Source organism: Sus scrofa, chromosome 7, assembly GCF_000003025.6.
Source record: "Sus scrofa isolate TJ Tabasco breed Duroc chromosome 7, Sscrofa11.1, whole genome shotgun sequence".
NCBI classification, from domain to species: domain Eukaryota; kingdom Metazoa; phylum Chordata; class Mammalia; order Artiodactyla; family Suidae; genus Sus; species Sus scrofa.
In genome coordinates this window covers 22159651-22379582 of record NC_010449.5, presented here as the reverse complement: position 1 = coordinate 22379582, position 219932 = coordinate 22159651, and the positions used below count along the sequence as shown (strand labels likewise).

Here is a 219932-nt window from a genome sequence, read left to right as displayed (position 1 = left end):
ACTATATTTCATAAAACACATTTTAAAAAATTAACTGATTCTACAACCACAAAACTAAGAATCTGTTCTTAAACTTTTAATGATTGCATCCTATTTTTCTGCCTTTAATTAGAATAAGGCTGGCGCTGAAAGGGAGGGGAGTGAGTTCTTCAGATTATCAGATGCTGCTGCACATCTACCCAGGTTCAGCTGCTCCTGATTAAAATAAAAAATTCTTTATTTAACCAAATAAAAGTTGAAGGGAGCTCTGGGCCTGGTAAGGCTATCGAATCCCAAAGTCATTTTTAATTCCTTTCCTGAGTCAAATGTTCTGTCACTGCCATTTCCTATGCCACTCAGAATGTTTTTATAGTGAATATAAACTTATTTTCTTGCTAACTTGGATAGCCCCTTTTAAATTTAATCTATACTAACAAACTTACATGATTAGGTCTCGACTACTACTCCATTTCTGGGTACTGTATATTTACTGAGTTTAGAAAACAACACCCTCAAAACCATAATGCATCAGGAATCATGGTGTTTCTGAATTCTAATCAGCTGAACTGTTTATGATCAAGACTGTATAAATTTCTGTCACAAAAGTACAACTGGGATGACAGCATTTACAGGGGAAGTATTGTTCAGGTACTGTCCAACAAGCATGATACTACTGAGAGCCTAGGATGTGCCAGGTGCTGAAATGAGTTCTATACATAGCACTAGGCATAGGATAACCACCAATAATAGAAAATAAAACAATACATTTTAATGAAAATTTTAATATTATAGTAAAAGAAGTACAAGATGATAGATGAGCACCCAACAAAGGCTGGCAATAATACTCTCTACTATAAATACTGCTGAATTAAATACATTTTTTTTGGTGATTTCTCTTTAATGTATTTGCTTTTTTAAAGAAAAAATAAATATGTGGGTATATATAAACTTGGACAGTTATAGTTATATGTAACTATAACTATAGCTATATATATATATATACACATACATATATTTATATCAACAAGAAGTACTTGGAAACATCTTTAAAACTTTAAAGTTAATCCCAGATATTAAGCTCTGCCAAGGTGGAATGAAATAAATCTGACCAAAACCCAGCAGTAGGAAGGTATACAAGGTACTTGAAATAACATTATCAAGAGAGTAGAAGAGGCAGAAATAGTGGAATTTATTCATGAGGTCTCCCAGAAATAGACTTGCATTCAAGCAAGAAATGTGTGAGTGAATTGAAAGAGCAAAATATACAGAGACCCCAGAGCAATCTAATGCAAAAGTGCTTGATTAATATTAGACCCAAAATAACTAATGGACAAAAATGAATATGGACACTGGAACATGGGGATTTTTCCTAATTGCAACGATTTCTATTACCCTCAATGAATGTGTCTTCTGTTGAGAACAGGGCGACTTGACATAATACCAGCTAGTAGGTGTTATCAGTTGAATTTTGTTCCCCTAAAAATCCATACGTTGAAGTCCTAACCCCCAATACTTCAGAATGTGACCTTATTAAGAAAAAGGGCCATTACTAATGTAATTGGTTAAGATGAAGTCATCCTGAAGTAGGGCAGGCCTCTCTGTTACAATAAGACTGGCATCCTTGTAGAAGGGTAAAACTTGGAGACAGACATGCACACATGTGAACATGCAAGCAGAGCCCCCGAGGGATGCATCTACAAACCAAGGGATACCAGCAAACTGTCAGAAACTAGGGAGGGGCATAGAACATTCTCCCTCAAAACTCTCAGAAGGAACAACCCTGCCAACATCTTGATTTTGGATTTCTAGCCTCCAGAATCATGAGCTGATAAACGTCTATGGTTTAAACCAGGTAGTTTGTGTTATTTTGTTAGAGCAGCCCTAGGCATCCTCCGATCCTTTTTTAAATGCTGATATCCTTTCCACACTCCAGAAATATTAAAATAGAATCTCTCAGAGTGGAATCCAAGCATCATAAAATTTCAGAGATCTCCAGGTGATTCCTGTGTCCAGCCAAATTGGATAACCACTGCTTTAACTTTAAAGAAATTTGGGGGTTTCAGGGAACTATATTGATTTCTATCTTTCCTCATCCTTCCACCACCCAGTGTACACTTTACCTATCAGATGAAATAGTTTAGTTGGGACACTGTTCTCAAACAGCAGCTAAATCTTGTTGTTGGTTAAATTAAGGAAAGTCTCTTCATGTGGTTTGGAATAGAGGAATCTTAAAAGCAATCTTTGACCAAGTTGATCATAGTCTGGTGAATTGAAGTAACAACAAAAGCAGTTGGTAAGTAATAATTACAACTCAAAACTGTTCCTAGGAAGAACTCTTGGTATTTCACAACTACTAATCTTGACGGTGGGTAATATGGCACGTTGGAAATGAGGGGAACAAAAAAGGATAAAGTTTTCTTACTAACTGCTCAGTTGGTAGATGCTATGGCTACTACTTTAAGTTGTTCAAAGTGTTCTAATATCTTTAAGGCTACGTGAAAGTTACACATTGCAGGCCTGTAATAATAACTGACAAGAGCAATGGTTCAATAAATGACAGCACAGAGATGATTTAGCTTGAAGCTAATAGCAGCTAACAGAATGTAAGTTTCGGGGTACCAACTTTCAATGGCCGGTTCCAAGACCCATGCCTTAATTTCTTATATTTTTTTGTAGTATATTGTTTAAGTAGGTGGCACAACCTAGATCTCTCCATGACCGACAGAACAGATGATTAAAGAGTCTTATTAAAGGATGGTAGCCATTATTATTTTTTAAACTCTGGGCTCTTTCCTGTAAGAATTTTACACATTCCATCCCCTCATGTCTGTAAGCCCTTGGCAACAGCCAAGCAGGAGCCGCCTGGAGCTGATGGAGGCTTCGCTGAGAAATAAACAAAACTACAGAAAACTGTTTTCTAAATTTCCTTACTTGTGAATGTGATAAGGTGTCACATATTCAAAGCTGAAACAAAAGCTCCAAGATACAAGAGATGCTGCTTTCCAAAGGGGAACACATCTTTAACAAAGCACACAAAGGAGCTAGCCAGAGAAAGTCCTTAGCCACGTAAATGGTATAAAAGGGCTAGATTTAGAAAGAGAAGTGGATTTTTTGAGAGAATCGATGTGATGAGCTTTAGAATCAGTGGGGGCAAATTTAAAGATGTATAGAAGGAAATCAAATCCACAGCGATGTGAACACTGTGAGCTCACTGGCAAGATGCGCAGGGAGAAAACACGACTGCGTCAAAATGCTTCGACTTCACTCTTTTGCGTTCGATTTCTGGGAGAACTGCCACGTTTTGAGAGGCGAAATTTAACCAATGCTTTCATAGCCTCCGGCTTAGAAAGAGTGTATTTTCTTTCTAGAAACTTCCGGTGAATTAATCTTTCTTATTGAGCTTCAAAATGTGAAACCTGAGACAAAAGCTCGGCCTACCGTCCCAGCCCCCAGCCCACGCCTCGGCACCAAACTAAGTGAAACTGCTAAACCATTCGCAAATCGTATAATTTAGAGTTTACGGGATAAGTGTTATTTTTTTTTTCGTGGAACAGGGTCCGAAGTCACACTTGATTTCACCTTGTGGAAGACCGTATGCAAACCCTGCTGAGGATGTAAAGGAATAAAAATTTCAAAAGGAGGGTTTACTAGCATAACCAGGGCAAATTTTAAGTGCCTGGAGGCAAGATGATTAATCTTCAGATTCTAGAGGAACGTGACAGGACCTTAACGCACATATTCCAAAACGGGGAGACAAAAGGATGGAGATGCTGGGGATCGAACCCGGGACCTCATGCATGCTAAGCATGCGCTCTACCACTGAGCTACATCCCCCCACGTGAAACTTCTCTTTCTAAGCCATTTTCATGAAATAAAACAAATTTATCCTTGTATTTTTAAGGTAAAATTATTATGTTCCTTTCTAAGGGATTTTGTTTTCATCTTCTATTTATAGCATCCATTACCAAGGAATCCGGCATTTGAAGGCACTCAGTAGCGCATAAAAATACACTGAGCTCGGAAATCTGAGTAGGGAGCAATCTCCCAGACCCACCTTTTCTGAGTGCTTTTCTTTTTTTTCAGAAGGTAATATGGGATAAAGAAAAATTCCTTAACGCAAAGATTAAAAAAATACTTTGCCAATGACTGCCTTTAATTATCAAATCTAACAAACTATGCCCAATTCCCATCCTCAATTCTGAACCCTGTTTTTCCCAGACTCCAGAAACCGCTATGCACCTATTTCTTTCTTTCTTTCTCTTTCTTTTTTTTTTTAAATGCACCTATTTCTAGAAAGCAAGGAGCCAATGGAGGGATTTCTGTTAGAAAAATAATTCCTTCCATCCTTAGCAACTGGAAGGGCTAAAATGTAAAGATGTTAGATTGCTTCCTACAGCCTTCCCATCCTTATTTTATCCAACGAACACAAATAAAATCCAGGGAATATGAATCCTCAGATCTTGCTCTGATTCTTTGGAAAGAAAGCCAGGAAGTAAGAAATATGTTACTTTTAAGATTGAGGCAAAACTCTGCTTCCATGCTGGTTTATTTACAGCAGAAGAAGTGGTTCTTTAGAATTCACACTACTTTCTCAACAAGAGATGCACACCAAGGGGGTTTTATTCCTGACTATTCGAGGAAAGTCCCCGATACAGTAACCTGTGAGAAATCTAGAAGAATGAATAAGAATGTCAAGGAGAAATGATAAGAAAGCTGAGATACAGCAGGTGTAAAGGCTTGGAAATGTATGTAGTTTTAGAATGATTGGAGTTGGGAAGAGCAAGGTGTAGATGAAGCCAGAAAAATCAGCTTGACAAGATAACACCAGTATTTCTCATCCTTTCACCATGCTGAGAATCTAAATTTTATTCATGTAGTAGAGATGATGGCCCAGACAATTTGCATAAATCATGAGTCATCTAAAATAATTACATTTTTTTCAATTTCCTTTTGCCAAGGATTGCTTTAAGGGTAGGTCCATGACCCTCCGGTGGATAAGATACACTAGGTAGTCAGCTTAAAATCTTCAGATTTTTCAGGATCAAAAGAGAAACTTGAGAGGAGAGTCACGTCTTAGTTTGGCATTGCTATTTGATTTTCAAGGGATATGGTTTCTGATAACAGTCTGGAATCCTGAGAGAAACAGATATAATTTTTTTTCTTTTCCTTTCTTTTTTTTTTTTTTTTTTTTTTTTTTTTTTGTCTTTTTGCTTTTTCTAGGGCTGCTCCTGCGGCATATGGAGGTTCCCAGGCTAGAGATCGAATTGGAGCTGTAGCCGCCGGCCTAGGCCAGAGCCACAGCAACGCGGGACCCGAGCTGCGTCTGCAACCCGAACTGCAGCTCACAGCAGTGCGGAATCCTTAACCCACTGAGCAAGGCCAGGGATCAAACCTTCAACCTCATGGCTCCTAGTTGGATTCGTTAACCACTGCACCACAATGGGAATTCCAAACAGATATAATTTTTATTTTTTGTAAATGATTATTATTTTCCTAAGGGAAATGTTAAAAAAAAAAGTCTTGCTATGAATATTAGTTATCTATTGCTGAATAATACTCCAAAATTTACAGGGCTAAAAAACTTAATGTTTATTATCTCACAGATTCTGTGGGTCAGGAACTCCATGGTGCCTTGGCCGGGTATTTCTGGCCCCAGGTGCCTTTGAAGTTGACCTCAGTGTATCTACAGATCATGCAGTTCTCTGATGGTTTAACTGTGTCTGGAGGATCTGCTTGCACAATGGTTCACTCAAGTTTCCCCCTCACATATGCCTAGGTGACTGACTCAAGTGTGAGAAGTCTGCACAAGGGTGAGATTACCAGGAGGTAAGGTCTTCTTGAAGGTTAGCTAAGACACTGTGTTATACTTAACTGTATATCACTATTTACTACAATACTTGGTGTAAGTAAATATTCGAAATCATTTCTTAAAAAGTAAATGAGTAGGAGTTTCTGCTGTGGTTCAGTGGCTAACGAATCCAACCAGGAACCATGAGGTTGAGGGTTCGATCCTGGCCTTGCTCAGTGGGTTAAGGATCCAGCATTGCCATGAACTGTGGTGTAGGTTGCAGAGCGGCTCGGATCCTGCGCTGCTGTGGCCCTGGCATAGGCCGGTGGCTATGGCTGCGATTCGACTTCTAGCCTGGGAACCTCCATATGCCACAGAACAGCCCAAGAAATGGCAAAAAAGACAAAAAAAAAAAAAAAAAAAAAAGGAAATGAGTAGATGGATAGAGATGCCTACATAGAGGAATAAATAGGAGAATATTTTGTGGCTTCTTTGGAGATTTTAAAGTTAAGAAATATGACATTTGCCTTCAATTCTTTTAATTCCGTTAGAAGAAATGGAAAATGTATAAATTATCAAAACTAACATAAGAAGTTATAGAAAAAGCTGATTCATTATATAGACATTTAAAAAAATCAGGAATTTAAATAAAATTTCTGAGGCAAATTTACTGGTATGTTTTACGAAATCTTAAAGGAAATGATACCCTCTGTGTTGTACAAAATATTCCAGCAAACAGAAATGCTCTCTCAGTTATTTTAGGAGATGAGTATAATACTGATACCAAAACCAGTGGAGAAAATACAAGAAGGAAAACCTATAGGGCCGATTCTCTAATAAGCACAGAGGGAAAATCATGTGTTAACAACTAGCATACAGACTTCCAGTTTCTGGTTCCATATATAAGTTGCTTGGAAGTCACCATTCCATCTCAACAAGAAGGAAAAAGCTGAACGGACTAAGAAATCAACACTTCTTGAATCTATGAGAGGTGAGGACCCAGGGTGGATGGCTGCCCCAAGATTGGAGAGTTAGACAGCTGAATAAAGGACGTCCTGACTTTCCTGAGCAGTGGCTCACAAGCAAAAACTATGGGAAGAATCACTGCCAGGTAGAAAAACCTGAACTGTAATTGTGTATCAAGTATCCATGTAGGCAAGTCTGATAGTTAAAGATTCCAGGAACACTGAGTCATGGGTCCGGGGTGAGGGCCCCCACACTTTTGTGGTTTTGCCCCTAGGAGTTTGACCAGATTCTCACTTAAATATCTAAATATTGGAGGGAAATTCCCTCATGCTTCCAGCAGAGAGGAGAAAAGTGGAACCATTTTGAAATATGCCAGAGCACAAGGCTTGCCTTCTAAAGAATCTATTTAACCAGACCCTAAGCTGCTGGTATTTTGTCAGAGCCTAATGACCTGGAAGAAGGGAAATACTCAATTCCAGCTGGCTCTAGACTTTCACATGAGAAGAGGGAAAACCCCAACTCCAGCATACTCTAGCTGTCTTGTCCCACCTAAGTCTGGGAGGAAAAAAGAAAACTGAGAAACAGCAGTGAAATTCACAACCCAGAGCATAAAGTCATTAAAAGACTGAGACCTAATCATAGCCTATAGAAAGTTCCCTTCCCCCTGCACCTCACCATCACAGTACTAAAGTCTTGTTTATCCTTTTATCAAGTATACTATGTCAGGCTATCAAGAAGAAATTACAAAGCATATCAAAAGGCAAAAAATAATTTGAAGAGACAGAGCAAGAACAGAACCACTCATGGCAAGGATGTTGGAATTATCAGACCAGGAATTTAAAACAATTATGTTTAGTAAGCTAAGGGGTCTAATGAATAAAGCAGAGAGCAGGTATGAACAGAACAGACTGGCAATATATGCAGAAAAATGAAAATCCTAAAAAAATGCTCAAGATTAAAATTATAGTAACAGAAAGGAAGAATGTCTTTGATGGTTTATTAGTAGGGTGGACACAGCTAAGGAAAGACTCTGAACTTAAGGATATGGCAATAGAAACCTCCAAAAGTGAAACAGAACAAAGACTGGGAAAAAACACATACCCAAGGATTCTAAGACAAGTACCAAAAACATATGTGTAATGGGAATACCAGAAGGAAAAGAGACAAAGGAACAGAATATTTGAAATAATAATGACTGAGAATTTTCCCAAATTAATATCAGATAGCAAACCACAGATTGAGGAAGTTCAGAGAGCACCAAGCAGGACATATGAAAAAAGAAACAAACAAAAAACTGCATATGACCATATCATTTTCAAACTACAGAAGATCAAATATGAAGAAAATAATCCTGAAAGAAGTCAGAGGGGTAGAAAAAAACCACCTAGCTAATAGAGGAACAAAGGTAAAGATTACATTTGACTTCTATTAGGAAACCATCCAAACAAGAAGAGATTAAAATATTTAAAGTGTGTTGAAGAGAAAAAGCCACAACCTAGAATTCTGTACCCTACAAATTTCATAGTGAAGGAGAAATAAAAATGTTCTCAAAAGAATTTGGAGGAATTTGTTCCTATAGACAATTTCCAAAGAAATGTTAAAGGAAGCTCTTTGGTGATGAGGAAAATATAGATCAGAAATCAAATCTTCATAAGGAAAAGGAAGAATATCAAAGAAAGAATAAGGGAAGGTAAGTAAAATTTTAGTTTTCTAGTTTAATTGATCTCATAGATACCAGTTTGTTCAAAATATAATAGTAGCAATCTATTTGATTATGTGCTTATGTACATGTTGTATGTAGGCTTATGTATGTTTATATATAATTTAAATGATGATAGCAAGATACAAAGATACAATGACTAGGAGGGAGGAAAATAGCTGGGATTTTTAAAAATTACAAGGTATTTACATTACCTATGAAGAAGCACAAATTTACTGGAAAGTGAACTTGGATTAGTTGTAAAGGAGAGGCAGAATATTAACTCTGGTGGTCAGTGTAGGAGCACGGGCTTTGATGCATTCTTTGATATGGCCCTTGATAACATTTGTGGTTTAAGGGCTCCAGGGTGTAACATCCCCAAGGCCTTGTTTACTATAGGGAGTGGACCTACGCCCAGTTGGACATTAATCCCTAATCCCCTGTGACTCAGTTTTCGGGAGGAAAAGGACAAAGAAACTATGGATTTATAGGACATTTCCACCCCTAGGCCCTGTTGGACAAGGACTGATATGGGTAACTGAGTAAGGCCAATGGGAGAAGACCACATCTTCTGGACCTCACTTGGTACCCCCCCAACTTTAAGGAATAAAAACCCCTATAGGACAATAGAGAAAGGGGGGCTCTTCTCCCCCCTCCCAGTAACCCTGGGAGCCATCTGCTTTCCTTTAATAAAAGCTTTGCTCGCTTGCTGCCTGTGTGTTCGTGGAGTTCATTCTTCAACCGCAGTGAACAAGAACCATCAAAGGTATACACGATGGCATCAAAGGTATACAACAAACATTTCGTGTTTTTTAGGTAACTATTAAAAAGTTAAAGAGAGGGGCCACACAACAACCTCATAAATTGCGTTTCCTGACATCTCCATTCTTGTCCCCTCCTATCTTGTTCTTTCATTCTGTAGCCAGAAATTCTTTCTAAAAGGCACACTTGGACACCACTTCTCTGCTGAAACCTTTAAGTGGAGTTCCTCCCGCTATTTCCAATTTCTTAAAAAGGTAGACCAAGCTTCTGAATTGACCTAGTCACACTCGCCGGCCCAGCAACTGTCATGTATGCCCTAAATCTATGTGCACCTTTTAGTAAAAGCAAAACTTGTCTCTGCTGCTCCCCAAGGGTCAGTTTCTCTCACCTGAGCTTTTCTCTTGCCTACTACTTCCTTCCTCCCTTTCATAGGCTCACTCCTAAAGCAGCCTTCAGGTTTCAATTTCTAAGTCTCTCTAGAAGCTCTCCCTGCACTCTCTGACGGTGTAAGGGGCCCCAGCTCCATGGTCCAGAGCGTTGTGCCCTGTGCTTCCCTGGAAATGAATTCATCACCTGTGTATCTGCCTGCCTTTGTCTTACTGGACAATCACTAGGTGGGAAGTTGTTGTGGGAAGTTGGGACCTTGTAGGCTTTAGTTTGCTCTTTGTATTCTCAGCACTTCAGCGTTGGTGCCTGGATTAGAATGGGGGGACCCAACACCTGTTAAATGAGGTTATGAAGAAATGAAAGGGACAGTGGGGATTGACACTCCCAGCTTGAGTAGATTTAGTTACAACCAACGCCAAAAATATTCCCTGAACGCTTGTGGCAGAAGAGAGCAACTGCCTTTGGAGATGGTTTTCCCAAAAGGCTCCCTAAATACCACGAAGAGAGTCTATCAATGCTCTTAGAAGTGAGACTATGAGTTGTCCTAAAGGAACAGGAATTACCCTCTAAAAGTCAGGTCTTAAATAAAATGAATGTGTCCACCCCATCCCTGACGGTGCCCACCACCCCTTATCATTGCCTCCCTGCCCCGAGAGGCGGCCAACTTCCCCCTACAGTCTTCCTGCCTTATGGGAAATTACCAGAATTCCCTCCCTATTGCCTGTCAGCGACATTTTTCTTTTCTTTTCTTCTTTTTTTAGGGACATATCCCTGGGCTAGGGTCAAATCAGAGCTGCATTGCCCTATGCCACAGCCACAGCAACTATCCAAGCGGCATCTTTGACTTACACTGCAGATTGTAGCAACACCCAGATCTTTAACCCCCTGACGAGCCATGGGAATTGAACCTGCATGTCTTCACGGACACCTATGTTGGGTTCTTAACAGGAATTCCTGTCAGGACGTTTTATTTATTATTAATTTTTTTCTTTTCCATGGGATCACACCTCGACATATGATGGAGGTACCCAGGACTAGGGTCTAATTGGATCTGTCAGCATCCAGCGCTACCCACGAGCCACAGCAACGCAGGATTCCGAGTGGCATCTTCTTTTCTCTCTTCACTGAAATCTTAAAAACTCCAGCTTTAGCTTTTCTGCTGTCTCATAGGCAGAGGAGTTGAGCACAGTGAGCCTGTCTTTTGATCAAAGTCAGCTTGCTTAAACAACGTATGAAGTTGTGGCTCTTCTACCTTGCCAGATCTGTATCTTCATCACCTGTGGGCTCAGCCAGGGCGTTTCTCTTCCCCAGGGACCGTTCAAGCTCTTCCAAACTCTGATTCACACTTGGCCAACATCCCCCCCTTTAGCCGTAATGCCAGAAGTAGGGACTGAGCCTTGGCGAAGTGCTTCTCTGCCCAGCTCAAAGAGGGTGCAAACAGGAAGCAGATGAGGCACAGCAGAGACACCTAGCAAAGGCCGGGCTCTCAGTCAGTGCGCTCTTGCTCGAGGGACACTGACCCTTGCCGACTGGCAGATGCAGGAAGTCTCACCACAGCAGTGAGAGCTGGAATGAGTGAATCAACTCTCTGCCCTTCAAAACAAAGGAGCAGGCAGAAGTATAAGGAGGATGGCACAGTCTCCGAGACCATATGAATCCTGCTAGGCAGCCTAGGAGACCTTAATCAAAGCACCTACAGCGTCTTGACTTGACTGCCTTTTCCAGATCTTCACCCTTGGCTGGATACTTGAAAAAGGCTGGCAGGCTAGATGGTTTAAAAGTTATGAATGGAAAATTTCTAGGCCTTCTCTTTCCCTATCACCCCCATGCATTGTCTAACCAGCCCAGCCTGAACACCACGAGTATTTAAATAATTTCTACTTTATGAATTGCTGGAGTCCACAATTGCTCATAATCAAAGGGTGAGAAAAATGACAAATGAGATCCGGCCAGAGAACTATCACCACAAACGTTTATTTCACTCACAGTGCCAAAAAAATTTAAAACAACATTAAACTCACAGCAATCATGTTTTAAGCCCTCTTTCCAAGTGCCAAATTGCCACCACCTCTGGATCATACAGATGTTCGTTATTTTATGCTAATTTTTATTTAAACTATTAAAATGAAGAGAGACTGGCTCAGCAGGCAGACCCCAGCTCTGAATGAACTCTGCTCTTGTCTAGAGGTTGGCTAATTTACGCATTTTTATTAAGTTGCTGATTCTTGGAATTTTTAGATTTGGTGATGGCCAGAGAGAACTGAATTCCTGGGATCAACTTTTCATAAAGTTTGACTTCTTTCTGCCCAGATGTTGGAAGGACCAACTGGAGATAAAAAAATGCCCTGAGATGGTCCCAGAGGCTGAAATCCCAAGCGAGGAACATTTCTACCTTCAAGATGAAATTCACACACCTACAAGTGGACAATGCTTAGGATCAGAATTATACAGGCTCCACACTCTGTAACTCCTATTACGCCTGGTGTGTGGTAGAGCTAGATGTTAATTATACAAAATTGTTAATGAAGATGCTTTAGATAAGAATTAAAAAGCGATTTAGAAACGCACCGACCCTTTACATCGTTTGCTTGCTTCTTGCCACAAAGTCTTTTTAAGAATCTGCTCACTCAAAAAATAGTACAATGTCAGGCAGTTCCGTCGTGGCTCAGTGTTAACAATCTGACTAGACCATGAGTTGCAGGTTCATCCTGCTTGCTCAGTGGGTTAAGGATCGCGTTGCCGTGAGCTGTGGTGTAGGTTGCAACGTGGCTGGATCCCGAGTTGCTTGGCTGTGGCGTGGCTGCCGGCTAAGCTCATCGATTAACCCTAGCCTGGGAACCTCCATTGCCTGCGGGGCGGCCAAAAAAGACAAAAAAAAAAAAAAAAAAAAAGAATTTAAAAAGAAAAAATAGTACAAATGCAATGGTTGGTTCTCATCAGACCTTTTTTTAGGGTTTGATTATTAAACGTCTCTCTCCTCAGCATCCACCCTGCCCACCTCCCTGAACCTCTCAAATGAAGAAGTCTTTTAAAATGAAGGGCGGGCTACTTGGACTCTGTTATCTGGTGTGGAGGAAGCTTGGCCTGCTGGGCAGAGTATTGAGAGAACCTGAAATAGACACAGCGCTGGCCATCATCAACAAGTTCGAAAGTGTTTTATGGGGGACCCACATGCCATAAAAGGATTTATGCTGCTAATCTCCATCAACAAAGGAAAAAAAAAAAAAAACAAACCCACCAAAACCTGCCATTAAAAAGAAGAGGCAAATTCTATAAACAAAAAAGCAGTATGGCCACCAACCACGGACACGTTCGCACAGCTTGGACTCTGCCCTCCAGTGGTTCCTGTGCTGTTTATGGTTTCAAGACTATTCAGGGACCCCTCAGTGCTCCTCTGTCACAGGGCCTAGGTACCCTGTGTGGTGCTGAAAATACCCTGTCAGTAGTGTCAGGATATTGGGGGGGAAAAAACCAGCAGGCGCCTATCATAAGCCTTAAAAGAGATTAAATTACCCTACGCCATGATGCCTACATTTTTAATTCTTCTCCTCCCTGCTGTTTTCCTATTGTATCACGCTCTTCATGTCTTCCCCTGTATAGAGCACAGACATGACCTGGAATGACCATCCTGTCTAGGATGAGAATTCAATTTCTAGGCTCAGTGAATTCTAGGCTGTTCCAACAAAAAGATGTCACCATCCTCATAGGGCACAGATCCAAACTGGAGTCTGTTTGAACCCCTGCGCCCATCTGCGGAATGGACGCAAAGGGATCATTTGAAAACTCCTTGAAACGGGTCTAAAATTCTGTGTACATGTGTTCACGTGTCTTGTGCCTGGGGTGACGCCCAACCTTACATTCAGATTCTCAAAGGGTTTATAATGTTTCCCAACCAGCCACTTTAGGGGGAAAATACAAGGAACTTTGTGCACTTGGGCCCAGTGTGCATCTCCCCACTACCTCCGCTTTTAAAATACAGTTGAAGGAAACAAGAATCCTGCCATGTTGGGTTTCCTAGGGCTCAGCCCTCATATGCCAAGTCTGTTCACTTCGTCCAAGGCTGACCAAGGCCTGCTTATCCCTTTTTCATGCTCCCCTCCCCCGCCCCCATCTCTTTAACTGTGACTCTGAAGTTGTGTTGGATTCTCATAACTTTCCATTTCAAATCCCCACGTATGTTTTTGGAGCAAAGTTACTTGACACTGTCAGGTTCCCGTGAGAAACGTTCCTAATGGAAAACATCCTCTTTTCACATTGAACGCGGTTCAATAAGCCTCCGCGGAAGAGAAGATCCCAGAAATGGCTCATACTTTTTGGTTCATTTAACCATAAAAGGTTCACCATATCAGTGGCTTTGGTGGTAGCGGGTAGGGGTTGGGTTGGGGGGAGGGGAGGGGGTAGGGGGCGGTAAACAAAAGAATTTCCCTCTTCAAGAGAGCAAATCAATCAGCCCCTAACATGAAAAGTTATCAATAAATGCTTGATAAAAATGTATGGGAAAGGCCAAATCAATCACAGAATTATTGGTTTATGATTGCTTATTTCTCTTATTAGTGCTTTTGGCATCATTATATTATCATTAGTAAAGATGGGGAAATTTTGAATTCCTAAGCAGGTAGATTATAATTTCCAAGGTCCGTCAAAAAACATTATAGTTTTGCCCTGGATTGGCCTTGAATTTCTTACTAAAATCCCAGCATTGGGAAGTTAACCGCTTTGTGACGCTATTGAAAAATTATGAAATAAAATTGAGGCACTCTAACTCAGCACCCTCAGCTGCTGAGAAAAACGGTCTGGGAACAGGAATTGCGCTTCAACCACAGGCAACAGGCTGCCCGTTATTTCAGGGCAAATGGTTTTATGAAGAGATTTTTTGCACCGAAGGAGAAAGGGAAGTGGTCAGTTGGGTGGACAAGGATTAGTCTGTTGGAATAAATGAAAGGATCAGAGCCAACACCTGGCTGAAAACCTTGAGTAAGCCTGGCTGGCCTCTTCAAGTTTATTGGAGTTTTAAGTTCTTGCAATCGTTTTCTCTTTTCCATTATTCGGAGTTTTGGTTCTATAAGTCACGATAAAAATGAATCATTAAATTTGACTCAATTGAACCATGTCTTAATTATTAGAATTTCAGGACTTGCTAACTGGAGGCTGTGAGCCTGGGATCTGAGGGTTGCAGTGGAGAACTTGTAATCTAGAAAAGCAACGTCGAAAGGTCAGTGACAAGCAGTTGGGAGGGCAATTCGTTAACGACTCTCCGAAGCTCCCTGTTCACTAAGATCTGAGTGTTGTGAGGAAAGAGGAGTGTGCCAGCTAGATGGAGGGGCTGAGAGTCCTAAGTGCAAGGGACTATGCAGCCTCCAAGTCTGAATGGATGCCCGAACTGTGTCGTGAGTGGGTAATGACCAAGCAAGGCCATGAAGGGGTGCCAGGACCTGGCACAGACTGGCCATTGTTTGGTGAGGACGTGTGTGCAAAACACAGAGTGTGGCGACAATCTGCTGACAGAAAAAAAACCATAAACTGGGAAGGCCAAGAGGGAAGGTGGAGTGTCGCTGTAGGGACAAGAGAAAGGAGAAAGAAACATACAACTTGAACTTTTGCCTAAGAAGAGAAGGATAAAGGAAGGTAAACACTTTGCCAGATACAAAAAAGCAAGGTGCCAATTGCAGAATTCACGGAAACAATAGAGACACAGCACCATTTCGAAGTTGAAGTAGAATTGTAAGATACCATGCTGAGACGACGTATTAAGTATGTATTCCATAAACTGTGCAGCTCGCAGCTCTGCCACCGCTCTGTTTTGCTCTGACCGCAAGTACCAGCCTCAGGCACCACAACACAATTTGGAAAACAATGTGACGGAAATGTTTAATCTGCTCGGCCCATCTGTGGCTGCGCTATTTCTCCAGATCTCCCTGAGAGAGGCGCCTTGAATCTTCCAACATTGCCTTTAAATATTCTCCTAAAATCACCTCCGAAACTGCACTTCAAGGCCATTGCGTACAATATCACAGGTTCATCTAAAGTGCAATTGGGGGTGGGGGTTGGGGAGGCGCAGGCCAGGATATTTTTTATTTTAAAATAAATTTCAGAGATTCATCTTTTTTGCTTCCTTTAAAAAAAAGAAGAAAAAGTTATTCTACTAGTTGCCGTAAGGTTATTTGAGTTGTTGGTGCAAAACAGGGAAGGATAGGGTGGAATCCCTCTCTAGAAGAATTATTTATTAATCTTGATTCCACTCAGTTGGACATTGGGAGCGAGGCGAGCAGAGCTCTTCAGTTTCCTCTCTTACGTTCTTCTCTTAACCCTTGCACCTTGCCTAGGTTGATTTTGTTCACTGGGGGCTGGTGCATCTCGCTTTACCCTCTCAGCGCCAGGTATCAGTTGACCCTGCCTCTTGCTCCAAACAAAAGCCATCTCGCTCAGCTAGGTACCACTTAGCCTTGGTCACCACACCCTCACCAGGAAGGGGACACCGATCTATGTCTATAAATTTTAGCTTAAAAATCTTAGATTTTCTCTCTGGAGGCACAGATGTCGAGCATCAGATTTCCACAGCCTTTTCCTTCCAGCTTGAATTTTGTCAGATCAGTGTTCTGGGCGAGGAACGTAGGAAGTGGGCTGTGGGTTTTGGAGAAAGAGGGGATGACAAGTCACCGTGTTCCAGACGGTTAGACAAATGGAAAAGCGTTGCTATCACCAAGGAAAAATTAGGATTCCTTTTGCTATGTGAAATTAAAGAAATGAATATTTAATCCGCAAGATTGTTTCCGGCGAGGAAAGGCAACGTCCCAGTTGTGGAGCCTACAGCCTGTCGGTGTTTACATTTCATCTGCACACATAGGTTTCCATGACAACTGCTTATAGCTTCATTTCCTGGATCCCTTAGGGGCTGTCACAGCCAGATCCACCTGCTTTTATCACCCTACCCTCGGTGGGGGTCATTGCGTAAGTCGCCAGAATAAATGAACGCGGGTACTAATGATCTGTTTTTAACTGCTGTTTATGCTCTGTGTGTGTCAGGGGCACGCACATTTAGAGAATCTCATTATGGTTGCAATTGGAATGCCACCATCGCTAGATATTTAACTCCTTTTTCTTTTAAATTGGCATTTTTTAATAACATTCTTTGAGCAGAGAAACAAAATGACCATTTTCACGGACAAAACTTTCTAGCTGTAGGTGCAACTTTAATGGCAAGTTGTTTTGAAGGGAAAGAAGGGAGAAAAAAAAAAAAGGCCATTTTTACTTACTTTCACCCTCCTCCTTACCAAAAGGATATTTTTATTTGCTTTCTAACACACTCAATTTCCTAAATTTGTTTTGAATCCAATTATTTTGGGGTGGTTTAAAGTACCGCACTACTTTGTTGGACGAAATTAGCATGCTATCTGAAATTAACTTTCTATGTGGACCTTGAAAGGGGCTTAAAATAATTACAAGTGTGTGATAAGAAACCTTTCTCCAAAAGACCCTAGCTATAGGATCAGGCTGTGATCTGATGCTCACATTATTAATATCTTTATTACGGGTAATTGGGCAAGGCTATTTTCTTAAAAAGGTGATTGCAATCATTGTTTTTGCTTTTATAATTCTTAGGATTATCTTATAGCAGAATGACAAAAAACTTTGCCCAAATTTTCGTCATTTACAAACAGGATAAATAAAGAAGCAGAAGAATGAAAATAATAATCACGTATCATTTGCCATTTAAAAAAGGTTGAGATCTTGGAGCTTTGAAAGCAAGACAGAAACAAGGGAATGATACAGCATTAGAGACCCACTGGCGTCAGAATGTTCCAACAGGCACTGCTTCTTTAGGAAATCAGCGAACACCTTTGTAGGGTTTATAGATGCCTCTGTTTGTGGAAAAGTACAGTGGAAAAAATAACAATTGAATGTTTCGATTATCTTTCCAGTCTGTTCCATTTTCATTTATTTATTTCCTTAAATCGGGACCTTTGCTGAAACATAATTCTACAGAAAGATGATGGGATGGTATTAGGACAGCCAATTGGAACGGGGAGATAGATGGTGGGTGCGTGTAAGATAATGCTATGCGTTTATGAAAAGGAGCAGTTTGCCTGCATAGTGAACATCCACAAAGTAGAGCAAGCAAGCGTGTAAACTTATAACGGGTATTTAATAGGTGGAGAAAAAGGTGCAAGAAGATTGTATGGGCAATAAGCAGACTGAGCCTGGAAAAGCTTTTGCTTTTTCCTTACCCTCTGGAACCACGTCCAAGTTCCCCTAAAATGTTCCCATGCTTGCTGTGGCTCCTTGTGAAACCTACACAAGCCTTTTCATGACAACAGATGGGGCCGGATTTCCACAGCCAGAAAGACGGCAGGAGGTCAACAGTTGAAAAAGCACGAGTTAGAAAAGAGAGATCTTTATCGCCATCAAAAACAATCCCACTAAAAAACCTTCGAAATGATAGGAGGAAAAAAATTAAAACATAAGCAAAAGAAAGAGAAAAGAGTTACAAAAATGCCAGCGTTTAAAATGTTTATGCTTGTTGTATCAAGCCTTAGTTTGCACCTTAGACTCTGCTGTTTCATAAATAAAATACGGGATACATCGACTATATTTGTGATAAGCTTACCCAGGCACATATCTAGATCACTTCTGTTATTTTAATTAAATACTTGCATTATGGTTTGCTGACAACTAACATAGCTACAGCTGTAAATGAATCGGAATTAAAGTGTTACTAGGGGCATCAGTAATTTTTTGTTTCATTCCCTCAGTTTTACAAAGCAAAAATAGCTATAAAATCAAAGAATGTTTGTTCATTTACAGATGGAGCAGGATTTTGTTTGTCGCTGTTTTTTTCCCCTAATCCTTCATGCACAAAAAGAAGATGAGAGCTCCAGAGTCTGGCTCCCGACACTCTTTACTTATGAGCCACGATTCACGAAAAAAACACATCCTCTTGACTATTAATGCTGAAATGCTGAATATTAATTGCTGGTATTAAGCTTATCTTTCTAGCCGGGTCCTGTCTTTGTAACAATTACTCTGATGGCGCTCAGTCTGTGCACTGCCAGGAGATTTTTCTGCTTTGTTTAACATTAGAAATGCATTTTATTTTGTAACAAAAAAAAAAAAAAAAAAAAAAAAGCAAAGAAAGAAAAAAAAAACCCCTTTAAGTTCATAATCCTCCTTGGAAGTTTTTAGTATCTGCAACTCTTGCCAAACATAGATTTGTGGGACAGAAAGAGAACCGCCGAACGCTCTTTGCTGAAAAGGCTGATGCCACGTTTATGTATCTAAAATGAAAAAATATTTTTCATTCTAGCCAATATTTAATGTTTCCTTAACAAAACTGGAGAGGGCATTTACAATGTGATGTAATCGGATTGGTCAGTTTAAATGTTCATGTCACTAGCAAATTCAACAAGAAAGGTTCAGAATATTCTCATCTAACAGCATGCGATTTTCCCCTCCACATTTAATATGGTTAGTAGTAAAAGGTATTTTGTTTCAAATCTGAGGATTTAATTGTATCTTGAACGTGTCATATGCAAGATGAAAGTTTTTAATATAGCAAGTTTTCTGAAACCATTGGTCTATCATTTCTAGTTTTGAGAGTCAATATAATCTTTTTATTAGCCTTAAAATACCACCCGCGGGCGCAACATCTGCTAATTCCAGCTTTTTTTCGTGTTCTAACCAATTTACCCCAAGCCCCTCCATAACTAATCTATAAACTGCATAGAATTTATGCCCTGCATTCTGCAATGAGGTTATAATTTGCTTCAATATTTGCTAGTTTCGTTGCAGAGCTGGAGCCACACACTACCAGAAACGCTGGAGACAGGAGCTTTGGGGGAGGCCTGAGTTGTTTTTGAGAAAATAATTTACACAGAAACAAAAGCTTTTGTGACTCCTTTTAAATTGAGCACTCTCACCTAAATGTCATCCAGCCTCTTTGGCAGATTTAGTGAGGAGATATTACTAAATCTCTGTCTAATAAACGTGCAGTTCACTCTGGAGGAGCTCGCTTGTTTATAATACTGGCAGTGGGAAATGGAAGGAATGTTCACGTTAAAGACACAAATTTTTTCCCCATAATATCATTCGAAATGTGGAAACCTTGAATCCAATACTACATGGGCATATCTAAATAAATTCACAATATTTCAGTCGTCAGCAGGCCATTCACGCCGGTTAGTTTAAAGATTTTATGGTGGCTAAAAAAGTACATCAGTGCATGAATATGTTATTCTGTTGGCAGTATTGGGTATAAGCGAATTAAACTACCGTCTTATAACAGTGAATTTATTATTACTTCATGTCAAAAGACGATAGCTTTAACAGCATTTGTTATAAATTCACTGCAAAATAACATGGCTGGAATTTTTTACACTGGAGTTTGTAAAGCATCAGGCGTTTCTGAGCATTAACCAACCCTGCCATGGCTTTATATGGTTCTAGCGTAAACATTTCTGTCTGGGTCTCAGTTAATTTATCTGATCTGGACTTTCCACCTGACTGAAGGTGTGTGATGTGTGTGTGTGTGTGTGTGTGTGTGTGTGTGTGTGTGTGAGCAAGTAAGGGTCTTGTCTTGGCGATCAACAGTTTCAGGCAAGTAAGGAGATAAAAGGGAAAAGGCCAATTTTATTTCTTTTTTAAAAAGATAGGTTTTATAATAAATGGCCGGGTTTAGAGGACAGGGTTGCTATGCAGTCCAGGGCCTTCTTGTTGTGCAGGTTTATATGCACACATATGCGCGCGCGTGCGTGCGCGCCACACAACACATGCACGCACCAAACACCCTCTCCTTTTGTCCCTCTCTTAGAATGGGTGTCCTCTCATTTATAAAAATTACCTGGAAGGAATGAGGCTGCCAGGGGTTTGCTTCTAGACGATTTGGTTCCTGTCTGGGGGAAAGGAATTGCCTCCACTGAATTTGACCGGTGTTCATGACCGTTGCCTTCCAGCTGACCCAAATCCATTCCCATCCTCCTAACTCTGTGGCCTCCCCATAGGGGTTATTAATGAGACAAAACACCACCATCATCATCGTCTTCTCATCCACAGCCAGTGTTGACCTGCTTGTTAACATGATAAATGGGTGTAGGGACGCTTCTGCTTTCTCTTTTGTATCATCATAAATGAGAAAAGATATTTTTCTGATGGTACCCCCCCTTACTGCCCCCCCCCCCGTTTAGGTCAGCAGTTGAATGAAGCTCTTTGGCAGGCATTGATCAGTTTTCATCACCATGTTTGGCGCAGCCTGGGCCCCCAGGCCTGCCATTCCCCCCTACTTTCCCTACCCCTGAATTACCTCCCCAGTTACCGTGCCCATCCCCCCCACTCAGTCAAGCAGAGGGTAATGGGTGCCTGAGGAAGTCCTAAATGGACACTAGATGTCACCAAAACACCTCCTTTCCTCAGAGCCCTGAAATTAAAGCAAAAAAAAAAAGTTCCTTCATTTAAAGCAAATTTGAAAGAATTATCTGTTTTTATGAAGGGCTGTTGTCACATTCAACTAAGCACACTTAAAAAAGGGAAGTACGGGCCCTGCATTCAGATAATTTTTACAACATACAAATCTCTTTTTGAAGCGGGATTGGGGGGTCAAGGGAGGGAAGGGTCCACAATTTTTCCGTGTCCTGTGAAGGACTAGGTGGCGAACACTTGCCTTAAAAGATCCCATTACAGAAACACCGGTGTTCTGTTAACCACTGTCCAGGCTGCTGGGCACAGGTCCTGTATTGCATTCAGAGAGCTAGCACTGGGTTTGAGCAGACTCTAGCTGGAATTTAAGTAGCTCCAACCCGGTGCTGGAAAGCTAAATGTCACCCAGGATGATGAAATCAAGGTCCGATCCCATCCACAGGAGGCCATCTGACAGCAATTCATTGCCGTTCAGTGTGTGACTTGACCTTGCCTGCAAGGCTCCCTGTTTTTCTATCAATTGCACCATCAGAAAGACAACCGAAGTTATGGTGTGTTTGGGCCAGTGAGACCATCTCCCTAACCTGCTGAAAGCCACCATGTAAGTAGAAACTTTATGGGTGCCCCGGCTGGGTTGCGCCCAAGGCTTGATTTCCATGCAATAATAAGTAGCTGGACCAACCGAGCTGAATTGACCCAGGCCAACTCATGAAGGTGCAACAATGTAAGTCCAGAGATGTCACCTTTCGACTCTGTTGACCTCAGTGCCAAAGACCTCCATTTTTTTTTTTTCAAAGGGGGGGGGACCCTCTCTTCTTTCGAGTCAATTGAGAAAGAGTTCCTCTTCCTCCCTCTCTTTAATTTGCCCTTATTGCTGGAAGCTCATGTTGCCACTATCAATTACTTCTGGAACAGGAGGCTTAATTTTTAAATGGGCAATTTATTTAAGTTATCTCAAATAGTTAGACAAAACACCTTTATTTCATTTAGAAAAAAGGTTCCCCAAAGTGAAAGACCTTAAGACCAGGGAGATAGAGTCATTTTCTTGAAAGCTGGAAACCTGGCTGTCTTATCAAATAGAGACTTTTTTGAAACCTCCCTTTCTCCCACTTTAAAATCAATGCCCACGGCAGTGGCGGAGTCCACAGAAGGCTTATGATCCTCAGGTAAAAGGAACTAAGCCGGGGATTGCAATGTTCCTGGCACGGGAGGTGATTCAGGCACCTGCCTGTTCATGCCTGGTGCCCAGCTGAATGGATTTTTTGGAGTACAACCTGTTGTGACCCCTGCCAAGTACGATGGCCACTAACCCCCAAATCACTTTCCCCGCTGTTGAATGTTTGGAATGTCAGACAGGATCTGAGCAGCAGCCGGCGTGTATTTCAAACATAGCAGATGGATTTTTATATTAGCCTCCTATTTCATTGTTCAGGGCAGATGCGGACCGCCACACTTAAAAACCGCAGCCTCAGTGCTGCGAGTTTGCTTCTGTGAGATTAATTCTGTGAAATTAAATTGGGACAAGATTTGAAAAGGAAATTAAAATGCAGCTGCAGTGAACAGGCCTTTTCAAACACCTTTTTCCTGCCTCTATTCAGACTTGAATTCTGCGGTGGTCGCAGGCAGCGTGGGGAAGTAATTTACTGGAGCCAGGCTCTCAGGAGCCATCGGTTACGTATGAGGGGACCTGCGCTAGCGCCACAATCTGGAAGCCACTTGTAAGAGCGTTTAAACACCCCGCTGTTGCCTGAGCTTGCGCCCCTGCACCAGGCGGAAGTTGGAGCTCAGTCTGCATCAGAAAAGCCTGTTCCGAAATATCTGGCGGCCAAAGGAACGTGGGAAAATTCCCTGGCATGCACAGATCGGCCTGCTTTATTTAAAATCTCCCTTTAAATATTTGAACCCAAAACTTAGCGCTGAAAAGGCGTGGGGTGGATGAATGGTTTAGGGGATGTGGGTGGGGTCCTGCTGACTGTGCATTGGATACTGTTTCAGAGCTGGGATACACAGCCCTGGCCTCTCCTTCAAAGAAGTTTGAGTAGACTTGATCAATTGTCAGTGAGAACGGCTCACACCAGGACACCACAGTGCACTTCCATGTAAGGCGTCTTCACTAGATGGCCTATTCAAAGGTGAGGACTTTCTGTCCTCTTGAACATCTCTTGTGAAAAAGTTCTTGCAGGAACAGGCTACATTACTTCTCTTTCAATTCACTAATAATTTGAATTCCTAGTATGTACCCCACATATTGACTCCCCCCAGATTTACTTTATTGTTAGTGGAAAAGAGGGAATATAAATAACTGGTATTATTCATTTCCAGATGCCAGGCCTTTTTTTTTTTTAGCACAATTTTCTGATGGAGCTATAATACCCCCCTATAAATAGAAATTACCCCAATTTTTACAGAATGAGGAAACTGAAGGATTAGCAGGATTAAGTGACTTTGTTCAGGGTTACGTAATAACCGCCTGTTGACAACTTGCCGTCCGTAAGAATAGGAAGGTGACAGGCATTTGGTTAATCTTTTTTTTTTTTTTCCTTCTTAGTTTTAGGCTGCCCATGGCATATGGAGTCTCCTAGGCTAGGGTCTAAATGGAGCTGTAGCTGTGCCTGCCACAGCCACAGCAACACAGGATCCGAGCCAAGTCTGTGAACCTACACCAGCTCACGGCAACGATCTTAACCCACTGAGGCAAGGCCAGGGATCGAACCTGCACCTCATGGTTACCTAGTCGGATTTTAACGCTGAGCCTCAATCTGAGGGAACTCCAGCAAATTTGTTAATCTATCGGGTGTAGCTTCTCTTACCGTAGCCAATCATACATCTCTGGAATAAAACCTTTTTTTTTAAAAAAAAAGGGTTAAATAGCCTTTTCTTTCTTGGGGTCATTCCTAGACCCTAAACAGTTCTCTTTGCCCTAGGATTTAGGATCAGGTGTTGGGTTCATAATTGGGCAACTATTAAGGAAACAGCAGGTTTGGTGTGTGCATGCGTATACGTACACACACACACACACAAAATGGAATATTACGTTCAGCCATAAAAATAATGAAATAATTGCCATCTGCAGCAACATGGATGCGACCTAGAGGTTATCATACTAAATGAAGGATGCAGAGAAAGGAACAAATGTTATATGATATCACTTAGTATTGTAGAATCTAAAAAAAATGATACAAAGAAACTTATTTACAAACAGAAACAGATCTTAACAGGCATAGAAAACAAACTTAAGGTTGCCAAACAGAACGGGGCGGGGGGGGGGGGGGGAAGGGACAAGAGTTTGCATAGCAGAATTACATTGAGCTATATATAAAATAACAGAATCATTCTGCAGTACACCAGAAACTAAACATTGTAAAATCAACTTTAACCTCAATTAAAAAACAAATCAATGCAAGTAAATTGCCAAAAGAGAGAGAGAGAGAGAGAGAAAGAAAGAAGTGGTGGCAGGAGCAACAGGGAGACTAAGAATAAAGCTATTAGTCCCCCATCTCCCCATCCAGGGGCCAACTTCCTGTCCTCCATTTGCCACCACAAACCCCATCCCCTGTTGTCCAGAATATTTCTCTTATCATTCAAAGAGGGGTAAGCCAGACACATTTTATGAGGGCCCCAAACAAAAGAAGTTTAGAAATCATTTTGTTTTGTTTATGTGATATAAATAGGTTGAAAAGCTAAGACACTTTTTTTGGGCGGAATTTCTTCAGCAGTTTTCAGTTGTCGGGCCTCACCATGCTTTTTTAGGAGTTGAAAAAACAAGGAACGTCTGAGGTGGAAGGAACCTCAGAGGGCTTAACACAAACTCCCTCATTTTATGCGGTAAGGAAGCTGCGTCCAGGTTAAGCTGAGCTGCCACCCAGTTGCATCTTGTCTTGGTTTCTCAGGGAAAATAAGACTTAGCGTTCTAAGCAGCGGGCCTTGCTTGCCCAACTAAGGTTCTATTGGGACTGCCTGGAGAGACAACAGTAAGCACGGCGATTTCTAGATACTATTTTTCTGGACTAACTCAACTTGGGTCAGTACTTTCTGTCCCTGCAGGTGTGAGAGGGCAGGCTGCAAAGTTGTAAACTGACGCCCAATAAAGTAATCTAGCTGGGGCTTAAATGGAATCGATTTAGGATTCATATGAGAGAAAAAATCCTGACCATTAATGAGAGAAGCATATACAACATCCTAAGATCCTCAGAGATCAAGACAAAACTGCTATTATGACGGATACCTTGCGACATTCCTTCCCAATTCGTTATTTCTCTCGAGTTCTGCCGTATAAGAGCTCTGGTGCTCTCATGTTGGTTGCCTTCGATTTGAAGACTATGACAACTATTGCCTGCAGAGTGAGTAAATCCAGCGATTTGAAGGATTGAGAGAGGCGTGGGCGTGACACCCTGTTGTTATAAGAGGGCATGTCCGCTATCACTAGACTTGGGCTATGTATAGAGAGTTGAGGGATGTGGATCAAACGAATGAAATAAAGGGGTGACAACATATCCTCGATAATCCTGAAAATCCGTTCCCACTATGAGCGCGAGAACGATATGATGCTGCGAAATGTAGAAAGCTTTGTGGGACACGTGGAACATAGTCTCAGTGAAGCTTGTAGCTCTCATGTGTCGTGTCATCCGCATGCGTACGAGTGAGCAGAAGAGATCGCATTGCACGCCGAGACCGTTCATAGGCGAGGCAGCCCACTGGAGTGCACTTGTGGTACGACGTGCTCAGGCGGCGTAAGAACGTGCTCACCGCAATGCTACTGAGCGCCAATAAATATGTCAGGAGTCAAGAGTCCAGATATGGAACATTGGAGGGGGCAGCGCTACTCACAGAAGTATAGCGAGAGAGAAGATGAAATGTTGTCATACGGGCTATGCTCCCGCGGATCGAAAACCGAGAGCCAGCTCATGCAAAGCACATGCCCGCTCATGCAGTTTAAAACTCATATGTGGGTTCCTCTCACCTTGATTGATGATTAGCAGGAAGGGGTTAAAAACAAGCCAACAAAACACCATAACCAGCCATGAACAGGGGGTCCATCAGGGCCACAACCAATTTTTCCCATTTTCTACCATGAAGCCAGTGGAGAGCGCGAGACGCTGCTCATCCAGCTCAGATCTCTAAATCCTCCCAGGGCTATCTCTTCAAAATACAAGGGCACCCCACATCGGTGCGCGCATACTGAGCGAGAGCAGAGTAGCGGTGACTGGTGCGTGTAAGCGAGCAAGTCACTGCAACTAGGCGCCCATATACTAAATGGGAGGAAGAGGGTAGGCATCCCCTATGACTCCTAGAGTAGAGAGCCAGCACTATGCAACATTAAGACGTGCTAGAGACATAGAGAAATAGAGCAAAACACTCTCAACAAAATGACTCGAGTCAAGCAAGCAGCCACAAGACGATGGCGGCCATCCTCTGAGCCACGAAGGACCCTCCAGCAGTATGTATGCACCACTTGGACTCGTATAGAGAGCGATCATGCGTAAGGCATGATAAGGACTTCGAGACATTAGTCGAGGAAGTATACTACATGCGCGGCGCTCTTGCAGCCTTCCTGTAGACTGGACACATAGAGCCAACTCCATCCAATAGTAATAGAACAGTTAAATTTAGTTAGTGTTCCCTCTACATCGTGTGGAAGTGGTTAGCTACCAAGGAGGTGAAGCCACAAACAGAGGCCTGCACACGATGTGGATAACTCGAATTACCCCTTAATGCCAGCAGTTAAAAGAGAGAGTGTAAGTCGGCTATGTCAGGTAATAAATGCTACACAAATCCTATTACACGGCAAAACCTTGCTTAGAACCAAGAAGTCGTGGAGCGAGAGCATTTTCTCCCAGTAAATTAGATATCCGCTTACTGCGTGTACTGAGAGCTAACAGCTTCCTCCTTTCTTTCTTTCGCCATCAAGCTCTACGTTTTTGTTCGGTATAGTGATTGTGAATGAGTGGAGCGTGACGACACATTTCTCGATGCATGTATCTCTGTTGGTATTTTCACCAAGCCTGAGAATAAGTAGAGCTAAAATGGTAAGAGGTGATGAAAATGAGTCTCTCAAAACAAAGGATATCGTTTCAACTAGCGAAAGTCCCGTGATACTGTCTCTATTTTAGTGAAAGCGCGTGTGGATCTCACTTACTCGCTCCTTCTGTTACAAGTCCTATCAATTGCAACTGTCCCCTATCCTTCCGTCTCCACTTGTCGTTAGTATAAAAATTCTTCAAGACTTCTAGAGAGGTATTGTTAGTACAATATATATCTGTTTACTAATGTTTCCAAGGCGGAACTCGTTGAGTCTTCAGAGACCTAAGCCCAATTCAGTCTAATATTATTATTGTTACATAAACTCACCTTTCCAATTTGGTAAATCATCGCGAGCCATATATAAGAGTCGGTTAGTGTACCTATAATGTCATAGTGGTGCGCATCATCAAGCTCTCCATTGAGACATGTCATGCGATCGTAGCGGATCAACACGATTACAGATTCCTCCAAACTCAGTTACCTTCCTCTGACTACCAATAAGCCAGATCACTCGATGGATGTGTAATTGGTGGTCGCGTTTCGGACATAATATATTCCTGCGTGGATACTCATAGCTTGAGCAGTGTAATCTCTAAGTACGCCTCCTTATATGTCCCACTCGAATGTACGTCCTCATCCTACATACTCCCTACAATTCAGGATGTAGGACATCTTGAGATAAAACTTGTGCTTGCTTGATTCAACTTAGCTTGTTGAAGGGCGTGGGTGCCTGCTGGCTGAGTTGATGTCACGACTAGTGTGATGCCTGCATCTCTCTGATCGACGCGCAATCCTCACCTGTTAAGTCAAACACCACTTTGGATCTGCAAAAATCCAAACACATCCAATTATGGCCATTAGGGTCAATGTCTAGCGCAACCCTAGACAAAAAGACTTAGATATGAGAAGACATATAAGAAGAGAAAAGAGATATCCTTTATATGGTCTCTCTACAGTTCACTCTGTGCGCTCTAGTTTCATCTCTAACAGAAGCCTACGTTTTTATGGATATGTAGTCTTACTAGTTTCAAAACAACCTGACCGTATCAAGAGCGTTAGCACTAACTTTCGCGCGTCTCTCGACCGCCCTGTCTCCACGTGTGCATTCCAACAAAGCGATCTTCATATACAACAGAGTGACCAAATGAATGTTGTCCAGTCTTAAGTACAATTCCAACCACAAAATGTGGGTTTATTAGTACAAATGTGTACTATTATGTATAGATAGTAGTCTTATATGACGTGATGAGCGATTAATCGTATTGATGTAAGCATGCATGAGTGTGGTGCACACATGATCTCTCAAAAACCCATAGATGGTAGGGTTGTTGGAGGAAAGGGAGGTTCCGGTGTGCCGTAGAATAATCCTCCAGAGCAGGAACAGGCGTCAGTGGTGGATTAGAATAAGTATGTATGCCCATGTGTGCGATGACTCAACAGGTGATCCGAGTCACACGTAGTGGTGTGACCTGGACCCTGCGGGAGATGTCCCTGGTTTGTGGTCGCCCAATGTCAGCGAAGCAGAATCCAACTAGGATCACCAAGTATATGCCAGCGTTGTCATGTATGCTGAGTGCCCTTGGCCTTGCTCAGGTGTGGTAGGCTTTGCAAGCAGCTTCGCTAGGCCTCCGAATTTCGCCAGTAGCGCTCCTCGGCGTGCTGAGTGATCACCTACGACCAGGGCATCTATGCTTCCGCGCGACGGCAGCCCTTGAATAATAGAATGTAAGCTGATGAAGATATAGGAGAATCTCTCTGTTAGTGTCACTAAGCACATAGCTAACCATTCAACCCATCTAAAGCTGGTACTTATACACTTACACCAAATATTTCTCGTACAGAAAAGCAACACTAGTAAAAAAAAAGGACAAATGACAGGAGCGAGTTAATAGTACTTTAAAAAAGAAGTATATATGAGATAAATACAATACAAAAATGAAGATCTGACTAGGGACAGGTATTAAAAAGTTTTATGTTGCAGGAGGTACAATAGCCAATTCTAACTTCCCGTGAGAACACAACTATGTAAGTAAAGATGTGTACTGCACACCTATACCAGGTTGATCTGGTAAAGCTGTTAAACTATATACTGGTATTCTGCTTTCTCTCAGTACTCTGTTTCTCTAATTGTTCGTCTTCTATATTATGCTTATAACAGAGCGACATGGTGCGTCTGTTGTGTTATATAAAAAGCTCAATTGCGATTAAGATAAGTGGTGCTTTCTGCGATGAACCTACTCTCAAGAGGATGCATTTGAATTCTCGTCACCTCTGTTACTCAATGACACAATCGGTGGCTTCCAGGATGTCTGGCGAAGTCGTTTACCACATAGTTCACTCGCGGGGTCCCATCGCAACTTGGCTGGTCTGTCACTTCTCACATGAAGAGCAATTGCTCCTCCCTCAATCTCTCAACATATAGCCCAAGTAAGAGAGATATACAAGAAATAACTATCATTCACTAAATTGGATGAACTCGAAAGAGCGAAAGCTCACAAATGAATACCTACAATACATATTTTATGATTGTTCCGGATTATCAAGAGAGATGAAATAGTTCAGAACAAAATATAAATGGGTCAGTTGTTGGTTTAGGTGATGCTTTTTGCTGTGTGCTCTCGTGTGTGTGTGCTCGTGTGGTATCACCAGAATGGCGTGCTACGCGTACGAACTTTTGTAGAAGATGAGTGAGAATCGGAATAATCAAGTTGTTGACGCGCTAGTCCCTTTCGCTGGAGCGTATAAGGACCTGTGTTTGTCTGCGAGTACCTATTTGGTCAAAAGTCTTCATGCTACTAAGCTCGATAATAAGTCTTCGTCAAAGTACCATAAACAATTGCATTCTGTCGCTTTCCACACCAAGCACATCTGCGACTCCCTCCTCTCCTCTCTCTCTTATTTTATTACTTTTTAGGCATGTTTGAGTATCTACTCGACGCACTTGTGTTGTGAGTCATATATAGAATGTCACACATAAGACAAGGGAGACTTATGCCTAGCCTACATGTACATACTACTCTTCAGCAAAAGTGAAGCCCTAATCACATAGCTCAATGGTGAACTAAAATTGCTCAAGATGCCTCTTGTCGCTGGTCGATGTGCGCACCAGACGCTTATATACATGCACCCAATACAGATTTTTTTCCTCGAGGAAAGAATAATATGCAAGTAGGTGAGTGTAGAAGTTAGGGAGAAATGGAGGTATATTAAAGAATATTACATCGGCATAGCGTGTGGTAATGTGAGTATGAATTATTGTCTCAATATGGAAGATATAAGGATGTGACCCGATATGATATGGCAAACAGCCACGATCAGGGGTTAAGTGGCCATCACTCCCTTACAAAGGACAATCATGAAGAAGGAAGACTCCAAGGAACGCAGGATGAGTCTGAAATCAAAATGAAAATCACTGTACTGACTGTACGGACTGGTAGGGAAATGAAAATAGTGCAAAATATCTATTTTCTGAAAAGCAACCAATTACAGGCTCAACTTTACAAAAGGTAAAAGTCATAGTGTGAGCCCTCAATGTTATCACCATTTCTGCAAAAGAATTCCAAGAAAAAATATTTGAAGAAGTATATACCAAATTATCCACTTTTATTTACCTTTGAAAAACGAGAGAAAAATTACTCTCATATACTTTGCAGTGTCTGCTAAACAGGTTCTTTTTACAAACAGAAACAGTAAATAAACTGTAATTTAGTTTGACATTTTAATCACCTCTCTTCAATGCTCTTGGGCATTTACTCTTATATAAAGCAGAAAGATACACTAATGAAATTTTTAAAGAGAACAGCATGAGTTTAAGTGTATCCACAAGTTTTGTTATCCTGCAACGAAGTAAGAAGATAAATTCCCACCATGTAAAAAACAAAAACGAAAACAATGGTTATGAGGGTGTCCTACTCCATAACATACTCCAACTAAAACTATTCTCATGAATATCTACTGTTCATCTCCAGGAGAGAGGAAAGAAATGAAATAAGCTGGGATGCAGCAAGAAGGATTCAAAATCCACTTCTTAAAGGCTCAATGGAAGATGTTACAACACTAGGATTCCAGAGAAAGACTATGAGATTTTTTTTTTGTCCTTTTTTAAGTGAGATTTCTTTGAATTCCTTCGAAAAAAGAGCATTTTTTACTGTCTGGGCTAGATGAAATGTAGTTAAACTGATGAGAGGAGGAAACGCCCTAAAGACCAATTCTTTAGCTTTTTTAATAAGATCTGTGAACTAAGCTGTGAACAATTATACAAAAATAGGAAACTCACCTGAAATAGCACTTCTAAAGAGAAAAAAAAACTGTGAAGAGCAGGCTATGTACTAAGATTTGCTGAAGACGTCAGAATATTGAAGTTTCCCACCTTCAACTCCCCCATCCTTGACTCATCGTGGGATAATGTATGACATTGAATAGAAATGTCACATTTGTTCCCTCATCTCCCCAGTCTCTATCTCCTTTTCTAGCTCCTAGATTCTTCTGGCTTCTCACTGTAGGTCCTTCCCTTTCACAAAGAAGGGATGACAATTGCCAAGAAGGGAGAGGCCCCTGAGTACCAATTACAGATTGACTGGAGAGCAGCCTTAAATGAAAAAGCAATATCAGCCCCCTGAGATACTTGTCTTTTTCCAGAGGAGCTTCCTCAATTATTGGCTTGACCAAAAGTGGAGCAGAAACCAAGAGTCATATGGGAACTCACCCTTCCATCCCCACGGGGGCTAATGCTCTCCACCAAGCATCCCATCCCCAATTCCCAGTCTCTTCCCCGGAACTCATCACAAAATTCTCCTAAGTTCTCAGCAGCAACCCTAAACCATTACCCCCATAGTGAACCTCCCAGAAGACTACTCTCAGCCCTCTCTCCCACCCTCCAGCTTTCAGACCCTCTCACCATCCCAGAAAACTATTTCAATTGAGGCAGCCCTTACTACCAGGGTTTTATATGGATTTTCAAAGCCCTGCCAATAGTAGGTCTGCTTTAAGGAGAAGGAAGCTGGCATGTTATTACAAAGTAACATCCAAATGGTTAAGGACATTTCAATATCCTACATGTTCAAATGCCTGCCTGACAGCTTGTCTCCCACTGTTCCCTTCTGAGAATTCTCCACGGAAATCAGGCTGATCTATTGACTTCTCATCCTCAGCAATGTGTTCAGTCGTGCCATTGTCTTTCTGAGTCAGACCCTTACTTCAGACCCACTTTCTTTCTAACAGACCAATTCCATTTGGAAAAGAAAGCACACGTTCTCATGGATCCCCCCATGCCACCAGTCTATTTCACAAACCAAAGCCCAGGAAGTGTATTTGGTTATTAATTCCCTGGTTCCCTTCCTTGCATCTTGGGAAACTTGCATCCAAGGAGAAGTCTTTAACAATAGCATTTCATGAACCTAACTTGAAATACTATTCTAAGCCCTACTTCCCAAAGCTTCTTGAAGATTAGCAATTTATTTTTCACAAAGGAGATAGTATTCTATCCAGCAAGATTCTACTAAGACAGATCATGGTCTTTCATGGTTTCTATCAAAGATTCCTGCATTTAGCTTTCTTCTTTACTAGACTACAAGCTACAAATAAGTAATATCCAGGGCAAGTAGTATATCCTATTCATCTTTGTTGCCCAAGTACACTGTAATTGTTTCATAAATGGTTAGTGAAAGAATGAGAAAAAATGCATGAATGGATGAACAAATGGGAAAAAAAGAGCATTTGATTCGTAATTTCTGATTTCTGAAAATGCATTAAACAATGTCAACTGGCAAGAAAACACCGAAGATCACAACAGCAGAGAAGATTATAATAGAGTCGATCCTCATTATTTGTGGATTTAATATTTGTGATGTCATCTCTTTGTAACCCCCAAATCAATTCTTGCAGCACTTCCCCAGTATGTGTGGGACATTAATGTGAGCAGATGGTAAAAAAAAAAAAAAAAAAAGTCATGTGATGGATGTGTTCCCCGCTGAGGTTGAACAAAATGAAACTCTGCCCTCTTGTTTCAGCTCTCATACTGTAAACAACTGTCCTTTTCATGGCATACTTAGTGTCACGTATCTCATATTTTGAGTTGGGTGGGAGCTTTTGGTGATTTCTCTGTTTAAAATGGTCCCCAAGTGCAATGCTCAAGTGCTAATTTCCTTGGTGCAAAAATATGATGTGTGTTTCAGAGAAAATACATGAGTTAAATAGGATTTTTCAGTCATGAGTTATAGTACTATTGGCCGTGAATTCACATTAATGAATGAACAAAATATATACTTTTTAAAAAGTGTCTTTAAGCAGAAACACACTTAAAACCAGGTTATATGTTGATCGGCTGACAAAAATGTGACCAGAAGCTTACACATATAACTCTGAATTAGGTGCCGGGGATTGAACCCGGGACCTCGTACATTGCTAAGCACGCGCTCTACCACTGAGCTACACCCCAACTGGGGCCGTCTTCCTTGCATTCCTTTCGTGATTTATAACCATTATTTCTTTGATTCTCAAAGATTTGGCAAATTGCAGAGGAAACATGAATGTAAAACCCCCCCATTTGCGAAACAGACTGCACAGCGGCCTCAAAAGAAAGAAACAGAATGAGATTCCGAAGGAAGGAGGATGAAAAGAGACAATCTGTTTTTCGTCCTCTCCAGCCTCCATTCCTGCTCTTCCCACGTGGACGGCTTCAGGTAGGGCACCCTCTGAGAAGGGCAGAGTGGAGTCAAGGGGCTCTTGCCTGTGGCGCTCCAGTTCCCCATCCAGCACCACCTCCCTTGGAACAAAGACCTCAAATAATCTCCATTTCCAGAAGCCAAACACATCTACTGAATGTTTCGCGGTGATGGCAGAGAAAGTCCCTGCGAGCTCATGATGTCCTTCATGGATCACACGACAAATTGGAAACATGAGCATGGGAGACAGACATCACGTAGGCGCCCCAAATAGTCCAATAAAATGAGCAACTAAACCTCCTGAAAAAATCTGGCGGTCCGCTGCTTTGCAGGGCTGGTCGAGGATGGAAGGGATGGAATTGGGGGTGTTGCTTAGATGAAAGATGAGAGCAGGCAAGGCAGGACTGGCTTCTGTTTCTTCGCGAACAAACCCTTGTGAACCCGGAGCTGTGAAGAATATTAGTATCGCTTACGGTTTGGAGAAGGAGGGAGGGGAAGTTTCCTCTATTTTGAAGACCCGGGCCCTGACCCAATTCACAGCCAATTGATTTCTCGGGCATATGCAGTGTAGTCTCTCTTTCTCTCCATCCGAAACAATTTAACTTCTTAAAAATTTGAAAAAATTAAACAGTACCCAAAATAAGCATATACCTTTTACCCAGACTTAGCTATCATTAATAATTTTTTCCCATTTGCTTTATCATTTGCTTCCTCTCTCCCATTTGAGGATAAGCTGCAATACATCATGTTCATTTACTCTTAAATAGCTGTATTTAACCTGCAGTCTGCATTCCAATTTGAGCAACTGTCCTAGAATGACAGGCTCTAGTCTAGTGTCAGTATTGCATTTAGATATGTGTCTTTTCTCTTTAATCTGAATCCTTAGCTTTTTCTTTTGTGACGTGACATGCCATAATATAATATGTCTCTCCTCTTCTTTAAAAATAGAATATCTTTTTCTTTGTTTTTGACGATGTTTTTCTTGTTGATCAGTTATGATTCCCAGTGAAACTACAGATAATATGTGCTCTAATTGTCAACTGAGAATAAGACTACCTTTATCATGGTGGTCATTTGATACCGTTTGTAGAACAGTGATTTGATGCAGAATCTGTACTCTCAATCCCCCAAGATTTAACATCCACTGTCTGAACAAATCTTTATCATGACAGTTGCAAAATAATGATTTCCTAACTGCAGCCCCTCCTGCCACATTTACAGTCAGTGCTTGGCATGCTAATAAACAGAATTACTGCTTTATCCAGATTATTTTCTTCATTTATCAATGTACCATTTGTGTGGACTTCTATTTTTCTATGACTTGTAATCTATTAAGTACATATGATTTTGCCCAGATTTGGCCAATGGGAGTCCCTTCAAACTGGCTTCTTATGTCTGCTTGCATGTCTCATCATTTATTGAGTAGTTTTTACTTTCTCACCACCCTTTTATCCCCATTATCCTAGATTGAGTCTGTCCACATGTCCAGTAAATAAACATCCAACACTGGTTTCTGCCCAATGGAGGTGGATGAGGGAGCCGATGATCAGGATGAGAGTTTGGGTTGGAGAGTTGTTATGTTTTGTTTTGTTTTTTAAACTGATTTCCACCTCCTCTGATATATCCCTAGCAAAACAAATATGGGTAGAAAAACAATCACAAACATAGACAAGTTGAGTGAAAGAAACCAGCAGAATGTATGATTCTATTCTATGAAATTTTAAAACTGCCAAACTAATGTGTGGTATAAAAAGTCAAATTAGTTCCCTCTTGTGGGTGGTGGTTAGAAGAGGACAGGGGAGAAGCTTTTGGGTGCTGGGAATGACCTGTTTCTTCACTTTGATGTTGCTACAAGTTCACTTTAAGAAAAATCACCAAGCTTGATGTGTGCAATTTTTCTGTATGTTTGTTATCTTCACTATGGAAGTTTCCAAACAGGAGAACAGTAGGTAGAGAGATAGGTTATTTCCATCACTGGGAGGTTCCTCTTTCCATTTCTGTTTGGGATTCATCTCCAGAAGAGATTTCCCTTCAAGGTACAGTGTTTACCAAGGATATCATGACTTACCTTGAAATAACAGATAAATTCATTATTGTTTCCTGCACTAAGATACACTGTATAGTGGCTAATACAGAACAGCAAGAGGCGCTATCAAAAATCAACAAAATCTTTTTATGTGGGACAATGAAACGAACTATTTTCTGTAAGCTTTATTTTCAGAGCTCCAGAAAATTGTAAGTGACCTGAACCCCTAAATAGTGTTTCCACACTTAGTTGAGCGCTCTCTTTTTTTTTCTCTTTCTTTTTTTTTTTTTTCCCAGTGATATCTGGGTCATTTTCCTAGAATTTCCCCTCCTAAAATACTCTCAAATGCAATGGTGGACATTTGCCTCTGTCCCTCCAACTTGCAGCTCTCTATGGAGATGCCCACACATCATCAAGACCTATTGACAGGATCTGATTTAAGCTCCATACTCTGTGCAGAGTAGTGTTCTATAGCACATATTTCTTCCTCTTCAGTTTAAACTCATTTAAAATTCTGTGTTCTGTTAGCTTTTAAAAGGTTTTAAGAACACAGAAGAATCCTAAAGAGCAGATTAGAGAGATCTCTTTATCCTCCTCAAGGGTCTTGCTGGTCAATTCTGCTTTCTGGGTGGGAAAGTCCATTGAAACCTAATGTTAGATAGACATTTTTTTCAGGAACAAACACCGTTTGGGTTTTACAATAGAGAACACTGGCCTGGGGGGAAAAGGGAAACAGCAGTTCTTGCTTTTTATGGAGACTTGCAATCTGCCAGATTTGGGCTTGAAATAGCCTTCTCAGCTGTCTGGGTCAGATACGTTATTTAATCTCTCTAATCTCGGTTTCTTCACATATATACTGAAAATGATAATACCTATATCTCACAATTCTTGTGAAGTTTAAAGAAGAAAGGTTCACTGCTGGGAGCCATTCATGAAGGTCTGCCTTCTGACATGGTCAAGGAGGCTGATGACCCCAGACTGCATGGCAAGTCTGGGAAAGTGACGGTCCTGCTTCTTCTTCTCTGTTAGTCATACTGCCAATGGAAACTTTGGGAGCTGGGGAATTAACAGCTTAATAAAAGATCCCAAAAAAAGGCCCAGGAGAGGATAAACATCGGGGATTAGTGCTTTCTCATAAGCTGCAACAAATCCCTAAAGTCCCTACAATTCCCCCTTTCTCCATCCCCTTTTCCACTTTGGGGACTGCCCCTCTCTAAGAAAGTCCCCAATAGAATGCTTTCTGATTACCACTGCTACTTTGAGAACAATATGTTTAGGTTTGACAATAGTCCAAGACATGGGCCATTTAACCCCTATGTGTGAAGTTGTTTTCCCTAACAGGGAATGGTTGATAAATACAATAGGCACTGGGCATTGACACGGGGAAAGCTGGTACAGTTTATACCTAGCACCTAGAAACAAGTTAGGGAAATATGGGCAGAAGGTCAACCAGTTGTGAACTGATATGTCAGGTCTATTAGCCCTACCCCAAAGAGTATAGATATCACGACCTCTGTTTCTACTGTGATCTGTCCTTTTGATCTGACCACAAAGACTAAAAAGATCATCTGGAGTTCCTGTCATGGCTCAGTGGTTAACAAATCTGACTAGGAACCATGAGGTTGCAGGTTCAATCCCTAGCCTTGCTCAGTGGGTTAAGGATCCGGTGTTGCCGTGAGCTGTGGTGTAGGTTGCAGACGTGGCTGGATCCCGCATTGCTATGGCTCTGGCGTAGGCCGGCAGCTACAGCTCCGATTGGACCCCTAGCCTGGGAACCTCCATATGCCGTAGGAGCGGCCCAAGAAAATGGCAAAAAGACAAAAATAAATAAATAAATAAAATTTTAAAAAAGATCTTCTTTAGAAACCTTTGATAATGTAATTCAACTTTACTAATGAAAAATAGAGCTAAACAAAGAGATTTCTGTAGTTAACAAGCTTGCTCTTTTCTGTTCCATAAGAATTAGGTCATAGTTATAAGTACATTAAATACTGAGAAGTCAAGTGGAAAGTACAAGAAAAAAGACCATTGTGAATGTTCCCATGATTCACAAAATCATGAGGACATAGTTGATGGACTGGAAAGTTAAAAAATATCAAAGGATGTATGACACATAATAGCAGGAAATAAAAAAATGTACATAAGCTAAGCCTGTGAAATCAATAAACAAGCAGTCCCACATAAACGCTGGGTCTGTGTCTATTCTTTCGCCCACGCCGCCCATCCTTGGGGAAACCCTGGACCTGCTGGAGCTGGACTCCAGCAGTTCACAACCTGTATTCACTGGGGCCTGGAGCAGAGAGTGCTTTTACTATTTGGTGGCTATTTCTGTTGTTGGGTGTGGTATTATTAAATTGAGATTTCTCGACCTGGAGGTATCTACTTCTATCCCTTTGATAAGCACCAGCTTCCTCAGTTTAGGAATTCCCCTGGTGTTTGGGACTGCATATGATTCATTGGTCATAAGCATCTCTGAAAGTATAAGGGGAACCACAGGGAAAGAAATGACCCCTCTGTGAAATCAGCCATATCACAAAAATGTTCTTTAAAGATTTTTTTCTTGAAAAACATGGTCTAGATAATAGGCTCACTGCTCTTAGAGAAAATCAGGATCCAGGAATTTTTTGTGATGAAAGAACAAAAGGTTTTTTGTTACTTATGAAAGTAGAAATTACCAAAACCTCCTTTAGGTAAAATTGTTCTTTATGGATTTGGGGGTGGAAGAAAGTAAGGAGGAAGATGCTATGAGAATGGAAAATAGTGTTCAGGAAGGATTGAAAATCAGAACTAGTGATCGCATCAAGCCCAGATATTCTGGTTTGCAGTGGGAGAACTCACATTAATAATATTTAGAATGACTAGATTGAAGACTTAAAATTAGATGTCCCTGGTTCCAGAACTTCCATATGCTGTGGGTGCAGCCATTTAAAAGTAAATAAATAAAAGTAAATAAATAAATGTTATGCCTGTTTACAGTAAGCATCATTGTAAAGTCTTCCTTAAATATCTGAGGGAGAATTTCTCTGGGCGATATGCCCAGGAGTTATATCACTGGGTTCAAAAATATACATAATATGTAAACCAAATTACAGCCCTCAAAGATATATAGGTCCTAAATCCTAAAATCTGTGAATGTTACCTTATTTGGCAAAATAGAGTGAAGATATGATTAAATCATAGGTCTTAATATGGGAAAATTATCCTGGATTATCTGGATGGGCCCTAAATGTGATCATGCCTGTATTTATAAGAGGGAAGCAAAAATGAAGAAGACAATGTGTGGACTTAAGCTAGATGCTACACTGGAGACTTTGAAGATGGAGGAGGCAGTCACAAGTCAGGAATGCAAAGAATGAAGATCTAAAACCTGGAAAACTAAAGGGGAAAGATTCCCCCTTAACAGCCTCTGGAGAGAGTACAGTCCTGCCAACACACTGATTTCTGACCTCTAAAGCTAAGAGAATTAGTGTGTATTGTTTTAAACTACCAAGTCTCCAGTAATTTGTTATATCAGCTATATAAAACTAATATATAATCCATATATTTAATTGTACTAAGTATTACAAAATTGCATTCCAGGATAGCTGCAATAATCTCTCTTTTGCCAGCAGTACAGATAAGTTTCTATATTCCAACATCTTTAATGATACTGGTGTTATATACATTTATAATTTTATCATTCTATGGGTATAAAAATCACTTCTCTGATTTCTAGTGAGGGTCAACATCTCTTAATACTATAAGCCATTTAGGTATCACTTCTCTGAATAACTTATTTTCTTGGCCCTTTTTTCTTTTGTGTTTCCTCTTTTTCTGGTAGTGTTTATTATTTTTGTTTTTCAATTGCTCTTTTGAAAGGGATGTTTTATAGAGTATACATCAATCTCCTGTCAGTTTCAGTTAGTGCAAATATATCTTTCTGATCTATTATCTGTCCATGAAATTTATCTTTGTTGTTTTTTATTAAATGAAAGCCATCACTTTTCATGATAGGATTATCAGTTTTCAGTGATTTGTTTCTGCCTTTTTGTTCTCATTTTTAACATCCTTTTAAGTAATGGGAATGTAAAGTGGATCAGTTCCCATGGAAAAGAGTTTGTTGGTTCCTCAAAGAGCTAAGCAATTATGAGCCAGCAATTTTACTCCAAAAAAGAATTGAAAACAAGGACTCAAACAGATGTTTGTATTCCAATATTCAATGCAACATTGTTTATAATAGGCAAAAAGTAGAAACAACCCGTGTCCAGCAACAGTTGAATAGATTTAAAAAATGTAGTATATACATACAATGGACTACTCTTCAGTCATAAAAAGGAATGAAATTCTGACGCATGCTACATGATGAACCTTGAAAATATTAAGTGAAATAACCTAGACAGTAGAACAAATATTGTATTCCACTTATATGAAATATTTAGAATAAAAAATTCATAGAGTTAGAAAATAGATTAGAGGTTACCAGGGACTGAGGGGATGTGGCACTAAGGAGTTATTGCTCTAATGGTATAAAGTGTCTGTTTGGGGTGAGAAAACATTTATAGAAAAAGATAGTAGTTGCATAATGTTGTGAATGTTTTTACATTAATGCTACTGAATTATACACCTAAAATGGTTAAATTATAAATTCTGTCATATATATTTTACTACGATTTAAAAGTCTATTTAAAAAATGGAACTGTTGCGAATGTGCAAAGACAGAGATTATAGTAGTGACAAGAAAGAGGTGCCACAGAAACATAACCACAATCTTCTCCTATGAGAATAGTTTTCATATATCCTTCTTCCCACTGAAGGAAACCATTTATTAATCATCGACTCCAGCCTAGGAACCATCACTAATACGTAGGTTCCCTACTAACAACAGGAAAAAAATTCAAATTCTTTGAACAGGCATTAAAGTTCTAGCTTTCCAGAATCATCTTTGGTCATTTCCTATATTATACTCACCCTAAATGATGCACCAGACCCATTCACATACACCTTCTCTCTTCTAAAATGCTCTGCTCTCCCTGTCAACCTAGTAAAACTCTACTTATCCTGTAAGAAGATAACATCAATGATCAACTCCTCTCTGAAAACTTCTTTCAAAAGGTTGAGCACATGAATAAAGAAAAAGTCAATAAATAATGTCAATGTGAAAAGTTGCTTTTCAGAACAAAATTAAAAATATTTGAATTAAAAAAAAAAACCTTTACCAGTTATGACTGACTAGAAGCTCTGATGGACTCCCACTTTCCAACAAGTAATGCTAGATAGTGTATTCTTTGTGACATATGTAGTCTCTCAAAGAATTGGAGGATTCCCTACAGGGGTCACTCAAAACAAATAAAAAAATATGATATGGAACCTAAAGTGATTCAGGAGCATGTGGAGCCCAGGTCAGGGTGATCAGTGATAAAGCTCTAGATCTGGAAGCCCTGCTTAGTGGGCTGGCCCTTGAGAGCAAGAACTACAGCTCATGGACCTGGATCAACAGAGTACTGGTTATCCTGAAGCCAGGCAGCAATAGAAATACAACTGTGAGGATGAATATTTAATATCAGAAGAGCAGAGAAGTGGAGGAACTGAGTCTGACCTTCTCTTTATAAGCCAAAACCTATAGCAGGACTGAGGTAGTTCAGGGTATGTTGTGTGCTGAAGAAGAGTTTATGAAATTCAGTAAAGGAACATGAGAGGATCAGTCTTGCCAAAGTTAAGAACTAAAGTATAAACTTCACAGAAAGGAAAGGGCTACAGCATTTTGGCCTGTGAGAATCTTTTCAAATTTCTCTCCAAAATTCTGCACAAAATATAGAAAAAGCAGTTGAACCCTAGCGAGTGAGAGGGGTTTCTCGATGCTGGATTTATTGAAGTGGTCAAGTTCAGCTTCCTCCAGGGGGTCGGGGCGAGGCACTGGAGCTGTGGAGGTGGGAGGGAGGGAGTGGCTAAGGAACTGGGGCAAGTGGTCTGCCCAAGGTCACACGGTGAGCGGAACAGAACCACAACCAGGACCCAGGCATCCTGGCTCCTGCACCCACCCGGCCTTTCTTGGTGTTCGTGGTAGCCACCGTAAATCAATGGTACACTCCAGGATACTCTAGGACCAAAACGGCCAGGTCAGGATGTGTGCGGTTTTTCTGCCTTTTTTCCAAGCACGTTTTCACCCGTTGCTGTATGTCGCAGACTGATGAATGCCAAGCCTCGGAGAAAGCAACAAGAAGTGTAGGCGTCTCCTAGGACTCTGGCATATTTCAGAAGCAAAAGCAAGAATCACGGAGCTTCTTTGTTGTTTCCTGGTCCCTCCCAGAGAACAGGAATCCCGGGAGGTGTTCTAATCAGGACATAGGGAATTCGGCCCTGGAATGTAGACTGCAGCGGCAGAGGGCCCCTAGTCTTTTGGAGAACACAGGGCACTGGACTGGAACGGAATCAGCAAATCAGCGTTGAAATCCTGGCTATGTTCATTCATTCATTTGTTCTGCAAGGATCTGGGTATTTAAACAGGGAAGCATACTGGTTTTATCTGTTCATTGTAAATGTGCCAGGTAACCGAAGCACTCTAAGCATCATTTATCAGTTTTACAGTTGCCGTGAAATGTATCTAAAAAGATCTGATTGTGAAAATTGGGTATGAATTAAACCAGGAAAAAAAGCAATTAGAGTACTACCCAACGGAAGTTCAGGGATAAAGGGCATGATTTTTTCTTGCGCTTGGCACCAGACGAGGTGGCCGAGTGGTTAAGGCGATGGACTGCTAATCCATTGTGCTCTGCACGCGTGGGTTCGAATCCCACCCTCGTCGTAATCCTCACTGAGTGTGGGTTCTTTCCTCGTTTCCGTTGTGAAGCCTGTCATCACGTGGCAATGTGAGTCACCCCCTAGAGCAGGATACTTGCACCCTGTTTTTAACCGAAATTTTCACCACTTACTGACTTAAAAGTGTTTCATCCTACCCAATCATGTTATTACTAAGGATATTTGGCTTTGAGGAAGAGGCTGTGTCTCTGCTTAGAGACAAAACTGAAAATACATTCCACACAATATTTTGTTAGATACAAAGATTCCTTCTTTAGCAAAACAGAAGAATGTCAATATTGTGTGGTTTCTGCCGAAATCTCCATCTTGTTGGAATTTGTGGGGGAATATTTTTATATGTATATACAATATTATATTATAAGATTTATTAAAATATTTCAATAAATAAAATATAGTTTAATTTAAAGTTATTATTTATAAAATACTGTATATAGCTGTACCTTGCCCTTTTTCCCTAGTCAATATTATCTTGGAGAACTTTTCATATCATCGCAAAAATAACAATTCATTCTTTTCCAAGGATGCATGGTATTCCAACTTATGGTTTACTGTATATTATTTAACCAGTCCTCTATTGGACATTTAGGAGCTTTCCCTCATCTTTTGCTTTTACAGACAATGCTGCAATGAATAACTTTATACATTTATATAAAACATTACTTAGAGACATTTATGTACAAATGTATTCATATGTATATAATTTTGAATGTGTGCATCTGTAATATTGCAACACAAATTTTTAAAAAGGAGTTCAGTGTGTCCTAAGATATATGCATTTGAAGTATATACATACACTGCCAAGTTGGTCTCCAAAGGAAATTTATTCATCTATACTCCCAGCCAGTAATGACTGAGGTTTTTCCTTCCTCACCTTGTCCAATGAGCTATGCTGTCAACTTTGGCTTATCTGTTATTTTAGTAGATGAAAGTCATATTGCAGTGCAATTTAATTTTCATTTTTCTTGTTGTCATAAAATATTTGTTGCATTTATAAAAACATAACAATTTCTGTTTAATCCATTTTAATTTTAATTTTTAAATTTTTTTTTAAAGCTGAGAGCAACATTTGAAGTATGATCTCTGGGCTGCTTCAAGTGCTTGTTGTGAATGAGGAATTCTGGGCCTCACTCTTGATCTATTAAATTACTATCTCAGGGGAGTTCTCTTGTGGTACTCAGTTGAGGGTCGGTGTTGTCACTGTAGCAGGAAGACTCTAAGACTATTGCAACAGGGAAGATTGAACTCAATTCAGAATAGAACAGAGGCAGCTGGGGATTTATATAGCCAAATGGAAAATTATTAAGTATCAAGAGTGAAGGAAGAGGAACTTGATTAACTCTCAGGGGTGTGTGTGTGGTGGGGGGTGGATTCTAGATAAACTGGCTGAACAGAATTCTTGCCCAAACTGTAACCAACAGGATACTTTCCTAAAACTGAGCTAGGCAAGCCAAGGATGGTGCCCAATTTATGAGGGCTCAGAGGAGCCAGACACAAGTTTGGTCAAGGAGAGAGTCCTTGTTAACATCCACAGTAATTCCCTCAGCTTCCTAAAGGAATGGGAGATCCACGAAACAGGTAAGATACCCACAGAAGTGTCCGCATACTCTCCCAGCCTCTTTCGTGTCATGTCTGTGCCTGGTTCCTCCTCCGCGGAGGAGCTGTTTGTTCCCTGGCCTTCTCTCCAGAGCTGGGTCACTTGAGTGAAGGTGCCTCTTCTACCCAGGATTTTTCATTATCGTAATTTAGAGGCTTGGAATAAATTTGAGTTACTGGACTTGAGCCAGCACAAGTGGGTCCTTGATCTTAGATATGATGATAATGATTACATCATTAAATTCTCTTTCAAAGTTTGAGAGGAAGTGGGCCGGTGGAGAGACGAGACGCCTGGAGAACCGTGAAGGTAGAGAGCTTCCCACCCAGCGCCCGCCTCTCCCACCTGCATTTAGGCTCCTCTCTGGGCCCTTCCACCGCGTGCAACCCTCACTGTGCACTCTACTCTCAGCAAGTGCGGACGTTCTGTGATGAACGAGGGCCCGCCACTCGTCGGTAGACGAGTTTTTCCTCTTGGACCGCAGGCACCGCGCGCTTCGCAGCTGCTGGCTTTCTTTCCAAGGCGGCTTGGTAGGTGGGGTCGGTAGTGAGGACGGGAAGGAAAGGAGAGAGAACTGTCTCAGTGAATGGGAATGGGAAGAAAAGCGACCCCGGAGGGGTTCACCATCAAGAAATCGCGCTCCTGAGACTCTGGTTTTAGGCTTTAGAAACGGGCGAGGCGGCGAGGAGGCCTTGGCACGGAGATTTAGAGGCGCCGTCTCCACCAAGGAACTGAACGCTGCTGAACTGTTGCGCCTGGCCTCTGACTTCCTGAGGTTGCTTGCAAGAGGCCACCATTTCCAGGCTCCTTACTGTGGAACTTTGTGCGCTTGGAAAGCTGTTACTTCCCAGGCGAATTATTCGATTCTTTTGTTTAAAGAGTAGGAGAATCAAATACTTGCTGCATATGCTTTCTTTCCTGAATGCGATCCCAAGAACTATAAAAGGGTCCTCTGAGAGGTCCCACCGAGATTCGAACTCGGATTGCTGGATTCAAAGTCCAGAGTGCTAACCATTACACCATGGGACCAATCGAGAAACTAACCAACCACCCGTAATTGTGGTTAAATATTTCCTCCACGAGTTTTCAGTAGCTCCAACAGAGAAGTTAGGTCAGGCTTCAGGGAGAGCACGCTGATAACGAAATCTGATGCTTTCTTTTGCTGGGGGAAAAGGCAATGGGCAAAATACAATTTAGGGCCATATCAGCACTCTGTCTTCCGCTTCTGCTGGGAATATAAATTAACTTTCGGAAGACTGGCGAGGTGGATCCAAATTTTGTAGTCTGAAGCTTATATGATTTAGGGGCTCCTTTTTAAGAAATATAATAGACCAATGTCAACACAAAATTAGATACAGCTTCTCCAAGGCATACACGATGTATCTGTGGAAATTCGAAGAAAAAAGAGGCTTCAGTCATAACTAATTTCCTTTATTATATACTTTTGAAAGTTTTGCTAAAATTTGTGTTCATACCGGACGACCCCTTCCAGGGCCATGGAAAGGGCTCATGCAAGTGAGGGGACTTGAGCAGTTTGGCAATACCCATCAAAATAATATCTACTCAGCATTTTTTCTTAAAAGAAAAAAGTCACTTGAATCGGAAATGCCAAAATGTGAGTAATCACAATAGGAACCAATATAAAAATTAAGCAAATATTCCTCGGGCATCTATTATTTGTTGAGAGCTCTTTACAAGGCCGTGGGGACAGACTGGGTGGGGAGGAGGAAGACTGGCATCTGCGATGATTCTCGTGCTTCTAGACCTCCAGCAGAATCTGGTGCCTCAGCCTCTTTCCTCTCGAAGCAGCTGTTTCTTCAGGCTAAACTGCGTCCACTCCAGCACTGCCTGCTCGGTGCATCTGCAAGTGCCTTGCCTGGCACAGCACACTCACTGCCTGAAGGAGCTTGAGCCAGGTGCGAATTTTCTGGTTGCCCCACTCGAGACTCGTTAGACTCTGAAAACACGTCCACATAGGTTTTGCTTGTTTCCGGGGCCAGTTTCCTAGAAGTGTTTACAGCTCACAGAGCCAGAAATTGAAATAGCCACTACTGTCGTTAACGGGGAATCTCACCATATGGGTCCTGATTTTTCCCATCTATAAAACGGCAAGAAGTGACTAGATCTTCTGTTCTTTTTCGAGTTTGATTTTTGGTGCCTGGAAAGGAGCCGGTGGCCCAAATCGAATGAGTAAAGGCCAGGGGGAGCCTACAAATTCGCTAACTTGGCATTCGCCCCGCAGGGATGCTCTTTGTTTTACGACTTGGCGGTGAGTACCGCAGGTCTGAGTGCAGCGACCGCTTATCACCTTGTGAAGAGAACTCAGAGCAGCCCCTACACTGTCGCTACTCACACTGTGAAACTCTTTTCACCGGAGGACAAGTAATCGGAGAACTCGGGAGTTGTTTCCGGACGGTTTACAAAGCACTTGCCTCGCAATGTTCACCGGTCCGCGTTTCCACGACCACCGAGATGGTTGCACCACCCGGAATCCTAGAGCGGACCGGAAATGAGCGCAGCTCCCCGGGCCTGGCGGGAAAGTGCTGGGGCCCGAGGCGGGTGTGTCAGGGCAGCTGCAGCCTCTGCCAAGTGTCGCCCACGGCCCGTGTCTCTGGCTTGGCGCGCGAGGGTTCGAACTCCTCAGAGGTGGAAGCTGCGGCGGAGGGAAGGGGCAACTGCGCGGTGTCAGTCGGGCCTCCGCAGGTTGCTCGAGGTGTGGCAGGAGACCCTCGCCCTCTCCGCCCGGGCCTGGGACACAGGACGCGCTGACTTCTGAGAGACCCCTCTGGTTTCCTTGCCCAGCCTCATATATACTCAGGCTTTACTTAGGGCCAACGTCTCTTTCAGTTTTCTGTCTCGCAAGTAACCTGCTGCTCAATTTGTGACCCTAGAGCTTTTCATCAGTAGTTCAGAGCTCACTATTTCCAGTCTTGTCCACAGAGAACGGCTTCACTTTCAATGGAATTGCTTGAGTAACTGCTCTGTTATCACCTAAACAAAAAAAAAATTTTTTTTAGCCGTGTCTGAGATTTTTCTCTGTGAATAGGGTTTTCTTATATCGAAAACTTTCCTGTCCAGGGATTGGTTGGGGACCTCAAGTTAAATCACCCGTCCACCTAGACCCTAGTTGGAGCGAACCTCCCTCTTGAGCTAAGGATGGCGGCAGCCCCCAGGGCCCTCTCAGCCTTGGCTGGCCAGGCTTCAGAGGAACAAGGGGAGATTATTAAAGTGAAGGTGAAAGAAGAAGACCATATTTGGGATCAGGAATCCTGCATCCAGAAGAATTTGTCTCACACCAGGGAACTCTCTCGGCAGCGCTTCCGGCAGCTCTGCTATCAGGAGACTCCCGGGCCCAGGGAGGCTCTGAGCCAACTTCGGGAACTTTGCCGGCAGTGGTTGAGTCCAGAGATACACACCAAGGAGCAGATCCTGGAATTGTTGGTGCTGGAGCAGCTCCTGACTATCCTGCCCGAGGAACTCCAGGCTTGGGTGCGGGAGCATCATCCTGAAAGTGGAGAGGAGGTGGTAACTGTGCTGGAAGATTTGGAGAGGGAGCTTGATGAACCAAGACAGCAGGTGAGAAATTCGAAGCGCCATCTTCTGTGGAGAATTTGAGTGCATGGGTCCAAGGTGGAGTAAGCAGGGTTAACTTCACACTGGTGGCTGCAAATTCTGGCTCTGGCCATTATTATATCATCACTGGTGTAGATGAATAGATTCATGCTTCTGGGACAGCAGTTTTCATGCTCATCCTAGTAAGATGGTGATTTAACCAAATGGGAAACCTTAATCTATTACTTGCCAATAGAAAATATATTTTATTTAGTGACTGTGAGATTAAAGTAGCTATCTCTCAGGATACCTACTACTTTTTACCATATATGAAAGCAAAAGGAATATGAGGATGGAGTTCCCTGGTGGCTCAGTGGGTTAAGGATCGTTGTTGCCACTGCTGTGGCTGCAGGTTCCATTCTTGGCCTGGGAACTTCCACAAGCCTCGGTCGCCACTCCAGGGGGTGGGGGAGTATGTAAGGAGAACCTTCTAGGAGAAACAAGTAGAGAAGTAGCCCAATGTTAATGGAAATGTCAGGAAACTGTGAATCGTTAAGATCTGTGTTCTATGATAAGCTCTGTTAGTAATTAGCTGTGTAACCTTGGGCATATCACACCTCCTGTGTGCTTTCTCTGTACAGTGGAGATTAATTGATCATTTTTTGGCCACTTTTCAGTACTTGCAGTTGTTGGTATGTGAGACGTATTGAGCCTAGTATTGTCTTTTACCTGTATGCTAGAAGTTATTTTTAAGAGAGTATACTTGGTTTTTATGACAGTAATTTTAGAACATTATGGGTATTGCCAAACTCTTGCATTTCTGATACTATCCATACATTTATCTGACCTCTTGGAATATGAACATTTTATGAACACAGTCTGATCTGTTAAAATACATCTCTCTGGAATGCAGTATCTTTCATATGAGATTGGTAAATAGGGAAATGAGTCAGTATAATGCTGAGATTGTGCCGGCTCATACTTAAGTTTTCCCAGAAAGTTGATGTTTTAGGCCACCAAGTAAGAGTGGCAAGTTGAAGCAGCAAGCTGTGAAGACATACAGCACTGCACATAATGCCCATTCACCTCCATATCCTTCCTTTTGGCTCTTTTGGCCCCAGTCTCTGTTTTGAAAGTGCTTATTTGTATAGTTCCCTCACATTTTAGTGCATTTTTTGCTAAACTTTTTTGTATTCCAGAAAATGAGCAAGCACAGGGATTTGCAAGTGCCACAGAAGCATGCTAGTGATAAAATTTCTGCTGGTGAGCATAAAAGAAAAGATTTAGCAATTGAAGAAAAGCTTGAAATTATGTCTTGAAAGAAAAGAACACTTGATGTTGGTTGTGCAACTGGCATAAAAGAGTCAACTTTACAAACAATTACAGACAATGCTGAGAAAATAAAAGAAAGTTATCTAGATGGCATAACTGCCAGTGCTACAAAATCTGTTAGAACAAGATATAAGTAAATGGAAGAAATGGTACATTAAGTGTGTGGATTGAATATCAAACAAAGAAGCAACCAGGGTCAACTTTTCTCAAAATTAAAGGGAATACATTAGCAATATGTGAGGACCTTAAGGAAATATGGAAAATCCTGCAGAAGTGCCTTCATTTAGTGCAAGTAGTGACTGATTTAGCGGCTTCAAAAACTGCTATGATTTCCACAATGCTAAACTCTCTGGTGAAGCTGAGAGTGCAGAAGTTGCAAAAACATTTTCCATAGTGTTAAGAAATTTGATTGATGAAGAAGGCTATACCCTGGATCAGATTTTTAATTTTGATGAAACCAGTATTTGTTGGAAGCAAATACTCTATGTCCAGAACGAGGAAACATAGGCTCCAATGTTTAAGGCTACAACAGATCAACTGACTATGATGCTAGGTGCAAATGTCAGTGGGGATTTAAAGCTAAAGCCTGTGTGGTTTATCACTCTGCCAACCCACAAGCTTTGAAAGGAATTGTAAAGATTAGCCTGGGTGTCTACTGTAAGTCAACAAGAGAGGCTAGATGACAGGGCAGATATTTATTTATCTTCTAGGTGATGTTTTTGTAGATGATTTTCAAAAATATTGCAAGATGAACAGTTTGTCTTCAAAATTGTGATTCTCAGTAATACACCAAGCCATCCTCCTGAGCTGAACTTTCTTCAACTATTAAAGTTCTTTTCACCTTCTAATACAGCTGCTTTACTCTAGCCCCTTGATCAGGGTATGATCACAGCCTTTAAAGCTTGTTATTTAAGATAGCATTCAAGATGTTTATTGCATCTCTAGTGGATGACAATGTATACACAGTTTTTGAATTCTGGAATCAATTCAACATTAAAGTTGCAATTGATATTATTGTAGAGGCCTGGAATGATATCACAAAAATCTGCTTGAATGGGGTATGGGCAAAATTCTCCCTGATTTAATTTATGATTCTAAAGGCTTTGAACATTCAGAAGAGCCCCCCCGAAATCAAAGCCAGCTGTATTGTTCTTGCAGAGGAGGTTGGATTTGAAGAAGTTGAGAGTGCAGCTATTGAGGAGTTGCTGCCTCATGCAGAGGCTCTCTCTACACAAGACCTGCAACTGTTAGTTGCTGAGGCTCAAATGGAAGATGTGTAAGAAGAAGATGATGCGGTTCAACAAGCTGACCCACAAGAGCTTTTCACTTCTCAATTATCTTCTGCTTTAAGTATGACAGAGAAGCAGTTGCAGTGGGTAGAAGGTAATGACTGCAATGTAGAATGCAGCAGGATTTTATTTCATGGCATAAGGTCCTAGTTGGGGCCATGTATAAGCAGCTTCTTAATGAAAAAAGGAAAATGTTTAAGCAGCAAAAACTGGATATCTTTTTATAATCCAATATCAAAGAAATGAAAGCAAGATGAGGAGCTAAAACCATCATATTTCTTGTAATATCACTACATTTCTTGGAAAGTGTGTAAATGCTTGTCCACCTGAACTTCTAATGATATCCCTCTACCCTTGCCTCACCCTTTCCTTGCATCTCTTTCTTTTTTTTTTTAATTACTCAATGAATTTATTACATTTGTGGTTGTACAATGAACACTTCTTTCTAACAAGACATCATCACCTTTCTAAGGTAAAATCCTATGCTTAATGTAATATTTCCTTATCTAATATGTCATTTTGACTATACTTGTATTTTTACTAGAATTAAACCTTGTTATTTTTTTGTGCAGGTCTGCAGAAAACATGTTTTTTCATGAGTTATTACATAGATACCTGTACAGGTAGTCCCTTACCTCTGGCCAGCAGAACTTTTCTTTTTATTTCAAATAATTTTTTCCCCTTACGATGTGCCTATTACTTAAATTTTTCCTTGTCCAGCTTTGTTGAAAAATGCATCCATTGATAGGACTTGGTGTTTGGTCAGTCCTGGATAATGTTCAGGGTTACACCCTGGTTATATCTGATAGTTTTTCATGTAACTCAGGGTTATAGGAATCTCCAAGTCTTTGTAAATATCAAGTTTGCATTAATGTTTCTCATTTTTCTTGTTTCTGTGTGATCTCTGAAGGAAGGGGGAAGTGTTGCAAACATGTTTAGCTGCCAACCAAATATCTATTATATACCCCTTCTTTCTGCCTTAAAAAATGTTGATTTTGTTCATGTTGGCCATGTACCTAACTAAATACTTTCATCTTTCCTTGTACTAGAGTTGCCCATACAACATAGTATTGGCCAGAAAGAAATAAGCATATTTTTCTGGGAGTTTTTGGGGAAGCTTTTATTTTCCTTATAAAGTGGCTCAGATGTGTTTACTTCTGCCTTTTCCCACTTCCTATAAGGTGAATGTGATGTCTAGAGTTGTGGTAGCCATTTTGTGACTATGCGGTGATAATAAGCCCGAGGACAAACACCAATATGTTATAAATGGCAGAGCAGAAATATAAAGACAACTAGGGTCCCTAACAAAACTGTTAGGTTTGTGAGTCAATGCCAGCAACTGCCTTCCTCTGAATTTCTTATCATATGACAAAAATAAACCCCTATGTGTTTAAGCCACAGTAAGTTAGAAGTTCGAATTAATTGGAAAATATATTCATTTTAATGAATATAACCATATTTACTTCACTATTTTATGACCAAAATTTCTTACTAGGACTTTTAAAATATCAAATCTAGGAGTCCGTCATGGCGCAGTGGTTAACAAATCCGACTAGGAACCATGGGGTTGCGGGTTTGGTCCCTGCCCTTGCTCAGTGGGTTAACAATCCAGCGTTGCCGTGAGCTGTGGTGTAGGTCGCAGACGCAGCTTGGATCCTGCGTTGCTGTGGCTCTGGCGTAGGCTGGCAGCTACAGTTCCAATTAGACCCCTAGCCTGGGAACCTCCATATGCCGAGGGAGCGGCCCAAGAAATGGCAAAAAGATAAAAAATTAAATAAATAAATAAATAAATAAATAAATAAAATATCAAATCTAGGAATCATATAGTGAAAGACAAGTAACTATCATAACTTGATAACCAGCTAGAAGTAACTTCAGCTTTGTAATTTGTTTTCACCACCCAGAGGCACCCTTTACACTTCTGTGGTAAAGGCAGATTGGAATTCCTCTTGCAAGACCAGGCCCACCTACCTTGGACTAGCCCCTCTGATGAAAATGTAGAGAAATCAATAGGCTAGGGAGTATGTGTGTGTGTGTGTGTGCGCGCGCGCGTACACGCAAGCATACTCACACTTGTGCTGTGGGGGAGGAGTCAGTGCAAAATGTATCACAATGAGCCATATCTATATTTTGTTTCATATCGTAGGTTCTCTGGTTGTGCTTATACTAACTTTATAGAATTGATATGATTGTTTAGTTATAAATAGGTTACTCTGTCTCCCAGATAACTTACATCTTTAACTCCAGGAGCTTGTATCCCCCAGTTATGGAAAGATTTGGGCAAACTGAAACACATACTATTATATTATACAAAGCAATCTACATAAGATGTCTTATTCTTAAGATCAGAAAAAGGAAAAACTTACCAAAGGAAACTGGCTCAACTATTTCATGAATTTTGTTTTAAAAGAAAATGGGTTTCAGAGTTCCCTGGTAGCACAGAGGGTTAAGGACCTGGCATTGTCACCACTGTGGCTTGGGTTGCTGCTTTGGTATGGATTTTTGATCCCTGGCTGGGGAACTTCTGTGTGCTGCAAGCTGGCTAAAAAAGAAAAAGAGGAGTTCCTGTCGTGGCACAGTGGTGAACGAATCCGACTAGGAACCATGAGGTTGCGGGTTCGGTCCCTGCCTTTGCTCAGTGGGTTAACGATCTGGTGTTGCCGTGAGCTGTGGTGTAGGTTGCAGATGTGGCTCGGATCCTGCTTTGCTGTGGCCAGGCTGGTGGCTGCAGCTCCGATTGGACCCCTGGCCTGGGAACCTCCATATGCCACGGGAGCGGCCCAAGAAATAGCAAAAAGACAATAAATAAATAAATAAATAAAAATAAAAATATTTTAAAAAAAAAGAAAAAGAAAGAAAATTGAGTTCTTATATACTTTGTGCAGTCTAAGAAGAGGGAGTATATGTATTTATAACATGGTGTCTAGCTTAGGGGAAGGGAGCTTGGCACATAAATCCCACTGTGGTGTTATAATTAATCTTGGCTTTTATTTCCTCATGTGTCAGAATATTCCTTTTGGAATATTCTGGCTTATGTCCAATTTGTGTTCAATAGCCGTGGGCATTTTCTAGCCATCCAACAGAATATTGATATCCACTGACACCTTCTACTGTTAATTTTATTTGAGGATCTTGTTCTGCTTGGTGAACAAGAGTTCATAGTTCTGACAGTATTTTTTCTCCACTAATCCATTGGTCTGTAGAACTGGGGGAAAAAAAGATCAACGTTGTTGTCGTACAATCTAGACTAGTCACCGTTTAATGTTGGATGTTTAATGCTAGATGGATCAGGAAAGTTTTCTCCACAATGTCTTATGTTTTTAGTCCTAATTGTTATGCACACCAAAATTGTTTCAGAAACTTAATTATTCAGTTGAGAATAATTTTGAGAGACTGGGATGACAATACTAGAAACAAGATAATTTCCATGGATATTGCTGGTGAATATATAATTATCTAAAATCTCCTATACATATTAAAGGATAACATTTTTACTAGCAGACACCTGAAAGCTGGCATGGCCTCTTTTTTTTTCTTTGTGAGGAGAAAAAAAATCATAACAGAATTTAGCATGGGGAATAATGGGATGTCACTGATACACTGGTTAATACCTATGTTAACTTTCCTAATCCAGCAAAAATTGGAAAATTGTATGTTTTATTGTCAATTATAGGTTAACCCTTGATTATTTAACCTAGCATTTCTTTTCAATATACGCAGATGGGGAATTAGCCAATCAGCTTAAATATATAAATCAGGACATGAAGATCAACAGTATTTCACTGTAATTTGGGGTGTGTCACAACTTCATTCAGGACTTGTGTAATTTAGATTGATCAATGAATAACAGTATTAAGAATTTGTATGTACATTATAATTGACTTTTGTACTCATTTCATGGCAACTTCTTTTTTAACAGTATAATTTTGGGTAAAAAAGCTTTTTTAAAAAAATGCTTTGCTTGGAGTTCCCGTCATGGCTCAGTGGTTAACGAATCTGACTAGGAACCATGAGGTTGTGGGTTCGATCCCTGGCCTTGCTCACTGGGTTAAGGATCGGGCATTGCCGTGAGCTGTGCTGTGGGTGCTGTGGGTCGCAGATGCAGCTCAGCTCCTGCGTTGCTATGGCGTTGCTATGGCTCCGACTAGACCCCCCCAGCCTGGGAACCTCCATATTCCGCTGGTGTGACCCTAGAAAAGGCAAAAAGACAACAACAACAACAACAACAAATGCTTGGCTTGTTTTAATTTTCCATAATAATTGATTTCCATTGTTTAACTTCTTGCTGCTTGGCATTGAAAATAATACAGGCTCAGACATCAGAGGAAGCATCACTTCCCTAAAATCTTTTAAACTTATTTTTTCCCCATGCTTCCCCCTATTTGTAACCAGGCAAACTACATACAAAAAGCTGAATGTATAAAGTACTACCAATCAATAAGGAAAAAGACAGATACCCCAATAGAAAAATTAAGAAAAGACTTGGACAAACACTTTTAAAAAAAAGTTAACCACTTAGCTAATAAAATCAAAACAGTTCCTCAATCTTAGTGATCAGAAAGATGCAAATTAAGACAACACGTGGTAGCCACTTTATTCCAGCCAGAGTGGATTAAAAGTGCTGACATGACCAGATTTGGGTAAGGATGTTGAGCTACTAATATGCTTATGTACTACTGGTAGGAGTAAGTTGTTATGACCACTTTGGAAATATCTACCGTGTATAACCATAGTCTATGATCCAGCAAACCAACTACAAGGTGTATATCTAATAGAAACACATCCGGAGACATATAATATTCATAGCAGCATTATTATAATTGCCAAGAACTCTAAACAATGAAAATGCCCATTAACAGCGAAATGGATGAATATATGATGGTCTGTTTTTACAACTGAAAAACAGCAAAAATGAATGAACAACTGCTATATTCAACAATGTGGAGGAATTTCACAAACATAATGTTGAGCAAAAGAAGCCAGACAAAAATAAATATATGATTCTGTTTACATAAAGTTCAAAAGCAAAATGAATCTCTAGTGATAGATGTTAGAGTAGTAGTTACTTTGGGGAAAGAGAGTAGGGCACAAGTAGCTTTCTGGGATGCTAATAATGTTCTAGTTTTTTGACATGAGTAGGTCACTTTGTGCTGTCACCAAACTCTACATTCTGTACTTTTTTCTAGGTTTATACTATTTCGGTAACGGAGTTCCCATTGTGGCTCAGCGGTAATGAACCTGACTAATATCCATGAGGACACAGGTCCTGATCCCTGGCCTCGCTCAGTGGGTTAGGGATCTGGCATTGCCCTGAGCTCTGGTGTAGGTCGCATGTGCAGCGTGGATCTGGCATTGCTGGGGCTGTGGCTGGGGCGTAGGTTGACAGCTGCAGCTCCAATTGGACGCCTAGCCCAGGAACTTCCATATGCTGCCCTCAAAAGACAAAATAAATAAATAAATAAGATTAAAAAAATACTTCAGTAAAAATTGTATTAAGAAGAAGATTTATATCTCATCGTGGGGCCTCCTGCATAATAAGTTAGGGTGCTTCATTTTTTGCACATTTTTACATTTCTATATCATGTGAATGAGAAATTATTTTTGTAAAGTCAAAGCCCAGTGAGGAAATTTTCAGAAATAACTAAATTCATAAGTGCCTACCAGAGGATAAACTAAGCTTTTGCTTGAATTTTTCATGAAGAGCATGCGTAATTAATGCTAAGTATATGGCGGAGCATGGATTGGTTAGGTTTCCATGCTAGGGTTTTATATATTGATAGACCAAATTCTTTTTTTTTTTTTTTTGGTCTTTTTTAGGGCCGCTCCAGCGGCATATGGAGGTTCCCAAGCTAGGGGCCAAATCGGAGCTGTAGCTGCCAGCCTACGCCAGAGCCACAGCATCGCGGGATCCGAGCTGCGTCTGCAACCTACACCGCAGCTCATGGCAATGCCGGATCCTTAACCCACTGAGCAAGGGCAGGGACCAAACCCGCAACCTCATGGTTCCCAGTCAGATTCGTTAACCACTGCGCCACGATAGGAACTCCTTTTTTTTTTAACCAAATTCTTTTCTTTGTCCTCAAGAATATTTGGCAAAGCAAACTATTGGAATGTTCTATTTAAGTGTAATATGGCTTCTTTCTACCAGGCTATTTGCAAGAGAGCAGTCTTAGAAGGAATGTGAAGTGGCCAGGCTCCTTCCACTGTAAGTGGTACACTTAAAGAATTAGAATCAGTTGTCATACCCAAAGTCTCCAGTTGGAAAGTTATTTGTGTTCTATTCACTTTAAGGTATACTAAATAAATATAATTTAGAATTCTGGTTCTCAGGAAGTAACAACTTTGAATGTGTGTAACTTTCATTCTTGCTCCATTTTAGAATTGACCATGGAGATGTGGTTAATCCCAGAGGCTGCTTTTCTCTTAAAACAGCCACGGAAGGTTGTTCGCTGTTGAATACTTATTTTCATTAATGAATCTATTTTCATAGATTTCTCGATGATAGAGATTCAGAATAGAATACCTAACATACATCTCACTCCCAGTTTACCTGTTGCTTAAATGACTAACAGAGATCCAAGTGTAGGAGTGAATAGAAAGTCTACAAGCCAGTTAAAGCTCTCCTAAACTAGGATAGGATAACACACTGGAACACAACTTTTTTTTGGGGGGGAGGTCTTTTTAGGGCCACACCCATGGCATATGGAAATTCCCAGGCTAGGGGTTGAATTGGAACTGCAGCTGCCGGCCTATGTCACAGCTGAAGCCACACCAGATCCAAGCCATGTCTGCGATATACATCACAGCTCATGGCAACAATGGATCCTTAACCCACTGAGCAAGGCCAGGGATCAAACCCGAGACCTCACGGATTCTAGTAGGGTTCGTTATCACCAAGCCATAATGGGAACTCAAGTTGTATTACTTTTTTTTCCTTTGGTAAATGGCACTGGTGCTTTAGACTTCATCTGGAAAGTTATAGCTAGGGAAACTGTTTCAGTGGGAAAATCGATAGTAAATTGATAACACAAATACAGTGTTATAATTGAAAATGCTAGACTGGAACAGTCTAGATTAGTCTAGATTACTGCTAACAAACTGTGCCAAACAGTGAGCCAGCTTCCTGAATTATTACGAGATTTCTCTACTGTACGCTATCATTTCTAGCCTTAGCACAATCAGATATTAGACCGTAACATAGTCCAGAAAAACATGCCTATTGGATGTTGTGACAACCAGATTTACAGGGTCATATTTTACAAAGATTTAGTAAATTAACTTACACAAAGGCTGAAAGAAAGATTACATTTTTTTTCCTTTTCTTGGCAGCACCCCGCAGCACATGGAAGTTCCCAGGCCAGGGATCAAACCCATGCCACAGCAGTGACCCCAGCTGCTACAGTGACAACATCAGGTCCTTTACCTCCTGTGCCACAAGAAAACTCCTAGGATTACATTTTTAAATAGGTCCTTACTTAATTCTGGTTTCCCAAGAAAGTGAATCCTAATCAAATACCAGTGTAACAAATAGTACCATAACAGGTAATTTGGAGGTAAACATGCTTTTATAATAAAGGCAGTGTTTATTCAAAGTCAGTGGCAGTAACTTGTCTTTTGAATATTCCTGCCCAATAAAGCCTATTCGTGATCCTTAATGTCCTCTCCTATTCAGCCTCTTCCTTATTTGACCATACCAGTAGTAAAATATGATTCTTAGTCTTAACAGAAATGCAATAAAAATGATCAAGAGACATGAGTCTTAGCAAAGAGGTAAAATAACCAGAAACAATGTATAAATATCGAATGGATCATGGGCTTTAAAAACAAACGAGCATAAAATACAGGTCACCCTTGAACAACTCAACCTTCTGCAGTTGGAGATAGCCCTCCCTGTACATGAATCCACCTTAGTAGATCCACAAGTTTCAAACCAATATTGTTCAAGGGTTAACTGTATATTTGGGGGACAATTGGGTAAATTTAATTATAAACCATATAGTGTAAGAAGAAGAGAATGTTTTCTTTTCACCCAACATAGTGATCCACTTTCAGGGGCTTCCCCCTCTTCCCCCACCATAACACATTTAGTCTAAAATGACTGTCAGATTTTTTCCTGGGTTAAACAGCTCATTAGTCCCTATTAGCTAATTTACTTACCCTCCACCCCAAATATTTACTTTTAATTGATCACACTGAAACCCAATTATAATTTTCTTACAGTTATCACAGTTGAGGAAAGATTCGTTTAATGTACTTCCATTGTTGTTCCCCAAGACAGAAACCACAGGCATACAATACTTATCAATCCCTGTCCAACTGAGTTCAGTGGAGACAGGCTCTTGCTTTATTCATCCCAGCATTTTTTATTTCTTTTCTTACTCTATCTTGCAGTCCGCTTAAGAGTTTAATGAAGGAGCTCCCTTCGTGGCTCAGTGATAACGAATCTGACTAGGATCCATGAGGATGCGGGTTGAATTCCTGGCCTCGCTCAGTAGGTTAAGGATTGGGAGTGGGTATGAGCTGTGGGGTAGGTCACAGTAGCGGCTTGGTTCTGGCATTGGTATGGCTGTGGCGTAGGCCAGTAACTACATCTCTTATTGGACTGGTAGCCCAGGAACTTCCATGTGCCCAGGTGCGGACCTAAGAAAACAAACAAACAAACAAAAGAATGTAATGAAGACTTTTTTTTCTTCTTATATTCATTCTATTTCAGTAGAAGAATGTTTTGAGGTTTAGCTATGGTTTATGCAGTGAGCCTTATATTAATTTCCAAATGTTCCTATTTATTCTCAGGTCCCACAGGCCACATATGGGCAGGAAGTTCCTGTAGAAGAAATGACTCCTGCAAAAGAGTCCTTAGGTATCCATCTCCAGTCTATAGAAGACAGAATGGAATGTGAATCTCCAGAGCCACACCCACTACAAGACAATGGTGAGGATAATTTCGTCTCCAGAAAGAGGATGAGATTTGGGAGAGGGAAGGGTCCAGTCATTGAGAGGTTATCAAAGTAATTCCACTGCAGTTTCTATTGAATATAGCTGAAAGGTCAACAGGTGTGTTGCAGTGTTATTAAAGGAGTTTAATTAAGCAGTCAGATAATAATGTAAAAAATAGTTGGGCATTCCTGCTGCGACGCAAAGGGATCGATGGCACCTTTGCAGCACCAGGAAGCAGGTTCAGTCCCCAGCCTGGCACAGTGGGTTAAGGGATCAGGTGTTGCCACAGCTGCGGTATAGTTTGCAGCCATGGCTCAGATCTGATCCTGGGCTGGGAACTCCATACACTGAAGGGCGGCCAAAATTTTCCGTGGATATTTTGCAATGGAATTAAGTACTTGTGGATAAATCCAAGATGCCTCTGTATATAAATGTTAATCACTTGTCAGTGTAGCCACAGGTTCCATTTCTATAGCCTCAGCCCCCAATTCTTATCACATATAATTTTTTAAAACCTGGAAATACTACTTAGAAATTCTAATGAAGAAAATGGAATTTATGAAGTCTATGTCCATTAGAAATCTAAGGACTGACTATTAGCAATATAATGTGTGGTGGAGGTGGGAGCACAGGCTGGCCTGGTTATGAATCAGCTATCTTTTCTAAAGTATAATCTTTAGAAAAACTTTTCTTAAGTATAATCAATACAATTTTTTTCTTTCCTGATAGCCCCGGCAACTCCCTATCCTCTGCGTATCCTAACTTCTGGAACTCATATCCTCCTAGTTCTCATTTACATTGCCCTAATTCTTTCTTTCCCCAGTTTATCTTTATTTACCTTCCTGTGTGTTCACGGCTCCATAGCAGGATGCAAAATGTATTGTTGTGGAAAGAAATATTATCTGTATAATGGTCTTTTCAGTCACATTTTGAAATAACATTTAGCATGAATGTTGTCATCTTTATTATAAAGTTAATTAAATCTTTATCCAGTACTTTTTTTATGTAGTAATGTGTTAGATAATGGAAAAGATACTAGAGGAAAAAGCGATCCCTGCTTCTTTAGGAACCTACAATCTTCTCAGTTCTCAGTTCTACATATGAAACAGTTAAAGAAAATGTTACTATAGTGCTAGTTTGTGTTATGAATAAATTATGTTCTTAAGAAAAAGAACTCTGGAATTCCCCTTGTGGCTCAGCAGGTTAAGAACCTGACTATATCTATGAGGATGCAGGTTCAGTCCCTGGCCTTACTCAGTGGGTTAAAGGATTTGGTATTGCTGCAAGCTGTGGCATATGTCGTAGTCACAGATGCAGCTTGGATATGGGTGTTGCTGTGGCTCTGGCTGTGCTGGCTCTATGCCCGCAGCTGCAGCTCTAATTAGACCCCTGGCCTGGGAACGTCCAAATGCCGTGGGTGCAGCAGCTCTAAAAATAAAAATTTTTAAATTTAAAAAAAAAAAAAAAAAAAGAGAGTGAGGAGAAGAAAAGAGAACTCACCATAAGTTTAAATGATCAAGGAGGTCTTGTTGAAACAATTGAGAGTTAACAAGAGGTCAGAACACTCAGCAACATATCTTTAATTTGAACCTAATTTCCGAAATTCTGAATATTTGAGAATGATTTAAATTTACTAGTTCAATATTTGGCATGCAAATTGGTGGCATAAACAACATTGATTTGAGAGAAAGTATTTTTTCCAAGCAGCCATAAGACTTCTAGAGGTGACATGCCAATTCTAAATTATTATTTTTTCAAAGCAGTTTCCTTATGAATAGCCAAGTTTGAATTATCCTAATTCATTATTATGAAGAGTCTAAATATTTATTTTAATGTACTATATTAAGTCAGAGTTTTTCACTACTTCAGGTTCATCTGCTACTCTTTATTAATATCAGTAATAAGGATATTTGTATTGGGTTTATAGTTTCATAAGCACTGAAAGGAAGCTGATGTAAATACATGATGTTGAAACGTAAGCCCCAAATGTTGCTGTAATGGCTAACCTGACTGAATAAAACAAAATGTGGTATGGCCTGGGGCTATTAAAAAATCTGCAACTATATTACTTAGGCTTCTCTAGCCAAAAAAAAAAAAAAAAGTTCTTTATAGTTATTAAATGAAAAAATAATAATATCAATTTACTTCCCATTTTACATAAAACATTGCTTTACTTTAAGGCTGACCCTGGATACTGTTCTGGAAAGTCACATCCTGGCTTTCTACTCCTTGCTGTATCAGAACTCTCTGCTCCTGGCTAGAGTTCTTTGTTTACCCTCTCTTTATTCCTCCAAGGGTAGATTACCTAACCCAAATTGTATTTCCTCCCTTGTGAGTCCATAGCATCTACTTCTACTCTGGCTCTATTACAGTATATATGTATTTTATATTATATTCCCAAATATTCTCATTGATTTTTTTCTTTTTATATTTTAGGATCATTTTTATGGCTTTCCATGATGTCTCAAAGCATGGGTGATGATAACTTCAGTAGCTTAGATACTAATGAAGCAGAAATTGAACCAGAAAACATGAGAGAAAAGTTCTTCAGAAGCTTATCAGTATTACTGGAAAATAAAAGTAATAATACCAAGATATTTTCTAAAGCAAAATACTGTCAATTAATAAGGGAAGTGAAAGAAGCTAAAGCTAAGGCAAAAAAAGAATCAGTTGACTACCGTCGCTTGGCGAGATTTGATGTGATCCTTGTACAAGGACATGAGAAGTTGATTGAGGCTATAAATGGGGAAACTAACAAAATACGGTATTATTTACACAGTGAGGATTTATTTGACATACTGCATGATACACATCTCAGCATTGGACATGGTGGACGGACCCGCATGGAAAAAGAGTTACAAGCAAAATACAAGAACATCACAAAAGAAGTTATAATGCTCTACTTGACACTCTGCAAACCATGCCAACAGAAAAATTCAAAACTGAGGAAAGTTCTAACATCGAAGCCAATTAAGGAAGTTAACTCAAGATGCCAAGTGGATTTTATCGACATGCAGTTGAACCCTGATGGAGAGTATAAATTTATTATGCATTATCGAGACCTTGGTACAAAGTTGAGCTTTTTGCGGTCATTAAAATCTAAAAGGCCTAAGGAGGTTGCACATGCTCTTTTAGATATTTTTACAATTATTGGAGCACCCAGTGTCCTACAGTCTGACAGTGGGAGGGAGTTTTCAAGCCAGATAGTCAGTGAACTCAGTAGTATTTGGCCAGAACTGAAAATTGTCCATGGGAAACCTCAGCCCTGCCAAATCCAGAGTTCTATAAATCAAACTAATCAGGATATCCAAAATAGGATAATCTCCTGGATGCAAACTAACAATTCATCACACTGGGCTGAATATTTGTGGTTTATTCAGATGATCCAAAATCAGCCCTATCATAGAAGCATGCAACAGATTCCATGTGAAGGTACATTTAGCTCTGAAGCTAAACTGCGCCTGTCTCATTCTCAGCTAACTGAAGAACTTGTTGCCAGCCTGAATACGGAAAATGAATTGGAACAGGCCGACAAAGAATTAGAAAATACTCTAGGAACCCAGTACGAAGAAAACATTGAGACTGGAACAGATAGTAGTGATATTGAAGAGAATCTTTGTGTTATTCCTAAGGTAACCCAAAAAACTCCTCCTGAAAGCAGGCTGAATTTTTTATCATGTGTAGTTTGTGAAAAAGAATGCACAGGTACTAGTAGTTGTGTATCATGTGATAGAAACATCCATGCAATCTGTGGAGTGCCCTCTCAACATGAGACTGAAGGTTATCATCACAGAATAACCTGTAGTCTTTGCTGTGAGACCACTACAATGAAAAGGAAACATGATGAGATTCCAAGAAGTTTGACTGTTCAACCTTCCAAAATGTTAAAGCCATCAGAAACACCATTTTCACCAGACAAAGTAGGAGATTGGGTAAGAGTATGAGTGTCTGCTGTAGATCAAAGCAGAGGAAGAGCTTTGATCATGATGAGTGAGATTTTTTTTTTTGCGCCACACCTGAAGCATGTGGAAGTTCCTAGGCTAGGATAGGGATTGAACCCAAGCCACTGCAGTGACAATGCCAGATATTTAACCTGCTGAGCTACACAGGAACTCCAAGTAAGAATTTTTTGATGTGGTGTTCTAAAGCATAACTATGGCCATCTTGGATATATTTTCTCCAAAGAAAATCCAATTACTTTTAATGTCCTCCCTCCACTCATTTTCTCAAGTTGAAAATTATAACATTGGATGCTACTTTATTATTCTGGGGTGAGGAATAGTAGTACCTCTTTTATTTTTTTCTGATGTCAGGCATTTCTTGAGGGAATCCAAGGGATAAATAGCATGCATGATGATGTGTTTCTATAGAAGGATAAATCTGGGAACAGATGAAGTTAATGTTACTTTTTAAAATTGTTTATGAGTTTGTGAGGGGAGGTAAACTAAGAAAGGGTATCTCAGGTCAAGTGAAATATTTAGGAAGGGTAGGGGATGATAAAGTTGATTGAGAGATATTAGTTTGTGCTGGGAAAGAGTTTAGTTTTCTGATTTAAATGGAAAGTGTGAAATAAGGCCAAAGAGATTTTGAAGCAGTAGGTTTTAATGTGTATTCAGGTTAGTGTTTTGAAATATGGAGTTACACATGATTTGGGCCAGTGGCACTCAGTTTGTTCTTCAGACCAGTGCTGGTCTACAAACTATACTAGCCCACAAAGGGGTAAGGATACAAATTGAGAGTAATTGGAAATGTACAGCAATTTGAGATTGCTGCAACACCCAAGCACATGACTAATGAACTCATCTTTTCAAATAGAATGTTCGATTTGGGTGTTAAAATCTCAAGGTGAGTCACATGTTGTAGGAGTTTACATTAATCAAGCACAATAGGTTCACATTACAATGTGTGATATACTATGGGTAGCTTGTCAGCTATAGCCCCAAAGTATGTAAAACTCTGAGAAAATGTAAGCATGTATTTATAACTTAATTTATAACTCTATAACTTAATTTTAAAATCATTTTATATCTTTAATAAAGCCTAGATTTTTAAAAATTTTATTGAAATACAGTTGATTTACAATGTTGTATTGATTTCTACTGTATAGCAAAGTGATTCAGTTATACATATATATTCTCTTTTATATTCTTTTCCATTGTGGTTTATCATAGGATATTGAATATAGTTCCCTGTTCTATACAGTAGGACCTTGTTGTTAATCCATTCTATATATAATACTTTGCATCTGCTACTCCCAACTCCCAATCCATCCCTCCCCACCCTCTCCCTTGCAACCACAAGTCTTCCTGATGTCTGTGAGTCTGTTTCTGTTTTGTAGATAAGTTCATTTGCGTCACATTTTAGATTGTACATATAAGTGATATCATATGGGATTTGTCTCTCTGACTTACTTCGCTTAGTATGACAATCTTTGGGTCCAACCATGTTATGCAAATGGCATTACTTCATACTTTTTTATGGCTGAGTAATAGTCCATTGTATATAGTGTAACACATCTTCTTTATCCATTCATCTGTCAATGGACATTTAGGTTGTTTCCATGTCTCGGCTATTGTAAACAGTGCTGCTGTGAACATGAGGGTGCATGTGTCTTTTTGGATTATAGTTTTATTTGGATATATGTCCAGGAATGGGTTTGCTGAATCATATACAACTCTATTTTTAGTTTTTTTGCAGAATTTCCATACTGGTTTCCTTAGTGGCTGCACCAATTTACATTCTCACCAATAATGTATGAGGGTTCCCTTTTCTTTACACTCTCTCCAGCCATTTAATCAAGCCTAGTTTTTTATTTTAAGTTTAACAGCATTAGATAAAGGACAAAAGTAAAATCTGTATTACTTATTTTTGATTCTAATTTGCAGATGGCAAAACAAGCTTCACTGGACTTTTTTGTGAAGAAAAGACACACTTTTTCTGAATACAGCAGTAGTAGTAAAAGAAATGGTAATGATGGAAGTCATCCTGAAGAAGTGAAAACCAAAAGAGTTCATACTAGTTTTACTCGGAAGTATGATCCCTCATATATTGAGTTTGGTTTTGTAGCTGTAATTGATGGTGAAGTGCTGAAACCACAGTGTATTATTTGTGGAGATATATTGGCTAATGAAGCAATGAAACCATCCAAACTTAAGCGGCATCTATATTCAAAACATAAAGAAATAAGTTCACAACCAAAAGAATTCTTTGAAAAAAAGAGCAGTGAATTGAAAAGCCAACCAAAGCAGGTGTTCAATGTTTCTCACATAAACATTAGTGCCCTGCGGGCTTCTTATAAAGTAGCTCTTCCGTCGCTAAGTCTAAAACACCATACACAATTGCCGAGACTCTGGTGAAGGACTGCATCAAAGAAGTTTGCTTGGAAATGTTGGGTGAATCTGCAGCCAAGAAGGTAGCTCAAGTACCACTTTCCAATGACACCATAGCTCGACGTATTCAGGAACTGGCTAGTGATATGGAAGACCAACTCATAGAACAAATAAAACTAGCCAAGTATTTTTCATTGCAACTTGATGAATGCAGAGATATTGCTAACATGATAATTCTTTTAGTATATGTGAGGTTTGAACATGATGATGATATAAAGGAAGAATTCTTTTTTTCAGCCTCTTTACCAGCAAACACAACTAGCTCAGAACTATATGAAGCTGTGAAGAGTTACGTTGTCAACAAATGTGGTTTGGAGTTTAAGTTTTGTGTGGGAGTGTGTTCTGATGGTGCAGCTTCAATGACAGGAAAACATTCTGAAGTGGTTACCCAGATTAAAGAACTTGTGCCAGAATGTAAAATAACGCATTGCTTCATTCATCGAGAAAGTCTTGTGATGAAGAAAATATCAGTTGAACTAAATAGTGTGCTTACTGACATAGTAAAAATTGTGAATTATGTAAAATCTAATGCATTAAATTCAAGATTATTCTCTTTATTATGTGATAATATGGAAACTGATCATAAGCAACTGTTATTACATGCCGAGATACGGTGGTTATCACGGGGAAAAGTTTTATCAAGAATGTTCGAATTACGAAATGAACTCTTAGTATTTCTGCAAAGCAAGAAACCATTTTGGTCCCAGCTTTTCAAAGATGTGAACTGGACAGCCAGACTTGCTTATTTATCTGATATCTTCAGTATTTTTAATGATCTTAATGTTTGCATGCAGGGAAAGAATGCAACATGTTTTTCAATGGCAGATAAGATTGAAGGACAAAAACAAAAGTTAGGAGCTTGGAAAAAAAGAGTTTCTACAGATTGTTTTGACATGTTTCATAACTTAACAACAATTATCAGTGAAGTAGGTAATGATCTTGATATCGCACATCTGCGAAAAGTTATCAATGAACATCTTACAAATTTGTTAGATTGTTTTGAATTGTATTTTCCATCAAAAGAAGATCCACGCATAGGAAATTCATGGATACAAAATCCATTTCTTTCATCAAAAGATAATTTAAATTTAACTATAACCCTGCAGGATAAGTTGTTGAAGCTGGCTACTGATGAAGGCTTGAAAATGAATTTTGAAAATACAGCATCACTTGCTTCATTTTGGATAAAAGTTAAAAATGAATATCCTGAGCTTGCTGAAATTGCTTTAAAATCTCTTCTTCTGTTCCCCTCAACATATCTCTGTGAGACTGGGTTCTCTACATTAAGTGTTATTAAGACAAAACATAGAAACAGTTTAAATATACATTATCCCTTGAGAGTAGCGCTGTCATCAATCCAACCCAGATTAGACAAATTAACAAGCAAGAAGCAAGCTCACTTATCACATTAAATTTTTTAAATACTGATTTAAAAGGTGTTAATTCAAGAATGCATAGGCATTATGGAAGTATGAAATGTTATGACTAAATTAGCAGTTCTCTATAAACAGAATAATCTTTTATTTTTCATTTTACCCTGTTTATTTGTTATATTTATTAAGATGTAATTTTAAATCTGTTGATTCTAATATTAAAAATTTTGTATTTTGTATGTCTTTTTATTACTGTATTTTATTAGGATGTTTAGATTGTAAGATGACCTCAGTATGGGGAATACTTTCTTTGAAATGGCAGACTTGATCAGTGAAAGTAAGTGAATTTGAGGGGTGGAGTTAGTATTTGAAGGCAAGGGAAGGGATCCGTAAGATGTTTGTTAAACTGATCTTGGGTGGTTTGGTTGAGAATGATAAGTTTTTTTTTTTTTTTTTTTTTGTCTTTTTGTCTTTTTTGTTGTTGTTGCTATGTCTTGGGCCGCTCCCGTGGCATATGGAGGTTCCCAGGCTAGGGGTTGAATCGGAGCTGTAGCCACCGGCCCACGCCAGAGCCACAGCAACGCGGGATCCGAGCCGCTCTCTACACCGCAGTTCACAGCAACGCCGGACTCTAACCCACTGAGCAAGGGCAGGGACCGAACCCGCAACCTCATGGTTCCTAGTTCCTAGTCGGATTCGTTAACCACTGCGCCACGACGGGAACTCTGATAAGTTTGTTTTGTAGGTATATGTTTAGACATAGTGTTTAAGCGGGTAAGGTGGGGGGAAATCATCAATGGTTATAAAGGCCCAAGTGGGAAGCAACCCAGATGTCCATTCACAGAATAAAATTTACTATGTTGATTCAACAACTAGAATACAGTAGTAAAATGTTATTTTGGAGGGAATTCTATTACTATTAGTCATATGCAAAGGTGTCAATCAAGATCTCAGATAAGAGTGTGTCTGGGTGTAGAGGGGACTTCTGTCAAGAACTACCTTGTTCTTACTCCTCTTAATTAACTGCAATGTCATCTTTCCCCAATACATAGCAATGACAGATTACATTGACTGAATTTCCGCAGTGCCCACACTGGCCCAGTTTATCCAAACGAAATTGATACTCACGTTTCCCAAACTACAAGCTTAAAAGCCACAAAATTGAACTTTTTAAACACAGGCAAGAAGATGAACAAGTAAAGAAATATTTAAAAAGAAAAATCCTGAGTTTCACAAATGAGAGAACACTGGATGGTAGTCATGATAAAATGTTATTATTCAGAAGTATTTACTGCCTCTTTCTGGGGCAGATTTTAGTGCCTTGCTCTGCAGACATCATATCTGACTGAGTTACTTCACTCTGGGTAATGAAATGTGAGCGAATTGTTTGTTCCTTTTGGGCGCAAACCAAGAAACATTCCTTGATTTACCATATCTTTTTTCTTTCCCTGTCAAGAGACCATCAGTGTTTCAGGTAGAGGTGGCTCCATCATCCTCTGTGCAGTCGTGATGGACAGATAGCATGAGTAAGAGTGTATCTTTGTTAGAGGATTCTTTCTTAAGATTCTTGAGATTGTTTCTGTAGAACTGGAAAAATGCTCTCCTGACAATGAGATTGAATTAGCATCAGAAAGTAAGCTCACTATCTGAGCAAATCTGAACAGGTCCTTCAATTTGGGGGGCGGGGGGTTGAAAATAAAATAGGGATGATAATAATACGCTCAGCTTTGGGGTTGTCATTGATGTTCAAAGAGGAAGTAAATTTAGAAGCTTTTGGCAAATTCTAAAGGCTATAGAAATGTAAGGTACTATAATATTTTCACTCAGAAGTCTGCCCTTGGGGTGTATGGTCTCATTTTAGCTTCTGTGTTCCTGTGAGGCATAGTAATCATTGCATTATCAAACTCTGTTTAGAAGTTACTGATAAGCACACAAATTACTTGTATATGAATGAAGTAGGAAAAACAGATCTGGATGTTTCTCAAAAAGAAAAAATGATGAATTAAATAAAAGTTACTTTGAAAAGACAGCATTTGTGTGGCTCCATGGCTTAGTTGGTTAAAGCACCTGTCTTGTAAACAGGAGATCCTGGGTTCAAGTCCCAGTGGGGCCTCTTTGTGTGCTCTCTTTTTGGTGCACATCTCTTTAGCCCAGAGGAGAGGATGAAGAAATTGTCCTGATTTACAACTGCGCTAACGCCCACTCCAACCCCCCAAAAGGCAGAACTCTAGGAAATAAGCTTCAACCTTCAGGATTCTCTTCTTCCCATCACAAAAAGGCAAGTGAAACTACAAGGGTCCTTTTCTGGGGAAATAAACCTCCTCACCTCCATGAGGGCATGGTTGTCTCAGCAGGGCTGAGAGAGGTGCTGGATATGCATATTCTTGCCATTTGCAACAGCATGGAAGGATCTGGAGGCTATTATGCTAAGTGAAATAAGTCAAAGACAAATACCATATAATTTCCACTTATATGTGAAATCTAAAAAAAAAAGAAATGATCAAACATAACAAAATGGAAACAGACTTATAGACACGGTGAATAAACAAATGGTTGCCAAGGGAGGAGAGTGGAGAGATGAGTGAAATAGTTACAAAATAAATGAATCATGGAGGTGAAGTGTACAGCATGGAGAATACATTCAATAATATTATAATATCTGTATGGTGACAGATGGCAACTAGAGTTATGGTAATCATTTTGTAATAGAAATATCAAATCACTGTATAGTGTAACTGGAACTAATTGTCGTAGATCAATTATACTTCAATTTAAAAAAACCTTTCTGTACATAAAAGAAGACCTGAATCAACATTTTAAAAAACTCCATTAGCCCAAGTGGCACTAGCATTTTTACAGTGTTGAAATAGAGACGTGTTCAGCAACTGAGTTTGTTAGGGTATGCATAATTACCTTTCGTCTATCTTTTTATCTGGTTTGTCATATTTTTCCCCCATTTTCAGTTTGTTCATTTCTTTTATATCTAATTACAGATATATGGAAATCACATATGCTGCTTTCAAAAGTGTTTGTAGTAAAGTTAAACATTCTTGCTGTGACTCGGTAAGTCTTCTCCTTAGTACACATCTGTCATGCAATCACTCAGCTGAAGTGAAATGGTCACCACATCCAAATGATAGAGCTGGAAAGACTGATAATGCTACACATTCACCGGGAGGATATGAAAATATTACTCACATAATGAAGCTTTCTGGGGATAGCAGGAGAAGTTCTCAGGTAAGTCCAAAAATGACTTGAAAGAGCAAGGAAGAACAATAAAATCTTTGGCTTTTATTAGATTAGAGTGTAGGCCAGGAGTGAAGATTCCTGAGTAAGAACCAGGACCAGAGTGCTTTGATCTTCCCTCCCATGCCAAGAGAGGGAGCATAAGCACTTTTTCATAGTCTGGCTTAGATGTGAGTGAGAGTGCTGAGTGTGAAAGCTGTCGGTAAATATCGAAAATGGAGTTAACCTCTTAATTATAATACTCAATACAAATTTGTGCACAAGTCCACAAAAAAGCCTTAACAAAAGTGTTCCTAATAGCCTTGTTCATGATATCCCCAAACTGGAAACAACCCGTACATCTACCACTAGAATGGATAAATTTTGACATATTCATGCAATAGAACTATATATATACATATAACAAAAATAACATTATTAAATGCAACAACATAGATGAATCTCACAGCTCTGCACAAACGTAGCCAGGCTTATAAAAGAGTACATGTTGTATAATTCTATTTATATGTTACTAAAATATGCAAAACTAATAGATGATATCAGAAATCAAAAGAGTGGTGACCCTTATGAAGAATGTGAAGAGGAAGCACGTGAGAGGAGCTTCTGGTGTGCTGGTAATGTTCAATTTCTTGACAAAACAATTCTGGATCCCATTGGATGGAAATAGTGGCAATAAATTGTAACAAAAGATCTGAATGAGGGTTCATGCATATGTCCTCTTTGTAAATATTCAGTGATATATGCATTTATATGTACATATATATATTCAGACATACGTCTACATTAATATAAGTATTCTATATATTCTTGTGTTTGAGCACTTTCCTGCATGTTTGTTACACTTCAATTTTTTTAAAAAAATGTTTACTTTAAAAAGAAAAACAAAGCCACAAATTAGGAACGAGAACATTGCCATTATTTTAGAAGTTCCACTTGCCCCATTCCACTTTACATCCCTCTCACCTGAAATAACCACTGCAATAACGCTTGTGATCATCATTCCCTTGCTTTTGCTTATTAGCTTTACTACTTATATATGTATCCATTTAAAAAAAAAAAAAGATTATTTTAGTATGCTTAGTTTGTAGTTTCTATAGATATATCCATGTTGTATTTGTTTTGGAATGTTTTCTTATTATTGAAATAGTACCATGTTAATAAGTCATTTGGGGTGATTTCTAGATTTTTCTTTATTGCATATAATTGTTTTTAAAAATTTTTATACCTGTCATGAAAATGTGTTAAATTTCTGACCCTAATTATAATAATTTATTTTTGTTCAGTTGATCTTTGTACACATATAATCTGTTTTTAAAAACAATTATGTTTCTTCCTTTCTAGGCATTACATCATTTTTACTTTCCTTTTGTCTGGTAGGGAATAGAAGTGGAAACTCCATCTGTTCCCAATCTCAAATAGAATGTTTTGAATTGTTTGTATTTAAGTATTATGCTTTCTGAAGATTATTTTTGTTTTAAAATCAGGTTAAAGAATTTCCTACTATTTTCAGATTGTTGTGTCATTAGTGGACACTGAAATTTATTAAATGCTTTTTCTGCCTATACTGAGGTGAACATAAATTTTTCCTTTAATTTCTTGACATTCTGGTTTTGATATTAAGATGAAAGCAGACTTATAAAATGAGATATTTGTTACTATATTTTAAGTGTTTGTGTCCAGTTGAAATTATTTTCCCTGGACTGTCATAGAATTTCAGATTAAAATATCTGGATTTGGAGTTTTCTCTGTGGGAAAAAGTTGACCATTTATTCAATACCTTTAATGGTTTAGGACTATTATTCGTATTTGCTATTTCTTTATCAATCACATTTAACAATTGATTTTTTTGCAGAATTTAAGATTTCAAATTTATTGGGCAAAATTTTTACATGGTTGCACATTCTTTTCCACCTTCTGGATATCATCTTCTTATGAGAGGCATCACAAGGGAAGTATAAAATTTGGCTCCGAAAGGAAATTTGGTATGAAGCTTAGAGCAGGAGTTTGGAGAAAATAGGAATTTCTATTTTGCCTTAGTCTCTTACCATAATTTCTTGGCTTTTGTATCAATGTCACCAACTTTAAAATAAGATTATTGGGGATGTCTTTTTATAGACTGTATTGTATTGTAGAAATAACCCAGATTCTAAACACTTGTAACATTTTTCAGAGTTGGAAGTCCAGAGGACCACGTGGCCTAATGGATAAGGCGTCTGACTTCGGATCAGAAGATTGAGGGTTCGAATCCCTTCGTGGTTGCAACTTCGTTTTTAAACACTCGGATTTGCCTTTCCCTGGCATCAGGGTCCCAGCACTCCGATTCCCACATCGAAGGGAATCGTAGCCTCTGCCTTTCCGTGGCATCAGGGTCCCAGCACTCCGATTCCCACATCGTAGGGAATCGTAGCCTCCGAGCATCCCGGAGATCTCCCTTCTCGTGCGTTTGAGTCAATAAAGGGTGTTGGCGCCAACTCCCTTCGTCAAGCCGCTCTTACTAGGTCCGGCAGACACAGCACCACCCGTAGTCTTTTGGACCCTCTTCTAGTGGGTTGGGCGGGCCCAGTGAGTGAGATGGGTACTACATGGCACAAATGGAAGGAATTTTGCTCATCTGGTCAGGGAGTGCCGGGACGTCTCGGTTATTTTAGCTTACGATGACTCTCAGTCTTCTACTGGTCTTCGGTTGGAGCTCAGTAATTTGACAGTGAAAAAGCGTCTGTTTGTTGAGAGATTTTTCTTTTTGAAGTCAGTTTAAATGTCGCCCCCTTTCGAAAGTAAAGCTTGCCACATTTTAGAGGAGCTAGAGAAACAACGTCATGAAACCTGCTCCTAATTCCTCGCACGAGACGCGGGGACTTTCTCCTACCTCTGCAAAGACCAGCCGCGGGGTCCCCGCATATCGCACGATGAATTAGACTTTCAGCAATAGCTAAGGAACCAGAGTTAAAACAGAGAACTGAAACAATGAGAAGAGATAAGCCAGGCAAATTAGGACAAGGAGGGAGACGCTTCTGCAGAAGTCGAAAGAATCTGGCCAAATACATTTGAATATTTCGATGAAATGGACAAATTAATAGAAAAATATGACGTATCAAATTAGATTCAAGAAGGAATAGCAATTTTGAATGGTCTTAAACTATGGCATATTTTGAATTAGTTGTCAAATCTTCCGACAGAGAAAATTCCCTGTCCTTTGGTTTACCAGGGACTTCTTCAAAACGTTCAAAGAAATAAATCTAATCAGACAAAACTCTTTGACAGTAGAGGGAAAAAAGAAAAAAGGGTAAAGAAAAAAATCCACAACTACTCTTGCAGAATGCCATAATGAGTTTTTTCCCAATGAATGTACCTCTTAAATAGCTTCATTGAGGCATAATTTTCTTAGAATACATTGCATATATTTAAACATGTGTATAAATTTGACATATGTATAATTCATGAAACCGTCACTGCAATAAAGATCATAAACAGAGACATTACCCCCAAATGTTTCTTCATGCCTTTTGTAATCCCTGTTCATATGTTGCTGGATTTTGTTAGTATTTTGTTGAGTATTTTTCTGTCCAAGTTTATAAGAGATATTGGGCTACGGTTTTCTTATTTCATGATGTCTGTCTGGTTTTACCATTAGGGTAATAATGGCCTTCTTTTCCAATTTTAAAAAGTGTCTGTGAAGAATTAATATCAATTTTTTAAAAAATGTTTGGTAGAATTTAGCAGTGACAATGTCTGGGCTTGGACTTTCTTTGTAATTTTTACTTACTAAATCAATCTGTTTGCTTGTTATAGATTCTAATTATGCACTAAATGCTTTACTCGGTCATCTACATCTTTGTAACAAACTTAACCCAAATTTAATGGCTTAAAACAATGATTATTTATTTTGCTTGCAATTCTGCAGTTCAACAACTTTGGCTGTGCTCAACCAGGCAGTTCTTTTGCTGGTTTTGCTTGTGATCACTCATTGATTGCAGTTACCTGGCAGCTTGACTGCAACTAGATGGTCCAAAATATTCCCACTCACAGTCTGGGGTGTCAACTGGAAAGGCTAAGATGACAGGGACTCTCTCTCCACATGATCCTCCATCCTCTAGGACGGGTTAGATATGATTTCTTCACATGGTGTCTCAAGGTCCCCAGAGGGCAAGAGGAGAAGTTGTAAGGCTCTTAAGACTCATCTTGGAGCTCCCACAACATCACTTCCACAATAGCATTACCACAGCATCCTACAGGTCAGATCACAGGGTCAGCATACAAGGGGGAGGGAAATAGACTCCATCTTTTGCTAGTAGCTGCTACACAATCACACTGAAGAAGGTCATGCATAAAGGGAAGAATTTGTGGCCATCCATCAATCAATGATTTATTATCTCATTTAACACTAAAAACAACACTGTGAATAGCCTCTATTGATATGTCCATTATATATCTTGGTAAGTAAATTAACCATTATCACTTCGTTACCAAAGATAATCTAAATTTATCTGTGAGCCTTGTTTTGAACTCCCATTTCTGTGGTGGGCATCACAGGGTGGGGCCAGGAAGAAAGTAGGTGCTCCAAGTAGAGCTCTATGTCTATGTCTCGGGTGACTGATAATGTTTAAGATCCAAGGGGTGAGATAAAGTGGCCTACCCATAGGCTCCCGGCTCAACTCTGAGACTATTCTGAGACTAAACAACTGTCTCTCATATATCTACAGACAGCGTGGACTTAGAGTAATAAGCATCCTAGAGGAAGCCCGGAGGAGTGAAGAAACTGAGGAAAGCAGGTTGAAGGACAGGAAATTTTCCACTGAAATACTTACAATAAACCAAGATCGTCCACATTTCACATCATTGACAAACCAGACGTAGTTGAATTGGATACTGTCGTCTCGTCAACTGTCAAACGCTGAATTGCCAGTGTTGGCAGAAGGTAGGCACCAAAACCCACAGGATGGTATTTGTGGGGTTTTTTTCTTTTGCAGGATGGTATTTGTTATGCACGACCGTAAGCAGAGAATTTTAAGATAAACCACAGCTGAGCTCTATGATGTAAATCACAACAGTTGGTCTCTTTGGGAGAATGTCAAATTGAACCTGTCTCATTGTACAGGTTAGAAAGGAGTAAAAACCTGCTCCAGGTGAGGCTCGAACTCACAACCTCGGCATCGCTCACAAGCGTACTGTCTTATAAGTACCGCGCGCTAACCGATTGCGCCACTGGAGCTACAAATGCGAGGCGTTTAGGAAGGTATAAGTGCATATACTTTCACAGATAAAGATCATATTTTTGTTAAAAGTAGTAAATGTTATGAATAAAATGACACTTTCCAATATGGGGCTCCCAAAAATGAGCAATCAAGCCATCCCTGGTATTAGCCAATCTGCAGCCCTTTCCTCCACAACACAGAGATGCTGCCCGGGGTGAAAGTCGCAGTTCTATCCTGATTTCCGCTCAGATTCTCAAGGCTTTTCTAAATTCAGACTGTTTTTTGAATGGAGTATTTGAATGAAAATGAAAGCATTTGAATGAAAAAAAAAATTAAGTCGGTTCCACAAAGGCGGGAAGCAATCCACTTAGGAGTGTGTACTCCGTAAGAAACTAGTGCCTTTCCTTGCTTCCGGATTCCCGCGGACTTCCCTTCTCAGTGATTCTGCTTTCTTGCATCCCCATTCTCTCCACTTGGCGCTCGCTCTGCTGACCTTTCTTATGCTTCGCAAGCCACCTAACCCACCCCCACCCAAGTCACACGCTGTTTTTGTTTGTTTGTTTGTTTTTAACCTAAGAATGTTATAATATTTTGTTCCCTGAAACATTCAGAATACAAATATTTCCTTTAGAAAAACCACTGTTTCAAATGTATAGATGCAACACGAGCTCAAGGAAAGGCAGAAAAACCAAAAGATAATAACTTGGAAATTTTCTAAAGTCTCACGCTCAGAGAAATCTATTGTTTACATATGTTGTAGTTCATTTCAAGCTTTTTTTAAATTCTAATTATACGTTTTGGAACAAAAGAAACTTCCACCAGATGGATTCATGGTCTTCGTGGACGCACTGTGAACCAGACCTGAGCCACAATTCTTTATGTTACCTGGCCCCCCTTACGTCCGTTTTAACAGGGGGGCCATAAGATCACTTTGGGTCTTTCTGTATCAATATCAACTTGCACTTTGTTTCCAACAGTCCCTGAAATATGAGGGTATTTCTCTTTCTCCAGTTTATATTTATTGAGTAAATGGTCATAAATCCCTTTAGGAAAGAAATGGGGGGATTATATTCTTTGTATTTTCAGTGGAGCGGCAGGGTCCTACTTTCTCAGGACTTGGCTTCTCCTTTAAAATCATTCTAGGTCTGAAAACTGGTTCAGGATCAGAAATTGAGCAAGGTACTGAGATTTTATTTTTAATTGAGGCTGCCCTCTTTCTCCTGATTATCTTTCCTTGATTTCTTCTTATTGTGTAGACAGTGATATATGCTTGTTGGCTGCCCATCTGTCTTGTTTCTAGGGATGCTGTACTCTGTTAATCATCTCAGACACCGGACAGGGTCGGCTACCACTCTAAAATTGCCTCTCATTACAGCAAATGTGCCCACGCAGCCCTGGCACATGCACATGTGCCTCTGTGCACAGGCAGGCACACTCGTGGATTACGATGGTTGAGTGCTGCCATCTCTGGCCTGATTTATTTCAGGATCCTATAATTCCCATTGCTATCAGTGAGGCCACTTTTGTAGCAGAATCTCTTATCATCAGCCCAGGGCCAATAGAGCACACTTACCAAAGAAATTTTCAGTGATGCTGGTGGCCCTCTACGCAGTACAGTCCTTTTTTTCTTTTTTTTCTTTTCCCCCCAAACAGAATGTCCTTTGGCGCTCCTATTCACCCTATCTATTCATCTAGTGGGTTTTCCAGCATACATGGTAAATCTACTCTGGCTTGCCCATTTTTCTGAGCTTTTGATCCCTCCTTTCTGCCATCAGTCACAACAATCCTGGCATTCTTATTACATTTGATGAGAGCCATTCCTTTTTCAAGCAGAAAAATCATAATAGAATGTTGAGTTTGTGCCAGTGTGTAAAAATTCTATGCTTGAGAGAATGTTCTTGTATCAGTGAACTCTACTTCAGTTAAATTTGAGTTCCACTCTCCTTGATCCAGCACCTTTAAAATTTAGTCCTATATGGGAAAGATGCTGAGCAGGTGGCAGAAGCACATGTTTGGCAGAGGAGAGGTCTCTGCATTGTCTTTAAGCAAGAAGGACTAGCTAACTCTTAATAAGGAAAACTGGGCTCCTTCTAAAAGGCTCAAGGTGTCTCTGGAAATCTGGTGATTTAGGTGTTCTAATGCATCCCAGCAGAAGTCTCCATTCAGTGTTTCAAGGTTCTGTTCTTTTCCAGTCAAGGCCATGACCTAGGCATAGATGATAATCTAGTTTGAGAATTTAACCTACCTTGGAGTTCTACTATTTTATGATTAAATCTTCAGTCTGAACCTTAGCTTTTTGTACCTTTGAGTTGCAGGATATGAGACGCTCTTTATTTCCTCCTATGGAGAGCCTAGCTTTCACAGTTAGCCTTTATTTGATGAAGCATCATCCTTAGCCTTTAACCATCTCTCTCCAAAATGTCTATTTCTTCTAGTAACAACCATACAATTCTATTATATTGTAATTACCATCTCTTCCATATTTCTCAAGCACTTGATACATCACATCCGCTTTTGCATATTCACCCGTATAGCATCTTAGTTCCGGTTTGGTGAAATTTTTAAAAATTGCTACTTTGGGAGTTCCCCTTGTAGCGCAGCAGAAACTAATCTGAATAGTAGCCATGAAGATTTGGGTTTGATCCCTGGCCTTGCTCAGTGGGTCGGGGATCTGGTTGCCTGTGAGCTATGGTGTAGGTTGCAGATGAAGCTCAGATCACCCATTGCTATGGCTGTGGCATAGGCCAGCAGCTGTAGCTCCAATTCAACCCCCTAGCCTGAGAACTTCCATATGGTGCGGTAGGGCCCTAAAAAGAAAGAAAAAAAAAATTGCTACTTTGCATCAGTGGCTTTTTGTGCTCTACCAGTCCCCTCGCTGCCAACCAGATAGTGGGTAATTCAGTTTCAAAAATCTCATCTTAGCATCTTCTTTCTCAGACCACTTTTGCTACCAACTATTGCAGATTGGGTTCCCTGGAAAAGCTCCAATGTGAGGATTTGCATTCAGAAAGTTTACGGGGCACTATCTCAGGGTCAATACCTGAGAAGCGATGAAAAGAATAAGAATTTGTTAAAGGGGAAAATAGGGCTGCAGTGCAAGTGCAAAGATATCTGCCTATCTCTTGGGGAACCCCACTGCTGGGCTGGGCCCTTCACAGTTGTCTAATCTGAGAAGTCAGATCTTGGCTGTTATACCTCTCATTGATCAATAATTGGATACAGGCTGTCTCTGGAAATGAAACATGATCTTGACCTGAGACAATTCCTAAAGAAGGATGAGAGCCATTGGGTAACAACCTTCCAAGTATCTGGGAGGGTAAATCCGTCTGTCCAAGGGGTTCATGTAATTTGGTCAATACCCCGTTGGTAGCAGTCACAGTGAGAAGATAAGGCAAGATAAGAGAGAGAGAAGATGATTTTGAGCACAGAACAGGATTTAAAAACCAGTACTGTCATCCCAGATGCTGCAGAAAACATTTTATTGGAGATAGTGACATTTTATTGGAGATAGTTCTGAAGCTGAGAAATATAGGGTTGAGAGGGGAAAGCCTATTCTTCAAAGGTGTTCTGCCCAAGTGTCATAACCTGAATGCACTGAAGATCAGACATAGGACAGTTTTTGTAGGGTCCACATTAGACAGAGACTCTGGGCCCACTCTCAGTATGATGCTCTTCCCTTCAAGTGACACAATTTCCTGCTCCCAGTCTACCTAGGGCTCCTACAGGAGAATAACAGATCAGAAGGGGCAGGTGTGGGTGGGGTGTCACAGATAAAGACTGATCCAAAAAGATTTGGAAATTGACATTACATGTTTGTCCTAGGGGAGGACAGATGTTATGAAGGAAAATCTATGTTGAATGGCTATTTCTACACCTTTAGGATAGAAAGAGAAGGAGGAGTCATAATGTCCAGGAATGTTCTTTTTTAGGAGATTGTGGAAAATTGAACCATTATTATGGGAAGGTGATTTTCCTTTGATAGATATATATTATTAAATTTGTAATAGAGGGCTGAGGGTTTAGGGATTCCATTTTTTTTCTTCACCCACATATTCTTGCAAGGGGAAAGAGCAATAGGCTTCTGAATATTTTTGGCACCATGGAGGTGATTAGTCAAGTGGAGGCCATTTAAGAAGAGAGTATAGTGAAAAGTGGATTTCTTTTTTAGCAGGTCTTCAGGAAAGAAGCAGGATGGCTTCTGTCCCCTACCCAGTCTTCTCATTCAGTTTTGAACTGTTTCAGGTATGCCAGAATATCGGACTTGACTGTACTGATGGGAGTCTCATGGACCCAGCGCATGACAGGGACTCCATCAGGCCCTACCAGGAACTTTTCAAAATTCCAGCGGATGTCGTGGACCCTGATGGGTTCCCAAGATATATATCCGATTGAGCCAATAAGCTCAGAAGGGTGAGGACAGGAATGCTGTAGCAGAGAGATGGAAAAGAGAAAATGACAAGGTAACTTCTGCTCTTGAATGATCCAGGCTATTTTCAATCACAGGTAATCCACTCCCTCTTATATTTAGATATTTTCATTTTCTGTGATTCTTAATAAAATATCTGAATCACAACCATGCCAACTACCAAGAATGTAGATATTACAGGAGTTCCCTCTGTGGTGGCTGAGAACTTCCATGTGCCACAGGTGCAGCAAAAAAAAAACAAAAAACAAACAAACAAAAAATTTCTATATACTACAGCAAAAGTCTATTCCCTCTTTCTGTTTCTCCCTGTGACCCCGCCAATGCAAAATCCCGCTGCTATTAATAAGGCATGGCATCTCACTAGCTTTCAGTTTCCTTTTCTGCAAAGTGAATGACTTAGAGTAGAATGTGGTTTCTCAGGTATTGGTGCTCCATGGGACAGTAACATTTCAAAAATAGCTCTTGATACCAATATGGAGTTACAACATTTTGTTTTGTCAAATAAGAGAAAAATTTAAAAACACAATTACTTCGGAGTTCCCGTTATGGCTCAGCGTTAACGAACCCGACTAGGATCTATGAGGATGAGGGTTCAATCCCCGGCCTCGCTCAGTGGTCAAGGATCCGGCGTTACCATGAGCCGTGGTGTAGGTCGCAGACCTGGCTCTGATCCTGTGTTCCTGTAGCTGTGGTGTAGGCCGGCAGCAGTACCTCTGATTCGGCCCCTAGCTTGAGAACTTCCCTATGCCTAGGGTGCATCCCTAAAAACCAAGCATATAAACAAAACCCCGCAAATACTTCATCATTAATTTTAAAAAGACAATTATAAGAATAAATTACATATAGGTCCTGAAACTAGAATACAGGGCAATCCTATAAATCAGTCGAGTTTTTGGAATCCTCCTTACGTTGCCCTTTTTAAAAAATATACTGAGAATATATAAAAAATCTCAACATGGGCCAGCCTTGACTGACACTCCAACATTTAGGAACAATGAATTCTGATCATCTTCAGGGATCATTTCTGCTCTCACATTCTCTATATCTAAGAGTCAGTGTTTCATAAAGGCACTTACTACATTGTTCTGTACCTGTTGATTTCTATGCCTTCCTCTCCAATATGAACTCATCAAGGAATGAGGACTGTGCCTTCTCATCTTTATATTCTTATTATTTAGCAAACTGCCTTAGAGATAGCAGGCACACAACAAAGGTACCTCGAATGCATGAACATCAATGAGCAAAAGAGGGTGATCCCAGCAAAGGCTGCCCTTGTACACATGCTCCACCACACAAAGCCACAGCCTCATAGATACTAACAAATTAAATTCCAGTCCCTCTGCTAATCTAGGATCTCCTCCAAAGAGTCCAGTTCTACCTCCAGGCGGAAGCCCTTGGGTCCATTTCTACCACACCAGCTCTATGCTAGGAATATCAAGGAAGAAGAGGCTTAGGTCAGTAATTGACTCACCTTCAAGAAGGTGAAGACTTTCTGTTCTTTTTCACCATTCACGTCCCCTTTCTCAAAAAGCTGGAAATTAGGTACATATCCTCCCCCTGGACGGACATACCTGCAATGAACCATAATGTTCCCAGGAAGCTCCAAAATATAAAAGAGAATGTTATGATGGAATACCAGAATTTGAGGTCTTGGGAAAGGGGAGAAAGACATGGAGATATAGAAAACACGGTTGGAAAGGGAAAATATGGCCCTTTTTAAACTTTGGGCTTCCTGATTCACTTTATTTTTCTTTGTGCCACATCTTGCCACTGCCCCTCCTCTCTCCTCACCCCACGCCCACTGTTTCTGTACCAGAAATACCAGGAGCTATTTCTGCGCTCCTGCTCCTTCATGTCCATCCAGGCCTCACTACCCAGGGAAGAGGAGAGTCTGTGGACACTGCCAAATTCACATCAGCAGAAGCCAAAGTGAAAATCAGTTTGTTCCTATAGTGGCTCAGTGGGTTAAGGATTGGCTTTGCAGCACATTTGGATCTGGTGTTGCTGTAGCCGTTGGGTAGGTCTCAGCTGCAGCTCCAATTCAACCCTACCCCAGAAACTTCCATACGCCACAGCTGCGACAGATACCCCTAAACCTATTAATCCCCTAGCCATCCTGGAAGCCCTCGACATGGAAGTGCTTCTGCAAACTGAGGAAAAGGTAGACAAAACCCCTATAGGGTTTCAGGTAGGCACTTACTTCAATCCCAGAAGGATCTCTGAGTTTTCTCCTGGTTCTTGCTTCCCAAATTGGTTGCAGGGAAAGCCCAACACAACTAGGCCAAAAGGCTTCAGCTCCTCCTGAAGTGTATTCAGTTCTGTGGGTAGAGAAGGGACAGTATAGTGGCCTGACTAGGGATCCTGCCTTGTGTAGAGAAAGATCCTTGGAGTTACTCATTTTACTGAGGAAAAAACATAGGCCTAGAGAAGAAAACAATTATCTAGGCCACAAAGACTGTTAGTGGCAGAGCTGAAGTGAGATACTGGTTCTCCAGATATGTTTTCAAAAGCTCTTTGTTATAGTAAAGTATTTCTCAAATCTGCAGCATATCAGAATCAACTGGAAGTCTTTCCTTAAAAATAGGGTTGGCTATGTCCCATTCCAGAGAATTCTCTGATCCCATTCTCCTGAGATGGCCCCCAAGTCATCTTTATTCTTGTGAAGCTCAGCAGATCACTGCTAGTGGGACTGTAAAATGTGCAACTGCTATGGAAAATAGTGTGCAGATTTCTTAAAAAATTAAAAATAGAACTACCGCAGCTCCAACAGTCTCACTTCTGGGTATATACACAAAAGAATTGAAAGCAGGGTCTCAAAGAGATATTTGCCTACCTATGTTCTTAGCAGCACTATTCATAATAATCAAGAAGTGGAAGCAATCCAAATGTCCATTGATGGACAAATGAAAAAACAAAATATGGTATATACATACAATAAATATTATTCAGCCTTAAAATGGGAGGAAATTCTGTTACATGCTACAACATAGATGAACCCAAAGACATTTTGGCTAAGTGAAGTAAATTAGTCATATGAAGACAAATATTGCAGGTAAGACAAACACATGTGGTATCTAAAGTAGTCAAACTTGGAGTTCCCATCGTGGTGCAGTGATTAACGAATCTAACTAGGAATCATGAAGTTGTGGGTTCGATCCCTGGCCTTGCTCAGTGGGTTAAGGATTTGGTGTTGCCTTGAGCTGTGGTGTAGGGCTGTGGTGTAGGTCGCAGACACAGCTCAGATCCCACATTGCTGTGGCTCTGGCTTAGGTCGGCAGTCTGATTAGACTCCTAGCCTGGGAATCTCCATATGCCACGGGAAGTGGCCCTAGAAAAGGCAAAAAGACAAAAATAAATAAAGTAGTCAAACATAGAAACAGAAAGCAGAATGGTGGTTACCAGGTGCTGCGGGGGAAGAGAAAAGGGGATGTTGCTGTTGAATGGATACAGAGTTTCGGTTTTGCAAGGTAGAAAAATTCTGGAGAGTTGTTTCAAAACAATGTGAATATTTTTAACACTAGTGAATAGTACTCTTAAAAATGGTTAAGATGGGGAGTTCTCTTGTGATGTAGCAGGTTAAAGATGCAGCGTTGTCACTGCTGTGGCTCAGGTTCAATCCCTGGCCCAGGTACTTCCGCATGCTGTGGATGTGGCCCCCCCAAAAAAAAAGAAAGAAAGAAAAGAAAAAAAGGTTAAGATGGCAAATTTTATGTTATGTCTTTTTTTTAAACCACAAGTAAAAAATAAAAAGCTTACCAGGTGATTTTATTTTTTTTTCTTTTTAGAAGAGGTTCTTCTTAATTTTTTTAAATTATCATTGATTTACAATGTTCTGTCAATTTTTGCTGTACAGCAAAGTGACCCAGTCATATATATATAATATATGTATATACATTCTTTTTCTCACATTATCCTCCATCAAGTCCCATCGCAAGTGATTAGATATATAGTTCCCTGTGCTATACAGTAGGATCCCATTGTCCATCTACGCCAAATGCAACAGTTTTCATCTACTAACCCCAGACTTCCAATCTATCCCACTCCCTTCCCCTCCCCCAGCAAACACAAGTCTGTCCTCCATGTCCATGATCTTTTCTATTTTGTAGGTAGATCATTTGTGCCATATTTTATTTTTTTTATTTTATTTTTTATTTTTATTTTTTTAAATAATTTTTTTATTTTCCCACTGTACAGCAAGGGGGTCAGGTTATCCTTATATGTATACATTACAATTACATTTTTCCCCCACTGTGCCATATTTTAGACTCCACATGTAAGTGATATCATATGGTGTCTACCGTTCACTTTCTGACTTACTTCACTCAGTATGAGAGCCTCTAGTTCCATCCATGTTGCTGCAAATGGCATTATTTTGTCCTTTTTTATGGCTGAGTAGTATCCCATTGTTTGTATGTATGTACCACATCTTCCCAATCCATTCATCTATTGATGGGCATTTAGGTTGTTTCCATGCCTTGGCTATTTCACAGGTGATTTTAAAACAAAACTTTATGGAGTTCCCGTCATGGCGCAGTGGTTGACGAATCCGACAAGGAACCATGAGGTTGCGGGTTCGATCCCTGCCCTTGTTCAGTGGGTTAACGATCCGTCATTGCCGTGAGCTGTGGTGTAGGTCTCAGACGCGACTTGGATCCTGCGTTGCTGTGGCTCTGGTTAGGCTGGCAGCTACAGCTCTGATTAGACCCCTAGCCTGGGAACCTCCATATGCCATGGGAGCGGCCCAAAGAAATAGCAAAAAGACAAAAAAAAAAAAAAAAAAAAAAGAAAGAAAGAAAACCATAAAACAAAACTTTGTTTGAATATCACTGCTCATCAGTTTGTCTTCATGGTTGGTTAATTCATAGATTGAATCTTTCTTTTTTAAAGCATAAGACATGCACAATGAGAATGTGCTTTCTCCTCTGTATAGGCTGGTTCACTCTGGGTGGAGTGAGAATAAATCTGATTAGGCCATGAGAACCAGAGAAATTCCAAGTGGAGCTTCCTAGTGTTCTTCAAGAGTTTTCAGGATGTTAGGGAGTTCCCGCTGTGGCTCAGTGGTAACAAATCTGACTAGTATCCATGAAGATTCAGGTTCAATACCTAGTCTCGCTCAGTGGGTTAATGGCATTGGCGTGAGCTGTGGTGTAGGTTGAAGACACGGCTTGGTTCCCCAGTTGCTGTGGTTGTGGCATAGGCCAGCAGCTAGAGCTCCAATTTTACCCCTAGCCTGGGAACCTCCATATGCCCTAGGTACGGACCTAAAAAGCAAAAAGAAAAAAAAATTTGCCTTCAGGATGTTAAAGCTGTAGTCTATCTAAAAATCCTCACTAATATGCCCCAATACAAGCTTCCAACTGCCTTCTTCCCCAAGTTTTCCCCACGTTTTCTAACTTGTCTTTTCAGACTTTTATTTTCTTTGTTAACTCTTACTGAGCTTGATACCTTCAGTCCCCTGACAAACAGTAACTAGTCCCACTCAAATTCTGCTCAGCCAACAGGTCAACTGATGTTTCCTCTCAGTCCTTTTGTTTAGTTTTGCAATATAGAGATTGCTTTCCTGTTTCCACATGGTTCCTCAGTACCTTTCCCTGCAATTCTCCCCTCTTGTCTTTAGTAATTGTAGATAATCACTTCCTCAAGGAAAGAGACAATAAATTAGGAAACCTGCCTTCTGGTTCTTGAGAAACCATTCCTCAGTATCCTCACCTGTTATATACAGAGCAGGAACTAATAAGTTGATTTTTAAAGTCCTTATAAACTGGTAAAATGAAGTATGGTCCAATAGAATATCATCCAGTCTTTAAACAAGGAAGGAAATTGCCTGAACCCCAAGGTACCTTATGAATTAAAAAAAGCGAAGTGGGAGTTCCCGTTGTGGCGCAGTGGTTAACGAATCCGACTAGGAACCATGAGGTTGCGGGTTTGATCCCTGCCCTCGCTCAGTGGGTTAAGGATCCGGCATTGCTGTGAGCTGTGGTGTAGGTTGCAGAGGTGGCTGGGATCCCAGTGTATGCTGCGGGAGCGGCCCAAGAAATGGCAAAAAGACAAAAAAAAAAAAAAGCGAAGTGGCAAAGAGTATTTATAATATGTTATCAACCAGGGAAAAAGTTAAAAAAAAAAAGAATCTATATATTTTATAAATATGATAATACTGTACGGAGGTAAAGAAGTAAAAAGACTTTTCACTCTAAACTTTTTTATTCCTTTAATTTTAAACTTATGAATATATTACCTTTTAAAAGCATAACAATCAAAAATTGCAAACGAAGTTCTTATTAGTTCAAATATAAGAAGTAGATTTTTTTCTTTCTTTTCTTTCTTTTGTTTTGTTTTGTTTTGTTTTATAGCTGCACCTGAAGCATATAAAAGTTCCCAGGCCTGGGATTGAATCCTTTTTAACCCACTGCACTGGAGTCAGGGAGCAAACCCAAGCCTCACAGCCACCTGAGCTGCTGCAGTTAGATTCTTAACCCACTGCAACACAATGGGAACTCCAAGAAGTTCATTTTTTTTTCTGATAAAATTAATCCTGTTCATTATTTATTGGCTTTCAATCAACATGACCTGATGTGTGCGGAAGATAGAATTTTGCCCTGAATAACGTACAGAGAGGGGGAAAAAACTACACTTAAAGGAGGCAAGAGGAGGTTGGAGAGGGAGTATTTTCCTCTGTTATGGTCTCATCTACCAGGCCTCTCTCCAGTCAAATGCAGCTCCAGATATAAAACCTCTTTCCCCTTTTCCCTGTCTTTGTAAGATATTTGTAAAACCCTGGAAAAGTCTCAAAAACATTGATCCTACCTCCTGATTTACCAAAGAGGCTTGAATCTTCAGAGAGTCTCCTAGCTCTCAAAAACATATTGATTCTCCTGGAAATGTCAGGAGCAAAGCAGAGGCAGGACATAGGGAAGGGGTCAGCAAACATTTTCTGTGAAGGGCCAAACGGTAATTTCAGATTTTACAAGCCAGATGGTCTCTGGCATCATTACCCATACAACTACTCAACTCTGCCTTGGAGCATAATATCAACCACAGACATCTGTAAATGAATGGGCATGGCTGTGTTCAATAAAACTTTGTTCATAAAAGCAGGCTGGCCAGATTTACCCTGTGGACCATAGTTTGCTGACGACTCCTAACACCAAGGAATAAAGTCACTTGATCAAGAGTATTTATTTTGACACATATAGTTAGAAATTAGAAGATAATTCCAGTATTATTTAGAATATAATGAGCTGGAAAACTTAGTCTCAGGGAGATTTGGCTCTGAACTCTTACCAGGATACTGGGCTGTCAGACCACAATAGGTAGCCACATTGACAAAAAGGACATGCTTGCCCGCGTACTGCTTGAACTGAATGTGTTCGTTTCCATTAAGAGTGAAAGCGTCATAGTCATAGATGGTGCCTGTCACGTCTTTGTAGCAATCCATCTGGAAGATTTTTTAAAAATCATAATATTAGTAACAATAATTCCTGATACTAGTGTAATCTTTCAAAGCACTCAAAGAATAATCCATATATTAACAGACCCCACAAACAAATAAGAGTTGTCTACGGTGTCAATGACGAGACTGAAACTTAGATCTTGTGACTTGAAAAGCAAATTTTTTTGGGGAACAAGTAGTCAAGTCTCTCTATTATCCTGAAAGGGGTAAGATACCAGGGACTGCTTGGATGAATAGAAAGGTGCAGAGGTTCATGAGCAGGAATGGGATGACCTGGAAGTTAGTGGGCCAAACAGAAAAGCACACTGCCTTTCATGCTTTTGTGAAAACGAAGCTACTCCTTACCTCTGGATTGAAGGCATCCTGCCTGGACCCCCTCAGTGAAGGGAAGGTTTAAAATTGCCTAAGTATTTCAGGACGGCCCTGTTACTTCTTTAACTTTCCCTAGGTCTTCTGACTTACCCATTCTTCAGCATGGTGGAGTAGAAAGAGCTCTATCTGGGAGTCAGAAGCCAGTTCTCTTGTTGGATTTTCTTGTGAACCAGTCTCATCCTTGGTTCCTGGTTTCCTCATTGTAAAATGAAGGTATTCATCTAGAATCCTATTAGATCCTCAGGTTTAATATTCTAGAATCTAGTATTACACCCACCTTGAGTCATTTTCTCTTTCATGGCACTCTCTTACTCATATGATGGTCTTGAAAGCCAATATTGTCAAATTCTAACTTTCTGTTGCTCCCAGGAAAGGAAGTGGCGAGCTCAAAACCCCATCTGTGAGCAGGTCACTAAGATCTGTCTGGCAGTATCCAACTTACCACATACCCAGCTCTTCACCCACTATGCTCTTGGCATTTAATACCTGCCTTTATCTTCAGCTCCATCTATCCGATTCCTCATCAGTCTCCTAAACATATTTGAGCAGAGTTCTGCATAACAGAAATAAGTTCTACATGAAATTCTCTTTGCCTGTTCTTAGGTTAAATTCCTCTATGGGCAACTCTCATCTTATTCCTCCTCAGTCTCTATCCATGCAGGGTCCATGCAGGGTCCATGCAGGACCCAAAATGTGCTGACTCCACAGTGCTCACCAGCCCTTCTTGATCCCTTCCTCTATATTAAGAAAACTGCTACAAATTGCTGCTGGAATGTAGGGCATATAAAATACTGGTACTTGAAAAGAAAGCTAATGTCCAAACCACCCAGTGGGAAAAAAATAAAGCAGAGAGGTACTGACCAGAGAAAGGATGGAAGGACATTATCTGATAAGAGAGGTCCAGACTTAAGCTGTAATTAAACTAGACTCCCTGGAAATGCAAAGGACTATAAAATATTTTAGTCAAACACCGTCTGCCCCCACGTAAAGAAGGAGTGATCCAGCACAAAACCAAATCAAACTTTTCCACTGATTGTATCACTAGCACACCAGGTTTAGCTACTTAGTCCCCGCTCCTGGGGAGTAAGCATTTTCTCTGTGCAGGCTTTTGCACCTTTCCCTAAATGCGTTTACACACACCATCAAAACTGAGACATGTATAAAGAGAACATTATAACAAGGCATCCATTCCTATCCCCATGATGCCTGGTTCCAAGCTAAACATTTTTAAGAATTTGCCTTTTTTTTCCTCCTTTGGTACTGCAATGAAAATTATTGAAAATCATGTTGGATAGCAGACTGTGGGGACTTTAGACTCTGAACTTGAAGACTCCTTATAGTTCAGTCCAGCTTACTCCTGATATTCATTGCTCTCTGTTCCACATTTATTTAAATCTGTGTGATATGTCTCAAATGCCTCCAGACTCAGCTTTTTTATAAAGCAACTTCTACAGCCCAGGTTCTTCACACTCAAGTGGCAGCACTGAATAATGTAAAAGCCCTATCAACTCTCAAAAATAGGGAAATCACTCAGGAGGTTATTCAGTTAAGAAGGAGGAAGATCTCACTAGAACTGCCTTTTATGGAGTACATTATATGTATAATAGTTATTGCTCACCCACTCAGTAATTGGGTAAGCACATAGGTAGATACTGTTGCACACATATTTATGAGAAAGCAGAGACCAACGGAGGTGAAGTGACGTGTCTAAGGCCAAAATTGGTAACCTACTTTGTAAATGAGAGTCACTTGCCCCGAACTTCATGATTCCTTTTTGTTTCTGAGTCATCTAGTTTGCTGCTATTCTTCCTTGAACTGCCCCTGCCACTGCCATACACACATTTTTATCAATAAAGCAATAGATTCATGAATTGGAAATAGATTCCTCATTTCAGTTCCTGTTGTTTTAGGCCCCCAATTAATTTTTTTCCATGTGCTTTATGTTTCTCTGATAATGCTTTGATTTTATCCATCCCTATAACTTGCGCATTAGTTCTTCCACTTCTTCATGGGCTTCCTTCTGGGCTGCATCTGAGATGACTCAGCTGAGCCTCTCTTCAAACCCTGGTCCCCACCCATTCTGATGCCCACCATGTCCCATGCCTCAAACCCAGCTCTGATCCACATACTGATGTGGCTAGAGAGGTATTTGGGTGACCTCTACCTGGAGAAGAAGGGGAGAAAGGATCGTAGTAAAAAAATATTTCCATCCCTACACATATTCAACTCAAGGAATACCCATTATAGGAGTAAAGAAAATTCAAGGAGAAGAGAAAAAAGGTTCAGGGGAACCCATAAAGAGGGCGAAAGCAAAGATCAGAGTCTTACAAGAAGGACCAATGGTGGGATCTTGGAGCAGGACAGAAGACTCTACCTTTGAGCCCTGACCCACTCCCTCTGGAGGTCACTCACCTTCTCCAGATTGGAATTTGTCTGCACGAAGCCAGCCATGAAAAGAGGGAAAAGATAGAAGGCCCCTAACTGTACAGTCATGACTAATATCTATAGATCACTAGCCTCAGAGTCTGAGTTCATCAGGCACCCAGCAGACTTTTGATATTCTGACAGGGACTAGTCCAAGCCTATGCAGACCAATCACAGGGCAGCAATTTCTCGGATGTGAGTGGGGCAAGAAGAGTAGAATTCAAACCACATCCTCGCCTACATGCACCCCCATGAGCATTCAGCGCTCACTAGTGCGGTAAAGACCTAGGACTCATACAAATTCTTGCAGAAGTAAGAAAAGACAAGGCTAAGCCCTCCACTGTTCTTGAAGACCATTGCCTATTTTTTTCTGAGTGGGTAGCTATCTCTAGGTACAGACACAACCCCCGCCCCCCAGACATTGCAGTAAAGTTACTGCAAAAATTACATAGACATTCCATTCCTAATATTATTATTTGAGCTTTAAAAAAAAAAATCAATGAATGGACCATATATGATCTCTCTAAGAGAGTTACAAGGAAACTAGCCCTGAGGAAGGGAAAACTATTTGCATGTTAATATGTTTACTACAAATGCTTTCAGGTGCCTATACATCAGTAAGAAAAACAAAGCAGTGCTAGAGAAACATGGGCACCAGACAATAAACCAAATGGCATCTGTGTCAGGATACAATGTTCTCCCTTACCAATAATCAAAGAGATGTGAACAAGAAAAGCTGCATTCTGCATTTATCAGATTGGCCAAAGTTCAAAGGAATGGAGGTACCCAGTCTGGCTCTCACACACTAGGTGGGGACAGGGAAGACTACTAACTGTGGCTGACTTGCTGGAGGATAATCTGCCATTCTGAATGCAATGCTTTTTATTTTAAAATGTATTTTATTTTATCTTATTTTTTGTTTTTAGGGCTGCACCCTCAGTGTATGGAGAACCCGAGGCCAGGGGTCAAATCAGAGCTACAACTGCCAGCTACAGCCACAGCCACAGCCACAGCCACTCAGGATCCAAGCTAAATCTACGACCTACACCACAGCTCGGATCCTTAACCCACTGAATGAGGCCAGGGATTGAACCCGCAACTTCGTGGTTCCTAGTCAGATTCATTTCTGCTGCACGACACTTTTTTAAAAAGTGAATAACTTTACAATTTTTTCTTAAATTTTGAAATAATTATAAATGTACAGAAAGTTGCAAACACTCTTCTTAATCTCCTGGAAGCCCCAGGGCCCAAGAAGGATAATGGAAATGAGACTCATTTTCCTCTAAGGACAAAAATGTTTCACTCCTCAACCAGCAAAAAAAACCCTCCATCTATGCAGCAATAGTTTCCAGCCACTGTTCAATAGTCTCAGCTAAAATTTTTGAGTAGATGAGCTGATAATGCAGACTGGAGCCCTAGAAATTGCTGAGTTTTTCACATAAATAACGCATTTAATAACATTTAATCAGCTTCTTGGGAGGCTCTTAAAAAACCTTTCCCCTCTTCTGCACAGTATAGTCTTACTTTTTGGACCTCAGTTGCTAAAGCTTGAGTTAATCATACCTCTAAATTTATGACTATTTGTCCTTGCAAGGTACCTCTCTTGTTTTATTTATTATCCATACCCAAATTCCATTGATTTTTGATTCCCAAACTCCATTTTTCTTCCCCTCTTCCTATAGGTAAAATATGTTTAATATGCATATTGCTCTTATTCTTGAAAAATTTGTGTATTCCCCATCAGATTACTAGTTCTTTGAAGTTTAAAAAATTATTTTTTTTCCCCATTTGGATCTCAGATTTAAAGGGTTTAATTAATCAAACTTTTAAATTTATGGTCCTTGGACTTCCTGTAGTTGCTTAGTGGTTAATGAACCCAACTAGGAACCATGAGGTTTCAGTGGCCTCGATCACTGGTTAAGGATCCGGCGTTGCTGTGCACTGTGGTGTTGCCGTGCTCTGTGGTGTAGGTCACAGATGTGGCTGGGATCTGGCGTCTGTGGCTGTGGTGTAGCCTGGCAGCTGTAGCTCCAATTGGACCCCTAGCCTGGGAACCTCCATATACCACAGGTGCGGCCCTAAAAAGACTAAATAAATAAATAAATTTATGGTCCTTTATCATCATTAAGCTGTGCAATGATTCTCTTCTTATGTTAATTAAAAATTTTCTTTTCGTTCCCAATCCCATTTTTCTCTCAGAGAAGAGTGGCAAGGAAATTATTATTACAGAGTAGGAAGTTGACAACTTTTGTTATGTCGCAAAAAACATTTGGTAAAATGGTTGCCTAATGACTTAGAAGGCAAAATGACTAAAATAAGGGTGAATGTTAGTGTAGGTTGGCAGTTCCTGATGCTTTGGAATTACAAGGGATGCATTCAGCAACTAAATTATCTAATGAGATAACTAACAAAGAAATGTTGAAAAATATTTGGATTAGTTGGAGAGGATCGGGGTTTGTTTCCCTTTACCACTCCTTCCCACATTCTTCCTCCTCCCATAGAATTCGCTTAGACAGCTCAGCTTTACTAACTCCCACAATCATTGAAATGATAAATTCTTCCTCTCTAGTTGTAAGTTCCTTTCCTATCAGCTCCCTCCACCAGCCCTCCTTCTCCCTTTTTCACATAAAAACCTGCCTCCACCTCCTTCAAATTGAAATCTGAGTAGGGTTTAATTCTTGCTGCTGGTGGAGTCTGGGCATTCATGAACTATCTTGGAAAACAAAAGTTTTTTGTTGTCCTAGATTTCTGATCTCTTCTCAGGGGCCTCTAATCTAGAGGGAGGAGCCCAAAACAATGACTAAGGGATCCAGCACAAAGCTCTCAAAACCCTTTAGGGCAGCTATACAGGTTTCCTGCCTTGTGGCACCTTCCCACCTACAGATACTAACTCTCCTGCCATTGTCTAGTCAAGGTTCAAGAATTATGGAGATTGAAATATCAAGCCTCAAAAAGAATGTATTTCAATTCCTTCATCCTTCCCAACCTGTGTGACTTTGGACAAGTTACCTTCTATGCCTCTGGTCCCCATTTGTGAAATTTGGAGAATAATAATGAACTTCATGAGGCTAATTTTAAAAATCAAGGAGATAATTCATTTAAACACAAGCACTTGACTTGGCCCAAAGTAAAGACCTATTGTTAATTTTAGGATGAAGAAAGTAATGCTCAAATAGAAAAACTGACTTATCCAAAGTCAAGCGGAATTACGCACTGCTTCTCTCTTGCTGTTCTAAATACCTTTCTTTTTTGCTACTTTATCTTTACTCATCTCACAACTAACTCCTAGAGCAGAAGAGAAACTTTCATTATAAACTCTACTCAATGGTTAGATCAAATGGCCTAAAATCTGTCTTCCCCAGCCTCTGTGTTCTATTCTTTTAGTTTCCCTGGAAATAAGAATTCTGACCAAATTAAGAGAAGATTTAGGTGCTCAGGCTTAGCAAGGGACTACATGGGGCCACCTTTTATCATGGTCTATCTGACTGTATCAATAATAGTTTTTTTTTAATCTCAAATCCACCTGTCAAATCCACTTCAGGGTCAATTCCCCATATAATGTGTGTCTGGAAATGAAGGGAAGTTCTAAAGAGATCTCTCTCCTTTGCATTTAATTTTCATCATCATGTATTCTTAAACTTCTGACTTCCTCTTCCCCCGACATGAAGCTCACCTCTGGTCCAGAATGATTAGAGCTCTCTGAGCCTTCACTGAGACAGCTGGCTCTGACACACAGGCTTTCTGAAGGGTCTCTCACTCATGCCGAGCTTTCCTCCCCTAACCTGCTCCAGAAGAACTCTGCTTCTTGGAGGTTGGGGTTGGGAAGCAGTGAGAGGAAGGATGTGTACTCCCTATTCCTATTTTAATGGGCCAGGTGGAGGGGGGCTTGGTTCAGAGAAGGTGTAGGAGAGAGAGCACTGTGTCCAGCACAACCACAGGAATTTAAGTAACCCACCATTCAAAACCAGATCCCCCCCACCTGGAAATTCTCCAGTCTATGTCTCAAGCTGCTCCTAGATGAAGAATATATATGCCCATATCACCAACACATGCTGCAGGCCATCACCAACAATTTTATTGAACTATGGGACATCGAGAAAATACTAAACTCACGGAAGTCTCTTCTAAGGCTATCATTCTTAGTTTATTTTCTCAGCTTTTGAGAGATTCAGTAACTGAGCAGGGCTCTGTGAGGCTCCAGGGCACACAAGCCGTTCTGTGGCTTCCGTTTCTTGTTTTTAGGGAATAAGCTTCAGCCTCCAATACCTTCTGTGAGTTCCAAAGGGCACTTGCTAATCAGGGAGGGGAGGGGATGCAAAGACCGGGGAGGAACAGTCATGAGATGGGCACAGTCTTTAAGGAGGACAGAGGCCGAGTTTCAGCAACAATTCTGATCATCTTTAAAACGGATTTGGTCAATTATGACCCCTCGATGAAAGGGAACAAGAGTAAGCCAGAAATTTTACACCGAGGATTCATTGTATTTAAATAATGCTATGTGCTGGTATTGTTGACAAAATTCAGCCTCAATCTACTGGTGCCTAACTGACATGCAGATACAGTTTTGGGTAAAGTATAAAAGGATAGCTTTATTGCTTTGCCAGGCAAAGGGGGCCACAGCAGGCTAATGCTTTAAAGACTGTGCTCCTCCCCATTGGAAAGAATTGCAAGGAGTTTTATAGTAAAAAAGAGAAAAACAGGTTTTCAGATAGGAATCAGGATTGGAACAAACATGCATTCTTCTTTCTTTGGGGGAATCTTAGTCATCAAAGCTGGAGTCAGGAGATCCAGGTACGATCATGATGGTGGTCTTCTGGGTTATTGCCTAGTACTTGTGAAAAGGTCATATTAATCAGAGATTAGAAAAGACTAGGGAAGTTCCTGAAAAATTAAACTTGGATAATTCAACCCACAGGCAATTATGCTCAGGGTGCCTAATCTTTAGCTTACAGGTGATTGTGTTTAGGGTGCAATTAAGTCAGGAAGAAGGACAAGGAAGCACCCTGTTCTAATGTATTCATCTCTAAAAGAAGCACAAGGAAGATAACTTTTCTTTTAGGTGTACAATATGCCTATATTATTATGTATCCCTTGAGAAGGAACCAGGATCCTGCCCCGAGACTATACTGTTGTTCCTCTCTTGTCTTTGCATCCCCTTCCTTCCCTGATCAGCAACTTAACAGGGAAGGAAGTTTTCAGGGAAGGAAGTTTTCCTGAGTTTGAAACTCAGGAAAGGTCATAGAGGCGGAATGAGGCCCATTTTTTAAGAACAAGTAAAGGGGGACACAGGCTTTTGTGTCCAGGAGCCCCACAGGACCCTTCTCGGTTTCATTCCACACTTTTCTTTGATACTCCTCAATCTTGAGGAGAGCAGGTGTTGGGCAAGAAAGGAAATAATCTTTAATAATCTTTTCAGATAGAGTTGTTAATCATAAACTCGGCAAAGGAACTTGGTTTTAGGGGAACTTAGTTTTAAATCTCCACTTCTGCTTTATCTTTCCTCAAGTCTTTCAGGGAACAGGGCAATGACTGCTTTGGCTACTTCCTGCTGAAATGGGGCATAGTCCTGACTCAGTTTGGGGAATGGACACCAAATTAGAAATATTCCTGAGTGCCAAGTCCTGGATCTGAGTTTCATATGATTATGATCTCAATCCCTTGATCATTCTGGTGCAACAGGCCCAGTTAGAAGTAGGAGTGACACCTGGAACTTTAATAGACAAAATGAATCTCATTGCCTGAGAATTCAGGAGAATTAGCCCCAAACCCAGACTGGAGCTGTCACTTTGTTGGGTACCAGCAGGGTAATGCCTTAAAGACTGTGGCCCCCTTTGCCTGGCAAAGCAATACAGCTATCTTTTTTTTCTCCTTTACCCAAAACTCTGTCTCTGTGTTTCAATTCGGCACTGGCAGACAGAGGCTGAATTTCAGCAACAGAATATGCACTCGTGACACTGAAGTATGATGAACAAAACAGTTCAGGAATTGGTGACCTTGTACAAGCAAAGCTTTTATAAAGCTTCTATACACTCACCTATGCATATGATGGGCTTCCTTGTGACCTAGGCTAATCAGGGCTGGACGTGCTGTAAACTAGGAGACCAAAATTCCTAAAATACTGCAACATTTCTTTGCTGGAAATTCAAGAAGTGAAATCATGTTTACAGAAAACTCATGGAAATATACTGTAGGTCAGCATGAAAGCACAAGTAGGATTTTCCTGGTTTATCATGTTACTCTGCTCTGTAATTTCAATAAGCTGATAAGGCTCATAATTCTCAGTACAACAGTTCAAAGACTTCAAGGCCATGGCTTTAGCCATAAGCCCAGACAAAATCCTTTTTCTTTTCTAAACTGTGCTCCAACTAAATAATGTTTGTTCTTCACTGAAGGAAAAGAAAAGAACAAAAAAGTCTCTTTTTCCTCCCACTGAATTTACAGTATACAAAGATTTTAAATGTGAGTCTTATCTCCATCTTTGACACATCTATGTCAAAGATTGTTTTTTGATCCTTAAAAAAAGCTCTTCAAGGAGTTCCAGTCATGGCTCAGCGCTACACCAACCTGACTGTCATCCATGAGGATGCGGGTTCGATCCCTGGCCTTTCTCAGTGGGTTAAGCATCCGTCGTTGCCATGAGCTGTGGTGTAAGGCTTGGATCCCAAGGCGCTGTGGCCCTGGCATAGGCTGGCACCTATAGCTTGTATTAGACCCCTAACCTGGGAACCTCCACATGCCACGGGTTCAGCCGTAAAAAAAAGACATAAAAAACCCTCTGCAAAATAGCTAGATATGATGAATAAAATACTATAAAACAATTATTGAAAGCACATGCCCTATGATGTATTCGATGAGCAGTATTTCATAATCTCATTTAGTCATTTTTATAATTTTCCCTGTAAAATTGTTTTTTGTGTCTTATCTAAGAAATTTTTCTCAGCCTCCAGTTCACAAAATATTATCTTCCAGAAGCTCACTGTTCTGACTTTTACATTTATGTCTAAATATGCTTAGATTTGGTTTATCAACAAGCTTTTATTATTAAAATTTTAAAACATAAAATTTTGTTGATAGAATAGAAAAATGGTCACTGGATTATCTGTCACCTATTTTCAACAATATTAATGTTGTTGCCTTGTGTGTTTTGTCTGTGCACTTATGTGTTTGCTTATTTGTTTTTTTTTTTGAATCCGTTGAAAGCATATTGTAGACATCTGGATATATTACCTCTATATATATCAGCAATGTATATCTTAAAAATAGTATATTCTTCTACTTAGTATGATTCTCCTAAAATATCAATTTAAAAAATCCCTCAGTTAACGATCCGGCGTTGCCGTGAGCTGTGGTGTAGGTTGCAGTACGCGGCTCGAATCCCGCGTTGCTGTGCCTCTGGCGTAGGCTGGTGGCTACAGCTCCGATTCAACCCCTAGCCTGGGAACCTCCATATGCCGCGGAAGCGGCCCAAGAGATAGCAACAACAACAACAGCAACAACAACAACAAAAAGACAAAAAGACAAAAAAAAAAAAAATCCCTCAAATTTTCTAATATTCATTCCATATCCAAATTTATCCCATAGTTCCTAAACTGATTTTATAGCTTTTCTTTTAAAACCTAGATTCATTCAAGGTTCATGTTTTGATATTGATTATATCCTTTTCATGTCTTTTATTTTGAATCTAGAACAATCCTACTAAGTTTCTCTTTTATGGCATTTTTGAAGATACAAGTCAGGGTGTCCTGATGAATATCCCACATTTTATTGGTCTTACTCTTTTACTCATGGTATCATTCTTCCCCTACATAGGCAGACCTTGTTTTATTGCACTTCACTTTATTACATTTCACAGATATGCTATTTTTTATAAATTGAAGTTTTTTGACAACCCTGAGTCAAGTAAGTCTATTGGTGACATTTTTCCAACAGCATTGTTTTTTTAAGTAAGGCATGTAGATTGTTTTTTTAGACATAATGCTACTGAAACTTAATAGACTACAGTGTAGTAAAAATATAACTTTTGTACCCAATGGGAAATCAAAAAATTTGTGTGACTCGCTTTATTGTGGTGGTCTGGAAGGAACCAAACTCAAAATATTGCCATGGTGTGCCTATATTTTTTGTTTTGGAAGTGAGGTCAAAGACTTGGATGGACTGGAATTTTGTGAATGGTTTAATTGTCCCTCAGTATCTGCCAGGGATTGGTTCCAGAAGGCAATCTGCAGATGCTCAAATCCCTTATATAAAAATAGCATAATACAATGAACACAGTCAGCTCTTTGTATCCATGTGTTTGGCAGCCATGGATTTAACCAGTTGCAGATGGCTGACTATTTAAGGTAGGAGTAAGGTTTTAATTATTTGAATGAGGCCCATTTTTTAAAAACAAGTAAAGGGGGACACAGGCTATTGTGTCCATGAGCCCCACAGGACCCTTCTCGGTTTCATTCCACACTTTTCTTTGATACTCCTCATGAACATTCAATTGAATCATCACTATTTAAAAGACCATCCTTCATTTTTCTATTACTTTGTAGTGTACTTTGCAGTGTGCTTGGTCATAAATCAATAGTCTATTCTGATTTATTTTGTTTATTCTTAAAACAAAACAATGTTTAATGTAGCTTTTAATATATAGTTTTTAAAGTGAATTTTGATATTTCATAAAGCAAGTTCCCCCACCCTCTTCAAAAGCACCTTTACTATTCTTGACCAGTTGCACTTACACTTAAGTTTCTTAAGCATCTTTTTCAAATTCCTCAGAAAGGTCTTTTAGGATTTCAGTTGAGATTGTATTGAATCTAGAAAATAGTTTGGGTAGAAATGACATTTTTACATTACTTATTCTTCTAATCCATTAATATGATATACCTCAAAATTAATTTAGAACTCTTCAAAATGGTACTATTAAGCCATATTTCCCATCATAAAGATCTAGTACAGCTTTTGCTTCATTTACTGCTAAGTATTTGATCATTTTACATTATTTATTTTTTTTTTTGGCCATCACCACTGCAAGTGGAGGTTCCCTTCCAGGGATCAAATCTGCACCATGGCAGTTACCCAAGCCACTACAGTGATGATTCTAAAACCCTCTAAGCCACAAGAGAACCCCTATTTTATGTTATTTATTTATTTATATATACATTTTTTGTCTTTTTGCCTTTCCTAGGGCCGCTCCCGCGGCATATGGAGGTTTCCAGGTTTTATGTTATTTTAAAATTGAGTTTTTGAGTTCCTGTCCTGGCTCAGTGGTAACGAACCCAACAGTGTCCATGAGGATGCAGGTTTCATTCCTGGCCTCAATCAGTGGGTTGAGGATTCGGTGTTGCTGTGAGCAGTTTCTTCTTAAACTATTTGTTCACAGATATGCTGATAGTTTCATTTGTTTCTAATCTTTGTATATTTAATTTCCTTTTTTTTTTTTTCCTTTGGCCTTAAATGCACTGGTCAGGTTTGCCAATATGATACTGAATTGAAGTAGTAATAGAGACATTCTTTCCTGGAATGTTATTTCAAGGGGTAAAGACTAAATATTTCACCACTAAATATGATATTTACTGTAGACATGTTAGATACTCTCTTATCAGGTTGAAAAGGTCTCTTCTATTCTTAGTTTACTGTGGGTCTGAAATATGAATTGTTGATCTGAGACAAATAAGCTGCCAGATATTTTCTCCAGCAAAGACGGGTTTATTTGGGAAGAGGAGAGAATTGCAGTTCCGGGTCTGCAACCAAGGCAACCCACCCACGTGCAAGTCCCTGTAGGCAAGGAAAAGAACACTTTTATGGAGAGGAAAAGGAAACTGGGGAGGGCAATAGTAAACAAAGAGTCCTTAACTTTTCACTGGCCAAGTTCTTTCTGGAAAAGTTTTCCTTTTTCTTGTTGGGCTGTGCTATCATCATGGAGTATGAGAGCCCCCTCTTCTGGTCTTCCAACTCTGTTTTACTGAAGTTTCTGTTATTAATTTTTTACAAATTGTTAGGTTGTATCTATAATCTGGAGGGAGAATACCAAATGGAGGATGTAACACAACCATATCATCAAGATTCCACCAGGGCTCCAGATACCAAATGAATAAGAAAACAGACTCTGGCTCTTTAGCAAAAAATATGGTAATCCACACATATACTGACTCTAAATATGCATACCACATTCTGCACTCTCATGCTGCAGTCTGGCAAAAGAGAGGATTCATGACAACCCAGGGAACACCTGTAGTAAATGGATTTTTAATCCTCCAATTATTAAAGGCTGTCCAACTTCTTCAACAAGTGGCAGTCATCCACACTGGGGAACATCAACACCCCCCTTTCCAAATCTCAGAGGGAAACATCAAAGCAGATCAGGAGGCAAAACATGCTAGTCTCTCACATAAAAACCCAAATGGGTTCTTTCCTTTCAATTACATTCCCTGCCAACCCCTACTTATGAAAAGGAAGAAGAAATGGACTATCTGAAATTGAGGGCTAGTTACTTTGATGGCTGGCTAATCTCAGACAATAAGCCCATCATGCCTTCTAATCAATCCAAAGAAATTCTTACACAATTTCACAACCAGTTCCTTGTAGGAACCTGTCCTTTGTTAAAACTCCTCTGGACTCAGATCATCTGTCCTACATTATCTTCCACGCTTGAACAAATTACAAAATCCTGTAAAACATGCTGTCAGATTTCTCCTCAAAGCCAAATCAGGCCACCTCCCTTTCCAATACATCAGACTAGAGGACATCTTCCAAGCCAAGACTGGCTAATTGATTTTGCCCAGAGTAAAATGCTCCAGGTACTTAATAACCTGAGTAGATAGCTTCACAGATGGGATAGAGGTTTCCCAACAAAGATGAAAAGGCTTCAGAAGTAACTAAGATTCTGCTAAAGGAAATTATCCTACTATTTGGTCACCCCAGTTCTCTCCAATCAGATAATGGCCCAGCCTTTATTTCAAAATTTCACAGGAGGTCTCCAGTGCCCTACAAATTCACTGGCACTACCACATTCCTTATCGCCCCCAGTCATTAGGTAAGGAAGAAAGAGCAAATGCTTCACTAAAACAACAATTAACAAAACTAGTTATACAAACCAACAAGAGTGAATAACCCACCTTCCTATGGCCCTTATTCATCTATGTGCCCTGCCCTGAAAACCATTAGACATTCAGCCCTTTTGAATTAATGTATGGATGCCCCTTTGTTCTCCATTCTTTCTCCCCAGTTCCTGGTACAAAGCTCCTTAAAACCCTTGGAAACTCCGTGAGTGAGATGTAAGTCTTTTGCATGCTAATGAGAAGATTGGTGGCTGGGGGTTCCTACAAAACTTCAGGATAAATTTCGCAGTCAAAAAGAGCAAGCCAGGAGTTCCCTGGTGGCTCAGCAGGTTGAGGATCTGGTGTCACTGCTGCTGTAGCATGGATTCGATCCCTGGCCCAGGAACTTATGCATGCTACAGGTATGGAAAGAAAGAATGAAAGAAAGAAAGTATAGTGACTCCCCAAATTCTATGAGTCATTCTAGCAAATTACCAAAAGTACAGAGGGAGTCATGGGAAACCCCAATTTATAATTGGTCAATTAGAATTATAGGTGTTCCCATGCTGAGATTTACAACTTACCCTCGAGGAGGAAGCAGTCTATGGAACTGAGCCCTTGAACTGTGAGAGTTGGGAGCTGGTGTCAGAACTGAATTGGTATCTGGAGAATCACAGATCCCCTAGACACAGGAGGCCTTCAAATCAGAAATTCATCTCTACCTGAAGAGATACGGTCCTTCCTGAGAAAAAAAGGTTATTAGCGTTAACTTTCTTTTTCTGCATATTGGCTTAGTAAATCCATCATCATCTTGTCAGTTCTAAAATGCTTTGTGAGAGAGATTAGGTTACAGGCAGAAAAAGAGAAGGCAATGTGATCAGAAGTTAAAGATTCGGGTGATGCAGTCACAAACCAAGGAAAGCAGGAAGGACCAGAAACTGGATAAGGTAAGAAACATTCTTCCTTAGGGCCCCCACTTGATTTGGTCCAGTGAAATTGTTCTTGGACTTTTGGTCTCCATAACTCTTTGTTCTTTTAAGTCACAAGGTTTGTGATAACTTGTTAGAGCACCCAAAGGAAACTAAGAGATTTTGGTATCTAGAAAGTGCGGTGCTGCTGTAACAAATACCTAAAAATGTTGATGTGTCTTTGGAATTGGATAACGGGTAGTGGCTGTTATAATCTTGATGTACATGGTAGGAAAAGCCGGACTGTCTTGAACTAACTACTGGTAGAAATGTGGTGGTAAAGGATGCTGCTGGTAGGGATTCAGAAGGAAATAAGGAATGTTAAGGAGCATGTTATAGAAAACAGAAAAAGAGGCTTGTGACCTCTGATAGGTTCCCAGGAGGATGGAGACAGACCCCCACATGTAGCTGTTCACTTAGAGACCTGCTGGGGACACCCTCTCCCGGAATGTGGATGCTCAAATTGGGCAGCAAGAAACAATGACCTGAATAAAACAACTGCCTGCATAGATTAACCGCCTACAAGGATTAACTGCCCTCTGTCTCCGGACTCCACCCCCATCCTCCCTTTCCCCTCCTCCTTCTTCTTGTTCCTGCCACAAGTTCCCGCCACAAACTCCAGCCACAGAGTCCCGCCACAGATCCCTTATAAGCCTAGCACCTCCTCACAGTCAGGGCTGGCGCCATCTTTAGTTTAGCCCATACCCCTCTGATACCTTAATAAATCTCTCTTGCTTTACCACCTTGTGTGGTCGTTCCTCCCTCAGCAAACCTAACAACCCCCTTCCTGGCATCACTCCAACTTCTAGCTTCCATTTTCTTGTCTTCCCTGTCTTCTATAATAAAATCTCAATCTATTTTCCTCTTGTAAGAATACACATCATTGGGAGTGGATAAATTAGGAATTTAGGGTTAAAATATACACAGCACTACATATAAAGTAGACAAAAAGACCTACTGTATAAGCACAGGGACCTACACTCAATTTCTTGTAGTTATCTATAATGGGAAAGAATCTTAAAAAGATATGTGTGGGTATGTGTGTGTGTATATATATATATATATAAACCAAATCACATTGGTGTATATCTGAAACTAACACAACACTGTAAATCAACTATATTTTACTAACATTTTTTTTTAAATACACATGATTGTATTTAGGGCCCACCCAGATAATCCAGGATAATCCCTTCATCTCAAAATTCTTAATCGCATCTGGCAAAATCTTTGTCATATAAAATAACATTTTCAGGTTCTCAGGGATTAAAACCTGATATCTTTGGCAGCTATTACTTAGGTTACTACAGCGTTTGGATTTTGGATCAGAACAGCTTGAATGTGAGCCTCAGTTTGATGTAGATCTGTAACTCTGGGAAATAAACTATTTTTACTCTATAATCATATCCTTATTTATAAAATGGGAAAGTGTTAATATTATGGTTATTTTGGTGATGATTAAATAAGAAAATCTAAGAGTTCTCTTGTGGCACAGTGGGTTAAGGAGCTGCAGTGGGTTAAGGATCTGGCATTGTCACTGTAGTGTCTTGAGTCATTGCTGTGGTATGGATTTGATCCCTGGTGGGGAATTTCTGCAAGCTGTGGGCACAGCTGAAAAAAAAAAAAAAAGAAAATTTATCTAAATATGTCTGACATATAGTAAGAAGAAAGTCAGTGCATGTTAGTTTTCCTCCCTTTCTGGTCCTTCACACTTGCTCTTTCCTTCTTTTTTTCCCCTTATTTGTCTCCCCTTTATCACACCCCTATTTCTTTTCTATCTCCTCCCATTCTGTTTCTTGGACCAAATTCCTTCTACCATCATTCATTCCTCCTGACATTTCCTCCTACAGGTCATTGTCCAGGGAGCGGACAGAGTTGGCCCTGAGATAGGTTGAGAACTGCAGAAACATACCAGCAGGTGTTGAAGACCGACAGTAAGAGAATCAAATAGAAGTCAAGCTCGGCCAGCTTCAGTCCACCCTGCCCCTAAGTTGTTCACCACTGTGACAGAGCTCAATGCTTGTTTTTCAGGTGAGTCTATCCAAGGTCAGAAGTGTCAGTCACTACACTTTCTGGGCCTCCACCTTTCCATACATGAATTAAAGAAGCTGAAATACTTGAGCAGTAAAATTTCAGAATTTTCCAAGTCATTATTCTCACTTTTCAGTCTTCTCAAGGTGAAAATTGGTCAAATTAGATGACCAAGACTTCTTAAAAGATGAGGAAATGTTATGAAAAGACATAAAGGCAGCCATCTTTTAGCTGAAGCCCCTCCCCCCAGGTTAATTGTTGGGTTTTGGTTTTCAGCGTTGATGAGATGGACATATACTTTCCTTCTGAGGGAAGACAAGGCCAGAGTCACCGAAGCTTTGGGATTAGGCCTTGTTGGGAGCTGTCTGGTTCTGTGGCCAAAGAAATTGCTTAGCTCTTATGGACACTGTGGATGCCTCAGATGCCTATAGTCGTGTCATGTCTATTAAGGCGGAAATAATGGACATGGGACCTACCTGGGAAAGTACACATTCTTCTTTACCATTATCCCTTTTGTCTCACCGAACCCTAGAATTATTTCTTGGAGCAGATGAAGGTAGAAATTTTGGCAATAATGGCAGATCTACTGGAATACCTTGCTTCAGGGCCAGCTGCCTTAATGAAGGCTGGGGAGTAGGGCCACAGCCAGCCTGGATCTGAGTTGTCCTCAAGGCAACAGTAGATACAAATATGGACAAAAATGTAACAAAAAGGAAATGATAGCTCACCATCACTCATCCAAGTCCAAGTTGTACACACAACAGACGAGTAAGTCAAGAGACAAGATATTGGGGCAAGAAATAGAGACTTTATTTGGAAAGCTTGCAGACCAAAAAGATGGCAGACTAATATCCTAGAGAATTATCTTGTTTGGATTTGAATACAAGCTTCTTTTATGCTACAAAGAGGGGGAAATGGGAGAAAGTGAGGTCAAGAAGTGAAGAGTTGTTGCAGACCTTGAAGGGGACGTGGTAATCCTTTGTTCTTGAGTTGTTCAACATAGGGTGGGTCATTATGCTTCTGTTAATCCTGAACAAGATGGATGTTATTCCCTGCTCTGCAACCCCTTATCTCTATGTGGATGAGTGGATACTAAGCAAAGGAAGATTTCCTTTTTAATGATTAGCATATCTGAGCTAAGCAAAAGCATTTTAACTTTAAAGGTTAAGCCTGGGAGGCAGAGTTTCTGTGAGGGAACTATTTCATGTACTTCAGGTTTATAGGCCACATTCCTTTTATGATTCACTTTGCCAATATGCAGTTAGCAAGGCTAGGCAGGAGGCAACTAGCTACAGAACACAAAAACTGGAATTTAAAGAAAAAGAATTAAATATGGAGTCAGATTAGTTCTTCCCTGTTACAGATTCAAATTCCCAACATGTTTATTTAATGGATTTAAAGAAGCCAAAGAAGGAGTTCCCAACACAACACACACATGACACAGCGGAAACGAATTTGACTAGGAACCATGAGGTTGCAGGTTTGATCCCTGGCCTTGCTCAGTGGATTAAGGATCTCATGTTGCTGTGAGCTGTGGTGTAGGTCACAGAGGCAGCTTGGATCTGATGTTGCTGTGGCTGTGGCGTAGGCCAGCAGCTATAGCTCTGATTCAACCTCCATCCTGGGAACCTCCATATGCTGCAGGTATGGCCCTAAAAACCAAAAAAAAAAAAAAAAAAAGGAAATTAAAGGAGATTTTAAAACAAACAACAAACAAAACAGATTTGAAGTCAAATGACTTTTTTTAAACCTTACTCTCACATTTTGTAAATTGAGGAAAATGTGCTTCTCCTGCATCATTTCTACTCTGTAGTAAGGGCAAAATGAGGTGGTAAATGTAAAAATGCAATTTACAATGTGAATGGAATGACTATACAAAATTATGGTGAATATGAATTGGAGTCTATGTCTTTCTTTTGCAATGCAGGGAAGAAATCCCTAGAGTCCTGGGAAGAGTGCCCCGTGTATCTAGGAAGATAGATTAAATTAGAAAATATTTCTGGGGGAGTTCCCGTCATGGCGCAGTGGAAACAAACCTGACTAGTATCCGTGAGGATGCGGTTTCAATCCCTGGTCTCGCTCAGCAGGTTAAGCTGCTCAGATCTGGCATTGCTGTGCCTGTGGCATAGGCTGGAAGCTGCAGCTCCAGTTTGACCCCTATCCTGGGAACTTCCATATGCTGCACCTGTGGCCCTAGAAAGAAAGAAAGGAAATATTTCTGGTAGAATCAAGCAGAAGATTGAACCTCTAAGTTGAGTTTCAAGTAAATAAAGAAGTAGTTTCAGGAGTTCCGGTTGTGGCTCAGTGGTTAACGAATCCGACTAGGAACCGTGAGGTTTCCGGTTTGATCCCTGACCTTGCTCAGTGGGTTAAGGATCCGGCATTGCCATGACCTGTGGTGTAGGTTGAAGACGTGGCTTGGATCCCGTGACCTGTGGTGTAGGTCGCAGACGTGGCTTGGATCCTGTGTTTCTGTGGCGACTACAGCTCCAATTAGACCCCTAGCCTGGGAACCTCCATATGCCGTGGGAGCAGCCCCAGAAAAGGCAAAAAGACAGAAAAAGAAGTAGTTTCATTCTGGAACTAGGATGAAGGCCCATATAAAAGCAATAAAGAATGTTGTTTCCAAAAGAAAAATAAAAAAAGGAGTTCCCGTCGTGGCGCAGTGGTTAACGAATCCGACTAGGAACCATGAGGTTGCGGGTTTGATCCCTGCCCTTGCTCAGTGGGTTAAGGATCCGGCGTTGCCGTGAGCTGTGGTGTAAGTTACAGATGCGGCTCGGATCCCGCGTTGCTGTGGCTCTGGCGTAGGCCTGTGGCTACAGCTCCGATTAGACCCCTAGCCTGGGAGCCTCCATATGCCGCGGAAGTGGCCCAAAGAAATAGCAAAAAAAAAAAAAAAGACAAAAAAAAAAAGAATGTTGTTTCCTTTTTGATCAAAGAAACTGAGAGTGAAAGAACTCTATGGTGAATGTGGGGTAGCCATAAGGCAATTGAAGTAACATGACGGCAATCAGAGAGAACTCAAACTTACTTGATGGAATTAGTATTAGTTTCCTAGGGCTGCCATAACTAAGTGGCTTAGACCAATAGAAAGGTATTTTTTCACTGTTTTAGAGGCTAGAAGTCTGAACTTATAGAGCCACCATGGCCCATGCTCCCTTTGAAACCTGTAGGGACAGACCCTTCCTTGCCTCTTCCAGCTTCTGGTAAGCCCAAACATCCCCTAGCTTGTGGCAGCACAGCTCCAATCTTTGTCTCCATCTTTATCAAATGTCCTTTACGAAGCCATCTTTTAATGAGGACATCAGTCATATTGCATTAGGTGGTCAGTCCTACTCCAGTTATCACCTCATCTTAACCAGTTACATTGGCAAAGACCCTACTTCTCAAATAAGGTCACATTCTGAGGTATTGCAGGTTAGGACTTCAATATATCTTTTGGGGGGAATATAATTCAGCCCATAAAATCGTAAATTTTCATGAATCGTTTTCTTCTCAGGAACCCTGTCTATGTTATCTAAACTGTTTCACAATGATTGGATCAAAGAAATAGAGATGGAGGAGTTCCCGTAGTGGCACAGTGGTTAACGAATCCTACTAGGAACCCTGAGGTTGCGGGTTCGGTCTCTGCCATTGCTCAGTGGGTTAACGATCCGGCGTTGCCGTGAGCTGTGGTGTAGGTTGCAGATGCGGCTCGGAACCCGCGTTGCTGTGGCTCTGGCGTAGGCCAGTGGCTACAGCTCTGATTAGACCCCTAGCCTGGGAACCTCCATATGCCGAGGGAGCAGCCCAAGAAATAGCAAAAAAAGACAAAAAAAAAAAAAAAGAAAGAAAAAGAAAAAAACAGTGATGGAGACAAATTGATCTGAGTCTCCCATCCTTTTCTACCCTAGCCCTAGGCTATTTGAGAAAGGCAGCAAGAATGACCTTGAGTCCAATTCAAGGCCTGGTTGAACTCACTAGAACCGTGATTTATGATTTAGGTCTCAGAGAATTACCTCTGAGGTCTTTTTTGGTAATTATATTTCATCATTTTGAATAAAAACATGTAATTCATATATCAAAAAATCTTTCAGAAGTGATCCCAAAGTACTGGCCCAGATTTTACCTAAAATGTCAAGAATCAATACCTAGATAGATAGATTTTGGGTGATGAAAACAATTCAATCTTCCAGAAAAATAACATTTATAGAGGGAAGGGTATGTCTGAAAATTTGACTAATGTCAAATCAGGAAAGATGGAAGAATTTCAAATGAAGATGTAGAAATTAAGGAGGAACCAAAGTTTTTTTTAATTAAAAATTTTTCTTTGTTTTTTAAATTTTTTTTATTTTTCTTGAACCAAAGTTTTTTGTTTTGTTTTTGTCTGTTTTGTCTTTTGGGGGCCGCACCTGCAGCACATGGAGGTTCCCAGGCTAGGGGTCTAATCAGAGTGTAGCCACTGGCCTACACCATAGCAACAGCAACGCCACATCTGAGCCACGTCTGTGATCTACACCACAGCTCACAGCAACACTGGATCTTAACCCAGTGATCGAGGCCAGGGATTGAACCCGCTACTTCATGGTTCCTAGTTGGATTTGTTTCCGCTGCACCGTGACAGGAACTCCAAACCAGAGTATTTTTAACAAGAGTGAGGTCAACAAAAACTGACTTTTAGAAAAGTAATAGAATAGAAGCAGAGTGTGGAGGAAGAGACTGGAGAAGATCTCGGGGGTGTGAAGAAGAGGAAATTTCCCCTTCTATCCTTCTTTGAGTTATCATGGCTGGACTAATAATGCAATGAACACAAAACAGATTATTAAGAGAAAAAGAAACAAATTTTAATTTGTGTACTAGGAACAATGAGGTTGTGGGTTTCAGTCCCTGGCCTTGCTCAGTGGGTTAAGTAAGGATCCAGCGTTGCCATGAGCTGTGCTGTAGGTCCCAGAGGCGGCTGGGATCTGGTGTTGCTGTGGCTCTGGGGTAGACTGGCAGTAGGCCAGCTGCTGTAGCTCAGATTAGACCCCTAGCTTGGGAATCTCCATATGCTGCTGAGGGTGCAGCCCTAAAAAGAACTGGGTCCTCGGGAGTTTCCAATCAGGTATCTTTTATACTTTTTAGGCAAAGACACAATAGATTTGAGAAGAATTGACAGGACAAAGAAACTTAAGCTTTGGGTGCTTGATTAGTGAAAAACCTAAACAGAGTTTGGGCCTGGGGTGGTAAATTAAAGAAGTGACAAGTTTGTTTATACAAGCTTATCTGCCCAAATTCCCGATCTGATAGGGTGATAAGGGTGTTCTGATGCCTCTAGATTTAGAGTATACCTTTCACATGGGAGATTAATTTCCTGATTTCAGGGAAACAGGAGGATCTAAGTGTCTCTCGTGCATGATCATGTCTTAAGTAACTTTGATTCAAAATAATCAACATGCCATTAAGGCACATTTTGAGGTGGCCTGCCCGAGCCCCAAGTAAGGAAGGAGACAAGCTAAAGGATGAAAGCAAACCCTGGAAAGAGCTAATGGGGATGTGAACTGTGGCTCCAGAAGAGAAGCAAAGGGAACTGCAGCCCTAAGATTCCTTCAGGTGAATCAGAAATGTGAGATGTCTGCCTCCTTTTCTTCTGCTCAGTGTGTGCTCTGCACCTCACTTCTCATTGCTGGAGGCCAGGACCCAAGGTGCTCAAAAGCTCATAGGAATATTGAATTGGGAACCTGGAAGTTGGGATTTTAGACCATTTGACCTGCTGATGAGATCTATTCTGCAGTGTCTCCTCACTACTCAAAGGCTAGTTATTGCAAGACGAGCACGTGTAAATCACTTCGGACGATGAAGATTTATTTAGTCACAACAATTGATGATCCATGTGGAACCAGAGCAAGGGCTCTTCAGTGAGAATTAGGAGTTTGCTTTCATTTCATCATTACCAACCTGTGACCTTTGATATATCACTTCTCTATGGGCTTCTGCTTTCTCATGCATAAAGATGAACATAGGGATGATCAATAGACTTCTAATTGCTTAACTGTTTCAGGCCTTGGGCAGAGTTCTTTGTAGGAAGTATCCCATTCCATCCTCAAACAGTCTTGGGAAGTAGACACTATTATTATGCTGATTCTAAAGATGAGAAAACTAAGGTTCAGCAACATTAACATTTTCTGAGACAAGGAGTTAGTCAGTGGCACACATGGGTATTGAATTCAATGGTCTCTATTGCTTCACAGACTAAAATTCAGCCATTATTTGAACTGTGAATGGATGCCAAGAGGCCAAGGAACTTGTGATTATGGGAAGGTCTGCGCCAAAAGAGAGAAGCCTTCAGCCTTCTGCATGGCTGCTCTAAATGTCTTGAGGACCTCCTTGGCTGGCTATCAGTGATTAGGCCATAGATTATAGGCCTTTGAGAAGAAATCTGAGATAACTGAAAGCTTATTTTCCAACAGAGTTCACAAGAATTCAACCCCATCCAGACTTCAGTTTCAGGAGCAGAGAAAGCCTTTTGTGTGAACCTGGAAGAGGCAGGGCGGGTGGAGGGGACTGGATGGATAGGGGCTTACAACTGAGGAGGAAGAAGTTATCACTTCGATAATCAAGAGAGTTTAGTCAAGCTAAGCTGGCAGTGAAAAACCACATGGGAGCAGAGGAGGGACAGGAGAAAACACGGTGACTCTTCACTAAATCAAATACTTTCCAACAACTTTCTGATGGTTAACCTTATTAGAACCTCATAATAAATAGCTTTATGGAGTAAATAAGGGCAGAGATGATTACAATAATTTACAGAGAATGAAACTCCATCAAGCCCAAGGCTCTTCCCTAACTCACAGTTTAGAGCTTTCTCCTAGACAACTTCCATCTGTGAATGTGTATCCCTCATTTGTGTTACTCCGCATTAACAAGCCCTTCTCCAGCGAACCCATTACTCAGCGGGCTCGCCCCGCCACCCCCGGTCTGGACTTCAAAATTAGGAAATACAGTGTGCTGTTGATTAAGTGATGAAAGTTTGAGGGGATGGGACAAAGGATAATAGTCATCTGGGACAATGCTGCTCAAACTTTAGTTGCATGTGCATTACAGGAAGATCTTGATTTCAAAGGGTAGATTCTGATCCAATGATGGTAGCTTTATTTCTCGGATGCAGAGCCAGCACCTAGGAACCGCCAGTCACTTGGAGAAGTCGAGAGAGTACCTCAAGTTCCAAAGAGGGACTCCTCCCCCTTCACCTGCCAAAACGAGGTGCGGAAACATTCGCGGGTGGTCCAATCTCGGATGCGCCGGGTGTGCGGAGCCTTCGGGGCTTGCGGGCGGGGCCGAGGAAGCGGGGAGGAAGGTGGAGGCTGGGGAGAGCGAAGAAGAGGAACGCAGAGGGAGCGCGGGGTGGGCGGGGGTGGAGTGGGGTGGAAGTTTGCTTGTGTGAATGCTGCTCTGTGATTGGAGGGCACATCTTCAAACTGGCCCTTGCCTGGGCCACAAAAGGAGCACAGGTGCCCGGGGACCTGAGACTCGCCTGGAGTGCAGAGTTGGAGCCATGACCCCGCAGTTCTGGGCCTCCTGTCTTTTCTCACTGTGCCTGGTTGGCTTCGCTCAGCTGATCCCAAAGGAGCAAAAGATGAAGGTGAGTGCCCCGCAGGGAAACCAGCACGTTTTAACTAAATTGGTCTCCAAGGATGCAAGGGGTTCTTTCTCCTCTTCAAGTCCATCTCCCCAGCGCTTCTTAACTGACATCTGCCACTGCTGTCCTCCGAGGCAGAGACTCCCATAAACCGCCGTTCTTACGCGCGGGTGGTCCCTCCTAAGCCTAGTGATTCACTGGCCGAAAGTGAGCTAAGGACGCAGGATGCTCTCACTGCATTCATCTTTGCCCCCCACCCCACCCCACCCCCGCCGCCCCAGTCTGCCAATTGATAGCCCAGAGCCTGTCACACCCTCCATTCTGGTCTGGAACCTTGAGCCTGTCCCCTCCATTCTGGTCTGAATCCTTGCGGCCTGGGAAATGCACGTGAAGTAGCAAAGGGATTAACAGGAAGGCTGACCCATTTGCTCTTGGAGAGCCTGAAACCCTGGGGCAGGTGGAAAATAAGCTGGTGCTGGAATGTGCTCTGAGTTTCAGGATAGATGAAGAAGGGCCCTTTTTTTTTTTTTCAGGGCATAATAAAACATAAAAGGCCAGGAGGGTTGTTGGCCAGTTTTAGTTTTAGGGGAGGTGGTGTGGCCAGGCAGGAGTAAAGCTCAGATCAGAGAATTTGTGCTCCAAATCAGCTGATGCCCTCCAGGAAAAGGGCCCACACTGGGTGTTGGCAACCACCCTGGAAAAGTTGTGTGTATATGTCTCAGGATGCAGGGTGGGAACTGGAGTAAATGACTTGAAGCACCAACCATTATTAACTTCAAAATTAGGCAAATTCACTCAAAAACTCAACCTCTCTGTGACATTAAGCCTGTTAAATATCTTTTATTGGCTCCTTTTTCTCCTCTCTGAAAGCTAGAGAAAACCCATCGTGTAGTGCAGTGATTTCCAGATTTCAACTCACATAAGAATCACCAGGGGGGCTTGTTAAAGCACAGATTACTGGATTGTACCCCCAGTTTCTGATTCAGTAAGTCTTAGGGGAGCTCACAATTTTATATATATGTATATATGTGTGTATATATATATAGTTTTTTGTTTGTTTTTTTTTAGGGCCACATCTGCAGCATATGGAAGTTCCCAGGCTAGGGGTTGAATCAATACAGCTGCTGGCCTATACCACAGCCACAGCAACTCAGGATCCTAGCAGAAAATTGCAACCTACACCACAGCTCATAGCAACGCCATCCTTAACCCACTGAGCGAGGCCGATGATCGAACTGGCATCCTCATGGATACTGTTCAGGCTTGTTACAACTGAGCCATGATGGGAACTCCTCAGAATTGTATTTTTTAATATGTTCCCAGATGATATTTATGCAGATCCTCAAGCAACACTTGAGTGCTTTGTTATTGGGCTCATGTGAAGTGTAAGATTATGCATATAATAAAAAGATTTTATAAATATAATATAAAGATGTATGGAGTTTCCGTCGTGGTGCAGTGGTCAACGAATCCAACTAGGAACCATGAGGTTGTGGATTCGATCCCTGGCCTTGCTCAGTGGGTTAAGGATCCGGTGTTGCCGTGAGCTGTGGTGTAGGTTGCAGACATGGCTCAGATCCCGTGTTGCCGTGGCTGTGGTATAGGCCGGGAGCTACAGCTCCAATTAGACCCCTAGCCTGGGAATCTCCATGTGCCACAGGAGCAGCCCTAGATAAGGCAGAAAGACAAGAAATAAAAAATAAAAATAAATAAAAGATGTAGCTTTACTTATATTATAGCTGTAGTAAGGTCATTTCCCATCTCTAAAATTAAAAAAAAAAAAAAAAAAGTCAACCAGGTCTGTGTCAGCAGCTGCTACCTGGTAAAGTGTGGAATTTCTGTTGTAGAAAATCATCTTGTGAATAAAAAGCTATGTTTTAGGGTGTTCAAATAGACCTAAGCAAACTGGAGCAGAGCTGAAAGCAGGGAAGATCAAGCTCTTCAAGTCTGCAGTATCCTTGGTATTCTACATCCCAGTTCACAGGGTTGTATCTATGTGTGAGGCAGACAACTAGAAGCTGTTGAGACCCAAGCTGAGGTAGGATGAAGACAAGGAAAATGGAGGCTCATAAATGACAGCTCACAGGATGATTTCCAGGTCATGTGTATGTATATATATGTGTGTGTATGTGTGTGTGTGTATGTATATGTGTATGTATATGTATGTACATGTATATATATATAAGTATATGTATATATGTATGTATATATAGAGAGAGTCTTTTTAGGGCCATACCATATGGAGGCTAGCATATGGAGGTTCCCAGGCTAGAGGTCCAGTCAGAGCTGTAGCTGCCTGCCTACACCACAGCCACAGCAATGGGAAATCCAAGCTTTGTCTGTGACCTGCACCACAGCTCATGGCAATGCCGGATCCTTAACCCACTGAGCGAGGGTGGGGATTGAACCCACGTCCTCATGGACATTAGTTGGGTTCATTAACCGCTGAGCCATATGGGAACTCCATTATATACATATTTTTAAATTGCAGTGGCAACAAAGACATGCTAGAAACTATTTAGCATGGAGGCAGCATGAATGCAAAAAAGAATGCAGGCACACAGGTGACAACAATTTCATAGTGGCTAATGCCACCAGATATGTGGATTGATGTGTGTACACGGATGTGCGTGGATGTATGGACACATAGGGAAGGTGCCTGCCCTAGGGTCAGCCTCCTTTTCTCCAAGGATAGTGAAGGGGAAGCTATTGTCTGCTGTCCTGGTAGAAGAACTTACAGAAGTAGAAAATGATAAAAGAGTTTTTTGCCTCACTGTCCCCACAGGAACTCACCTACAAGCATTTCCTTCACTGCACAGGGCAGATGTTATGGACTAAGGTTCCTTGGAAGCTCACTTAAATTGTTCTAAAATTCTGAAAGTTTTCTCCACTTCCCAGGAACCCATCTCCTCAAATAACGTTACCCTTTTGCTCCAGGTCCTGTCTCCCTTTTTCCCTTGGTATGTTTGTAGAGAGGAAGTCTCTTCTCTTTGCTTCCAATTTTATATAAAGATAAGAAGAAACAGATATCGAGGATGAATTTTTAGATACTGGTGAGCTCCCACTGGCAAATCTCTGGAAAACCTTCAATGGAATCCAGAGGAGCAAGCTATTGGCCCAGTTGTAAGGGGAGGAAATTACAGTCAGAATACACAGATGAGAAATTGATGTAAAACTTATTTCTGTTATCAGAAACTGCCAAAGCCTGTTAAGAATATTTGAGAAGGGGGTGGGATGCCTGGATCAGGGGTGTTAGGGTGTAGAAGAGAGTGCAATGTTGAAGAATGGGGAAAATTATATTCATATTCCAGGAATGGGGAAGGCATTATAAAGTGCTTGTCCCATTTTAAAAAATAGATTTTCAATTTGAAGATATAAATTCTAGTTGTGGCATCAGCCATAACTAAAAACATTACTCAGAAATTTCAGTTCTTAGAGTTTCAAAACTTTCACAGATGTTGGGGATTGTTGTGTATCTGATCATTGCCTCATTATGGTTATTTTGTTACATTCTAGATGGATTGCTACAAGGGGGTGACAGGCACCATCTATGAGTATGGAGCCCTCACCCTCAATGGCGAGGAGTACATCCCGTTCAAGCAGTACGCAGGCAAACACGTCCTCTTTGTCAACGTGGCCACCTATTGAGGCTTGACAGCTCAGTATCCTGGTAAGAACTATGTTTCAACTCTGTGGGAACTGGCTTTGTCAGATGGCCAAATTCTAAATCCAGAAGGTTTTGCTAATTTGTTATTAGGAGGAAGCAGGGGGATGAGAGGATAGGTGATCATGTGATTCTGTTCCCCTAAATCCTCCCACTTCTCTGCGCCTTACAATGCCAGGAGAATTATCTCCAGGTTTGAGAACTAAGATTCTCTCAAAGATTTAGATGGGGATCACCAGGAGCACATCTGTAGTCGAGTTTATTCCTCAGCGCCCTAAGGGAGAACAAACACTATAGGGAGCCAGGGGGCTTCTCAGCAAGAAGGAATTAGAAATGACTTATTTGAGGATTGGGTTTGTGTTAGGTGATTGGGGAAGGGTTCAAGGAATTGAAGTTTTGCTCTGGATTGGATGCTGTCAGGAAATGAGGAAATGGGCATAGTTCAGTGATTGGGTATCTTAATAAGTCACATCTATGCATTAGGAGGAATAAAGCAAGGCCAAAACTATAGCTGGTAAAGAAGCAGCAGTCGTTATATATTGATAAGAATAGGATGGTACTAGTTCGTTTGTTTGTTTGTGTCTTTTAGGGCCGAAACTGCGGCATATGGAGGTTCCCAGGCTAGGGGTCAAATCGGAACTGTAGCCGCCAGCCACAGCAACACCAGATCCTAGCCGTGTCTGCAACCTACACCACAGCTCACGGCAATGCCGGATCCTTAACCCACTGAGCAAGGCCAGGGATCGAACCCCCTGTGGATACTAGTCAGACTTGTTAACCGCTGAGCCATAAGAGGAACTCCTGAGGTCATTTTTATGATTTGGACTATGTTCATGTTTTGACTGATTATTATGGAGTGGTCCTTGTTTTTGTCTTGATTCGTCATGGCCACTTACTGTGTGCAATTGATCTTCTGTGAAACTGTGTTCAACAGGAGAACATCAAATCCTAGCTGTGATTCCCAGGCCAGAACCTAGGTTTCAGGGGCTGACTCACTGGTGACTTCCAGTAACAAAAGGAGAGAGGTTGATCTTTGATCTTTTGGGAAATGCCCTTGAGTTCCACAGGCATCTCCAAAAGGCAGCAAAGAGGATGGGCGTTCCTGCTGTGGCTCCGTGGGTTATGAACCCAACTAGTATCTGTGAGGATGTGGGTTCCATCCCTGGCCTCGCTCAGTGGGTTAAGGATCTGGCATTGCTGTGAGCTGTGGTGTAGGTTGCAGATGGGCTTGGATCTCATGTTGCTGTTGCCATGGCATGGGCCAGGAGCTGCAGCCCTACACTGGGAGTTCCTACCCTAAAAGAGAAAAAAAAAACAAAAACCAGGAAAGGTTATTTAAAGTTTTAGATGGATTATACTACAGATTGATATAGTTTTCAACATGCCAGGAACTTTATTTTCTGCTTTTTAAAAAAAGTTCAAAATAAATTCAAAAGGTCAATTGTATCCAATGCCACAAAAAAAAAAAATCAATCAAAATAATACATGGACAAGTTTTAAGAAAAATTTTCCACTTATTGACATTAGTATCTATTCAACTGATCAGAAATATAAAGTCCTATCAATGTCTTTTTTTTTTTTTTTTTTTTCTGCACTGGGAGCATGTGGAAGTTCTCAGGCCAGGGGTCGAACCTGCGCCACAGCAGTGACAACGCCAGATTAAGGCTCTGAGCCCCATTGAGTCACCAGGGAACTCTCTATCAATTTGTCTTCATGGAGTTTCAATAATAAGAAATCCAAGAATTTTCTCCTTTTTAAACACCACTTAAGTGTAGGCATATTGCAATCTCACTTCTAAGATATGTGGCGCACCAGTTTTTGATATTTGAAAATTAAGAAACAGCAAGTGCTCTGATTTGAATATTTGTGTCCCCTCACCCCTCAGATTCATATGTTGAACTCCTAATGTGGTCATAATAGGTAGGGTGCTTAGAGAGTAAAGCCCTTGTGAATGCGATTAATGCTCTTATAAAAGAAACTCCAGAGGGCTCCCTAGTCCCTTCTACCTTGTGAGGACACAGCAAGAAGTTGGCGGTCTGCAATATGGAGTAGGGTCTTTGCCAGAACATTCCATACTGACACCATGATCTTGGACTTCCAGGTTCCAGAAATATGAGAAATAAATTTCTTATTTATTATTTATTTATAAGCCATCCAGTCTGGTATTTTGTTACAGCAGTCTGAATGGACTAAAGCAGAGGGGACTGCTTGACGTAAGCAAAAATTATATTAAAATACTTCCTCGTCCAAAGAACAACAAAAACCAAATGGTTCACATTCACCAAGAGACGTTAAAAACCTTTTCAATTTAATGGTGAAATTGTACATAAAAAGATACTCTCTATTTAGAATGGATACACAACAAGGTCCTACTGTATTGCACAGGGGAATATATCCAATCACCAGGCATAGACCATGATGGAAAAGAATATAAAAAGTAATATATATGTGTAACTGAGTCACTTTGCTGTACAGTGGAAATTGGCATAACAATGTAAGTCAATGATACTTCAAATTTTTTTTTCTTTTTTGTCTTTTGTCTGTTTAGGGCCACACCCATGGCATGTGGAGGTTCCCAGGCTAGGGGTCTAATCCAAGCTGTAGCTGCCAGCCTATGCCAGAGCCACAGCAACGCCAGATCCAAGCCGCATCTGCGACCTACACCACAGATCACTGCAACGCTGGATCCTTAACCCATTGAGCAAGGCCGGCGATGGAACCCTCAACCTTATGGTTCCTAGTCAGATTCACTTCCGGTGTGCCACGATGGGAACTCCAATGATACTTTAATTTTAAAAATGTTTAAAAAGATACTCTCAATAGTACAGATATTGGAAAGACCTAGACATTTAAAATAATTTGGGAGTCATTTTGTATTTATTATTTTTATATACAATTAACTCTAGGGAAAATTTGAGAAGCTACAGACTAAATTTTTTAATATTTTATAAAAATCTCAGAATTTAATTATAAGAGCCTAAACAAAAGTTTAGCAACATTTTAGTGAGTGGAGATTTTCCTCCCTTGAAAAAGTTAAACTTGAAAAATACAGTAAGCTTAAAAAGTCGAGGTGTGTAAACAGCAGTACCATGGAATGTGAATTTGCTTTTAAATCTGCTTTAATGAAATTCAGTTTTACCTTAAACTTATTGACTAGATGGTACATTCACAATATTCAAAATTTTAAAAATACAAAAGGGTTTTACAACGAAATCATCCACATTTCCTTCCTTTTGGGCAACCAGTGTCATCAGTTTATAGTGTACCTTTCCATAAATGTTTAACGCAGGTGCAAGCAAGTCAGCCTCTCTCTCTCCCTCCCATCTCACACACACACACACACACACACACACCAATATCCACATGCACAAATGGTTCTGCACCTTGCTTTTTCACATAATAAACTATCTTCGACTTCATTCTGTATCACTGCATGAGGAGTTTCCTTATTCAAGATATATTGCTGTGCTGTAATTTAAAATAGTTCATGGGAATCGTGAAGAGCATCTCACTCAAATGAGATTTGAATTTACTCTAGATGATCACATTGAGAGAATTAAAGGAACTTGTCAAAGGACTAGAACCAAGGTCCGCTAGGTGTTTCAGCAATAGGAAGGAAATATTCCTTCCCCCCGTTTTTTTTTTTTTTTTTTTTTTTTTTTTTTTTTTTTTTTTTTTTTTTTTTTTTTTTAATGGCCACAGCACCCACTGCATATGAAAATTCCTGGGCCAGAGATTGAATCCAAACCCCAGCTGGGACATAGGCAACTCCAGATCCTTTAACCCCCTGCTTGGGGCCAGGGATCAAACTCATGTCTCCATAGCGACCCAAACCGATGAGGTCAGATTCTTAACCCACTGTGCCACTCTAGGAAACAAATATTCTTTTTTTAAAAAAATGTTTAATTAGGAGTTCCCGTCGTGGCGCAGTGGTTAACGAATCCGACTAGGAACCATGAGGTCTCGGGTTCGGTCCCTGCCTTGCTCAGTGGGTTAACGATCCGGCGTTGCCAGTGAGCTGTGGTGTAGGTTGCAGACGCGGCTCGGATCCCGCGTTGCTGTGGCTCTGGCGTAGGCCGGTGGCTACAGCTCCGATTTGACCCCTAGCCTGGGAACCTCCATATGCCGCGGGAGCGGCCCAAGAAATAGCAACAACAGCAACAACAACATCAACAACAGACAAAAAAAAAAAAAAAGTTTAATTATAGTTGATTTACAATGTTCCGCCAATTTTTGCTGTAAACGAAGTGACCCAGTTATACATTAATATACATTCTTTTTTCATATTATCCTCTATCATGTCCCATCACAAGTGATTGGATATAGTTCCCTGTGCTCTACAGCAGGATCTCCTTGCTTATTCACTCCAAATGCAATAGTTTGCAATTACTAACCCCAGACTCCCAGTTCCTCCCACTCCCTCCCCCTCTATCTTGGCAACCACAAGTCTGTTCTCCATGTCCGTGAGTTTGTTTCTTTTCTGTAGATAGGTTCATTTGCCATATATTAGATTCCAGATATAAGTGATATCATATGGTATTTGTCTTCCTCTTTCTGACTTCTTTCACTTAGTATGAGAGTCTCTAGTTCCATCCTAGTTGCTGCAAATGGCTGAGTAAGGGAAAGAAATATTCATCAAGGCTAACAATAAGAGGGATAATAATTGAACAAATATCTAACAATAGGAAGTATTTTCTTGTAAGAAGAGGTCCTTAGGGAGATGCCAAGAGATAGAGCTGAGTCTGAATGAGACTGACTGGTGCTAGTCATGGGGCAGTAAATCTGACCTGCAATGAAGACAGAAATAATGGTACAAGTCCAGACAGAGAGTTGGAAGGCTTCCTGCCAATGGTAAAGAACACTTTGGAGTTTGTAGCCTAGAATCTCAGTTAGTGTTCTAGGGAAATGGCATCAGTTATGTCACTGGAACTGACAAGAAAGTAAAGAATGCCCAGGAGCTAGGCTTAGCATTTCTCCGATTCCCTCTACAACTCCCAAAGAGCACCCCTGGGAAGGTGACTGGAGTGTCTTCATGAGACACGGGTGGGGGGGAGTATGCGTATTTTGTTCGCCTTTCCTTAAATATTTTTTGATCTATCAACCAGTCCTCCAGATAAGGAAGGCAATGGCATTTAAATCTGACTTATCTTCAGAATCAAACAGGGATATCCTCTCCCCCTGCCCCCCTCACAACACACACACACACACACACACACTCACACACACACCCAGAATAATAAATACTCTGTGCCTGTTAAGAAGGGCTCCTATTGGGTGATGAAGTGAAGCCACTTATGGGAACTATTGCACAAAAGAAATGGCAGCTATTTTGAAGTGTTTATGGTAACCTATGTTCTAGGTTTTTGCTCTGCTTCCTCAGTTTCTGTAATCTTGAACCCTTCCCTTCATAGTCATTAGCTTATTCATGTGATAAAGGGATAAATCAGTGGTCTTTTATCTTCAAAGTAGGGCTACTGACTAGACTACCCTTGCTGTTCCTTCTCTACCAACAGAACTGAATGCACTACAAGAGGAGCTGAAGCCTTTTGGTGTAGTTGTGTTGGGCTTTCCCTGCAACCAATTTGGAAAACAAGAACCAGCAAAGAACTCAGAGATTCTTTTGGGGCTCAAGTAAGTGCCTCGTGAGACCCCAAAGAGACCCTGTCAAGATTTTCCTTCTACATTATCTAGAGGCTACTTATTCCAGAAACTTCTGGGGGTGGTTGATAGATTAATGGGTTCAAGAGCATCATGGTGATGCTTTGAATTCAGTCTTGCCCTGCTAGCAGTGCTCATTAATTCTCTCTACTTCTGAATTATTTAATGAGAAAATTAGGGGACACCTAATGGAAAAGAAGCACAGGAAAAAAGGAGAGAATATAGGAAATAGAAATCAATCAAGAATCCTAACCCTTAGGAGTTCCCGTCATGGCTCAAGAGATTAATGAACCTGACTAGCATCCATGAGAATGCTGGTTTGATCCCTGGCCTTGCTCAGTGGGTTAAGGATCTGGTGTTGCCGTGAGCTGTGGTGTAGGTCACAGACGAGGCTCGGATCCAGAGTTGCTGTGGCTGGGGTATGGGCCAGCGGCTACAGCTCCAATAGGACCCCTATCCTGGGAACTTCTATATGCCATGGGTGCGGCCTTAAAAAGACAAGGAAAAAAAAAAAAAGAATCCTAACCTTTAAATATTGCTTTCCAATTTTCTTGAAATCATTTATTGGCTCCATAAAGCCTATGCATGAAGTCCTGGTTCCCAGAGATTTCTTTTTTCTCACTTTCCCTGTCCACAACCTCTCTTGCTTCATCTCTAATTTCCTTTTGTGGTGAAGTTTTGGAAGCTGTTACTATCCATCCTTGTCTTAACTTGGATCCTCTTAGAAACCCTCTGGTTCTTTGCAGATATGTGCGTCCAGGTGGTGGCTTTGTTCCCAATTTTCAGCTCTTTGAGAAAGGGGATGTAAATGGAGAAAAAGAACAGAAGGTCTTTACCTTCCTGAAGGTAAGTGAACAAATACTGGCACGGATTGGTGAGAAAGATAGAGATGCCCCGAAAGCGTGGAGGTCAAGTCTAGGATTGAGTTTGGACTCCTTGGAAAGAAATGCTCAGATAAGTTCAAGGACCAAGGCAATATCTGTTGTGAGCCTTTAGCTTTAAGTAGAGGAAATATATAACATATGGGAGCTCAGACATAGACTACTTTTCCATACTGAATGGTAATAATTCTTTCATTCAACAACCATTTATCAAATTCCTAGTTATATGCAAGAACTAGGCTATCCAATGAGTTAACAAATATTAATAGGGCATAGCCTCTTCCCTGAAAGAATTCATATCTAATCAGGGAGACAGATATAGAAAAATATAATGCAAGTGTCATGTGATAATTAAATTTAAAGTCACAGAGGTTTAGAACCACAGAAACCCAGGTAGAAGGACACTTTTTTTTTTCAGCTAAAGAAACCGAAGCTATAAAAATGCTATGACTTACTATAGAAAAGAGAAGTTAGTCTTTCATTGAAGCATCATGGAAGTGAAGGAGAGACAAGGAAAGAAAGATATTTTTTCTATTTTCTATCATACTAACACTTGGTCATTTGGTTGGGAATAGTTGTAATGGTAATGACGTATTGAAAAGTCTGTGCTTCATTAAGGAGCATATCAAGTAGTTAATATATGACTTTCTAGGGGTGGGGTAAGACTGGACCACACAGAAGCAGAAAAAAAAAAAAAAAACCCTATCTTTTTATTTCCATATCTCTGCTCCAGAACTCCTGCCCTCCAACCTCTGATCTTTTGGGCTCATCAAACCAACTCTTCTGGGAGCCCATGAAGGTCCATGACATTCGCTGGAACTTTGAGAAGTTCCTGGTGGGGCCTGATGGAGTCCCTGTTATGCGCTGGTACCACCGGGCTTCAGTCAGCACAGTCAAGTCAGATATCATGGAGTACCTGAAGCAGTTCAAAAGCGAATAGGAAAGGCCAGAGACCATCAGGAAGTTGCCTCCCACCTGAAGAACACATTTAAGGATCCATATTTGTTCCAGATGCCTACTCAGCCTCCACATGATCAAGCCATCTTGTACTGCCCAAATACCTATGTGTGTGTGCATATGTGTGTGTGTGTGTGTGTGTGTGAGTGAGAGAGAGAGACAGAGGATTAAAGGAAAGAAAACCTATCTCCCAACCCTCTGATCCCAAAGCATCTAGTTTTCCCCACTCTATTCCCAAGGATAATTATAGGTGTACGGTTCAGACTACCCATGTCCCTAAAAGGGGAGTCCCAGAAGTCCTCTCATTTCCCCATCCTGAAGGTTTAAAGAAAGCAGAAACTGGCAGCAAGACTCTCAAGAGCTCCTTAATAGCCTCTTCTCTCCTCCAAGATAGGCAGGCATTTTTGTTAAACTCTTTCTTTCTCCAATTAGTTTTCCTTTAGTCCCCTGACACCCTGTAGTCTTCTTATAGGATCTCTGAAGGCAGAGTGAAAGCAGAAACCTCACTTCACCTGAAAGGAGGGGCATCTCTATGATGGTGGATCTCAAAGCCCCTGTGGGTCAGACCCTACCAGAGCCTTCCTTGGTGCCTGTCCCTTAGTGCATTCAGGTCATGGCACCAAGGCGGGGATGTTCCTTCATTCTGAACGATGGGTTTCTCATCACCTTGAAACTCATTCTAATCACTGCCTCAAATTAAAAAACAAAAACAAAAATTCTGCAGCAGCTAGCTTCCTGTGGTGTTTTCCCAATCCCTTATGTTTGGAGTCATACCACTTCTTCCTTTCTCACTCTGTTTTTGCTTCCTTGGCTACCTACCTCACCCAGCTCTTCAGTATTTTGTTTTCCTCAAAAGCGCTCTAGACCTTTCATTGGCCCATCCAAAAACACTGGTTGGGACTGGCTGCTCATAGAGTTGCTGTGACATGAACACAGATGGCTTAGGGTCAGCATCCTCTGTACCCTCCCATTCTGGTCTCCTGGAGAACCCCTGAAGGGGAGGACTCCTTGCTTCTTCAGGTATCTCCTCTCTTTCTCTCTCAAAACATATATAAACATTTCTGTTTATAAAATTAATTTCTGCTCACTGTTAAAAAATCTAAAACCAGGTAAAAATAGAAGAAATCATAACAAAACCCTCTCCTAATCAGAGGAGTAAAGAACATGCTGGAAGCTCTATCTAGCCCATGCTCTTTTAGAATTTAAGTTCAGTCTTTTATATTAAGATGAATTTCAGAATATCAAAAACAGGAAAGAGAAGATTGTATGAGGAACAAAATAGGTGTTTTTCTTTCCCTTTTCACAAGTTACTATGAACATAGGTACAGGCACTTTAAAATATTTTTTTTGCACTTAAAAATAACATGAAATTTAAACATCAGTGAGTAATGTCAAACATTATAACCCTGTTGTGTACCTAAATAGAAATGTGATCCCTGACTTAATCTTTATACAGCAACAGTGATTCTTAAGACTCTTAACAATTCATAGGTAATAGACATACATGAAAAATGGAAAATAGTTTCAAAATATTTGGATGTTTTGCCTTCTTGAACTCAAACCTAGTAAGAAAAAAATTGATTAAAAAAAAAAAAAACAAAACAAAACCTGGCCATTCTTGGCCATAACCCACAGGATTTGAGACTTTATAAGTCTCTTACTAAGCACTAGGGCAGTTAGGACAGTGAGGGGATTACAGAGCCAGCTCTGGTAGCTGAGAAAGGTGTGTTTCATTTTTTAGTTTCTTTGAAATCTCTGCACTTCTTGAGAACCTCTAGGGAACTCAACACTCCTCAGACGGCTTCCAAATCTGCTTCTGTTTTCAGATCAGAATATTCCAGGTGCAGGAAGTTGGTGAGGAGGATGGGGTGAAACAATGTATAAAATTCTCTCAAGACACTGGTTCAGGCCAAATCAGGAAAGGGTGCTGTATCAAAGTGAACCCTCCAGGGGAGCAACATTGCTGCTCCACAGTAAAGACCTAAAGTGAGGAAGGTGGAGGACTGCAGCTTCAACATGAGTGCATTATGCCTGAGTGTCTAGGAGAGGTCTCAATCCTGCCACCGGCTGCTCGGGAAAATCCAGGTGTCATACTCCTGATGCCCTCCAGTGGCTGGCTCTGAAGAGAAAAAGACAGGATGTTCTGGGGAAAACCAAGACCAGAATAATGAAAAACTAATTTCCTTAACTTCCCTGGGAGATGAGTATAGGTGAGGGGCAGGTGTGGAAGCAGCCATCCTGATCACAACATTGCAGATGCTGCTGCTGCTGATAGTCTTTATAAAGAAAAGATCAAGAGATACAGCTTTCCCCTTCTCCCTTTCCCACCAATCCACGTGACAGATCTTAGTCCCCAAGGAAAGCCACAGGCAGAACCTTCTGGGAGGGGCAGACTGCCCAAGAGGATCTCAGAAACTCCAGGCTGTTATAGCACTGAAAACTTGACTAGGACTATCGTGGTGATCACCATCATCACTGGCTCTACTAATGCTGCAAATTTTTTCTTTGAACCTGACATTCCCACGATCTCCCATGTAAATTAGATAGTTGTGAGCTAATTGATTCCAAGACCAGTGTTGTCATATAAATCTACTACCCCTACAAACCACCTGGCAGGCATCTAAAATCACTAAGGCTCCACTAATGATAAAACCTTTGAGGAGAGTCCCTGAGCAGGAGGATGTTCTGAAGTTGCAGAGAACCAGGACTCAACCCCTTTCGAATCATTCTATTCCCCGTTTGTCAAGCAGCCCACCCCTGCAATTAAGACCCCAATGCAGTCTCCTCCATGACAGTTACTGCATAGATGTAGTATCTTCCCTGTGGACAGTGTGGACACTGGTGGTTCTTGGACTTTGAGAGTGCCCGTGTTAGTTCCCCAAATCTGATAAAGAGTAGCTGAAGTCCCTCCCAAAACACATCAAATCTTGCTCTGTGGTCTCATGAACACTCCTCGATGTGGCTTCGGGTCCCAGTAAACAAAAGCTGAGACTAGGATTCAGGTATGCAGAATTTACTGGCGGGTGGCCTCAGAAGAGGGAATCACTGAAGCAAAATAGGGCAGAGAAAACAGAGTTGTAAGAATGCAATGTCTATGGAGTTTAATTTTGGATAAATTACACTATAATTCTTTCCATCTTGAAGGAAGAGGAATGACCTTTTATAACTTAGGTCTGTCAGTTGTTTGCTATGGGCTCACCCTTGGGCCCCAAGGGCATAGCCAATGTGAGCCAGATCCCTTTGGCTAAGGGTTCTCTGAAGAAGGCAGCTGAAGGTAATATTCTGAAAAGGGGGCAGCTATAGGCCATTAGAGGACAGCACTCAGAGCAGGTGAGAATGGATGGACCTACTGTTAAATCACATCTGAATAAGGCTATGGAGACCATTTGCTACCCTCCAGGAACAACTCATTATTTAGAGGAATTCCCCAACATAGGCCTTCACTCAGGCGTCATTTTCTCTGGCTTGCCTTCCATCTCTAGGGAATTGATTCTCAGAGTGTGGTCCCTTGACCCACAGTCAACAGCATCACTTGAGAACTTGTTAGAAAAGCAGTTTTTGGATCCCTTTCAGACTTACCGAATCAGAAATGGGCAGGAACAGCAACCTGTTTTCAAAAGCCTTCCAGGTGGTCCTAGTACAGGCTAAAGTTTGAAGGTCACTGCTCTAGGGAATGGAGAATCTACAGAAGATACTGAAAGTTTGACATAGGATGAATGAGGAAAATATAAGTACTCCACATAGCTACCAGCTCCTCTGCCACACTGCCCCTTCCTCCCAGCCATTAGATGTTCCTAGGGTCCAGGGCTGACGCGGACAATTCAGCTCCTTGGTTTTCTGTTTCCTCAGTCTCTGACCCTTGTGGTTTCCATCTGGGTCCAGATTCAAGGTGTATTATCTGGCAGACTTCCTTTTTGACCAAATTTTAGTCAGGCCCTACTAGGCCTCTACCTTGGCCTGTCTTTAGCGAAAATCCTGCTCTTTATATTTTTCTACAGGAATCACTCCAGGATATTTGAAGTGATTAAGGTGCACAAGAGTTTGCTGGATATACTATCTTTGAGTAAAAAGTGAGTTAATGATACATGGATACATTTGTTCTTGGAAGGAAGTACAAAAATGGATGTTTGCCTGTAAGTCTGAATCTGGGAGGCAAATAAGTGGGAGAGGGGTGGGGGAGGGATGCTGGTTAAGGGAGGGGAAGGGTCTGCTTTGACACTGTTTCAGGTTGGGGCTTGTGAAAATGTTACATATACAACATATAATCCTTTTACAAAAAGAAAATGCTATCCTTTTGGACTACAAATCTTGACCAAAGTTCTGAAAAAAAAATGAGGGGAAATATGGGGAAAATTTGTTTAAAAAAAACCAAACTGAACCATAATTACCCTTTATATATTATGATAAAGACAAAGTTCTTCCCTGAACTAAGTTCTTTTCTCTGCCAAACTGTCAACTCCCAAAAGCGCCTGGAAGGGCTCTCTCCCTTTCACTGAAGAGCCTGTACAAAAATGATTGGCAGGACTGCGATTTGAATCTCTGTTCACCCAAGAAACTAGAGCCCTCCTCCAACGCTTTGGATCACTTACCCACGTTACATCTATTAAAGTAAAATAAAATAAAAAAATAAATTCTTTTAGAGCTCTTTCTAATGCTCAAAAGACACAAGGAAAGCAAATTCAGTATGAACTTTGTGTATATTATCTTCTCTACTCCCTTTCAACACATACTCTTGGGGAACTTCACGTCCTTCAATCGGACAGAATTAGAGTTAAAACTGTGCGCTCAGACCATTCGCTGATTCCCATGTACCAACTATCAGGTGCTCCATCCTCCCTGATTCTCTGCGCTGTAATGAGTCTTCACAGGTACAGATAACAGCCAGAATTCGGTTTCTGGTGGATGCCCCTCTGTCCAAACCAACCCAGACCTAGGAGCCCTGAGTGTCTCCTCTGGCTCTGTCTCTTATGATACCTGGGTGCAAAGAAGGAGGTAGTCAGAGAATAAATCCATTAGGTTTTAGAAAAATCATTGAGGAAACGCTTGAAAATCAGACCGTGGCTGATCTAGCTTTGGAACTGTGACGACGCTGAGATGAGTCTCAGGTTTGCCGGCTGAGTTTAAGGGTCGGTGAAGGGAAGTTATAAGTCTGGTCCGCACCCGGAAAACAGAAGGGCTCCCCTCCCACTCCCAGCTTCCGCATCCTTAACCCCCTGGAATTCGAGACTCGACCTTTTCATAAAGACACTGTTGTAAAAAACATGGAAAGTAACATCTGTGCGACGGACCTACTTTTTGCTGAATATGTTCAAGGCTTTCATTCCCACAGTTTAGGGCTGGGATCCATGATGGGCATCTTCGAACCCACCCAGGTCCCAGCAGTCTGACCTTACGAACGCGGTCTGGACTGGTCCTTGGAACTCCCCTCCCCGGTCCCAGCCTCCCTGCCCCCCATCCCCTCAGTCTTATCAGTTCCCACCTGTCCTGAGGGCCCCCAGACTCACCCTGAACTCCCACCGCGCTTCTCCTACCCACGCGGGGAAATTCCGGAGGTCGACCGCCCTCCAGCCCCGCCCTCTCCCTGTCCTAGGAGGATGCGACTGGTGGGCGGAGGGAAGAGGGTCACTGCGGGGTGCAGGGACCGGATTCGAGAGAAGGCGTTACCCCCTCACGAGCTGGGTTTCAGAACTACCTGAGTAGAAAAACCTAATCCGAGAGGAACAGAGGAGCACAAAAAGGGGGGGGGGGGTAACTGAAGTCCACAGTCTGTTTCCTGTTGGAGTTTTTTCAAAAGCTCACCAAATTTCTTGAGGCGGAAGCTGCAGGGGTTCCTGCCTCCCTGCCCCCACTCCCTCCTCCGCCCCCTCCCCAGCGCTTCCAGATGGAAGGTTCTTAGGACGGATCTTTACTGTGCTCTCGAGAATGGCAAGGTGGGATTTGGGGAGCAACTAACCGGGCTGACACCTGTAGCTGAAGGAAGATTGGCTTAACGCCCAGTCTCTCGGCTCCACTCGAGAGATGCGTCAATCTGGCACCTGCAGGTACCGCAAATGAGTTTTCTTTGTCACATATGGCCAGTTATTCCATGCAAATCCTTTAAAGTTTTTTTTTAATTTCCTTGAAATCGTCTTTACTGCTTATTTCCCAGCCTCGACTTTCTGTAACACTTTTCCTTGAGATAATAGAAAAATCCTTTGTCCAATGCTTCAACTGCATATTTTTCTTTTGTATTTTTCTGTCTCCAGCGCGTTCTGAGGAAGTGAAAGACCCTCCCTGGAATTGGCATATTTTCTGAAGGCACTAAATCATGTAAACTAATTTTTTTCCACCCAACCAAAGTAAAATGAGGTAGATTCGACCCCGCGTGGGGCTTCCAGATGGCTCTATGGCTTAGCTGGTTAAAGCGCCTGTCTCGTAAACAGGAGATCCTGGGTTCGACTCCCAGTAGGGCCTTGGTTTTTCTCAGAAAGCTGAAAAGCTTCGTTTTATGTTAACTATGTCTTCCTACTGACCCCCACAAGTTCTCACCGAATTTACTGCGTTAGAACTTAGTCGGATACAAATTCTAGGATTGCACTTTGCTCAGATTCCCTACTTTTAAAAAGAAATAGGTTCTTATGTAGGTGCCAATCCAAATGCAAACCACCTCCAAAGAACACTGACTGCCTGTGATTTTACCTCAGTCACTTTTCATATGTTTTGCCTTAAACTGGTACAATGTTCTTGAGCACCTACAATGTATTACAGTTTAAAGCGCCCAGATGGGAAGATATGTATAATTTCTCCAGATTCTAACACTCTCCAGCTCTTTAATTGATTTCATTAAATACAATAAATGAATCCACTATTAGTTACACAGGAAAATTAGGATGTTTGCAGGGGCATGCTTGCTATTTTGAAGGGAATATGAGGAGAAAATTATGTTCCTGTGTTATTTCTCTTAAAGAAAACACTAGAAAACTTCAGGAATAATGACCAACTGGAAGGAAAAATGTCCTAGATACAAATACCCCAGAGCTAGGACAAAGTTGCTGTGAGAAAAGAGCTAGTTGTACAATTTTGCCAGATATCTAAAGCAATTTAGTTTTGGTCCCAAAGATTTATGGAACTTCTGTGTCTTTTTGTCTCCCATTCATTCACCCATTAATGCAACAACATAAACTACTGGTCTTTTATGTACCAAACATATTTCTCTCTTTCTTCCTTCTTCTCTTTCTTTCTTTCTTGGAACTTCTAAACAACTTTTATGGAAACTCTTAGCAGCTGTAAATATACGTTCAGTACTGTTAGCTATAGTCACCAAGCTGTGCATTACATCTCCACGACTTATTAGTTTAAGTTTGTACCTTTTGGTCACCCCTCTCCCTCCTATGCCAGCCTCTGGTAACCACCCCAGGCATATTCCTAAGAGCATGAAATACAGCAGCGAACAAAGGTAACAAAAAGCAGTGCTCTCATGTCTTACATTCTGGTGGGGATGACACAAAAAATAAAGAAAGGAGTGAATTAAATAAGCATATGAGATAATGATGAAGTCTGTGGAGAGAAATAAAGCAATGAAAGAGTATGGGGAGAGTATAGGGTGGGGGCAGAGTAACCAGGGTGTTATCCTGTTCTTTGGGCAAAATCACTGGCAAATGCTAATTTTTAAAAAACTTTTTAATGAGAAATAGTTACACTAAGAACGATGAGTAAGTAGTAAGCTTAAATAAGCGGGAGTTCCCTGGTGACCTCGCTGTTAAGGATTTGGCAGTTGTTACTGCTGTGGCTCAAGTTCGATCCCTGGCCTGGGAAATTCCACATGCTGGGGGCGGGGTCAAAAAATATATTAGTCAGAAAGCTGACCCCCAACAATTGCTGGGTCTCATCTCTGTTCGTTTTGATTAGGGCTTTATTGAACTAGTTCACACTGCTTCTTGCATTCAAACTTTAGGGACTCCACTTAGTAGTGAAGGGACATTTGGTAAATTGCTTTACCTCACTTTCCTCACATGTGAAATGGCAGTAGTAATAGGCTTACCTAATAGAAGTAATGGGAGGACTTGATGAAAATATAAAATATTTTAAAAGGATATCTAGCACATAAGTATTCAATCAATAAAGTAAAACTTGTGCCCAGGATTGATTATACACAGAGCCTCACTCACTCCAAATTTGGGTGATTTAAGTGATGATATTTGCAATTTTTGAATTGATGAGATTTAGATGTGTTGATGCTAAAATGAGTTAAGATTTGGGGGGAGATTGAAATGGGGTGAATTTTTTTTCATGTGGGACAGGTGTGAATTTGGGGGGACCAGGGGGTAGACTAAGGTAGGTGTAATTATGTCTTCCACTCTCCCTCCCTGAGATACCATTTCCCAATCTTTAAAACTGGTCAATATGTTCTCTTGCATAATAAAAGGATGTTATTAAGAATCTTGACATGGGAAGATTATCCTGAATATCAGGATGGGCTGGCTGTAATCATAAGGTCCTTATAAGAGGGTGGTAGGAGGGTCAGAGAAGGAGATGTGATAACAGAAACAGAGGTCAGAGTGATGTGAACATGAGCCAAGGAAGGGGAGCATCCTCTAGAAGCTGGAAAAAGCAAGGAATGACTTCTCCCCAGGACCTCCAGAAAGAAGGCAGCTCTGCCACACCTTGATTTTAGCCCCGTAGGATACATTTCAGACTTCTGATCTCCAGAAGTGGAAATAATAAATTTATGTTGTTTTAAGGTAATTTTCTAGGGCGGCAAATGGACAGTTGATGCAGATTTATGGTATGTCTTGCTATCAAAGCAAGTTGGTACCAAAAGTACCTGCTAATCTTGAAGAACAGACAGAGCCCCCATTTATAAGCACAGCAGGTCTACTGGGAGTTAGTGGTGATCAGCGAGGTCTTTCATCTACTACCCTGCTTCCTCCTACTGGTGAAAGACAAAATACTTGTGCCTTCTCTGAGGTTCGAACTCAGGACCTTCAGATTATGAGACTGACGCGCTGCCTACTGCGCTAAGAAGGCACTGATAACTGTGCTTTTCCCTATAACTCTAGATTCTCTTTGAGGTTTACATGGACTTTCTAAGTCAGATTTTTATAATAGAGTTCAAAGTAAGCTAGGTCTTGTGTTTACTGTGTATACCGAGTATGTCACGGTGATTGATCAAAATTATTTCTGGATTTTATCCTTGATTAAATATGCATCATGGTGGCCTTTTTTCCCATTGTCTTAAACACCATTTACTGCTGGGAGACATTAGACTTCATAAGATTTCACAGTGTCCCTACTTAACGACATGCATAGATGATGATATACATATGATATGATGATATATGAGATGATACATATGATGATATATGATGATATGATGGTATATGAGGGACCTGAGCTGGGCCCACGGGCATGAAGATTTCCAAACTGCAACCATGAGGGGCACAGAAAAATGCTTACCTCTGATGACAGGAAGCCGCAGTCTCCTTATCTAGCTCTGAAGCATCCTTACCTGTCAGTATTCCCATTACAATCAAGGCCTTTGACCATGGCCATGACCTGAAGGCCCTTCTATTATGGCTAGAAGTCCAGAGTAATATAAAAAGAGGTGAGATAAGGGGGAGGAGATGAGGTGAGATGATTGACAATGGTAGAAAGGATATCCTGGCTTTCAATCTAGCAAAGTGGAAAATGTCCCGAAATTGAAATTGTAGGACTGAAGTGTAAATCTTCTATGTGCTGTCTATTAATTTAGGGGGGAAAAAATCACCTGGTTTTCTTGCAAATATAAGTCAATTTTAAAAGCTTCATCATCTGTAAAATGGGATGATATTTTATAGTATTATTTAAAAGACAACGCTTGACACAAAAAGTTGTTCAATGAATGTTAATAGTGATACAAATACTGATAGCAAATTTTATTCAGTGCTTACTATGGGTGAGGTACACTTTCAAGCAATTTATATGTATCTTACATATATTGGCTACTATCTATCTATCTATCTATCTATCTATCGCTTTAGACAAGTTTTGCTACTGTCTCCAGTTTATATATAAGGAATGTAAGACCCAATAAGCTTAAGTGACTTGCCAATAAACCTGAGGCTACTCAGTAGATGTGAAAACAGTATGACTAGGGCTCACTTAAAGGTGCAGCATCTGGCGCATCAGGTCCGATCAGTGGGAGCATGAGCCTCCTAGAGGCAGAGACCTAGAGAAAAAAGGCCGGGGACCTGGCGAGTTCGCGTTGGTTTGGAGCGAGTGGAACGCGTGCTCTCTGGGCCTGGAGAGCACCAAACGCAAACTGATCCCCTCCCTGAACTTCGTAAATTCAGACCGTGATCACATTCTGCAATAAGGAGGTCTGCACAGCGGCACAGTTGTTTCCTTCAGTAAGAAATCACACACAGACATACAAACAACGGGTCAGGTTCCGGGTGAGTGGGGAGGAGAGCTTCTGTGTTTTCTAGGCGAGGACATTAAAAATAACTTCCCGCTGCAGACCCCCAAACACAGTTGACAAATTGGAGACTTTTGATATTTGCGTCCTATTCCGGCGCTGCGTCAGAGGTGGTGATTACAAATCATTTTCTTGACGGATCCTCTTCTAGTTTGATGGATATTAGGCATTGGGTGCTTCTCCCTTTACTCTCGAGTATCAGAAACATAGCACAGGAGGCAAAAGTGGGTATCTCCAGGTAGGAACCTATTTGCTGATTCTATTGGTGGCAGGGAAGGGAGGAGGAAGCTCTAGAAGAAAAGCATCACGAACATGTTGTGTTTTTTAAACAGTTAAGGAGAGTTTAAGAAGGGGTGTTTGCGTGGTAGCGTGGCCGAGCGGTCTAAGGCGCTGGATTAAGGCTCCAGTCTCTTCGGGGGCGTGGGTTCGAATCCCACCGCTGCCAGCTGTTCTTTATTGTTTTGCTACACTCGTTCTCTTGTAACAGTTACCTGAGACTGGGAACATGCGTTTATTCCCATCGCGGGAGTAATTAAGAGGGGAAAATGTCTGATTGTCCATTGTTTATATCTAGGAACAGGATTTCTGAAATAAATTTTTTAAAATGTTTTTAAAATGGTCGTATAGTCATAAGTAAAACTTCCACATGGTTCAAAATTACTAAAATGTGAGCAATGTACAGTGAAAGTCTGTCCACCTTCACCTCACCTTGTTCCACTCCAGCATCGGATTCTATTTCTCAAGCAAACATATCAGAGCCTGGGGTTACCTTCAAGGTATATTGTTGGCATGCAAGACAAGAGAAGCCTATTATTTTCCTGACATTTTGTACTTCCAAACCTATTCCACTGCATCTTGCCTTTATTATTATGTTGCAGTAGTTTCTGTATCAACATAGAAAGAGCTTTTTCTTTTGTCTCAATAGTATTCCATTTTACAGACATATCCTTATTTAACCAGCAACATTTAACAATATTAACAATGTGGCAGTAAATAATACCCGCATTATGTAAGTGTGTGGTAGTAGAGAACTTTCTAAAAGTGCAGTTGCTAAATCAGATCATCTCTGTCATGGTAATTCCAGTGGTTCTTAATCTTCCCGGAATGTTACTAATATATCCTCCTATAGAGCTAAAGAAGGACCTGTTTCCTTGGCACCCTGACCAGCACAGAACGTTGCCATGACAATGACAATTAACAACCATTTACCTCTTTCTAAGCCCCACATATTGTCATTGTTCTTTACATTGTCATAATATTCTCAATAATATATGACATTTCATATTATTTCCCATTTTACACGGAAGGAAACTGAAATTATAACCAGTTAATCTCTCGCCTGTAGATGGAAGAATCAGAATATTATTACACCAGGGTAGACTGGAAAGTGGCCCTCAAAAAGATATCTTCATTCTAATGCCTAGAACCTGTAAATATTACTTTGGCAAAAGAAATGGGGGTAATCTTTGCAGGAGAGATTAAGTTAAAATCTCGAGACGGAGAATTTATCCTGGATTATCCAAATGGAGTGTAAATGCCATCTCGAATGTCCTTGCAAGAGAGAAAGACAAGGAGATTACTCAGAGACAGAAGAGAAGACAGTGTGAATACAGAGGCAGAAATAGGAATAATATCTACAAAGCAAGGAAGGCTGGCATCTACCAGAAACTGGAGGAGGCAAGGACAGATTCTCCCCTTACCTCAGGAAGAGGTAATGTCTGTGACAACACCTTGATTTCAGCCCAGTGATACTAATTTTGGGCTTCTGGCCTCCAGAACTGTCAGAAAACAAATTTCTGTTGTTTTAAGCCATTGAGCTGTGGTGATTGTTACAGAAACCACAGGAAACTAATACAATGTCAAGTGCTGGTAGGCAAGGCTACCACAAACAAGTGTTTCTGTTTGTTTCCCAATCAGATAGGTAGAAAACATTATTTCACTGTAGCTCTGTAGAGTGGATGTCTCTGGAAAACTCCAGGAACTAGAACAGGGGAAAAGACTGGATTAAGAGTTTCTCACATCTTTAACTACTGGCCTTCTGTGAAATAACTCATCTCAGTTAAGCTGATTCCTCGAAGTGGAAGTTTTCTGTTAGCTTTTAAGAGCCTTTTTCTTGGCGTTTTGTCTGCCAACCTGAAGGGGATGGTGTGTGGTGGTGGGACCTGAACCCACGTTTCTAAAAACATCAACAGTTATATACCCTAGAAGGCTCCCATGCTACCTCCAAAAGGGCTTTTAATTAAACGTCTTTCTCATTCCTCCCCGCCCCGCAAAAAAAAAAAAAAAAAAAAAAAAAAAAAAAATTAAGACAGTATGTTCAAATACACCACTTTTCTGCTTTTCTTTGTACAAAATAGGAGCTTCGAGTCCCACCCCCGGGAATATCAGATGCCTACCTGCAAGCTTCACCCGCTTTATCCCACCACCATCCCATCGGTCAGTTCCCGCGTGATGCCTTTCGGGGGGGCCAGCAGTGGGGTCGGGTGGACCTCCCTCGGACCTCTGGCCCAACTCTCGGCTTGTCGCGGTGGGGAATGCGACGTGAGGGGAAAGGAGGGGCCTTCGCGGGGTGCTGGGACCGAGTGAGAGGGGAGAAGGCGTTGCCGTCTTTGCGGGTTGATGACCTAGTGCACTCGAAATCAGGCCCGCATGGGCAAGGAGTGGGCAATGCGTGGCTCTCTGGAATCTCAAGGATCCTCACCTTAGGAGGCCTGTACCTGAATTCAGAAATACCTTGTGGCCAACCGGGGACCGTTCCACCTCTCCCCGCCCCCCCATCCCAAGGGGCTCCACATCTGTGGTTGTCTGACAATGACAAGGTACTTGACATCGGCGGTTTAGGATTTTAGGAGAGCGATGTGGCTGCCTGTGTGTAGCTAAATTCTATACTCCCAGCCCCCTCTTCTCTGTTCCCCATTCTTCCCCGCTAAGTCACTGCTTAAGTGCAAGTGATGAGTAGGGACACGAGGTGCCCTAACCCGGCGGTCAAAGATACTTTCAGTAGTTCCATTTTTAGAGTTCCTTACTTAGCACATCCGAATGAAGAGTTTAAGTTACAAAAGACCAGGTGCACTAACAGCAAATTTTGCGCTTAGAGGACTATCTCATTTGGGAAAAGTGAGTAGCCTGGACTTTTAACTGATAGTTATACTTGCGTTAATCGAAATGTTATTGGTTCCAACATCCAAGCTCCCTGAAAATTTTCCCACTTGTACTATCTCTGCAGCGCAGCTAGGTAACAAAACATCTTTTTGGAGTTTAGAAACTGCACTGGATCGCAAAAATTATGTCGAGTGTTTAATTTTACGGTAAGAATAGACCTAGTATTAAAAGCCTTTCAGGTGTGGGCTCCATGGCTTAGTTGGTTAAAGCGCCTGTCTTGTAAACAGGAGATCCTGGGTTCGAATCCCAGTGGGGCCTTAACTCTTTTCGTCTTTCTTATTAACAGCAACTCTAAAACCCCGCAATTCCTAATCCTCCACCCTACTTGGCATTACCGTAAATTCTGATACTCCTAAGAGGTTGTGACTGAAAAAATTCTCACTCCCATGGAGATCTTGGGTCTTTTTAAAGTGGTAACTATAAGAGAGAAAACTGAGAAAGAAAATGGACTCGTAATGGCCCGGACATTCTAGGAAACTCAGAAATTGATTTTTCATCTTTGCTTCTTCCTTGTCCTCTTATTAAATTGGGGGGGGTGTTAGGGGGGTAACAACAAAAAAAGTTCCTGACTCTTAAAGCTTTTTTCTAAACTATCATATAATTTTATTAGTGATTCTAGGGAACTCAGCATTGTTATCTTTTTTATATATGATTTTCCAAATATTATTAAATTATAATAGTAATTTATATTTGCTTACATGCCCTCAGTCTTCAAGGGAGGGCTTAGTCCCAAAGGAAATACACAGATTGGTCCCACTGGAAACTAAACTTTAGTTCTACAATTTAGAAATCCAGAATAAGTGATTCCCAAGCTTAGTATACATTTAAATCACCTAGGGAACTAGTTAAAATACAACTTCTTGGGACTCAGCCCCAGAGGTTTTAATTCTGTTTTGGTGAAAGGTGCAGAAATGTGTGTTTTTAACAAGCACTCCAAGAGATTTTGAAGCAAATGATTCACATTTACAAAAATCTGGTTTAGAATCGTTCACAGAGAGCAGAAGTGAAAGTGAGGCCCACCTATGCTATTAGCACTTTTGTACTGATTCATGAACACCTACTTACCCTCTAATCATCAAGTTAGCAATACTGGAAGTCTGCCATATACCAGATGTTCCCAGATATGCCATCATTGAATCAGCCCAACAATCCTGTCAAATATGTGTTATAATCAGCTCTTCGAAGATGAGGAAACAGATTCAATGATATTCACAGTAATATAATAAGTGACAAATTTCAATTTCAAACTCAGGTCTCTGATTCTGGAACCCATGCTTTTCTAATGATATCTGTTTTTCTATTTGATTAGAGTCAAGAATGAAGTTTTTGGCCACAGAGCTAAATACAATTAAGCAACTTAGACTGATCTCAAACCTTAGTCATATCATATAAATTAGGGATCCTGATCTAACTTTCTGTTTTCTGCTGGAAGATTATCAGCCCAGTGAACAGTTGTTTAACTTTTTTAATTTATGGAGGAGGAAAATACAAAGTGAAACCTCAAGAATCTATGGAGGAGGTTCTCCATGAAAAAATGAGCAGACTGTATAAATAAACTGAACTAATCTTCTCTATCTCCTAGGCTCTGTTTCCTTTTTTTTTTTTTTTTTTTTTTTTTGCCTTGGGCATGCTGTCTTTGCACCCTGATTCTTTTGTGTGTGTGTGTGTGTGTGTGTGTGTGTGTTTGCCATTTCTTGGGCTGCTCCTGTGGCATATGGAGGTTCCCAGGCTAGAGGTTGAATCAGAGCTGTGGCCACTGGCCTACGCCAGAGCCACAGCAACATGGGATCTGAGCTGCATCTGCGACCTACACCACAGCTCATGGCAATGCCAGATCCTCAACCCACTGAGCAAGGCCAGGGATCGAACCTGCAACCTCATGGTTCCTAGTTGGATCATTAACCACTGTGCCATAACGGGAACTCCTGCACCCTGATTCTTTAAAGGTAGTGTATTGGTCGGTTAGGACTGCCATAAAATAGCACAGACTAGGCAGCTGAAATGACAGAATTTTATTTTCTTTTAGTTCTGGAAACTAGAAGTCTAAGATCAAGGTGCCATCAGAATTGGTTTCCGGTGAGACTTCTCTTCATGCTTTGTATGAGGCCACCTTCTGACTGTGTTTTCACATGGCTTTCTTCTGTACATGGAAGGGGAGGGACAGAAAGACAGTAAGAGCAAGGAGCTAGCCCTGGTGTCTCTTCCTCATCTTGTAAGGACACCAATTTTATTGGATTAGGGCCCCACCCTTATGAACTCATTTAAGTAACTACCTCCTTAAAGGCCCTATCCTAAAATGTAGTCACATTGGGGGTTAGGACTTCCACATATGAGTTTTAGGAGGACACAGTCCAGTACGTAACAAGTAGGAAGAGTGAGGACTGTATGGTTATCTCTGAGTAGAACCTAGTTATGACAGCATCTAATAACTTTCAAGTGAAGCCTGAAAAGGCAGATTTGATGTAAAAAATGTGTTGAGACAAATGTATCAGATAGTTAGGCAACAGTTTGGTCTTTCAAGTACTTTTCAAATTGCTTCTTTAGTTCTACCTTGTTCTGAGGAGTGACCTGCTTTGAGATAGTCTTCATGGGATAGAGATGGCTGGAAGTTGTACCTGCATTTGTAAGAAATAAAAGGAGGATCTTAATCAGTGCTGTGCTTAAACCAGTTGAAAAAGAGGACATAAACCTTGTCCCCAAGGAAATTTCGTTATGGTTGACAAGACCAAATAACAAGTATACCAAACACTAAGGATATTTTAAAAATCAATTTTTCAGAGTTCCTGCTGTGGTCCAATGGGTTAAAGATCCAAGTTGTCTCTGCAGCATCCAGGGTTCGATCCCCAGTGGGTCCTTAACCCACTGTGGCTCAGATTCTATCCCTGGTCCCAGACTTCCAAATGCTACCAGTGGTCCTTGGCTGGGGACTTTCACATGCCATGGTTGCCCAGGAAGAGGCAGGGGAATGTTTACTCATGACATTTGCAAAACAGTCACTTGATGGGAGAGCCTTATGAACCTTGAACAAATTCTTTACTGTTTTAAAGCTTTAAACTTCTTAACTGCAAAATGAAGACAATAACAGTACCTACCTCAAAAAGTTATTAGGAACATTACATGAAACAATTGAGGTAAATTGCTTAGGATGTGTTAAGCCATTATCATCATCATTATTGTTATTAGCACAGTATTTATAATCTTTCTGAAAATTGTTGGGGTAAGTTCTGCTCTCCCTTGATATTAAGATGAGGTTAATGAGTAGAATAACTGATGCTAACTATAATCACAACCAAACCTGTAAATAAAAGGGAGATACTGTCTCCAGGGAGATTAATTCACCAATGACAGCCCCTGTGGGATCACCAGCACACTGGGTGAGAACTGGTTTTATCTGCCTTTGAATCAGACTTGGAACAAGGAAAAATTATCTGATTCCTCCAGAATCACTTTCACCATACCTGCCACTTTAAGACCTTTGGTTGCTCTTACTGATGTCCTGGCCTGATCGCACCTGCTTCCTGCTCTCAAGATTGTTGGAATCCAATCCTTTTGCAACCTTTCTCCTGACTAAGTTTCTATAGCTAAAGACACTTGCTTAATACAAATTCAAATGAGAAAAGGTATGTTCTGGTGATGTGTCTTTCTATCCATACCAGCCTAGATGGTGTTGAGTTTTATTCAGTTTTGTTTTGTTTTGAGATAGAAAATGAAGGTTTTTCAGGTGTTCTGGACACTCAAAGGAAATAAAACCAGACCCTGTCGGGGGTGGGATGGGAAATGAAGGTTCTGAGTTTTGGACAAGATCAAGCTGCGTAAGATGTTTCCATGGGTTAAATGAGTTCTCATTATGCCAGACCAATGGTTCCTTTGTTCTCAATCCCAGAATTTTGTCCAAAAATCCAGTTATCTAGGAGACAGGGAGGAATGAGCAAACAGGTCAAGTTGCTAAAAATCAGTTCTCTAGGAGTTCCTGTCATGGCTCAGTGGTAACACTCCCAACTAGTATCCATGAGGATGTGGGTTCTACCCCTGGCCTCACTTGGTGGGTTAAAGATCAGTATTGCCATGGCCTGTGTTGTAGGTTATAGTGGCTTTGGCTGTGATGTAGGCTGGCAGCTGCAGCTCCGATTAGACCCCTATCCTGTGAACTTCCAAATGCTGTGGTTGCGGCCCTAAAAAGACCAAAAAAAAAAAAAAACCTCTAAAAGCCAATACTCTGTTAATTTTTTCACACTCCTATGTGAAGATCAACAAGAATTTCTCAGTAAAATTTTTATCTTTTTTGGGGAGGAGTTAAAATTAATTAATAATTAGGAGTCCCCACTGTGGCTCAGCATGTTAAGAACCCAACATAGTATCCGTGAAAATGCAGGTTTGATCCTTGGCCTCCTTCAGTGGGCTAGGAATCTGGCATTGTGGAAAGCTGCAACATAAGTTCCAGATGCAGCTCAGATCTGGGGATGCTGTGGCTGTGTTGTAGCCCTGCAGCTGCAGATTCAATTTGACCCCTAGCTTGGCAACTTCCATATGCCACAGGTTCGGACCTAAAAAGGAAAAGGAAAAAAAGAGGGGAAATTAATAATTAAAGGCCAATACTCTGAAGATAAATTTAAGGATCAGACAATATAAACAATAACCAATGACAAAATAGTGCGGATTTGACAGCGGAGGGAGACCACAGGATCTTGTTTTACTCTTTCTTCTGCCATTTCATATGCAAATATATGAATTTTCTGGAAAATGTCATAGTCTGTTATCTTTTCCGTTTTTGGAGACGTATTCCCTTGTTTCTTCCTCTGCTCCTATTCTGTCCGGGGCTCTGTGTAGTTAAACAGCTGCAACAAACCATCCTGGCCAAGAATTCAAGTAGTTGTATGGTATTTGGTAAATTGGCTAGATTGACCTAGAGGTGTCTGGGAGAAGCAGGAATCCCACCTTTGGTGAATGGACCCTCAGGCCAATTGTTACAGGCCAAGCTTTAAATTTACCTTTTTTAGGAGGTCTTTTTGGGGTTACATTATGTATTCTTACCCATCCTTACATACAGGCGTCTTTCTGTTCATTGAATTTCCATTGTCTCAGCACCTCAGATGAAAACGTCAAACATTCTTTGAGCCCTTTCCTCTATCCCAGCCCCACACCTTGCTTTTGGTTCCCACGGCCACTGTCCTTTCCTGTAGACTCTTGCAGTAGCCTCCCAGCTGACCTCCCAACTTCCATCCAGTCTCTTCTTTAATCCCTCATTATTCAGCCATGCTAAATGTTTTAAGTGCTGTTCCAATCATTTCACACTTCTGAAAGAAAAAAAAATCTTCATTTGATCAGACTCCTTAGTGGTCCAGGTTTTCCATATCCTGGACCCAAGTTATTTTTACAACCTGGTTTTCCACTACACCAGGTATGCAGCCTATGCTGCCATAATTCATAATATGTGCTTTCCACACTTTCAAACAAGTATCAGCCTCAAATGCCTTCACCATCATAGGTAGATATTAAAATCCCTTTCATTGCTTCTTATTTAATTTTCATTTATATTGAGGACATGTATGTTCTAAGTTTTTAAAAAATAAAATAATACTATGGGCTTACATTGAAAAAGAGCAGTTCCTTTCTCATCATCCCTCACTCTCAATTCCTGTTCTCCTGAGGTAACAAAGTTTTAATAATTTCAGTGTTTTCTTCTATTTATCTCTATTTCTTAATAACAAGCTTTCATTGTATTTGGATTCTTTTTAGTTTTAAAAAGTATTTTTTTCTATATAAAATGAGAACTTTTAACCCTTATGTAACAAAGAGAAGGTGAGAGTGAAGATGAGAGATTGAGAGAGACAGAGAGAGAACTGTGCCTCTCTCTCCAGATACTCTTATATCATACTTTTTGGTTAGATCAGCATGGAGAGTTTACACTTTCATGATTATATAAACACTAGTCACAGTGGAATCATGTAATGAACTATAATTACCTTAAAAAAGTCTCCTCTCAGTTAGTTCTCACAGGTGATCAGATAGTACAATTCTTGTTGTTTTTGTTTGCTTGTTTGTTTTTAGAGACAAGACAAGGGATCTTCTCATCATCAGTCTGTACTCATCAACTGAGTTAACACAAATGTAACATAACTTTAAAACATCTTCAGGGGCCTTCTGCTGCATGCTAAGGGAATTTTGACAAATCAGCATCATTTAGGTGGGTCACTTTAAACTTAAGTTTTAGTGTTGACTAAAACAACAACAACAAACAAAACCATACCAGCAGTTTTAATTAATTAATAAGTCTCTCTGCTAAAGGTAATAATTATGACAAATTCATATCTAATTTCTTTGGTCCAACACTCTCAGAATTCATTTCCATGTACGGTCTCCAAATTTCTGCCCCAAATTAGCAAGGACCTGTAGCGTTCCTTGCCCTGTTTGAGCCTGCAGCAACCTAACCCTGTTTACCCAATGGGTATGGAGAGGGCCATGAGGAGACTGTTCCTTTGACTCTGCATCCTACTCAGTAAGAAAGCATCACAATTAAAAAAGATTTTATTTTTAAAACAGTTTCACATCTACAGCAAAACTGAGCACAGCAATTTTCCAAATGCTCCCTGCCCCTACGTGCACAACCACGCCCTTTATCAATATCCCTCACCAGGGTGGTACAAACATTACAACGGATGAATCTCCCCAGACACATCTTCATCACTCAAAGTCCATAGGAACATTATGGTTCACTCTTGGTACTGGATTTGGAAAAAATGTATAATGACCTGTATATGCCATTATAACATCATGTAGAGTAGTTTCACTGCTTCAAAATCCTTTGTCCTCTACCTAGTCATCCCTCCCTCCCCGCAAACCCTGCCAACCTGATCTTTTTCTGTCTTCACAGTTTTGCATTTTCTGAAAAGAATGTCATGTAGTTGGAATCATACAATATGTTGCCTTTCAGATTGGCTTCTTTCAGTTAGTAACAAGCATTTAAGCTTCTCCCATGTATTTTCATGGCTTGAGAGCTTGTTTTCTTTTTCAGCACTGAATAGTACTCCTTTGTCTGGATGTACTACAGTCTATTCATTCACCCCCTGAAGGACATCTTGATTGCTTCCAAATTTTGGCAATTATGAATAAAGATGTTAAACATCTGTGTTTAGACTTTTGTGTGGATTTAGGTTTTCAGCTCATTTGGGTCCATACCAAGAAGTGTGATTGCTGGATCATACGATATGTTTAGTTTTGTAAGAAACTGCCAGACTTCTTTCCAAAGTGGTTGTACTATTTTGTACTTCTACCAGCAATAAATGAGATTGCTTATTGTGCCATATCCTCACCAGCATTTGGTGTCATTGTTCTGGATTTTGACCAATTTAATAGGTGTGTAGTGGCATCTCATGGTTGTTCTAATTTGCATTTCCCAGATAACATGTGTCTTAGTCCATGTGGGCTATTCTAACAAAATGCCAGAGACCAGATGACCTATTAAAACATTTATCTTACGGTTCTGGAGGCTGGGAAATCCAAGATCATGGCATTGACAGTTTCTGTGTCTGGTAAGAGGCCACTTTAGAGAGTGCCTTCTAGCCGTAACCTCACCTGGTGGAAAGGACGGGAATTCCTGTGGGTTCTCTTTTATAAAAGCACTAAGCCCATACATAAAGATCCACCTTCATGACCTAAGCACTTACCCAAGCCTCCACTTCTTACATTACCTACGCCCTTAAGGTCAAGGTAGCTGGGAAAAATCACCTCCCAGTGGCTTCTTTAGTGATTCAGAAGAACCTTAGCATGTCCACTGACTTACCACACAGGGCTTTGAGTTAGGGAGAAAAAAAATGAAACCACTAAAAGATTTTTTAAATGTGACTTTGTAATAATAATTATAATTATTATATTCATTAATGTTGTTATGATTTCTATTGAGGGTGTACTTCATTCCTCCTTCATAAAAAATATTTTTTCCCGGTATCATCAAAACTTCTGCCAACCCAGGTTTTTTTTTAAGTCACCCTTATCTTCCTTGATTTTAGCAGGTGTCCCCATCAAAAGTCAATGAAGCACATGAATGAAAGTTTTCCAAAGGATTTCATTCTGATGGGCTTCACGAAGTATCCATGGCTGGATCTTCCTCTCTTCTTCGCCCTCTTAATCTCCTACATGTTCACGCTGTTGGGAAACATTGCTATTATTCTGGTCTCTCAACTAGATTTCCAACTCCAAAGTCCTATGTATTTCTTCCTCATGAGCCTCTCCTTTTTGGACCTCTGTTTCACCACCACAACTGTACCCCAAATGCTGGTCAACTTAGGAGGGCCCAACAAGAATATCACTTACATAGGCTGTATGATCCAGGCCTATGTGTTTCACTGGCTAGGCTGTACTGAATGTGTCCTGCTTGGCATCATGGCCTTAGACCGCTATGTGGCTGTGTGTAAGCCTCTGAGATACTCTGTAATCATGAACCGCAAGCTCTGCCGGCAGCTCTCCAGCACTGCTTGGTTCATTGGTCTGGCCAATTCTCTACTGCAGTCCACACTCACAATCCAGCTGCCCCTGTGTGGGAACCAGGAACTGGACCACTTCTTTTGTGAGCTGCCCGGTCTAATTAAGATGGCTTGTGTGGATACCACAGTCAATGAGCTTACTTTATCCGTGGTGGCCACCTTCCTGATAATGGGTCCCCTCTCCATGATTCTTACCTCTTACAGTTATATTGCCCAAGCTGTATTTCGAATCCCTTCTGCTGATGGGAGACATAAGGCCTTCAATACTTGTTCATCGCACTTACTAGTAGTGTCTTTATTTTATGGCCCTGGCATCTACATCTATATGCAGCCCTCAGGGGACAGCCCTCAGGACCTTATCAAAGTTCTGACATTGTTTTACTGTGTTATTACTCCTATGGCCAACCCATTCATCTACACCTTGAGGAACAAGGACGTTAAAGGAGCTTTGAGGAGACTTCTAAGGAGGGTCTTTTTCTTCAAGAGAATATGAGAAAACAATGCTTTATTCTGAATGGGAAAGACCAACAACAACCTGAAGTATATCCTCCATTAAATAGATGTTCCATCAAAATCATGGAATCACAGAAGATAATACTCAATAGAATCTGCAGAGGAGGAATATTTTTCTGCATTCTGGAGACCTTCAAGAAATGCAAGGACAGGTTTGGAAGGGCATCTAGGAAACACAGAGGAAGGAAAAAAACACAGATGTGATCACTGTGGGAAAAGCTTCATGCACATCATGAATCCTATTGGATATCAGAGAATCTATACAGGGGAAAATCCCTATCAGTGTTGAGTGTGGAAGAAACTTCAGTCAAAATCCAACCCTTTTGGGGGTTCTCATTATGGCATAGTGGAAACGAATCCAACTAGAATCCATGAGGATTCGGTTCAAACTTTACTAAACCTCAGCGAATTCATACCGGAGAAAAAAACCTATGACTCTGATGAATGAAAACCTGCAGTGGAAGTTCTGATCTTACAAGATATTATAGAATTCACACTGGGGAGGAACCCTGTGAATGTGACGAGTGTGGGAAGGCCTTCCATCTAAGCTCACATCTCACTGAACACTAGAGAATCCACACCAGAGAAAAACCCTGTATGTGCAATAAGTGTGGAAGAGCCTTCAAACAGAGGTCATATCTCTTTCAACGCAAAAAAAAGCACAAGTGATCAAAATCATGTTGTCTTAGTTACTGTAGTAAGACTGTTAAGCAGCATTTGTTCCTTGTAGAATTCAGAGAAGCCACTGGAACACTCTCCATATCTGTCTGAATTTCTCTGACATCAAAGTATCCACAGACTAGATTCTCTCTCAGAGTGAGCTAAGACAGATTTTCTATTTCTAGACATCAAGGCTGGCTAATTTAAAATATAAAGCTTCAGAATGGCCACTTTCATCCTAAACATAATTAAATCCAATTTACAGAAAAATGCACACCCATAACCCAGAATTGAAAGTACCATAACATTTTTCAAGTGAGTAGTTAAAGGTTTAAACATAGCTTTTTTTTTTTTTTTTTTTTTTTGTCTTTTCTAGGGCCGCACTTGCGGCATATGGAGGTTCCCAGGCTAGGGATCTAATCGGAGCTGTAGCCGCCAGCCTACACCATAGCCACAGCAACACCAGATCCAAGCCGCATCTATCTACAACCTACACCACAGCTCACTAGGCATTGTGAGCTAGGAACTCCCTAAGCATTGCTTTTCTTCCTCACTTTTTCTTCCTTTGTTTTATGAATCTGTGGCAATCAGTACCTTGGTAACTTGTTAGATGTTGCTTTAAAAGGGAGTTAACATGGGTGAAGAAAGATACTAGGTTCTAGTATCCACTATGCCACTGTGTGACCTTAGACAAGTCACCTACACATCTAGACCTTAGATTCCTCATCTGTGAATTATGAGATTAGAATATATAATCTCTCAAAGATCCCTTGACTCTCTGCAATTGATTTTTGTGAATGTCATCAAGCCTCTGTATCTAATTCCTCAGACTGACATTCAAGAGCCCCCTTCACAAATTTGTCCCAGTGAAGAAATATTTTCAAAAGAAAGAAAGAATGAAAGAAAATTTTCTTTACTAACCCACCAGAGTTTTCTGCTCCTATTCTATTGGCCTCACTTTCCCCAGCACCCCTCACACAAGTACACTCGAGCTTTCATGCCTTTGTCTTCCATTCTTTCCCCTTCAGGCCCTGAATGCCATCTTTATCTTTGTTTCCCCAACTAAATTTGACGTATATCTTACTGTAACTCCACTTAGAATAAACAAGCTTTCTGGGTGCTGAACCTCCCAGAGACTGTATGCAGTATTCCTAACATGTCACTTAAAAGTGGGCTTGGGTTAAATATTGACCCTCTTTGGAATCTCTTGTCCTTTTTTTTCTTTTTCCCCAGTCACTTTACCATAGGCATCACTTCTTTCTAATTCTCTGTCTTCCCTCCAAACTTGTATTTTCCTAAATATCAGTACCTGGGAGAGGCAGCAGAGACAGTGGGCTCAATCAGATTCAAGAAAAAAAAATGGAAAAGAAAATCCCAGACAGGGAGTCAAGGTACAGACACCCTACATCAGAAATTAGGACAGCTGCTAGTAAAAGATCTTAAAAATAAACAAAGTGTACCCCTCTTGTGTAAAAGAAGTCCAAGGGTAAATGGTTAAGGGTTGTTGCTTTTATTCCATGGAATCATCAGGGATCCAGGTCCTTTCCACCTTTTGCTATCCTCTGCATGCACCTTTTCTTCTATAGCACCAGCCATCAACTCTACATTCCAGTCAGCAAGAAGGGCACAAAAGGGACTCTGAGGAGTTCCTGCTGTGGTGCAGCTGGTAAATGATCTGGTGTGGTGGCATGGGTTTGATCCCCAGCCAGGGCAGTGAGTTAAGGATCTGGCATTGCCACAGTGGTGGTGTAGGTCACAGCTGTGGCACAGATTCAGTCCCCGGGTTGGGAACATCCATATGCCATGGGTGTAGCCAAAAAAGAAATAGACCATTACCGGTTCCCCAGAAGACCCCAGTTGTGCTCCCTCCCAAACTATTCTTTTACTACTCCCCATTGTGACTGCTAACACGGATGTTAGTTTTCCCTGTTTTGGACTTTATATAAATTAAATCATGAAGAATGTATCTTTTGGTGTGTGGCTTCTTTTGACTTGCTATGTTTGGGAAATTTATCTCTGTGGCTTTAGCTGTTGTTCATTCGTTTTCATTGTTGTATAGTATTCCACTGCAGAAATTATTTTTTAATCCATCCTACTGTTAATGGACTTTTGGTTTTTTTCCAATTGAAAGTTATAAAAAATACTGCTAAAGTGTGTCTTAGTTGTAAACATATATGCAGTTCTGGTGGCAATATAAGTAGAAGTGAAAATCCTGGGTCATAGAATATGTGTATGTTCAACTTCAGCAGACATAGCAAGAGTTTCCCCAAGATGGTATTGCCAATTTATATGCTGATTAACACTGTATGAAAATTTCAATTGTTCCATAATACATGCCAATGTTTGGTAATGAATCCTTTCTTTTTTTTTTTGTCTTTTTGCCATTTATTGGGCCGCTCCCACGGCATATGGAGATTCCCAGGCTAGGGGTCGAATTGGAGCTGTAGCCATCCGCCTACGCCAGAGCCACAGCAACGCAGGATCCGAGCCGCGTCTGCAACCTACACCACAGCTCACGGCAACGCCAGATCGTTAACCCACTGAGCAAGGCCAGGGATCGAACCCGCAATTGCACGGTTCCTAGTCGGATTCGTTAACCACTGCGCCACGATGGGAACTCCTAAATCCATTTTTAACAGAAATTTCATAGTTCAGTTTGTGGTTCCTTAAGAAATACCAAATGACCTATCATATTGGCAAAATTCAAAAACCTGAAAGCACACAGCTGGGCAGACTGTGTGAAAACAGGCATTATTGCGCATTGCTGTTGAAAGCACAAAATGATACAACCCTTTTAGAAGACACTTTTCTTTCTCCTCTCTTCTTTGTTCATTGAAGCATTTTTTTGTTAAAGAAAAATATTAGAAATAATCCAAATACCCCTCCCTAAGAGACCACTTGAAAAGAATTATGGTACAGTCACACAATGGAGGACTATGCAACTGTGAAATGAAAAAAGTGACGATTTCTATAAAAAGATTTAGAATATTTTCCAGGCTATTCTATTAAGTGATAAAGCAAGTTGCAAAAGAGTATATTTATGAAGGTAAAGGGGGTAAATGCTTATTTTTGCAAAAGAAAAGAAGAGATAAGAGAAGGCATTAGGAAGGAAAGGATAAATTAAAAACTAATGAAAATGAGGCATGAGAGTATAGGAGATAAAAGAGTTAGTGATGAAAGCAAAATTCTGACTATAATATATAATTTTGGTTTTGTACTAAGTTTTGCATGTTCAGAAAGAAAATGAAAAGGATGAAAGGAAAGCAAATCCTGAAAATGAATATATCAGAAACAAATGACAAACAGTATATCAAGTTTATAACATAACACCATAGAGAAAGAATTCAAATAAGGTATGCATATGTACTCTGATTATACTCCCCCAATGGGATATACTTCAAGAACAAATAAAGCAAGCAAAGAAATTTTGAACTGTACATAGTAGTGATGTTGATATTTTAATTTTGAAATTAAAAAATATATATTGTAAGGGAAAATTGAGGGAATATATCTATGTGTTGGGAACCTGGGTTTTCACTGTGGGAGAAAGGAAATCAAACGTGGAATGGTGAAAATGAAAAAAATCCGTGGAGTTGTATATGCATTGGAAATATAAAATCCCTATCATATTATTAAATATATGATATATTCAATTATATATTATGTCATATATAATTATATATTACATACAATGGATTTTTATATGTATATAAAACATATATAATGGATTATACTATGTTCTGGTTCTAAGGTCCGCTGAAAGGCCTAGTAGCAATGAGCTTATCTATTACTCAAAAGCTAGATCTTGGCTTCTATATATTATTCTCCATTATGAGGAACCGTAGCTTCATGGAGTCACAGTGGACTCCAAGTCTAAGGCCAAGAAAGTATAAAATGAGCCTGGAATATCTTGTGCGAGAGGTAAAGTGCACAAAAACTGTTTCTTTGCAAAGAATGTCAACTAATAACCTTAGAGGGAAGGTGCCCTAGGTTCCTAATCTGCTCAATTACATCTAATTCACAGGGTTGTTACGCAGAGTGAATTAGTGTCTGTAAATGAGTTAATACGCATAAAACACGATTAGGTGTTATTATAACCCCCCCTTTGTAAGAAAATATGCCACCTAGCGCCCATCTACGCCTAGACCGGGGGATTGAGCGCCGCGACCACAGAGGTGCGAAAACCTCCGGGCTTACTAGACTGAACGCGGCCAGAACCGTTGTTCCCGCGGAGAGCGGCCGCCGTGACGCACTTCCGGCCTTTGTAGAGTGTCCCGGCTGCGGTTGTCAAGGATTCAGAGGTGGTGCCTCGGATGCCGGGTGAGCTTTAGAATCGGGCTACGGCAGGTCCGGGCTGTGCGCCACGACCCCGGACTGGGTGTGGGAAGGAGGCAGCGGGTTTGACCATAGCTCAGCTGGGACCGGTGAGCGGCAGAGGAGGCTGCCTGGAACCTGGAAGGGCCTTGTTAACCAAAAGCCAGGGTCCTTGCCCCCGCCCCAGCCCCCTTGGTCTCTTCCAAAGCCTTCCAATTACTCTGTCCTCCCACCGGTGCCTTTTTGAACGCTCGTTCCCCGCATCTTAGGATAAAGGTAGATTCGGACATCTAGGGTCGTTTCTATTTTCCCCACGTCTACCAGTCTCTACCGGGGACTTATTTTAAACAACAAGCAAAGGTAGTTTTATGACATGCCACAGTCTCTCTTGGTCTGATTCATTCAGGAGTGTACAGGCTCGTACTGCGCCCCACACGCGCCCGCTGTGCCCAGTCCTCCCCCTCCCCACATCTGTTGGCTTTTTTTTTTTTTTTTTTAATGAATATTTTACATAGCACTTAATGTGTCAGCCAGCACTGTTCAAAGCACTTTCCAAATGTTGCCTTGTGTACTTCTCATAACTATGAGGTAGGCACTGGTAAATACCCTATCCTTAGTTTTTAAACTTTTGCTTGCCAATACCTAAGAATAGTGTTGGGTTATTTTTACAGTGAATTACAATGATTTTACTTAAAAAACATTTAAAAACTAAAGGTCATGAAATCTATGGGTGAGCTATGACCAGGGTTGGTCGTGAAATCTATGTGGTGAGCTATGACCAGGGTTTTTTGGGTTTTTTTATTTTATAAAATGGGATTTAAAAAATGAGTATCTATCACATAAGAATATAAGTGTTTTGTAAAAAAAATACTTCATTTATTTCTATATGTGTATTTCACACATGCAAAGACACATTCATATACACATATATGTTTGTGTTCTGGGTCACAATATCAAATGTTTCTTACTGAGAATCCTGGTTAAAAAAGTTTGAAAACCTCAGCCCAAAAAATGGTGCTTGGAAATCACTAGGTCAAAAAATTGTTTCAGAAAATTGCCGTCATTAATTACTATCCTGGTTAAGATTGTTTGTAAGCTTTAAGTGGTCATCAATATTTGTCTCTTTGTTAGAACAGTTGCCCACTCTCCATCCTCAAGGAGCTTCAGAAGAAACAATTTCCAAGAAGTTAAAGGGCAAGAAAGCTACAGTTCTGTTTTAAAAATATTAAGACTGGAGTTCCCTCGTGGTTCAGTGGGTGAAGCATCCAGCCTTATTACAGCTGTGGCGTGGGTTGCATCCCTGGCCTGGGAACTTTCACATGCCATGAGCGTGGCCAAAAATATATTAGAACTAATATTTTCTTCATTTTAATATCTACGAGCCAAAACCACTTCGGTTGACTGCTTTCTGATTCTTTTGCCTTAGTGTTTAGGTCCCTAGGATACTTAAATCTTTCAATTAAGTTTGTAAGAAAAATAACTATAGTGGTGATTGAGAATACTTTAAAGTTTTACCAAACTGCCAGCTTCTTTGTGCCCTTTATCTGTGATCTTGTTTTATCTCTTTATCAACCTAGAAAGAGAGCAAGGTTGGCTTTAGGATTCCTGTTTTACGGATCAAGTAGACTAAGGCTCAAAATGCGAGGCCGAAGACTGGGGGGGAGGTACCTGGAGGATGGATCTCAGTCCCACATCTTCCGCACTCCGACCTCCCCTGATTGGAGGGACTCTGACTCTCTCCCCCAAGCGCGTTCTTTTACTCTTCATTCTGTCTTTTTATTGTCTTTACTTTCCCTCCCTCCTCCATTTTCGTTCCCTTTCCTCCTTGATTTTTAGTGTCATGTGTGACCACTTGGGCTCAGAATGTTTGTTTACCTCCACTCAACTCCACACTTACTACAAGTCTAGTGTCTTACCATTCCAATGGAAACCCAGTATATTCAAGTTGATTTATTTAGGCTGATTCATTCAGGATGATCGAAATGTTCCCTTTCTTCAATAAAACTGAGTCGGGGGGGGGCATGTTTTTGTTTTCCTTCCTATATTACCGTCATCAGTATATGCATAGTCCTTATCATTGATCATACATTCATGTTCACTAGACACATTTACTAGTTTTGGTATAAATATTCCCAGTGTCAGCAGAAAAGATTTTCTACATTTTAATATTTTTTCTCTGCAAATTATTTTTTAGATTTTGGGATTTCCAGAAGAAAAAATCAAATTATCAAGAATAGGTTCTTTTTCTAACCTATACTTTCTTTCTAAATAGTTAAGCATTAAATGGCCACAGCCTTGGCCCTTCAGACTCCAGAGATGCAGGGAGGACTTATAGCAGTGAAAGTCAAAGAGGAAGAGGACCATGCCTGTGGGCAAGAATCTGGCCAGTCAAGAGATAACCCGCACACCAGAGAGATCTTTCGTAGACGCTTCAGGCAGTTCTGCTACCAGGAGACCCCTGGGCCCCGAGAGGCTCTTCGAAGACTCCAGGAGCTCTGCCATCAGTGGCTGAGACCAGAGATGCACAGCAAGGAGCAGATCCTGGAGCTGCTGGTGCTGGAGCAGTTCCTGACCATCCTGCCCGAGGAGCTCCAGGCCTGGGTGAGAGAGCACCGTCCAGGGAGTGGAGAGGAGGCAGTAACTGTGCTGGAGGATTTGGAGAGAGAGCTGGATGAACCAGGAGAGCAGGTGGGAAGAGGGGAGCACAGAGATTTGTCCTTGTGTGCTTAAGTGTGGCATTTCAGTGCAACAAGATGAGGAAGAGGAAAAGCTGGGTATCTTTATGTCTGACTGGATCTGTAATAGGCTCTTTTTTTTTTTTTTTTTTTTGTCTTTTTGCCATTTATTGGGCCGCTCCCTCGGCATATGGAGGTTCCCAGGCTAGGGGTCGAATCGGAGCTGTAGCCACCGGCCTACGCCAGAGCCACAGCAACGCAAGATCCGAGCCGCATCTGCAACCTACACCACAGCTCACAGCAACGCCAGATCGTTAACCCACTGAGCAAGGGCAAGGACCGAACCCGCAACCTCATGGTTCCTAGTCGGATTCATTAACCACTGCGCCACGGCGGGAACTCCTGTAATAGGCTCTTAATCTTGCTGCCATTTTTTCTCTTTGCCAATTGCTGCTGCTTCTTGGGGTTTTTTTTTTTGTTTGTTTTGTTTTTTGTTTTTTGTTTTTAAACTTACTTTTGTTTTTGTCTTTGCCAGCTTCTTAACCCTTCTTTTCCTATCCAGTGGACCTGAGAAGGACCTGTAACATCTTCTCTCATGTTTGGTTCCCAACTGTCTTTAATTTTTACCAGGTCCCAACCCGTGATCATGTACAGGAAGAGCCTGTGAAGGGGAAAACAATTCTAGGAGCAGCCCAGGAGTCGTCAAGTGGCCAGCATCAAACTCTGGAAGAGCAGTCTCAGTGCAACTTGGAAGAGTTGTGCCCAGCTCAGGAGACTGGTGAGGATTAGAATTTCCTCAGGAAGCCTAACTCATTCCCTGAATGTTCATCAATCTGGCATGTTTACATAGTGTCTGCTATGGGCCAGGCACTGTGCTAGGTAATGGGATACAGTGATGAGCAGAGTAGACGTGGTTCCTGCCCTCAGGAAGTTTACAGTCTGGTGCCAGAGGCAGACAACAAACAAGCAGTTATGATACAGAGCATTTCTCCCTGAATTCCAGGTGTAATTTTTTAGAGTGGGAAAGTAAACAGAAAATGTGGTTGCTTGTCCCCTTCTGCCCACTCTCCTAAGTAGTTTTTTTCTTTGGAAATAAGACAGTCATGCAGTCCATTTATTATTTCAGATGATAAGGCTGGGACTTGGAATGCGGAGTTAGCCCCAAAGAGAGAGCTGTCTAAAGAAATGAAACCTCTGGTAGAAGTAACTGAAAAACTGAATGGTGATATTATTCGGATGCCTGAATGTGGAGAGACCTGTGAGCACGAAGGCAGACTGGAAAGGCAAAGGGTAAGCTCTTCAGTGGAGAGACCCTATATCTGTGGTGAATGTGGGAAAAGCTTTACCCAGAATTCCATCCTCATCGAGCACCAGAGAACACACACGGGCGAGAGGCCCTATGAGTGTGATGAGTGTGGGCGGGCCTTCAGCCAGCGGTCAGGACTGTTCCAGCACCAGAGACTCCACACTGGGGAGAAGCGCTACCAGTGCAGTGTTTGTGGCAAGGCCTTTAGCCAGAATGCTGGGCTTTTCCATCACCTCAGGATCCACACAGGGGAGAAACCTTACCAGTGCAATCAGTGCAGTAAGAGCTTTAGTCGACGTTCTGTCCTCATTAAGCACCAGAGAATTCACACTGGAGAAAGACCTTATGAATGTGAAGACTGTGGCAAGAACTTCATTTACCACTGCAACCTCATCCAGCATCGGAAAGTCCACCCTGTGGCTGAATCCAGCTAGCTCCTTGGAACAGGTAGGGCAAAATTTCCTGACGTCACATCACTAGGCAGGGCAGCAAGGGTCCTGGTTCTGCTTGGTCCCTGAGAGAACAGTAATAGTTTAATCCTCTCCTATGGGAAGCTCCAAGGAAAGCTAGTGAAAATGTCCTTATGTTTATGCTGAGCGAAGCATAATATCTTAAGTATATCTTTCAAAATCTCTTTGGTCAGTTGATAGCCATAACTGTGCAATACTGAATATTGTGTTGACTTCATCAGCATAGTCTCAAACACATTTGTCCAAAAAGTTTTCTAGGTGTGCCTCAAGAAAACCCCTTTGGGAGTTCCCATCCTGGTGCAGTGGAAATTAACCTAAGAATCATGAGGTTGCAGGTTCGATCCCTGGCCTCGCTCAGTGGGTTAAGGATCCAGCATTGCCATGAGCTGCGGTGTAGGTCACAGATGCAGCTGGGATCTGGTGTTGCTGTGGCTGTGGCTGTGGCCGGCAGGTTTAGCTCCTATTCGACCCTAGCCTGGGAACCCTCCATATGCCGTGGGTGTGGCCCTAAAAAAACCAAAAAAACAAAAAAACCCTCTTTCATCTCAGTTTTTAAAAACTTTTTTTTAAGTCAAAGGTAGTTCACTGAGTAATTTAAAAATAATTATAGGACTTCCTGTCATGGCTCAGCAATTAGTGAACCCGACTAGTATCCATGAGGACATGGATTCGATCTCTGGCCTTGCTCTGTGGGTAAAGGATCTGGTATTGCTGTGAGCTATGGTGTAGGTGGATCCAGCATTGCTGTGTGTGGTGTAGGCCAGCAGCTACAGCTCCAATTCAACCCCTAGTCCTGGGAACCTCCCTATGCTGTGGGTGCAGCCCTAAAAAAAAGACAAAAAAGAATTACAGTAGGAGTTCTCTTATGGCTTGAGGACCCAGCATTGTCATTCCTGTGGTGTGGGTTCAATCCTTGGCCCAGGAACTTCTGCATGCCAGGGGAGGGGGCAAAAAAAACTGCAGTAAAGTCCGTAATTTAAACTATTAGATTAGTTTCCATTCTTATTAAGATGTGATAATTTGCTTTTTATACTAAAGGTGTCAAATGAATCCTCCCATAAATATACAACAGGTTTCTCCTTATAGTGTTTTAGTAATTCAGACTTCAGTTAAGAACCAAGGGATTAAAGCAAGCCTACGTTATAAGTACATCAGTGGCTGGTCATAAATATTGCTCATTATTTTAAGTTTGTACAAAGGCCAAGAAACTTAGCTAAAAATCTGATATCTCACTTCAGATCTTTGTTATAAAAACATAAGCCTCTTTGCATTTTTCCTGTGACTTAGCATTTTGGGGTTTTGCTTTTTTTCTTTATTTAACCTTTCTTTTTTTTTGTCCTTTTGCCTTTCTAGGGCCACTCCTGCAGCATATGGAGGTTCCCAAGCTAGGGGTCTAATCTGAGCTGTAGCCACTGGCCTATGCCAGAACCACAGCAACGCGAGAGCAGAGCTGCATCTGCAACCTACACCACAGCTCAGGCGACGCTGGATCCTTAATCCGCTGAGCAAGGCCAGGGATCGAACCTGTAACCTCATCGTTCCTAGTCGGATTTGTTAACCACTGAGCCATGACGGGAACTCCCTATTTAACCTTTCTTATAGAAAAATTTCAAACATATACAAAAGTAGAGAGAAAAGTATGATCATTCTTGCCTGTTGATTGCTTTTTATAACCTCCATGCTTCTCAGCACTACCTATTGATTATCACCAATGTCATGCATTTTAAAAAAAATTCTTTCCCTTAACGCTGATTGTTACCAAGTTTTATACTAAGGCTAGGAGTCAAAAAAATGGAAAAATCTATGTGATAATAATCTAGATTGGAAAACCAAATACACAACAGGTAACTTAACAATAATAGAAACACTGTAAGTGACCTTAGAGATCACTTCTGCATGCCCTTCTTTGACAGATACAGAAAGAGAAGCTCTGGGAAGTGGCTGTAAGATCATACAGCCAATTAATGGAGCTGGAACTAGAACCTATCTCCTAATGCCTTGTGCAATGCTCTTCCCACTAAGCTGCTGGAAGCATTCTATCGCCATAGAGAAGTTAGAGCGCTTATAAGGCATTGAGGATTTGCTTTTAGTGCAACAAACATCTGTAAACATCTGTTTCAATAAATGCACAGCCTTTCTATTTAATTTACAGTAGAGTTCCAGGAAATATTCCTCCCACTTATCTCTCATTTGAGGTATTTTGTATGTTTTTGTACTGAGTATTTTTCACTTTAAATTTTAATTTAGTTAGAGGGACTTTTTATTTTTTTTATTACTCAGTGAATTTTATTACATTTATAGTTGTATAACAATCATCACAACTAACTTTTTATAGCATTAGAAGAACTTTTTAAAAAAGATAATTCTTGGAGTTCCTGTCGTGGCTCAGTGGTTAACAAATCTGACTAGGAACCATGAGGTTGCAGGTTCGATCCCTGGCCTTGCTCAGTGTGTTAAGGATCCGGTGTTGCCATGAGCTGTGGTGTAGGTTGCAGACTCGGCTCGGATCCCCCATTGCTGTGGCTCTGGCATAGGCTGGTGGCTACAGCTCTTTTTTTTTTTTTTTTTTGTCTTTTTGTTGTTGTTGTTGTTGCTATTTCTTGGGCCGCTCCCGCGGCATATGGAGGTTCCCAGGCTAGGGGTTGAATCGGAGCTGTAGCCACCAGCCTATGCCAGAGCCACAGTAACGTGGGATCCGAGCCGCGTCTGCAACCTACACCACAGCTCACGGCAATGCCGGATCATTAACCCACTGAGCAAGGGCAGGGACCGAACCCACAACGTCATGGTTCCTAGTCGGATTCGTTAACCACTGCGCCACGATGGGAACTCCCTACAGCTCTGATTTGACCCCTAGCCTGTGAACCTCCATATGCCATGGGAGCAGCCCAAGAAACTGCAAAAAGACAAAACAAAAAACAACAAAACAAAGCAAAAAAGATAATTCTTTCTTCACCTGGTTCTAGCATCAAAACAATATTTTAAAAAGTCCCTGTCTTTCTTTCCCATTATAGGTAGTCATTTACTAGTTTGTGTGTATTTCAGTGTTTCTTTACATAAGTACAAGAAAATATGAATATATCATCTTATTACCCTGATTACACAGAATGATGGCATACTATTTACACTCTTCTACACCTTGCCATGTTCATGAAACAATATAATCTTTAGAGATTTCTACATTATAACAGAGAGCTTCCTCATTCTATTTACAAGAGGGTAAGATCGCATTTGTTGGTGCTCCATCATTTAACATACTCCTACAGATGAAAAACCATGCCTTTAAAAAGTTACGTATTGTTTCATTCTTCTCCTCAGTTCAGTCCAAATCACACCTTTTCTATTTAAAAGTGAACAACTTCCACATACGCTAGGAAGCAGGGTTTGGGTGACTGTAATTGCACATAATTCCTCACTGGAGAAGTGATGGTTAGTGGTTTTCAGTTTCGTGTAGTTTGCTCTGTTATGTATTCTTATGCCTAACATTTCACACTACCTGTGTCACTACTTGTGACTAATTGTAGGTATTGTCAACAATCTTAGATAAAAAAAGAAAATCTTAAATTTCCCCAAGAATGTATTTTATTGTGTCTTTTTTTTAGGGCTGCACCTGCAGCATATAGAAGTTCCCAGGCTAGGGGTCGAATCTGAGCTACAGCTGCCAGCCTATGCCACAGCCCCAGCAACACCAAATCAAAGCTGCGTCTGTGACCTATACTGCAGCTCATGGCAACGCCGGATCCTTTAACTCACTGATCGAGGCCAGGGATAGAACCCATATCCTCATGGATCCTAGTTGGGTTCATTACCGCTGAGCCACAGTGGGAACTCCCAGATCAAGCTTTTAAAGGATGTATGTTTAATAGACTGAGTTTTTATACCTGCAGTTGAAGTTTGGATGTTTGGTTTGTTCTGTGCCTGATTTTTGTTTTATTTTTAACAGCTTTTCAAAAATTCTTAATTTTCCCAACAACTGGTCAAACACTAAGAAACAAAATATGTTATATATGCTTTGGAGAGAGATGTACTGCTTAGACTGCAATGATGAGTAACATGATTAAAATGACTGATAGTTCACCAAACTAACTTTCCTTGTTTTCTGATATTAATTGTGCTAATTCTCTTGTGCTAATTCTTTTTTCTAGGATGCACATTCCTCATGTGAGGAAATATCTGACTTAACCTATAGACAGTGGCATGTAGACCTTGACTTCTGTGATTATTCTGTCTTCCTGGCCAGTTCTTAGTTATCTCCCTCTTATATTTCTAAATTTCCCTCACTGCTCTCCTTTCTTTTTCCACCCTGGCTCCTTTTATTCAACCTCTGAAGTCTCTAGTATTGATCTCCTTTCAGGTGTTCCGTGGCCCAGTATCCATCCTTCCTTATCTAATCTGAAAGAGCAGAGTAGTCAGTTTCATGGTTGAGCAAAGTGTAAAAAATATTGATTCGAATTCAACTATATACCTTATTGGTCCTTGAAGAACAGTCCAGCATCCCTTTGAGTACTGTTAGGACCGTGGACACGAACTACATCAAGAAATGGCTAAACATCAGCGTTCCCATCATGGGAACTAGGAACCATCATCTAACTAGGAACCATGAGGTTGCTGGTTTGATCCCTGGCCTCACTCAGTGGGTTAAGGATCTGGTGTTCCCGTGAGCTGTGGCGTAGGTCGTAGACGCATTTTGGATCCTGCGCTGCCGTGCCTGTGGCTGTGGCTGGCAGCTGTAGCTCTGATTAGTTCCCTAGCCCTACAAAGACAAAAAGAAAAAAAAAAAAAGAAGTGGTTAAATATCTTGCAATGAAAACCTGCCTAGAAATGTAGATAGAGCCCTGAGGATTTACTTTCATTATAATTTTTTAAAGTAACATTTCTTTCTTTCTTTTCTTCCTTCCCTTCCTTCCTTTCTTTCTCTCTCTCTCTCTCTCTCTCTTTTTTTTTTTTTTTTTTTTTTTTTGCTTTTTAGGGCCACATTGGCAGCAGTTGGAAGTTTCCAGGCTAGCAGTTTATTCAAAGTTACAGCTGCCAGCCTTCACCACAGTCACAGCGGCTTGGGATCTGAGACACATCTGTAGCCTACAACGTCAGATCCTTAACTTGCTGAGCAAGGCCACGGATGGAACCCGCATCCTCATGGATACTAGTCAAGTTCTTAACCCATTAAATCACAACAGGAACTCCAGTAACATTTATTTCTTAAAGTTAGCATGTGCATAATAGCCAAAAAACTAGCAAATAGGAAGCAAAAAACACAGTTATCCATTATCACAAGCAGTTTACAGTTTGATGGGTCCTCCTAGGTCTTGTTTGTGTATCTGCACAATGAAACATCCATTTTTATGTAATTAAGATCATAGTTATGTATTCATGCTTTTTCACACATCATGAATATTTACCATTTCAAAGTCCCAAAGCTATATGCATATTTTATGTTGATAACTAAGAATATACTACACCAACTCAATCTGGGAGGAAAAAAAATGTAATCTTGCCTTTCTTGGTGACAAAGATTTCATAAAAGACAAAAATGGCAATAGGCCTGTAGATAAAGATATTGGTAAAGTTATAAAAATACTACATTCCCTTAATGTTCAATTAAAAATGACATATGGAGTTCCCTTGTGGCCTAGTGGTTAAGGATTTAGCATTGCACTGCTGTGGCTTGGAATTGATCCCTGGCCCAGGAATTTCCACATGCTATGGGTGTGGCCCCCCAAAAAGACACATAATGCAAACTTTCACTGTAATTTTGATTTGTTTTTTCTTTTTTTTTTTTTTTTTTTTTGCTATTTCTTTTGGGCCGCTCCCGCGGCATATGGAGGTTCCCAGGCTAGGGGTCTATTGGAGCTGTAGCCCGGGGCCTATGCCAGAGCCACAGCAACGCGGGATCCGAGCCGCATCTGCAACCTACACCACAGCTCACAGCAACGCCGGATCGTTAACCCACTGAGCAAGGGCAGGGACCGAACTCGCAACCTCATGGTTCCTAGTCGGATTCGTTAACCACTGCACCACGACGGGAACTCCTTCACTGTAATTTTGAATTGAAGGTCAGGACTCCAGGAGAATCACATCTCTGTCCATATTTTGTATTTAGAAATGACTATTTTCTATATCTGATAAAACTTTTCCTTTAAAAAACATAGTTTATAGGGGAAATCACTTTATATTTTTCCAGTAAGACAAAAATTATCTCTGAGGGGATTTTAAAATAAAAGTAGGAGTTCCCATCATGGCTCAGTGGGAGGATTTTCACTGTGAGGATGCAGGTTGGATCCCTGGCCTCCCTCAGTGGGTTAAGGATCTGGCATTACCATGGCAGTGGTGTAAGCCTCAGCTGCAGTTCTGGTTCAGCCCATTGCTTGGAACTTGCATATGGCACAGATGTGACCATAAAACAAAGTCTATTTAAAATCAAAATTATAAAATATGAAGTATTTTCTGTGGAAGAATTTTGAAATATAAAATATATACCAATATACATGTGTTGTTAGTTAAATGCTGAGTTAATAACTGAGTAAGAAGTAGGTTCTCTGCAGAGGAAGATGGAGGATAGAGAAAAGTGTTTTTGGCAAAGGAAAGGTGAAGCAAGACTCCCATTTAAGGCAGGCCAAGAGTTCCCTTCATGGCTCAGTGGTTAATGAACCTGACTAGGAACCATGAGGATGCAAGTTCTATCCCTGGCCTTGCTCAGTGGATTCAGGATCTGGTGTTGCTGTGAGCTGTGTAGATCAAAGATTTGGCTTGGATCCCATGTTGCTGTGGCTGTGGTGTAAGCCGGCAGCTGTAGCTGTGATTCAACCCCTAGCCTGGGAACTTCCACATGCCGCAAGTACGGCCCTAAGAAAAAAAAAAGGCCAAAAGTCAGGAGTTTTCCAGTTTGGCTGGGTCATGGAGTTCCTGCAGAATGCAGGAGTGGAGAGTGTAATAAGGGCCAGACTGAGAGGGCCTTGAACACTTTGCTAATGAGTTGAGTCTTTGATAACAGTGTAGAATCCTCGGAAGTATTTTGTGTGTGTGCAATAGGAGCTTTTTACTATAGAATCAGAGAATACTGAGCTTTAAAAAGAGATTTGGGGAGTTCCATTGTGGCACAGTGGGTTAAGAATCTGACTGCAACAGCTTGGGTTGCTGCAGAGGCATGGGTTTGATCTCTGGCCCAGCACAGTGGGTTAAAGGATCAGGCATTGCTACAGCTGCAGCTTAGGTCACAGCTTCAGCTCAGATTCAGCCTCTGGCCGCAGAATTTCCTTATGCCATGGGTGTGGCTATTAAAAAAAAAAAAAGATTTTGGAGTTTAGCCATTTCATACCTACGTGAAGTAAGTGAAACCCAAGTGGTTAAATACTTAAATTGATCTTCCTAGTTTTTAATCACATTATAACTTTTTAAAACAAAACTATGAACAAAGATCATTGTGAATTTTATGTAGTTTCATGGACACTTAGACTTGGAGCCCTGAGACACATTTTAGAAATCAGCAAAAACCAAGTGAGATGGAAAAAGAAAAAGGTGAACAAAATATGAGAACATAAAAAGGAATCAGAAGGCAAAATTAGACGCTAAAACTCTGGCCAACAATGGTGACCAAAGAGAAGGAAAAATAAAGAGATGCAGAGACAGCTTTACCAAGAAACGTGCTTCATCTTCGTAATACTTATTAGAAATCTCTCCATCTCAGTTTTTTCAAGTGTCTTGGGTAGGAGAGTCTTAAGCGTGAAAATAGTCACTGCCTTCACTCATTTTAGTACTTCCATAAAAAGGAGAACAGCACAGTCTATAAATTGCTGTGGTGTTTTTAGGTCTCTTTGGACCAACATCCAGACTTCCGTGCCAGCCACCTTAGCCTTTGAGGAAGCCTCTGTTTCTTGGTGCATGCTTGTATTGCAGTCACCTGGGCTGTTGGAGGTGCAGTTGCTTATGCCCCCATGCCTTATTGACTAAATCACTGGTTGGGTTACTTAGAGCGACCTGATGATTCAAAGATTTAAAACAGTGTAGAACAAGCCGACTTCTGCCCCTGTTGTTGCCATTTCCCTTAGGTGGATGTTGATTACTGCTTCTGACCCTGGGAACAGAGTGGAGGTAGCTGACAGTTGGAATCTCAGGAGACTGCTGAAGAGGGACCCTGAAGGCTGAGAAGACTGGGTCCTAACGGAATCTAGGGTTGCGCAGCATCGGGTGAGAGTGGCCAGGTGTCCTCAATGGAGGAGAAATATATGAGCCCAGACTCTGTGGCTATTGGACACCACAGGTTATGAGCCCTCGTGGATATGCCTGCCTGATCCGATAAGAGGAAGCCTCTGAGCACGCGGACGCGGGGCCGGGTGCCAGACCAACTGCTGAGATGACGGGTGCTCCTGATTTTCCAGAGAGGCGGCCGGGGAGCCGGCCGGCACGCGTCCCAGCATTGTGACGTATTTCCGGTTCCTCGTGCGCGCTGTGCCCGAAAGAGCGTTTTTCAGTTGTTGCTTCCAGAGCCTCAGCAGGTGCTGGTGGGAGCTTGGCTCCTTCTCCCCGCGCAGGGTACTTTATACCTCTGCAGAGATCTTGGGACTGGAGGCGGGGATGTGGACCCCTTTTTCTCAGGCCTCGCTTGGGTTCCTCTCTCTTGCCTTTACATAGACCCCTCAGGATTCGACTCCGTGTCGGCGCTTCCGGGCGTTTCGGAGATACAGAGAAGTAGAGGTGGGTCTCTACGGATTACCTGTTTCTCAGGTGAAGACAGATTTACCAGTGAGGAGCCCCTCTCCAGGGTCCGTTGGCTGACGGATCCTTAAGGCTAAAATACGGTTTATTATACCTTTTCTGAATTAGCATGAGTAGTTTTTTAGCTTTAATTAAAATCCCTTATATAATAATGGTCATATTTGTATCATAGAGGCTCAGCTCTTTAAAAACATACTATAACGTGATCCTCACAGTTCTGCAAAACAAAGGGAAGTACTCTGTGAATTTCTGTGGCTAAGGAAACAGATGCAGAAGCGCGGCAGAGGAAGTAGGGGAGGGTGGCCTCTCATTACTGACAGGTAAAAGTAGAAGCCCAGGTTCCACCTTTGATTTCCATTGAACTCCTCACCGTCGGGTAGGGGTGGGAGTTCTGGCTTCCAGAAGATCACCATAGACACTGTGTGAGTGCTGACTTCTTACTGCTGAATGATGGTAAAAGTCCTGACTCCCCAACTGGCCCTTTTCTGACATTGCCTCATGGTCACCCTCCCCTACTTCCCCTGCCACAATAATTTAGAGGAAACCAGTTAAAACCTAAGGTTTAACTCCAGAGTCTCATAATACAGAATATCCTCATTTCAATTTAAAGAAATAATCAGAATACCAAGAACCAGGAAGATCTTAAACTGAATGAAGAAAATTAAAAGATGCCAACACCAAGCTAACAGAGATGTTAGAAGTAGTCTGACGAAGATTTAAAGCAACAATGATTTAAAAAAAATGCTTCAATGAGAAATTGTGAACACATATAAAAGAAATGAAAATATAGAAAGTCTCAGCAGGGAACTAGAAAGTCCTAGCCCCCCCCAAAAAAAGATATAAAAGAGAACAAAAAATATTGTAAAATTAAAGCCTATGGGTGATCTCAACAACAGAATGGAGGAGTTAGAGGAAAAGAATTTGTGAACTAGAAGATAAAACAGAAATGACCCAATCCAAATAGAGAGAAAACAGACTTGGGGGAGGGGGGCGGTGAGGGAGCAAAGGGTAATAGGTTGGGAAAAAAAGTTCCTTAAAATTATGTTCACTTCCTAGTCACCAGAACCTATAAATATTACCTTATGTGGTAAAACTGAATATTATTTTATATAGAAAAATAAGGATCTTGAGAAAGATTACCCTGGATTATCCAGGTGGGTCATATAAGAAAGAGGCAGAGGGAAATTAGATACATGAGAGAAGATGGTAATGTGAAAGTGGAGACAGAGATTGGAGTGATGTGGCCTCAAGCCCAAGGAACACCAAGCCATGACCAGCAGCTCTAGAAGCTGGAAGAGAAAAACAGGGTCTACCCCAGAGTGTCTGCAAGGAGCACAGCCCTGACCACACCTTGATTTCAGACTTCTAGAACTGCGGAGAGAATAAATTTCTGTTTTAAGCCACAAATTTGTGGTAATTTGCTCTAGCAGCTAAAGGAAACAATGCTAAGAACCTCTGGACATGTGCAACTATAGAAAAGATGTAATGTTTATGTTTTGAAGTCCCAAAGAGGATGGGGCTGAAAAAGTACTGGAAGAAATAGTGGCTGGAAACTTTCACAAGTTGGCAGTAGACACATACCTACAGATTCAAGAAGCTGAGCAAGTGAGAACAGGAAAAACCCAGAGAAATCGATTCAAAACCACATCACAGACTTCCTAAACCCAAAGACAAAAAATTTTGAAAGCAGTCAGAGAAAAATGACATCTATAGGAGAAAATTCAAATGACAGTGGATTTCTTATGAGTAATAATGGAGGCCAGAAGCATTGACATGGTTATTGTTATAGATCTGAAAGAAAGGAACTGTCAAGCCAGAATCCTCTAATTGGTGAAAATAGCTTTCAAGAGTGAAGGGGAGAAGTTCCTGCTGTGGTGCCTCGGGGTTGCAGCAGAGATGTGGGTTCATTCCCTTGCGGTGGCAATGGTTAAAGGATCTGGTGTTGCTGCAGCTGCAGCACAAGTTGCAGCTGTGGCTTGGATTCAGTTCCTGCCCCAAGAACTTCCATATGCCATGGATACAGCCATTAAAAAAAAAAAAAAGTGAAGGGAAAAATTAGGGTATCAGATGAGTTAGACAGAATTGTCACCTGGAAACCTACCTTTAAAAATACCAAGGAGTTCACTCTTGTTTGTTGCAGGTTGAGGATCTGGCATTGTCACTGCTGTGGCTTGGGTTGCCGCTGTGGCTCAGGTTTGATCCCTGGCCCAGGAACTTCCACATGGGGGGTGGGGGTGGGATGGCCAAAAATAAGTAAATCAATAAAAGTAAAACATGGCAAAAGGAAGTTCTCTAAATAAAGGAGAACTGAGAAAGAAGAAAGAATATGGATAAATGTAATAAGCTTTCCTTCTCTTGATTGTTCTAAATTATGTTAAACTGTTGAAGCAAAAATTATAATACGGTCTGATGTGCTAAATATATTTAGAGGAAATATCTAAATTCACTTATAAATGGGAAGGATAAAGGATGTAAAGGGAAGTAAGGTTTCTATACTTAAACTGGTGAAATGATGACACCAATAGAATGTGATAGGTTGTTTATAATGTGACATTGACATCTAGAGCAACTACTAGAAAAGCTATACAAAAAGATATACTAAAAATATTATAGATAAATCAGAATGCAGTTAAAACATCCAGCTTACAAGAAGGCAAGGAAAAGGAAAATGAGAAAACAAATATGAAATGGCAAAATTAGAGGAGTAGAGAACAGAGTCCTGGTTGCCGTTAATGTGAAGTTGGGAGTGAGAGGGAGTTGGGTTTGTTCACCAAAGGGATTTTTTTGTACTGATGGAAATGTTCCGTATCCTGACTGTAACAATGTAAATACTCTTGTGACATTGTACTATAGTTCTGCAGAATACTACTATTTGTGGAAATTTGGTAAAGTAAAAGATCTCTGCATTGTTTCTTGCAATGTCTATGAATCTATATTACAATAAAATTTAATTTAAAAAACAAAAGAAGCATAGTGTTTTGTGATATGAGAAAGTTATATTGAATTCAAATTTCAGTGTTTAGAAACCAAGTTTTATTGGAACAAAAAAAGTTGGTCTTTAAGAAAACCAGTTGATTAGTGTTAAATTATTATTTATTTATTTTGTCTTTTCTTGGGCCGCACCCAGGCTAGGGGTCTAATCGGAGCTGTAGCCACTGGTCTATGCCAGAGCCACAGCAACGAGGGATCCTAGCCGCGTCTGCAACCTACATCACAGCTCACGGCAATGTCAGATCCTTAACCCACTGAGCTAGGCCAGGGATCAAACCCACAGCCTCATGGTTCCTAGTCAGATTCGTTAACCACTGAGCCATGATGAGAACTCCCTAGCGCTAGATTAATTCTGTCTGCAACCTGACTTCCCCCTTACCATGCAACATAATAAATTCACAGGTTCTGGAGATGAGGGGAAGAGTAGACTCTTGGGGCTGGGTCGGGGGGTGGATTTGTCATTACTCTGCTTAACACAGGTAGTATGCTGTCAAGACCTGTCAGTCACTCTGTAGCAGTACATCAAAATATTTTCCTTTTTTTATAGCTGCTTAGTATTCTACTAAGTAGTTATGCCACAGTTTATTTAATCAGTTACCTATTGATGGACATTAGGTTGGTTTCTGGTCTTTCAGCTTGAATACGAATGAGTAACCTTGTGTGTATGTCTTTTCATATATCTTTGAAATCAAGATATATGTCATGTCAACATATCTTTGGGATGGATTTTCATAAGGGGTCTTTAGGGAGAAAGGGGTAAACATATGTTTTGCTACATTTTATTATTTTTCCAAATAGGGGCCTACTGAATAAATAGTCAAACTTCTGGATTTTTGCCAATCTAATGGCAGTTCACTGTAGTTTTTAGTTTGTTTATATTTTGATTAAAGTTAAGCATCTTTATAGATATTTGAGAGCTGTTACAATTGCTTTTTCTTTCTTCTTTTTCAGCTGCACCTGAAGCATATGGAAGTTCCCCGGCCAGGAAGTGAATCCAGGCTGCAGCTGGGACTTATGCCACAGCTATGGCAATGCCAGATCCTTAACCCACTATGCCATAGTGGGAACTCCGTACAATTTCTTTTTTTTTTTTTTTTTTTTTTTTTTTTTGTCTTTTTGCCATTTCTTGGGCCGCTCTCGCGGCATATGGAGGTTCCCAGGCTAGGGGTCTAATCGGAGCTGTAGCCACCGGCCTACGCCAGAGCCACAGCAATGCCAGATCCAAGCCTTCTCTGCAACCTACACCACAGCTCATGGCAATGCCGGATCGTTAACCCACTAAGCAAGGGCAGGGATCGAACCCGCAACTTCATGGTTCCTAGTCGGATTCGTTAACCACTACGCCACGACGGGAGCTCCCATACAGTTTTTTATTCTGTCAACTGTTCATTTAATTTGCCCATTTTCTCCATTGGGTTATTGGTTATTTTCTTTTTAGAAAATATTTTAAGAGCTCTTTATATGTTAGGGATATTAGCCCTTCGTTGTAATATGTTGCAAATGTTTTTCCAGTGTGTTGTTTTCTGACTTTTCTTTATGGTGTTTTTTGATTAGCAGTTCATTTTAATTTTTAGCCAGATGTATCAATATTTTTTATTGCTTTTGGATATTGTGGCACAGTTAGGCAAGGTTTCCTTGTTCTCAGATGTTTAGAATTATTACTCGTTTCTTCTAAAACATGTATAGGTGCCTTTTTTTTTTTTTTTTTGGCTGCACCCACAGCCTGCAGAAGTTCCAGGGGAATCCAACCCTCACCACATCAGTGACACTGCCAGATCTTTAACCACTAGGCCACCAGGGAACTCCGTATAAGTACATTTTTTTAATATTTGGTTTTTGGATCCACTTGGAATTTATCCTGATTGTGATGTGTGATGAGAGGTATTAATTCAGTCTTATTTTTGACCAAATGGCTATCACTTGTCCCAGTAGAATTTATAAGTCTGTCATTTCCCCCATTGATTGAAGCTGCCACTGTCAGTCACTAAATAACCTGTGTACCTAGGTCTGCTTCTGCCTGTTCTTACACAGTATCACACTCTTAATTGTAGATGCTTTATAGTATGTTCTAATATCTGATTAGGCTGTCCTTCACCGTTTTTCTTTTTCAAAGGGTTTCATGGCTATTCTTCCATATGAACTTTATAGTCAAACTGTCTAATTCTAGGCAGTCTGTGTTGATACTTTTATTATATAGAAAATTGACTTCTTCACTGTGTCTTTTGAGCCAAGGCTCTTGGTTTTTCTATTTGTCTCAGTATAAATTTGGCCTTTCAGGAGATTTTCCCCATACAGGTTTTGCATATTTCTTCCTAAACTAACTCCCAAATATTCTTTCTTTGTTGTTACTATTGTAAATTTGATACTCTCTTCCATTATATCTTGTAACTTTGCGTACATGAAGGCTGTTGATTTTAATGTGTTAATTTTATATCTTGCTACTTTACTAAATGACCTTTTTAGTTTTCCCACTGAACTGTGTGGGTTTTCAGAAGTATAATCACCATAATTAGTGCATAAAAGAGAACTGCGGGAGGTGAAAAAGCAGCCAGAAACCACCAGGTTGACCCTTGAGAATGTGTGTAGAAGAGGTCCCTTCTTGAGTTGGGAACGACTTCGGGAGAACATCAAAGGTGTAGAAACCCAAATAAAAGTGAAAGTGAATAAACACGGGATTTCCCTGCCTCGGATCGCTCGGCAAGCCTCGACCTCTCAGCACTTCGGGGCAAGTGGGGATTCTGGCCAGCAGAAGAGGTGGAGGAGGAGAAAACAATTCAGTGAAACCACGAGCCTGAGAATCCTCAGCGATCCCCTTGCGTGGGCACGCGTGGGCACGCGTGGGCACGCGGGAGAACTGGCGTTGCGAAGCCCCCGCCCCTTCCTGCAGCCGCGGCGGAAGTACGCCTCGCGCGCCCCGGTGAGTCGGCCCTTCGCACTCCGCGGCCGCTTCCGGTCTTTGTGGGTCGCTCTAGGTGGGTTCCGGTTCCGAAGCCGTTCAAGGCCTCATCCCCTTCACCCTGGGAGAGAAACCTCTGCTGGCTTCCTGGGGCTGCGGGTGAGCGAACTTGTGCTCTGGACCCGGTGGGCAGGGTGCTAGGACGTCCTCGGGGGCTGGGCCCCTCGAACCCGGCCCAGGCTGGAGCCGGGCGGCCTCTGGGCCTGCCTTGCCCAGGTGAGTCCGCGAGAAGCTCCCTGACTCAGAAGCTATTGCCCACCGCTCGGAGAGTGGGTTGGAGGCCGGGAGAGGGGGAGACTCGGCTGTGCGCTTCATACCTCCTGGGCTTGCCTCGCGACGTGTACCGGCCTTGGGTTCTGCGCCTTCTGACATTTCTGAACGCTCCTGGGACACACAACGCTGACCGTCGTCCTAGGGCCTCTTTCCTGGGCCGGCCTGCCCTTAGAGTAACAACGCTAGCTGTAAAAGAGGGCCTTAAAGACCCATGTCTCCACGCCTTTCGCTTGATAAATGAAGAATGAATAAGTAGCAAGGTTAAGTCCTCGAGGAATGAATTTATGTGACTTTGCTGATTTTCTGATTTCATTATTTCCATTAGACATCTGGGCATTAAAAAATTAAAAAATTTTAAAGCGCGACCAATCAAGGATGTCGCAACTTAGAGTTCCCTGCTGTGGCATAGTAAGTTAATGAGCCGGCCTGTCTCTGGAGGTGCAGGTTGGATCCCCGGCCTGGCACAGGGGTTAAGGATACACCGTTCCTGCAGCTGTGATTTAGGTCCCAGCTGTGGCTCGGATTCAGAGCCCTGACCCGGGGATTTAAACATGCTGCAGGTGCGCTGAAAAAGAAAATTTAAAAAAAGAATGTCTCAATTTTTATGTTTGCTCTAAATGTTGGTTTATTCCGTTTAATTGTCCTTTATTCTAAGTGGAAATATTTCCTACCAAGTCTTACTCCTTTTTTTCTTAAAGAACTGAAACAAATCAGCACCTTTTACTTAATCTTTCTCTTTAAATTAATCTATTCTTGGAGTTCCCGGTAAGCCTGGTGGTTAAGGATCTGTGGTTCAGGTCACTGCCGTGGTGCAGGTTTGATCCCTGGTCCAGGAACTTTGGCATACCGTGGGCACAGCCAAAAAAAGAAAAAATTTGGGCATTCTTAGGTCTTTTTTTTTTTTTTAATCAGAGTATTCCACAAGTGTAGTAAACTAACCTGGAGGTGGCTTTCAAAGTACGTACTTAAATTCTTAGAATTTGCAGTTTCTCTTTATAGTGTTTGTGTAAATGACTATGGCTTCTTCTCAGGTCCACCCAGGAAGAAGCTGCACAGGAGATCTTGCTTGAAGCATTGATAAGCTTTCCCACAGCTATGATGGCATCTATTTGGGCTATCCAGGCCCACAAAGACCAGGACGAACTATTGGAAGTAAAGGTTGAGGAGGAGGAGGATGTGAAGGAGGAGCACAAATATACCACCAGACAGGATCAGAACCTGCAAAAGAACAACACCCATAGCAGGGAGGTCTTCCGACAGCACTTCAGGCATTTCTGCTACCAGGAAACGTCTGGACCCCGTGAGGCTTTGAGCCGACTCCGGGAACTTTGTCATCAGTGGCTGAGGCCAGAGACCCATACCAAGGAACAAATTCTAGAGCTGTTGGTGCTGGAGCAATTCCTGACCATCCTGCCTGAGGAGCTCCAAGCCTGGGTCCAAGAACAGCATCCAGAGAGTGGGGAAGAGGTGGTGACTGTGCTGGAGGCTTTAGAGAGAGAGTTGGATGAGCCAGGATATCAGGTGAGAACAAAGATGTGGTTTCTCTTTGAGAAAAGATAAGTTATAGATTCCTAGGCCAGAACAAAGTCCAACATTATTTTACACAATGTATTTTGACACCTTGGTGCATTAGAAAGGGACCTGAGTGTCACAGAAAACTGGCTAACATAATCATAACGTGGAACTTTCTCTGGAAGGATCCTGTATTTTTGTATTAAGCTACAAAATCTGTTTGATGAGATGCTGCCCAGCAACATTAGGAACAGAAGACTTCTAGGACAGAGAGACAATGTTAGATGATAGTAACAGAGTAGGGCAGCAGCCTCTTGAAAGGGGTATCACTTCTGTTGCACAATACAAATAATCAAGAAATAAAATTTTGGAGTTCCCCTTGTGGCTCAGTGGGTGAGGAACCCAACATGGTTGTGAAGATGTGGGTTCGATCCCTGGGTGCACTCAGGTGGGTTAAGGATCCAGCATTGTCACAAACTGCTGTGTAGGTCTCAGATGCAGCTCGGATCAGCTGTTGCTGTGGCTGTGGTGTAGGCCAGCAGGTGCAGCTCCGATTTGAGCCCTAGCCTGAGAACTTCCATATGCTGCAGGTGCGGCCCTAAAAAGAAAAAAAGTTTTGCAGATACATTCACTGCTTTGTCTCTATTAAAGGACTGAAAGATGGAGAACTCAAAAATCACTGTCTCAGAGGAATGAGACATAGGAGCAGAGTGGAAAGTTAGCAGGGAGGGCCAGGGCAGGGGACCCACATTTATTTGAGTAGTTGAAAGCCTAGTTAAAGTGGAAAGGTGAATTGTGAGTAGAAGAGTTGGGAACAGAGTCTAGGACCTTGAATATCAACCTCTGGAGTTTAGGTTTTATTGTGTTCTGAAGCTTTTAACCTCTTCTGAGTCTAAATGAATTTTACTAACTCCAAGATACAAAAGAGAACCAAATTATGTAGGACCATTTATTTTGTTTTGACATGGATAATAAACAGTGGTTCTCAACCAGTGACAGCTTTGTGCCCTAGAGGGCATCTCCCAAAGACATGGGACATTTCGGGTTGTTTTAACAGAAGGAGGTACTGCTGACATCTAGTGGCTAAAGAGCAGGGATGCTGCTAGGTTATCTTAAAAGTTATCTGACCCAGCATGTCATTACAGCCAAGACTAGGAAAGCTCGGTATAAAGAGTATAAACCAGTGAAATAACAAAACAGGAAGTGTAATCTAGCATTGGGGTACAAAGACTGAAGAGGGAAGCAGCATGTGGCCCCAAGATCTAAGTTTGGAATAGGGCCATGAAAGTGTGACAGTGATGAATGAGTCATGTCTTAGGTAGGAATTAATTGGAAATGATGACAGAGGAGAGGTATAAAAAGGAAGAAAGGGAGTTCCTGCTGTGGGGCAGCTAGTTAAAGATCCCGAAGTGCTGCAGCTATTGGCATAGGTCACAGTTGTGGCTTGGATCCAACCCCTGGCCCAGGAACTTCCAAAAAGAAAGAAAAAAGAATGGAAGACTCTTTGCTGAGCAGTCTATTCTAAGCTAAACATTAGGGATTTTAAGCTTAAGCATGTAGGTACTCCTAACAGTTCAAGATCGTAGGGGATTGGGAATCAGCAGATGTTTATTGACTGTTGTTTACTAGGCACTGGGAACGCAGTAGTGAACAAAGCATAGAAGGTTGCTGCTCTTATGTTGGTAGATTCTAGTCTACTGAGAGGAGACAGTAAACAACAAATCAGGCGGTGGTAATTCTGTATTTAAAAAAAACAACAATAGGGAGTTCCTGTAGTGGTTGAGCGGGTTAAGAACCCAACTAGTGTCTGTGAGGATGCCGGTTCAATCCCTGTCCTTGCTCAGTGGGTTAAGGATTAGGTGTTGCCGCAAACTGTGGTGTGGGTCACAGACAAGGCTCGGATCCCATGTTGCTGTGGGTATGGTGCAAGCTGGCAGCTGCAGCTCTATTCAACCCCTAGCCTGGGAACTTTCTTGTGCTGCAGGTGTGGCTCTAAAAAAAAAAAAAAAGAAAAAACGAACCCAGAAAAAAAAAACCAATAAAACAGAGAAAAAGAATAGTGAATGAAATTAGGATTGTGCTATTTGCAATTGACTAATCAGGGAAGGCTTTTCAGATAGGGTGACATTTAGAACGGAGATCTGAATTAAAAGAGCAAGCCACGCAGCCATAGGATAAGAGTGTTCAGACAGAGGAAATTGTTAATGGATAGGTCTTTAAGATTCAAATGCGCTTTTCATGATAGAGATGCATTTATCAAGTAAAGGATAAAATCAAATAGTTATATGGAGCTCAAACCAACAACGGACTTGTAGGCCATTGTGAGGAATTTGGATTTTGTTCTGAGATGGAAAGTCACTGGAGAGATGAGGGGAAGAGAGATTTAATCTGACTTAAATTTTAACATCACTCTAGCTACTTATTGTGTTGGGAACATTCTACACTGGTGCTGGTGGTGGTGGGGATGGGGGGGTTGGGGGAGTGGAGTAGAGTAGGGGAGACATAGGGGTCAAAAGCAGAAGCAGGGAGACCAGAAGGCTATGGCTATAAGCGCATCCTGGCTTGGACTAGCATAGTAGCAGTAGCAGTGGAAGTGGTGAGATGTGATTGGATTTTGTATATATTTTGAAGGTAGAGCTTCAGAGGAATTTTTTTTTTTTATAGGTTGTGGGATATAAGAGAAAGTGAATTAAAGATTATGCCAAGGTTTTTGGTCTGAACATCTGGTGGAATGGGTTTGTCATTCACTGAGATGGTGAAAATTGGGAGAGAAATAGGTTTGGAGGAGAGAGACAAGAATCCAGAATTAAGCCTTGGATGAGTTAATTTTGAGATTCTCATTAGAATCCAAGTGGAAAATGTGAGCAAGCAACTGGCTATAACAAGTTGGGATGCAATGGGAGGAATCTGTGCTCGAAATATAAAATTGGGGGAGTTCCTGTTGTGGCTCAGCGGGTTAAGAACCTGACTAGTATCCATGAGGTTGCAGGTTCAATCCCTGACCTCGCTCAGTTGGTTAAGGATCTGGCATTGCTGCAAGCTGCAGATGCAGCTCGAATCTGGCACTGCTGTAGTTGTGGTTTTAGGTCAGCAGCTGCACCTCCTATTTAGCCCCTAACCTGGGAATTTCCATATGCTGGAGGTATGCTCCCCCCCCCCAAAAAAAAGAAAGAAAAAAAATAGAAAATTAGAAAAGATATGGATGATATTTAAACCATGAGACAATAGGGGATCATCAAGGGATTAATCAGCAGTGGAAGCTGAGGAGTAGCCAGGGAGATCGGAAGAGAAACGAAAGAATGGGATTCTCAGGAGTTCCCTGGTGGCCCAGCGTTTGGGGGATCAGGTGCTGTCACTCCTGTGGTACGAGTCTAATCCCTGGCCCAGGAGAAAAAACAACGGGGTTCTCAGAGGCAAAAGCATTTGGTTTTGACATGTTGAGTATGTTTGGTTTTAGACCTGTTGAGTGTTGCCAAGCACTCCTTTCCCATGAGGCTTGCTGGGGGCACTAATGGAGCTTACTGCTTGACCTATGCAGCCTAGCTAGGGATCCAGAGATAGAAGACAGTTCACTGGACTGCCTGTTTTTCGTGCCTCCCTAACCCAAATTTGAAGTATCAAAACATCTTTTTCTGTACATTTGAGGATAGTATTCTGCTGCCTTTCGCCTCGTATTTTGAGAGATCACAAAATGAAACTGTCAGGGAAATAGAGCCAGTATGTGGTGATTTCTGAGTTATAAAATTTAGCCATTGAAGGGGATGAGGGAAGTAATTTAAGGGCCTGTCATATGCAAGGCCCTATGGAAAGTGCTTTACATATATGATGTATAATCTCAGAGCAAGTAACTCACCCAAGGTCACCGAGCTACTAAACCAAGAAACAGAGAAAGGAATTAGAGTGATTCCAGAGCCCTGCTTTTTATGACAACTGTGCTGGGGAAACCTACTATTTTTAAAGCCAAGCGAGAATGGGCCCGTGGAAGAATGGAAGCTACAGAATGGCTGAAATTGCTGATTGAAGTAGCAAGGGTCAGAGGGAAGCAGAAAGGGATAGGATTTAAGGCAAAAGTAGAGATGTGAACCTCGAAAAAGAAAACACATCTTTCTCTGAGTTAAAAGGGAGGAAGAGTATGAGAGTGGAGATAAAGTGAATAGGAGATGATTTTTGAGGTGATCATGATTTTGGATAAATAAAAAATAAGATCACCTTCCCAGAAAGGAGTGGAGACCTTAGGAACAGCTTCTGGAGAGAATATGGAAGAGATTTCTCTCCTTTTCCTTTCCTCTTTCTTCTTGCTTCTTCTTCTCTGTTTCCTTCCTCTTTCTCCTTTGTTCCCTTCTGCCTTTCTTCACAGTTTCTCTCCAGTATTTCACTTTTCTTATCCCTTTTCCTTATTTCTCACTTGTTTTATTTCCCACTTTTTCCCCCTCCTGTCTCTTTTTACCTTTTTTCTTTCTCTTCTTTCCTTCTCCAATTCTTTGAGCATAGACAAAGAAATGAAGGTGGCACAGCCGACATATTTTACCTATTTAGAGGAGGAGGGAGCTCCTGATGTGGCTCAGTGGTAATGAACTTGACGAGTATCCATGAGGACACGGGTTCCACTCCTGGCCTTGCTCAGTAGGTTAAGAATCTGGTGGTGCTGTGAGCTGTGGTGTAGGTTGCAGGCGAGGCTCAGATCCTGAGTTGCTGTGGTGTAGGCCTGTGCCCACAGCTCTGATTCTACCCCTGGCCTGGGAATTTCCATATACCACACTGGCCCTTTAAAAAAGAAAAAAAAGAATAGTGGGGAGTTGGTCATTCCTCCACCAGGTGGCACAATGACTTAAGAATCTGACTGCATGCAGAGGTTCTGCTCAGTAAGGCCCAGGTTCCATCCCTAGAACTGGAGCAGTGGGTTAAAGGTTCTGGTGTTGCCACAGCTATGGCTCAGATTCAATACCCTGGCCCGGGAACTTCCATGTGCCCAGGTGTGGCCATAAGCTTTTTTAAAAAAGGACTAGGGGGGAGTTCCCGTCGTAGCGCAGTGGTTAACGAATCCGACTAGGAACCATGAGGTTGTGTGTTTGATCCCTGGCCTTGCTCAGTGGGTTAAGGATCTGGCGTTGCAGTGAGCTGTGGTATAGGTTGCAGAGGTGGCTGGGATCCCAGTGTATGCTGCAGGAGTGGCCCAAGAAATGGCAAAAAGACAAAAAAAAAAAAAAAAAAAAAAGGAGTGGGGGGAATTCCAGCTGGGGAAGGGAAGTTAGCCCAGAGGAGGTGATACTTACATTGGCTGACTGATGTCTGCAAAGAAGTTAATTTCAAGTTTCAGTGAGCTGGGTACTGCTGCCATGAATAGCATACTCTTTCGTTTAATGTTATCAGAGTGAGTCTCTCAGCTGTATCTCATTTACCTCAGGTCTCAGTTCACACTGAGGAACAGGAAATGTTCTTGCAGGAGGTGGCACCTCTAGGATCAGAACAAGAACCCGGTATGTCTCTCCCATCCGTGAAAGTCCAGCTAAAGTGTGAATCTCCGGACCTTGAAGCCCAGCAGGAGCAAGGTAAAGAGGAAAGACCCATCTTGGGAGGAAGGGAAGATGCAGCTAACACAGGACACTGGGGCTTTTTTGTACTTCATGCTGTTTCTGATTATCAAAGTCAAGACAGTCTCCAGGAATCTGACAGCTCATGCGTAGACCTCAGGCAGCCTAGGTTGTCATTCTCCAACTCTGTTTTTCTCTTTATATTAATATTTTCCTAATTTCTGGCTGTAATTTTGAGATCACTTAATTTAGTCCTTCTGATATTTTCCTCTGTACTGAGCTTCCTGCTATTTTTAGCCTTTATCCTACCAGATAATACCTCTGTCTTCCAATATTACTGTTTCCTGCCTCCTTCAGTAAATGATAACCTTTGCCCCATAATATCTGTAGTTAATGAATGCTCAGATGGTCTAGGGGAAAAGATATATGTGTGTGTGTATTCTTATGCAGAGAAGGAGTAAAAAAGCAAATGTGATAGAATGTTAAAAGCTGGTGAAGGGATGAAAGACTACATCTTCCTTTGTTCTACTTGCTCTTTTTTTTTTATTTAATTTTTTTAAGTGAATGAAAATTCACATGGTTCAAAACCAAGTTATCCAGTGAAAAGTTTTCTTTCATTCCATTCAATTTCCCTAGCCATTTGATCTCCTATTCCTATTCTGAAATAAGTTGTCACCATTATTAGTTTCTTGTATGTCCTAGAGGTTTCTTTATGCATATGTGTACATTTTTCATATTCAGCTTTATTTTCCTATCACAAAAATTGTAGAATTTTGCCTTTTTTGCTTTATAGCTGCTTAATATTAGAATGTGTGGCTGTACCACACAAAATAACTTAATTCATTCCCCTGCTGATGACATTTAAGGTGGCCCTAGTCTTTTATTATAACAGTGCTCTGTTGAATAGCCATATATGTGAGTATATCTGTAACATAAATTCCTATATGTGGAATTACTAGGTCAAAGTTATATGCATTTGTAATTTGATAGATATTGTCGAAGTGCCCACTATAAAGTTTGGAACAATTTATACTCCCACTGGCAATGTGTGATAATCCATTTCATGAAGACAGCGTTAACATCAAGCTGATGGTAGGAGTTCCTGTTGTGGTACAGCAGAAAGGAATCAGATTAGGGACCATGAGGTTGCGGGTTCGATCCCTGGCCTTGCTCAGTGGGTTAAGGATCTGGCGTTGCTGTGAGCTGTGGTGTAGGTTGCAGACTCGGCTCGGATCCTGGGTTGCTGGGCGTAGGCCAGCAGCTGTAGCTCTGATTCAACCCCTAGCCTGGGAACCTCCATATGCCGTGGGTGCGGCCCTAAAGAGCAAAAAAGTTGATGGCAGGTCTCATGGGTGAAAATTATACTCAATATTTTTTTAATAACATCAATCACAACTATTTTTATTTATTTTTTTCTTTTTTCAGCTGCCCCCCCAGCTTGTGGAAGTTCCCAGGCCAGGGATCAAACCCGCATCCTCATGGATACTAGTCAGGTGCGTTTCCACTGAGCCACAACAGGAACTCGCAATATTGTTTTTAAATTTTCTTTTCACTTGCTGTGAGGTAGAGCATCTTTTCTTGTGTTTAAGAGCTCTTGTATATCCTTTCCCAGAAACCATCAATTTTTTCTTTGTCCAGTTTTCTATTGGATTATTGGTCTTTTCCTTAATAGTTTTTGGAGTGCTTTTCATTAGTCTGTCCTGTATTCTAATGCCATTTTTTTTTTTTTTTTTCCTTTTTGGCTACATCCAAGGCATGTGGAAGTTCCCTGGCCGGGGATTGAACCTGTGCCACAGCAGTGACTCAAGCCATTTCAGTGACGGTCCTGGATCCTTAACCCACTGTGCCACAGTAGAACTCCAGGAACTCTAGGTTCTTAGGCAGTTTTCTTTCTTTCTTTCCTTTTTTGCCTTTTAGGACCACACCTGTGGCATATGGGAGTTCCCAGGCTTGGGGTCATCCCATTGGAGCTGTAGCTGCCGGCCTACACCACAGGCACAGCATCGTGGGATCCAAGCTGTGTCTGTGACCTACACCACAGCTCATAGCAATGCTGGATCCTTAACCCACTGAGCAAGGCCAGGGATCGATCGAGCCCACATCCTCATGGGTATTAGCTGGCTCAACCACCTGAGCCACAATGGGAACTCCTAGGTTCTTAGGTAATTTTTGTTTGAGTAATTTTATGTTACCTGTTGAAGTTGCTGTTTGCTATCATAAAAAACTGGCTAACATTTATGATCCATTTTTAGTTTCAGATGTTGATACTGGAAATGAGTACAGGAATTTAACTCCAAAGCAAGAAGTTTCTGAAGAAATGAAATCATATGGGAATATATCTAGCAAATTTGAAAATGAAATAGCTCAATCTACTGGGTATGAGAAAACTTGTGAACCTCAAGAAAAAACAGAAGAGCCTTCCGGATACTCCAGGGAAGATACATGTCATGAAAATGGAGTAAGTTTGACTGAGAACTCTGACCGTCCTGAACAGCAGAGAGTCTGTCCAGGAGAAAAACTTTATGAGTGTGATGACTGTGGAAAAGCTTTTAGTCAGCACTCACGCCTTCTAGAACATCAGAGGATCCATACTGGAGACAGGCCCTACAAATGCGAAGAATGTGGAAAAACTTTCCGTGGGCGAACTGTGCTTATTCGACACAAGGTAATACACACTGGAGAGAAGCCATACAAATGTAATGAGTGTGGCAAAGCCTTTGGCCGGTGGTCAGCTCTTAATCAGCATCAGAGACTTCATACAGGAGAGAAGCACTACCATTGTAATGAATGTGGCAAAGCCTTTAGTCAGAAAGCAGGCCTTTTTCACCATCTAAAGATCCACACAAGAGACAAACCTTACCATTGCACTCAGTGTAATAAAAGTTTTAGTCGACGTTCAATTCTTACCCAGCATCAAGGAGTTCATACTGGGGCAAAGCCCTATGAGTGCAATGAATGTGGAAAAGCCTTTGTTTATAACTCCTCCCTCGTCTCCCATCAGGAGATCCACCACAAAGAAAAATGCTATCAGTGTAAGGAATGTGGGAAATCCTTCAGTCAGAGTGGCCTTATACAGCATCAGAGAATCCATACTGGGGAGAAACCCTACAAATGTGATGTTTGTGGAAAAGCCTTTATTCAGAGGACAAGTCTTATAGAACATCAGCGAATTCATACTGGAGAGAGACCCTATAAATGTGACACATGTGGAAAGGCTTTCACTCAAAGATCAGTCCTCACAGAACATCAGAGAATCCACACTGGAGAGAGACCCTATAAGTGTGATGAGTGTGGGAATGCCTTCCGAGGAATCACCAGTCTGATCCAACATCAGAGAATCCACACTGGGGAGAAACCCTACCAATGTGATGAATGTGGCAAAGCCTTCAGACAGAGGTCAGATCTTGGTAAACACCAGAGAATCTGTAATAGAGGTGGTCCCTATAAATGGGAAGAGTGTGGGGAGTCGTTCAGGCAGAACTCAGCTCTTACTCAACATCAGACCACTCACAAATGAGAAGAATCTGGTTCTGTGTGATGACTGCAGGCAAGCTAACTCATAGAGTGCAGGCTGGAGAGAGACTAGCTTTGAAATGATTTAGGACAAAACGTTAGTCACTAATTCCATAAGGAAACCTCAGCTACTTTATAAAAAATCCACTATGTGCTTCCCATTTTATTAGTTGCTCTGGAGGTGGAGAACAAGGAGCATAATGCCAGATTCCTTTTCTTAAAGAGTTTACAGTCTAGTTTAAAGATGTATAAGGTCCACCTATTTAGTTAAATGAGACGTAGGACTGAAGAATTGATGTTTGAAGTAGGATAGAATTAAAGTGGCATTTGGCAAACAGTAAGTACTATAAATTCTGAGGGACAGATCACTGTTGCCTGAAACAGTCAGGAAAGATTTTATCGAAAGAGTTCCTGTTGTGGCTCAGCAGGGTTAAGAATCCGACTTTATCCACGAGGATACAGGTCCTGTCCCTGGCCTCTCTCAGTGGGTTAAAGAGCTGGTGTTGCTGCAAGCTGCGGCATAGGTCGCAGATACAGCTCGGATCTGGTTTTGCTGTGGCTGTGGTGTAGACCAGCAGCTGCAGCTCCAATTTGACACCTAGCCTGGGAACTTCCATATGGCGCAGGAGCAATCCTAAAAAGAAAAAGATTTTATTGAAGATAAGAGTTGGATGGGGATATTTGGGAGGCAAAAGGCAGAAAACATTTAGGGCAGAATAAATGTAAACAAAGTGCATGTGGTTTGTAAGCATCCATGACAAGACTAGCCAACCTAAAGTAGAGAGTTCTTTCATTTGGGAAGTTGATGGTGTAAAAGTGTTGTGTGGGAACTCTGGGAGAGTTAGATACCAGTAATTTCACCTAATATTTTGAGACTTAAAGAGCACTTTTTTAATTCCTAAAAATGTTTCTATAAATTATTCTCTGTTTTTAAAAATGAGGGTACCCTCACTAGAAACTCTAAGGAGGAGCCAAGAAAAATTTAAAAATTCATTTGCCGAGGAGTTCCCGTCGTGGCGCAGTGGTTAACGAATCCGACTAAGAACCATGAGGTTGCGGGTTCGATCCCTGCCCTTGCTCAGTGGGTTAAGGATCCGGCGTTGCCATGAGCTGTGGTGTAGGTTGCAGACGCGGCTCGGATCCCCGTTGCTGTGGCTCTGGCGTAGGCTGGCAGCTACAGCTCCGATTGGACCCCTAGCCTGGGAACCTCCATATGCCGCGGGAGCGGCCCAAGAAATAGCAAAAAAAAAAAAGACAAAAAAAAAAAAAAAATTCATTTGCCGAGATGAAAGCTGGGCTAAAGGCATTGAACAGCAGAATGAATAACGCAGAGGAAAAATGAGGATACTCTGCTATGGAGATGGTAACATAGCTACAATATCACACAAAGGAAAAGACCATCAGCTCTTCAGTGCAGGTTTCTGATTTCAAGTTCTGTTCATTACATAGTGATTCCTCAACATCAGTGAACAAAGTCAAAATCACCTGTGGAGCTTGTTTAAAATACCGGAGTCCTACTCACAGATATTATGTGTCATTAGGTCTGGGATGGAGATTAAGAATCTTCATTCGTATGGCTCCATAGTCACCTGATGTACTCTAAAATTTGAGAAGCATCTTTTTAAGTCACTGCTGCCTGTGTGGTTGCCAGTGAAATAAGGAAGCATGAACACAGACCACCACAAATTTTTAGCGTAAGGAAAGCCTTTCAGGGGCCATGTCCACCAGCTCTTTAGAGTGAACAGGGAATTAGCCATCATACTTAAAGACTAGGGCTTTAAGATGGCCTTTCTGTCCCTTCAAATTTAAATGTTTCAAAAAGAGAGACTGACCTACATTCCAAGGCTCCTAAGGGTCTTGTGAGTGCAAGGCCTGTGTGTGCGTGTGTCTGTGTGTGTCTCTCTAGTTAGGGCAGAAGTGCTGGTACTCCCCCCCCACCTCTTTAGTTATCATCGTGTTTTGAATTCCCTAATTATTTCTCTTGAGAAGTGGTTTACAATTTTTTGTTTTGTATACCTTCTTGAACCCATAAAAGAGCCAAAGATTAGTGAGTCTTTCCCTTGGTGCTTCAGGGGAAAAAAAAAAAAACTGGTTGACATTATGTCTGTGTTACTGTGTAAACAGTTCTTTTTTGATGAGAACATGTGATGATTACTGTAGTGGATAATAGGCAAGCCACAAAGAAGTACACATAGCTCCTGGTCTATTTATCTTTTTATTTACAGAAATCCTATTTGATCTCTGCTGAGATAACCTTTTATTTCTTTGCCTTTCTTCCTTGCCACAGCCAACTCCTCAATTTCTAGGACTACGTTCCCACCCTGTCTCACACAACTTCAGTCCCCTTATCACCCCTCACCTTTAGCTGGTCAGTGGGTTCGAAGTGCTGAGACGTGACAGAAGAGGAAGGGGAGAAAAATGAAGGATATCACTATTCTTTTTTTTTTTTTTTTTTGTCTTTTTGCTATTTCTTGGGCCGCTCCCGCGGCATATGGAGGTTCCCAGGCTAGGGGTCCAATCGGAGCTGTAGCCACCGGCCTACGCCAGAGCCACAGCAACACGGGATCCGAGCCACGTCTGCAACCTACACCACAGCTCACGGCAATGCCGGATCGTTAACCCACTGAGCAAGGGCAGGGATCGAACCCGCAACTTCATGGTTCCTAGTCGGATTCGTTAACCACTGCGCCACAATGGGAACTCCGGATATCACTATTCTTTACTCTTAACTACCTTTCTGCCTAGGCCTGTCTATCCCATCTCCCCATCTCTCTAGTACCCCTGTCAGTAACCCCTCTGTCCATAGTCCTTATAAAGGACATAAAAATATCAGCACTGGCTTGGAACCAGAAGAGTCCTTAGTCTTGTAGAAATACATATTTTCCTAGCTTTCTAAGTTATAATTGTGAATACATTTTCCTATAAAAATGATAATGGTATTAGTACTATCATTGAGGCATATTATGTGTTAAATTGGCTTTGGGGATTAGAATGTACATTGACTGTGGGAAAACATTCTGAGTTCACAACATAGGAAAGCAAATGAACATTTGAAAAACAAGTCACAAGTTGAGGACTGTTAATTTAGGCTTTTTCATAAGACCAACATTGGATTGCATGCACAGAGCAATGAGGCAGCTGATTTTTTATATCCGGGAAGGATCCCAAAACTGAGCCTGAGAGCTCTGTAGCCTATGTATATGAGGTCTATTTCCTACCTAAGGTTACCCTGTCTTGAATTTTCCTCTCTCATGTAAATTCTTCTCTTAGGAGGGAACTGGTCTAAATGACAAGACTTTATAAGAACACCTCTTTACCAAACTGATGCTGTCCATACTTGTCATCTAATCTGATTTCACAAATGTGTTTTCCAAACTGCAGTTACTCTACATAGTAACGCCAGAGCCTCTCTTTTTAATCTGACTGCTCAGTGGAATGCAATCCTTATTTTAAACTTGCTGTCTGCTCTCAGTGCTGTTACCCACAGTCTCTCCAGTTCATCTTCTGCCTAACATGTTCCCTCAATGCACATGTGTTCCTCTATTTGCCTCTCTCTTAAGTAATATTATAAAGGAACCATAAACAAAGACCCAGAACAATGGTATGTGCCTATTATATAGAAGAATACAGTTCATAACTTATTTAAAAATAAATGTGGGGGGTTCTAGTTGTTTCCTGGGCTTAAATACAGTTGTAGTAACCGCCCCCCCCCAAAAGAAAGTGGAGTGGCATGGTATTTCCAAGTAGGCATCAAAGGGGATCAAACTAGTTGTCCAAGATAAGGAGAAAATATAAGGCTACTAGCTGGAACTAAATTGGCAACACAGAAGTCAGAGACCTCAAAGAGCAAGTGGAGGACATGACATGAAATTGGGGAGTAGAGTGAACAGACAATGCCTTGTGATGAAGTCAATAGTACACCTATATATATAAAAGAAGTGGTGTGACAGTGACAGAATATAGGAAATCAGGGTCCTTTGAAGCAGCTCATCTTTGTGGCTTTTGAAATCATCAGCAACAGGAGGCAGGATGGAAAGAAAGAAGAAAGTGAAACAAGTCCACGATAGAAGTAATGGCAGTCAGTAATAGTAACAACAGTCAGATGGAGCAACTGGTTTAAAACTCAAGTGAATCATGAACCAGCAGCTTAGAAGTAACATTAAGGATTAGAATAAGATTGACTAGCCTCTCTTTTCTAATTGATTCAAAGTAAACAAGATATTGAGTGTTTAAGGCAAAAAGCATCTGGAGAAGTTGGAGAAGAATCAAATTTCTAAAGCAATGAAAAGTAAAGTGAGCTAAAACATGGGCTTTGGATGAAAGAGAAACCTGATAATCACAGAAGGGTTCCAGAGAGTGTAATAGAAAGGGATTGTGGAGAGAAGAAAGATGGACCCCCTCCTAAAGAACAAAACAAAACAACAGTTGTATGAAGAGCTGGCTGGGATTTGAGGTATGAGGAGAGAGAAGGGGGTTGAGCAGGGCTCTGGGATTGAGAAATCTCATCTGCATGGTGAGAATGGAGATCGTTCAGCTACAAGCACTTAGGAATGCTCTGCACTCCTGTTCTCAGAACAGAAGTAGCCTCTTTCGTTAATATCCAGTGGTTATTGATTATAGAGTTGTAGCAGTCAAAGTCATTATTATTGGCAATCTTTAGGAATAGAGAAGAGAATTTACAAACAGTAGTAAATAACATTTATTAATTGCTTACTGAGGGCCAGACATTACTAAATGCTTTACTCACATTATTTTGTTTCTAGCTGGGGAAACTGAAATCGATAAATTAAAACTGGTCACAAAGTTAGTATATGGTGGGGCCAACCTATGAACTCAGCAGTCCAAGAGCCCAGTCTTCCTCTGTTTATTTCAGGTGAGCAAACTGCATGTTGCAGTGGTATTCAGTGCTTTGAGTAATTATCTGTAAAAGTTTTTCTACTTCTATCACTATTCTGGAAAATACCTAAGAAACCCCAGAGTTCGGGACCAAACAGCAAAGGTAATAATATCCCCATCCCCTTACATACTAAATCTTGGATGAAGTTTGGCCAGGGTAAATAGCCCTAATTCTTGTTACCTGCACAGTGGGGGTGTCTACAGAAGACATTTCACTTTAAAAATGAGCTCTTTATACAAAGGGATCACAGTCCTAGTTGGTGGTGGTGGTGGTGTTTTGTGGTTTGTTTGTTTTTTTTTGGTCTTTTTGTCTTTTGTAGAGATTCCTAGGCTAGGGTCCAGTCGGAGCTGTAGCCACTGGCCTATGCCAGAGCCACAGCAGTGCCAAATCCGAGTCATATCTGCGACCTACACCACACAATTCATGGCAACGCCAGATCCTTAACCCACTGAGCAAGGCCAGGGATTGAACCCACAACCTCATGGTTCCTGGTCAGATTCATTAACCACTGAGCCACAATGGGAACTCCAATGAAGGTTTTTAAAAGTGGTTTTATATTTGTGGCAAATACCACTTCTTAGATTAAAAAGTCAGTTAAGTATAAATTGTATAAAATAGTCCTTTCATATGCCACTCCTGACTCCATAAGCCCAGAATTTATTTGAGTAACAGGTGCTTGTTTAATATAGGGATAATCATTTTGATAGGCTTTAATTGAATTTTCTCAACTTTCTAACTTTCATGCTGAACATTTTACATTTCAAAACCCCTCCAGCAGTTCATCATTTTTTAGAATTTCTTTGGATCCCCTCTCCTTCCAAATGTCTGGGTATAACTCCAAGGAGATCTTATATATTATCTCTCATACACAGTATTTTAATCTCATTTATATATAAAAAGTATGAATATATTTTATGTAAAATATGTTATTTTTATTTTGTATATAATTTGATTTTGACAAAACCAACCATAGTAAGTATTTTAAACTTCTCAGTTGCTTAGTTCCTTAGCTCACATTGTGAGATCATTATTGAGAGCTAACTATTATCCCTTGATTTCTTAGAAACAGTTGATTCTCTTCACATACTTATGAAAGACCTTTTCCAGTTCTGAAAGCTCATCAGTCAAGGCTCCCAGAGCTTTCACCCCTCACAGTTCAAGGTGATCTTTGGGAGCTATATGTTGGCTCTACCAATCATCCTAAGCCCAAATGACTTGGTTCTGGGTGTCCCAAGGAGTCCTAAGAGGAGGCCATGTGTTAACGTCTAATTTATGCAGATCTTCATTAGTCTTATCTAAGCTTGACATGCTTATCTTTTTGAACTAATGCCTCGGCCTGCTTTAGTGAAATATTTAAGAGTAAGTATCCCAACATTTCATCCCTGATAAAAGAAGGAGGCAATTTAGGAATTCTATGGCTTGCTGTGACTTTGGCTAGAAAAGTGACTTTGGGCAAGTGATTTAATCTTGTGCCTCAGTTTCCCCATAATGTGGAATATGGATCATAGTTCCTATCACATTAGGCAGTTATGTGGATGAATGGGTTTTATATATATGTATAAAGTGCTTAGACCAGGGCTTAGCACCTAAGTGCTTTATAACCATTTACTATTGTTTTATTGCTGGGATCTGAAATGCGTTGCCTTTAGATGCTCCAACCCCAGGCCAGAAATTAGCTGTGACCATGCTGTGCCTCAGTTTCCCGGGACTGCTGCATTGTTGCAGGTGGGATTAAAGCTCCCACTCAGGTCTACTTTTACTTTCTTTTCTTTTTTTTTTTTTTTTTTCTCTTTTGCTATTTCTTGGGCCGCTCCCGCGGCATATGGAAGTTCCCAGGCTAGGGGTTGAATCGGAGCTGTAGCCACCGGCCTACGCCAGAGCCACAGCAACTCGGGATCCGAGCCGCGTCTGCAACCTACACCACAGCTCACGGCAACGCCAGATCGTTAACCCACTGAGCAAGCGCAGGGACCAAACCCGCAACCTCACGGTTCCTAGTCGGATTCATTAACCACTGCGCCACGACGGGAACTCCCCTACTTTTACTTTCTTACCTTGGGACCTGATGGACAGTGGCTGGCAGGGGACAAACATCACCTAAACTGGCAAGGAAAGAGTTTTCTATCTTTTGTCCCCTCCTTGGTTATCCCAGGGGGTTCAAAGCCTTTTTGTCTTTGGAGTGAGCTCTTCAGAAGTTCTGTGGCAGGAAGGCGGAACCTGGGTGGAGCCTGTGGAACCCCAGCCTCGGAGTGTAGGCCAGTGAATTACCTGACCCTGCTGTCAGAGTCTGCGGCTGCAGAGCCAGGTGGGGATGCTGTCAGGCAACCACAGAGAGGAGAAAACCTCCAGATTCCTAAAGAAGACTGAAGGCTGAGGCCCCTGGTGACAGCCGCGGGCCTGGAACTGTGAGCTCTTTGGGCCTTTGTGTCGTAGACAGTAGTCAGTAGTCATTGCAGGTTTGTGGACTCTGGCTTCAATTCAACGTCTGATGTGGCTCTGTAGGGACTCTGGTGAAGATAATTGAGTTGCAGGGGAAGGTTAAAGATGGCTTACAAATCTTCAATTGTAATAGGATACTGGGGCTATGAGAAAGGGAAGTCTGGAATCCTCATTTGATAAAAGGAAAGTTAGTTTCGATTAAGGAGATGATGTCACTCATGACTCTCCCTAGAATAAATAGGTTGACGCCTGAACACAAGGAAAGACATAGAATCCTCTTACTGGTTGTGTAGGTTTTCTCTGTGCTTAGGTATCATTCATCTGTCAGTGGAATTATAAAATTTACTTAGATGAGTAAATTCACAGTCACTTTTCAATAAAAGCTGTTATTTTTCTGATCGCCGATGTTCTTTTGTCTGCTGTTTGGGATTCTGAGAAGGGGAAAACCAAAGGGAAGTGGGTCATGGTCTTTCCTCAAACTTTATTAACTTAAACATTTAAGAAGTAAGAGATTCTAGCAGACAGTGAGTGCTAGCTAATAATTTGCAGTCACTCCCACTCTGTCTTCTAATTTTTTTAGCTTTCTGACAGTTCATTTTTTTCTTTCAGGGCATTGCCAGGTAAGTGAGTTCTTGGTTAAGAGCTAAATAAAATTTAGAGTTTCTGTTAATAGTGCTGTTTTATCTCTCAGGAAGAAGACTAGCTACAAGGAAATACTTCTGAAAAATCGATGTGAACCCCAAGCTGGAGTGAATCTTCTCCTGAGCTCACTTATTCCAGAATGGCAGTCCTCTTGCAGGAAAGATCTGTAATAGTGACTGATGGTAGAAGAAGAGGGCTGTGCCTGGGGCCAAGAATCAGGCTGGCAAAAAAAAAATCTTTCTTCAAGCTTTTAAGTTGTTACTATCAGGAGGTAGATACTTGAACCTCATAGGGCTGTCAGAAGACTCCAGAAGCTCTGCCCACAGATGCTGAGATCAGACATACAGACCAAGGAACAGGTACTGAAGCAGGTTCTGACCTCTGCCTGAGGAACTGAAGACCTTGGGAGAATAATGTCATCCAGAATGGAGAAGAGGCATCAATTATGCTGGAGAAGGTGAAGATACAGCTTGGAAGGACAAGCCATCAGGTGGGAAGGGTTGGGAGGATCATTTATGGCTTGACTAGTGAAAGCTTCAAGAATAGCACAGGAAGCAGCAAAACTGAACTTAGCATCCACCAGATGTCTCTGGAGCCATAACCCAGTGTCTCCCTCATGTGCTTTAATTCCCCCTGCTATTCAGGTGTACCTCTGGAATCTTCTCTGTCTATAGTTTGGGGGTTTTTTTGTTGTTGTTGTTTGGGTACTTTCACTGAGGGACTAGCTTCAAATTCAGTTTTCCAGGACCGTCTTCATTCTATTTCTTTTAGGGCCCAGGCTAGAGGATAGAACAAAATATGCTTACTTGACAAGATAGTACCCTGGAATCAAAGGCGTCAGGTCCACCCTGTTAAGACTCAGTCTTATTTTAACTCTCAACATTATTGCCTTATGAATGGAAAGCAAGATGAGAAAAGATGTCTGCAGGGAATGAAGATACCTTGAAAGGAAGCTTTATAGAACTCTTGTTAATAGTATCCTTTTCCTCGAAACCTTGTCCCTACCCATCTCCTCATTGTCTGCCAAATTCTTTAGGTAGAAACTTTCAGCTGTATTTGTGGAGATGTTTATGTTTTGTTTTGCTGTTTTGTTTGACTTCAATTCCCGTAGCTTCAAGATGTTTTTCTTCTTTTAATCCTGACTATTTCCTGGAGAAGTTATTTTCCCCACTATAATTTTTTTCAGTTTACTTTTTCCCCAAATCAAAATAGTATGCATTTTGAAGCTGATCTAGCTATTGTTTCAAATTAACTTTCATCACATGCCAGTGTTTGTTATATCCACTTAGCAAACATTTATGGAGCATTTTGTTCGTCTATACAAGTGGTCTAGGTACATTTCAGTTGGTGTAAGTGGTGTAAACTACCTTTTAGCAAATTAAAAATTTCTTTTGGTTTCATGATATTCCCTGTTTATCATCTCTGGACTCAAACTGATCTCCTCTTAACTTTCTTTATTATACTTTTCCTGATTTCTTTGTCACATTTGCCCTTCCAGTGTCTTTCTGTCCAGCTGTCTCTTCTCACTCAAACTGGAACCTCACATGCCTTCTTGGGTACTTTTCAAAATTGAGATGGCAATTTAGGGACACTGAAAAGGCACATACTTCAGCTAAAACTGGGTTTTATTATCATCATAAGTCTCATTATCTCAGCAGAAGAGACAACTGACATTTGAATTGTCTGCATTTTTTTTTAGATGGTGTTACTGAGAATGAAAATAACGACTTGTCTCCAACACAAAAAAATTTCTGAAGATGCTAAATCATGTGGGGGGAATCTGTAGAATTGCAACATCAACGCAGTAAATTTTTAGTAAAAGCTTTAGTTACTGGTGAGTCATTGCTCAGCATTAGGGAGTACATGCCAAAGAGAATGTCTTTGAGAGCAACAAGTCACAAGGGAACTATCACAAGGGAAAATGCTATCAGTATAAGGAATGTGGGAGAGCATTCAGTCCAAGTGGCCTTATTTGACATCAGACAATCCACACGAAATGTGATAATGGTAAGGAGGCCTTCATTCAAACCTTATAGAACCTTATATGAAAGAAGTGGGAAGGAAGGCCTTCACCCAGAAGTTAGGACTGACTGCACTAGAGAATCTACATAGAAGATAGAGCTTATAAATGGAATGCATATGGAAATGTTTTCCATGGAATCAGCGTTATTCAGCATTGGAAAATTCACACTAAAGAAAAACCCTGGCAGTGTGATGGATATGAAAAGGTATTTAGACAGAGGTTGGACCTAGTAAACATCAGCAAGTCTGTATTAGAGAGGCTTTTATAAATGAGAAGATTATGGGAAGTTGTATGGACAGACATCAAGCCTTAACAATAGAATCTCTGTAGTATTGGAAAATTAATTAGTGTAAGTGGGCAAGATGTATGGAGAATGGTTATCTTAAACGGCCCATTTTAGCCACTAAAAACATTCAATGAATGTCTCAGGTCAAGAAAAGGAAAAGTCAGAAGTTCTTTTCACTTCCCAAAGAAATCTATAAACATTAACAACCAGGACTTTTGAAATTAAGATATTTACCTGTATCCCTGGACTTGTGATACTGTCTCTGAGAGGATTATCTGTTTATTTGGGATGTGTTATTTTACCATACCCACTCTAATCGTATCTTAAATTCATATGACAATTGTAGACTGTATTGTAAATATATACACCTATATTTTTGTGGGCTAAATAGGCTTGTATGAGTACCCCAGGATGTAAAAATGACAAAATTTCAGGAACTGTAATGAAAGGAAACACATCTTTGAATTTTTGGACACTTTCCTAAATTTGGCACTCCCTCTGTGTTCTCCCAACACAAAGCCATATAGGTGTCATTCACAGAGTATACATTTCCTAGCTTGGGTTTTTTTTTAAGATTGAAGAAGATATTTCACATGTAGCTTATTGACAGATAATGATAGAGGTATTTTCCCTTATGGATAACATATAGTATCATGAAGGCTAATACTTTAAGTAATTTGCTTATTATTCTTTTCAGTTCTGAAACATACAAGCTAAAAGAGGAAAGAATCTCTAGATGCTCTTTAGCAATTTGGCAATGTAGCCCAGTCTCTTTGAGATGTACGGATTTTATAGTAGGTCACTAAATATAAGTACTACAGGTTTCAAAATTTTGTAATGATTATTTCAGAATTCTGAGTTTCTATCTGTTGTATATGCCTCAATTTTCTGAATAGGTATTACAGTCATTAGTTTAAAAGATGGACTATGTTCTATAAAAGGCTTTTTCAGCCATCTATAGAAATTACATTATTTTTACCTTAATTTTATTATTAGCTTCTATTACATAAAAGGATTTCCTAATAGTGAACCAACCTTTCATTCCTGGAGTAAATTCCACTTAGTCATGGTGTTTCCTTTCTTTTTTTTTTTTTTCTGGATACATCCATGGCATGTGGAAGTTCTTGGGCCAGAGGTTGAACCCACACCATGGCAGCAACCCAAGCCACTGCAGTGACAACACCAAATCCTTAACTTGCTGCACCACAAGAGAACTCCTTAGTCATCGTGTTTTCATAATGTCTTAATGGGTTCTACTTGCTAGTATTTTATTTAGTACATTTTTATTCAATACGTAAAACTGGTCTGTAATTTTATTCTGTATTTTTCAGGTATAGGTTTTTATTTTACTTGCATCATAAAAAGGACTGATTGTTCATTTTTAATGCTCTAGAACAATTTATAAAGCATTGAAATTACCTAGTCTTTGAAAGTTAAATTCTGATATAAAACCATCTGGGCTGGGTACTTTTTTGTGGGATAGTTTCTTGGTAACTTTTTTTGTTTCTTCTAGGGCCGCATCCAAGGCACATGGAAGTTCCCAGTCTAGGGGTTGAATTGGAGCTACAGCTGCCAGCCTGGGTCACAGTCACAGTAGCACAAGATCCAAGCCATGTCTGCGACCCTCACCACAGCTCACGGCAATGTCAGATCCTTTAACCCCCTGAGTGAGGTCAGGGATCAAACCCACATCCTCATGGATACCAGTCAGGTTCATTATTGCTGAGCCACAACAGGAACTCCTTTGGTAACTTTTTTCTATTCTACAAAAATGGTCTATTTAGGCTTTCTATTTATAGGGGGGGGCCAGTTTTGACCATCTGTTATTTGCTTGCAAAACTATCCATTTTGTCTAGATTTTAAAGTTATTTGCTTAAAATCTGTAATATATCTGTTATGACTTTAAAACATTTTTGTGAAGGGAAATTGATATACAGTAAACTGCAGAAGTATATGACTGAATATGATAGGTTTTTTTATTTATTTTTTTTTTATTTTTTATTTATTTTTATTTTTTGCCATTTCTTGGGCCGCTCCCATGGCATATGGAGGTTCCCAGGCTAGGGGTCGAATCGGAGCTGTAGCCGCTGGCCTACACCAGAGCCACAGCAACTCGGGATCCGAGCCTCGTCTGCAACCTACACCACAGCTCATGACAACACCATATCGTTAACCCGCTGAGCAAGAGCAGGGACCAAACCCGCAACCTCATGGTTCCTAGTCGGATTCGTTAACCACTGCGCCACGACGGGAACTCCCAGGTTTTTTTAAATTTATTTCTTAAGGTAGCATTGGTTTTTAACATTGTATGTTTCATGTGTACAGCATTATGTTTCTAATTCTGTACACCCTGTAGCATGCTTACCACCAAAAATTCAGTTGCCATCCATCGTCATACAGTTGATCCCCTTTACCAATTTCACCCTCCCCTCCACCTTTTCCCCTCTGGTAATCACTACTCAGTTCTCTGTATCTACATGTTTGTTTTAGTTTGATTTGGTTTGTTCATTTATTTTGTGTTTTAGGGGTTTCTTTGTGTTTTATATTTCACATGAGTGAAATCATACAGTCTTTCTCCATCTGACTTATTTCACTTAGCATGTCACAAATGGCAAGATTTCCTCTTTTTTTCTGGCTGAGTAGTATTCTGTCGTGTATATATACACCACATCTTCCTCAACACTCATCTGTTGATGAGCACTTAGGTGGTTTCCATATCTTGGCTATTATAAATAGATGCTACAGTGAATATTAGGTTTTGTTTTATTTTGTTTTTGAAGTTTATCCTGTCTTTGTTTTTTAAAAAATTTATTATAGCTGATTTACAATGTTCTGTCAATTTCTGCTGTACAGCAAAGTGGCCCAGTCATCCATATATATATATATACATTCTTTTTCTCATAAGTGTTTTTGTATTCTTTGGATAAATAACCATAAGTGGGATAGTTGAATTATATGGTAGTTCTATTTTTAATATTTTGAGGAATCTCCGTACTATCCTTCTTAGTGGTTGTGCCAATTTATATTCCTACCAGGTGTGCACAAGTGCTCCCTTTTCTTGGCATCCTTGCCGGTACTTGTTATTTCTTGTCTTTTTGATAATAACCATCCTAACAAACATGAGGTGATAGCTCACTGTGGTTTTGATTTTATTTTATTTTTTTGTCTTTTGTAGGGCCACACCTGTGGCATATGGAAGTTCCCAGGCTAGCCAACACCACGGCTCACAGCCAGATCCTTAACCCACTGAGTGAGGCCAGGGATCGAACCTGCGTCCTCATGGATGCTAGGCAGATTTGTTTCCACTGAGCCACGACGGGAACTCCCTGAATTTTCTTAATTAGTGATATTGGAGTTTCCCTTGTGGCTCAGCAGAAACAATCCCAACTAGTGTCCATCAGGGTGTGGGTTCAATCCCTGACCTCGCTCAGTGCGTTAAGAGTCTGGCATTGCCATGGGCTATGGTGTGGTTCACAGATGTGACTTGGATCCTGCATTACTGTGGCTGTGGTGTAGGCTGGCATCTGCAGTTCCCCTTTGACCCCTAGCTTGGGAACTTCCATGTGCCCTCGGTACCATCCTAGAAAGCAAAAAAAAATCAGTGATATTGAGCATCTTTTCATGTACTTATTGGCCGTCTGTATGTTTTCTTTGGAAAAATGGCTGCTCCACTGCCCTTTTTTTAGTCAGAGGTAGGTCAGATGAATGTCAGGCCAGTAGAGGTAAGGCACTACTACTTTAACAAAGTACCTGTCTCTAGATGCCAGATATATATATATGTGTGTGTGTGTGTGTATGTATATATATATATATGTATGTATGTATGTATGGTAATATCAGCAAACAACTGTATAAAGAAAGTGTCATAATTTAACAGATAAAAGGAAATAAGTCCATAGTCATAACCACCAATACTGGACAGCAACAGATAGGGGTACAACATGCCTCCTTCAGCAAGGAAAGGGCAGTCCAGCTTAAAGAACAGGGCTCTTCAGTCTGTGGTCCATCCTGCTGAGGTCCTTCAGGCTTCTCAAGAGCAACCACAGTTTGGGGACCTTCCTACAATCCGAGAATGGACCTGGAAGTGCACCTGGGAGGAGGGAAGTGCCAGTACCAACCTGGCACTGAAAACCTCAAGCTGCAGTGGTTTGCTGGTGCGGGTGGTCCGAGGATTCCAGGAAGATGGTTAGAGTCCACTGTTGCACCTCTCCTCTCAGGATCATCCAGGAGATCGGGTATGGTTTTGGTAGGACCCATGGGATGTGGAAAAGGGGCTGCAGGAGCCAGGGTTCTTGGGTTGGGGAATCCTTCCTTCAGTTCCTTTGTCGCCGCCTCTTCCCTACTGCCTCTACAACCAGGCCTGCTGGGTGAGGCCTTTCCATTTGGGAGGCTGAGGCAAAGGACCTTTGTGAAGGTCCTACCACGTCTGAAGGATCCAGGCCCTATTCTGGCTTGCTTGACTCATTTCAAAGATGGGACTCAAATGTCACCTCAGGCCTGTCTTTACCACTTTACCACTCAGGTGGTATTTAAAATCACCACATATACCTCCAAAATCCTTACCCTCTCAACTTTTTCTATAGCTTTTATCCCTTCATAGCTCGGATCCATCATGGCTGTGGCTGTGGCATAGGCTGGCAGCTGTGGCTCCAACCCCTAGCCCGGGAAGCTCCATATGCCAAGAGTGCAACCCTAAGAACAAAACAACCCCCCCTCCCCGAATCCAGTATCTCTCATGAACTTAGATGCAATGAAATATCAGCAAATCAAATCTAGGTATTTATTTTTTTAATTTATATACCATAATTAAGCGGGATTTATTCCAATATGTAAGGCTGTTTCAATCTTTAAAAGTTAATCAATGTAGTCCATCGTGTCAACAGACTAAGGAAACATATCATACAATTGACACAGGAAAAGCATTTGACAAAATCAAATACTCATTCATAATAAAAACTTACAGGAATTCCCGTCGTGGCGCAGTGGTTAACGAATCCGACTAGGAACCACGAGGTGGCGGGTTCGATCCCTGCCCTTGCTCAGTGGGTTAACGATCCGACGTTGCTGTGAGCTGTGGTGTGGGTCGAAGACACGGCTCGGATCCTGCGTTGCTGTGGCTCTGGTGTAGGCCAGTGGCTGCAGCTCCGATTGGACCCCTAGCCTGGGAACCTCCATGTGCCGCGGGAGCGGCCCAAGAAAAGGCAAAAAAAAAAAAAAACCAAAAAAACAACCAGTACACCAGAAGCAAAGGGGAACACACACAGTAAAGGTATCACTTCTGCCTACATTGATTTATAGGCTTAGTATAGATCCTATCAAAATCCAAGCAAGATTTTGTTTGAAGATATACATAAACTTCTAAAATTTATATGGAAAGGCAAATGATCTAGAATAACCAATTTTTTTTTTTTTTTTGTCTTTTTGTCTTTTTGGCTATTTCTTGGGCCACTCCCACGGCATATGGAGGTTCCCAGGCTAGGGGTGGAATCAGAGCTGCAGCCACCGACCTACGCCAGAGCCACAGCAATGCGGGATCCGAGCCGAGTCTGCAACCTACACCACAGCTCACGGCAACGCCGGATCGTTAAGCCACTGAGCAAGGCCAGGGATCGAACCCGCAATCACACGGTTCCTAGTTGGATTCGTTAACCACTGTGCCACGACGGGAACTTCTAGAATAACTAAATTTAGTAAAAGAAAAAAATGGGAGGAATCGCTATGCCTGATGTTAAGGCTTTACTGCAGTGGTCAAGAGTGTGGTATTGTGGACATATAGTTCAATGGAACAGGTTAGAGAACTTGTAAGTAGATCCACACAAAAATGCCTAACTGGTTCGTCACAAAGGTACAGAAGCAACTGGATGGAGGAGGAGTAGCCTTTCCAGAAAACGGTGCTGGTGCAATTGGACATCCATAGGCAAGAAAAAAAAACAAAAACCAAAAGCAATTCAGGAGTTCCCGTAGTGGCGCAGTGGTTAACGAATCCGACTAGGAACCATGAGGTTGCGGGTTCGGTCCCTGCCCTTGCTCAGTGGGTTAATGATCCGGCATTGCCGTGAGCTGAGGTGTAGGTTGCAGACGCGGCTCGGATCCTGCGTTGCTGTGGCTCTGGCGTAGGCCAGTGGCTACAGCTCCGATTCAACCCCTAGCCTGGGAACCTCCATATGCCGCGGGAGCGGCCCAAGAAATAGCAAAAAAAGACTAAAATAAAATAAAAACAATTCAGCTGAACCACAATTATTTTTCTAACTTTCATGTTTACCATATTTGTAAGACTTTAATTTTGTTCATACGTGATTTTCCATTCTAAATCTCCGTTTTTATACTTATGCTTCACCCAAATTATATATACTAGGTATTGCACTATGTATATTTGTCCTTTAAGCTTAGTGTAAGGGTCAAGACCTATTTCCCTAAAGGAAACCCTTGGCTCAAAGAATGCATTCAAAAAGAATTTGTTGGAGTTCCTGCTGTGCCGCAGTGGATTAAGAATCCTACTGCAGCATTTCAGGTCATTAAGGAGGTGTGGGTTGATTCCCAGCCCAGCATTGCCAAAGCTGAGACAAAGGTTGCAGATTCAATCCCTAGCCTGAACTTCCATATGCCACAGGTGCAGACTTTAAAAGGAAAAAAAAAGTTAATTTTTTTAAATTAATGGATTTTTAAAAATGCAACTTAACATATATTATCTAGCCCGTTCTCTTCATTACTATGGCTACTACCTGGATTAAGATCCTTACTGTATCTACCCTGGATTCTTGCAGTTTTCCCCTAACTGGTCAACCGGCCTGTAATTTCAAATCCTTGCTGTCTACCCTTCATACTGCTACCTTGGTAACATTTCTAAGGGCAAATCTGATTTTATCTGCCCAAGAATAGTAATTACTGGCATATGTTCCCTTTTCCAGCCATCGTGATCTACCCAGTTTTCTGGATAACTCCTAGAGTTTACTGTTCTGCTCTTTTTTTTTTTTTTTTTTTGGCTTCTCAGGGCTGCACCCGTGGCATATGGAGGTTCCCAGGCTAGGGGTCTAATCGGAGCCACAGCTGCTGGTGTACCTCACAGCAACACAGGATCCAAGCCGCATCTGCGGCCTATATACCACATCTCATGGAAATGCCCGATCCTTAACCCACTGAGTGAGTCAGGGATCGAACCTGCAACCTCATGGTTCCTAGTTGGATTCGTTTCTGCTGCACCACTACAGGAACTCCTAATAACATTTATTTTATAAAATACCTTTTTACTATGGTCCAGGGACTGTCGTAATGGATTTACAAACATTTGCTTCATTTTACTTTATTTCATTTCACATACAAATCAGCTTTATGTAATTACCATTTTGTGTGCCCCTGTCTCCTTCTTGATTACGATTCCAGCAAATAGAGGTTGAGCGTTAAAAACATACACTAAACTACCATCTTTCCTTTGTGGTGTCAAAGGGCTCGGAGTTAGAGGAGAGCCTCAGGAAAGAATGGGCGCCAAGTACCATAACTAGAGTAACTGAAGCCCTTTCCGCCCCTAACGTTTTGTGTTGCTGTGTCCGTCTAACTCCCAGATGCTGGGAGCCACTCGACACAGAAATCTCGCTGCGTTTTCCCTCCTCGCCCCCATCAGCCTGGATTTCTGGCTTCGAGCTTTGAAACTAGGTAGTCACCGAGTGCAGTAACCTCCGGAGCTGCTAGGGGGTGCTAGCACGCTCCTAGCAAGAAAGGGCTGCTCCACTTCCGCGAAGAGGCTCCCAACGCTGACGCACTTCCGGCCTTTGTGGTTTATCGGCTGTACGTGCGCGGCAGTCCGCGCCGCGGATCTGAAGCTTCCCTGGACCCTGAAGGTAAGTCTCAGGCTCGTTGTTCCGACCCGCCCGACCCCAGAGACTGCAGGAGGCAGGGAGGGCATGTCTGCACGGGAGTGACCCCCGCCATTCTCTCGCCGTTGCCTGGTCACAGGGCTGAGGCCCCAGAGAAATAGAAGGAGGTCCCACCCCTGCCCCCCGCCAACGTCGTAGGAAAGACCCCTGGAAGGGGCGGAGCCTTGTAGCTGGACTGGATGAGGAGAGGAGGGTCTCGGTCCCTGTCAAAAGCCCAACTGCCTATATACCTATCGTATTATTTAACAAATGTTAACATTATACAGTATCACATCTAATTTTTCTTTATTTAAAAGTAAATTACAAGCATCATGACTTAGCACCCCTAAATAGTTTCATATGTGCATTTCTAAAAACTGAGGGCATTTTACGTACACAAATCATAACTCCAACACATCCAAATAAAGGTAAACGCATTTCCTAATATTACATAACACCTGCTTAATATTCAAATTTCCCCTCGTCCTACAAGTGTTTTTTTGCAATTGGTATGTACCAACTAGGATCCAGTTAAAGACCATTCGTTGCAAGTAGTTAGTCTCTTAACTTAAAACAGCCCTATCCTGGAGTTCCCGCTGTGGCGCAGTGAGTTACTTATCTGGCTTGTCTCTGTGAAGGAACGGCTGGCGCTGACGGTTAGTTGCTGCAGCTGGGTCGTAGGTCTGCGGGGTATGAAACTTACATATGGCCGCCGTGGGTGCAGCCAAAAAAGAAAAAAGTTCTATCTTTCCCCTCTCTTCGCATCTTATTGCCTGGCTGACTTGCTAGTCCTCCTGTAAAGTATCTCCATTTCTGGATTTGTCCGTTTCCTCATGGTATTTAAATTATTCCTCTTTTTTTTTTGGAATTTATGATTTTCATTATCTCTTCCTTATTTGCTAACATGCTGAAGCCAGTAGAAAAATGCTCTTTTATGCTCTTTCTGCCATGCCATTTTTTTTTTTTGTTACTTCGATTAAGGAAGATGAGGGCACATCAGATTCTGCAATTGTATCACTCTTTTATCATGTGTCTGCTGCCTGACGCCGTACTAGGCACTTGGTAAATATTTCTGAAGTCCTTTGTTACAAGTAGCACATAGAAACAATCTCTCTTGTTTTTTGTTTTTTTAATGCTGTGAGCTGTGGTGTAGGTCACAGACGTGGCTCAGATCTGGCGTAGGGTGGCAGCTGTAGCTCCAGTTAGACCCCTAGCTTGGAAATCTTCATATGCCTCTGGTGCAGCCCTAAAAAGACCGGAAAAAAAAAAAAAAAAATCTAGGAGTTCCTGTCGTGGCGCAATGGTTACTGAATCCGACCAGGAACCATGAGGTTGCAGGTTTGATCCCTGGCCTTGCTCAGTGGGTTAGGGATCTGGCGTTGCCATGAGCTGTGGTGTAGGTTGCAGACGAGGCTCGGATCCTGCGTCGCTGTGGCTCTGGCGTAGGCCAGCGCCTACAGCTTCGATTGGACCCCTAGCCTGGGAACCTCCATATGCAGCCCTAGAAAAACGAAAAGACCAAAAAAAAAAAAGGCTATCCATTGAAAAGTTCCATATCATGCTTGCCCCAACCACTCATTTCCCATCCCTAGAGACAAGTAATGTTGCTTGGGTATCCAAATAGAGAAGATATAATATGTATCTATTTTTGTTTTTTAAAACAACTGATAATAGTTTTCACAGTGGGTCTTCACCTTGCTTTTTTCATTAAATGTATCTTTCCACTTCTTTTATATCTGTACATAAAGAGCTTCCTTATTTTTGAAAACTCCATAGCAGTAGTCCAGTATATGGATTACTGTAATGTATTTAACCAGTCCCATATTGGTGGACATTTAGGTTATTTCCAGTCTTTTAGCTTACAAACAGTGCATTAGTAAATAACTTTTTTTTTTTTTTTTTTGCTTTTTGGAGTCGCATCTGTGGGATATGGAAGTTCCCAGGCTAGGGGTCAAATCGGAGCTGTAGCTGCTGGCCTATACCACAGCCACAGTGGTGTCATATCCTAGCCACTTGTGCAACCTTCACCACAGCTTATGGCAACGTTGGATCCTTTGAGCGAGGCCGGGGATCAAACCTGTGTCCTCATGGATACCAGTCAGATTCATTTCCACTGAGCCACGACAGGAACTCCCAAGACTAGTTTTGTATGTCCTGTTCTTCCCCTAAAGCTACCACATATTGTCTGGTAAGCTTTTAAATCATTACAATTTCTTTATTTATTATTTTTTTCTTTTTATGGCTGCACCTGTGGCATATGGAAGTTCCCAGGCCAGGGTTCAAATCAGAACTGCAGCTGTGGCCTATACCCAGCCACGGCAACACTAGGTCTGATCCACATCTGCAACCTATGCCACAGCTTGTGGCAATGCCAGATCCTTAACCACTGAGCCACAGAACTCTTAATTTGTTTATTTCCTTGAAATAAGTACTTCATATGGTTCAAGAATCAGAAAAAATACTTGGTATTATATGAAAAGTAAATTTTCTTTCCTCTCATTCTGAGTTACTTAGTTTGTTCCTTAGAGGCTACCCCTCTGTTAGTTTTTCATTGCTGTAATAATGTGGTGTAACAAGCAGTTACAAACCTTTGGAAGTATACAGCAATAAACACCACATGAATCTGTGGGTTTGAGCTGCTTTAGGCAAGGCTTCCTTGTATATCTGTAGTCAGCTGTGGGTCTTTAAAACAGCTCTGCAAATCTCAGCTAGGCTTACATGTCTGAGGGTTAGCTAGCTGTTAGTAGACCTGGGATGGTCTCATCTGCTTCACTGGGGTTATTTGGCTCTGTCCTGCAAGTTTCTTATCATCTGAATGCCGGTATACCTTCCTAGCAGTTGTTGAGGGCAAGGGTAAGCAAGCATAATCACGTAAGTACTTTTCAGGTCTAGCTTGTATCACACTTGTTAGTATTACACTGATCAAGTCAAGTCACATGATTGAGCCCAGAATCGCAGTGGGAGGGCAGTATAAAGTATATGTCTATGGGGAAGGGTGAAAAATTAGGCTCCTTAATGTATTAATGCCATATACCTTTTTTTTCCAGTTTCTAAACATACAGAAGTAAGTTACTATATATACCTTTTATTAACATAAATGATAGCATAGTATTTATTGCTCTTATACTTTGTGGTTTTTTCCCATAATTTTTAATTTCCATTATACATAATGTTTTCTCATCAGGTATATTCTCCTATAGAAGATTAAATCAGGGGATCTTAAATCAGTTATCCCTCCACCCAGGCTAGAGTGAGCCCTTCTAAGTTAATCCCAGAATGGCTTCAACTGGGGAACAGGATGGACTTAAGATTGTGAAGGTGGAAGAAGACCCTGTCTGGAACCAAGAAACCTACCTTCAAGAGAGCAGCTTTTCTGGCCAGGAGGCCTCCCGCCAACTTTTTAGACACTTTTGTTACCAAGAGACTCCTGGTCCCCGAGAAGCACTGAGCCGGCTCCGGGAACTCTGCCATCAGTGGCTAAGGCCAGACACACATACCAAGGAGCAGATCCTGGAGCTACTGGTGCTGGAGCAGTTCCTGACCATCCTGCCTGAGGAGCTCCAGGCCTGGGTGCGGGAGCATCACCCAGAGAGTGGGGAGGAAGCAGTGGCTGCAGTTGAAGATCTGGAGCGAGAGCTTAGTGAGCCAGAGAACCAGGTGAGAGGAGGAAGGTGGGCTCTTAGACTCAGAATATTAAATGAAGGGTGAAGTTGGGTTAGCCAGGTTGGTTGGCTATAGCCACTTAGTTCTCTGTTGCTGGGTAACAAATTCCCCCCAAGCTTTAATGGCTTAAAAAAACAAATATTATCTCCCAGTTTCTGAGTCAGGGTTTTGGGAGCCACTTAGGAAGATCTCTCATGAGGTTGCTGTGAAGATGTCAGCCAAGACTATAGTCCTCTGAAGACCCGACTGTGGCTGGTGGATCCACTTCCAAGATGGCTGTCTCCCGTGGTTGTTGGTACGGGGCCCTCTGTTCCTCATTGGCTGTTGGTGGGAGGTCTTTACCATGTGGGTTTCTCCTTAGGACTGATTGAGTGTCCTTACAACATATCAGTTGGCCTCCTCAAAAGAGAGAGACAGAGAAATAGAGAAAGAATAAGGATGAAGCCACATGCTTTTTGTGACTTATTCTCAGATGTTATACACCATCACTTCTGCTATACACCTTCTATTAAGTAGAAATGAGCCATTTTATATACAGCTTTTAGTCAAAGGGAGAAGAACGAGGCCCCACCTTTTAATGGAAGGAGCACCAAAGAACTTGTGAACATACTGTAAACTACCACACTACATTGGGCCGTTCTTGTTCTCCCTCTTCTGCTCTTGGGTATGGAGTTAAACTCTGGGCCTTCCAGTGTGCTCTACAAAATGTTTCATGTAGTTCCACATGATATATTTCATTGAGTTTTAGCCTGGGTTCCTATAGTCCTTCTCTTATGAACCCAAATATACCTACCTGCCTTCAGGCCCCAGATTGTGAACATGGACATTCTGAAGTGCTCTCAGGGGATGCAGTGCATTTGAAGGCCAAGCAGGAATCAGCAGCCACCCAGCTTCAGTCCATGGTGACACAGCTTAAATATGAATCTTTTGGGCCTCAAAAACTTGGAGAACAAGGTAAGGACTTTAATAAGTCTCTTCAGGTGATCTCTGGTGGCTCAGTATAGGGTAATAGTTAAGACTGTGGACTCTGGGGCCAAATTGCCTGGCTTGGAATTTAAGTGCAGCTGCTTAGTATCTATATGACACTAGGTGGGTCAAGTAACCTCCCCATGCCTACAGTTTATGCATCTGTAAAACAGATAGTCATAGTATAGAGTCAGCCATTTGAAAACTTAATAAATGCAAAAAACACTTAAAACAGTGCCACTCGAGCACATCCTTTACAGAAGCCTCGCCTGCTCTGGGTGACCCTCGCCAGCCATTTCATCAGGTGCTGATTATCCCTTACTTAATGGGTCTCAATATTTCTAGGTCTTCTTTACATTAGCTACCAGTTTTGCATTCCTAGAATGTGATACACATCTTCCTGTTTTCCATCCTGTGTTGTACTCTTTCATAAAGGAAAGTGATGACATTGTTTGATCCATTTATTATTCCAGATGGTGAAACTATACTTGAAAACAAGGACTTAGTCTCGAAGCAAGAAGTCTTAAAAGAAATGGGACATTTTGAGAACAGCAGACTCCAAAGAGATGTTCCTCTAGATTCTAAGTACAGAGAAGCTTGTAAACGTGAGAACAGAGTAGAAAATCAGAGGGGACACCCCAGTGGAGAGAGACGTCACAGATGCAATGAGTGTGGGAAAAGCTTTACTCAAAGTTCAGTTCTCATTCAGCATCAGAGAACCCATACTGGGGAGAAGCCATATGAATGTGAAGAATGTGGAAAGACCTTCAGCCAGAGGTCAGGCCTGATTGAACATCAGCGAAGCCACACTGGAGAGAAACCCTATCAATGTAAGGAGTGTGGGAAAGCCTTCAGTGCCAGCAACGGCCTCATTAGACACAGAAGGATCCACACTGGAGAAAAACCATATGAATGTGAAGAGTGTGGGAAGGCCTTTCGCCTGAGCTCATACCTTGTTCAGCATCAGAGGATACACACTGGAGAGAAGCGCTATCGCTGTAATGAGTGTGGGAAAGCCTTCAGTCAGAATGCAGGGCTTTTCCAGCATCTCCGAATCCACACCGGTGAGAAACCCTATCAGTGTAGTCAGTGCAGTAAAAGCTTCAGTAGGCGAACACTCCTTATCAAACATCAGAGAAGCCACACTGGAGAGAGACCATATGAATGTGATGAGTGTGGGAAAGCCTTCAGTCATCATTGCAACCTCATTAGGCATTTTAGAATCCATACTGTTGGTAGTTCCCGTCATGGCTCAGTGGTTAATGAATCCGACTAGGAACCATGAGATTTCAGGTTCGATCCCTGGCCTTGCTCAGTGGGTTAATGATCTGGCATTGCCCTGAGCTGTGGTATAGGTTGCAGAGGCGGCCTGGATCCCACGTTGCTGTGGCTGTGGTGTAGGCCAGTGGCTACAGCTCTGATTTGACCCCAGCCTTGGAACCTTCATATGCCACGGGAGCAGCCCAAGAAATGGCAAAAAGAGAAAAAAATTCATACTGTTACCAAACTGGACTAATCTCATGGACCACTAGATCCCTTAAACGGGGACATCTTGGGAAGTAAGATTTTTCAAGTGGCTTATTTTGTTCTTATCAAATTTATTTTGCTTTGGAATGCGTGGCTTTTCTGTAGAGCAGGTGCTGCTCTCTCCTGGGAGGATGACTGTGGGTGTGGGCAGTTGCTAGGCAGCCTCTTTCTTCCCTATGCTGCAGTTCACTTCTAATGATTTCCCTTAAAGGGACCAAATCTTAACCTGGAAATAAATTGGTGTGGAGGGGCCATTATTGAGTAATACATAATATTGAACAACTCTAAATAATTAGCATTTGTGCATATTTTTTAAGATTGGGTATGTTCAAAGGATATTCAGAGATGAATTTTTTTTTTTTCTAAAAATGACATTTTAAATACAATTAAAGTTTTGGGAAATAATTATTCCCATTCCCATAGGAAATCATTGCCACAGTCTCCCTAGGAATGTAGTGGATGATCTCTTTAGTGCTTCATCAGAATGGGTGACAAAACTCAATTACTAAGCAACATATTACCCATGATGCAAAATCTTAGATATGGTGGTTTAGAAGTCCATATCGTGGCATTCCTATCGTGGCTCAGTGGAAATGAATCTGATTAGTATCCATGAGGACGCAGGTTCAATCCCTGGCCTTGCTCAGTGGGCTAAGGATCCAGCATGGCTGTGAATTGTGGTGTAGGTAGAAGATGCGGCTCCGATCATTCATTGCTGTGGCTGTGGCATAGGCCAGCAGGTGCAGCTCTGATTGGACCCCTAGCCTGGGAACTTCCATATGCCTTGGGTGCAGCCCTAAAAAGACAATAAATAAATAAATCCATATCGTGTTTTGATATTTAACTCCAAATTCTTAGTTCCGGTCATTGCCATTTTTAAGGTTTCTATTTTTGTTATAAATAGCAAATAAGATGATAACTTTAAAACCTTTGCAATGTGCCTGTTTTATTCATAGCCTTTTGTGCCACCACCTTTTGAAGGGTAGTCAGCAAGATGGAAGGCCATTACAAGCAGCATCATTGAGACTATAAAAAAAGGAGCCTCTGACCTTGGGCAGCTTGCTGCTTAATTGGAGAGACCAGCATGTTCGGGCCATTTATTATAAAGGTTAAACCCACAAGTCTGGCGCCACGCTCTCTAGGTTCAGTTCCTCACCTATCCGTCTGTGAGCTCTGTGACTTTGGGCAACTTAATTAAATGTCCCTGTGCTACAGTCTCCCTGTCTTAAGATAGGGGATAGAGTACCTTTTCATAAAGTATGTAAGATGAAATTATTACAGACTTATAAACCACTGACAACTAACTCAATAAATGTGTACAATGATTTATATGAGAAATAATCTAATGAATGTAGGTGGAATTACAAGTTTCGGGTTTGAACTAAATAGAATGTTCAATGGCTCTGCCAACAGTCTCATACTTTTCTCCACAGTCAAAATCTGAAACTGTTTCAAAAGAAATAAAAGTTCAACTTAAAAAATACTGTGCTAAATACATCTTCAAAGTTTATTTTTAAAAAGTTAAATAAGTTTATATGTATATATATTTGGTTTTCCTTATAACTTAGGGACCATAACAAACAAACAAAAACCTCTTAAAATTTCTTGACTGTTTCATTTGAAAGTAGAACAATTAGCTAAATGCGAATTACCTAGAGTAGTGCTTATTGAATTTTAGAGTATCTACAAATCACCTGGGATCTTGTTAAAACACGGATTCTAATTCAAAAGGTCAGCATGGAGCCTGGGAATCTGCATTTTCAGTAAGCTCCCAATGATGCTGATGCTGCTGGTTCATGGAGAAAACTTTCAGTATCCAGGCCCCAGACAACCCTGATGGGCTGTGTAATCAGCTAGAGGTGCCAGGCAACTCCATTTCCTTCCCATCCTCTTACACCTGCAACCTCTACATCAGCATGTCCCCCCTCCACCTGTGCTCCCCACTGCCCTCTCCCCAACCCTAAGGGGAGCGAGGTTTGGGAGGCCAGGCAGGGTCCTCTGCTCTAGCACAGACAGTTCAGCCAAATCTTTACCCAAGAAGTAATGTTTGCTTCAGAAAAAAAAGCCCCTGCTACAGAGCTTCGTTCTCCCCCCTCCTCACATGAGCTCCCAGGGTGAGGGGAAAGGAGCCTTTGCACGTTTATGAGCACAGAGCAGGCCTGCAGTACTCCCTGGGCTCCCTGAGCATCTCAGGACACAAGGACTAGGTCTCCACTGCAGTGTCCTTGGATAGGGTGCTACTACAGACCACACCTTCAACACTGAATTTTAGTGAGGTCCCTCTGAGTCTCCAACTCCTCTGCTCAGATAGCCCCTTCCTCTCTCACCTACCCAGAAAAGCAAAGAAAAGCTCACAGAGGAGAAAAACAGCCACAAAATGGAAGCCAGTGGGGTAAAGGAGAAAAGCAAAGGGGAGGAGAATCCTCCCCATGACTGAGGAGCAGGGGAGAGATGGAGGAAGAAGAGGGGGCCAGATAGGGCAAGCCTGCAGCAGAGAAAATTGAAGGGAGAATTGGGGAATGTTTCGTCTTTTCTGTTTCTCTTTTACCAAGCTAGTCCAAAGTGTTAAGAGTTGCTGATACCACTCCCCTGCATTCAGCCTCATTAACAATGACATGAAGGATTTTCAGTGCCTCTGGTCAGAGGAGCATCTAGAGAAGAGGGAAGTTGAGGCAGTGAGTGGGGCACTCAGGTGGTCAGAAAGCATCCTATGAGCACCGCTTTGGGCCAGCAGTCACCGATGTAGGGGCTTGGGACACAGTGAACAGTGCCTGAGAAAAGCATTAAGTACAGTAAGTCTTATAGAGGTGATTAAGCACTGTAGAAACAGAACAAGTGAAGCAGGATAAAGGAGTGAAGTTTCACTCCATAGGGTGGTCAGGGGAGGCTTTATTAAGCCAAGATTTGGAGGGGGTGAGGGAGTCAGCTCAGTGCTACCTGGAAGGGTAATCCAGGAAGAGGGATCAGCTGATGCAAAGGCCTTAAGGTATAGAATTAAAAGGTTTCCCATGGGGTTTCTCAGATGATCCTCATAAGCACCCTGTGGGGGAAGCCATGGGTACTTAACCAGTCACACTTACAGTTTAGTAAACGGAACTTAATGACATCTGATTGTTCAACATTGCATGTCCATAAGATGACAAAGGTCTGGATTCAAGACTGATTGACTCTCCATCTAGTACTCTTTCCTATTAACCTTCCAGAAACTTTGTGTTCCCACCCAGAAAATTATTATTCTTCCTTATATAGAAAATAGAGGTGATAACCACATAGGTAGGCGTCAAGTAATTATTTTGTGTGATTAGCTGGGTCTGGAAAGCATGGGAGAAAGGTGGTGTGGTTACCATGTTGGTGCATGAGAGGAAGAAACGGATGGACCCCTGGGAGGTCAGGTGCTGTGGGGTGTGAGACACCGGGAGTGAGGGTGGCCAGGTGCAGGGCTCTGCAGGCAGCCAGAGCCTGATGGGAAGGAGGGGCCGGGAAAGCGGAGAGGTGGGAGATTGAGCATCCTGGTAGCACCACACTGCTGTTGTTTGTTCCTCTCCACTAGTGTGGCTGTGACTTGACTTCTCTGTGCCCAAGTGGAAAGACATGAAGGCAGGCCGGTGAGTACAGCAAGCCTTCTCTAGGTCTCTTGGTGCTCCTCTGGTCATCACATGAAATCCTTTTGAGGGGCAAGTCGAGAGTGGGATGTGGTGGGGCTTGGAAATGGAAGGAAAGAGCCAGGCTGGTGTGAATCAAAATGGGAAGTCCCAGGATGTGGGGGTACAGAGGAAGCGAGGCAGTTTCGTATTTGCCTCTTTGCCCTGGGTGGGCCCAAAGCGGGGAGGCCAACATGATGAAACAGCTTCCCAGCCGAAGTGTCCACGCCTGCGGACGCAGACAGGGATCGCAGTGCCCCACTGGCCCAGGTCCCAAAGTCCCACCAGAGACATTTTAGAGTCTTGGTTGCAGGTTGGCCCGGCTTAGGGGAGAGGGAGAGCAGGGTACATCGGGTTCCAGGTCCAGGTCTGGGAGGGCTGGGCCCACAGTGCAGGATGAACTACGAACCAAGGCAGGGTAAATGCCTGCATTTCGGGAATAAATGTTCCATAACTAGTACTAACAGGAACTTAAACAGCACTTACTAAATGCCTGGGACTGTTCTAATCACTTAACAGGTATTAACTCATTTAATCGTCAAAAATGACCTATACGATTATTACCAACTCCATGTTTTTTTGTTTTGTTTGTTTTTTAAATAACCATACCCAGAGTTCCCGTCGTGGTGCGGCGGAAACGAATCCAACTAAGAACCACGAGGTTGTGGGTTTGATCCCTGGCCTCGCTCAGTGGGATAAGGATCCAGCGTTGCCGAGAACTGTGGTGTAGGTTGCAGACGCGGCTAGGATCCCGGGTTGCTGTGGCTGTGGTGTAGGCCGGCAGCTGTAGCTCTCATTGGTCTCCTAGCCTGGGAATTTCCATACGCCCCAGGTGTGCATGCTGCCCCCCCAAAGGCAAAAAACAAACAGTTTTGTGTTATGTATCCACATCCATCTACTCCTCTCTTGTTATCTTGAAGCAAACCCCAGATATACTCTTTTACCAGGAAATATTCCAGGATGTATTTCTAACAAATACTTTTTTGGGTTTTTTGTTTTTGTTTTTGTTTTTTTTGTCTTTTTAGGGCCGCACCCATGAGCATATGGAGGTTCCCAGGCTATGGGTGGAATTGGAGCTATAGCCACTGGCCTACACCACAACCACAGCAACACTGGATCATTAACCCACTGATTGAAGCCAGCAATCAAACCTGCATCCTCATGGATGCTAGTCAGATTCGTTTCTGCTGAGCCATGACAGGAACTCACTATTTCTAATAAATACTTTTTAAAACATAAGAATTAATACTTTTATCACATAAAAGCTTAATAGTTATTTCTTTTATCATTATGTATCCAGTAAGTGCATGCATTCCAATTTTTGTTTTAAAATTTAATTCTTATTTTATATTGGAGTATAGTTCATTTACAATGTTGTGTTAGTTTCTGATGTACAGCAAAGCAAATCAGTTATACATGTACATATATCAATTCTTCTTCAGATTCTTTTCCCAGAATTCTTTATCACAGAATATCAAATGGAGTTCTCTGGTCCTTGAGTCGTGTGTGTATGTTAATCCCAAACTCCAATTTAACCCTCTCCACCATCTCCCCTTTGGTAACCATAAGTTGGTTTTCTATGTTTGGGAGTCTATTTTGCAAATAAGTTCATTTGAATACTCTTTTACATTCCACATAAAAGTGAAATGATAATGATATTTGTCTTTCTCTGTACAACATACTTCACTTAGTATGATAATCTCTAGGTCTATCCATGTTGCTGCAAATGGCATTATTTCCTTATTTTTTATGGCTTGAGTAATATTCCCTTGTATACGTGTACCACATCTTCTTTCCATTTCTCTGTTGATAAACGTTTAGGTTGTTTCCATGTCTTGGCTATTGTAAATAGTGCTGCATTGAACATTGGGGTGCATGGTATCTTTTTGAATCGGTTGTCTCCAGATATATGCCCAGGAGTGGGACTGCTGGATCATGTGGTAATTCTATTTTTAGGTTTTTGAAGAACCTCTGTAATGTCTTCCACAGTGGCTGTACAAATTTACATTCCCACCAACAATGCACAAGGGATCCCTTTTCTCCACATCCTCTCCAGATTTATTCTTTGCAGACTTTTTTGATGATAGCCATTCTGGCTTGTGTAAGGTGGTACCTCATAATAGTTTTGATTTGCATTTCTCTAATAATTTGTGATGCTGAACATCTTTTCATGTTGTTGTTGTTTTTTGTTTTGTTTTGTTTTGGTTTTTTTTGGCCATCTGTATGTCTTCTTTGGAGAATTGTCTGTTTAGTTCCTCTGCCCATTTTTTGATGGGGTTTTTGGTTTTTTTTGGTATTGAGCTGCAGGAGGTGTTTTATATTTTGGAGATTAATTCCTTGTCACTTTCTTCATTTGAAAATATTTTTTCCCATTCTGTGGGTTGTCTTTTCATTTCATATAGGGTTTCCTTTGCTGTAGAAAAATTTAAGTTTAATTAGATTACATTTGTTTATTTTTGTTTTCATTGTCATTACTCAAGGAGAAGATAATTGCTGTGGTTTATGCAGAGAGTATTCAGCCTAGGTTTTCCTTGAAGAGTTTTATAGTATCCGGTCTTTTTTTTTTTTTTTTTTTTTCTTCAAGTAAACCTTTTCTTTTATTTCAAGGGCTTTGTTGTTGTTGATTTTTTTTATTATAGTTGACTTATAATGTTCTATCCATTTCTGCTGTACAGCAAAGTGACCCAGATATATATATATATATATATATATATATATATATATATACACACATATATATATATACATACATACATACATATATATATTCTTTTTCTCACATTATCCTCCATCACAAGTGATTAGATATAGTTCCCTCTGCTATACAGCAGGATGTCATTGCTTATCCACTCCAAATGCAATAGTTTACATCCACTAACACCAAACTTCCAGTCCATCCCACTCTCTCCCCCTCCATCCCACTCCCTCTTGGCAACCACAAGTCTGTTCTCCAAGTCCATGAGTTTCTTTTCTGTGGAAAAGTTCATTTGTGCCATATATTAGATTCCAGATATAAGTGATATCATATGGTATTTGTTTGTCTCTTTCTGACTTACTTCACTTAGTACGAGAGTCTGTATTTCCATCCATGTTGCTGCAAATGGCATTATTTTGTTCTTTTTTAGGGCTGAGTAGTATTCCATTGTGTATATATACATCTTCTTCATCCATTCATCTGTCAGTGGACATTTAGGTTGTTTCCATATCTTGGCTATTGTAAATAGTGCTGCAATGAACATATGGGTGTATGTGTCTTTTTCAAGGAAAGTTTTGTCTGGATATATGCCCAAGAGTGGGACTGCTGGGTCATATGGTAGTTCTATATTTAGTTTTCTGAGGTACCTCCATACTGTTCTCCATAATGGTTGTACCAATTTATATTCCCACCAGTAGTGCAGGAGGGTTCCCTTTTCTCCACACCCTCTCCAGCATTTGTTATTTGTGGACTTATTAATGATGGCCATTTTGACTGGTGTGAGGTGGTATCTCATAGTAGTTTTGATTTGCATTTCTCTAATAATCAGGGATGTTGAGCATTTTTTCATGTGCTTATTGGCCATCTGTATATCTTCTTTGGAGAAATGTCTTTTCAGATCTTTTGCCCATTTTTCAATTGGGTTGTTGTTTTTTTGATGTTGAGTTGTATAAGTTGTTGGTGTATTTTAGAGATTAAGCCCTTGTCAGTTGCATCATTTCAAATTATTTTCTTGGAGTTCCCATTGTGGCGCAGTGGTTAACGAATCCAACTAGGAACCATGAGGTTGTGGGTTCGATCCCTGCCCTTTCTCAGTGGGTTAACGATCCGGCGTTGCGGTGAGCTGTGGTGTAGGTTGCAGACGTGGCTCGGATCCCACGTTGCTGTGGCTCTGGCATAGGCTGGTGGCTACAGCTCCTATTAGACCCCTTGCCTGGGAACCTCCATATGCCGTGGCAGCAGCCCAAGAAATGGCAAAAAAGAAAAAAAAAATTATTTTCTCCCATTCTGTAGGTTCTTTTTTTTTTTTTTTTTTTTTTTTTTTTACAGTTTCCTTTGCTATGCAAAAGCTTGTCAGTTTGATTAGGTCCCATTGGTTTATTTTTGCTTTTATTTCTGTTACCTTGGGAGACTGACCTACGAAAACATTTGTACTGTTGATGCCAGAGAAGTCAGAGAATGTTTTGCCTATGTTCTCTTCTAGGAGTTTGATGGTGTCTTGTTTTATGTTTAAGTCTTTAAGCCACTTTGAGTTTCTTTTTGTGCATGGTGTGAGGGTGTGTTCCAGTTTCATTGATTTATATAGGCAGCTGTCCAGTTTTCCCAGCATCACTTGCTGAAAAGACTGTCTTTTTCCCACTTTATATTCTTGCCTACTTTGTCAAAGATTAACTATAGGTGTCTGGGTTTATTCCTGGGTTCTCTATTCTGTTCCATTGGTCTGTATATATATTTTGGTACCAGTATCACACTGTCTTGATTACCGTGGTTTTGTGATATTGCCTGAAGTCTGGGAGAGTTATGCCTCCTGTTTGCTTTTTGTTCCTCAGGATTGCTTTGGCAATTCTGAGTTCCATATAAATTTTTGGATTGTTTGTTCTAGTTCTGTGAAAAATGTCATGGGTAATTTGATAGGAATTTCATTGAATCTGTAGATTGCTTTGGGTAGTATGGCCATTTTTATGATATTAATTCTTCCAATCCAGGAGCATGGAATATCTTTCCATTTCTTTGAATCCTCTTTAATTTCCTTTATAAAAGTTTTATAGTTCTCAGCATATGTCTTTCTTCTCCTTGGTCAGGTTTTATTCCTACATATTTAATTTTGGGGGGGGTGATTTTTAAAAGTATTTTTATATTCCTTTTCTAATATTTCATTGTTAATATATAGAAATGTAACTGATTTCTAAATGTTAATCTTGTATCCCGCTACTTTGCTGAATTCATTGATCAGTTGGAGTAGTTTTTGTGTGGAGTCCTTAGGGTTTTCTATATATAGTATCATGCTGACTGCATGAAGTGACAATTTTACCTCTTCTGTTCCAACTTGGATGTTATTTCTTTTGTTTGTCTGTGGCTAGGACTTCCAATACTACGTTGAATAAAAGTGGTGAGAGTGGGCATCCTAATCTTGTTCCAGATTTTAGCAGAAAGACTTTCAGCTTTTCTCTGCTGAGTATTATATTGGCTGTGGGTTTGTCATAAATGGCTTTTATTATGTTAAGGTATGTTCCCTCTATACCCACCTTGGTAAGAGTTTTTTGTCATGAATGGATGTTGGATTTTGTCAAATGATTTTTCTGCATCTATTGAGATGATCATATGTTTTTGACTTTTCTTTTGTTAGTGCAGTGTATGACATTGATTGATTTGCATATGTTGAACGATCCTTTTGAACCTGGGATGAATCCCACTTGGTTGTGGTGCATGATCTTTTTTATATGTTGTTGGATTTGGTTAGCTAAAATTTTTTTAAGAATTTTTGTGTCTATATTTATCAAAGATATTGGCTTGTAATTTTCTTTTTTGGTAGTACCTTTGCCTGGTTTTGGTATTAGGGTGATGGTGACTTCATAGAATGTCTTTGGGAGTGTTCCTTCTTCTTCAACCTTTTGGAAAAGTTTACGAAGGATGGGTATAAGTTATTTATATGTTTGATAAATTTTCCTGTGAAGCCATCTGGTCCTGGAATTTGTTTGTAGGGAGTGTTTTTATTACATATTCAATTTCATTTCTAGTAATCAGTCTGTTCAATTGAGCTATTTCCTCTTGATTCAGTTTTGGTGAACTGTATGTCTTTAGAGAGTTGTCCATTTTTTCTAGGTTTTCAAGTTTGTTGGCATATAATTGTTCATAGTATTCTCAATTTTTTTTCACTTCTGCAGATTTGTTGAGATTTCTCCTTTTTCATTTATTTTATTTGAGTTCTTTCTCTCCTCTTCTTGGTGAGTCTGTCCAGAGGTTTGTCAATTTTGATTACCCTTTCAAAGAACCAGCTCTTGGTTTTATTGATTTTTCTATTGTTTTTTTGAATCTCTATTTTATTGATTTCCTCTCTAATCTTAATGATTTCTTTCCTTCTGACTTTATGTTTTATTCTTCTTTTTCTAATTCTTTTAGGTGGTAGGTTAAGTTGTTGATTTGAGATTTTTCTTCTTTTTTGAGGAAGGCCTGTATTGCTCTGAACTTCCTTCTAAGAACTGCTTTTGTGGCATCCCATAGATTTTGAGTGCTTGTGTTTTCATTGTCATTTGTCTAGAAGTATTTTTTAATTACCCTTTTGATTTCATCATTGACCCTTTTTTTTTTTTTTTTTTTAGTAGTAGCATGTTGCTTAGTCACCACATAGTTTTCTCTCATTTCTTTTCCTGTGGCTGATTTCTAGTTTCATGCCATTGTGGTCAGAGAAGATACTTGAAATACTTTCTATATGCTTAAATTTTTTGAGGTTAATTTTGTGCCCCAGTATGTGGTCAATCCTCGATAATCTTCCATGTGCATTTGAAAGAATATATATTCTGATTTTTTTTTGATGTAATGTCCTTAAAGTATCAATGAAGTCTAATGTTTCTATTGTGTCATTTAGGATCTCTGTTGCCTTACTGATTTTCTGTCTAGAGGACCTGTCCATTGATGAGTGGGGTGTTAAAGTGTCTTACTATTATTGTATTCCTACCAATTTCTCCTCTTATGTCTGTTAGAATTTGTTTTAAGTAGTTGGGTCCTCCTATATTAGGGCATGTATATTGATGAATGTAGTATCATCTTCTTGAATTGATCCTTTTATCATTAATAGCAAAAAGAAGGAGGGGTGGTGGCAGTGGTGGTGGGAGGGGTTATTTAATGTTGAATACTGGGAACTGAGAAATTTGAGGATATCTTAGAGCCTGCATACCACACTTTTCTCTCATATCAGGAATTCCAATTCTCAAGGACAGTGGGATGATAAAATTAAAATATATCATTTATTCATTTAAAATTTTAATAGATACTAAGGTACCTCCAAATTGGCTGTGCCAATTCATATCACATATACCTTATTCTTGTCAATATTTATCAAACTTTTAAATATCTGCCAATCTGTTAGGTATGTAATGTGCCATTTGTATTTTTAACCTCCAAATACTGATAGAGTTAGGCTTTTTTTTTTTGGCTGCCCTGTAACATATGAAGTTCCTGGACTGGGGATCAGATACAAACCACAGTTGTGACCTATGCCACAGCTGTAGCAATGCCTGATACTTCAACCCATTTTGCCAGGTCAGGGATTGAACCTGAGTCTGGCACTGCAGAACACTGCTGATCCCATTGCACAGTGGGAATGGGAACTCTAAATTATGCATCTTTTAATATGTTTACTGGCCATTTTCTTTTCTTCCTTTGTGAATTCTCTATTCATATCTTTTGGCCTGTTTCCTTTGGGCCTTTTAACTTTTCCTTATTGATGTGTAGAAATTCTTTCTTTCTTTTTTTTTTTTTTTGTCTTTTGTCTTTTGTTTTTTGTCTTTTTAGGGCCGCACTGCGGCATATGGAGATTCCCAGGCTAGGGGTCTAATCGGTGCTGTTGCTGCCAGCCTACACCAGAGCCACAGCAATGCCAGATCCGAGCCACATCTACAACCTACATCACAGCTCACTTAACCCACAGATCGAGGCCAGGGATGAACCAACAACTTCATGGTTCCTAGTCGGATTCATTTCCATTGCGCCACAACGGGAACTCCTAGAAATTCCTTGTAGTCTTTATATTAACCACTTAATATGAATTAACTAATCCATATTCATACATGTGTGCTTATTTATATACCTTCAGAGGTAGCCCAATTTTAAAATATATATATATATATATATATATATATATATACATACATACACACATACATATATTATTTTAAAAAAAAATAGGGCTACCTCTGAAGAAAAGATGCTGAATGGATGTCCTCCTGAGTCCCAGACTCCAGGCAGAGTGAACCTATTATTTAAATTATTTGGACTATCTGGAGAAACAAGAAAAGTTCCAGTGTGGCCATGCCTTCTCCCTCCAGAACAGAAAAGGGCTACACAAATCAAGGTGGAGAAAAATAGCTTCATGTAGAATCAGGAATCCAGCCTGCTAGGAGAGAGTCCTTCACACCAGGCAATCTGCAGACCTCCAGAATTTTCCAGGTCTTGACTCTGAGGCATCTCTGGGAGATTTGGGAGTAACAAAGATCCAACCCCGCTCTCCCCCCAGTAGCAATGACTTCACCAAGATATGTTTATGTCCTCATATGTAAATTTTGGAGGGAGGCAATTTCCAGAGCTTTATTTCAGTCTTTAGGGAAACAAGTTTCTTCTAGCTTATTTCTTCATTTATTTCCTAAGCTGGTGTGGATAGCCCAGGCCAGTTCTGCCCTAGTCTTAGGAAAAATGACCATTTCCCTTGAGCTGTTTCTTCTCAACTGTGGAGTGGTATTGAGGACTATGGTAAGAGTGTGGGCCAGGCTCAGAGAGTCATCTGCTCAAGGTCATATAGTTGGAATTCAGTGACTTCCTGGTGCCAAGACCCATATTTATGCTGCTTTGTTTATATTATTTATGCTACTTTATAACATAGTGTCTCTGCTTTCTGCATAGCAAATGCTGATTTGCTCTTTAGAACTCTCCACAGCAGATGTGATTTGGAGTTGGGCGTGGCTGGGGTGATCTTGTGGGGAGGCTGTGGTGGGAAGCCAGGCAACATCATGGCACTGTGATCTAAGTGATAGTAATGGCAGGAGTTCCCGTCATGGCTCAGTGGTTAACGAATATGACTAGGAACCATGGAGTTGCAAGTTCGATCCCTGGCCTTGCTCAGTGGGTTAAGGATCCAGCGTTGCAGACGCGGCTTGGATCCAGCATTGCTGTGGCTGTGACATAGGCCGGCGGCTACAGCTCCAATTAGACCCCTAGCCTGGGAACCTCCATATGCCTCAGGGGTGGCCCTAGAAAAGACAAAATATAATTTTTAAAAATGATAGTAATGGCAGAGGGGTGGAGTCATACAAGCATATTCAAGACAGATTAGAGGTGGGTGGTAGAAGGAATCACAGATGACTATCCACTTAGGTGGGTACTGAAGTCATTTATTTAATTATGGAACCCTAGAGAAGAAGAGAAGACGACATTTAGAAAGGGGGAGACATTAAGCGCAGCCTTTGATAACTGCCAAGGAGGGGATGGCCAGAAGGCTCTAACAATCAAAATAGAAATGAAACTGAAATGAGTTTATTTTGTAAGTAATTCCTACCCATATTAGCAATCATTATCTGTTCTATTCATTTGTCATTTAAAACCTGCATTCTATTAATACTCCAGTATTTATAAGTATCATCACTTGAAAGTGGGAACCAACCCCCTTTAGTGGTGCATTTCACAAGGAATAACAGATTAAAAGAAATAATGAACATATTTTCTTTGAGCATCTGAGTGTGGAATAAGCAAATATGTTACTGTAACGCATGGCTTACACTTGTACCTCAGCATGTGCATAATTTGACACATTTTGGAAGAATTCAAGCCTATCTGCCATCCAGCCAGGAATGGGACAGTAAATGTTATGGTGTGAAAAGACACAAGGAGCTGTGGGTATGACACTCAGAAATGAGGTGAGATCTGTCTTTGACTAATTCATCAAAACTAGGCTTCAAAACTAAAGAGTCACAAGTTCATATCATTCACTTCTTTCAACTATTTCTCTTTTGGTTATCTATTCTGATGACTTGAATCCTGGACTCATTTAATCTCCTTGGTAGTTTTCAGCATGGGCTGTATGTCAACTTTACTGCTATCCTTTCCTTTCCTTAGATGATTCTATTGTTAGCCTGATTTGTTCTGTATTTCCTTAGTTTTCTTGACTCTTCTGGCTTCTGCTGCCAACTTGCACAGTCACAAGAGAACACACCTTTCATTTCAATATTCAAAGACACTGCTTCAGCTCTGGTTTTCCCTTTACAGAACTATCCTTCAACATCCCTGCATACTCACAGTCATATGTGATTTTACACCAATGCTCAAGTCTTCAGCCTCTGACACCTACATTTTATTTAGATCATCCTTACATCATTGGCTCCATCTTGGGTTTTTTGTTTGTTTGTTTTGTTTGTTTTGCTTTTTAGGGCTGCACCTGTGGCATATAAGCGGTTCACAGGCTAAGGGTCTAATCAGAGCTGTAGCCACTGCCCTACGCCACAGCCACAGCAACACCAGATCCGAGCCACATCTGTGACCTACACCACAGTTCACTGCAATGCTCGATCCTTGACCCACTGAGCGAGGCCAGGGATTGAACCTGTGTCCTCATGGATGCTAGTCAGATTCATTTCTGCTGAGCCATGACAGGAACTCCCTGTCTTGGTTTTCATCTACGGATTCAGTGCCATTCTATAGTTTTTATTTTCCATGATAGTTTATTACAAGATAGTGAATATAATTCCCTCTGCTATACAATAGGTCCTTGCTGGTTATCTACCTTATATATAGTAGTGTGTATCTGCTAATCCTAAACTACTAATATCTCCCTCCCCTTTGGTAACCATAAGTTTGTTTTCTATGTACGTATGTTTCTGTTTTGTAAATAAGTTCATTTGAATCCTATTTTAGATTCTACATGTGAGTGGTATCATATGATAATTGTCTTTCTCTGACTTGCTTCACTTAGTATGATAATCTCTAGGCCCATCCATGTTGCTGCAAATGGCATAATTTCTTTTTTATGGCTATTTCATTGTATATAATGTATATATACCATATTGTATCTTCTGCACAGCTGATGCTGATATGTCTTTAGAACTCTTCACAACAGTTATCTATACACACACCTTTAACCATTTATCTGTTATCTGTTGATGGACATTTAGGTTACATCCATGTCTTGGCTATTGTTAATAGTTAATTGTGTTAATAGTGTTGTAATGAACATTGGGGTGCATATATCTTTTCGAATTATGGTTTTCTCCAGATATATGTCTAGGAATGGGATTGCTGGATCACATAACTCTATTTTTAGTTTTTTTTTTTTTTTTAAGAAACTACATACTCTTCTCCATAGTGGCTGCTCCAATTTACATTCCCACCCACAGTGCCCTTGTCTCCACACACTCTCCAGCATTTATCTGTAGAGCTGTTTTTTTTTTTTAAAGACTTTTTAATGATGGCCATTCTGACTGGTGTGAGGTGATACTTCACTGTAGTTTTGGTTTTCATTTTCTCTAATAATTAGTGATGATGCACATCTTCTCATGTACCTATTGGCCATCTGTATGTCTTCTATCTATTTAGGTCTCCTGCCCATTTTTTGGTTGGGCTGTAGGAGCTGTTTGTATATTTTGATTTTGAGTTGTATAAGCTGTTTGTATATTTTGGAAATTAAGCCCTTGTCAGTCACATCATTTACAAATATATTCTTCCAGTTCAGTTTGTCTTTTGTTTATGGCTTCCTTTGCTGTGCAAAAGCTTATAAATTTGATTAGGTTCCATTTGTTACTTTTGCTTTTGTCTTGGGAGACTGACCTAAGAAAACATTCCTATGGTTTATGTCAGAGAGTGTTTTGCCTATGTTTTAAGACTTTTATGGTGTTAGGTCTTTAAATCTTTAAGCCATTTTAAATTTTGTATGGTGTGTGTTTTAATTTCATTGATTTACACGTGGTTATTC

General features: G+C 41.1%; 7 protein-coding genes, 1 long non-coding RNA gene and 11 other non-coding genes across 34 annotated transcripts; 12 read left to right on the top strand and 7 right to left on the bottom strand.

Moving 5' to 3' along the window:
• TRNAA-AGC lies at nt 3742-3813 on the bottom strand. The gene has a single exon. It is a non-coding gene; the product is annotated as a tRNA-Ala (tRNA).
• On the bottom strand, nt 33372-33444 carry TRNAA-AGC. The gene has a single exon. It is a non-coding gene; the product is annotated as a tRNA-Ala (tRNA).
• On the top strand, nt 42396-42477 carry TRNAS-GCU. The gene has a single exon. It is a non-coding gene; the product is annotated as a tRNA-Ser (tRNA).
• Nucleotides 45040-45111, bottom strand: TRNAQ-UUG. Its single transcript has one exon. It is a non-coding gene; the product is annotated as a tRNA-Gln (tRNA).
• On the top strand, nt 46622-67428 carry ZBED9 (zinc finger BED-type containing 9). The gene is given in 5 exon segments (XM_003128237.4): nt 46622-47658; nt 59049-59187; nt 61629-63124; nt 65078-65501; nt 65504-67428. Coding segments are annotated over 5 exon segments (3969 nt in total). The 5' UTR covers nt 46622-47238; the 3' UTR covers nt 66994-67428.
• TRNAT-UGU lies at nt 68994-69067 on the top strand. The gene has a single exon. It is a non-coding gene; the product is annotated as a tRNA-Thr (tRNA).
• TRNAR-UCG lies at nt 72387-72459 on the top strand. Its single transcript has one exon. It is a non-coding gene; the product is annotated as a tRNA-Arg (tRNA).
• On the bottom strand, nt 75316-75409 carry TRNAI-UAU. Its single transcript has 2 exons — nt 75372-75409; nt 75316-75351 (listed from the first exon to the last, which is right to left on the bottom strand). It is a non-coding gene; the product is annotated as a tRNA-Ile (tRNA).
• Nucleotides 78856-90151, bottom strand: GPX5 (glutathione peroxidase 5). The gene is given in 5 exon segments (NM_213886.1): nt 78856-79817; nt 81290-81389; nt 82019-82136; nt 87100-87253; nt 90053-90151. Coding segments are annotated over 5 exon segments (660 nt in total). The 5' UTR covers nt 90134-90151; the 3' UTR covers nt 78856-79610.
• Nucleotides 111591-123570, top strand: GPX6 (glutathione peroxidase 6). The gene is given in 5 exon segments (NM_001137607.1): nt 111591-111690; nt 115204-115357; nt 120865-120982; nt 121756-121855; nt 122624-123570. Coding segments are annotated over 5 exon segments (666 nt in total). The 5' UTR covers nt 111591-111603; the 3' UTR covers nt 122831-123570.
• Nucleotides 123667-128530, bottom strand: LOC110261679. Its single transcript, XR_002346132.1, has 3 exons — nt 128352-128530; nt 127660-127821; nt 123667-126541 (listed from the first exon to the last, which is right to left on the bottom strand). It is a non-coding gene; the product is annotated as an uncharacterized LOC110261679 (long non-coding RNA).
• On the top strand, nt 129227-129300 carry TRNAT-CGU. The gene has a single exon. It is a non-coding gene; the product is annotated as a tRNA-Thr (tRNA).
• TRNAM-CAU lies at nt 131781-131853 on the bottom strand. Its single transcript has one exon. It is a non-coding gene; the product is annotated as a tRNA-Met (tRNA).
• TRNAL-AAG lies at nt 133646-133727 on the top strand. The gene has a single exon. It is a non-coding gene; the product is annotated as a tRNA-Leu (tRNA).
• TRNAT-UGU lies at nt 136629-136702 on the top strand. Its single transcript has one exon. It is a non-coding gene; the product is annotated as a tRNA-Thr (tRNA).
• On the top strand, nt 144473-145417 carry LOC100522686 (olfactory receptor 2B11-like). The gene has a single exon (XM_003128233.2). The coding sequence runs from the start codon at nt 144473-144475 to the stop codon at nt 145415-145417; it is 945 nt and encodes a 314-aa protein (XP_003128281.2).
• Nucleotides 150279-163040, top strand: ZSCAN23 (zinc finger and SCAN domain containing 23). 4 transcript variants are annotated; one of them, XM_013977539.2, is made up of 5 exons: nt 150279-150417; nt 152684-153012; nt 153717-153864; nt 154213-154839; nt 162908-163040. In XM_013977539.2, exons 2-4 carry the CDS (start codon nt 152695-152697, stop codon nt 154824-154826), a joined length of 1080 nt encoding a protein of 359 aa, XP_013832993.2. In that variant the 5' UTR covers nt 150279-150417; nt 152684-152694; the 3' UTR covers nt 154827-154839; nt 162908-163040. The 4 variants fall into 4 exon arrangements, with proteins under 4 accessions (XP_013832993.2, XP_005665732.2, XP_013832991.2 ...); XM_005665675.3 differs by having other exon boundaries at nt 152684-153099; XM_013977537.2 differs by lacking the exon at nt 162908-163040 and adding an exon at nt 159832-159870 and having other exon boundaries at nt 152684-153099.
• Nucleotides 163447-192591, top strand: ZSCAN12 (zinc finger and SCAN domain containing 12). Of its 12 annotated transcripts, XR_002346108.1 has the most exons (7): nt 169472-169737; nt 170826-171315; nt 176711-176855; nt 179090-180233; nt 185114-185223; nt 188378-188818; nt 190028-192591. XR_002346108.1 is itself a non-coding variant. In XM_021099802.1 (5 exons), the coding sequence occupies exons 2-5, from the start codon at nt 170890-170892 to the stop codon at nt 188496-188498; spliced, it is 1836 nt and encodes a 611-aa protein (XP_020955461.1). In that variant the 5' UTR covers nt 163447-163553; nt 170826-170889; the 3' UTR covers nt 188499-192591. The 12 variants fall into 12 exon arrangements, 6 of the variants coding, with proteins under 6 accessions (XP_020955461.1, XP_020955460.1, XP_013832987.1 ...); XR_002346104.1 differs by lacking the exon at nt 185114-185223 and having other exon boundaries at nt 169468-169620; XR_002346107.1 differs by lacking the exon at nt 185114-185223 and having other exon boundaries at nt 169471-169737; nt 176750-176855; nt 190028-192055.
• Nucleotides 197799-206124, top strand: ZSCAN31 (zinc finger and SCAN domain containing 31). 2 transcript variants are annotated; one of them, XM_005665677.3, is made up of 4 exons: nt 197799-198472; nt 201672-202144; nt 202954-203104; nt 203590-206124. In XM_005665677.3, exons 2-4 carry the CDS (start codon nt 201764-201766, stop codon nt 204390-204392), a joined length of 1335 nt encoding a protein of 444 aa, XP_005665734.1. In that variant the 5' UTR covers nt 197799-198472; nt 201672-201763; the 3' UTR covers nt 204393-206124. The 2 variants fall into 2 exon arrangements, with proteins under 2 accessions (XP_005665734.1, XP_013832989.1); XM_013977535.2 differs by lacking the exons at nt 197799-198472; nt 201672-202144 and adding an exon at nt 202193-202445.

Excerpts from the sequence above, each read along its gene's own strand:
- LOC100522686 (XM_003128233.2), top strand. The coding sequence starts at position 144,473 with ATGAAGCACATGAATGAAAGTTTTCCAAAGGATTTCATTCTGATGGGC.
- ZSCAN23 (XM_005665675.3), top strand. The coding sequence starts at position 152,695 with ATGGCCACAGCCTTGGCCCTTCAGACTCCAGAGATGCAGGGAGGACTT. Across the intron at positions 153,100-153,716 it reads TGGATGAACCAGGAGAGCAG|GTCCCAACCCGTGATCATGT; the intron begins GTGGGAAGAGGG and ends AATTTTTACCAG. Across the intron at positions 153,865-154,212 it reads GTGCCCAGCTCAGGAGACTG|ATGATAAGGCTGGGACTTGG; the intron begins GTGAGGATTAGA and ends TTATTATTTCAG.
- ZSCAN12 (XM_021099802.1), top strand. The coding sequence starts at position 170,890 with ATGATGGCATCTATTTGGGCTATCCAGGCCCACAAAGACCAGGACGAA. Across the intron at positions 171,316-176,710 it reads TGGATGAGCCAGGATATCAG|GTCTCAGTTCACACTGAGGA; the intron begins GTGAGAACAAAG and ends CATTTACCTCAG. Across the intron at positions 176,856-179,089 it reads TGAAGCCCAGCAGGAGCAAG|TTTCAGATGTTGATACTGGA; the intron begins GTAAAGAGGAAA and ends ATCCATTTTTAG.
- ZSCAN31 (XM_005665677.3), top strand. The coding sequence starts at position 201,764 with ATGGCTTCAACTGGGGAACAGGATGGACTTAAGATTGTGAAGGTGGAA. Across the intron at positions 202,145-202,953 it reads TTAGTGAGCCAGAGAACCAG|GCCCCAGATTGTGAACATGG; the intron begins GTGAGAGGAGGA and ends ACCTGCCTTCAG. Across the intron at positions 203,105-203,589 it reads TCAAAAACTTGGAGAACAAG|ATGGTGAAACTATACTTGAA; the intron begins GTAAGGACTTTA and ends TTATTATTCCAG.